The sequence below is a fragment of the Pipistrellus kuhlii genome, unplaced genomic scaffold, assembly GCF_014108245.1.
Source record: "Pipistrellus kuhlii isolate mPipKuh1 unplaced genomic scaffold, mPipKuh1.p scaffold_m20_p_8, whole genome shotgun sequence".
Lineage (NCBI taxonomy): Eukaryota > Metazoa > Chordata > Mammalia > Chiroptera > Vespertilionidae > Pipistrellus > Pipistrellus kuhlii.
This window is the reverse complement of record NW_023425584.1, coordinates 44,201,673-44,441,184: the sequence shown is the minus strand read 5'-3', so window position 1 is coordinate 44,441,184 and position 239,512 is coordinate 44,201,673. Positions and strand designations below refer to the sequence as shown.

Genomic DNA, 239,512 nt, shown 5'->3' with positions numbered 1-239,512 from the left:
AAGCTTTTGGGCTGCTTCCAACTTCGATAATGCTCATGCCCTCCAGGTCAAGGAAAGAAGTGATGTAATGCACTTAGCTGGGCCCCTATACAATGGAACGGAGAGGAGGAGGGCTTACAGGCGGTGACAAGTTTAGCACATGACTTGCCCCAGGGATGGCAGGAAACAAAAACATCCACAGCCATTGGCCGCGTCCCCTTCCCGACCGGGTATCCAGCTCCCATTCTGGAACCTTGAAGCCCTGATTTCCTGGGAAGAGGGGTGGCGCTAGCTGACGGAGCGTCAACCGTAAACACACACCCCCCTACGGAGACTGGCTGCGTCCTCTCCGCCGGGATGGGCGTGGGGCCGGCGGCGTGCCACCCTGTCGCCAGAAGGTCCCTCCAAAGCCAGCCAGCCGCGGCGCCCGGAGCCCACGGAGCACCCGCGCGCGAGGAGCCTGGGGTCCCCGGGGCTCGCTCCGAGTGACCGCGCCGCCCTCATTCATTCGGGGCGTCCTGCCCGCGGGGAGCGGGGCTTCGCCGCAGCTGCGAGGGGTCCCGACGCGGAGTGTTAGGGCTCTGAGCTGCCCGAGACCGAGGCGGCCCGGAGGTTTGCTCGGCGCCGCGGGAGCAGCCGCACCCCAATCCAGCTCAGCCCGCAGGGGTCAGAGCAGCTCGCGGAGCCCGCAGCCTTGCCCACCGCGGAGCCGAGCCGGATCCCGAGACTGAGCGCCACCACTTCCTCCTCCTCCCGCTCCTCCCGCCGCCCTGGGCCGCGGCCGAGCTGCGGGCGGCAGGCCTGGGCGTCTGCGGCCGCGGGCTCGCGGGAGGCGGCGGCGGCGGCGCGCGGGGAGGATGCTGCTCGCGGTGCCCGCGTCCTCGCCGTGCCCGGCCGCCCGCGGGGGCTTCGCTGTGGCCCGGGCGCCGCGGGCCGCCCGCTGCTGAGGCCGCTCTCCGCCCGGGCGCGGGCCGGCGGGTCCGGGAGTGCGCGCCCGCGCGCGCCGGTGTGAGCAGCAGCCGCCCCGCCGCCGCCCCATTGTGCGTGCGCCCGCGGCGCCCGGGAATATGTGGGTGAACCCCGAGGAGGTGCTGCTGGCCAACGCGCTGTGGATCACCGAGAGGGCCAACCCCTACTTCATCCTGCAGCGGAGGAAGGGGCATGCGGGCGATGGAGGCGGCGGCGGCGGGCTGGCTGGTAAGGATTCGCGGCCGGTCCCTGCGGGAGGGAGGGGGGTGGGGGCCCCCCTCCCGGGCGCTGCGGTGCGGGCCGCGGCCCTGGGTTTGCGGGCACCCGGAACGCAGCCTTCCCGTCCCACTCTAATGGTGGGAACGCCTCGGGAGTCGTGATTTTCAAACTGTTGAAAGAGATGCTTCTTTTCTGAGCCTGCCAGGCTCTGGGCGCTCCGTGTACTGGGCGCCCCATAAGTGGGTGATGGTGTTGGGAATGGAGACGAGCTAGTCTGGAGTGGGGGTTGTACTATCAGCTTTTAGGAACTGATTGCGGTACTGCTTTCCTCCCCCCATCCTTTTTTAAAAAAAGCAATCGCTTTACGTGGGGCACGAGTGGTGGAGGACGATTCATCTCTACTTCATTCCCTTTCGTGGTAATGGCAGGATCAGGTATAAAATGCTCTTTTGTTTGCAGGGAAGCAATCAGTAAGGAGCTGGTGCGGTCATTTCCTATAGTAGTTTGGACCAGAGGGAATGAATAAGGAAAAGGGAATTTTTTATTGTTTCACCGAATTAGACATAGCAAAACAAGTTATGTGGTGGTAAAAGGAATTAGCAGTCTTAACTGCATTGTAACTATTTTAACTCAGTCACTTCTCCCCGCACCCTCTCGCAAGGTATTCATATTGTAACTATTACAAAAACCATGCTGTATCACTCAGGGTTATAAAATCAGACCCATATCCCAAGTCGTGCCATATCAGAAAGGTTTTCCTTTATCAGCTAACAAGCTTGCTTGGTGACAGGTTTTAAGTAATCTTGAATTGCATAGTACTATTAAATAGAAAAAGTGAACCTTTGGTCTCCATGTTGGTTAGAATGAACAGAATTGAATTACTTTTTACAATGAAAACGTCACCAGAAAAAAACAGGCAAGGTTCAACCAGGAGAGAGACTGCAGCAAAGAGAGGACCCTTGACCAACCACTTGAAAATCTTACCCTCCAGGACCTTGCTGCTATAGCCCTTAGAAAAAAACACTCTTGATATAATTTGTATTCAGTTGTGATTGTAATTTATGAACTAGTTTTCTCAAGATTAAAATTCTAGTATCATATAGTATGGCATTTACTGGTTTGAAAGATCTTGGCTAGTGCCTCAGATAGCCCCTAAGTGATCTGATTTTTCTGCCCTTTTCTACCGCGGAAGAGAAGGGAATCTGCAGAACAGCAGGCCCCCACTCTGTAAACTCTGACCAGTGTACTAGCATAAGAATTTTCCAGTTCATTTTGTAGAAGTTGTTTAACTACATACATGAATATGTAACTTGCATGTCTAATATTGGGATCACCCCAGATTGTCCTTGAAGTCTAAGACAGCAATGTGGAGTTGATAGTTTATTGTATTAACAAAGAACCTTTCCTGCCTGTCGTTAACCCTCCTACTCCATGTTAACTACTAAGTATTTATTTTCGAGAGTCATTTGCAATAGGTTATGAAATCTTCAGAGACACAGAGCCTTCTTTTTCTAGCTAACATTGTTATTGTATGCCTACTGACTCTTAGAGCTATAACTGACTGCAGCCCTCTTGGAATCTCATCATTGGTGGCATTTCAGATAAAGTTGAACCTTTTTAATTGAGAAATCATAGCTTTTACACATATTGCTGGAATAAGTCATTCCTGCCAACAAAGACTATTTTCAGCCCACAGGAAAAACTGTTTGCTCTGCTGGGTTGGTGCCACATCAAACATGGCAAGAGCATTTAAAAAGTCCTCATTATGTACAGTATATTCTGATTCTAATGTGAATTCTTTCATACATTCATAAACTCACTAAATCACTTAACAAATATTTGTTGGCAACTTCTGAAGGGCCAGTGTCACAGCCTAGTAGGAATAAAAAATGTTGATAAAATAGTCATATAGATAAATTGATATGAAATTGCTACTCCACAGGGTCACAGCCTTGTTCAGAAACCAGAATCCAGCCTAGTGGAAGCGAAGGGAATTCTGAGGAAGAAGCTCAGATAGGGTTACCAGAGCCAGTGAACAGCACAGCAGTGGGGCACGGTCACCACCCTAGATGGCAGGAATGATGGTGCTGGAGGAGAGTGGGCTGGAGCCAAGCAGGAGGGGCTTGGACCTCTGAAAAGCAGCCACCCCTAGAAACTCAGACCTCAGCAAAAAGGGGATGGGGAAAACATGGCACTGCCTCTCAGCAACAGGCCAGCTGAGCAGGGTGTCCTGGCGATCTAGTCCCTAGGGATCAGCCTCCAAGGAGAGATGTTGGGGGTGGAACCTAATTAAGAATGATCAGTACTAAATCAGAAGACCATGACACTGCTCGCCCCAGTCAGGAGTCAGGGTAGGAGTGGGGGCAAGGAAAGATTCCCTGAAGAAGTGGCAGGTGAGTTGACAGTTGAAGAAAGAAGAAATTAACCTGTGAGGAGAAAAAGTATCAGTTGTTGGAGTTTTTCTGGACGAGCTCAGGAGCTCTCTGTAATGTGCATGCATCTGGACCAGTACACATGGTCTACTCATCAAATGATGACAGATGGGTAGGAAACCTGCTCGAAGTGAATTGGTCAGGAGTGCTCAATGGCCCATGATACTTGGTAACATGTGAGTGCAAAAGGTGTAAAAAAAAAGTGGGCTACGGTTTTAATTCAGTTATTCTCTTCCTAACTCCAGGCAATATATGAATATATGTAGGTATTGACACAAGATGTGTTTAAAGAAAAACAAAAAACTGCTCATCTTAACCAACAGACCTGAACCTTACCCACTGAGCCAATACAGCTAGGCTCTTTATGAGTTTCCTGACATTCTTTTTTTCTTTTTCTTTTAAATATATTTTATTGATTTTTTACAGAGAGGAAGAGAGAGGGATAGAGAGTTAGAAACATCAATGAGAGAGAGAGACATTGATTAGCTGCTTCTTGCACACCCCCTACTGGGGATGTGCCCGCAACCAAGGTACATGCCCTTGACCGGAATCGAACCTGGGACCTTCAGTTCACAAGCCGACGCTCTATCCACTGAGCCAAACCGATTTCAGCATCCTGGCATTCTTTGTCTTTTACATTTACACAACATTTTCAAGTTCATTTATTAAATTCCACCAAAAACAAAACAACAGCAGCAATAAAGACTTCTGTACTGTTGGGTTTTGATTGAGAGTAAAGTCTAGTATAAATAAATTTGGGCAAAATTGGTATCTTTTTAATATTGAGACTGACGGTCCATGAACATGGTATGTTCCTCGATTTATATAGATCTTTTAAATTTTCTCTCAGTGATGTTCCGTAGTTTGCTGTTCTAAGGACACGGCGTATACTTTCCGCTTTGCTGTCCTCGTGCACAGAGAGGACCCACTTTATAAAGAGATCAGGTTCAAATGGAGGGGTGGTTCCCAGACCTGCACACAAAAGCCTGTTGTGTCATTGTGTACAAATCAGGAATTTGTCATTGAGACTAGACAGTTTGCAATACGAACAGCTGTGGCAGATATCACCTGGAGGTCTGGGCCCCAGGTGTGCATCATGGCCAGTGGATACAGGCAGTGCTCAGGGGAATTAGAAAGCCACCAGGGCTGCTCTTCACACAGCTCTGTGTTCCCTAGTCCTCTAGGGCTCTGGTCTTTTCCAGTCCTTCCCTCAGTAAACAGACAGCTGGAGTCAAGCCCCAGCCTGCCTGTCACCAAGAGATGTGATTTGGGAAGTTTCTTCCTCGCTGAGCTTGATTTTTTTTAATATATGTATAAGATGATTTAATAACCTCTCAGCCAATCGATGTGAGCATTATGGGAGACACATGATGTCAAATACAGGAACTATAAAGAGCCATTCATAGTTGACATCCCATCATTTTTCTCCCCTTGCTGATGATCTCATGTAGGTGTTAGGAGGCGACTGCTCTAAGCAATTAACACCCAAGTGTGAGCCATTCAAGAGTTCTGCAGTTTATAGAGACATGGCATTTTTTAAGGGTGCTGTTAAAACAAATAGTATCTATCTGATAGTTAGGTAACTTAAAATGTTAAGTCAAATATTGAGGTTTTTTGTGAAAGGTAATTTTTGATGAGCAACTTTAAATTGTGTCTACATACCTTCTTTCCTCCTGGCCCCCTCCTTCCCTACCTGGACATGCGCATTTTGAAAGCTTGGCCAGTAAACACAGTATAGATGTTCCTCGACTTACCATGGGTCACATCCTGATAAAACCATCATAGTTGAAAATATCCTACCTTGAAAATGCACTTAAGACACTTAACCTACTCAACATTGTAGTGTAGCCAACATTAAATGTGCACAAGCACTTCCCATTAACCTGCAGTTGAGTAAAATCATCTAGCACAGAGCCTTTTTATATTAAACTGTCATGCAATATTTTATGCATATCACTATCAGCATTGTATAGTCAGAAAATCATAAGTTGAATCGTCAAGTCAGGGACACTCTGTACTCTCTCTCCTTCCCTCCCTTCCTCTATTCTTTCTCCTCTCTCTTCTCCCTCTCCTTGCACAAATGACTCTCTGCTATGGCAGATGGGACTACCAGAGAGAGGACCCGGGTAGAAGACAGAGAGGGGCCACCTTCTCTCTGTATATGTAGATACAGAAGTAGATTTTGATAGAGACATGCAGCTATAGAAAGATAGTTAATTAGTTAATTGGGAATTTGTAACTTAGGAATATTGGTTCTAGTACAGTAGTCACCCCTTATGTGCAGTTTTGCTTTCCACGGTTTTAGTTACCCCCTGGCGATCGCAGTAAAACGTATTAAATGGACAATTCCAGAAATAAACAGTTCATAAGTTTTAAATTGTGCACCATTCTGAATAAGGTGATGAAATCTTGAGTTATCTCCTGCTTGGGGTGTGAATCATCCCTTTGTCCAGCAAATCCACGCTGTATGTGCTGCCCATTAGAAAGTCACTTAGTAGCTGTCTGTCTGGTATTACAGTGTTTGTGTTCAAGTAGCCCTTATTTTACTTACTAATGGCCCTAAAGACATTCATGTAGCTTTTATCACAGTATATTGTTGTAATTGTTCTATTTTTTTAATTGCTCTATTTTTTTTTTATTGTTAGCTATGGTTGTTAATCTGCTGTGCCTAATATATAAATTTAACTTTATCAGAGGTATGTATAGGAAAAAAAAACAGAGGGTTTGATACTACCCATAATTTTAGGTATTCCCTGTATGGGAAGTGGGGGTGTCTTAAAGTATTCCCCATGGATAAGGAGGGACCGCTGTAGTTAAACCAGAGAGCCATGAAGAAGTCATTAACCCATTTCCCCCATTTCTTTGTGTGTTGTTGTTGTTGTTGCTTTCCTATTAGATGTGTGTTCTAGAAAGCTCAAAGGATGGGCCAGTTATTTTTTAAGGTGTTCTGAAATTGGCAAATGGCTTCTGGTGTGCTTCAGAGGGCATCTCACAATTTTGATTTCCACATCCCTGGGGAGCTAGGTTTCCTATGGGTGGGATCCGTTAAGGTTCTAACTCTCCATGGGAGATCTGGATTAGAAATTTTCATTGGAATGAATCAACTCTTCTACCTTCTGTTTGGTCCAAGTTGTACAAAGCTTGGTGAATAACTCTCCAGTTCATGAGATGAGGTCTGTGATATGCACCCCTAACCTTTCAGCTCAGGTATTGTAAGACTTGCTGGGCACGTATTTGCTGGAGGAAAGGTCAAGTAGAACATTGAGAACTTGGGTTCTGTTTACACTCTAAACAAAAAAAAGTGAACCCTGTTTATCCATTTAGTTTTTGTTTTTTTTAGATTGTGTTTAATACTTCTTAATAAGGAAAATTATTTATGTTTCAGTAGTACAAATGAATTTTTAGAAACTTCTTAGCCTAGGAACCAAGGTAGTCTAATAAAAATAAGCAGGACTTAAATTTACATTTGGACTCTTAAATTCATTTACTCTTTCTCACTCCATTGGCATTTTATATTATTTACATATCTATTACTATAATGAATAATGTAAAATAAATTATTTTTATTTTTATTTTTTAATATATTTTATTGATTTTTTACAGAGAGGAAGGGAGAGAGATAGAGAGATAGAAATATCAATGAGAGAGAAACATCGATCAGCTGCCTCTTGCACACCCCCTACTGGGGATGTGCCTGCAACCAATGTACATGCCCCTGACAGGAATCGAACCTGGGACCTTTCAGTCCACAGACCGATGCTCTACCACTGAGCCAAACCAGTTTTGGCTAAAATAAATTATTTCTAAAAGCATCTTCATAATAAATTTTCAAATCTATGGGGTCTAAAGCTAAATTTCAAAAAGTCATTGTTAGTATGACCATATTTTATAAATGCTTGATCAGTTGTTTGCGCTATAGTATTTAAGCAATAGGAATATATCACTGTCTTTTAATAAAATTATAAAGTGTTAGTGCTTCTTTTCTACTTTTATCTTGATACCCAGATGTGGGCCCTTTAACTACAGTTCCTGTAAGATCCTAGAGGTGTGAGTGCATGCGCACAGTGCATGTGTGCTGTGAGGTACATGCATTGAGTGCATATGTGTGTATTGGGAAATGCAGCGAGTGAGGGAACAGAGGGCATGGAGTGAACTGGTCGGGGGTCCACCCTCAATCTCAGGTCGGATGTTGTCCTGGCTACTTTCTTCTGGGCAGATGCCCCTCAGGGAGCCATGGGGACTCCCACGCTCTGTAGAGTAGAGTACCCAGCTCTGACAGGCAACAGAGAGAAAATTGGGGTCTGAATACAGAACAGTGAGTTGGCATTTCCCTGCACTCTAACACCCAGCTCAGCCTGGCCACTGGGCAGTTCTGATTGGATGGCTTTCACTAAGCAATACGGACCATGTGGACCATGCGCTGTGCTTCACCCAACCTCCTCCCAGGATGCTAATCCTGAGGATAAGAACCGCAAACTTCCCCTTTCTTCCTGTTCTCTGTTTCACAATTGGATCACTTCTAATCTCTCAAATATGGCCCTGCCTGAGTGTAACCTGTGATCTTTAGGAAGAGGGTGCCATGTGCCCTCTGACTATTTATCTGCTGTCACCTGTTTACCTGAGCCCACTGTCCCTGTCCCCTCCACCCCACTCCACCCCACTCCCAACCGCAACCCCGTCTTTCCTCATAAAAAGTCGTTTTCCCCTCTTCTGAAAACCCTCATCCTCATGGCAAATCCCATGGAGTCTTCATAAAGGCATCATGTAGTTTTGATTTTTAGAAAGATTTATAAATTCATGGGCTTTTTTTCCAGGTCTCCGTTTACCATGGCTACATACTAGTAATGAGGGTGTGTTTGACCAAGCAAGCTCTCCATGACCTTTTCACAACTTAAATAACTCAAGTTGTACCCTTCGTAGAAATATCTATGAGGATATAATAACTTCAGCTACCAGAGGACACATCCTCCTCTTTTTTCGTGTGTGTGTGTGTGTGTGTGTGTGTGTGTGTGTGGCCATTTCAGTTTGTCTCAGGGACTGTCTATAATGGAGTGGTATAGTTGTACCAAACTCTAGCATATGTACTTTTATTTTTATCTATTTATTTTAAGTATATTTTATTGATTTTTTTTTTTTTACAGAGAGGAAGAGAGAGATAGAGAGTTAGAAACATCAATGAGAGAGAATCATCGATCAACTGCCTCTTGCACACTCCCCACTGGGGATGTGCCCACAATCAAGGTATATGCCCTTGACCAGAATCTAACCCAGGACCCTTCAGTCCACAGGCTGACACTCTATCCACTGAGCCAAACCTGTTTCAGCTAGCATGTGTACTTTTAAAGGCCACTTAACAGATTTTTGCTGTGCCTATAACCCACTTTTTTAGATGAGCACAAAGATTTTATAAAGTCCGCCGAAACCGGTTTGGCTCAGTGGTAGAGCGTCGGTCTGCAGACTGAAAGGTCCCAGGTTCGATTCCGGTCAAGGGCATGTACATTGGTTGTGGGCACATCCCCGGTAGGGGGTGTGCAAGAGGCAGCTGGTCGATGTTTCTCTCTCATCGACGTTTCTAGCTCTCTATCCCTCTCTCCTCCTCTCTGTAAAAAATCAATAAAATACATATTTTAAAAAAAAGATTTTATAAAGTCCTAAATACCTTTTACCCCCTTGTTGTAACTCATCAGCTAGATCTCTGTCTTAAAGGATCCATATTGCTTACCAGTACACGGAATAGGAGAGAGCATTTTTAAAAAGCTTAATAAATAGGGATAATCATTTTTGAAAGGGCCTTGGAAATGTCCTTCCAATAAAGTGTAAATGTCAGAGAGAACATCTGTGTGTTTTAAGATTGTTTATGGTAAGTGTATTTATCTTCCGTTGTAAATTGTATTTGCTGTGAAGGAGTTTAAACCTCTTTGGCGGTGGCTAAGCTAAAGGACTTTCTGGAATGGAAGGAGACGCAACAATATCCTCTCCTAAATGTGTGACCGTGGTGCTTAACTGCTTTGAGAGTGCTATTCATCTGAAACTGGGGATGGTTCTCCCCCCCATCTCACATGTTTTCTGTGGGGATCTAACGAGATACTGAAAGTCTGTTACAGCCAGAAGCATGTCAGGTATACTACAATGTGAGGATGCATGTTTCCAAATGAAGTCCTCTCTTAACAAAGTTTCATCCATCTATTCAGCAAAATCTGGTTGACTGCAAGCAGCTGTATCAGAAATCTACTGAGCAGCCCTCAGTCCGGTGATCTTCGAGGACTAAGTCAAAAGAATCTATAATAATAAAAGTGTAATATGCTAATTAGATTGGACGTTCTTCCCCATGTCCTTCTGAACAACCTTACTGACAAAACTGTGGCTGTGGGGTCCTAAGCCCCTTGCACTTTCTTTATTTCTTTTAAAAAATATATATTTTATTGATTTTTTTTTTTACAGAGAGGAAGAGAGAGAGAGATAGAGAGCTAGAAACATTGATCAGCTGCCTCTTGCACACCCCTCTACTGGGGGTGGGCCCTCAACCAAGGTACATGCCTTTAACTGGAATCAAACCCAGGACCTTTCAGTCCGCAGGCTGTTGCTCTATCCACTGAGCCAAATCAGTTTTGGCCCTTGCACTTTCATGCATCAGGCCTCTAGTGTGTACATAAAACAGCCTCGCCCACAAGGAGCTGATAATCATTAAAAAGAAGGAAGGACATAGGGGTAGGGGAAGGAAGAAGGAATAAGTGGGAAAAGAAGAGAAGAGAAAGGAAAAGAAAGGGAAGATGTTGGATATAATAACGGGGATAGTAAATTGTCAGGCTACTTGTTTCTGAAATCCAGGTGAAGTTATTGCTTATTTCTTTGTAAGTACAATAATGCATTATTTTAATATCACACACACAGTTAACCAGTCTCATGTACCGTGAAAGTTTATGCACCTTTAGATTCGGTGTACTTTGTTTCTGGCTCAAAGGAGGAAGCAGAGAGAAAGCCTCTTAACTGTTATGGAATGGGGGGTGGAGGTGAGCGTAGGGCGGCAGCTTTTGTCTAGGTTGCCTAGGTATAATCCGGGAGAATGTAAAATGCACGTAGTAAGCGTTTAAATGTTGTTTAGTGTAAAGGTACAGGATGGTTTGCTGGGATTAACAGGGAGAATGAAGATTCAGGCATTAAGAAGTATCAAACTTAGTCCCTCCAAAAAAACCTGAAGGATCTAGAAAAACATCTCTCAGAAAGAGAAATTTCTCTGGAAGGACTCTTGTGTTCCTGGGCAAGTCTGGTCCTGATACCAACTAAATAAAGGAGGGATTAGTACTTGGATATTAAATTTAATAACTCCTGGCATTTTAAACCCAAATAATTATTTTTTAAAATTTATCTTTATTGTGGAAAGGATTAGAGATGTCCCCCTTTTTCCCCATAAACTCCCTCCACCATGGACCTGTTCTCCCTTCACCCCCCAGGCCTTCACCACACCATTGTCTGTGTCCATGGGTTATGCATATATGCATAAAGTTCTTTGGCTAACTCTCCCACCCACCCACCTCCACCTTCCCTCAGATTTATCAGTCTGTTCATGCTTCTAGGTCTCTTGATCTATTTAAAATATATATATATATATATATATATATATATATATATATATATATTAATTTATTTTATTTTATTTTATTTTATTTTTTCAGAGAGAAAGGGAGAGAGAGGGAGAGATGGAAACATCAATGATGGGAGAGAATCATTGATTAGCCAACTTCCTGCTTGTCCCCTACTGGGTATTGAGTCCGCAACCGGGGTTGTGCCCCAACCAGGAATTGAACTGTGACCTCCTGGTTCATAGGTCTATGCTCAACCACTAAGCTACACTGGCCAGATTGGATCTATTTTGTTCATGAGTTTATTTTGTTTGTTAGAATACACATATGCGTGCAATCATGTGATACTTGTTTTTCTCTGACTGGCTTATTTCGCTTAGCATAATACTCTCCAAATCCCTCCATGCTGTGTCAAAGGGTAAGAGATCCTTCTTCTTTTACTGCGGCATAGTATTCGCATAGTATTCCATGGTGTAAATGTACCCTAGCTTTTTTACCCACTCATCTACTGATGGGCACTTGAGCTGTTTCCAGATCTTTGCTATTGTAAATGATGCTGCTATGAACATAGGGTGCATACATTCTTTCTGATTGGTGGTCCATTTTTCTGCCTGTTCTATGAAAGTGGAGTCTTCACCTCCCTATGGGCCTCCATTGGGTTCTTTGCTGTTGTGATGGACAAGTTGAACTTCGGGAATGTGGTTGAATGCAATTCTATTTTCACATCACAGAATCTCCTAGCATTAGTAGAGTTCATTAAAGCTATGGGGATTTGTTCAAATTATGCATATCTCGAACATCTTAAAAGAAACAAAATAACTGATGTACACCTTGACCATCGTGACTTTTATGAGAGCTTCAAACCCGATGAGGTGTTTTCAGTGTGTTGGCCTGTGATACCTGAAATGGGGGGGGGGGGGGGGGGGGAGACAAGGGGAGAGAGAGAAACCAAACACCAGTTAATGGCAATTCTATATATAACTCTGGTGAATGAGGACTATGTGATATAGGAAAAATCTAAAAAGGAGAAAGGGTAAGAATTAAGGATACTAAAAGGAACAAACAATGCCAGCAGGACCTCAGAATGGCACTAAATGCTTCCATTTATTTGCATTGCATATGCCTTCATTTCATCAAAGGAAATAGATTTTCACCTTCTCTAAAATGGCTAACAAATTGAAAGCTCTGACAGAACTGTGACTTTCCCACCATTTAAAGTTTATGTGTATATATGTACCCTCATGTAACTCTGAAACTGCTTGAACTTGAGAAAATTGTCTCCTTTCCCCTTATATTGGAGAGAGGCCAACATTCCTGAGTGTTATTCCACGTGGTATCAAAAGAATGTGCCTGAAGCCAGTGACCTTTATAATCACTGTACACTTTTGATGGGGAAGTATTTACCACAATACTTTCTTTAATTTAAGGGCAGTAGAATCTACTTGTTTTTAGCTTTAGCCTTGGCGACAGGCCAAATAACACAATGATGTTCTATACTGCCCCTACAAATATTTTAAAAACAAATACACATGAGAATCCCCGTGTGTGTGTGTGTGTGTGTGTGTGTGTGTGTGTGTGTGTGTGTGTGTGTTTGTGTGTGCACGTGCACTAGAGGCCCGATGCATGAATTCGTGAACTGGGGGGGTAGGGGTGAGGGTCCTTCAGTCCAGCCTATGCCCTCTCATAGTCTGGGAGCCCTTGGGGTTTGTCTGACTGACGGCTTAGGCCCACTCCCCTCAGTGGCAGTCGGACATCCTTAGCGTTGTCATGGAGGCAGGAGAGGCACCCACCATCGCTGCACTTGCCAGCCTTGAGCCCCACTTCCCCTGTGGGAGTGCACTGACCACCAGGGTGCAGCTCCTGCATTGAGTGTCTGCCCCTGGTGATCAGTGTGCGTCATAGCGACTGGTCGTTCCTCCATTCAATCGATTTGCATATTACCCTTTTGTTAAATAGGATTTGGTAGACTCTGGTATTTTTAAAGAACATTGTATGTGGAGAAAGGGTTTCATTAGAAAAGGGTAATACTGCTTCTGCAGAGCCATTGGGTAATGGAAGAGAGGTGTTGGAGGTATAAAGAGAAGCCAGCTGATGTCTCAGGTGGAGTCTACAGCATGCAGTGGTTGTAGATGAACTTTTTTATTTTATTTTGCCTTATCTCTATTTTTACTCTCTGGCTAATTCATCACTCACTAATTCATTTATTTATTCATCCATTCATTCATCCATCCATGAAACATAGGTGTTTGCTACATTTTTTTTTAAACCAAAAATGCAGAAATATATGACATCATCCCTGTGTTTGAGAAACTGGATTCAGCAAGAATCTGCACAGATGTTTAAGACTGAAATTAGTTTCTTGGGTTTTGTTGGGACTTAATGAGAGGCTGTGAAGTGCAGATTGGATTGTGTGCCCTCTATGGAGAGTTGTTACTAGTGTGGTATGGTGATATAGCATCGTGGATCGTCCACCGTCTCATCCTAGGTGATAGGTGGTTTGAGACTCTGCCCCAGGCTGGGGTTTGAGAGCCTGGCAGTGAGCACAGGAATGGGGTCAGGCTGCTCCCCAGCTGTGGGCAGTGACACAAAGTGGGAGACCAAGGTGAAGCAAGACTCAGGTGTCGGAGAGTCAGACCCCCTCAGAGACCGGAAAATCAGGGTCTAGGCTAGGGGTGTCGAACTCAATCAGAGAAGGGGCCAAAATCTAAAATCCAGCCTAAATCTCGGGCCGAATGGTTTACTGAACAGTCGTAAACTGTCATTGTGATGGAAACGCAACGGAGTGCAGTGATGACAGCGCGGTGCGGGCCACATTGCAAGGCCTGGCGGGACGGATTTGGCCAGTCTTCATCTGGGGCAGTGAATAGAGGCAGCTCCTCCCAAAGATATTAACTGGTTCCAGCTGCGTTCTGTGTACAAGGGTGTCTACCTGCTGGGGGTCTGTGTACATCCTTAGGCTGAGTTCTCCATAACTTATAAATTTGATATTTCATTTTTATGTTAATAATAATATGAAAATAAAATACTCTTTTAAAAATATGTTTTTTATTGATTTCAGAGAGGGAAAGAGAGGGAGAAGATAGCCGAAACCGGTTTGGCTCAGGGGATAGAGCGTCGGCCTGTGGACTGGAAAGGTCCTGGGTTCGATTCCAGGCAAGGGCATGTACCTTGGTTGCGGACACATCCCCAGTTGGGAGTGTGCAAGAGGCAGCTGATCAATGTTTCTCTTTCATTGATGTTTCTGAATGTCTTTCCCTCTCTCTCCCTCTCTGTAAAAAAAATCAATAAAAAATTTTTTATTTAAAAAAATATTTTTTTAAAAAAGAGGAAGAAGATAGAAACATTAATGATGAGAGAGAATCATTGATCAGCTGACTCCTACACACCCCCAACTAGGGACTGAACCTGAAATCCGGACATATGACCTGACTGGGAATTGAACCATGACCTCCTGGTTCACAGGTCAATACTCAACCACTGAGCCACAACGGCCGGACATAAAGTAATCTTAATACAAGTTATTTTGGGTTATTGGAATGACTACTGTAGGGCTAACACCTGGTGCTAGTGCTCAGATAAGCATTTGCATTTATGACTGAGAACAGTTTGAATACAAAAAGGATGCATTTGGCCAAAGGAAGGTCCATTAATTGCACAAGACACTACACAAGGTTTTCTGAGTTTAAATAGAGGAAACGGAATTGCATAGCGAAAGGTGCATTCCAGGAACCTGTGAGTGTTCCCTATGCAAGTGACAGTTTACTGTCAACAAAACAACCTCATTGTTCACTATAATTAATGAGGTCCTTTCAGACTTTTGTTAGTTTTATAGTTTTGCTGCATTTAATTTGAAAATATATTTTGGTTTCCTAATTATAAATGAGCTCTGTGCATAAGAAGTTTTTACTTGGATTTATGTTTGTATGTATTTAAATAACACCATTTGAAGGGGGGAAAAGGTAGTTTGAGGTGGGGCTGTGAGACTGTTTCTATCTTTAAGGTTTGTAGTTCACATTTGGGAAACTGAAAGCTAGAAGAGACTAGGAAAGATGATTCTTAGCTCCCCCTGAAGCTTCCCTAAATTCTTGAAGTTAATGGTTAATGTTCTCAGCAAACAATGCCTTTGACACAGTCACGAAGACACTTTGGAAAAGGTAAATGTTTTTAGTAACAATATGTTTATTTATATGGTTCAAAGGTCCAATGATATTAAAAGGTAGACAGTGGAAAACTACTCAGCCCTGTTACCCACTCACAGGGACCACGGTATTCACGCTTTGTGTATCTTCCCCAGGTCCTTTTTGCATGTACCAGTGAATACCAGGCATGGCTTTATCTCATCTTCCCCCAGCCCCTTGTACAGAAAGGTTTTTCTGCAATTTCCCATGAGCAGTATGTCTTATATCAGGACATAGATGTCGTCATTCTTTTTTTTTTTTTTTTATAGCTGCTATTATCCCGTTACATGGCAATGTCATATATTTAACCACTTCCCTATTAATAGATACTTAGGTTATGTTCGTACATTTACTATAAAATTGATGCTGCAGCCCTAACCAGTTTGGCTCAGTGGATAGAGCATCCGCTCGCAGACTGAAGGGTCCCAGGCTCGATTCCGGTCCAGGGCATGTACCTTGGTTGCGGCACATCCCCAGTAGGGGGTGTGCAGGAGGCAGTTGATCGATGTTTCTAACTCTCTATCCCTCTCCCTTCCTCTCTGTAAAAAATCAATAAAATATATTGATGCTGCAATAAGTAACCTTGTGCATGTCCTTTAGCCAAGTGAAACGTGGCTTAAAGGAAAACACCAAGAAGTGGAATTGCAGGGCCATTGGGTACATGCATTTGGAATTTTGATTGATATTGTTGCCAAATCACCATCCCTCAGAGTTTTAGCAAGTTACAGCCTCACAGCGGTGTGTGCAGAGGGCCAGTATCCCCAGTGCTGTTAAAGAGCATGCGTTATCAAACTTGGGGTTCTTGTCATTCTGATACGAGAAAAGGGCATCTTTTATTTTATTTTTTAAAATATATTTTATTGATTTTACATTGAGAGGGATAGAGAGTTAGAAACATCGATGAGAGAGAAGCATCGACCAGTTGCCTCTTGCACACCCCCTACTGGGGATGTGCCTGCAACCAAGGTACATGCCCTTGACCGGAATCGAACCTGGGACCTTTCAGTCCACAGGCCAATGCTCTATCCACTGAGCCAAACTGGTTTCGAACTGCATCTTTTTTTCCTAGTTTGTCTTGTTGTTGTTATTAATCCTCAACCAAGAATATTTCTCCATTGATTTTAAGAGAGAATAGAATGGAAGGGGAGAGACACACAGAGAGAGAAACATTGATGTGAGAGAGATACATTGACTAGCTGCCTCCCATATGCACCGCAACCAGGACCAGGGATCAAGCCTGCAACCCAGGTACATGCCCTTGCCCCGAATCAGACTTGGGATCCTTCAGTCCACAGGCTGATGCTCTATTCCACATGTGTCAAACACAAGGCCCGCGGGCCAAATCCGTCCCGCCAGGCCTTGCAATGTGGCCCGCACCGCGCTGTCATCACTGCACTCCGCTGCGTTTCCATCACAATGACAGTTTATGACTGTTCAGTAAACCATTCGGCCTGCGATTTAGGCTGGATTTTAGATTTTGGCCCCTTCTCTGATTGAGTTCGACATCCCTATTCTGAGCCAAACCAGCGAGGGCCTAGTTTGTCTATCGTGTTTTTGTCCTGTAGAAATATGGGGGTTTTGTGTAGAAGAATATACCCTTTTCTACAAGTGGTTTCTTGGTTGTGAACTATAGTTACAAAGCCTTTCCACTCTCAGATTCAAAGGGAATTTTGAAAAAGCCTTGCAAAAACAAGGCTGAATAGGTTGCTGTCCGGGGCTGTATCACAGCCACGTGGCATTGAACTCATTATGGCTCATCCTACATCATTCTTGTCCAGCATAGCTTCAGGGAGCTGAGGCTGGACGAGGATGTTTTCAGTTGCCTATTGAACCAGTAACAGAACCGCTCTGTTCTTGGTCTGCATCTTCTTGCCTTTTCTTGGCATATTCTGAGAGGGTGGAAAGAGAAAGGTAGAGCAGAAGTGACCAGCTGACCTTGGGAACTGTGCAGTGACTTTGCATTAACCAAGCCATTCATTACACAGTATCTTACCACTTGTGATTTTTATCACTTTTATTGTCTTAAATTTATTCAGAAAGCAGTGCTACCTGTATAGTTGGAAGGTACCACTTTGATTATCGAACTTAATGCTGTTATGGAGCCTATATATTTGTTTTATTTTATTGTTTAAAGTATTACAAATAGTAGTACATATGTCTCCTTTTTTTCCCCATTGACCTTCTCCCGCCTCCCCTAGCCCCCTGCACATGCCCTCACACCTCCCCCCATAGCCCCCAGTGTCTTTCATCCATTGGTTATGCTTATATGCATGCATACAAGTCCTTTGGTTGATCTCTTACCTCCTCCTCCCAACCCTCCCCAGCCTTCCCACTGTAATTTGACAGTCTGTTCCATGCTTCTTTGCCTCTGTATCTTTTTGTTCATCAGGTTATAATATTCTTTATTATCCATAAATGAGTGAGATCATGTGGTATTTTTCTTTCACTGCCTGGCTTATTTCACTTAGCATAATGCTCTCCAGTTCCATCCATGATGCTGCAAATGTAAGAATTTCTTCTTTTTATTGCAGTGTAGTATTCCACTGTACACTGTAGATGCACCACAGTTTTCTGATCCACTCATCTGTTGATGGGCTCCTAGGCTGTTTCCAAATCTTAGCTATTGTAAATTGTGCTGCTATGAACATAGGGGTGCTTATATCCTTTCTGATTAGTGTTTCTGTTTTCTTGAGATATATTCCTATTATAGAAGTGGTATTACTGGGTCAAATAAAATGGCAGCTATATTTTTAAATTTTTGAGGAAATGCCATACTGTTCTCCACAGTGGTTGCACCAGTCTGCATTCCCACCAGCACTGAAGAAGGGTTCCTTTTTCTCCGCACCGTCTCCAGCACTTGTCCATTGTTGATTTGTTGGTGATAGCTATTCTGACAGGTGTGAGGTGTACCTCATGGTTGTTTTGATTTGCATCTCTTGGATGATTAGTGACTTTGAGCATGTTTTCATATGTCTCTTGGCTTTCTGAATGTCCTCTTTTGAAAAATGTCTATTTATTTAGGTCCTTTGCTCATTTCTTGATTGGATTGTTTATCTTCCTTTTGTTAAGCTGTAAAGTTGGAGATTAAACCCTTATTGGAGATAACATGGGTAAATATGTTCTCCCATGCACTGGACTTTCTTGTTTTGTTGATGGTTTCTTTTGCTGTGCAGAAGCTTTTTATTTTGATGTAAACCCATTTGTTTATTTTCTCCTTAGTCTCTCTTGCCTTAGAATCTGTGTAAAGATATTGCTATGACATATGTCTGCAATTTTGCTGCCTATGGAGTCTTGTAGGATTTTTATGGCTCCCCATCTTACATTCAAGTCCTTTAGCCATTTTGAGTTTGTTTTTGTGTATGGTGTAAGTTGGTGATCTAGTCTGTCTTTCTTTCTTTCTTTCTTTCTTTCTTTCTTTCTTTCTTTCTTTCTTTCTTTCTTTCTTTCTTCCTTTCTTTCTTTTTTTTTTTTGCATGTATCTGACCAAATTTCCCAGCACCATTTATTAATGAGGCTGTTTTGACTCCATTGTATGCTCTTGCCTCCTTTGTCAAATATTAATTGAGTATAATGGCTTGGGTCAATTTCTGGGTTCTCTATTCTGTTCCATTGGTCTATATGTCTGTTCTTGTGCCAGTCCAGGCAATTTTGAGAACCCTGGCTTGGTAGAATATAGCTTGATATCTGGTACTGTGACCCCTCCAACTTTGTTCTTCTTTCTCAGGATAGCTGTGGCTATGTGGGGTCTTTTTTTATTCCAGATGAATTTTTTGGAGAATTTGTTCTAGATCTTTGAAATATGCCATTGGTATTTTAATAGGTAGTGCATTGAATCTGTAGATTGCTTTGTGTAGTACGGATGTTTTAATGATGTTGATTCTATCAATCCGTGAACATAGTATGTTCTTCCATTTGTTTATGTCTTCCTCTATCTCTTTTTTCAATGTCCTATAGTTTTCCGAATACAAATATTTTACATCCTTAGTTAAGTTTATTCTTAGGTATCTTAACTTTTTTGGTGCAATGGTAAATGGGATTTCCCCCCCCATTTCTCTTATTATTGGTGTATAAAAAAAGGCCATAGATTTTTGAGAATCAATTTTGTATCCTGCTACTTTGCAAAATTCATTTATTAGGTCTAGTAGTTTTTTGATGGGGTTTTTGAGGTCTTTATGTATAGTATCATGTCACCTGTGAATAAGGACAGTTTTACTTCTTTTCCAATTTGGATGCCTTTTATTTCTTCTTGTCTGATCGCTATGGCTAGTACTTCTAGTACTATGTCAAAAAGGAGTAGTGCAAGTGGACATCCTTGTCTTGTTCCTGTTCTTAGGGGAAATGGGTTTAGTTTTTGCCCATTGAGTATGATGTTGGCTGTAGGTTTGTCATATAGGGCTTTTATTATGTTGAAGTATGATCCCTTTATTCTCACTTTGCTGAGAATTTTAACAAGAAAGGATATTGGATTTTTTCAAATGCTTTTTCTGCATCAATTGATATTTGTGTGTGTGTTTTTTGTCTCAGTTTGTTTATGTGTGCATCACTTTATTGGTTTGTGGATATTGTACCATCCTTGCATCCCTGGAATAATTCCCACTTGGTCATGACGTATGATCTTTCTAATGTATTGTTGAATACGATTTGCTAGAATTTTGTTGAGGATTTTAGTATATATGTTCATCAAGAATATTGGCCTTGCCGAAACTGGTTTGGCTCAGTGGTAGAGCATCGGTCTGCAGACTGAAAGGTCCCAGGTTCGATTCCGGTCAAGGGCATGTACGTTGGTTGCGGGCACATCCCCGGTAGGGGGTGTGCAGGAGGCAGCTGGTCGGTGTTCCTCTCTCATCGACGTTTCTAGCTCTCTATCTGTCTCCCTTCCTCTCTGTAAAAAATCAATAAAAATATATTTTAAAAAAAAGAGAATATTGGCCTATAGTTCTCTTTTTTTGTGTTGTCTTTATCTGGTTTGGGGATTAGGGTTTCATAGAAAGAGCTTGAGAGTGTTCCCTCCTCTTGAATTTTTTGGAATAGTTTGAGGAGGATAGGTTTTAGTACTTTGTTGAATACTTGGTAGAACTCCCAAGTAAAGCTGTCCAGACCAGGGCTTTTGTTTGCAGGAGGGTTTTATTTTTATTTTTATTGCTGTTTAAATTTCTTCCATAGTTATTGGCCTACTTAGGCTTTTTGATTCTTCTTGGTTGAGTTTTGGGCATTTCATCTAGGTTGTCCATTTTGTTGGATTAGAGTTATTCATAGTATTTTTTCATAATTGTTTGTATTTCTGTGGGATCAGTTGTTACTTCACCTCTTTCATTTCTGATTTTGTTTATTTGTGTCCTCTCTCTTTGCTTCTTGGTGAGCCTGGCTAGAGGTTCATCAATCTTGTTTATTCTTTCAAAGAACCAGCTCTTGGTTTTGTTGATCTTTTTATTTTTTCTTTGGTCTCTTATGTCTTTTATCTCCACTCTGATCTTTATTATTTCCTTCCTTCTACTTACGCTGGGCTTTCTTGTTGCTCTCTTTCTAAGTCTTTGAGTTGTAGGGTTAGATAATTTATTACTATTGTTTCTTGTTTTTTGAGGTAGCCTGCAGAGCTATGAACTTCCCTCTCAAGACTTCCCTTTCACTGTGTTTTATAGATTTTGGATTGTTGTATTTTCATTGTTGTTTGTTGCCATGATGCTTTTTATTTCTTCTTTGATTTCTCTGGCAACCCAGTCATTGTTTAACAGCATGCTATTTACCCTCCTTGTGTTTTTTTTAATTTTTATTGTAGTTGATTTCTAGTTTTATGCCATTGTGATGAGAGAAGATGCTTGATATGATTTCTATCTTCTTGAATTTGAAGAGACTTTGCCTGCATCCTGATATATGATCTATCTTTGAAAATGATCCATGTGCACTTGAGAAGAATGTATATTCTGTGGCTTTGGGGTGAAATGTTCTGAAGATATCAATTAATTCCGTCTGATATAGTGAGTCGTTTAGGATTGATGTTTCTTTGCTGATTTTTTTTTTTGTTTAGAGGATTTGTCCAGTTGTGTTAGTGGGGTGTTAAAATCCTCTACTATGACTGTATTGCTGTCAATCTCTTCCTTGATAGCCTCCAGAAGTTTTTTTTATGTATTTGGGTGCTCCTGTATTGGGTGTGTATATGTTTACCAGAATTATATCTTGTTGGATTGCTTATGGAGCCTGTGTTAATATTTTCTCACTTTGGTAATTCTAAGAGCTTGTCCAGATTGGAAGGAAGCTGTCCTAGACTGGGAAGTAATTATGTAAATTAGTTAGTTTGAAGCCAGGTCTGTTAGTGATGCCTCTCACATTAAACCCTTCAAGGAAGGCCTTAATGATGAAGTTGTGGTCTATGGACATCCTTCTTACTGAGTCACTCAGGGTCTTGAGAAGAGAAGCTGCAAGTGTATAGCATATGAGGGGTAATTACTACGAGTTATTAGAGTTTATAACTCAAGATACCATAATCACTCAGACACAGTTCGGTCTTTCTCATTTAAAAGGACTCTAATGAGTAGGTACTGTGATTTCCATCATATAGTGTAATTTGATAGTCTAAGAAAAAAAATGAAAGCTCACCTACCTGAAAGGAGTTTGAAAGAAATTAAGAAGAGGGAGGAAAGGGGGCAAGAGGCAAGAGAGGGAATGAGAGATGCTGAGAGAGAGCTTCCAAGAATAATTAGCCATAATTCAGTGACCAGGGAGGAGAGTTTCAGGCAGAATCCAATGTTCTGAGAAAGAAAGAAGAGAGGAGGATGGGAGGCACACCCAGGAAGGGGCGAATGACATTTCAGACAAGTGGTTCTGAGAGTCTTTTCAAAATAAATTTAAGTGAATAGCAGCAGGGAGCAGAAAATAATGGTTTGTTTTAATAATAGTTGAAGAATGAAAGGTTTAAAATGATATCATATTTTAAGAATTGTTATTAGGCCTGAATCATACTGTTATCTCTCATATGTTATTTTTCCAGGCAAGTGATTCCCCACTAAAACAAAGGTTTCTTAAGATCAACATAACATTTCACTGCTGGACACCAGATATATGGGCAGTCACTGTGCAAATGTTTGCTGGATGGATGAATGAATGAAAGACCTGTTTGGGGCATAGTTAGACCTCTGGCATAAGTTCAGACTGAATAAAAGATACTTAGGGTCTTGGCTTTCTTATAATAGTGACTCCCTTATCTGTTTGTAGAACCAGATGGAAAGGATAACAAAAAGGATTTCAACAACCACACTTGGGCTCAGTATACACTGTTCCTTCCATATTTCTGAGCCTTTTTCCCCCCCTGTTGATGGGAAATGAATGAATTAATTGAAAAATTATTAGTGGTCCATGGAACTTCTCAAATGACCAAACACCTTTTTTAGTCATGGCATCTATGGTGGTCGCTCTAATAGAACAGTTTCTATCTCTCCCTCTTCCTTCCTTTCTGAAATCAATAAAAAATACATATTTTTTTTAAAGGTATGGTTCTAGAAGCCAGTGTAATCAAAGTACCACAACGTCGGTGTCCTGCTGCCCTAGGTCCAATGCTGACATGTAGCCATGTGCCCACTGGGCCAGTTATGTCTCTTCTCTGAACCCCAGTGTCCTCGTCCATCCAACAAGGGGACTAGTATATATGTCATAGGATGGTATGAGGATTAAGTTGGAATAGCATATGTATGGCTGGCATGGATGGTGCATTGCTTTTCATTTCTCTAATCCAGTATGAACAAGGCTTCCAGTGGAACAAATGGAAATGTGAGCTCTGTACCTGAGTTGGGTGTCTAAAGTCACACAGCTTCTCAGTGAGGAAGGGGGACTTGAACCAACCGCCTTTTGACGACTTTGCACAGCCCTCAGTGGGCCCTGCCATGTTAGAAATGTTCCTATTTTCCACCAGACCAATGGCAACATCTACTGTATTTTTCGGACCATAAGACGCACCGGATCATAAGACGCACCAGTTTTTAGAGAAGGGAAATGAAGAAAAAAAGATTCTGAAACAAATATTGTCCTAAAATATTTTATGTGCATTAAAACCCAACATCACAGTCATAAACACATGTAATCAACCCTGTAAAGTAAACAGCAGCATTTAGAACCATTTTAGAGCCGGGCAAGCACACAGAGACCACACAGAGCCGGGCAAGTAAAAAAACTTTTTTTTTAAAGTATATGTGTAGGCTATATTTGGACCATAAGACGCAGGGACTTTTTCCCCCCACTTCTGGGGGAAAAAAAGTGCATCTTATGGTCCGAAAATTACGGTAAATGGTTGCCTTGTCTTGCTGGGTACTCGCCTGGATTTAAGTTAAAGGTTAGTTTTTCTAGGGGTTTCCCTGATGATTTGTTTTGGAAATATTTGAAATATGCATGTTGTTAATCCCCTAATTACTGGGCTCATTGTGAAAGTGTTTGGCCTTTGTGGTTGTTTATTCATTGGACTATCTGGGCAGGGTCAGTGGGCCTGAGGCCCTGGGCATAGTTTATATGGGGCAGCCCCGACCCACTTTTCCTTGGGGTCCTTTCAGGGGAGTGAGGAATAAGCATCAGAAACTCTCAATCTTTTACAAAGAGGGGTTTTGCAATCTTAATGAAAATTTTCTGAGAACCAGCTCAGACAAGTAAAGGTTTGGCACATGTCACACGCGTCACCTCCTGATGCACATATTCAGTTGTATTATTTTTTTTAAATATATTTTATTGATTTTTCACAGAGAGAAAGAGAGAGGAATAGAGAGTTAGAAACATCGATGAGAGAGAATCCTCGATCAGCTGCCTTCTGCACACCCCCTACTCGGGATGCGCCTGCAACCAAGGTACATGCCCTTGACCGGAATTGAACCCGGGACCTTTCAGTCCGCAGGCCGACGCTCTATCCACTGAGCCAAACCGGTACCGGTCAGTTGTATTATTTTCTTGTAAGAAAAAAATATCGATATTTCACGTACATAAAGTAAAGTATATATCTCACTTGGGAAAACAGCATACTGTCAACTCAATAATGTGAGTCTGCATTGACGTGAAATGTATAGAAACTTTGTAATGTGCTATTATTTGAAAAGCATTTTGTGCTTAGTTTAGTCCAGTGGTCGGCAAACTCATTAGTCAACAGAGCCAAATATCAACAGTACCACGATTGAAATTTCTTTTGAGAGCCAAATTTTTTAAACTTAAACTCATTCTAACGCCACTTCTTCAAAATAGGCTCACCCAGGCCGTATTTTGTGGAAGAGCCACACTCAACGGGCCAAAGAGCTGCATGTTGCTCGCTAGCCACAGTTTGCCGACCATGGGTTTAGTCTGATGCAGAGCTTTCCACCCATTTTCATGTCAGCACACTTTGAAAATGGTAGCATTTGCAAGGCCCACGGGGTAAGGCCCCGCTCAGCCAGCTGCCCCCAGGGCTGAGGTGTCTGTGTGCAGCCACACATGAGGGCCTCTCCTGGGAAGTGGTGGCCTAATAGATGCAGAGAAGAAGGTTGGGCCCCTGGGAACCTCCGGAGCCCTGCTTTCTGGTCTCTCCTGGACTTCACGGTGTGGACCCAGTGGAAACCCTGAGTGTCTGCAGCACACACTTCTCAATTGCCTCCCCGTCACGCCCTGCTGAGCTGCGGGAAGGATCTGTTTTCCTGATCCACGTCCTATAAGATTCCCAGTTCCCTGGCTCTGGAGCGGCAGGTGCCAGATGAGGTGCCCGGCGCTGCTGAAGCCTGTAGCTGCCTCCACCTCTGTGCCCAGCATCTTCTGTGACAGCTGACATGCTGTGGGGAAATTGATTTGATAGCTGTTAATGAGACATTATCACGACGGGAAAAGGGGAATCCTGTGTAAGCCGATAAGGAGGGTGAAATAGCCATGAAGGAAGAACCATTGTCTCTCTCAGGTCCTTCATGTAGTAGCTGCGGAACAGGATGGCCTGAGAGGTTTGAAGAGGCATCTTAAATATTGTTCATTTGTTACTGGAAAATTAACACCTCTTTTTTCTTCACCTCTCCCCCATCCTTAATACGACTTACAGAAAGGAAAGTTGGGGCAACTGTCTGTTTTCTGGAGCCAGAGAACATGCATTGTTTGGGTGACCTGGCAGAATCTGAGGGAGAGAGCGAAACTTCGATGTTTATTCAAAGGGAATATTGGTCAAGAAACATTGGCATAAAGGGAATTCTTGCCTGTGATTATCTTTTTAAAAAGTTTAAAGATTTATTTTGGTGTAATCTATTTGTTGTTGCTTCAGCATTGTGTTCATTAAATTCAAAGAAAGAAATTATAATGTGAGGTTTGTGGGTTTTTTTAGAGCTTCCACTCCCGTTCTCTCAGTGTAAATGAGCATGGTGTGTTTTATACGGATCTATGCCCTTGTGTGTGTATACATGTACTTGTACATGTTATTCTCCTTAGAGGTTAAGGCGTGAGGTATAAAAGATGTAATTCAAGGTGCAAGAATTACAGTAAGACCTTCATTATTTTAATGGCTTCCATTTGTTAAAACAATAGCACAATAATAATTTGCCCCATATTTTATCTTTGTTCATGAGTCTCTAATTGAGGGTCTGAATCAGTAACGTTGCTGCTGTCAGAGTTGTTTTGTGTCTGTTGTGCACAGCATCGTTCTTAGCATGAAAAAAAGAACATTTCTTGGAGATGATTTTAAGTCTCTTTGCCAAGAAATGGCCTCTAGCCCAGTGAACTGCTATTTTTATTGCCAGTGACCCTTTCCCCCCACCCATCATTGATATTTTCCAGGATAGTTTACAAGCTATTTCTAGGCCATCCCTGAACTATTTCTTTTTTTTTAAAAACAAACATATTTTATTGATTTCAGAGAGGAAAGGAGAGCTAGAAACATCAGTGATGAGAGAGAATCATTGATTGGCTGTCTCCTGCACGCCTCCGCAACTTGGGCATGTGCCCTGACCTAGAATCGAATTCTGATCCCCTGGTTCATAGATTAATGCTCAACCACTGAGCCACACCAGCCAAGCTGAACTATTTCTTAGGAAATCTCAGTTGGATCTAATGTATTCCATAAGGGACTCGCCTACATGTGCAGGTTATTTACATATATTAGAACCATAATGGTATCACAGACGACTTGACAAAATAAGGGCATAAGGGCCTTACCTGCCACTGTGCACCTCATTTTGCAATCAGACCATCTTTGGCTTCTTGTTTGGTTTCCCCGATTGGTTGGTGCCTTGAGTTCTCTTTATTTTCAGGACCTCCCAGCTCAGTTTTCTCCTCAAAGTCTTCATCTGGACCTTTGGTGACCTATTACAAACTGAAATGTCTCTGTGAAATACCCCTTCCTCTGATCCCGGTGACTTAGGGCTGACCCAGAACTGTAATTCTTCTGAAGAGAGAACGCAAGGGGAGCTTCAAGCTCTCAAAGTGGTATAAGGTCAGATAGGACTCCTAGTCAGCCAGCCTGGCTGCCACTGCATCTCTCCCCTGTAAATAGCATGATGATTTTAATTACAGTACTGTAGTCACCATATCTATTCTGGAATATTCAGATGCAATAGAAAGCATACTATTAAATTGTTGTTAATGCCTTGATGCTTTGTTATATAACACTTCTCCATGTCCTACAGAAGAAGGTGTTGGCTCAGAGTCCCTCTTAGATGCAGTGAAAGGGGGTTAGTTAGGATGCTAACTGGGTGCTTTTGGTTGCAAGGAATGGAGACTTGAGTTACCTCAAGCACCTGGTACTGTGCCCAAGATCCATAGGAATCAGCACTAGGCTGCAAAGCAAGACAGCCCAGGGAAGTGGCTCCTCTCCTCCCCTCTCAGGTCCCGAGGATCATGTGGTGGCTTGTCCACCCTCCCTCCAGATTTCTGCCCTCATCTCTTCTTGCTCATGACTGGCTTTCTCACCCTCTGCTTTATTCTTTGCCTTGGTGTTGCTGCTTCCACATAATCTGGCTCGCTTGCTACATCCTTTTTCGTGGAATCCTTTCAGCACCTGCTTCTCTAGCTTCTTGGCTTTTCTCATAGCATTTCTCAGCTCCGATTCCCTTGAGAGGGTGTGGGACCTGCCTCAGTCTTCACACTGGCCACAGGTGAGCCCTGTGTGTTTGCTCTGATGATAGGCCCTGGTGAAAGGCAGCCTTATTTTGTACAGTATGACGTTCCTCCTCGCCACCCCCAAACACAGCATGCTAAGGGTGACCAGTTCTTAAGGTATAGGGTATAGTACCCATTACAGAATAATGAGAACTAATTTGCTCTGTAGTTTCATCTTCTATAAAATCTTTTTAAAAAATATATTTTATTGATTTTTTACAGAGAAGAAGGGCAAGGAATAGAGAGTTAGAAACATTGATAAGAGAGAAACATCAATTAGCTGCCTCCTGCATTCCTCCTTCTAGGGATGTGCCCGCAACCAAGGTACATGCCCTTGACCAGAATCGAACCTGGGATCCTTCAGTCTGAAGGCCGACGCTCTATCCACTGAGCCAAACCAGTTAGGGCTTTTCTATAAAATCTTATATCAGGATTTTTATTGTGATCTGTTATGCCTTTATTTTTTATTATTACTTTATAATACATACCTGTTATAAATAATTATAAGAGCATAAAGTTTTATAAAATACAGTTCCAACAGCATAACAATAACTTTTAAAAATACAGTTCTACCGTAAAAGTTTATTAATTAAAAACAAAAAACAAAAAACAACAACAACAAAAAGAGATTGAAAAACCTGATGAACAATAATAGCAGTTCATTGTAGTAGAGTCGGTGATATGGGAGGGGAGTGGACTGACTGTTCTCGGGGAAAGGGAGAGAGGAAGAGACTGAACATAAACTGTGCACCTATGGATAAGGACAATGGGGGGTGGAGAGGGGGCGGAGGGTGAGGTGGGAACCTGGTGGAAGAGGGAAGAAATGAGGAATCTTTGTAATAATATGAATAATAAAGATTGATTAAAAATAAAAATAAATAAATAAATAAAATACAGTTCTAATAGTCAAAAGAGTCTCTGATCTCTTCCCTATGGGTATCTCCCATATAGAGGTCCTTCCCCAGAGCTAACCCTTAAGAACAACAACATGTATGTCCCTGCAGACATTTCTTACATAGATGTAAGCACAGAGAGCCTTGCGTACACTAGTATATCCAACAGCAGCACCTGGGGTGAAAGTAATGGATATTCACGATGAAAGGAGCAAACCTCGGTGATGGATGTAGTGAAACTAACTTCATTCATTTCAGATTTGTCCTGTTTATTTGGGGACTATCAACTTCCTGACTCAAGTTGATCTGGTTGTTTAGCACCCTGTTCCCATACCTGGGTTAGCACTATAGGACTGAGAATATGAATAGGTATCGTATTCATACATTTTTATGTATGAATTTGTAGCATTGATGCACTTCATATACCAGAGGGAAAAAATGAACTTAAAAAAAAAATGTCTAAAAGGCAAAGGCCGGTCCCTCTCCATTGAGGTGTGTTTTTGAGGATAACAGTTCTTTAGATACTGCCTCCTCGCTGGCATGTTGTGTCCAGCAGATTACTAACCTGTGGTCATCTGAAGTGAAGTAGCAGCTTTATTGTACACACACAGTAGCCGTCTGTTTACTGGATGGCATGATCTCTCTCTGAGTAAAGAAAGCCCAAAATAGAGGAGTGGAAGTAATTGAGAAAACAAGGAAAAAACATTTGTTTACATCATAAAGGTATTGAATGTTCATTTGAAAAAATTTTGAAACCACGGAAGAAAGTAAAATTAATATTTTGGATTTTGGGATACACCAGTTGTGGTTATGTTAATTTTCTTAATCTTTAAAAATAATACATAGGTTATAATATATATATTATACTTATATTTTGACAGATTGGGATCATATAAAACAAAAACTATAGTTTTTTGTTTCCCCCCCCCACACACACACATAACCTACATGGTATATTTTGCCATGTCATTAAACAGTTATTTGGGGACATGATTTTAAATGTCTTAAGTATCATTATAGAGATGTCCTATAATTTACTTAAACTTTCCAGATCCTTCCTAAATGTCATTTGGAGTTCTTAATTATTCTATTTCACAATATTATTTCATTGTGGAGAAGGTTCCGTGAATTAGAAGGGCTGGCAGCCAGCTGTGGGCAATGAGTGGCCCCTGTAAATTCTGACAGAAGGGGCCCGAGGACATCCAGGTTTCCCTGCGGCAATGTGGTGGGCTTCACTGCCCCACCAGCGCGGAAGGGCTCCTCCATCCTTGCTGTCCAGGCAGACCGTGGCCCGCCCTGGCTGCCAGTTTCCGGCTGTACAGACAAGATCTGATCCATACACCTTCTTATTGCATCAACAGCAGCAGTGGATGTAACAAAAATACATTCCTCTTCCTGAGGAGGACTTGTTGGAGGAGTTGGATCACACAGGTGCTTGGAGTGTTTGTTTGTTTTTTGTTGTTTTTTTTAAATAAACGCATTCCATTGTCCTCATCGGCCAGTTTCAGAGCAGACTTGAATCCCCTGACAAAGGTTTGAGAAAAATTAGCTGGTTTGTGGGGATGAAGTCCCCTTGGCACCACTGGGGTCAAGGTCAGCCTGCTGGGTGTGCGGCCTGTCCTGTTACACAGGGACCTGCACCTGGAAGGCCTTGGGCTTGGTTTAATGTTCTGTGGCTCTCTGAAATGCTGAAGAATTTTTGAGCAGGAGGACCTGCATTTTCATTTTGCACAGGGCCCTGCAAATGGTGAAGCTGGTCCAAACGGGGCTCTAAAGTAAGGTGGGAAGAAAATAGTTTAATGACTCCTTCTCAGACACCACAAGGAAGGAAGGAAGGAAGGAAGGAAGGAAGGAAGGAAGGAAGGAAGGAAGGAAGGGAGGAAGGAAGGAAGGAAGGAAGGAAGGATGGATCAACTCCAGCTGCCCTCCCTTTTTGCAGAAGGGAGGGAGGGAGGGAGGGAGGGAGGGAGGGAGGATAAATTCCAGCTGCCCTCCCTTATAGCAGAAGGAGGTGCCTGTGACTTTAAGAGGCTGGCCGAGAGGTGAAATGGAGCAGATCCTGGCCCGGCCCTTCTCGGGTGCCTGGGAGATTTGAGCAGAACATACTAATGATTCGGCTGCATGGCAAAGGCCTGGCAGACAACCTTCCCCTCAGATTTCAGACTTCTGTTTGCTTAGTGATAACCCAGCCTGAGCTTTATCTTTTGGGATAGAAAACAGGAATGCCCTGGCTTCTTTCTCTCCTTTTGAGCCCTGACTTTCTGGAATTTATAGAAGAAACATGAATGTCAAAGACCCTGTGATCAAGTGGTTTGTAATGCTACAGAAGGAGAGCTCCGCCTCCCTGAGCTGTCATTCTGCCTCCACCTCCTCCAGCGCCCTTGAACCTGCCCCCTCTTGCTAACCCACTGCCCTTGTCCACATTCTCTACAATTTACACCAGTGCCCCTTGGGATAGACAATGAAAACCTCATGCCGCCCCTGTTTTTGTCTTCTTGCTTTCAAGTGAGAACTGATTTTGTTGCATATTATTTTAATTTGTACTGGGAAAATAATTTTTTTCACTTCCCAAATTAGAAGTCTTATTATGGAATTGAGTGTTCTCTTTAAAACTATACATGTGACCCTAATATATATTTATTTCATACTGTCCGTATGAAATAAATATATACTTTTAAATCTGCACCCGAGCATATGTTTTATTGATTTTTAGAGAGGGAGAGAGGAAGAGAATAGTCAGTTGCCTTGTCTATGCACTCTGATTGGGGATCCAACCCACTGCCTTTTGCTATGTGGGACAACGCTCCAACCAGCTGAGCCACCTGGTTATGGCCTGTAAATGTGTTTCATATGTACCTGATTTTACAAAAGTATGTCTGCCACAGATTGGAAACTAAAAAACAAGCAAACATAAATGGATTCTAGCCAGCAATTATTATTATTTTTTTCCATTAGACTTCTCATTCATTCACCTTTCCACAGAGAGAGAGAAGTGTGTGTGTGTGTGTGTGTGTGTGTGTGTGTATGTGTGTGTGTGTGTGTGTGTGTGTGTGTGAGAGAGAGAGAGAGAGAGAGAGAGAGAGAGAGAGAGAGAGAGAGAGAGAAACTTCTCCTTTTTCAAGGCAGCCATGATCTACTTCTTCCTGGAGGGGTGTCATGAAAGCATTCGAGTGGAGAGGAAGTATTCTGGATGATCTGTTCAGACCAACAATGGTGGTTTGAATAACAGTTGAGATTTTTACAGAAATATGTTAGAGGGGATAGAGACTAGGCAATCCTTAAGAAAAACAAAAAAAAAAACTCCAGTCTGTTCTGCACTGAAGGTGGAGTCCCCTTGTGGGATTGGTCTCAGAGTAACCAGTAGTGCCCATACTGGAAAATGCCTGATACACTCTGACTGAGAAACTGAGGAAAACGCATAGCCCCCATCTCCAGTCCCAGAACCTCTCCCAACAAGCCTCCATGTCCTCACTTTTTACTCCTTACACATAGAGCAGCCAGCACCTGCCGCAGCTTGTGTGTACCCTCACATGGTTCATCACCATTTTCTTTTTCTTTTTCTTTTTTTTTCTTTTTTTTTTTAATTTTTTTTTATTAATTAATTAATTTTTTTTTTTTTTCATATTTTAATGATTTTTTTTGCCCCCCTCCCTCCCTCCCCCATATCCCCTCCCTCCCCATAGTTTTATGTCCATTGGTTGTACTTATATGCATGTGTACAAGTCCTTCGGTTGATCTATTATCTCCCTCAGATCCTCCTCCCCTCCCCATCACCATTTTCATCACTAGGACTCAGGTGCCTTCATAAGGATGGAGCTGACCCTCGCCTGACATTGCCCGCGTTCCCCTTCACGGTGGTGCACACAGGACAGCTTCCCTGGTCTCTCACCTGGGCCTGGGCCTATATAATGTGCAAACTGGTGTTTACCGATCTGTGTGTGGGGTGAAAGAATTTAAATGGGTTCATTGCATCTTTTGGATTTTCTTGTTTATGGACAACTGTTAATTGCTGGACTGCTTCCAAAAAGTAGAATAGAAAGACTTGGGTTTTCCCTAAACATCTCTGCGTTTGATCCAACTTAATGTAAATCTCAGAATTCATTAAAAAGTGACAAGTTACTTCAGAAATGAGAGAAGTTGATTTCCCACAGTGCGGAGTGTGAGATGTGAGTTTGGTCAGAGTTTCTAAGATGGAGTTTTCCAGCCTTTTTCTCATATCTTGGTCACTTCATTGTAAGTTCGTAGACAATTTTAATTATTTAAGGCCAGTTACCTAGAACTTAATATATTGTGTAATGTGGTATAAAGATGAATACGTGAGCTCTGAATACGTAATAATTCTTGGTTTCTCCCAATGTCGATCACGTTGGAAGCTTTGTGGCTCATGTTGTGAATATTCAACATAATGTGCTGGATCTGAGAATAGGCTTCAGGAATTTCAAGAAGAAGAAAAAAAAGCCCTGTCTGCCCTCAGGGAGCTCATATGTGATCTTGACCTGGATATTGAGGGAAACAGACATTTGCCAGAGAGAAAAAAGAAAGGACATTTCCACAAGACAATAGGAAAGACAACTCACAGCTTAGGACACTGGATGGGTTAGTGAACAGGAAATAGAAACTCAAATGCATGGATAATCAGAGAAATGCAAATCTAAACAACAAGTAGATAAAAATTCCCACCCTTAAGATTGGCAGAAATAAAGAAATGGGGTGCTACTAAGTGTTGGAGACTCTGAAGAACAGCTGTGCCCTCACTTACCTGGCATCAATGTAAACTGGTAGTCACTTTGAAGAGTAATTATGTCATATCTACTGAGGTTTAAAAATGCACCTACCCTCCGACCCACCCATTCCACTCTAAAGTGTTCACTCACTTAAGGACCAGGTTCAAAGAAAAAAATTGGAGATAAACGCAGAAGTCCTTTATTAGAAAAATGGATGTTATGGTACAGTGAGCTATTACACAACATTTAAAATGAATAGATCAGATTTACAAGCACAGCCTGGGTAAATTTTGCAAACTTGTTACTGGGTAATAAAAATAGGTTGCAGAACCATATCTACTCTTTATCATTAATGTAAATTTTAAAATGCGTAGTATCTAGATAACCTATATTTATGAACACACACACACACACAAGCCAATAGAAGGAGAAGGTCCCAGATGGGAAGGATACAGAGCAACTTGAGAAAGGTGAATAGAGAGAGGGAAATGGGACGGAGGAGGCACAAGGGGACCTTTGCTATGTGTTGTTGTTTTTTCTCTTAAAAAAAAAACCAACAATCCCGAAAACAGATCTGAAGGACATAAGGCCAAGTGTTAAAGTCACAGTGGTGGTAAATGTATTTTGTAATTTCCTATTCTTTTCTCTTGTTTATTTCATTAAACAATCGTGCTTGACATACACCTGGCCGTCTCAGAGTGGGTACTATTATTGTTTCCAGGCCAAGCCCACTCCCCGGACCACCCTGGCTTGGTCTTTGTAGATCTGGACTCCTCATCTCCCACTGGATACAAGGCTGAGGGAACAGGGAGGTCAAGAGGTCTTTAGGGTTCTGTCCTCTTCACATTAAATTATTCCAGGATCATCATTCGATGAATTGGTCTTTGTCCTGGCACATTCCTATGTGTCAAGCACTCTCTCTCCTGACATAGCCCTGCCTCCCCGGGGAAGTGGTGCCCAGGAGTGGAGACAGGACCACAGCCAGACTGGGCCGCTTTTGCTGAGTGTTTTCTGAATCTTGAAAACAGCACTTCTATGTTGCAAAATGCCCTCGAACTAATGTAATAGGCAGATGCAAAGAAAAGTCCTTTTGGGGGCCATAAATTGAATTAGTCTATCTCCGAGGATCAAAGGCTGTTTAACACCCGAAACAATTGACTAGAACAGCTGCTGAAACAACACTTTGTGTGGGAAATGACGAATGGTTCAGTATTTTGACAGCCGTTTCAGAGGTCTGAGTAATACACTGCTAAGAAAATCCTGTTTGCTGCTTTTTTTAGGATTCTCTCAACCAGATTACTCATAGTCTGGTGTGTACATACAGAGGACTTGGGGGAGTATTTTCTCTTTCCCAAAGTCTTGACTTCTTATGTGCCTAAAGGGTAGCTAGCATGGCGATAACTTACTATTTTGGTTTTCAAAAAAATACCTAACTTTGCCCGAGATGGTTTGGCTCAGTGGATAGAGCATTGGCCTGGGACTGTAGGGTCCCAGGTTCGATTCCAGTCAGGGGCACATGTTAGAGTTGTGGGCTTGATCCCCAGTAGGGGGCAAGAGGCAGCCAGTCAATGGTTCGCTCTCATCATTGATGTTTCTATCTCTCTCCTCTCTGTAATATATTTAAAACAAAACAAAACCCTAACTTCTACAAATTGGTAGTTACAGATATTCCCGGGGATTTAAAGTACAGCATAGGGAAAAATGTCAATAATATTGTAATAACAATATACAGTCCCAGGTGGGTACTGGACGTACCGTGGGGACTTCGCAAATTATATGTCTAACCATCTAAATTAATAAATATTGACTTTCAACTATAATTGAAAAAAATAGCTAACTTCTCCATTCATCAAACATATGTTCAGAACTTACTGTGCTCCAAGCAAAGTGCAGGGCTTGGGATTCTGAACGAATTAATTCAACTCTGCCATCAAGGAGCTCGTAGTCTGGAAAAAGGAGAAGAAATGGAAAAAGGCAAAATGTGCAAATGATTTTAAAGAAATGCAATGGCTGCTACAGAAGCAGGACTTGGAGGGAATTTGTCATCTGAGGCCGTGGGAAGTGAGAGCTGATGGGCATGCACAACATTCCAAATGGAGGGGAAGACTGGTCAGCGGCAAAGTGAAAGGGAACATCTGGGTTAATGGGGAAGAGTGTGTTTATTGATTTGATTGGCCAGCTGCTACCTCAGTTCGCAGTATTACTTTTGTTCGGCTATCCAGTTTTCAAATAATTTTCACAAAAATGTGCTACTTGTATGTGCGTCTAATGCAATTAGCTGTCTAACTTCTTTTTTTTAAATGTTAAATTAAAAAATATATATTTGTATTGATTTCAGAGAAGAAAAGAGAGAGAGAGAAAGAGAGAGAGAGAGAAACATCAATGATGAGAGAGAATCATTGATCAGCTACCTCCTGCACGCCCCCTACTGGGGATCAAGCCCACAACCTGGGCATGTGCTCTGACCAGGAATTGAACAGTGACCTCCTGGTTCATAGGTTGACATTCAACCACTGAGCTGCGTTGGCCAGGTCCCTGTAATGTATTCTTCACTTCAGTTATTATAGTATTTTTTTTCTTTTACATTTTTTAATTAAATTATTATCTGTGTAAATATTTTAACATTGCCCCCACCCCTCCCATACATACCCTACCTCCCTAGAGTTTTGTGTCCATTGGTTGTACTTATTTGCATGTATACAAGTCCTTCGGTTGATCTGTTATCTCCCCCAGATCTCTCTCCCCTCCCCACTGTAATTTGACAGTCTGCTTGTTGTTTTACTGTCTCTATATCTATCTTTTGGTTCATCAGTTTATAATGTTCTTTATTATTCATAAATGAGTGAGGTCATGTGGTGTTTCTCTTTCATTGAGTGGCTTATTTCACTCAGCATGATGTTCTCCAATTCCATCCAGGTTGCTGCAAATGATGAGAATCCCTTTTTTTTTTTTTATGGCAACATAGTATTCCATTGTGTAGATGTACCATAGTTTTTTGATCCATTCATCTGCTGACAGGCACATGGCTGTTTCCAAATTCTAGCTATTGTAGATTGTGCTGCTATGAACATAGGGGTGTGTATATCTTTTCTGATTGGTGTTTCTAGTTTCTTGGGATATATTCCTAGGAGTGGGATTACTGGGTCAAATGGGATTTCCATTTTCAGTTTTTTGAGGAAACTCCACACTGTTCTCCACAGTGGTTGCACCAGTCTGCATTCCCACCAGCAGTGCACGAGGGTTCCTTTTTCTCTGCAACCTCGCCAACACTTGTCTGTTGATTTGTTGATGTTGGCCATTCTGACATGTGTGAGATGGTACCGCATTGTCGTTTTGATTTGCATCTCTCGGATAATTAGTGACTTTGAGCATGTTTTCATGTGCCTTTTGGCCTTCCTTCTGTCTTCTTTTGAGAATATTCTATTTAGGCCCATTGCCCATTTTTTAATTGGATCATTCATCTTCCTTTTATTTAGTTGTATAAGCTGTCTATAGATGTTGGAGATTAAACCTTTATCAGTGGTAACATTTGCAAATATGTTCTCCAACACAGTGGGCTTTCTTGTTGTTTTGTTGATGGTTTCTTTTGCTGTAAAAAAGCTTTTTATTTTGATGTAGTCCCATTTGTTTATTTTCTCTTTAGCTTCTATTGCCCTAGGGGCAGTATCAGTGAAGAAGTTCTTTAGGCATATGTCTGAGATTTTGCTGCCTGTGGATGCTTCTAGTATTTTTATGGTTTCCCGTCTTATGTTTAAGTCCTATATCCATTTTGAGTTTATTTTTGTGTATGGTGTAAGTTGGTGATCTAGTTTCATTCTTTTGCATGTATCTGTCCAATTTTCCCAACACCATTTATTGAAGAGACTGTCTTGACTCCATTGTATATTCGTGCTTCCTTGTCAAATATTAATTGAACATAGTGATTTGGGTTGATATCTGGGTTCTCAATTCGATTCCATTTATCTATATGTCTATTCTTGTGCCAGTACCAGGCTGTTTTGAGAACAGTGGCTTTGTAATATAGTTTGAAGTCTGGTATTGAGATCCCTCCTACTTTACTCTTCTTTCTCAGGATTGCTGTGGCTATTCGGGGTCTTTTATTGTTCCAAATGAACTTTTAGAGAGTTCTTTCTAGGTCAGTTATAGTATTTATTTCTGACTGGTTCTTTTTTATGTTTTCTATTTCTATTTTTGTTTCCTATCTCTTTGTTGACGTTCTCACTAAGTTCATCTACTCTTCCCCTGAGTTCATTGAGCATCCTTGTAATCAGTGTTTTGGACTCTGCCTCAGGTAGATTGCTTGTTTCCCTTTTGTTTAGTTCTTTTTCTGGAGTTTTGTTCCATTCTTTCATTTGGGACATGTTTCTTTGTTCCTCATTTTGGCTGCCTCCCTGTGTTTGTTTCTATGTATTAGTTAGAATTTCTACATCTTCCAGGCTTGGTAGAGTGGCCTTATGTAGTAGGTGTCCTATAGAGCCCAAAGGTACAGCCTTCCTGGTCACACGAGCTGCTCCCTCTACCCCTTGGGTAGTGTATACCCTCCTGATGTAGTTGAGCCTCGGTGGCTGTTGGCAGTCAATGGGAGGTGTAATAGGCCAATGTGAGGACTGACCATGTAGGATCTGCTGTGCAGGGATTGACTGCACAGAGCAGGACTTGCTTCAGCAGGGCTCTGGTGCCTGTGAGTCCACCCCTTGAGTGGGTCACTTGTGGAGGAGGTTGTGTGGTGCTTTGATATGGCCTGAAGCTGTCCACTGGGAGCTCTGGCTTTGGGGCCTCCTGGGCAGTGCATGGTAAGGTCAGTTATGTGTGTTCTGCCTGGGACTATCTAGCATGAGTTATAAAGTGATCTGTAGATGGCTGCTATTTGTGCTGGGCTTAGAGGTGCCCAGGAGAAGCCAATCTGTGAACCAAGGCCAGCTGCCTATAGTGCCAGGCTTGAGGTCTCTTAGTGAAAGATAAGGGGTGGATACACCTAGACTAGATGCTGCTTGTTTGAGAGATTTTAGAAAAGTCTGAAGGGTGAACCAAGACAGGCTGTGTGTGAGAAAAGCCACTGGAAACAGCTTGGGTGGGCTGGCAAGTTGGGTGTGGCAGGGTCTCAGGCAATCACCATGGCAGTTAGCCAGGTTAATGGAGACTCAGAATTGACGGCCACCTGCCAGCTGTGTGAGGGGAGGGCTCAGCAAAGGAACAGTGGCCTCTTCCAACACTTCTTTCTGGGGAAAAAGCTGCCCTTTCAGGCCTCACCTTAATGCCAGACCACTCAGTACTTCCTCTTATGTCCCTGCTGCCCCACTGCTGGAGCTCAGAGTGAGTGGGTCTGAGTAAGTCCATGCACTGGCCCTGTAAGAGGAATGCTTGGGGCTCTAGCAGCTCTCCATCTCAGCCACAATCCTTGCTGGGGTTTTTTTTTTTTTTTTCCTTCTCTCTTTATGAGTTTTATTTTTATTTTATTTATTTTTTTTTTTTTGGAGTAGTCTCATAAAAGCCACTTTTATTTCTTATGTGTGCTTAGTTTAGACAATGTCTATATGTGTGTGTTTCAGTTATTGTGGATGCATAAAATTTACTCTAAAAAAAAAGTGAATTAAAACGATGATAACACTTACTTTGTTTAGAGATCTGCAATTTGGGCAGAACCTAATGGGATAGCTTGTTTCTCATTCATGCAACATCACCTGGGATGGCTTGAAGGCAGGAGACTTACGGGAAAGCTCATTCCCAGACATTTCTTTCTTTTCTTTTCTTTTCTTTTCTTTTCTTTTCTTTTCTTTTCTTTTCTTTTCTTTTCTTTTCTTTTCTTTTTCTTCCTTTTCCAAGTCCTAGCTTCTTTTTTTTCTTTTTTCTTTTTTTTTTTTATTAAGGTATATCTGTACATATCTTTCCATTGCCCCCTTCCCCCATACCCATACATGCCTTCCTTCTCTCTTCCCCCCCTCCCCCCCGCTGGTTTTTACAGCTAGAAGTTGTGGGGATTTCTCTCCTGGCATGGAAATCTGGGCTGGTGGGCCTGATGTGGGGCTACAACCCATTGTTTCCCAGGGGGAATCTTCCACAGCTGATAAATCCTTCCAGATTTTTATCCACCACATGTGGGTGTGGGGCCAGTCTGTTCTGCATCTCTGCTCCTCCTACCAGTCTTGATGTGTCGTCTTCGTTATATCGTAGTTCGTTATATCTTTAGTTTTAGGACTTCTGTTAAGCTACATTTTAGGCGGTTCTCAATGATGGTTGTTCTGCAGTTTGTTGTGGTTGTGGGAGGATGTGAGTACCTGTTTACACCACCATCTTGGCCGGAAGCCTCTGGAAATGGATTTTAATTGGGGACATTCATTGTGATCAAAGATGTGTGGGTTGTTGGGACTTTTTCAGAGGTCTTCCTTCCTTGGCAGTACAGAGGCCTGGTGAGACATGAAGGCTGGAGAAACCAAGGCTTGGGGAAGCTGGGGTTGAAAGCTGGAAGTGGCAGAGTCAGGAGTGGAGAATTACAGAATCCAGTCTGCTTCTGTCAGTGCTCTGCCCGGAGAGCTACACTTGCCCTTAGTTTTTCTTTATCTCCCAGGACACTCTGTCAGAGGCTCATTGACGCATGTAAGCTGATCCTCGACTGCAACTCTCTGATGCCAGACTGAAGTCTGTGCTTCTTAGAACTGATATACGTGACATTTCCAGTATTAGAGACATTTTATTTCTTCTTTTGACTGAGGAAGAGGGAAAGATTACAAACATTCAGTTATCATGGGTGATGCACTTCTATTTCTTAAAAATATACTTTATTGATTTTTTGCAGAGAGGAAGGGATAGGGATAGAGAGCTAGAAACATCGATGAGAGAGAAACATCGACCAGCTGCCTCCAAACCGACTAGGCCTATTTCTACCGGGGATTTGCCCTCAACCAATGTTCATGCCCTTGACCGGAATCGAACCTGGGACCTTTCATTCTGCAGACTGACGCTCTATCCACTGAGCCAAACTGATTTCGGCTATTTCTTTTTCTTAATATATTTTTATTGATTTTAGAGAGGAAGGGAGAGGGAGAAAGAGATAGAAACATCAATGATGAGAGAGAATCATTGATTGGATGCCTCATGCATGCCTCACACTGGGGGTCAAGCCCACAACCTGGGCATGTGCCCTTGGCCAGAATCGAACCCAGGACCTTTCAGTCTGCAGGCTGATGCACTACTCACTGCGCCAAACCGGCTAGGGCTATTTCTAATTGACATAGTAGGGAGTTCAGCTTAGCTGGCACTCATCTGCTTTTCCTATTCATATACTTTTCCACCTGTAGATAATTGAAAAGCAATTAGAGGTCTTTGCAGCAAATATGAATCAGTAGAGAAACAGACATGCACATACGTGTGGCATTATGTGGAAATCTTGGAAACTTCTGCAGGCTCTAAGGATTGTATTTTTAAAGTACTTTATACAGTCCAGAGCAAATCAATGAATTAGCTTCCACTTCCAGCAAAGTTTGCTTTCCCTGGTATGTTCAGGCCAGCTACTGGTCACTGTGGTTTGGAGTAAACCTAAATGGATTCCTGTCCTTGGACAAAGACCAAGGACAAGTGTAGGACTTCCCCATGCTAACCTTGGTTAGGCTTCTTGATTAATAACCCTGGCTCAGGAAGGCAAGTGCTACTGCGGTCACTTTAGAACTGAGGCAGTCAAAGCAGCGAGAAGCTAAACAGCCCATCCACACCACAGAACTGGTTGTAATGGAGTCAGAGCCGGAACTGAGCTCTACTGAACACTGACTCATCCAAGGCTCTTTCCATGGCCCCAGACTGTCAGGCAGAAGGAAGTGATTTGCAGTGGTATTATTGTCAGGGTGTTAATTCTATGGTCAGAACCACTCCTCAAGGCGACACTGGTGGTGACAATTTCAGAAAAACGTGTGGTTCAGATTCAGCAGCACTTTGTGAAAAGCCTTCCAGGGGGCGGGTCCTGAGCTTGGCGCTCTCCACTGTGCTTTTTATTTCCCACGGTGGTCAACCAAAGGAGGCGGGGACTTCATCCTCACTCTGCCAACCTCAAGCACCAACAGTTCCAGCCCAATGGCATCATTAGTAATCATGCAACCTATGTTAACAGTCAAATTAAAATTCCCACAATGCCCCTGGAGTTGGAATGCAACAAAGACACCCTTACACATGTCTTCCTCTTTCCTGCCTTTAGGCCTCCTGGTGGGCACCCTTGATGTTGTGTTGGACTCCAGTGCCCGGGTGGCTCCCTACCGAATCCTGTACCAGACTCCAGACTCCTTGGTCTATTGGACCATCGCCTGTGGTAAGTAGCAGTATTTGGAAATACGGAGAAACATTATCATTAGCAGTGTTCTGTCAGGAGGGAAGGAACTTTAATCTGTGGAATGCAATCACTTGGTGTTTTAGGGTAGGTAACCATAACCATTTCAGCAGATGAGCCCCCAAATCTCAATGGCTTAACACCAGAAAGGTTTCCTTCTGACTCTGGTGAAGTCTTGTTTGTAGCCTGTGTCTTCCACCAACTGTAGTGACACCCTCTGGGGCACAAAGCCTCCAAGGTCAACCTACAAGGGGCAGGTAGGAGGTGGAGACACACCTGTGTTTAATTTCCTTGGTCCAGAAGTGTCATTGTTTTGTCACTCCGTTAGCTACAGCCAGTCACATGGCCTCAGTCTAACTTCAGGAGAAGCCGAGAAATGAAAGAACGTGTGTGTGTGTGTGGGGGGGGGGGGGGGGGCACGTGTAGTAATCCTATATAACAAAAGCCTAATATGCAAACCAACTGAACAGTGGAACAACTGGTCGCAATGATGCGCACTGACCACCAGGGGACAGACACTCAACATAGGAGCTGCCCCTGGTGGTCAGTGCACTCCCACAGGGGGAGTGCCACTCAGCCAGAAGCTGGTCTCACCAGCAGTCGCGGGAGCCTCTCCTGCCTCTGTGGCAGTGCTAAGGAGCAGCAAACCGAGTAGTAAGGAGAGAGGGCTCCCGGACTGTAAGACGATGCAGGCCTGGAGGGGGAACCCCTCCCTCCCCCTCCAGTGCACAAATGCTGCACACCAGGACTCTAGTGCTTATATATCCTAGTAGGGATTCTTCATTTCTCCTGATAATAATTTGCAATAATGTGCTGTGCCTAAAATGTCGATAAACAATTATGCTAATATTGGATTTCTCACAAGAACATCCAATTCAAAGTGGCCAAGCTTGTTTTAGTTATTGGTTTGCATGTGACTTTTCACATAGCCATAGGAAAAGAAAGACACTGAACACTCCCTTTCTTTTTTCTTTTCTTTTTTTGTCTTCACTTCATTTAAAAAAATTATTGATTTTATTTTTTATTTTTTGGATTTTATTTTTTTAGAACAGTTTTAGATTTTAAGAAAGCCCAACAAATAGTTTGGAGAACCCCCATATCCCTCCCACATACATAGTTTCCCCTGTTATTAACATCTGACATTGGAACATTTGTTCCAATTAATGAACTGATAGCAATACACTATGACAAATAAAGCCCATATTTCATTTAGATTTCCTTAGTTTTTATATAATATCTTTTTTTGTTTAGGAGCCCATCAAGTATACTACTTTATATTTAGTTGTCATATCTCTTTAAGCTCCCCTTGGCTGTGGATATTTTTTAGATTTTCCTTGTTTTTCATAATCCTGCCAGTTTTGAAGGATACTGTATATTGTAGAGTTATTTCAATGGAATTTGATGTTTTTCTATGCTTATGCTGGGGCACGGATTTTGGTGAAGACAATCACAGAGAAACAGCGATATTTTCATCACATCATGCCACATTTATGACTGAAGCAGTGTTTTTTTTTAGGTTTCCCCTTTTCAGGTTAGTTTTTTCTTCCATTCTGCCCTTTTTGGAAGGAAGTCACTGTGCACAGCCCACACTTAAAGAGTGAAGAGTATTAATTTATTCAACTATCGTTATCAATAGGGAATCATGGATATTCTATTCTTCGGGAGATTCTAATACTACTTTATTTTGTTGCTCCAAACATTTCTGTTGGGACATTGGGAGCTCTTTTAATTGACTTTATTCAGTTTTTAAATTGATCTCTGCTTATAGGCACAGACAGTAGGGTGGTGAAGGCCTCGGGTGGGGGTGGGAGTGGGCTAGAAGGGGTCAGTGGGGGGAAAGCAGGGACATATGTAATACTTTCAACAATAAAGATTTAATTATAAATAAATAAAAATAAAAATGAATAAATTGATCTCTGCTTGATAGCGATAGCTATAATAATAAAAATGTAATATGCTAATTGGACTGGATGTCCTTCCTGACAACCTTCCAGATGAAGCTGGGGCTTCCAGGGAAGGGGGGGAGAAGGGAGGGGAAGAAAGACCTACTCTTGCACAAATTTCATGCATCGGGCCTTTAGTAAAGATATAAAGATAATTAGATCCAATCTCTGCTCTTGAGAACAAGAGCAAGTACTCAGTTACAGCCCAGTGGGAACAAGTACCATTCGGTGCCATTTGATTGTGGGGCTCCCAGCTAAGTCCAGGAACCTTGGCTGGCCTTCTCCATAGATAGGGGGAGTTATCTGGGTGTGGTGTCAGGTTGCTGGAGGGCTCCCTGGAGGATTTCACAGTACCTGAAATTACATTTATATCCCTTCAAAGTCACTCTGGTTAAGCTGCAAACAGCCCCCTGAGAACAATGGAATGTCAGTCATTTTGCATTCTTGTGTATGAAGGGATGGCATCAGGGTTCAGGGCATAGAGAAAACCATCTAGGAGTGAGGGATGGGGATTGGAGCGAGAGGGAGACAATAAAGGATACAGGCAGAGGGAAGCTGGGACCCTAAAGCAGACAGACCCTATAGCCCAGGCAGAGGTGGTTCATTCAGTACCAAGTGAAACCCTCAGTAGCTACTGTAGAAGGGGAAGTGCCCTGTGCTAGTTGGTTGGGAAAGTATCACATTTACTTGGCAAACCATCTAGAACAGTGTTAACATATACAGTGTGGCCAGCGAATGAAGAAGTAAAAATAAAGGAAATTAAAAACCAGGCAGAGCCACGAAACCAGTCAACTCATGGAGGGTATGGAAAGGACACTTTGACACAGTCTCACTCGCCTTCCACTTGTGCCCGGAGGCTTTGAGTTCCTCTGGAGCCTGGTCTCCTCTGATCTCTTCTGGGCACTCTCAGCTCCTGGCCTTCCTAGATCCATAGACGTGGACTGTGACTCCTCTTCTATCCCCTCAGCCCTAACCATTTTCCCTCCGACATCTGACATGGCTACTCCTCGCTCTGTTTCTTTGACTTTGCTGTTCTACGAAGCCCACCCTCTGAATGCCCATGTGGGGGAAAAGCCAGAGTTCCACAGCCGAGTTACTCCTGAATGATTTGCCAAGCCGAGGCTAAGGAGCACTACCGGGCAGTAAATGCTGATGGCATAATGTATGCCACAGAGAGTTGTACTTTGGTTTTTGCCAGTAAGTACTGTCTGTCACAACGGCATGAGCTCAGAATAGAACAGGGTTAGCTTCTGTGTCTATTGATTGCCCATAGACACAGCTCCACAATTTCCCGGGGCAGACCCCACGGAAGTGACAACCATTGAGAAAGACCCATTCACCCATTAGTTGTTCTTTCTTATCGATTTCTGTTTCCGTCCAAATTGCTGGCTCCCTTTCATGAGAAGATTTTTAAGAGCAGAAGCTGTACCTTAAAGATTTCTTTGATATGCTGACCTCTCAGTTTGTAATTTTAATGGTGGTGCGACAGTCTCAGGGGAGCTTTGTTTTCTTGAATTTCATGAATCATTGTTGTAACAGAAGCTTCAGCAAAGAAGTGGGTGGGTCTAATTCACTGCCCTGCAGATGAAAAATACGGAGGATTCCAAAACCTTGTTCTATGCCACTTCCTGTGAACCTTCCAGAGGTGTCAGTTGAGTTAAAGGAGCATCTAGGATCCTTGTCTTCACCTAGAGCACTTTCTATGGGAGAGCGGTAGTCTAGTGTTAAATCCTAGGCATGTGATTCTGCTTAGACCTGAGCCCATGGGTCCAGGCAGGAGGAGGACCTCGTCTAACTTACTGCCAAAGGAATAAGGACTTGGCCCTTGGCAATGTGAACCACAGAGAAAGGGGGTGGCAGTGAGGGGCACATGCGCAAGTTATTTGGTAAGACATTATTTTCCTGTGCTGCTGCTGCTGCTTCTTTTTTTTTTAATTTATTTTTTTATATATATTTTATTGATTTACTTCAGAGAGGAAAGGAGAAGGATAGAAAGCCAGAAACATCGATGAGAGAGAAACATCGACCAGCTGCTTCCTGCACACCCCCTACCGGGGATGTGCCCGCAACCAATGTACATGCCCTTGACCGGAATCGAACCTGGGACCTTTCAACCTTTCAGTCCACAGACCAGCACTCTATCCACTGAGCCAAAGCGGCTTCGGCATTCCTGTGCTTCTTTTTAGTGTCATCTAACAGTCTATATCTAGATCTGTTTGAAGAAATTGACTTTTTTTTTTTTTTTTTTTAACATTTCCTTGGCATTGGAGACCTTTAATTGGGAAGAGGAGCCCAAATCCTTCCTGTGTAATGACACTTTGTTTTCATTACTACCCCAAATGGAGCCACATTGACTTTGGTTGATAGGACAATGAGTGTCAACTCTCACCTACTGAATTGCTCAGTGGTTTGTGCAGTAAATGGTACTTTTCACCATAAATAATGTAAAAGAAGCTGTACCATAGGGATCTTTTTCACGTACTTTGTTGAGCTGTTATACACTCTGCCTCTCACTCAAGAGTCAGTGGACTACTGATTTTGCACCTGGGTAGTAGGTTCACCAGGGAGCCACGCAACTGTAGGTCTTGTCCCAGTAGCTGGTGTTTTGGAATTGATGCCTCAGAGGCAGGAGAGAGCCCAGTCCTTTGCCTTCCTTGGCCGTCAGTGGACCTAAGTAAAAGGCAATCCATTTGGCTGTCCCCATTAGAAAGACTAGAAGGTTATGTGTTATACAGCCTCAGTGAAAATGTGGACATGTAGAAATGCAGATCATTCCAAGGACATTGTTTAAAGAGGTGCTCTAGGAAAGGTGGGGGAGAAAGTTCCAAACCGAAAGACAGAAGGAGCTATTGACAATTCCCTCTGGATACATCTGATCTTCGACGGGCCTGATAAGGAAATGGGATGAAGGTGTTTGATGAACACCTCACTGATAACACAGCCCTGAACAGTGCCTTGACTTGGCTGCCCATTAATTTAGTTTCCCTCTTCTTTACCATCCCAGGATCCCTCTGGGCCTAGATGGTCATTCGTTTCAGAACTGTAAGACATTAGCCACCACCTTGTTCAACACTCATAATTTAATAGGATACAGAGCAAAGTGAATCACCCAACTTCATATTGCTACTCATAGCCAGGTCGTGCAGAGCTTAGATTGAGTCCTCAGATTACCCCACTTCCAGCCAGTGCTTTTTAAGCAGCACCATGCTGGTTTTTAGGATTAAACATTCTTTTTTACTCAGCAGCTGGTCAGGCCCAGAGTTTAATTAAAGATTGCTAATTGGTTCTGCTTCTTCTATTCCTTTACAGTAGCTGGAGAAAATGTCAGGCAATTTAGTTGTCTTCCACATGAGACACATTCCATGTCGGTCAGCATTGGATAATCCTTTCTTGGTTAGTGGAACTCAAGAACTAGTCTTGGATCCTTTAAAGAGCAGATTAAGAAAAAGTTTTAGAAAATATAGATAAGCAAAAAAGAATAAAAAATTCAGAAACAATAATACCACATCACAAATCACATTTCTGACTTTATCCTATATAATAAAAGCCTAATATGCTAAGTTATCTATTCAACCAATCAAAGCAAGATATGCTAATGATATGCTAAGGCCATTCAACTGCTTGCTATGATGTGCACTGACCACCAGGGGGCAGACGCTCCAACCAGTAGGTTAGGTTGCTGCTGGGGTCCGACAGATTGGGACTGAGCAAGATGGGCTGGAGATGCCCTGGAGCCCTCCCGTGGTCTCTCCCCAGCTGGCCAACTTCCCATGTCCCTCTCTGGCCTGTGTCCTCTTGCAATCCAGTACCCCTCAGGGGATGATGGAGAGCCGATTTCAGCCTGATCCCACAGGCCAGGCTGAGGGACCCCACTGGTGCATGAATTTGTGCACCAGGCCTCTAGTATTATATAAAATGTGTCTATACATACAGGGTAGGACTAAAGTAGTTTTACAGATGTGAGTACATGAAACAATTTATTATTGTATTATTATCAATTATTTTATTATTTTCCTTATAAACTACTGTAAGTCTACTTTTGCCCCACCCTGAACATATATATGGATATACTTGGATCTATATATGTGTATAGACTCTCCATGCCAATAATGTATTTCTATAATGTCAATAGGTATATAACATTTTATTGTGTATTAACATGATTTAACTAAATGATATGCTATTGTTGGAAATGTAGGAGTTTTCCCACTAATGTTAACTGCATTTTGAACAACTTTAATGAACATTCTCTGAATAAAATCTTTCCCATTTTCTTAATTATCACCTTAGGATTCATTTATAGAAGAAGGTATGCTAAGTCAAAGCATATGCAAACATATAAGGCTTTTAGTGTTTCTGGTCCCGATTGCCGAGCAGAAAGAGAGCCATTTATATTCTCTACTTAGGGGTAGGGTAGGATGTTGGCACTCAAGTAAAATAAGCCCACTGATTCTTACTGTCACGGTTGAATGAGTTACCTGGGCCTTTCCTTTCTCAACGTGGCTGTAAAGCCACTTTGGTCTGGTCCTGCCAAGGCTGTAGGGCTGAGTCAATAATGGTATTATAAGCATATTGTTATGACCTATCAGAGATTATAAGCAGAGTTATGTAAGAAGCTTGTAATAGTTACACTAGGAGTTGTTCTAGGCACGCCTTCTGCAGTTACATGCACACTTGCAATCCAGACACAATGGTGCCGGGACCAGGGAGAGTCCTGCTGAATATGTGTTAGTCGGGCAATAGTTAAACAGCTAGGACTTCTTTGTGTCCTGACACTTCAAGATGAGATCTTTGTGCCCCGTTACTTATGATGACGCCAACAGCTGTGAGCGGAGAGCAGTGCTGGTGGCAAATGCTACAAGGCTAGGGTTGTTTCAGTCTGGGGGTTGCCAGGCGAGTTGACTTATGTTTCTTATTGCTGGCCCAAGTGCAGTGATTTGGTCGGCAGCTGAGAGGATGACCTCATCCCATTACATTACAAGGCAGCGGTGCCCGTGAGCTCATGAGAGCCAGGCTGCTATTCCCTAGTGATAGTCTCATTCAATATTGAAGAGACTGAGGGTCATTTTTTGCCCACTGTAGGAGGTGGTTATATCAGATTGCCCCTGGCATACCGAAGTCCTCATCCTGCTACGACTTAACTATTGTAACCTAGTCCCCTAACAAGATCAACGTTTCCCTGTGAGATGCAGGTTCTAGGAGGAAGAACAGCAGAGCGAAGGGCTGAACTCCCCATCCGTAAAAGTGAATGTGGGGCGTGTTGCTGCCTTCCGATCTAAAGGGGACCTCAAAGTTTCTGGGCTCACCCCGTCAGACTTGACCAGAACACAATACAGCCACTCCTTGAGTAATGTCGTTATAACACTGATGGAAATTTGTAGGAACTCAGTTGTCTGTATCAATTAGCCTGTGATAAAACTGGCTTCATTGTAGGTCATTTCACTTAAAGTCGCAGAACCTATGGCCAGCATTAAGTGAAGACTTGCAGTCCTTACTCGTGGGTTTTCACCTGCGTCTGTGTTTCTTTGGAGGAGAGAGATCATTTCAAGACAGAGTTGTTGGCACAATAGTCTCCTTCAGTGGCATCAAATATTGAAGACACGAGCTTGACTTTTTGGGTATCTTTGTAATGCTGACATTTATTATTGTTACCATTTTTACATTCGTGCAGGTGGTTCTAGGAAGGAAATCACTGAACACTGGGAATGGCTAGAGCAGAATCTGCTGCAGACACTGTCCATCTTTGAAAATGAGAATGACATCACCACTTTTGTGAGAGGAAAAATACAGGTAGGGGATGTTTTGTTTTGTTGTTAAACTTTTAAATTGGAAATTACGTAAGACAGAAAAGGTGTAAAAATGGGCAGGAATATGTATTTTTCCTCTTTCTCTTTAATTCTCACACATGAGTCTCTAAGGACAGCTTCCTTTGCATTTCCCTTTTCCACTTAACTCCTGCGTAACATACAATAGCAGTTGTCACATGTTGTTGTTTTTAATTTTAATAGTTCTCTTTTGTATTTTAAATAATTATTTTTTTAATGTTTTTATTGATTTTAGAGAGAGAGGAAAAGAGAGGGAGCAGGAGATAGATGAGAGAGAATCATTGATCAGCTGGCGCCTGCACACCCTGTACTAGGGATTGTGCCCGAAACCCAGGCATGTGTCCTTGCCGGGAATCAAACTATGTCCAGGTTCATGGGTTGACACTCAACCACTAAGCCACATTGGCCAGGCTGAAATTATTTTTAAGCTTACAGAAGAGCTGTAAAGATAGAGCAGAGAATTCCCATAGACCCCTAGGCTCAGCTTCCCCAAGCGTTAACATCCTCCATAACCACGTACATTTACCAATACTGAAATTGACATCAACGTGATGTTAACTAAACAACAGATTTTATTTGGATTTTACAGTTTTTCCATTCATGTCCTTTTTTATTTTGCAGCCCAATCCAGGATCCCATGCTTCATTTAGTTCTGTTTTTTTGAAGATGCGTATTTTGTGTGTATGCACCGTGGACACTCCTGCCAGTCTCCTATGCTTGGGCATTTAAGCATTTTCTAATATTTTGCAATTATAAACAATGTTACACACCTATGTACATAGATGTATTTTCATATTGTTGTGGCTGTAACTTAGATAAACTGGTAGAAGTGGGATTGCCGGGTCACATGGTGAAGGTATGTGTCTTTTGCCAAATGTTGCTAAATCCCTCTTCATCTTTCATTCCCACTGGTAACAGTGGGAGCATCTGTTTTCCCTGCATCTTCACCAATAGGGTGGACTCTCAGGCTGTTCTGTGTTTGCCAATCTGATGGGAGAGAAATATTTTAGTGTTGTTTTAATTTGTACTTATCTCATTTATGAGTGAAATTGAATATCTTCATATGTTTAAGAGCCATTTTTATATCACTGTTTGTAGACTGTCTGCTTCTTCTGTCTTTTGACCTATTTCTCTATGGGACTTTCGGTCTTATTTTTCTTTAATTTTTAAAAGTCCTTTTTACATAAAGGATACTAGCCTTTAAGTACAGGTTGTTTTCTGTTGCAACATCTGGAGTTTTAATCACAATGAAAACCACTTTCTTTGCACCCAGGTTAGGGAGGAATTTTAGGAAGTGATCTGACAGTGTGTGTATCATTAAATTTCCACAGAATGGTCTATTTTTATTTTATGTCTTCTTTACATGAACACATAGTGATTTTATACTTAGAAAAAGAAGGGTAACCATACAAATGGAATCTCTTTGTTCTTTAGAATCTAATGTTTTTGAAGAGAGAAGTAAATTTGAACTGCACCACAAAAAGATTAGTGAGGACTGAGAACAAAAGCATCGTATCTAATAAAGAGGGGATATGCTAATTGACCTTCATACATCACAAAGATGGTGACGCCCACAGCCAATAAGAAAGGAATATGCTAGTTGACTGTCATGCCCTCAAAGATGGCGGCACTCACTGCCACAAGATGGCAGCACCCAACCCAGTCCCCTCAGCCCTTGTCCTCTCAACCCCACAGCCACCTAGGGCCGGCCTAAGGTGCAGGCAAGCCTCGGATGGTGGCTGCTCAGCTGCCCAGGGCCTCCTGAGGCTCAGGTAACCAAGGCTGGCTGAGGCTTGTACCTCTGACAGTGGCAGTAGTAGAGGTGGGATGGGTCATTGCCTTCACCTGATGCCTGGTCGCCTCCCGCCCCTGAGGGCTCCTGGACTGTGAGAGGGGGCAGGACAGGCTAAAGAACCCCCCACTCCAATGCATGAATTTTCATGCACTGGTCCTCTCGTATATAATAATATCAACCTCTTCCTTGCTCCCACCCCTACCCCTCAAATTGAGGATTTAATCACTGTTTATTTAGTTCATTTTCTTTTTTGTGTGAATTACCCATCAGTGTCCCTTGTTCATTTGGATTGTGGTAATTTTCCAAAGTTATAGGGAGTTGTTGCCTAGAACCAGGTGACCTATTTCATATTATGTAGAAATTGTAGAACATACAGGAAGGAAATATTCTATCCTTTTGTTCCATCCATCGTCTGGTCAACCTGGCTGAAAAACTACAGCAAACCAAGAAGAGGTTCTGCATTCTAGATCCTCTCTGTTTCTAAAGGTGGGAAATTTGGGAATGTAGCTTCATGGGGACTATTGTCCTCACTAGTTGAAACTAGTTGGCAAGGCATCATCTGTTTGTATTAGTGTATTAGACCCCAGAACGTTTCAGAGTGATGTTTCTCAGTGCTATAGCTGCATAAGTCTTCTCATTTGAAAACATTTTCTTTTTTAAACTTTAAATGTGTATTCTAAATGTGGTATTTAGTAGGTCTTTGGATAGCAGGGTCTGAACTTAATGTTTTCCACTCAAAACATATGGGTATCATTTGGTTTTTTTTACCTCACTTGCTTCCTTATTCTCCTATTCTCACTTTAGGTAAGAGCTCAATAGTGGATCAAAAATGTGAATGGTCTAGAATTTTGGATTTCAGACTGGTAGCAGTTGGTAACCACTCAGGATTTTTATACTGAGAATTCTGTGGTCAAAATAAGTATTGGGAAGATAAATCTGTAGGGAGCATCAGGCTGTACTGGAAGCGTAAGAGCCCAAAGGCCAGAATTCCATATATGAGTCAGTTGCAATTTTCTGTTCTTGGAATATGGAGGGTTCATTCGCATCAAGGAGAATCCAAGAGGTTGCCCAACTTTACACAGCTTGGTGGTGATATTGTTGGGATCTGAATCTAGAACTTTCATGCTTAAAAGCTCATGCTATCCAGTGGTACCCTGAGATCAGAGAAGATGAAGATGAGGTTAGAGGGATTTGATGTTACAAAGTGAAATTCAAGGGAGCATTATTTTTTTTTTTTTTTTTTTTTTTTTTACCAACAGATATGTGTAGAAGCCAGTTTATAGGGAATTATGGAGGAATTGGATAACAATAAAATGGCCTCTCAAGCTACTCAAATGATTAGACAGTAGAGTTAGCTAGTCACTTTCTTAGCAAATATTTCATTTTCTGTCCAGCTGACCTAAGTTTTGCTCTTATATTCACCTCTTTTCTTCTTAAATGGATGCTTGTTCCTTTTCTCTAAGTTCCCTAATACTATTCATGGCCCCGAGACAGTGGGTTTGTGACCAAATGTCAGTTAGTGACATGCCTTCTGGTCTATCTTTCCTTCCTTGTCCAGTCATGATGAATTTTTGTTAATTTTTGAGAAAGGCAGAAATTGACCTTTGGCATAACTATCACAATAAGCTAGGAAAATCAGTAGAACTATGAAAGTCTTTACATTTCCTCTTTTATAAGGTAAAATTATGGGTTTTATTCTAAGTAAACTTATTAACAAAACGATTAGCACCAAAAATAAATACACCTAAAAGAAATTAAGAAAAAGGTGATTAGCAAAAATAAACAGATAATACAATCTATATTGTTATTTTGAAAATATTTTTGTACACAAATACTACTTGTTAATTGGCTTAGAATTCTGGGGTTGCCTTTGAAGAAAATGTATCAGTTTAAAAAAATGTAGTCTTGGAAATTGTTGTTTTTTTCCTTCCCAGTATGTACCGCGTACAGAAAACAGTAGCTTTATTCATGGTAATACCGCTGTATGCTTTTGTTTCATCCCTACGTAGGGCATCATTGCAGAGTATAACAAAATCAATGATGTGAAGGAAGATGATGACACCGAGAAGTTTAAAGAGGCCATTGTGAAATTCCACAGGCTGTTTGGGATGCCCGAGGAAGAGAAACTCGTCAACTATTACTCCTGCAGCTACTGGAAGGGGAAAGTCCCCCGTCAGGGTTGGATGTACCTCAGTATTAACCACCTTTGCTTTTATTCTTTTCTTATGGGAAGAGAAGGTAAGTTGTCTAGGATTTCAGAGGGAAGCTTAGGAAATTCTACTGAGGTTTGCCCTGAACTCATAAACCACATACCAAAATAAATACCAAAAATAAATCTATAGTTATGACTGGGTCAGCATTGCCTTGTAACTATTTAACAAGTGAATCATTTTCAGTTCAATATTTGTTTTTTAAAAAAAAATGTGTCTATTAAGTAATAAAGATTCACCAAAGGCATAATTAATTTAGTAAACATGGACTTAAATTGGCAATAAGTATGAACTCGGAATATATGTGGTTTGCCTTGGTCTCTTATAACTAACAAACCAAACAATAATAGATGTGGACACGCAGATGCTAAGGAGTTCAGGGCACCTGGGAGTCGGGGTGTGCAGTTGCAGTATCTCAGGGGGGTTTTAAGGAGCCGGGAGCTGACGGAGCCTTGCCCCCTGTGCTCAGCCAAGCTGGTGATCCGGTGGGTGGACATCACTCAGCTGGAGAAGCGCGCCACACTGTTCCTGCCCGACGTGATCAAAGTGAGCACACGGTCCAGCGAGCACTTCTTCTCCGTGTTTCTCAACATCAACGAGACCTTCAAGCTAATGGTGCAGCTCGCCAACATCGCCATGAGGCAGCTATTGGATAACGAGGGATTCGAACAGGATCAATCCCTGCCCAAGTTGAAAAAGAAATCTCCTAAAAAAGTGTCTGCTCTAAAACGGTAGGTGCCAGAGACAGAGTCTTACAGACTTTGGAAACAAGAAAACCATCACAAAATGTAACATTTTCTGAACAACTCAAGGGTTGTTGGATGCTTTCTTGTTAGAGATACCAAAGTGGAAAAGGCTGCCTGCAGCACTCTCAGCTCAGGAAGTGAGGCGGAGGTGACCGGCTCCAGCACAACCTGGCGGGAGCTTTTCTGGACCCGAGGGCACACACGTGGGAAGATGGGCAGAGGGTAGGAAAGGCCTCTCAGTGGAGACTGCGAGGAGCTGGGGGGGGGGGGGGGGGGGGGGGGTGAGCTTAGTGGTAGTGGAAGCTGCCCCTGCAGATTCCCAGCAGAGGGAAAAGCACAGAGAGAAGGAAGTCCATCCCATGTCTGGAAGGCGGCAGGGCATGGGGGAGGAGAGGCTGCTGAGAACCTGGAGGCCTGGATGTGGGTGCAGAGCTAGAGAGACAGTGAGGGAAACGTTGATGCTCTGTAGTGTGACTGTACACATGGAACTGCCCTACACTGAGGTGGGGAATGAGAGAGGGATGAGCATGTCCAGGGATGTGAGAGCTCAGTTCTGATCCTGTCCAGCAAATTGCCTGCAGGACATCCAGGGGATTGGACTAGTAACACATGGAATTTGAAGTCACTGGCTTACAGCTGGTAGTTGGAACCTGACAGATGTCACCACCATGAGTGTCTTGGGTGATTTGAGTCATGTTTCAACAGAGTGGTGGAGGATGAATGGGGTTATTGCAGTGGTTTAAATAGCAAGTGAAAGGAAGGAAAGAGAATTAGGCAAGGATAGATGGCTTTAAAAAAAATTATTTGGTAAAGGAGGGGCATTGCCCTCTTTAGAATCTAGATGATTTGAATACAGGTTAAGAAGGGAAGAGTGGATGAAGGTAAGTGCAGATAGGGGTATAGGAGGGTAGGTGCAGGGACAGAAGGAAAAGAGATAAAAGTAAAAGAAAACAGTAACTTTAATATGTGTGCCGAGACCACTCCTTTTGAGACAGGGAAAGGAAGGAAGACTAGTAGGGATGGAGGTAATTTTGGAGATGGAGGGAGGGAACTCCTACCTAGCTTCAAGAGGCTAAGGTCAGGTAGAGTTTGAGGGGAGAGGTTTTAACAACCTATATCACATGGGTTAAACACAAGGCCCGCGGGCCAAATCCGTCCCACCAGGCCTTGCAATGTGGCCCGCACCGTGCTGTCATCACTACACTCCGCTGCGTTTCCATCACAATGACAGTTTATGACTGTTCAGTAAACCATTCGGCCCGCGATTTAGGCTGGATTTTAGATTTTGGCCCCTTCTCTGATTGAGTTCGACACCCCTAACCTATATGGAAGAAAGTCGGGGTGGGGGAAGGTGTGTGTGGAGAAAGATTGTAGTCAGAGGACCCAGCTGAGGCTGTGGAAACGAGTTGTCCATGAGGTGGGTTATTCCTATATTTCAGGCCGTTTTGTTGTCTACAGAGGGTGGCAGTGAGATCAGCAGACTCAAGAGGCTGGTTGGCATCCTTACTAGGTCTTTCTTAAAAGATACCCTCCCCCCAAGTGGCGCTGGATACGTGTCAATGTAACAATCTCTTTAGAAATTATTGTTTTCGTTTAGAAAAAGAATGCATTTTCTGTGCAGGCCTAGTTTCCTAATACTCTTGAACATTTTCAGATATTGGGATTATAAAATGACTACAGAAAGGATCTAACTGTATTAAGATAATTTTATTATGCTTTTGGGTCATAGGCTGGCATGAGCGCCAATAGTAGGCCAAAAAGGTAGGGATAAATCCAGCAAGACTGGGGAGGAGAAAGGTGGGCTGGGGACCCTCCGTGGCTGCATCATTTAATAGGGGTGTCGAACTCAATCAGAGAAGGGGCCAAAATCTAAAATCCAGCCTAAATCGCGGGCCGAATGGTTTACTGAACAGTCATAAACTATCATTGTGATGGAAACGCAGCGGAGTGTAGTGATGACAGCACGGTGCGGGCCACATTGCAAGGCCTGGTGGGACGGATTTGGCCCGCGGGCCTTGTGTTTGACACATGTGATTTAGAAGGTATTGAGACGTTCCTGTTGCGTGATGTGAGTTATTATTATTATTGCTTTCCAGCGATCTTGACGCCAGGGCCAAGAGTGAGAGGTACCGTGCGCTTTTCCGGCTGCCCAAAGATGAGAAGTTAGATGGCCACACAGACTGCACCCTCTGGACCCCATTTAACAAAATGCACATTTTGGGGCAAATGTTTGTGTCCACAAATTACATCTGCTTTACCAGCAAGGAGGAAAACTTGTGTAGCCTCATTATCCCGCTGCGGGAGGTAAGCCTCAGGTGAAACGGATTTTTAATTTTCATTTGTGATACTTTTCTGTGTGAACCAGGAAATATTTGCCAGAAGTTGGCTGGCTTTTCACCGTAAGTGAATGTTCGTCATTCTGTAGTGGAACCTGCCACCCTTTCATGTGTTGCCATTGATGTGAGTGGTGGTGGGACCTCACTCCATCCGCTGAGCCTAACTGGAAATCTCATTCTTACCCAGGTTTGGTGAGGCCCATGGACCAGGAGATGTGACTGCCATTGAACGATAGATTGTACAATATATTTGGAGTGGTGAACACACACTACAATACGCAGATGATGTATTATAGAAATGTGTACCTGAAACCTATATGATTTTATTAACCAGGGTTAGCCCAATATAGTCAATAAAAATGAATAAATAAATAAACAAAAGTGCAATAAAAAAAAAGAAAGACAGGTAGATAGTTAGACTCACAGATCCCACTGAGAGGGACCACAAGGGCCACTTGGCTAAGTACCAGGCAGGCAAAGGGAACATGGGAAACAGCGTGGAAGAGTCTTTGTTGTGGTCTCCAAGGGAAGGGACGGAAGAGGCAGGGGTAAGCAGGCTGGTGTGAATAATGTCAGTGGATTCTGGGGTGTAGGCGCTGTTCCTAGTTATCTGATATCTGGCTCTGAGGCAATGAGGGCAGGTGAACTGTGAGCCTGAGTGCGAGCTGGGTAGAGGAGGGGGTCTGGCTATGGGCTCTGGTGGGGTGGCTTGCAGAGGAAAGGCCTGTTCCAGGAGAGTCTCTGGGAGTCGTCTAACTCTGGAAAGGTGGTCCTACCAAGGTCTGCAAGGCTCCAAGACGTTAAAGCATCAAATACAGAAACTGGAACATGTCGTCGTTCCACCTGGCTCATAGCCTGAGGGCAGCTTCGTCTGAAGGACAGGCCTCGCTTGTGAATCCAAAAGCCAGGTGTTCAGTTCTGGCCCTCCGATTCCCTGCTCTGAAAGCACCAGTGCTGAGGCCAGCCCAGATCTGCCAGTCTAAATCTCTGCAAATTCTAGAATCTGCATTATGATCAAGTCCCAGGCTGGCTCTCATGTACAGTCAAGACAAAGCAGCAGTCGTATTGCATGTGGGTGGAGGCAGGTTCTGTCGTGTCTGCACAGGGTGCTCCTGTGGCAGCCTGGCGTGAGGTCTGGGCTTGAGAAGGAGCTCCTGGTTAGGGCATCACGGGCTGGCAGACCTGCAGTTTCTAACCTGGAAACTTGCAACCTCCCCTAGCCCTTTCCTAGAAGTGAAGGTGGTTCACTCAGAGAGATATTAACAGTGGAGCCCTAGCCCTCACTAATGGAAGAAGCAAAGGACTTAATGCAGTTTTTATTACCTTTTGGTAACTATGATGACAAAGCTGATGGGTGGGGCCTCCACTTCCCCATCCTCTTTCCGGAATCTGTCTGAGTAGATAGTGGTCTCTGTGGATTGAGTACTTTTAGGAACTGAGTTAAACTGACGGATTAGCTAGGGCCTCCATGGGAATGTTCAATCCTGTTTGGAATGGACATTATTAGCATTAGCTAGACTAGCAATTGGCTGGAGATTATTAACATATATTAACATATCTAGACGTAAGGTACACCTGGTCAACAGATGGTCAATGATTACACAGAATCAGGTTGCTGTAAATTTTTTGTTGTTAATCCTCACCCAAGGATATTTCTTCCATTGAATTTCAGAATGGAAGGGAGGGAGAGACAGAGAGAGAGAAACATTAGTGTGAGAGAGACACATTGATTGGTTGCCTCCTGCATGCATGGAGCCAGGGATGGAGCCTGTAGCAAAGGTACGTGCCCTTGACCAGAATTGAACCCATGACACTTCAATCCATAGGCTGATGCTGTAACCACTGAGCAAAACTGGTCAGGGCACGTTGCTGTAGATTTTGAAGAAACTTCTAAGGCAGCAAAGCCAGAGGATAAAGGGAGCTGATCAGATTCCTCATTTAGATAGAGATTCCAGATGAAACCCACCCTCCCCTTTTTAGTCATACATTTCCTTTTGAATGTTCCATATTAAACACTGAGTTTAATGAAGCTCCAGTCTACTTTATAACCCACGGTAATGCAAATGTGTTTCATTAAATTGTAGAATACTCGAAGGTAGCCAGTACCTTTTCCTGGAGGCACCAAGCTCATGGGATACAAACCTACTAGAATTCATTTGATGACAATATTTTGTAACCCACGTTGAGCGAGCATTCATAGGTGTTTAGGTGGGGGTTGCTGGTGGTTTCTGTACTCAGGATCCTTCCAGATAAAGGACTTTCCACTGATCAAGTTCCGCATGTCTCTCTGGGTTTTAGGTACAGAGCTTAAACCTTTCATTCCCTTGGCGTCTGTCACTTAATTCTGACACCTGGTGCCCAGAAATAAACTTGTTGTGAGAAAAACTTGTTGTAAGCTTTTACAGGTCTTTTAAAAATAGGCATTGTTTGACTTTTTTCCTAAGTGCCATGGGAGACTCCTGTTCATGATAAGGAGGGTTTTTCCTGTTTCTCTAGCCTCTTTTTTTTTTTTTTTTTTTTGCTTTCAGGAAAAAAGAACGTTTTTATGTGTAGCTCTGGGAATCACAGGATTCCATTAAAAAATATATCTCTTAAAAAAAAAATATATATATATATATGTGTGTTTATAAAATCTGAGCGCAGAAGTCAGATCCTGGTCTGGTTATGACCACTTTGCACTTGGGCTGTGAACTTCTTAGGCCAGTGGTCGGCAAACTGCGGCTCGAGAGCCACATGCGGCTCTTTGTCCCCTTGAGTGTGGCTCTTCCACAAAATACCACGGCCTGGGCGAGTCTATTTTGAAGAAGTGGCATTAGAAGTTTAAATTTTAAAAATTTGGCTCTCAAAAGAAATTTCAATCATTGTACTGTTGATATTTGGCTCTGTTGACTAAAGAGTTTGCCGACCACTGTGACTTAGGCAACGCCAGTAGGTTTTTAGCCTTGAAAGGAAGAGGAAAGTTTTTCAAGTTCTGCTTTGAAGGAAATTGTATTTCACATGAAAATGCTGATGAAGAGGTTAAAGTTGGACCTGTCTAAACTGCTTGCAAGTACAGTAGAATGAAGAGGAGGAGGGGAGCTTTAATTATTCAGTCAGAATCACTGCAATTAAGCCGTTTATCTAGGGCTTGCCTTGAGGTTTTGTGTGTTTTTTTCCTAACGTGCTAAAGAAAATAATTTCTAATGCGCTTATTCTTGTTTCCAATTGATGAAAATCCTATTATAAACCACCAAATGTATGTCTTCAGCTCAGAGCTAAAACAGATGTCTCCCTGCTGTACTCCTCTCCACACACCCCCACACCACACCATCTCCTAGTGCAGATGGGGTTGCAGTTAAGCCGCTTACATCATGTCTGCTCAGAACTGAGTGAAGCCTGCAAAGCCCTGGAGTCTGAGGGAGACGGTTGAAGGATTGCCTGTGTTCTGAAAACCACCCTAACACTGAGCTGGGAGAAAGGACCCAGCGTCAGGGCTGCTTTCTGTCTCATATGCATAATGCAGCAGCTAGGAGTTCTCTCCTTGATGGCACCATGAAATTTTAATGAAAATCAGAGAATTCCTTCACAGGGTTTCTCAACCTTGGCACTGTGATCGCCCTGGGCTGGACCGTGTTGGGGGGCAGGCTGTCTGTAGCATGCCTGGCAACATATATGCTTTGCATGTATGCTAATCCGAGAGAAAGATGGCCTCCACCTACCAGATGCCAGCCCGATCCTCCACTGTGACAACCAAAAATGCCCCCAGAGCCTAAACCAGTTTGGCTCAGTGGATAGAGCGTCAGCCTGTGGACTGAAAGGTCCCAGGTTAGATTCCGGTCAAGGGCATGTACCTTGGTTGCAGGCACATCCCCCGTAGGGGTTGTGCAGAAGGCAGCTGATCGATGTTTCTCTCTCATCGATGTTTCTCTCTATCTCTCTCCCTTCCTCTCTGTAGAAAATCAATAAAATATATTAATATATATTTTTAAAAATGCCCCCAGAGGTAGCCCATTGTCTCCTGGAGCATAAAATCACTCTCAGCTTAGAAGAAACGGTTTAGAAAAAACAGCAAGATGGTTCTAACTTCTGGTGTGAGCTCCAGTTTGAATTGGTTGGAACAGAGTCGGCGAATCTGAATTTGGCTCAATAAAACAAGCATGGTTCCCATAGGACGTCAGAATGCTGTGACCTTTCTTTAGTGCTGACCAGGAGCTGCTATTGGAGATTCCTGGAGAAGTAATGATCTCTGGCTCCTGTTTCTTTTCAGGTGACAATTGTAGAAAAGGCGGACAGCTCCAGCGTCCTCCCCAGTCCTCTGTCCATCAGCACCAGGAACAGGATGACCTTCCTGTTTGCCAACCTGAAAGACAGAGACTTTCTGGTGCAGAGGATCTCTGACTTCCTGCAGCAGACGACCTCCAGAATATACTCGGACAAGGAGTTTGCAGGGAGCTACAACAGTTCGGACGATGAGGTTCGTGGAGGACACCTTGGGTGTTTTGGTTTGTCCTATGTATTTGGGGTGTTCACCTTCTTGCCTGTTTTGATTGACCTTTGAGCTTGGCAGCTGTGCTAAGACACACCACCTATCCTGATGCCCAGAGCAATATCTCATTTAATCTCATGGCGTTTGTATTTGGGACCATAATGCTGGGCAGAACCTTATAGATAACCTTATAGATATCCTCTCATTTTACGGTTGAAGAATGATGAAGTCATTCATCCTGGTCCAAGTGACTCTGGTCCATAGAGTGACATTGTTGGGGATGGTACAGAGGCCACTAAATGAAGTCTCAAGCCTGAAATACAGCATCATTATGATGATTTTACTTTATTATGATTAGATGCATATTGTGTCCCTTTTGAATTACACCTGGACCAATATCCAGGGAACCTGCAGCCCCTAAAACCGTGTCATTTGCTCAAGTAACAATGTGAGTTACTGGCAGCTAAAACATATTGTAATGGTGATGAGCTCACAGGTATCATCTTTGGCCCTGTCACCTGCCCCAAGCTTTGGTGGGAATTTTGGAGGCACCAGAAACCAGAAGAAGGGAAGGAGGCCATTCCATAAGCAGATGATTCAATCACAGCATGCTTTGCACATATGCTAATTCCAGAGGTAAATGGCCAGTTTGTTGCAAAAATACAGCTGAGATACAGGGAACACCTATTTTGAGGACTGCAGTTCTAAAGCCTATAGCCCATGCACCTGTCTAATTCCCACCGAAATGCTGACTTGCTGCCTTTCTTCTGTTTCTTCACAAAGCAAGAAACTTCTTGAACCATGGCATGGCTTTTGTTCTCTGTAGAGGACGCTGAAGGGTTGCTGCCCAAACCTTAAGTGTCTCGTTCCTCTCTGCGACTGCAGGTGTACTCTCGGCCCAGCAGCCTCGTTTCCTCCAGCCCCCAGAAAAACTCGAGCTCGGACTCTGAGGGAGAGCGCCAGTTCAACCTAAATGGCAACAGCGTCCCCACGGCCACACAGACCCTGATGACCATGTATCGGCGGCGGTCTCCTGAGGAATTCAATCCGAAATTGGTGGGTCCCTCCTGCTCTCCCCCAAAACTTTCTATAATAGATAATTACCATTTAAAAATATCTATAATAATAAAAGCGTAATATGCTCATTAGAAAGGATGACCTTCCGTATGAAGCCAGGGCGGTGAGGGCTGAGGAAGAGGCAGCCACTGCGGCGGTGGTGGCCTAGCCCCTTGCACAAATTTTGTGCATCAGGCCTCTAGTCTATCTACATATATAAAAGTCTAATATGCAAAGTGTTCCCTCCAGAGTTGGACTAGCTAGGAGTTGGATCACTCACTATGATGTGCACTGACCACCAGGGGGTGGCAGGGAACGAAGGGAGGCCCCAGCCAGCAGCTGCTATGGACCCTACCCATGCATGAACTTTGTGCACTGGCCTCTAGTTTTTCAAGTAAAAGCGAACTCATATCTATGTAAATAGATATTTTCTTGTATGTTAAGCAGAGCTTGTCTAAAAGTATCATTATGTTTCAGAGTGGTTTTTCATGGATGGTGATGAGTTCTAGAGGGTATAGGTGGCATTTCACTGCTGTTTAAGTCAATGATCATATAAGTTCTTAGTGCACATTTAAAAAACTTACTTGCAGTTGGAGGCATGGTCATAAAGCCATTACTATCATCTGCATTCTGCTGACCATCTCCAAGAAGAGGAATTCTGACTCGGGGCCAGAAGGCATCGTGACGGGACCACAGGACATGATAGATGGGCCCAATTAGGGAAGGAGGCCAGAATGTCTGAGTCCTCCCTTCTCAGGAGTTCTGTCCAGAACTTGGCTCTGTTTGCAAAAGGGACCTCTCACCATCCCCAGAGTCCTTTGGGATGTCGTCATGCGTCATTATCCCTTTCAGGCCAAGGAGTTTTTGAAAGAGCAAGCCTGGAAGATTCACTTTGCCGAGTATGGGCAAGGCATCTGCATGTACCGCACAGAGAAAACCCGGGAGCTGGTGCTGAAGGGCATCCCAGAGAGCATGCGGGGCGAGCTCTGGCTGCTGCTCTCAGGTAAGAGGGCTGGGCGGGCCCGGGCCTCCCCGTCACCCTCTGTCATGCACCAGAGTTCTTTCAAAGATGCAAACCCCAGTGCAGAGCTAACTCTTTCCTGGCCAGAGCATTGAAGTCCCTTAATAAAAACACAGGACACGTATTCAGCGACTCAACTGTCAGAGCCACCCCTTTTGACGAGATCGGGTGCGTTCAGGGTGGTATGGCCGTAGACAGAGCCACCCCTTTTGAGTCCTGGTAACCTCATCTATTATTTACTGACATTGTTTTAGGGGGGCTGGGGGGGAGAAGAACTAGAGTATCATTCTCTGTGGCTTTGGGAGTCCTTTTCCTTCCCCTGCTGTGTCATTGATTATGTTGAAATGCAGAGCAGTGTGGAGAGGGAGGGGATGGGAGGAGTAAGGAAGCCTTGTCCTTGATTTTGCCACCGACTGAATTCACTGGTTTTCCCTGGAGTCGGAGGAGAGACCAGAGTCTGCACAGATCACACTTCTCCTCCAAGCTGGAGGTGTCAGGAAGGTCAGGGGACAGGTCATGCACCATAGGACCGATGTGTCCACTTTTTCTGATCCAAGCCATGCTCATGCCCAAACATAACCTGGCCAGGTCAAACCTGGGAGCCCTGAGCCCAGAGGTCCTCCCAGCCCCACCCTCCCAGCCTGGTCCCTCACAAACATCAGGGCCTTCCCTCGGGGGTCACCAGCCTTGACCATATAGGTCAGGTGCTCTGCTCGGATGGAGGCCTGAAAGGTGCTCATTCTAAACAGGTGGGTGTGAATATTTTTATTGGAACCCAGGGCGGTCCTGTTCTAGTGCTATTATAAAGACCTTTCATTTAAAACATGAAAAAATTAAAAGAGTTTCCAGACTTACAGGAAAGTCTTTATAAAACAACAACCGCATAGCCTTTACATAGCTTTTAAAAGCAGATGTAAATGGTGATTACCCATAATGAGATGTAGTATCAGCATCTCAGAAGTAGGACAGGTAGGATCTAGGAAAATACCTGTTTTATGTGAAAGTTGCTTGGCCTATCCTCATTTACAGGTCTTTTTTTTTTTTCTTTTTTTCTTTTCCCCTCGGCCTTATGTAGACCTGCCATTGCTCCTCATTTAGAAACTCAAATTTGAGTCAACTTCTCTTTAATCGCAAACCCAGCCCACGCCGACCCTGACTGTCCAGCCTTCCGCCCTTCTGGGGTTTGGCGGACCTGTCTCCCTGACAACCTGATTCAGATTGCTGGCAGAGTGATCAAAAAATTCCATTTCCGTCTTCCTTATTCAGATTGGGAGTTATTTATAGCACGGCTCAGATGAAAATGAAACTTGAGAGGAGCGTCAGGAAGCAGCACACGCAGCACTCTGTTGCGGAGACATGTAGGCACAGTGTTTTCTCTAATGGGATGAGCTCCAGGAGGCAGAGGGTATAAAACAGCCCCCATTTTCAGCCTGCCCGCTGGGGGTGGGGTTCATGTGGAAGCCAGCTTGCCCATTGGGAGAGAGCCCAGCTCCTAGCAGGGGAGCCCCACCTGCTTCCCATGACCCTTAGGGACCCTGACAAGGACCCGGCTCAGTGTCCCTGCTGTGAAGGGAAGTGCAGGCCAAATGGCAAGTCAGCCTTGCAGATCACCCTTGAGAACAGAGCGAAAGCCAGTGTTAAGAAGCTGTCTGACAGGCTTTTCCAGGGCAAGTGTGAGGGTAAGGCTGGGCTCTGGGTGACCTTCAGGGACAAGGACTGGGTCAGCACAGTGCTCTAATTTCTAAATAGTAAAATACAAATGAATATATGTATATTCATTTGTATTTTACTATTATATATATTTATATATATATATAAAATGTCTGTATTCACATACACATTATATAATGTATATGTGTGTAGATAGTTTGCATACATTTATATCATATATATTTTATACTTATGTATAAATTATATTTATGTAACATATAGGAAAGTATAGTTTATACTTACATAAATACACAATTATGTTTAGGTTTAGATATTTGTATACAGGGTTTTTCTGTCTTCAAAAATTTTTATGTTTATTTTTTTAAATAAATCTTTATTGTTCATATTATTACAAATATTTCTCATTTTTTCCCCCCTCCATTGCTCCCCTCCACCAGGTTCCCACCCCACCCTCTGCCCTTTCCCCACTCCCCATTGTCCTCATCCATAGGTGCACAGGTTATATTCACTCCCCTTTTCCCAGAGAATCATCAGTTCACTCCAGTCTTCAAGAAATTTTAAACGGAAGTCTCTCAGCCCACCTCTGCATGCCCTGCCCAGCCTCTGAGGACTCCCATCCATAGCCGCCATTCCCTACTGCTGGGAATGCCCTCACCACCCCAGCAATTTAAAAAAATCCCTCCACATAGTTTACGACCTCCTCTCCACAGGGCTTCATACTCGTCAGTATGGCTATTTAGGCCCCTCAGAGCTGCCATTTCAGTAAAGTTTTCAACTTGTTTTGAGAGGCAAAGACCTGTTTTTGTCAAGTGCAATCTTCAGGAAAACCCCCGTCAAGTAAAAGCAGAGCTGCTGTGTTCGAAGGAAGGGCCAAACCCCCAGCCTGGCTTACTCTGATTTCCTCCCTCCTCTGCTCGTTAGCGACCCCGCAGGGTGGTCTGTGGAAGGTGCTCAGAACACAGTTTTTAGGCCTCCCTCCACGAGATGGGGCTTGTACATAGCCAGCTTCCTGTGGAGCTTAGACAGGAGACCCCTCTCCGTGTCCTGGGCTAGCCATGATGGCAGCACACCACACCACCTCGGGGACTTACTGCTGTTTCCCTGGTGCCCTTGGAATGGCTGGGGGAGTGAAGAGGTTCGGGGGGTGAGGTGAGGCAGGGCTTCCATTTTTGACGTGGTGTATTTCCCAGGTGCCATCAACGAGAAGGCCACTCACCCTGGGTACTACGAAGACCTCGTGGAGAAGTCCATGGGGAAGTACAATCTCGCCACGGAGGAGATCGAGAGAGACTTGCACCGCTCCCTCCCAGAGCACCCAGCCTTCCAGAATGAGATGGGCATTGCGGCTCTGAGGAGAGTCTTAACGGCTTATGCTTTCCGAAACCCTAACATAGGGTACTGCCAGGTAAACGTCACAGATGGTTTGTACTAATGGTGTTACCAGCTAGGAAGTAAGAAGAAAAAAGACTTTATGGTCATCAGCGCTATCACTTCACTGCACTAGGGTTTCTTGACCTTGGCACTGTTGGCATGGTGGGCTGGATACTTCTTTTTGTGAGGCTGTCCTGTGCTTTGTAGGATGTTTCATAACACTTCTGTTTATTTTATTTTATTTTATTTTATTTTACTTTATATTTATTTAAAAAATATATTTTATTGATTTTTTTACAGAGAGGAAGGGAGAGAGATAGAGAGTTAGAAACATCGATGAGAGAGAAACATCGATCAGTTGCCTCCTGCACATTCCCCACTGGGGACGTGCCCGCAACCAAGGTATATGCCCTTGACCGGAATCGAACCCAGGACCCTTCAGTCCACAGGCCAATGCTTTATCCACCCAGCCAAACTGGTTTCGGCAACACTTCTGTTTAATGACATGTTTGACAGTATCTAGCTACTAAATGCCAGTAGAATCTTTCAGTCGCGGCAATCGGAACATCTCTAGACTTTGCCAAATTTCCCCTACAGAGCAAAATCTCCCTGGTTGAGGACCACTGCCCTGAGCAGAGGAGCCAGGAGACAAGAATGCCCTGACTAGTCACCACCATCTAGCGGGTGACCTCAGAAAGTCCCTGGGGCCACTCTGATCCACTCTCATCCTGGGGTAGCAGAGAGCATGCCTGAGCACCAGGCCTCTACTCCTGCATTCTGGGTCCCACAGTGCTCCTACTTTTGCATCCTCCTAAGCAATTGTGACCTTGAGAAGATAACTTTTATATGCTATGGTTATAATTAATACAGTACATATTATAATAAGTGCTAAATTTGACTAAAAAAGTGTTACTCCACATACCAACTACAATGATCTCTTGTACTAGTATACAAACCACAATCAAGAAAGGTCCAAGAGAATGTGACCTTTAAGTTTTAAAGGCCACATAGAGAAGCCTTCTCTGGCCAATCATTTAAAAGCTAAAGGCTTAATTCCTACACACACACACACACACACACACACACACACACACACACTACAGGTATCCTTGTACTGCATTTTATTTATTTGAAAGCACAATTTAAATATACTCCCAAAATTGATTAATTAACCTTCACACCTTTATTCTGTCTCTCTGACACCAACGTAAGTCCTGTGTAACGTGTTACCACTGTGTCCTCCCCATCACCTCTCAACCTTCGCCCCCAATACCTAAACTTCACCCCCCAATACCTAGTCCACAGCCAACTACAAAGTAGACCCTTAAAAAACAAAAAACAAAAAACTTACCTTGACTGATAACTGGCTAGGCCAGTCATGTCATGACCTAGAATCGTCTGGCTAATTCTCAAGTGGAATTTTAGTGATGATTTCACTTGGGAAAATATTGAGTAAGACTTACTACAACAAAGAGCCTATTAGACCAGAATTCCTTTTTTGGCATTTATATTATAGAAATCTGATGAACAATTACTGGTTTCTAGAAGATCAAAGAAGTACAGGAATTAGTTGGCTCCTGATAGAATGGAGTTAATATCTATCTTTTGATCATTCTCTTTTTAATTAAGAAGACTATTAAAGTAGTTGAGATTGTCTCCTTAAGAGCTATCTGATAATATCTTTTAATAAAGCAGGTTACTCTAGAATGTAAGTCACTGGTATTCAGGACCTTCCTTATCCAGATGGGAATAATAGGCCAGGACTCTTAAGTTTAAATGGTTTCATTGTTCTCAGAGGAGAACCTTAAGCCACGTGTACCTGGTTATGGAAACCATTAGGATAGATTCAGAAGCTTTGTCAAATAGTCTCCAGGCAAATTTTTGAAGGAGGGTTTGCCTGTCTCTCTGTGAATATTGGTGTTCCTGAAGACCCTTTATACTATAGGCCAAGGACTTAAATGGTTTTACATATTTTTAAAAGTGTAAATTTTTATTAATTTCAGAAAGGAAGAGAGAGAGTGTGTGTGAGAGAGAGGGGAAGGGGGAAAGAGAGAAACATCAATGATAAGAGAGAATCATTGATTGGCTGCACGGCCTATACTGGAAATCGAGCATGCAATCAGGGCATGTGTCCTGACTGGGAATCCAACTGTGACCTCCTGGTTCATAGATCGACACTCAATGACTGAGCTACTCTGGCTGGGTGGTTTTACATTTTCAAAGGATTGTAGACAACATAAAACTCCAAAGAACATGTGTGTGTAGCTTGCAAAGCCTTTAAATATTTCATCTGGCTTTTTACAGAAGAAGTTTGCTGGCCCCCGTGAGACTAATTCAGTCGTTGTTTGGGTTAACAAATGACTTACTTGCTAAAATGTGTTGGATGACATCTCTCCGTGCTTGTAGGCCATGAATATTGTCACCTCGGTGCTGCTGCTTTATGCCAAAGAGGAGGAGGCTTTCTGGCTCCTGGTGGCCCTGTGTGAGCGCATGCTTCCCGACTACTACAACACCAGAGTTGTTGGTAGGTGGGGACGGACTTACGTTTTCCTCCGCATCTCATCAGGAACATCTCATGTGTGTGTTCTTACAGCCCTGATACCGGCCAGAACACAATTCCCAGCCACCCATTAAGCAAGAAAGTTTCAGGCTACCCCAGTTTTCCACAATGGGAACCAGAGAGGGCTTACTCCGATATAGATTGTAGACGGTTAGACAGGGTCTGCGTCAGCACCAGTGCGAGCCGTTTGCTTGGGTGCGTCAGTGAGAAGGGGCCTGCGTGTCCTCCGCTGCAGGTGCGCTGGTGGACCAGGGCGTCTTCGAGGAGCTGGCGCGAGACTACGTCCCCCAGCTCTACGACTGCATGCAGGACCTGGGCGTGATCTCCACCATCTCCCTGTCCTGGTTCCTCACCCTGTTCCTCAGTGTGATGCCCTTTGAGAGCGCGGTGGTGGTGGTGGACTGTTTCTTCTACGAAGGAATCAAGGTGATATTCCAGCTGGCCCTGGCTGTGCTGGATGCCAATGTGGACAAACTGTTGAACTGTAAGGACGACGGGGAGGCCATGACCGTTCTGGGAAGGTAGTGTACGAAGGCTCCTGCAGCACCATGTCTGGATCTTCCCTGTGCTTTTGTTTCCTCCTGGGTTTCCTGAGTCTTAACTGGCTGGGTGGGAATCATCATGCCCGCTTCCCTCGGTCAGCTGATTATTCATTTTCATATGCTTGGTTTTTAGAAGTTAGGGGAATTTTGCTTAATTAAGGGAATGACAGTCTTTTGTTTCCAAGTGCAGAGTTTGCAGAAAATGTGTGAACTGAAATGGGAGAATCCCAGCGTAGCCTCCTGGTGACTTAGCCTCCTGACTCGTTTCTTCTTCCAGGTACTTGGACAGTGTGACCAATAAAGACAGCACCCTGCCTCCCATTCCTCACCTCCACTCCCTGCTTAGTGATGATGTGGAGCCTTACCCCGAGGTGGACATCTTCAGACTCATCCGAACCTCCTACGAGGTAAGACTCGCTACCTGGCTCAGGGTCACTTCCATTGCTGACCCCTGGGTGTACCTGCTCCCTTTGACCTGCTGAGAACTAGTTGCTGGAGCAAGTACCTACCTTCCAGCTAACAGCTTTGAGCCGCAGAGATGGACACTGAATGGGGTCCATGACTTCTCCTGGCTGTAATACCAGGGAGCAGATGGCATGACGGGTTCTCACCCTCCAATTCTTATTCCCACCCTAAAACCTGGTTGAGTGGCAGCTCAGATCAACTCTGGGTGGACCGAGATGGGGCGGTTGAGAGCAGGCCTGGGGAGGTTGACCTGCACACACCAGTTCACCACCTATTCTCATGCCAAGTACTAGGTCTTCTCTGAAGTAGCTAAGCCAATCCTCTTCAGTCCAGGCCACATAGAATACCCTGCACCATCTAGAGAAGAACCAACCCTGTGAAGCCTCTAGGATTGCTGGGCCTAATTGGGAAGCTGCCTTCTGGCCCACGGTGACTCCTCAACCTGGTCTTGAATCACAAAGGAGCTGCTCAGGGTGAAGGAACCAGTGTCATGTGTCTCATAGCATCTGGTGGTTTATGAAGCTCCTAGGACTCAGTACCCGTAACTCCTCATGGTTTATCTTTTTTTTTCCCCCCCCTACTTAACCTTTGATTTGGTGGCTTTCAATACTTTCAAATCACTTAAAAAAAATTTTAAGCTAATTTTTAAAAATACATAAATTCATAGGCTCCATTGCAGACCAATTCCATCTGAATCTCTGGCATAAGGCCAACAATAAGCATTTTTTTTAAATAAGTTTCCCCAGCTGATTCCAGTGCCCAGGGAGGGCTGAGAGTCACTGCCCTAGTTGCAGAATGGGGCCGCTCATCACAGAGCCGATGATAACCTGGTTTGGATGGACGCATGACACCAGAGTCTCACCACACATTTATTTCTGTGCTTCGGGATAATCAGCCTGGAGAATAGAAAAGTAGGGGAGATACTGGAGCACATTCAGCTCTGAGACCTAGTCAAGCACTGCCCTTCTCTCCCCCTCCTTCCTCCCAGCTTGTCAGGAGGTTGCTCTGATATGTTGATATAATTTCTCATCAATTTCTGGTGAGGAGAGATGATAGCTTTATTCATAAATGCCTCGAGGGGGAGAATCTCTCTCATTGTGTACCCTCCCCAGCCCCCACTGGGAGGGATTGTAGTGACAGTTGGACAAACAGTTTTCCTTTGGGTGGGCCTGTGGGTGGTATTCTGCAGCTCTAGAGAGTTACCCAGAAGGAAAAGACGAAGTCCCAGCCTCAGTGGACTCAGACACCGAGGTGACCTTTCTGGGCCCAGGACACAGTGAATTACTCCGCAGCAATGAACATGAACAATTTGGATAAATCTTGCAGTCATGATACTGAGTGAAATAAACCAGAACCAAAAGAGAACATTCTGTACAATTTCATTTATGTGACGTTGGAAAAAAAAAACACAAACAAACAAAAAAAACAGAGCTTCCTAATGTTCCAGATGGCTCATGTGTGTCAGGATTGTGTCCCATCAATCCTGCAGACACCACACTGGGTGCTTCAGCAGGTTTCTCAGAGGTGCCAATCTGGCTCTCTTCCAGAAATTTGGAACGATCCGGGCAGACTTGATTGAGCAGATGAGATTCAAACAGAGACTGAAAGTGATCCAGACACTGGAGGACACCACCAAACGGAATGTGGTGAGTCCTTTTGGAACCAGTCTGTGGCCTCTTCCTCGCACTCCTGCCGGCTCAGAAATCCCCGCTGACACACTGGCCATGGCTTAGAAGACAGAAGCTTGCCCAACTTGACATGTTGGAGTTTATGAAACTGGTTGTATTTGTTCTTTTTGTAGGTGCGAACCATTGTGACTGAAACGTCCTTTACCATCGACGAACTAGAAGAACTCTATGCTCTTTTCAAGGTGAGCTTCCAAGTAAATTTGTGTGCATTCAGGGGATAAAAAAATTCACTTTAATAATTAAATTCTACATTTTTCTGTTACATTTTTTAAGGGAAAGCCTGAGTTATAGTTAGAGCTTCCTATTTATGCACATAAAAATGGAATACTAATATAAAAAATAAACATATTCTTCTAATGCATTTAAGTAGATAGTTAACACATATAAAATATAACATTTTATCTCCATATAACGTTTTATCAATTTCCTTAGACTTAGTACTTTTAGGGGTGCACAAAAGTAGGTTTACAGCTGTACACAAAACAGTTTATTCTTATATTATTCTAATCATAACCTGCATGTCTTTTTCCATTTGAACCTACATTTTTGTGATTTCCATTTCATAATTCCAGACCAGAAAATATAATGTTATTGAAGTAAAGTAATGCAGATTTTTTTTCTTCAGAAAAAAAATAGTTTAGTCATAGCTATCATTATCAACATCTTAGGTAAAAATGTGCAATTGATAGGGGGAAAAAATTAAAAGATATCTTTTATGCAGGTACCAACTTTATCACGCTCTCTCACTGGGTAGCTTGTATACGGTGTCTTTTACTGCCAGAAATACACTTGGCTGTATTGAGGACGATAGAGTTAGTACAGGAACAGCCCTGGCCAGTGTGATTCAGTGGTTGGAATGTCGGCCCGCCCACCAAGGGTTTGCAGGTTCAATTCCCAGTCAACAGCATGTACCTTGGTGTTGCAGGTTTGATTCCCAGCTCAAAGGTACGTAGTATGAGAACAAACCATAAAGGCACAGACATAAAGGTCTGAGTTGAGTATGAATCATTTAGAATCAGAATGTGATAGCTGTATTGGGATGTTCTACTTATTTTAGTTTCACTGATGTCTGATCCCTGTAGGTGCTTCAAACATGTATATTGAGTACAGAAGTAAATGGTGATTAGTTATCAATCTGGTACACACTTTACATGCTTTGGATGTGGGCACAGAGAGATTGAGGCTTCATAGTTGGTTAGTGGTGTGCTCTGTCCATCCAGCCCTATGACCCATAGGGTGGACAATGGCGCCCCCATCAGCCTCCATTCAGCACTTGAGAGTGAAGTCTCCATAGTGTGCCATTGACCCATATTGCTAAACCCCTGCAGCTAATCACTTGGTGTAAGTGGTTATCCGTAAGAAAAGGGTCCCTCTTTGATCTTAAAGGAAAAAGATAATGATCTAAGTTGAAGCAAAACAAAAAAATATATAAGATCTTTGAATACTAACTGGCATTAATTTATTAAACACTTATGGAGACATGACTGTGTGTCAGACACCCATCCTACCAGACCCTTCAGCTCTTCTGGGAAGTAGGGGAAGGGAGGGTCCCTATAGCTTTAGGTAAAGGTAAGATGCCATCCTCTCCAAGGCATGTACTGTTGGGATTTGGGCTAAAACTTGTTGGAAAAGGTGAAAGGCTGCCACCCTGACACAGATTTGGTTGAAAATGTGGTCCAGACCCCTTTGCCCTAGTTTCATTTGAACGTTTTCCAAATTCATCCCTTTGGTTCTTTTCAATCTCTGCGCCCTGTCCCCAGATGATGGGCTGTGGGATCTCAGCCCAGAGCAGGGCGATGATGATCTTCACGGCTTGTCTTTCCTGAGGGTTATGAGCACTGTGAAAGTGTCTCTACCACATTCAGGCTGGTTCCAAAGTCCCTTGTGTGCCTTAGTTAGGAGGAAACCAGAGGCCCGGTGTGTGAATTCGTGCACGGGTAGGGTCCAGCCAGCCTGCCCTCACTGGGGCCTATCAGGGGCAGGGCCTGCCAGGAGAAGGAGATGTGGGAGGTTGATCACCTGACCCCACCCCCTGGTCGAACTCCTGGTGGAGGGGACAATTTTCAAACTAGCCTTTTATTATATAGGATGCCCTGGGTAACCTTTATCCACGGACATCATTCAGGTAAAGGGGACCCCTCCCAGGGATGTGTCATCAACATGTGCCACCCAGAGATGGGCATCACTGGTGATAGATCAGGGTACAGGGCAACCCCTGAGACTTCAGCCTCCACCTCCTTCCCTCTGATATCACCCCTGCCTCTGCCTGTAGCCAGGAGTGCGTCCTCAAGCCCCAGTGAAGTACCACAGCCTTTCAGTATTCTCCCAAGACTACATTGCAGGAAAGCTGGTTTTGCCTCTTTTCTCCACCTCTTCTTCCTCTTCTCATCCCTCCTCCTACTCCCCTCTTTTCTAGATTCCCAGTACACTACTGTGATAAAGACATTGCTCTTCTTTGCTCCTTTGTAAGTGAGAGCAAAATGGAATTGCTACACACTCACAATAGACTTCCTCCCCACCTTTTCAGAACCTCTGGGCGAGGGGGAAGGAACTGTTCTGAAAGTGCTTTGTTCTGTGGTAATATTTATACATGTTTATAGTGAAATAGTAAAACAGGGAATTAAAAATGCAGCCCCGTCTTCATGGCCATTCCTCCCCCACCTACCACCCAGCACTAACACGTGTGTGTGTGTGTGTGTGTGTGTGGTGTGTGTGGGGTGTGTGTGGTGTGTGGAAGTGAGGAAGGCGGATTCTTCGGTTCTTCTAGTCCTGTCTATATGTTTTATCTTTATGGTCTTCCTAGAATAAGCATCTATTTCTTCCACAATCAATATGACCTCAGGAGGAGAGAGGCTGCCTCTCTTCCAAGGACGGAAACAGGAAGCTCTCTCCTCTCCTCCCCACAGTGCCTCCTCCCCATCCCTGCTCTCAGCTATTTCAGATGAGTGAGAGGGGAGGGCCACCCTTTCGCAGCTTGAATGCTGTGTGGCTAGGACGATATTGTGTGATTTTGGTGGCCAGGAAGCAGAGGGTTTATGGGACAGTAAATTATGAACTGGGACACAGAATGTCATTATGGGCGGCTTTGGCTAACGGGTTGGATGACCTGTGTGGACCACTTGAGCCCAGAAAGCAAAGTGGTCACGTGGCCTAAATGACGGATGCTTTTCAGGTTAACATTCTCTTTGTTTCTTTTAAATAAAAATAGTGTTCATCTTCAAGGGAGTTATTTCTTAAAATGCTTGGAGGGTGTGTATAAGAGGAAGAAAATGGGGGTGGGGGTTCCCTTTCTTTCTTCACCTACTACAGTAACTGAACCAGATCTTTCATGTCGATGTTAACTGCAGAGATGGTTGCCATGGAGCTCAGGCAGTTGCGGGAGGTTCAGGTGGAGATAGAACAGAAGTAGAAGACAGAGGTGCCCTGAGACCAGAGCAATGCCCCGGGAGGTGCCCACGGATTGGCCAGAACCCTGTTTCCAAACGTGAGGGCCGGCCTTTTCTCCTGGAACCTGCTCTGAGACGCAGTCCTCTGAACTGTCCTGCCCTTTGTGTTTTCAGGCAGAACATCTCACCAGCTGCTACTGGGGCGGGAGCAGCAACGCGCTGGACCGGCACGACCCCAGCCTGCCTTACCTGGAACAGTACCGCATTGACTTCGAGCAGTTCAAGGGGATGTTTGCACTCCTCTTCCCCTGGGCCTGTGGAGCTCACTCCGACGTGCTGGCCTCCCGCCTGTTCCAGTTACTAGACGAGAACGGAGACTCTCTGATTAACTTCCGAGAGTTCGTCTCTGGGCTAAGTAAGGATGTGATGTGGCTGCATGACCTGGGAGGGCATGATGGGTGGTGACGCCTGTGGTGCGCAGTGCTGGCTGGCCCCAGGGCCACAGCCCTCACTGCCTCAGAAGATTGGGGTTAGAGAGCGGAGCGGCACATTTTAGGGCTTGCAAACTGATTGTAAAACTCATTTTGAGCTCATGAATATACTATTATTAAATCATTGTATTTGACATTAGATAGACCCCACTGCTAGTTAAAATATATATATATATATCAGAGAATTGGCAAGACAATAAAATGCCAACCTAAACACTGAAACCCCAGACCATGATAACTTTACAGGAGAAAAAGAAATGTTTGGGCAGACTGCTTTTCTTTGACCAAGAAAATTTATTTTTATTATGTATAAAACTAGAGGTCCAATGCATAAAGATTCGTGCAAGGATGGGCCTTCCTTCCCCTGGCTGCCGGCACCGCTTTCACCCTGGCCAGAGCCGCCTTTCCACCTTCCCATGCTGCCCGGAGACCCAGAGAGACTGGGCTGGGGTAGTGTGGAATGCCTGCGTCCTTCGCCATCCCAGGCCACCCCGGTGCCTGCATATGCAAAATAACCTGCCATCTTTGTTGGGTTAGTTTGCATAATCACTCCTGATTGGCTGGTGAGCATCATAAAAGTACAGTAAATTAGCATGTTACTCTTTCATTAGTGTAGATGTTTCATTAAATTTCATAGAAGCATTTAATGATTTTTTTTAATTTTTTTAATACATATTTATATATCTTTATTGACTTCAAAGAGGAAGGGAGAGGGAGAGAGAGATAGAAACATCAATGATGAGAGAGAATCACTGATTGCCTCCTGGAGGTTCCCTAATGGGGACTAAACCCGAAACCCAGGCATGTGCCCTTGACTGGAATCAAACCTGGGACCCTTCAGTCTGCAGGCTTACGCTCTATCCACTGAGCCAAACCAGTGGATAATGATGTTTTTAATAAAGGCCTGAGAAAACCACACAGCTTCGCAGTCTGCAGGGCAACCTTTTCTCTCGTTAGCAGGGAGGAAGGACCATGGCTCAAGAGAACGCACCCCCACCTCTCACCAGCAGTGTGTGGCTTCCGCCTGGCAGCCTTGCTGTCTGACCTGCTCACTGCCCTCTATCCTAGTGGACTCTCTTTCACTTGGCATTGAGGGGAAAGGCCACTTCGTAGTTGAGCTTGGCCGACAGATATGAGTTGTGGGTATAGCAGGCATTGTCAGGCTGCCAGAATGAGATAAGAAGGAGAAATGTTCACCCAAGAAGGATGAAGGTGGCAGGCACAGAGCCACTGTTGGTTCCAAAAGGGCCCTGAACCTTTCAGAATAGTGACTGGAAGGCTGAAAGGCCCGAGAAAGCTGATGGTCTCTAAACAGGCAAAGAGGTGTAGGTGAGGTCATCTTAGGTAAGAAAAAATTACTTGTGTAAAGTGCTCATCAGTATGGGGACATGAAGGAACTAGCCGTGGTGAAGGGCAGGCACTGTTCTGATGCTCTGGGCTTTGTCCTTAATCACTGCATCCAGACAGCAGCCCTTTGAGGAAACAGCAGTAACGATGTCTAACGTTTACACAGCTTTGACTCTGAGCCAGGCCTTGCCCTCATGCTTCCTGTGCATTTCAGGTGCCTAAAGGACACGGCTAAGCTGTAGTTCAAACCCAGGCCTCCTGGAGGCACAGTGTGTGCTGTTACTATTACTACCTGCGTGCTTATTATTAGATTTCTCATTTTCAGTTAAGGAAATGGAAGCTCAGAAAAGTTAAGTAACTTGCTGGGACATTTATCTGTTATTGAACTCAACTGGACGCACAGTTAGCACACGCTGGGCCCAGTGTTTGTATGACTGCTGTTGCAAAAGCTCATTTTTTCCTAATTACTCCATGCCAAAGACAGCAAACACAATGTTTTGTTTTGAGGGAAGAAGGAGGTATTAATTTTAAAGTACACATAGAATGCCTAAGTGCATTCAGCTTTTTTAAAAAAAGGGAGACAGCCCTAACTGGCTTGGCTCAGTGGATAGAGCGTCAGCCTGCGGATTGGAGGGTCCCAGGTTCAATTCCGGTCAAGGGCATGTACCTTGATTGTGGGCATATCCCCAGTAGGGGGTGTGCAGGAGGCAGCTGATGGATGTTTCTCTCTCATCCATGTTTCTGGCTCTCTATCCTCTCTCTTCCTCTTTGTAAAAAATCAATAAAATATATATATATATTTTTAAAAAATGAGACAATCCATAAAAGGCTAAGGATTCCTTTGATCCTACCCTAACTTAATTTTATATTGGTGTCTTTTTAAAATTATCTTTGAACAAGAACATGGAAGAGGAAAAAGAGGTTCTGCATCTAGAACATGATAGAAATAAATACAAATATTTAATTTACTTAGTGCAGTCAACTCCAATAAGAAAAATACTTACCCAAATCTTTAAGAAAGGAGAGTCCAAAAGTGAGAATACATGGAAAAAGAATACACACACTGCTTAAAATGCAGGGAGTTCTTGAGCAGAGCAAGCCGCCGCCCAGATGACAGGGAGAGCTCTGAGCTGCTGTTGGGTAAGGGTCAGGTACAGTGATGGAGACAGACAAGTGGGCCATAAAAGTGAAATTCTGTTCAAGTTTTTAAAAATAAAAACATGAATTTTGGTGAAATGGATCTGTAGCTTTAATATCAATCCCCAGAAAGATTCCTCTAGAAATCTGAACAAATAAATGGTCTATAATGGAATTAGAAATAAGGGATTGCTCTCAGCAGCCATGAATTAGCTGTATCTCCTTCTCCAGTTGTGTTGACGAAAGGTAAGAGTCTGTAAACACATCACAGATGCCATGTGAATGGAGAAGGTGGAAGCATCTGAAGTCGGTGATTGCGTGACTATCTGAACACTGGCTCCAAAGTGCAATGTGTAATGTGGCAGTTTCAGCTGAGAGTTCTCTAGTACCGTGGGCTTGGTATGAACCTCTGTGATTGTTTCCTAACTGACTCTCCCAAGGTCACAAACTGAGTACAGAGGGTTTGAAACCAGGGATCCTGGTTCCAGAGCTCTTAACCCAAACATGCCCTGGCCAGCCCTTCTGTCACCTAGAGTCTTGGTTTCAACTTGTAAAAGGTAGACTTCTCACCCTAACCAGTTTGGCTCAGTGGATAGAGTGTCTGCCTGCGGACTGAAAGGTCCCAGGTTCGATTCCGGTCAAGGGCATGTACCTTGGTTGCGGGCACATTCCTAGTAGGGGGTGTGCAGGAGGCAGCTGATTGATGTTTCTCTCTTTCTATCCCTCTCCCTTCCTCTCTGTAAAAAATCAATAAAATACTTTTTTTTTTTTTTTTTTTTTTTTAAGTAGTCTCTTTTGGGGAATGCTAAGCCTGGAGGAGTTTCTAACACATGGTGCATTTCATGTTTGTGTTTTTGGAATTCTAGGTGCTGCCTGCCATGGGGACCTCACAGAGAAACTCAAACTCCTGTACAAAATGCATGTCTTGCCTGGTAAGTGAGCCATACACAGCAGCACATACATGTAACCATGACCTGTTTGCCTCTTCGATATATTATACAAAATCACTCACTAGTCACTAAGAATGAACTGAATAATGACACTCTACCTAACTTTCTGAGTCAGCTCCTTGAGTCTGCAGTCATTTACCTGTCAGAGTAGGAGCTGTGTTGACAGCAAAGAGTACTCTCTGCAAGAGAAAGAATAATTAGCATTTAGCACCATGTGGAATTCCAGACACTCTGAGATGTTGAGTTCAAGGTAGTAGTTCTAGTCCTGACAGAAACAAGTAGGAAAGATGGATGAGAATGTAAGTTTTAAACAAGGTTGGCCTCCAGCTGGGATCTAGCTAACAAAATAATTAAAGAGTTGGCATTAGGATAGAGACAGGGTAAAACTTTAGATTGTGGCCCTCCCCCACCTGTGTTCCTTCAGCGCCTCCTCCTTCCTGGGTCACCTCTTTAGTGAGCACAGCACAGGGTCCGCGTGGCCCTGCCCTTGTGAGAATGACCTCTCCTGCCCTCTCCAGAGCCATCCTCTGATCAAGACGAGCCAGATTCTGCTTTTGAAGCAACTCAGTATTTCTTTGAAGATATCACCCCAGAATGCACACACGGTAAGTGGCTTTTTTCACCAGGGTACTATATTTCCCTTACACAGAGCCCTCTGCCACTGGGAAAAGTTGCCTCCAAAGCTAGTCAGTCAGAAGTATATGGATATGCTTGCTTGATACGTTACTTTATAATTACAGTTTATATTAAATACTACTTTGTATTAGTTCCTGGTGTACATAGTGGTTAGACAATCATATACTTTACAGAGTGTTCCCCCTAATATTTCCAGTACCATACAGAGCTATTACAATGTCATTGACCATCTTCCTCATGCTGTACTTCACACCACGTGACCATTCTGTAACTGCCAATCTACTTCTCAGTCCTTCACCTTCTCACCCAGTCCTCCCACCCTACCTCGCAGCTGGCAACCATCAGTCTGTTCTCTGTGTCTATGAGTCTGTTTCTGTTTGTTCTTTTTCTTACGATTCCACATAGGAGGGAAATCATGTGGTATTTGTCTTTCTATGATATGTTACTTTCTTTTAAAATTTTTGAATTTGGGCAACTATCGGGGGCAGGTACTTCAGCTCGCTGAAGGGACCATGGCCTCGTGTCCACTAGCTTAGAGAAGACACATCCCCCGAGCTGTGCATACTGCTCCCTTCTCTCTGCCGGTCAGGCTCAGCAGGAACACCATGCTGTTACTGTGCTGCTATCCCCAGTCCGGACAAGCATTTGTATCAGAAAACGTTCTCTCAGATCCGCCTTTGCTCTATGACAGGTGTCTGCAAACTCCAAGCCGTGGGTCCAAATCTCACTCAGAATGATTCTGACATTTTTAAATGTTTTTTTTTGTTTGTTTGTTTTTAAATCACAAGTAATCTTTCATGACACTGGCAAGTTATATCAAATTTAAACTTTAGTGCCCATTAGTAAAGTTTTATTGGAACACTGCTGTGGGAACTCTTAACACGACCCGCGTGATTAGGGCCCACTCAGGGTCCGGTTTTTGGAGGAGGCCACACACTAAAATGAAGAGAGAGACTAGAAAAGAGTTAATTTGGGACAAATGGGGGGCCAGGAGAGAGTCAACCTCTAGTGGGAAGTCTCCACTAGGCTCTGGCCTTCCTATCCCTTTTATTGAGGCTGCTATGGGATTCACCCATTACCCTAAAGCAGCTTTGGAAAACACCCATAGCCCTTAGGCAGGTAATAAGCAGATTATCATATCAGTAAGGATTTACATGATTACAAGATGGGGAAGCTACCTCAGTTACTATTGTCTCAATTACCGTATTTTTCGGACCATAAGACGCACTTTTTCCCCCCCAGAAGTGGGGGGGGGGGGGAAAGTCCCTGCGTCTTATGGTCCAAATATAGCCTACACATATACTTTAAAAAAAAAGTTTTTTTACTTGCCCAGCTCTGTGTGGTCTCTGTGTGCTTGCCCGGCTCTAAAATGGTTCTAAATGCTGCTGTTTACTTTACAGGGTTGATTACATGTGTTTATGACTGTGATGTTGGGTTTTAATGCACATAAAATATTTTAGGACACTATTTGTTTCAGAATCTTTTTTTCTTCATTTCCCTTCTCTAAAAACTGGTGCGTCTTATGGTCCGAAAAATACGGTAGATAGGGTGTGGTTGGCTCTGGCCTTTCAGAACTTCAAGGCTGACCAGCCTCTTTCTATTAGTGAGACAATGATTGGTTTCCGGCATACTGCCAAGCTGTTATTCATTTGTATGTTGCCCATGGCTGCTTTCATTCTACGGGGGTGGACTAGGGAGCTGGGGCAGAGACACCCCGCCTGCAGGGCCTCAGATAGAGAGGGTGGGCAAAAGTAGGATTATACTTCTGAGTACGAAAAACACGGAGTTTATCTTTGTGTTATTTTTGTTAATTATTGTACTATTTTTCACACGAACAACTACCTCATCCAGCATTTCCTGTCTGGCCCTTGAGTGCTGCCTGTGTATTTATTAGGTCTACAGAGACTTGACCCATCTCATTGTGTATATCACCAACTTATTAAATCCCATACTGCTTTGTCTTGCAGGATTAAGCAGCATCTCTCAGTTTGCCACCGCAGTTGGTTATCTGTCTTCTAATTCATCTTGATGGCAGCTTCATGGCTTGCCCAAGTCTGACAGTAAACGTGGGTTGCTCCTAAGTCCTGTTGCCTGTTAAATCTTGCCCTCCCAGAACAAGCACGGCTTAGACCCACCTTTAACTGAGCCCTAAGTCATTGAGCAGAGGAGTGAGCCAGACCCAGGCTCACTATTATTGGCACTAGGAACTGAGAGTCAGCGCTTTGGACAGAATCTGTATTCTATTACCTAGGTGACCGCAGGCATCCAACTCCAAAGATACTGTTGCTTTGTGTTGAAAATTTAAATTTATATAACATATAAAATAAGCTTAAGATATCTTTAAATCTTGTAATACAAAGGTAACAGATAATATCTTAAAACATTTCTTTTCCATCCTTATTCGTATATCGTCAATTAACTCTAATTTGGGGTCAAACTGCCTATGCAGTTTTATATCCTGTTTTGTTTTTTTCCCCCACTTCAAATCCAGTAAGCATGTTGCCACATTATTAAACATTCTCTAAAAATGTAGTTTTAAAAGGTTGTATACTATCCATTGCATGAGCTTACCATACAGTAGTTTTGAATATCTATACTTGTTTGGTAAATCATTTCAACTGGAAGGGAGAGGACTTCCTTTTTTAAAAAATTTCTTTTTGATTAAGGTATTACATATGTGTCCTTACCCCCCAGAGAGAACTTTCTCCGTGACGTATAGTACGTTGTCCTCACTCTGCCTTCAAATCAACTGGGATTGCTTGGACACTAAATGCAGTCAAGGTCATATGTCGGGCAGACAGGCACCTTGTGGATGGTTGAAGAAGCGCTACAGGCTCTCCCACCACTGACACTGAGGGGAAGCTGGTGCTGGCCACCTCTCTCTTTCAAAATGCTCGTGTGCTTTGTAACATCCTGCTCTGAGAAGGAAAAAAAACGTTAAATGTGGTTTCCCCGAAAGTCATTGTTTCAAAATGCCAGATTATAAATAGGAAGGAATTTTGGAACATATAACATTTGTTCTATCAACATGGGTTTTCGTTTCTTTTTAGAAAGTGAGTTTTTGGTCTTTTGAGGGGCCTGACAGAAAATCCGTCCTTTGTATGCAAAGTTGGGGATGGCAGTGTAATAGGAGGAGGGAAAGCAAGAATCGAGGGGCAAGCGCCACCCTTCTTTCTGTACTGAAGACGACATGATGTCATCCCTTTTTTTCCTGGTTGTACGTTAAACCCCAGTTGTGATAAACAATCCTGAGGGGGGTATTTCTTTGCCTAGAAATAGGATTGTCGGATAAATTATGGGACAGCCCGTAAAAATTTTATTTCAAATAAGCAGTCAGCAGTTTGTTTAGCACATGTGTCCCCGGCGCTATTTGGGACACACTTTACTGAAAAATGATTTGTTGTTGATCTTAAATTCAAATTTAACTCGGTGTGCTGGGCTTGTTTTGTTTTGTTTTGTTTTGTTTTGCTAAGCCAGGCAACCCTACCTAGTGGTTTCTCTGTTTTCTACTACCAATGCTTAATGTATGGGTTTATTACGTAACAGTCTACTCTTTCTTCTGATTATTCCTTGGCAGTGGTTGGCTTGGATAGCAGGAGCAAGCACAGCGCAGATGATGGCTTTGTTACCGTGAGTCTGAAGCCAGACAGAGGTACAGACTCTCTTCTATACGTTTACCTCGCTGCGGGTCGGGCACTGTTTCTTGGCGTTTGAACACTTATTTCTCGATATTTGGGTTTTAGGGAAGAGGGCAAATTCTCAAGAAAACCGTATTTATCTGAGGCTTTGGACTACAGAAAATAAGTCAAAATCAAAGAATGCAAAGGACTTACCCAAATTGAATCAGGTAAGCTCTCGACAGTTCAGTCCATTCCTATTAAACCTGACAACTCTGTTTCCTGGTCGTAGGTAAATATAGAATAAATACCCCTCAAAGGCAATGGCAGCTTGGGCACTTAGGTAGTATCTGTTTACACCTATTCTGTGCATCAAAAATATGCTCACTTGTGAGAAAATGACTTCTCAGAGAAAATGTGAATCACGAAATATCCAATTTTGAGAGTCCACACCTCATTCCAATCATTAGAAATACCCCAGATACTCAAAGGGCCAGGCTGAGCTGTTTTCAGTTCTCTGCTCAGCTATGAAGACTTCTGACATTTTTTTTCTTCAAAAGTTGATGTGTAATGAGGGAGATGAGACTACATAGGTCATTAGAACATAGCATGGATGGGCTGACTTTCCTAAGGGAAAACAGATAAGCCATCTGGGTGGGGCGGGAAGGCAATTCTCTGTGGAGGCCGGGGGGGCCAGCAGAGGTGTAGGGGGAGAGGGGACCTGAGCTAACCTTGGGAAAACCGACATGCCTACCCAAGGGTGTAGGTGTTAGATGAGATGAGAGCTGGGAATTTCCCTACCATACTTCAACAGAGAATGAAAACATTAAGGAAGCAACTATATAAAAGTCGGTCTGAATTCTAAGGGACGGGTATATGAAGGTTCATTTCATTCTTCCCCCTGTCACTGATGTTGCAAGTTTTCCAAATTGTAAAAAAGGGTACCCTCCTTATTCAATAAAGAAATTAAAAAAATTAAAAAAAATTGTACCCTCCTTAAGAGCTAGAGAGTGCACATCCACACACACACACACACACACACACACACACACACCGCACAGGACTTTTCGGGGATCTTTAAGGAATCCTAATGCCAGATGGCTTTGCAGGCCACTTCCGCCTGTCCTTGCTCCCCAGGAGACGCTGACATTCTCTGTGCTTCCCCACATCCCTCGCAGGGGCAGTTCATCGAGCTGTGCAAGACGATGTACAACATGTTCAGCGAGGACCCCAACGAGCAGGAGCTGTACCACGCCACGGCGGCCGTGACCAGCCTCCTGCTGGAGATCGGGGAGGTGGGCAAGCTCTTCATCGCCCAGCCGGCGGCCAAGGAGGCGGGCAGCGGGGCCAGCGCCCAGGGCATCCTGGGAGTGCCCTTCTCCAGGAAAGGGCCCCCCGGCCAGCCTTACGGGATGGAGCCCCCGGAGGCCCACCCGGCCAGCCTGGCGGGCGACAGCGATGAGCACTCCCTGGGAGGGCAGATGGAGGACATCAAGCTGGAGGACTCCTCGCCCCGGGACAACGGGGCCTCCTCCGCCATGCTCATCTCCGACGACGACACCAAGGACGACAGCTCCATGTCCTCGTACTCGGTGCTGAGCGCCGGCTCCCACGAGGAGGACAAGCTGCACTGCGAGGACATCGGGGAGGACACGGTGCTGGTGCGCAGCGGCCAGGGCACCGCGGCGCTGCCCGGCAGCACCTGCCTGGACCGCGACTGGGCCATCACCTTCGAGCAGTTCCTGGCCTCCCTCCTCACGGAGCCCGCCCTGGTGCGGTACTTTGACAAGCCCGTGTGCATGATGGCCAGGATCACCAGCGCGAAGAACATCAGGATGATGGGCAAGGCGCTCCCCTCGGCCAGTGACTACGAGATCTCCGCCTTGTCTGGCTGACCCGCCTTCCCTGGGAGGGGGAGGGGGCGGGGGACCAAGGGGCCGGGAAAGGGTCTTTTTTTTTTATGTTCTTCTCTCTTGAGGTTTCTTTCTTTCTTTTAAATTAAATATTTATTAGTACCCGGCTCGAAACCTCGTGTTTTCCTAATATAATACAATGCAAACTGTTGGAGAAATATTTAACATCTTGCTGTAGGGATAGGACTCTCTCTTTCTTGGTGGGGGAAGGGGGGTTTACCAGTATATTCAGTGAATTCCAAAAAAAAAGATGAATCTGTCCGTGATATGTGTGTATTATAACTTCTTAGTCTTGCTGTTGAGCTGTATACATGGTTTAAAAAAAAAAAAATAGTGCTGCTTAATGGTAAATCAGGCAGCAGCCATTTGTGTAGCTGGGCTTTATAAGTAAAATGAGAGCTGTGAGGGAAAGGAAATGTTCTTAAATGGAATGGGCGTTGTCAGCTAGGGTAAATCCTAGACTACTTTGGGGAGCATTAAAACTATTTTTTAAGATTTGAAATATATTTCATAAAAAGTCCTCTTTTCAAAAATTATATTCCGCAGATATTCCCCTCAAGGGGAAAACATTTGAGGTTCTAAACAGTGATGAAAGTGTGATTTTTTTTTTAATATGGTGCCAGATTAACGGTTCTATTTGATCAATTCGGACAAATTTTGCATTTAAGAAGCCAGCTATTTTTTGTGTCGGCTGCCAGAATTCAGAGAAAAGAAACAGCCTTTGGTTACAGAGTGGCAACGAAGATGACTGAGGGCTCAGGATTTTTTCTGCAACGGGAGGGGAAATAGAATAAAAGTACTGATGCTTCTAATCCTGGATTTTCAGCTTCTTGTTACTCATTACAAATAAAGCAAAAAATAAAGATAAATATATAAACTTCACCATTTCCATACATTTCGTAGATTCCAGAAATTTATACCATGTATCACATACAATCATCTTTCCAATTAAATCAATGTAGAGATCACGTAAACAGGGGGGGTGGGGGGGACCCTGCAAGATAAGGTAACTGAATGTCTTAAAGCAGAATTTGTCACTTTATATAAAGCATAGTATGCGCTGTCTATTTCCTGAATGGATGTGGAAATGAAACTAGCACACCTGCACTTTGGAGTCATGCTTCTGTTTTGTTACTGCTCTCACGTCAGATGTTGGAGGTTCTTCCCTTATTGTGGACTTCATCACCATGGTCACATTTCCTTTGCTTCTTCGGGATATTCCCTTCAACGCATTCCTTTACGTTACTGTACATTGTGTCCTTATTTTAGCTGTCGCTGTGTTTTTTTCTCTTCGATTTTGTTTACAGAATGATTTTTAAACTGTCAAATGAAGTAGTGTTAACCTCAAATAAGATCAATGTGAACAAATAAAATACGTCAGATACTCAGCTGTGGCTTTTATGGGTGTTTGAATTCCTGCTTAAGGCAATGACATTCATTCTTTTAACAACATTGCAGGGGAAATTATATTAGGCAACCATTTTGACTAAGTAAACATTTTTATAGGCAAGTGGGTAGTGATGTGCATATGAAGGCATGCATTTAAAATAGGAAATGAATTTTATTTATCTGGTTACTTAACTTAAACTGCAGAAGTGAGTAAAGGGTGAAAATTCATGTTCCATTCTTTTTTTGTGTGTGTGTGTGTGTGTGTTTTAAATCTTTATTGTTGAAAGTATTTCATATGTCTCCTTTTTCCAGCATGGCAGCGGCGTACACTCTCGCTCTTGGGGCTCGTGTTAGTCTGTTTGCTTCTAAAGGATATGAATGGAGGAGCCATGAGCCTCAGACATGACTGTCCAGCTTGGTCTCTGAGACAAGTAGGCTTGTCAGCTCATTCCTAAGGCAAGCAGAGCTTTTCAAAGAGCATTTTCTAAAATAAAATAAAAAGAAAGAAAAAAGAAAATTCTATCTAGCTTTTAACGGTTGGATTATATCTTTTTAGCATCTCCGTGGGTTATTCTCTTTGATTTCCATGTCATGTGATTTACCTTCAGTGAGTGGTCACTTTCCATCTAGCTCTTATGATTTGTTTCCCGTGCTCATGATCACTCCACTCCCACGGCTGGTGGGTTCAATGTCTCCGTCCTGAGAGACTGGACCTGGCGTTCCAGTCAGCTCCCACCTGGCTTCAGCGGAGCAGCTTTCAGAGAGGAAACCATGAAAGAGAACATGGGTTGGGGGGGTGGGGGGGGGGCGCGGGAAGGAAACCTGAGGCCAGAGAGCTGGGCAAGTGAGTGAGCAGGAACAGTGAGTGTTGTGCAGGAACAGTGAGTGTGCAGGAATAGTGAGTGCAGTAGGAACAGTGAGTGCAGTAGGAACAGTGAGTGTGCAGGAACAGTGAGTGTGCAGGAACAGTGAGTGTGCCGGAGAAACTTCAGATCCTGCATGACTGGTCTGGTCTGGGCAGGAGGACCTTGTGCCACAGGAAGTGCCACAGGGCAGCCACAGGCAGTGAGAAGGCTTGTGTCCCAATGATGCCTTTGCCCCACCTGGGTTCACAGGCAGGAAACCCTGGCAGCCGGCAGAGGGCAGCTCCCACAGTCCCATCTCATCACAGCAAGTAGAAAGCAGGCTAGGTTTCTCCTCCCTTTGCTGTCCCCGGAGACTTAGCGGCCTCCCTGTCTCAGGCTGGCCTGGGCCTAGTAGCTCACTACAGCTTTGCCTAAACTTAGAGCCACTTGGTCTTTTTATTTCTTAAAATATATTTTTATTGATTTCAGAGAGGGAGAGAGATAAAAACATCAATGATGATAGAGAATCATTGATGGGCTGCCTCCTGCACAGCCCCCACTGGGGATCCAGCTCGAAACCCAGCCATGTGCCCTTGACCTCCTGGTTCATAGGTTACACTCACCAATGAGCCACTCCTGTCGGGAAATCTGCCTTCTTCAGTCACATCTGGGCTGCTGGCTACACCCATCAACACAAGAGCTCTCTTCTCACACACCTTCCCTGACATGTAAAGTCAGCACTCTTAATCATTACTAATCTGATCGATGAAAGACATTATTTGTTTTCCTTGGAACTTCTCTCATAGCAGGGAGGGTAAATGATTTTTGAAGTGTTTCCTGGTCCATTAGATTTCTTTTGGATTTGTCTTCTAATTTTTGGTGTCTTGTGTTCCACAATAGTGTGCAATTTTCATGAGATCTTTTTAGGTAGATATGGCTTCTGTTTTTTGTTTGTTTTCCTACTTCTTCAATGCCATTCACTATGGCAACAATGAGAGAATAAAATGAAAGAAGATGAGATTATAAAGCATAATAAGTTGCTCAACCCTCACTGAAGATTAGTGACTTTTCAAATGGAAGGTAAACGGTTAAGTAGTTCTTAATAGTCATTTGTAGTTGCCACAGAGCAGAACTGCTGCAAAGCCTCCAGTTAGATTTGTAAGTTGCATCTGAATTAATAGCTAATCTATTGTGTCCCACTAGGGGGTGATGTTGAGCTAAAGACCCTTCCCTGTGACATTCAATAGATTCTGGGTAAAGTTTTGTTTCTTCGTTCAAAACTAAAAAGGTCAATTCCTCCATAATGTTCCACACAACCAGAGCATCAAGGGGGTCAGAGCTTTGAATTCAAAGGTAACTGAAATGTAGAGCTTACCAGAACCTCTGCTCAGGCAGCACCCAGCAGAAACTGCACTTGATTCTATTGCAAACACTGAAAGCCAAGGATCAAGGAAGAAAAGATTAAATGGAAGAGAGATGATGTCCTTCATGATGCAAACATTACCTAACATTAGATACACTGAGTGGCCAGATTATTATGATCTCTGAATGCATAATAACCTGGCCACTCAGTGTATATCCATAGTAAAAGGCTAATACGCAAATTGTCCCCTTGACCAGGAGTTCGACCAGCAGGCAAGTTGGCCAACTGCCCATGTCTCCTTCCCCTGCCCAGGCTGGCCGGACCCCACCCATGCATGAATTCATGTGCCAGGCCTCTAATACATGCACACACACACACACACACACACACACACACACAGAATAGCCAGATTATTATGTGTTCAGAAATCATAATAATCCGGCCACTCTGTATTTCCCCATGATTTCTTTATGCTTACAATGTAATTTCCCCAGGGTTCATGACCTTAAGGTGGCAACATTTTCCTCCCCAGCCCTGCCAATAACACATTTCCACCAGCCAGTCTCATGGGGCACAGAGCGCCATCTTCCATGGCTAACACACATCTGGCACCTCCCCTGGAGGCCAGTTTCCTCTGCTCCCTCTACAGGATGTCCAAAAGTATGGCCTAAATCAGGTCGCCCTTCAGCCTCAGAAAGATTGACCTCTCCAAGGTAATTTTATCCTATGGCACACTTTTTCTTTCCTCTGCGATGGAGGCACCTCAGTGGCTCTTTTAGAAGCTGCAGTCATGTTATTTTGCCTGCATGAGCCCCAGGCACTCGAGGAGTATGGCTGGACACCAGTGAACTTCCTAATTCCAAGCTGACTGACTTCAGCCCAGTTAGCTACAGTGAGAGTGCTAACCTTTGGTTGTAACAGCGGCCAAACGTTCTACCCACGCGGTATGGCAAAACCCATATTTACAGAATAAGACTTCACTGCAGAAAAGAATCGCAACGATCTCAGTCCAAAAGCCGCAGTCTTGCAGAGAAGGAAACTGTGCCTCAGAACGTTGCACTCAGTTTGACGGAATAAAAGTGAATCTGGCAACTCTTCAGTTTCAAATGTATCTCATTTCCAGACATCTAGAGAAACAGAGCTTTGGATGCTGGAATCCCTCGAAACCTTTGTTAGGCACAAATATTAGCATTCAAGTTTTGTCTTTGAGAATTGCTAGCACTTCACAGTGCTTTTCTCCATTGCCCTGGGGGAAGCTTGGCCTCAGGCAGTCTTCCTTCAGGGTGTCCCACTTGGTCTTAATATGAGCTGGATGATGGGGGCTGGTGTCCCTTATGCTCCCTCTCTGCCCGCAGGCCACCTCACCCCAGGAATCATTACTAAGGAAATTTAAACTTCTCTGCTGCTTCTCACTATTTGCAGTAAAAAGAATCCCCTTTAAAAATTGCTCAGTGGGTACCAATGAAGACTATAGTTTATAACACTATGTTGAATATAGGACATTTGCTAAGAGACTAGATTTCGGGTATTCTAAATACAAAAACAACAAAACACCAAAACTGTGAAAGGATGAACATGTCAATTGGCTTGATGATATTATAATCATTTCACTATGTATATGAATATCAAACCATCATGTTATACACCTCAAATATGTTTAATTTTTATTGGATGAAAAAAATGAGATCATTAGGGTGGGCCTTAATCCAATGACTGGTGTCCTTATAAAAAGGGACACATGGACGCATGCGCTCGCTCTCTCCCTCTCTCTCTCTCTCTCTCTCTCTCTCTCTCTCTCTCTTTCTCTCTCCCTCCCTGTGAAAAGAGGCAGAGATCATCAGAGTGATGCTCTAACTCCAATGATTACCCTAAACCGCCAGAAACCAGGGGATAGCCATTGACCAGATTCCCCCTCAGTGCCCTCAAGATTTCCTTCCCAGAGCTGCATAAATCTATTTAAAACACAATTATCTTTGTCACTTCCCTGCCCCAGTCCTTTGCCTGGGTAACTCCTACTCACTCTTCAAGACTTGGATCTGTGTGCACCGTTTCCAGGAAGCTCCCAAATGCCCACAGTCAGAGTGAGGTGGCCTTCTCCCTTGCTCCCCAATCACCTGGGTACATCGCTAACACTGCCTTTAGTATATTGTATCATAATCTCTTCATGTGTCCGTCTCCCCAGACCTTTGCACAGTGTATGCAGTGGGTGCTCAATAAAGGCATGTGGAATCAGGCATTCATTGAATCAACCATTACTCCAAGAATGTTAGAACAGCTCCACCCTAAATTCCCCTTCATATCCTACCATGAAATACTGAACAAGGAAGTTTAGTCAAGGCTCTATCTAAAGAGGGTACACCTCACAAGGTCAAGGAAAGGCCCAGGAACCTGGAGCAGAGCATAGTGCCACAGGGCAGCTTAAAGCAAACCAGACTCCCAAGAGCTGCTTCATTGTGAAATTCAGCTGGGCAAACCCTCCGGGAGAGTGAGCAACAGGTCATCTTGCAGGTCATAGGAAAATAATGGAGAGAAAGCTTAATCTCTTGTGTGAGACTCGGGCATTTTAAAGTCTGTCACGCATGTGCTTGAAACAATCATATTAACCACACAAGTAAAATGTAAAAGAGAGAGCTCCTATAGAACTTTAAGCGCGCACACACACACACACACACACACACACACACACACACATATATTTGCACATTATAAAGAGTACATAGCCCTAGCTGATTTGGCTCAGTGGATAGAGCATCAGCCTGCCCACTGAAGGGTCACTGGGTTGCAGGCTCAATTCCAATTGGGGATGTGTAAGAAGCAGCCCATCAATGATTCTCTTTCATCATTGATGTTTCTATCTTTCTCTCCCTCTTCTTTCCTCTTTGAAATCAATAATATTATATATATATATATATATATATATATATATTTTTTTTTTTTTAAGGCATTCATAAAGCCCAGATGTCTTTCTTTCCCTCTTTTTTATTTTTGTTTGTCTTGTTTGTTCATTTGTTGCTTCCAGTTTAATACCCCACATAGGAGTGAATCCATCTTATTGTTAATGGCGGGGCTTGATCTTTCCCAGACCCAGGACCAACAGTTCATTCCACAGGCTGCTGCAGGGCTGCTCGCAGCCAGCACACTTTGAGGCCTTCTGGTGCATCCGACTTCCACGTCCCATTGGACATAGGCCACAGTGTTTGAAGCAATGATCGCAGACAAGACCGCTCCAAGGTGACCTCAGTTAGTCTTTGCTCCTTCCCCCAGTGTCCGGGTCACGTTCACGCTGCAATCCTGGACCTTTAGCCAAAGCCTCTCGGCCAGGCACGACACACGACTGAGATTTCCACTTGTCTGGAGATTGGAAAGAGGAGGATGACGGAAGGAGAGGGTCCTGGACTTGGGCTGTGACCTCTGACCCACAACTATATCATCATCCTAACGGAGGCACAGCAGCGCCTGAGAACCAGGAGCCTCGACGCTTTTTCTCAGCTGGATTGTCTCCATGTCACCCTTGTGCCTTCCTGGCTGCTCCAAATAGAGACCTGGCATCCAATCCTGCTTCTCCAGGTGATAACTGTGTCCCAGGGTGGACCATTAAGTCAGGGGCTCAGGACCTGAGTGTAAGGGACCCCGCACATCTTTCAGTAAAACCTTTATAAAGGTTGATGCTTTGGTTCCTTACAACAACCTGCAGTGTGGTCATTCAACTTCATTAATAAAACATGCAATTGCAATAACTACTTCCTATGGCCTTTCTATGTGCCATGCTGTAGTTATTGTGCTAAGATATTTACTAATTGTATTTATTTAGATCCTGACAACAGCACTATAATTCTGATTTTACAGACAGGGAAAAAAATGTAAAGAGATTAAATACGTTGCTTTAGGTCACATAGGTGGCAAATGACACATTCAAACCCAGGTCCTTGTGACATTAAATCTGCTGCTCTGAATTAATATTACACCAGCCGAAACCGGTTTGGCTCAGTGGATAAAGCGTGGACTGAAGGGTCTCAGGTTGGATTCCGATCAAGGGCATGTACCTTGGTTGCGGAATGTGCAAGAGGCAGCTGGGGATGTGCAAGAGGCAGCTGATCGATGTTTCTCTCTCATGGATGTTCCTAGCTTTCTATCCCTCTCTCTTCCTCTCTGTAAAAACTCAATAAAATATATTAAAATAATAATACTATTATTATTATTATTATTATTACACAAAAATATCTAATATGTAATAGCTATAGATAGAGAACTCATTATCCAAACAGCATCACATTTCATCTCAGATCACAGTGACTAGAAGAACATGTCTTACCCTTATCTAACATCTGTCAGCTTACATATTGCACCCCTCAGCACTAGTTCTTTTCTTAATTAAACAGAATGAATCTAGCCTGTGCACTGGCTCTGACTTCAAGTGTCTGAGGACTGGGATGTCCTGCTAAGCCATCTCTTCCTCTTCATTCAGTGGCCCCCATTGGACCTTAATTCCTCTCCATCTCATCTCCCTAGATCTCCTGTATTACCTTCCTCACCTCGGCCACCAGGTTCTACTGAGGATGAAATGAAATAAAGTACTTTTTAAAGTGAACATGTAGTAATGTTTAATCTTCTCTTTGTAGGTCCTCCAAGTAATGTGTATAAACCAAGTAAAGGATATACATTTCATGTGATTTTTGGGGGGATAACTTTTGATGTGACTTATAGAAAAAAAATATTTGAGCATATCTAGCTGTTGTACACCTTCAGAGCATTGGGAAATATCATGTCATAAATCTCTGGGGAAGGAAGTTTGGGTGCCCTGTGGTGATTGAGAGAGGGGGGGGGGTGGTCAGACAGGTCCTAAGAGCACCAGTCAGTGGTTATGGGGCCCAGAAGGAGTTATTTAACTCCTCTGGGCCTCAGAAGTTTCCTCATTCGTGACGTGAGATAACAGGAGTACAAACCTCAGGGGGCTGCAATCAGGATGAAATGTGTTAAATTTTGTCAAGTGCTTAGAGCAGAGTCTAGCACTTATTAAACACGGTGTACATATTAAATGCATGCAGTGGATAAACCTTTCATAGGGTCATGAGGACTACATTCATCAGTGCTAAGCACAAGAGTGATCTATTATTAAGAACAACCTAAAGATATAGAATATTCATTGGGAAAGTGAAGAATTTGAGGTTCAGAAAAGTTAATTTGTTCATACTCACACAGCCAGTGATTGGCAAACTCAGTCAACAGAGCCAAATATCAACGGTACAACGATTGAAATTTCTTTTGAGAGCCAAATTTTTTAAACTTAAACTTCTTCTAACGCCCCTTCTTCAAAATAGACTCGCCCAGGCCGTGGCATTTTGTGGAAGAGCCACACTCAAGGGGCCAAAGAGCTGCATGTGGTTTGCGAGCCACAGTTTGCCAATCATGGCTACAATATATAGCCCCTTAATCAGAATGCAAACGAATGTTTTCTCCTTGACATAGAACTTGCTAGTCTCTTTCTTTGGGCATCAGTCCTGTCTTATTCTATTGGCTGGGCTGGGCTGAGAAAACCCCATCCTGTCCTCTCCCCGCTGTCTCCCTGTTCCCGAGGGCAGCCTCCCTGCCCACTTACATAACAATTCATATATGTAGGCACCTGCACACCACTCAGATGCATGGCTTTCAGACAAACACATCTAGTTCCCATTTAGATCCCAACTGAGGTTGCCATTCCCACTAATTGCTGTTTTAAATATTAAGCTGTAATAAGAATCATCCTATATATGACTTTTCCATATCCTGGCTAATTAATTAATTAATTAATTTTTTATTTTATTTTTTTAAATAAGTTTTTATTGTTCATATTAATACAAATGTTCCTTTTTTCCCCCCCACCATTGCTCTCCTCCACCAGGTTCCCACCCCACCCTCTGCCCTTTCTCCACTCCCCATTGTCCTCATCCATAGGTGCACAGTTTATGTTCAGTCTCTTCCCACGCCCTCCTCTCCCCTTTTCCCCAAGAATCATCAGTTCACTCCCCTTCCATACCTCTGATTCTATTATATTCAACAGTTACTATTGTTCATCAGATTTTTTTTAATTCCCTTGGTTTTTAGATTCACTTGTTGATAGTTACGTATTTGTTGTTCATAATTTTTATCTTTGTTTACTTTCTCTTCTGAAAGAACCCCCTTCAGCAATTCCTATAATTCTGGTTTGGTGTTGATGAACTCCTTTGCTTGTTTTTATTAGTGAAGCTCTTTATCTGACCTTCGATTCTGAGTGATAGCTTTGCTGGATAGATTATCTTTGGCTGTAGGTTCTTACTATTCATCACCTTGAATATTTCTTGCCATTCCCTTCTGGCCTGCATGGTTTCTGTTGAGAAGTCAGCTGACAATCGTATAGGTGCTCCTTTATAGGTAACTACCTTCTTTGCTCTTGCTTCTTTTAATATTCTCTCTTTGTCTTTTGCTCTTGGAATTTTAAGTATGATGTGTCTTGGTGTGGTCTTTTTTGGATTCCTTTTGTTTGGAGTTCTGTGCGCTTCCTGGACTTGTAAGTCTAATTCTTTCACCAGGTGGGGGAAGTTTTCTGTCACTATTTCTTTCAGTATGTTTTCCATATCTTGCTCTCTCTCATCTTCTGGGACACCCATAATTCTGATGTTGGTTCCCTTGAAGTTGTCCCAGAGGTTTCTTACATTATCTTCAGTTTTCTGGATTCTCTTGCCTTCTAGCTTCTGTGGAGGAGTGTCTTCTGGCTCTGTATGTTCCAAATCTTTGACTTGATTCTTGCGATCTTCCATTCTGTTTTTAGGACTCTGTATAATATTTTTTATTTCAGAGAATGTATTTTTTATTTCTTGTTGATCCCTTATCATTTCTTGTTGATCCTTTATCATTTCTTGATGACTCCTTATTAATTCTAGTTGATCTCTTTTCATATCCTCATAGGTCTTATCCATCTTTTCTAGGAAATTCTTGAAAAACCTTATAAGCGTAGATTTGAACTCTATATGCAGACACTTTTTGTCCTCCATTTCTTTCGTTTGTAATCTATTTCTTTGTCGCATTTCGCAGTTACAGATGGGATGGGGTTTCAGGGTGGAGCCTGCAGCTTTGGCTTCCGTCAGCCCCGCCCTATGCGGGTCCTTCAGTGCTCGCTGCTGGACCCTCTGAGAGAAAGGTGCCCTCGTTTTCGCCTGCTGCCAAACAGTCTATGCTCTCCCACAATGAGCCCGGTATTGGGGTTCAGTTCAGTTGGAAGTGGAGTCGGAGGTGGCGTTCAGAGCAGTCTGGAGCCCCAGTCTCCTTCCCATCAGGGAGATCCCGCAGCACAGCCGACCCTCCCTTCTCTGCACAGTGTGCGCACCGCCGCTGGGACCCCCTTTCGCCTCTCCCCGGGGTTCAGCCTTACAGCCCGGCTCCCTATGGCTGAGCCTGGGTCCCCGGGGTCTGGCCTAGAACTGGGGTTCAAAGCAGTCGGGGGCCCAGCACAGTCGGAGTTTTATCTCCTTTCCGCTAGGGAACGCCCGCCAGGCACTTGGCCTCCCTCCTCTCCAGCTCCGTCCTCTCCACGCGTTGTGTCTCCGTACCTTGGGCTTTTCCAGCTCCTCCGCGCCTCCTTCTGGTTTTCTCCTTGCTTCTAGCTGTAGAATTTCCAGTCAGGCAACCTTCCTGTAGTTCTGGGCAATGTTTTAGTTGTTTTTTATTGAAATTGTTGTGTGTGGCTGCGACTAGGTGTTCACCTGGGCGCAGCCATCTTGGATCTCCTGGCTAATTAATTTAGAGTGGAATTCAGATATGGAATTATTGGATCAAAGGTTATGGACAATTTTCTTGGCTCAATGTCAAATTATTTTCTAAAAGAATCGTGTGAATGTAAAATGCCATTCTTAATACAGCATTTGTATTACAATTCTGTTTTAGTATTTATAACCTATAATTCTAATAGTCATTATTTACTTATATTTATAGTATTTAATTTAAAATGTATATGCAAACATTTTAATAATTACAATTTTGGTAGGGGCAAGGGATTGATTTATAGGGTAAAAGAGGCACATTTCTTAATTATTGATATGAAATATATCCCCCTACTTGTAGAGTTTGTATTTCTTCTTTTATAAATTGTCTTTTCTGCCATTTGTACATTTATATATAATATTGCAACCTGATATTTTCTACTGCTGGCTGAGAGAATTATGGGAGCATATAGACCTTGATTCAAATGTACAGCATTGTTATCTTTTTTATTTCCTGTGAAGACATTTGTTCCTCATTCCTGATGGATCACTTGGAGCAAGGACAGTTGTAAATGTTCTCAATTTTAAAAGAGGAAAATAGGCCAAAACCGGTTTGGCTCAGTGGATAGAGCGCCAGCCTGTGGACTGAAAGGTCCCGGGTTCAATTCCAGTCAAGGGCATGTACCTTAGTTGCGGGCACATCCCCAGTGGGGGGTGTGCAAGAAGCAGCTAATCGATGATTCTCTCTCATTGATGTTTTTAACCCTCTGTCCCTCTCTCTTCCTCTCTGTAAAAAAAATCAATAAAATAAAATAAAAAATTAAAAGAGGTAAATGGGAATTTAGTGCATTAGGAACTTGCTGCCCTTCCTTAGCTACGTCATGAAAGGCCTGCTGCCCTTTCCCACGCTGACCTATCTACCTCCTTCATTCTTTGTGCCAGAAAAGCAGAAGTCTGACCCTTTGGGGATGCCACCCTCTCCCCTACTGTTCTCTCCAACCTGAGGCAAACTTTTGCCTACTTCCCAGCACCACTCCCAGAGCTGGCAGTCCCCTGAGAATCAGAACCATTTTCAGAGTCTTAAACCCTGAGAACTCTCATGAGGCTATGACTTCTGCTTCTTCTTAGACCCTGAGAATGGGCTGTGTGCCCAGCCTCTCAGGTGCTCAGTCACCACCGACCTACACTGTCTCCTGGAGAAGTCTCTAACCGGCCACACCTGGCAATAACCCAGCGGCTCTTGCTGGTTCTCTTCCTCACAGTCTCAAATATATCTGTCCCATCTCCTAATTTGTCCTTACCTCCTTTGGACTACAACATCTACTTTCTAACAGATATATTCCTCATATTCCCTCCCCTTCTAATAGCTTCTATTTCACCCTCTCCTCTAATTTGTATCTTTTTAAAAACATGCAAACATGTGCCCTATGGAAACAAAACTATATATATATATATATATATATATATATATATATATATATATATATATATATATATATACACACACACACACACACACACATACATATTTCAGAGAGGAAGGGAGAGGGAGAGAGAATCATTGATCGGCTGCCTCCTGCACACCCCACACTGGGACCGGGAATTGAGTGCCTCTTGGTCCATAGGTTGATGCTCCACCACTGAGCCATGCTGGCCCGGCACTAAAACAACTTTTAATTTACCCTGCTTCTCTTTTAGAATGTGCCGAGCCTTCTTTTTTTGTATTAATAGTCCAAACCCAAAAATTCCACTTACTTGCCTCCAGGGCTCTTTATTTCAACAGGTGTTTGCAGAGGAGAGACTCCAGTCTCCTCCTCCTCCTCAATCCCTTCAGCCTGACCTCCGTGGAAGCCCCTGAGGACTGGCTCCTCGCACAGGACACAACCTGCTCTTCGAGAGGACCGAGGGGGAGGGGGGGGGTTACTCTCTGGGGCAGCATCTTATGCTCCTCCTGCTCCTGCTCCGGACCAGAAGAACAAATGCACGCTCAAATAGACCTGCGCACAAGGACAGGAGTAGGCAGAGCTCCTCCCCCATGACAAGCACAGTTACAATGTTTAACCTGTCACTCCAGGTGAGTTAGCAACAGGACTTCTCACCTGGGGTGGCTATGGAACCACATCCTGGGAGTGCAGGTGACTGTCCAGGGGTCGCAGTGGAAAGGTCCACGCAGGCCACTTGGCTCCAAGTGGCCTGCGTGGACCTTTCCACTCACCCTCCTAAGAAATAAAAAGGATCCAAAGCCGGTTTGGCCTGTGGACTGAAGGGTCCCAGGTTCAATTCCGGTCGGAAGCATGTACCTTGGTTGCGGCACATCCACAGTGGCAGGTGTGCAGGAGGCAGCTGATAGATGTTTCTCTCTCATCGGAGTTTCTAACTCTCTATCCCTCTCCCTTCCTCTCTGTAAAAAGTAAATAAAATATATTTTTTTAAAAAAAGAGAAAGAAATGAAAGGAGCAAGTGACACCTCACTTCATGTAGCCCTTCAGCAGTGTACTAGATGCTTCTTTATGTCTATTATCTCATTGGACATCCTCCTCCAAAAAACCCCAAAAATTTATTTGAAAAGTTCCGTGTTCTTGGTTTCTGCCTGGGATTTTTCCAGGTCTGGATTTGGTGATTGGAGAGGAGAAAGGAGGATGCGTTAAAAGGGAAGCCTAGATGGTGCCTGCAAAGGTCCTGGGGACCCTCCTCTTGCTTGGGACAGCCCCAGGTCCTCCCAGAATCCCTGAGATTGCGTTTATTTTGGGGATGGGAGCTGGGGAAGGGGGAACAGCTGCCCCTGCCCAGTCCCAGGGCGCAGTCAAAGGGTGACAGAAGCCACGAAGGGTGCCCGCTAAGGGTGCGCCTTATTCCAGTGCCGCGCTCAGGGCGCAGACGACCAGGTGCGCTTTGGTGAAGGGAGGCTCCCCAGACACCGAGGGTGCATGCGGGTGGGAGGGACTCAGCGCCCCAGGGCCCGCCCCGCAGGTCCCAAGCCGGGTCTTTGGAGATGTGGCGTGGCTCAGCCCGGAGCCGCGGGCTACATAAGTCCCCTCCGAGGGCAGGGCGCGCGGCGCGGCCAGCGGGGCGCAGTGGGTGTTCCTGGGGAGAAGGCAGGGAGGGGGCACTGCCTGACTGGGCCGCACTCCTGGGCTCCTCCTCCCCCTGTGCGGCCGCAGGCTGCCAGCCGCCGGGCTCCCCAGGGTGAGAGAGCGGGTTGCTGCCCCAGCTGAAGGCAGGAAAGGGGCAGAGAGGACGGAACTCCCCAGCCCTTCTCCTCGGCGCCAGCCCATCGCCCCGCAGTCTGAGCGAGGATGGAGGGCGCAACCGCCGCGGAGGCGCATCCCACCATGGGCGTCAGGATCTTCTCAGCCGGGCTGGCGGCCTGTGTGGCGGATGTGGTCACCTTCCCGCTGGACACGGCCAAAGTGCGGCAACAGGTAGGGAGCAGGATGGGGAGGGGGTGCATCTCAGAGACGCAGAGAGATCTGATTCCTGAGCAAAGGCAGGTAGGACAGGTGGCCACCTTCAGCACCAGTTTGCCTGGGGACTGGGTGCATTAGGGTGGGAAACCGGAACTTTTCCAAGATGAACTGCAAAATCACAAGGGCCGCGGAGAATGATTATCATCTAACCCCAAATATTACGGGGGGCACTACGTGTTCTCAGAGCGAAGCATATCAGCCCTCTGGAGTAGACAAGCCAAGCTCTTTCCTCTTCCATCCTTTTATATATTTCAGAGAGGAAGGGAGAGTGAGAAAGAGAGAGACATCAGTGATGAGGGAGAATCATTGATAGGCTGCCTTCTGCATGCCCCACACTGGGGATCCAGCCTCCAACCCGGGCAGGTGCCCTGACTAGGAATCCAACCCTGTCTTCCTGGTTCATAGGTGGACGCTCAACACTGAGCCACAATGGCAGGGCTCTTCTTCCATTTTTGGTTCAGCGGGGCATCTTCCTTCTGGAAAGTTCATGGGGGGTAGGAGTGGGGGGGAGGGGTGAATGTTCAAAAGTACATTGTAGCTGGTCATGCTCCATAGGTATGTAGTGATGGCTGTTAGGTAAATAGAAAGACAGACAGATAAAGGGATAGATAGGGGAGATGTTGCTGGGAAGGGAAAAGGAGTTACAAATAGGACACCAGAGAAAATCTGGGCTTGAGGTCTCTCCACACAGGACAGCCTGATCCCAGCCTTTGCCATTTTCTCACCAGGAAGGATCTCCTATTCGATTTCCCTTCCCTTTGACCCGTGCTTTTCCCAATCCCAGATTCAAGGCGAAAACCCGAACTCTGGTGCCCCTAAGTATAAAGGCGTGCTGAGAACAATCATCACTCTGGCGAGAACGGAAGGGCCACTGAAGCTCTACAACGGACTGCCTGCTGGCCTCCAGAGACAAATAAGTTCTGCCTCTCTCAGGATCGGGCTCTATGAGACCGCCCAGGAGTACTTCACCGAGGGCAGAGAAAGTAAGCCACCAGAGACACGCGCCGTGCCCAGCTCCGTTCAAAACTGTTTTCCACAGGGTGGGGGGCTTCCGAACAAATTGGCAAGCAAACCTCAGAAACTGAACCAGTGCCTCCCCCCAATTAGGAAAGACTGAAAAAAAAACCCAAAAAACTAAATATGGGAAATAACTAAGCCACTGTTTAAATAGGCATTGTTTTCCTTGAAAACCCTCATTTAAAAAAAAATAAATTTCAATTTTCAAGTCTTCTGGCCCCACTACGATTTAGCATGTATTTAGTGCAAGATCCACACATGCATGGGTATTAGGGAAGTAGAAACGATATAAAGATTCAATAATACTAACCACTAAAATTAAAAAGCATGTAGTTGCATTCTGGGTCTTGATGGCTTTTTCATTTTGCTTGATTTTTTTTTTCTTTCCTTGTGGATTTCAACAGCTAGTTTAGGAGGCAGGATCTTAGCAGGGGTGACGACCGGAGGAATGTCCGTGTTCATTGGGCAACCCACAGAGGTCGCGAAGGTCAGACTTCAGGCGCAGAGCCATATCTATGGTCCGAAACCTCGCTACACTGGCACTTACAATGCTTACAGAATTATAGTAACAACTGAAGGCCTCTCTGGACTTTGGAAAGGTAACTAATTCCGAGGTAGATTTTAAAATAATTAAAACACGCATATCCAATTAGCACCTTATCATATAAGGGAGCTATTAAACATTTTCTTTTTAATCTCCTCAGGGACTACTCCTAATTTGGCAAGAAACGTCACCATCAATTGTACAGAGCTAGTAGCGTACGACCTGATGAAGGACACCCTTGTGAAAAGCGAAATCATGGCAGGTAACCTCCATGGGACGTAACAAACAGGACTGCACATTTACAATTTCATCTTGGAGCTTCTCTTGCCACATTCTACTGAATCCCTTAATTGTAATAGTTTGAAGTACTTTTGAATTATATAAATATAATTTTTGGAGAGAAAAAGACTAAAACCCTAAGTTTTAGAAGTTTCATTACAACAGATTTTGCAACGGAAACAAAATGCAACTACATTCTTATGTGTCAGCATTACTCTCATTTAATACAAATGGGATGTTTGTTAACATCTTATTCTTTATACCAGAGGCCCCGGTGCATAAAATTCATGCTTCTGTGGGAGGGTGTTCCCCCTCAGCCCACCCTATACTCTCTCCAATCCGGGACCCCCTAACTGCCACCCTCACCAGCCTGGTTGCCCTCAACAGCACCCCCTTCCCCTGCTGGCCTGACTGCCCCTCACGCTGACCTTCCCCTCCCTCCCCTACCCCTTCCCCCCCGCCTGGTCACCCCATGCAACCTGCTGTTCAGTCATTTAGTTGTCCCTCACCCCCCTGCCAGCCTGGTTGTAGGCAGCCATCTTGTGAGGGCGTGAGAGTTAATTTTCATATTACATCTTTATTATATAAGATAGCAGGACTTGGGCAATGAGTTCATTCTGCACTGTATCCAAAGGAGCTAGTTACACGAGTTCATCAGCAGTTTCATCCAAATGCAGAGCCATCAAATAGGTTCCTAATGTTAATATTCTAATAGGTTCTCAAGACATTGAGATTCTCCTTGGACAATGACTTTAATAAACAAGTATCTGATGCCTGTGTACCAGGCATTATGCCAGACCCCAAAGGCACAGAGAAACTGACAGGATATTTTCCTAAAACACAACCCACTATGCTACACATGTACTATTTGCCACTGTTTTCCATTGTAAGTATAATCTCCTTTATTATATTTATTTATAAGACATCCCATGTTGACTTCCAGGTGTGCAGTGATATAATAAATACTAGTAGCCCCTCCCTCAAGTCTGATGTTGACCTGTTCCATTGATCCATTTTAGATGAACTACCCTGCCACTTTGTGTCAGCTGTTTTCGCTGGGTTTTGTGCAACGCTTATGTCTTCACCGATGGATGTAGTGAAAACCAGATTTATAAATTCCATACCAGGACAGTACAAGAATGCACACAGCTGTGCAATGACAATGTTCGTTAAGGAAGGACCGTCAGCTTTTTTCAAAGGGTAGGCTATGATCTTCCGTATTTATAATGATGTGCTGAGGCTACCTACACACTTCGGGACACTGTCTCAGCTAAACAGTTGATGCAGCTGAGCAGTCATGGTCTACTATGCAGTATAATTAGTGTTTCCTTTTTCTTGCCATAGGTTTCTCTCACGTATCAATTTCACTGTGTGGGAAAATGAAAATTAATTTTCTCAACCTTGATCGGAGGCTTATTTGACATAAGTAATTGGTCCCAATCTATAAGAAATGTAGACAGTATTTTGCCTTCTCTGGAAAGAACTACAAAGCAAAGGAAAAGCATAATAGAGGACTTTGAGAAAACAGAATTTGCTTTTTTAAACTTAATGGACTGTAGTTTACACTGTATTAAAGCAAAACTAGAGGAAAATCACTGTCATTGATCCAGAAAAGTGATGCAGAAACACTCACATAGGAATGTATTGTACAGTGGATCACATTTCCATAAAGCAATATTATATTATATTATATTGGAAATGACCTTCCTAAGAAAATGTATTATCAACTAATTTATGGATATATTCAACAAGGATTGTACCAGTGGTAAAATAACAAAATTCTATAACCCTTAAATATTGTAAGGCAATGTCTCAAACCTATTAAGATAAACATAAATTCACTATACACACTATACAAAAGGTTTGACTTCACCATAATGTTTATGATACATTAATATAAATGAAATACATTATAAAATTAACTCTAAATGGATATGCCAGTTATTCACACTAGCCATTAAACAATAATTTTTTCAAATTTAAAACCTTTTGGGTGACTACATGTTACAACAAGAATGAATCCTGAAAATGTAATGCTAAATAAAATGAGACAGAAAGTGGACTATAGCTACCTGGAGCTGAGAGGAATATATGGTGGGGAGCTATGTTTTTTGTTGTTATTCTCTTCACCTTAGAACAGTTTCCTCTCATATGCTCCCTGTCTGGGTGTTGAACCCACAGCCTAGGTATGTACCCTGGCCTGGAGTGGAACTTGAGAACCTTTAGTGCACAGGATGATGCTCCAACTGAGCCACACTGGCCAGGGCAATGAGCTACTTTTCAATGGGCACAGAATTTGTTTGGGTTGATAAAAAGGTTGTGGAGATGGATAATGATGATGGTTGCATACAAATTGAATGTATTTAATGCTACTGAATTATACACTTAAAATGGTTAATATGGTAAATTAGGCATACTTTATACCTTCATTAAAGCACATACTATACACACACCCAAGAGTCAGGAGAAATATGTTAAGAGACCCCTCCAAAAATCTTTGTGGATGCTATCTGTAGGCCAGATCACCTTTTTTAAATTTAAAAGAATATTCTAGCTCTTTGTTAGGGTTAGTTTTGTTTGTTTTTATTGATTTCAGAGAGAAAAATCAATGAAGAGAGAAAATCATTGATTGGCTGCCTCCTGCACATCCCCTACTTGGGATGAAAAGCTGCAACCCTGGTATGTGCCCTGACCAGGAATCGAACCCATGACCTTTTGGTTCATAGGTCAATGCTCAACCACTAAGTCACACTGGCCAGGCGGCCAGATCACTTTTTAAAAAATTTATTCAAAACAGATTTAATTGATGACATCTTCTCTTGGAATATTTCGTTGCTGCAAACAGGCATTCAAAACCAATGATTTGTTCTGCACAGTCTGGCAGAATTCTTAAAAAATAGCAACAACCAAAAAACAAGCAAAACAAACAAAAAAACACACACCTAGACACAGGACAGTCTCCCTAAGGATCAAATTTGCCAAAATTTACACAGCACTATGGTTTGGTGGGAATGTATTTGAAAAGCCGTTTTGAAGCAGTATAGGTGAAAAAATAGATGAAACTTTATTTTAGGCAGGAGATAAAAACAGGTACTTTTGAAGCATCTTCATTTGAGAAGAGTGGCAACATGAAAAGTGAAAGCTGCCTGTGTTGTAATAGCTTTGAGAATGTCAAGCAAACTAATATGCCATGCCGTGCACTTTTCCAGGTTACTCCCCTCCTTCTTGAGACTGGCATCCTGGAACGTTGTTATGTTCGTGTGCTTTGAGAAGCTGAAACGAGAGTTGATGAAGTCAGGGCAGCCTGAAGACAGCGCCACATGAGCTTCTTCAGGAAAAGGCTGGGACATACCAGCGGGAGCCTTTGCCAACTGGATGATTAAAAAACAAACAAACAAAAAAACTATTCCCTCTATTTCAACCTAAAAAGATAAAGGAATCCTGGTAGAATAGAAAATTGTCAACTATTTCCCCCCTCCCCACTCCAAAGGAAAACTAATACCTTTTATTTCTTGTGACTTTTATTCTGCGTTTTAAGGAGGGGAAAACAAGACATTCAGTACTCACTTTGGCAAATGTAATGTCTGGATAAATTACTGCATTTGATTTACCATTGGGTGTGTGTGTGTGTGTGTGTGTGTGTGTGTGTGTGTGTAGAAGGGAGGTGGTTTATGATTGAATATGAGAAACTTGAACATCTTAATTACAACTCAAACTGATGAAAAAGGAACATTGAGTGAAGTGTCCTTTATATTTATACTTAAAAATGAGCAGTTATAAAAAAATATTACTGTTTTCTTTTTATATACTAACCCAGTTGTCAGTGAATATATTCAATAAAATATTGCTAATACCTTTTAAAGTTTGTCTTTTTGGGTCTATAGTGAATGTAAGAGTTGAAGTTCACCTACAATATTGGTGGAGCAACATTCTGTACAAAGGTCTTTAGAATCAAAAGGCACAAACTTACCCTGTAATTAGTAGAGTTTTAAAATTTTGTCTATGTTTTATGACATCTATAACAAGTTCTATGCTAAGACATATCCATTTGGGCATTACTGTTATTAGAATCATGGCAACTTTCCTAGAATCACAGAATTTTAGATCTACGAGGTGTCTGTGGTTAGACAGAGCAGCAGACTCAGGCAAAAATGAATCTTCAGGGCCTCTTTCCCGCAAAGCCAAGTTTGTCATTAAAACCTGTAGTAACCTTTTTCATGCCTACTCAACTGAGTGCAAAAGAAGTAGGGAAATAATAAATGATATTAAAAGAAGTATGAAAGCCAACTCCCTTAGCTTTTTCTTGTCTGGGAAGCTCTTTATCTGTCCTTGGATTCTAAATGATAGCTTTGCTAGACAGAGTAACCTTGCTTTTCAACATTTTGAGTATTTCTTGCCAATCCCTTCTGGCCTGCAAAATTTCTGTTGAAAAATCAGCTGACAGTCTTATTGGAGCTCCCATGGAGATAACTAACCACTTTTCTCTCGCTGGTTTTAAGATTCTCTCTTTGTCTTCAACCCTTGGCATTTTAATTATGATGTGTCTTGGCGTGGGTTCATCTTGTTTGGGAATCTGTGCGTTTCCTGGAATTGTATGTTTACTTTCTTCACCAAGTTAGGGAAGTTTTCTATCATTTTTTTTAAACAGGCTTTCACTTTCTTGCTCTCTCTTCTCCTTCCGGCACCCCTATGATGTGAATGTTGGTAAAACAAGGAATGGCAGAAGAGCCAGGAAGCCCAAATTGCTCTTACCCAATAACTTCTTAAACAGGTAATCAGCAGATCAGTTAAAGTCACAAAAAAGAATTCTGTGTATTCTGATTTATCTACAGAAACATGGTTAAAGGATTAAATAACCATGTTTCATTTATGTTGCAGCAACACAAATGACTTCAATAAGAGATTGGGAGGGTGGGAAGAGAGCAGAAGTATTAACAGCAAGGTTTACAATAGTTTCAACATGTTTTTTATTTGCTCACAACATTCCAAACACAATATCATATTTCAACTAATGCTTTTACATACAAATTAGTTGCTTTATCCAAAGTAAACAAATATCTATTTAAGTTGGCAACTAGCTTTTTCCTTCAGGGAAAGCTACTGCTTACATATTTGTTGGATACTCTAACAGAACTATGAAATCACCTTATCATAATATTATAGTACGTGGGTCTTACCTGTACTACATTTTAAATTTCTCTTGTCAAAAGCTGAAGCCAGAAAAAAACAAAAGTTCACTCATGATTTTTCTCCTCCCAGATTTTTAACGACTCTGTTAATTTTCATGAAGAAAAAAAATGCAGATGTGGAGAGGTTCATTAATATGAAAATGAAAATTAAGCCTCCTCAGCCTTGTTCATAGAGAAGGTGGGTGGGCCATTTATCTTGAGGAAATAGCTGTTTCACTAATTCAAAAAGGATAACAAGCGTTATTGCCAAACCTCTCTTCTGTACCATGAAAACATGTAATCTTTCCTGTTCTGGCCACGAGTGTTCATTTTTCACACTCATGTAATGGGAAAATCTTTGAGCAAGTTCTACCTCACTGAACACCAAGGAAAGAAATGTACATAAGTCACTGTGAACACTGGAATAAGAATGAAGAGTACATATGTTTTCACACAGAAAAATACATACAAATTCAAGTAGCTCTTAAAACAGAAAAATTCAGGATGGACATTCTCAATAAAAGGATGGTTTTTTAAACTGTGTAAACAGTGCCAGTAAGACACTAATTTTTCTATCTAACTGTATCACATTTAATACAAAAAAAGATTGGTCTTGGTTCACTGATATTCCCTGATTTCTCCCATTCTTTAAAGATTGTCTTTCAGAACATATCTGAACTACAACCACTTAATTATTTTTTTAGACTATCTTGTCACTGGCACACTCTCTTCAATCTAGCACATACAACAGTTCATTTCAACATTGATTCACTTTACTCATGCTAAAGCAATCATAATTTTCTTGCTACTTCAGTTCTATAATTTTACTCATGCTAAAATAATCATAATTTTCCTGCTACTTCAGTTTTGATTATAGAAACAGGAAAAGTTCTCAACATGGATGTTAAGACTACATAAAATTCTAACATGACGTATGTGGACAGCAAGGAAAAGGAGGAAGTCGCAGACACAATTATCCCATTTCTCTTTTCATCTATGTCGCTCTTACCTAAAAGCCAGAAAGCACATGTCACACTCTAATTTACAACCAGTGACAGTCAGCTTGGCTTCCAGACTGTCAAAGCTAAGAATCTGTGGGTGGCTTAGACCAGCTCAATATAGAGCTATCTGAAATGTTTATGGATTAGTTTAAGAAAGAAAAAAAAAAAGATCAATATCTATGCTATACAAATAGAGGTGGATTAAAAGAACATAATATTGAGGAAACTTGCTAATGACATTAAAAAAATATTATGAAAAATATTTCTTTCTCCCTAGAAATGAAAAACTTAAATTACTTAAAAAGTTTCTCAGTTCATACTTGAATCATTCTTTTATTAAGATACTGACAAAGATTTAAATCAGTTCAAGATCTCAGCTGTTGAAAGATTAAAATATAAAGGTACGTATTTTCAACATGAAAATTCAAAGACTAACAGAACTGCTTTTCATGTAAACCCTGTGATAAAAGGAACTTTAATGGTTAACACTTGATCCTCATCAGGATTTTGCTACAACTAGAATTCTAGTTGGATGATAAAGCATTAAAAACATTTAAAAAATCAAGTTATGATACTCACAAGAAACCAATTTTTAAACTCCTGTAATATTGAAAAGCTAAACTGCCATGACTGTATTAAAATTAATGCAATTTTAAAAACACTTTATCATAATTTTAATGCATGTAATTTTAATGTGCTATACCAGCAGTTGCCAACCTTTCGGACCTCATGGACCACCAGTGGTAGACCTCATGGACCACCTGTTGGTGACCACTGCTCCAAAGGTTTCCTTACAACAACTCATCTGTTATTTTCCAATAGAATATTTTACCACTCTTCTCTTTGGCAAGTTTAAAGAGAGGGCTGTTAATAAGCATAAACAACACTTAAAAGTCTCAGGTCTTGATAAACCACATAAGAGCCAGTCCTTCAACACTTAATACAGACCATATTAAAGGATGTACCAACTGTCATCGTGATTTAGATTAAATTAGGTCTTTAACAGGCAGGTTTCTGTAGGACTTAAGGAGAACTTAACATCATATGAACCCATCTTCAAACTCTTTTAGTTCTGCTATGAGAACTGAAGTCAAAAACATATGCAGAACAAACTATTCCCATTAGAATCTCATCACTATGTAATCCTTAACACGCTTGCTACTTTAGGAGGATAAAGCTATACAAAATGCACAATGATCATCCTCAGGCTACTTTAGAATCCCATGAATTGCTAACTCAGATATGATCTATATAGTTCATACATCATCATCTGAAAACACTGGAGTAAAGCAGAAAAGCAAGAATTAACAGTAAGCAAAATAAAGTTAAATGACGTTTAACTGAGATTTTTATAAAGCTTTAAGTTTTCTTTTTGTTTAAGTTCAAAGACAGCTTTATTGAAACAGCAACTGTCCTTTGAATACAATCAAGATATTCTGAGCAAATACATCTCTTTTCATAAACACAGACAAGTAGAGAAACCCCATAAAAGGTTCTTCTACGAGGCATTAACTAAGGTTCTTTTCTACAACTGACAAAAAGCGAAGACTGAATATGAGAAAATGTCTTTAAGCTTTAAAATAACATTGCAATATTTCAAAGTGTGGTATTTAAAAACAAAAAAAGCTAGTCACCAATACTGTTGTTCTCTTATCTATTATGCTAAATAGTCAGGCAAACCAAAAAGGTTCTTCCTCCTCTCTGACATGTTGCTACTAATGAAGCAACACTGACATGTGACTGAGAGTCAAATGAAAAAAAAAACCACAAAGAACCACTCTCCCCCCTAATTAACCTACAAATAAAATAAGAGGGAAAAAAAAAAAGAACAATTACTTCCAAATTCAAAAACAAAACATTTTAAGAGCTTTGCAAAGATACCAACTTGAGAACTACAACACATAAAAGAAAAAACTGACATTTATACATTTTAACCAATCAATTTAATACAAATACCTGATTTGTACTTTTATACTAAATGGGTTAAGTCCCAAGTTCCAAACTGTAGTTCCTATGACTCCACAAAGGGGATCTTTGGAAGGATAAGGTACCTTTGGAGGACAGTGTATAAACAACTGTAAACATACACTGATTGTCCACTAGCTTTCTTAAATAGAACTTCTGAAATATTTCTGTAGGAAATTATATATATGTAGTGTAATTGATCAGATAATTTCTATTACAACGTATAAATTCTGTTGTGTGTGCAAAATGTGGTAGAAATAGAAGATACTAGGAATGAGTCATATTTTTAAAGCAAGTGATACATTACAATCCAGTAAGAGTCCTTTAATCTTTTCGTGAAACTTCTCTCTGTATATGTTGAAATACATAATGCTTTCTGGCTTTTCTTCAAACCAAAACTTGTCAAATTCATATACAAGATAACCTGTAGTTAAAAAACAAAAACAAAACACATAGTGCTCAATAGTGCCATCCAAACTATCTCATTCTAAGAGTATATAAACATCCATTGAATTCCACATTCTATAATAATCATAAATCATCAGAAACTACTAGAAACTTGAGGCATTTTAAAAGAATGTTCAAAATAAATAGCAATTTCAACAAAATCCCTCAAACTTAAAAGATATAATACTGTCAAAAGATACCTTGAGAATAGGAAAACAATTTTTTCCCAGAGACCCCTGAAACACAAAAATGAAAGTAACAAGAAAATGTTGGACAAGGATAAATTACAAGAAAGCTGTTTTCTATTTGATTTCTAAAATTCAGAGATATTTCCACTTTTCCCAATGAATTATCAGTAACTCCTCTTTTTATAAAGAATATATAAACTATATGCCCACCCAGCATGGCTCAGTGATTGAGCTTCCATCTACGAGCCAGGAGGTCACAGTTTGAATTCTTGGTTAGGGTATATGCATGGGGTTGCAGGCTCGATCCCTGATGTGGGGCGTGCAGGAGGCAGCCAATCAATGATTCTTTCTCATCATTGATGTTTCTATCTCTCCCTCTCCCTTCCTCTTTGAAATTAATAAAAATATTAAAAACAAAAGAATATATAAGCTCTAAATAGGCTTAATATTTTTATTTTCTGTCCTCATTGTAGTAGCTAATTTAACCCTGAACATGTTAAAAGTATTTAATGCAAATAAATATTAAAATAGATATATTTATAACAAAAAGCATGAATTTAAAATCACTCATAAACCCTATTTAAATTGAACCTATAAGGACTTTTTTACTCTAGATCACATGTGTCAAACACAAGGCCCTCGGGCCAAATCCGTCCCGCCAGGCCTTGCAATGTGGCCCGCACCGCGCTGTCATCACTGCACTCCGCTGCGTTTCCATCACAATGACAGTTTATGACTGTTCAGTAAACCATTCGGCCCACGATTTAGGCTGGATTTTAGATTTTGGCCCCTTCTCTGATTGAGTTCAACACCCCTTTTTTACTCTAGATACTACTTTGATGCTCATCCTAGACCAGAGCCAAACAAGATGCTGGTGTTGAGGGCACTGGGGTCCAAAGTAGCCAGAGATGCTCCAGTTACCCGTGTTCATGGGAAGATGAATAATGGAGAAAGAAGTGATAACTGAAGGAACAGAGTCTCTGATAAGACTTTCCACAGAAGGGCACATCTAAACTGACATTGACCAGACGCCTATGAGAAACATGGAAGGAGCAGGAACTGTTCCAGGCTGGGTAAAAGGTCCTGAGTCATGAGAGAGCATGACATATTTGTGCAAATAACAGAGGACGTGTGCTTAAGCTTTAGTCTGCGGGGAGTTGGTGTGTGGCAGAAGAGAGAGGTGATCAGGCATGGATTATGTAGGGCCTTGTCATAGGTCCTTTTGGAAAATTTTGGACAGTGGAGTAGAATGACTAGATTTCCAGTTTAAATAACTGCACCCTCAATGTAGAGAAGAACCAGAGGTCATCACAGAAAGACTGGTGGAAAGGTGACTTCAGGGACTGAGTAACAAAGGCTTGAGGTCACACAGTTACAATCCTGGAATTAAGGATTAAATAAAGATGGAGAGATGTGGAAAAAGAGACCTGGATGAAACCTTCAAGCATAGAGTTGAAATTATAATTTGGCCATTTATACTGAAGTAGTTTTCTGCCAACGTGTAAGTGACATTCTAAAGAAGACATAAAAAGATAAAAAAAAATAATAAAAAAGAAAAAGTAGAGCAAAAAAACTAAGCTGGATCTGAATTCTTTCCTTCTCAGAAATATCTTCTGAAGATGGAGTTCATGCAATTAAATTGTCCATGTTCAAATGTCATCAGAATAAAAGCTAATGGAATAGTGGTAATATGACTGCTTGAGGAAAATCTATTAAGTAGCCCCAACAAAACAAGACAACCTAGACTTGAAATAAGTGTGTGTGTGTTGGGGGAAGATGTTTTTAAATTGAATTTTCTTACAAGAGTAACAAAATAATCTGCAAATAGTCAATCAATAGCATTCATTAAAAAGTATTCAAGAGGGAAAGTTCATTTTATAGTCGATTAAAATATGGATACCTACAGAAAACTACAAAAACACTACATTTGCATACATGTGAAAACATTGCCTCACTGAATATTTTTAATCAGCAAATAAAAAAACTGAAATACAAAATACTTCAGGGAACTTATCTTCCATTATTTTCCATTTTTCCAAAGATCCTAAATAACAAAATGATAGAGGAATTATTCATTATGTCTTCCTAATGACTTAAATATGTCCTTAGAACTAACTTTTTTAAATACTCACAATAAAACTGATGAAAGTGTTCCATTGTTGGTACACCAGGAACAAGGTTGTAGAGATGAAATTTCAAAGCTTCACTCTTCAGTAAGCTATAAGCCATCTCTGTCAGATTGATTCCAACTATTGCATAAGAATACCTATGTCAGAAACATTATTAGTTACACTAGCTAGCCAAACAGCTCATAAAGTAAATTTGAAATTATGCAAGGAATTAGTTGCTTTGATTTATTTCTAACAAAGTACTGAGTTTATAATAATCTCTACATATTAAGAAAAATAACCAGAACAGATTTAAAAAATTTGTTCTTTAGAGGCTGTTGATTTTCTGAATATACCTGAAGAAATAAAAATAAAGCTCTGGTCATATGAATATCTAAAACCAAAATCCTTTAAAAACTAAAAGAAGTACTATATATATGAGTGTGTGTGTGTATATATATATATACATATATATACACACACACTGAGTGGCCAGATTATTATAATCTCTGAATGCATAATAATCTGGCCACTCACTGTATATCCTATATAATAAAAGGCTAATATGCAAGTTGTCCCCTCAACCAGGAGTTCAACCAGCAGGCAGGCAGGCCAACCAACCATGTCCCCTCATACAAACACACACACTGAGTGGCTAGATTATTATGCATTCAGAGATCATAATAAACTGGCCACTCAGTGTATATTCTCATTGATTTCTAAAATACACTGGGGTAATCTGACTTTTCTCTTTTATTATCAGGAAATTTATTTTTATGATATAATACTGTTATAATGTTTATTCAAAAAGAGGTATCACTAGAATATAAAAATAAAATAACATTATATGATACAGCTAATACGACCTCAATTTGCATTTCATGGCACAAATTTCAAAGCTATTTCTCATATTCCTATTTCAAATCTATTTCCTATTTCTATTTTCAAGTCTATTTCTCAAAAAATCTTTATAAAGGTCCTTTATCCTCATTAATAAATTAAATCTTGTGATGAAAAATATTTAAACACATACAAAATTGGTATATGATCACATACAGCTTTAAAAATAATGTATCATGAAATATCCTTTAAAGTTCTTATCAATAAAAAAATCTCTTTTTAAAAATAACTCGAAAGCTGAAACCGGTTTGGCTCAGTGGATAGAGCATTGGCCTGTGGACTGAAAGGTCCCAGGTTCAATTCCAGTCAAGGGCGTATATCTTGGTTGCAGGCACATCCCCACTGGGGGGTGTGCAAGAGGCAGCTGATCGATGATTCTCTCTCATCAATGTTTCTAACTCTCTATCCCTCTCTCTTCCTGTCTGTAAAAAATCAATAAAAATATATTTTAAAAAATAAATAACTTGAAATACTTTCAAATCTGATGATCTAACCAACTTAAATTCAAGAACTTACAGTTTCTTTAATACATTTGGCTTACCCTAGTTTTGGATGATTTGAACGGGAAAGAATATGATGAGCCTGCCTGGTATAATTTTCACTGAAATACCTAAAAAAGTTTAAGAAAAATAAGGAAATTAACAAAAGTAATTCAAAGAGGAGCTGTCCAGAAGCAATTTTAAAAAGTTACTATCGAAATGATAGTCCTAGTACTGCCACAATCATCCCAATCATTCTCCACCCAAAATCATTGCAGTGACTCAGAATGCTTTTGAATCAATCAAAATTTAATTCTGAACTATCAGGCCTCTCTAGCACAGGCCACAGAACTTTGACAAAGCTTTAAGATTATTTTAACAAATAAGTGAACTAACAAAAGACTTTATACACACACACACACACACACACACACACACACACATATATATATATATATATATATATATATATATTTTTTTTTTTTTTTAAAGTAATAAAAGAGTGTAAATAATTCCGTAGGAGGTAGCAAAAGGAAGGCCAGGAAGAGAAAAGAAGAAAGAAAGGTATTGGTAAATAAAGAAATCACACACACATACACGGGTACATTTCCAATGTCTTCCTATTGTTGTCAACACATTAGTAAATACTTTTAGCACTGCAGCTATTAAAGTTTAGAGATAGTAGAAAACTAAATTGGAGATTACATGTAATTTTATTTAGAGAAGAAAAGAAAGTTTATTTTCACTTACACAAGGTTGATTAATCCAAGTATGCCCATGCCTCTGAAGTCCGTTTTGGGATCATCACCCTGGAAACCAATGTCAGCCCATTGCTTGGAGATTCTAGCCTTCAATTTTTTCGTGGGCATTAAAAGATCCCAAAGCTGTACAAACATGCTTCCATATTATAAATAATAGTGATATTCTTAAGTTACCAAGATTTTTTCCTTCTCATAGCTGATATAACTAGTATATTAAATGCTTTCAATTAAACAACTTTTGTAGACAAATTATAGGTTTCACAAAGATTGTGTTTAGAGAACTTTTCAATTATCATTAAAAATGTAGTATATTCATTCCAACTTAAAAGATATAAAAATTTTGGAACACATAAACAGAAATCTAAAACAATGAGATGTCTTTATTTACTAAGTAATTTATATATATAAAAGCCTAAGTGACTGGATGACCAGACAACTGGCCGATAGCTATGACGTACACTGACCACCAGGCACCAGACACCTGGCTCGTGGCTGGAGAGCATAGCTGTGGTGCCAAGACCCTCTCCCAGGGACACTCCCTCAGAGCGCCCAAGTGGGTGCCAGGCCTAACGGGGCCAAGATGAATGGGAGCAGTGCCCAACCCGGGCTCAAGCTCCTCCCTGTCCACCTGTTGCTTTGATACTACTTCATGCTGTGAGGGATCGAAGTGGACAGCAGACTGGAGCCTGATGAGCTAGTGGGTAAGGCGGGGCAATTGGTAAACTACTTCCATGAGAATAGTGTTATGTACTTGGCCCTTTTCTCTGATACTACATATTTAAGTAGGCTCTATTCTAACAGTGGGATTATGAAGAAATAATACAGAGAATATTCCAACCCACATGATTACTATTTTAAAATTGTTCATAGCTTTAATTTTTTTTTTTTAATATATTTTATTGACTTTGTACAGAGAGGAAGGGAGAGAGATAGAGAATTAGAAACATCGATGAGAGAGAATCATCGATCAGCTGCCTCTTGCACACCCCCTACTGGGGATATGCCCGCAACCAAGGTACATGCCCTTGACCGGAATCGAACCCAGGACCTTTCAGTCCCCAAGCCGACGCTCTATCCATTGAGCCAAACCGGTTTCGGCCATAGCTTTAATTTTTTGTGGGACCTCTTCCTTAAGTCTAATATATCACTTCTAAAGATTGGTAATAATTTTTCTTTAGCATTTTTAGTGCCAGATCTGTACTCTCATGTTTTTTACTTTAAGATCTTTATCTAGTCAATCATAATTGTTAACTGTTTCATTTTTTCTATCTTCTCTTTGGCCTTTCTTGGTTCAGTTAAATCGAATTGTCTATGGTCTTTCCTCTAATCCTATTTCTTAATGGCCAGTATCTTACTTTTATTCTCTCAATAATCTCACTGAAGGTTTTCCTAGTTAAGGAATAGAAACTTGAATACTCTAGGACTTTTCCAGTAGAACTACTTGACTTGAATATCTGAACCATTTAAACAAAAAGCAAAGATGCAATATTTAATATCAATATACTTTTTAATTTATATGATTTGTTTAATTAATGAGATTAGGAACTCCTTAATCAACTACCCTGCTCCCAAAATGGGGAGCAGTTTACTAGTTAGTTGCATGTGAACTACTATGTTTTCCCACCTTGGTTTTTCTTTTTTCTTTTTCTTTTTTCAATTGAATTTATTGGGGTGATATTGGTTAATAAAATAATATAGAGTTCAGGTGTACAATTCCATAATACAGCATCTGTCTGTTGTGCTGTGTGTTCACTATCCCAACTCAAGTGTCCTTCCACCTCCACTGATCTCCCCTAAACCCTCTTCTATCCCCTTATGCCCCTTACCCTCCGGTAATCATCACATTATTATCTGTGTTTAGGAGGGTTTTTTGCTTTAAGAAAAGAAAATAATATGACTTGGTTTTAATTGAATATATTCCATAAGACTGAGATAAAATATCAGGCAGCTATTATAACATAAGACAGCTTTCAAGTATTAGATAGCAACATAAAGCTTAAAATACTTAAATCATTTTCTAAATTTGATACTACACATCATCAAACAAAACAGACTAAAGAAATTGACACATTTATGAAAATGGGAAGAACAGAAATACATGTTGTTATTGTTTTTGTTTCACTACCTCTTCAGGCATTGTTGAGTAAGGGGCTCCTAATGAAAGTATCCTGCTACAAAATAAAATGCAAAGACCTGTGACCCTGCTTTAAAACAGGGCAAGACTTTGCTGGCTCTGAAGCTAAATCAGTAATTAGATTGGGTTTTATCTGGTCCTCTTTAAATTACTAACAGATTTCACTTTATATATTTATAATCTATTTAAGAATTAAAAGCATTTAAAATAAACATTTATTTGAATATATTTTAATGATGCTTATCAGAAAATTACAAAAAGAGTTAACTAAAAATCTTTCACTGACAGGACAAAATTCTCTAAGAGGCAGTAACACTGGATGGCTGTACAAGCCTCGAGAACTTGCAAACAGACCATACTAGCTCAAGCCTAATTTATTTTTGCAGTGTTCACTAACTCCAAATGCAGAAAACAAAACTTACCTTGAGAAGCAGCTTTTCATGTTGCAGGTTATCAGAATCATATGGTTTTTTTCTCACACTTTCTACATCCAAATAGAGCTGTCTGTAACCGGATATCTGCAATAAGCATGCCTTCATGCAGATTTTAAAACTGAAAGTAACAAAATTATTATTAAAAAAATAATTCCTTCACAATAAAGCATTCCATAGCCTGTGGATCATAAGTCTATTTAGAAACCATTTCCTAGCTTTCAGTTTAATACAATAGGCATCAATAGTCTCCTTAAACACACAACTTTATATAAAGTATCAGGAAGCATATAATAAATCAGGATCTAGAAAGAGGATAAGACATGGTAGGAAGGGCAAGCTAGGCAACTGTGTCTTCTTTTCATGGTTTTCCTGGGCAATCGTATACATTACTAATCTTTAAAGCCAATTATCACCAATAGACCAAATTTTCCAAGAATCTTATTTAATAAAGATGGAATATGCAAATTGACCATCACTTCACGACAATGATGGCACTCACAGCCAATAAGGAGAGAATATGCAAATTAACACAGAAAAGATGGTGGTGGTCAACCCGTAAGGAAGGCAGGAGGCAGTGGCCAGAGCGAAGGCCCAGGTCCTGGGTGCTAGAGGGAAACTGGTGCCAGCAGCCAGGGTAAAGAAGGCCTATTTTTGCACGAATCTTCGGGCCTCTAGTATGTATTTAACAAACAAGTTCAGGACAAATTATCTCAGTTCTCTCAAATACAACAGCTTGTCCTCCTAGAGGAAACATGCTTTTTCTTAACGAGTCACTAACCTTATTAATGACCTCACTAAACATTAGTTCCCAAGCTAGAACCTTTCAAGTTCCGACTTTCCTCTCTGCATCAATACATCTAACGTTCCCAACCCTCATTCTTTCTGTCTCTGAAATGTCTCTCACAGCAATCATCATCTATTCATTTATGCTGATGTATTAATAGCTTTGTCATCTCTTACCTGAAGGACTCAACTTTCCTAACTGTTCTCTCTTATCCCTTCTGCCAGCCTCCCTCATCCCCAAATTTTCTATCATCTATTTTCTTCAAAATACATATCTGATAATATGATTTGTTAGCTTAAAAAAAAAAAAGAAACCAAGAGGACAATAACTGTCCCTCAGTGTGAAATGTAATCCAGCACTCCATTCCTCCAAACACTATTATGCACAAGTTCAATGCCCCAGCTACAAAGACTCCTGATCATTCCCAGATACTGCAGCACTTGTGCCCAGTTGGCATTCTTCCTCTGCATGGCATGTCCTCCCTACCCATTCAACAAGGTTCAGCTCAAATGTCACCTCTTCTGAGACACTATCCTTACAGTTCTTTCCTGTACCCTTCCCTGTTCCAGCTAAAATAAATTGCTCCTTCCTCTTTATTTACCCAGAAAATGCTGACTAAAGGTCAAATTGCTGAATATTTACAAGTCAAGTACTGGTCCTGTGAACTCAAAAATGTAGTAAGTCAAGTTTGTCTCTTATGGAACTTAAAATTTATTTGGGAAGAACAAGGGTAAATCAGTGATTACAGTACAATGGGTTATGCTATGATGGAAAGCTCTGTGACAGGACAGAGCACGGGCCCTAACACAGACTGGAGGGGCATGGGAGGACCTTCCTGGAGAAGGACAGGACAACTGAATTTTGAAGGACATATAGTAGCTGCAGTTATTTAACTTTGGGAAAGTAATGGCGAGTTACCTCAAAGAAGGCAGGTGGTAAATAGGCAACAGTACTGGGCAGGGAACCAAAAGATACCGGCTTTAGATCTGTTTCTGTCACTCTCTTCTCTGGACCCCTGAAAGCATGGAATCAGATGCTCTCCACAGAACCTTCAGCCCTAACGCTTTCCAACTGAGTGTGATCACCACAACTCACAGGATGTAGGCACAAAATAAAAAAGAGCCTGTCAAACAGCATACCTGACATCCTTCTCAGGGTTGATATTCTTTTCTCTCATTATATCTTCTATGCACTTGTCCACTTCACTCTGAACAACAAGTGTTGCTTTCTGTAAAACCTATAGATGTGATAAACAGCTGATTAGGAAAAATCCCCAACTGAAAAACAATAAATTTTGAGGTATTAAGTCAACTCTACATTGCATATTTTAAATGCAAACCCAAACCAAATCTGTTTCAAATTTTCAGTAGGGCTTAAATCACTCAAGCAATTAATTAACTGAAAGAGAAGTAACATGTTTCAGAGGAAGACTTCCTTAACTGAAAAGGAACAGGTTCTCTTATCAAATGAGCAACCACCATAGTGTGCTTATGAAGTAGACACTTTTTATAAAATTCAAAATTTCATAAAAATATATGCACAAAATTTTAAAGGCAGAAGTCAGAAAATTTTTAAATGCAGAAGAACACAAAGTAGAAAATGCAAATAATCCTGTAATCTTATCACCAGTGATAGTCACCAGTAACAGATTAGCATATATGCCTCTGGTCTTTGTTCTATGTATACAAAACAGATTTCTTAAATAAAACAACCTATAAATGTCCACTGGATCCTTCCTCCCATCAAACAAGCGAGTAAGAATGTTTTCCCCCAAGACCTGCTTCCCCCAAAACTATCGAGTTTGAGACAAAATAAACAAGCAAAACTTAAGAACAGGACAAATTATTCAAATACCTTCTTTGTGCATGAATAGCGCGCACACACACACACACACACACGCACGTGTGTGTGCACGCGAGTGCACAAACACAGAGGATATATTTTAAAAATTAAAAATTACTTCTAAAGTGGGAAAATTTTACTCAATACTTTATACAGCAAAGACTCTTCTGATAAGACATTAAGAATTAATTCTAAAATTGAAGCATCCTTTTAAAGAAAAAGTTATCTTGCAGTTAAATTTTCTGGAATTATCACCTTGATATGATCCTACCTTATTCTTGGAGTACATCAAGGAATTTTCTGAAATGGAAAAAAAAGGACATTATCACTCAAATACTGTTTGTAAATTACACCATAGTCTAAGAGTATAAATATCAAGCCAATACATTACTTTCATAATTCTAGAAGATATTATTTTTACTTGAATAACATATCAAACATTTAAAAATTTCATCCTTACAGTATCCTTATAGACAACTAAATGATTCCAAAATCCTCAACCCAACACAATATACCACAGCCAAAGAGGTCAAGTCAACCTAAGAGCAAAACAGCTTCTTTATTCTTGTTTTCTATTTCAATAAGAATGAGTAACATTTTTAACAATTTTTTTTCTGGCACATATATTTTAAGGTGTTTTTTTTTGTTTGTTTGTTTTTGTTTTTTAGCAATTTGAAAAATTCCAGAAAAATACTTTTGCCACAAAGCATTAATGTATGTCCCTCCTCCCCATACACACACAAACACACACACACACACACACACGCACACACACACAATAAAACACCAATGCTGCCAAGATTTCTTATCAAGAGGTACTTTGTTCTTCTCAGAAGTTAAAAGGGCAAATCAAAAGAGCAGGCAATAATTTAAGTCAGCCACAAAGTTGTGGGGAAAGTCAGGAAGTAAACAAACTTGAATCACCCAGCTGCCCTGAGGCTTACTCTCTCTTTATGTCTGTCATCCTTTACTGTTGCCTTGGATACCAACACCCACTCCCCAGATCTTATAGGGGTGGATTTCTTAGCTCAGTGGTCAGCAAACTGCGCTCGAGAGCCATATGCGGCTCGTTGGCCCCTTGAGTGTGGCTCTTCCACAAAATACCATGTGCAGTGTGCACATACAGTGCGATTGAAACTTAGTGGCCGGTGTGCAGAAGTCGGTTTTCGGCTCTCAAATTTCAATCGTTGTACTGTTGATATTTGGCTCTGTTGACTAATAAGTTTACTGACCACTGTCTTAGTTGAAGCACCCTTGTTCAATTCAAAGAAAGCCTGGTTAAGTCACGGTTTTCCATTCAGCACAGTGAGCACCAACTGCGGTTGATCCCTGGCCTTCTTTACCCTGGCCAAAGAGAAATGATCTCCAGCACATTTGTCACTCATCTGTCTTCTAATTTAAAGTAGTATTTTCAACTATGCATTGAAAGCTGATGAACTTCAAAAGGTACTAGAGCAATAATGTTCAATAGAAATATAATGCAAGCCAAAATGTGAGCCACATGTGTACTTTAAAATCTTCTCAAGTAGCCACATTAGATAAAAGAAAGAGATAAGCCAAAACCGGTTTGGCTCAGTGGTAGAGCGTCGGTCTGCGGACTGAAAGGTCCTGGGTCCGATTCCGGTCAAGGGCATGTACCTTGGTTGAGGGCACATCCCAGGTAGGGGGTGTGCAAGAGGCAGCTGGTCGATGTTTCTCTCTCATCGACGTTTCTAGCTCTCTATCTCTCTCCCTTCCTCTCTGAAAAATATCAATAAAATATTTTAAAAAAAAGAAACAGATAAAATAAATTTTACTAGTTTAAACCAACATATCTAAAATATATTAAACCAATATACCCAAAGTATTTCCACATATAATGAATATGAACAATTACCTAGGAGATATTTTTACAACCTTTGTATATGAATTCTTTCAAACACAGTGCCTAGTCTATACTTCCGCTCAAATCACATTTCAGGTGCCCAATCGACGTCTGTGGCTACTGGCTAGCTAGGGTACTAAGCAGTGCATATTTAGAGTCTATAATGATTCCTAGGGATGACTGTATATCTAGTACTGTCCTTCCATGAATTACATGAGAGACTAAACGATTGATGAAGGATGCTGAGTATAAAAATGGATCTAGATAGAGATACTCTATCTCATCACTTGGATGAAAATTTCAAAGGGCTTATAAAGTCTAGAGATTTTTCTCTAGACTATAGGTTATAACTATTAAACCTAAGGCACAACTAATGAACTTCAGAAGCCAGAGAAAATAATTATTCACATAGATGGGAAATTGAATAATAATCTTTTCTTTTTCTACAAGGCCATAGTTTTAGAGCTGAAAGGATTCAATGCCAGATTCCAACGATTATAAAACTGAGTTTAGATGACTTGATCAAGACACACTATGAGTGCATCTGTCACTGAATATTGAGAAAAAAAATATTCATTCAGAGTAAATTTCATTAGTTTTAATTATTCTTTTTCAAATAACATTACCTATCCTGTGTGTCCTTTGTGCTCCTACATAGGTATCAAAAATTCGCTGCAATTCACACTTTCCAGTCATCTGTCGTAAGAGCCATTTCATCCAAAATCGAAAAAAGTGCCCATAGAAGAAGTCCCACAAAGAAATAAACATTTTTTTCCTGGAGAAAGAAATATGACACATTTAATTACCTTAAACTGGATTTTAAAATGAAAAAAAATAGTTTATCCAACTTACCAAATCTCAAATTATAACATCTATTATGCTATTCCACAGAAGTGTTTTAGAAATCCAAGGAAACAATGACAGGTGTAATATATACTATTTAAATTAAATGATGGCTGGTCAAATGGCCAATTTATCACTTTTTAAAAAAAAATTAACTGTCAAATTGAAACTACTTAAAGCTCTCAGTTCCTTATTTTAATTTTTCATTCTTTGAGAATTGGAGCTCAACAGTTCACGAACAAAAAAAACCTCCCAACTAAACAACAACTAAATAAAATACCCCATGTATCAGAACTGTTACTATAAGGAATAAGCTTTTCTTAATCCCTTGTGGATGATTCCAGTTGCATCTATTCCTGCCAGGTGATGCCAGCAAATAAAAACACTACACATGGCTTACAACTTCAAGTACACAGCTCGAACACTAAGTAGATCAAATCCTAGCTAAGTCTTGATTTTCCTTCCAACAGGTTAAGGCCTGAATACTAGAGGGAAATGAACTACACCCTCAATAAAACGGAATCTTTATGGCATAAGAAAAACCTCCCACTCCTCCATGAAGCGCGATGGGGGCAATGCAAGTGGGTCATTACTTAAAAATAAACAAACAAACAAACAAAAAAAACCCGCTCCTCTCCTCCCTGTCTTAGACATTCCCGCTTAGACATCCTCTCTAGAGCAGGGCCTGTGAGACTGTCAATTTCGAAATCCCCGCAGGTCAGAGCAGACACGGAGCTCCACAGAGATGGGCTGAACTGTAACGTGAACGTGAACCCGTCCAGCCCGCGCTCATCGAGACAAAAGAACTGCCAGGCGGAGGGAGAGCAAGCCTCGCGGCGCCGGAGCCCCCAGACCTGGGGAGCTGCTGAGCCGAGCGCCGGCTCCGGAGCCCGCGGGAGCCCGGCTCCATCTCCGCCCGCGAGCGGGAGGGAACGGCTCGCACAAAGCCCCGCGGGCCCCGGCGCCCGGCGGGTCTGCTGGGGGACATCGAGGGGCTCGCGCCCCCGCACGGAAGCAGCACGGGGCGAGAGAAAAGAAAGAGCAGCCACCTCACGGGAGCGGAAGAACTAGGGGAAGCTGCAGTCTGCCTCGGTTTCCCCAACTGCAAACAGCCGGCAACGGAAACGACGCTACTCGCACTGCGCTCCCCACTAGCACTGTGACCCGGAAGTCGGGGAGCGAGGCAAGGCGAACGCCGTTTCCCTGAGACACTGCCCGCCCCGCCCCTCCCCGCCCCGGCCTCTTCTGATTGGTCCTTGCTCCACCAATTGCCAACGCAGCAAGAAGGTCTGGCAGAGTGGCTTTGGCGCGCGCGTGCCAGGATTGAAGGGACGCTAGACGGTTTCCCTAGCAACGGCTACCTGGAGGCACGCCCCGCCCCGCCCCGCCCCAAAGCTTGGTCTCACCTGGGGCTGCCCTGGAGCCCGTTCTCGCGGTCTTTGGAGCAAGTTGACATCGGGTGCGGCTTCTACACATCGGGTGCGGCTTCTACACTCCGGGCGCGGAGGAAGCAGTGTGCCTTGGATAGCTGTCCTTGCGCTTTCGCCTACATTTAATCTTAATTCCGTGTATTTTCCACCCGCCGTTCACATATACGGAGGGCAGACTTAAATTCTACGTGGATTTTCTACTGTATGTTGGACCCCAACCCCACGTTCAAAGATCAGCGGTAATTACTAATGGTCCCACTTTACGGATGAGGAAACAAAATGTTTAATAACTTGGTCGTGGCAGATAAGGAAAGAAGTTTGGACTTAGTACTATAATAATAAATACCTAACAGATAACTCATCAAACATTTATTCCTTAACTGGTTGTTTTTCTTGACAAAGAAATGTATGTACTGCTTTTAAAAAAGTCTCATCTCTTAATTTAAGCATTTGTTGTTTGCCTGTTATGTACCAGTCAGGGTTCCAAAAGATAGTTTTACAGTAAATAAACACAAATATGTATTGCCAGGTGGTCCTGAAATAAGACGTAATGGGGAAGGGAGTTTTTACATACAGGTGGTCAGGAGAGTCTCTGTGCTAAGGTAATATTTGAGCAGTGTCCAGATGAAGTAAGGCAGTGAACTTTATGAGTGCATACTCTAGGCCCTAGAACGCTAAGTTCAAGGGCCTTGAACCAGGAACATACTTCGTAAATTGGAGGAATAGCAAGAAGGCCAGTGTGGCTGGAGGAGAAAGAACAAGGGAAACACAGAATGTAAGTACAAAGGACAATTTATATTGAAAAGTAACTCCCCACCTACACACACACACACACACCCAAGACTCCTATTCCATGATTCCCCTTGCTCGAAAACAACCAGTATTAGCTTCTGGTTTGAACCTACAGGAATATTCTATCTAAGTGTGTATTTATATCCCCCTCATCCCCTTTTTAACACGAATTGAAGCAGCAAAGCACACTTTCCCACACCTCAACCAACATTTTTAAAAAGATACTAATTGTAAAACACAGACATTTGGAGCCTGCCTAAGCTATTATCCCCACCCCACAGAAGCAACTGATGGTCAACTTAGTAATGAAATCTGGGCATATAATAATAAAATCATAGAATCTTAGGTCTTGAAAGGAGCTTGAATGAAGATCACCTCACTGAATATTTTTATTGCACATAAGAAGGTTCAGAAAGGCAAAGTGTCACCCAATTTTGCAAACTAAGTAGAAACAAACTTCTGTTTCAGGGGTCTCTGTATTTGTTCACAAGACCTTTGTGAAATAGAAAGTGAAATAATCCTTTTGCCTTTTCAGTGTGCTGTACTGAAGGCAGGGAGTGCAGAGAGCTCTTCTTGTGTTCATGCTGCCTGATGGCCCACTTCAGTCATGCTTTTCTCCAAGAGAAGAGAATGCTAGCCTATTTGGTCCGAACCCGAGAAATGGATTGAACTGCACTTATTGGAAGCAGGGCCCCTGTACATTAAATTGTCACGTGCATGTGACTGCCTAATTTGCATGTTAACTGGCAAATAAATTAGATCTGTCCCTCTGGAAAGAATGACTTTCTCTCTTTCTCTCTTATTCTCAGATTTCCTTCTTCTGTGTAGGTTGGCTTAATGGTGGTTAAGTCCTAAGCATAGAATTCTGGCGTCAAGAAAAAGGTGGGACCTACTTAGGTCTCTAAGCTGTGTGCTGTTAACTGGTCTTATCATGGAAAACAAAGGCTACAGCATACTGGAGTTTGGTAATATTTTTGAGTAGTACTGAAGAGTCTCTGCTTTCTTGGATTATCAGCATAAACAAACTAAGACACTGTTGGTTTTAGAAGCTGCTTAATAGAAAAGATTATTAGTATGGCTGTTAATCAACAACTCCTTGCAGTGTTCAGCACTTGATCCACAGAGAACCAAAGTTAAATATTAATGTCTCCTTTTGGAGTTTGTGAAGTCTGGAGTGCAGTGAATTTATACTGAGAAATGAATTTCCTCTGTGTAAGCATTAAAAATATTAAGGACAGTGGCAGCCCTGATTAATTTATGCTGATTTGTGTTGCACTTGGCTGAAACTATGTTAGGCACTGATTAGGGGGAACTCCTCATGTTTAGGTGTGATTCTTTCAATGGGAGAACGGTGAAATATCCAGAATGCCAAGGCAGACTTGTTTTCACAGCCACTGGTAATGGGCTTTACAAAGTAAAGTTTAAGCTATTTAGAATTAAGTTATGGGTTGGGATGGAAATGGTAACCAGAACAAAGAAAATAAACATTGAATCAGGTAGAACTATTTATATGATTGGTGGTGTTGTTTCTTTTAAGTCAGAGGATAAAGGGGAATAGAGGATAAAGGGGAATAGAGAACCAGGAAAATTAACAGGACCCCTACAAAGGGTTTGATGGCACATTAATTATGCTGAGATGAAGGAAGCCCACTCTAGCTTCTGCATCCACCTCACCTAAGTTTACCTCTCAGATATGCTCCATTTATCCCAGCCTGCATGAGTTTAAAGCCAGTGATGTTGAAGGGAAGTAGGTATATTTAACTCAGGACAGTGATTTTAATTCAACTATTAATGTTGTGGGAGAAAAATGGCAATCAACTTGAGGGTCAAGAAATCTTTATTTGACCCCAGGTGAAAGGTCTAAGATTGTATGATATAGTCACTGTTGAGTGTCAGAGGTTCCATATTTTGAAGGACTATTTGGAAAGCTATAAAATATATATAATGAGCAGTGGCTCCTGTATGCTTCTGAGACCCTACCATTCGAACACATTCACACATAATTTTAGAAGTTTCTGGCACCGGAATACACACAAATGGGAGGCTTTGAACGAACCATAATACTGCCACCTTGTGGCTACCATTGGGAGGTGTAGACTCAAAATGTTCCTGATGATGGTGCTAGAGAGCTAGTTTGCCAGCATGAAAACGTTTCCTATAACTTAAGAATGGCAAAGTGTATTAAGATCTGGACTACCTATGATACGATATGGAAAATATCAGAAGGAAATAGTTATAAAGAGGAAGCTGCACAACAAAACTCTCACATAAAATGGAATTTGTTTCTTGAGCAGTATCTCCGAAGTGTTATAACATACACACACACACACACACACACACACACACACGAGCAGGTAGCATCTCTGCTTTAGAGCTAATTTGCAGTTGACTTCTGTTGCTGAACAGTCTAAACCTCAGGACTCTCCACTAAAATAAAACACATTTCTTGGTTTATCCATGAGAGCTGCTGTACAAGGGAATCTCCATTAAAAAGTCACCTACTCTTTGTTCCATGGGCAGTAAATAAGTCAATGCAATGGGCCAACTTGAGAGCAGTATACATGGCAGTGAAGAAATAACTTGGTTCTGTGCCTTGGGGCAAGGTTTCAACATTTAAAGAGTCACAGGCAGTCATCAATATGGGAATATTGATGAGTAAGCATTAAGAATGGCCCTAGTGTGAGGGATGCAATTGTGGGAAGCCCCTAAGGAACTTCCAAAGGAGGGTTATAGTGGGTCACAGAGATGCCCACATCAAGGATTGAGTTAGTTCAAGAAGGGCAGTGAAATGTTAGGCTGATGCCCTGCCATTCCCTAGAAGTAGCCACTTGGGTAATTTTAGTGAAGACAGTGGTGCCAAAATCATGTGGTAGTGGTGGAATAATGATATATTCCACCAATGTGGTAAGAGACTGTTGAATGCTAATAACACCACCAAAAAAAGTAGCCATTTAAAGATGACATTTGGAATAGTCTCCTGGGCACAGGGATCCAAGCCGTAAACCAGTGAACTATATAGGATTACTATTTTCAGTCCCTAGAGGAGTCAGATGGGTTTGACATTTATTCTATCTTGGGGTAAAGTCCAAACCCTGCCAAGGCTCTCTGGTTCCTTGTCATACGTCTCTTTAGACCAAAGAATGCATTCCACACTCCAGTGTGCAGAAATAGGCTCCCCAGATCCCAACATGACATGAACATAGTGTATTCCATACCATCAATAAAGTAGTTATTAAATTGATACTAAAACTGATAACTGAAACATTATTGAAAATACAGTGTGAAGGTATGGAGGGCTGACTGGATCACTAAGGTCAGCGGTCGGCAAACTGCGGCTCACGAGCCACATGTGGCTCTTTGGCCCCTTGAGTGTGCCTCTTCCACAAAATACCACAGTCTGGGTGAGTCTATTTTGAAGAAGTGGCATTAGAAGAAGTTTATGTTTAAAAATTGTGGCTCTCAAAAGAAATTTCAATTGTTGTACTGTAGATATTTGGCTCTGTTGACTAATGAGTTTGCCGACCACTGAAGGCGAATGTGTTTTGTTCAAATATGAGAGGAACTAAAGAAGGAATGGTTTTAAAAAAGGACATGAACCAACCATTCCCAATTGTGTGCCTTAAAACAGTAACTTATTTCTTGTGATTCTGTGGGTTGTCTGGCGTCAGCTAGGGAGTTCTGCTAGTTTTATGTGGGGTCCCCACGTAGCTGTGTTCATTTAGAGCTCTGCTGGTGCTGGACGTCCAAGATGGCCTCTCATCCTTGTGTCCCTCTCCAGGTAGTCTCTAAGCACTCGGTAATTTCGGTTGGACTTCCTGACTGCATGGCAGTTGGGCTTCAAAAAGGAGAAGGTAAAAGAGACCAGTCCTCTGAAAGCCTGGCTATAGAGTCCCAGAACATTCCTCCGCTACTTTCCATTATCATGAGTGATAAGGTGGTTGGTGACAGGGTCCACTCTACTCATGAGAAGCAGCATGCACAGATGAAAGAATTGTTGAAGCAGCACAGTTTCCCTAAGGAAAATTTAAGAACTATAGGACTCTCTTTCACGGCCCGCGTAGAAAGAGTTCCAATTCAGGGTTCAGGTTCTGGAGAAGGGCCGCACACAAATGAAAAGAGACTTGAAGAAATTCAATTTGGCGATTTGGGGGGCCACGCGGTAGTCCAACTCTAGTGGGAGAACTACTACTGCTCTGGCCCTGCCATCCCCTTTTATTGAGGCTTTGGGGAAGACATCTTAAGCAACATAAACAGAAATTTACATGTAGCCCTTAGGCAGGAAATAACAGAAACTTTCATGGACAAGGTAGAATCTGCTTCAGCTAACAAAATCTCAACTAAAGGTTAGAGCAATTAAGGTTGTTGACCAGCCTTCCTGGCTTCCAATCAACATCTCTTTTTCAGTGAAACTGATTTGGTTTCCAGCAAAGAACAATTAAAAAAAAAAAAAAAAAGACATTCAGCCCTTGTTGCTCCATGTTTGAGTACTTGTCTGTACCACATTCCTGTGTCTTTTTATCTAGTTGTTAGATTGCAAGCTCTGCTTGCTGGAAGGGACGTCCTCCGTCTATCTCCTCTAGGCCTTTTCATTCAGGGGAAAAATCCTAGAACCCTTTTCCCCACTAATCAGGCTAGTCTTGGTACATTCACAAATATAAGAGACAAATTTTTTTCATTGAATTTTTAATTTTATTTTGAGAGTATAGGGGGGATAAATGGTGATGGAAAAAAAATCAGAGACAAATTTTGTACCTATTGTTAACTTCTGGAATATAAAGGCCCAGGGGACATAACAGATTCCCCTACACAGATGGTGGAAGATGTGGAGTCTTTATTAAATAAGTATCTTGGATGGTTTTGGGCATTTTTCTAAGTATAACCTAGTATGCTTCCATGGAGTGCTGTCATGCAGTGATTCTCAAACATAGTTCCCAGGGTGGGAACAAGGTGGAAGGAATCAATGAGAGAAAAAAGGAGACATCTGTAATACTTTAAGCAATAAAGACAAACTAAAAACAAACAAAAACAAAGGGTAGTTCCTTGGGCCAACAACATCAGTATCATTTGGGGCTTGTCAGAAATGCAAAATTTGGGGTCCCAGCCTTAACCTATTGAATCAGAAACTCTGAGGATGGGCCCAGTCATCTGTGTTTAACAAGGTTTCCAGATGATTCTTATGCATACTAAAGTTTAACTACAGCAGTCATAGGTGGTCCATAAAAATCCCTTTTGATACTGTCATTTTCCTGAATTGTGCTTAACAAATAGCACCCACATGGTACAAATGGCTTATTTCTAAGTAATTTGAAACAAAAATAGGGGCCAAGACAACTGACATTTTATCGATAGTCATTATCTTTCAGATTGTTTTCTCCTTCAGGATCCTGCCTACATAGGAGACTAGAAAAATCTGTCCTCATTGCTTACTTTTCTGTGCTAACAGTTATGAGACCAATGTTAACTCAAGAAGCCTTAAGGGCTGTGATGCTGGTAGTATCCCCAGAGGCCATTCTTCCTGTTTCTACTTTTTTAACGAATATTTATTTTTAGCCTGGTAATTCTCTACCTCCCCTGGTCTGAATATGACACTAAAGTGCAAATCACAAAAGAGAAGTCTGAAGGTCTTTGAGAATGCTACTGTTGTCTAGCTTCTAGATTGCCTGGAGTGATATTTATTATTGGCTTCAGTGGTAGTAGTACAGGGATTGGTTGTGACTATAGCTCAGTTGTACCACAGGCTTGTGTTTCAGTCAGTACCTTTGATCTGTAACATGCCCTGAAATGGGCAGTGGGGAATCCTATATGATAAAAGTCTAATATGCAAATAGTCCCCTAGACTGGGAGTTTGACCAGGGGACAGGGCTGTCCAGCCAACTACAGGAAAAGCAATGCTGGCCGGCGGCCCACAGCCACTAGGGTCCCTACCCATGCATGAATTTTGTGCACTGGCGATATAAAAAACCGCTAGTGTGATATAAAAAACGTAGGGGTTTATCACATGGCAAAGGAAATAAAGTATATGCATAACAATTAAATATGATGCAGATTGAGTGCCCTGAGAGAGGATTTGGGTGTTATAAGAGTTCAAAGGAGATAGTGATCTCTTGGTGGATGGAGACCAATGAAGGCTTCGTGGAGGATGTGGCATTTCAGCCGAATCTTTGATATGTAGGAATAACCAGCAGGTGACTATATGTATCTCTAGCACCTATTCAGTGACTGACACTCAGTAGGTGCTCAATAAATACCATGTGTTTTGGCTGACTAGAAGATTTTGGTTTTTCCTTTTTTTGGAAAAAGATGAAGATATAATTTTACAAAATGTAAAAATCAATTAGAAGATATACTGATTTCAGATATATTAAGGTGTAAGAGCAAAGTGCTTTTTTGAATCTTAAAGGCAGCTGAAAATGTGAACCTGGAGTTCAAGTTAGAGAACAATACATTATTGATTTTGGAGATTTCTTTGTGCTGAATAGCTTTCTTCTCCCATCTCACTTTAACCTACAACTTTCTCTGTTCTGTTCCATAGCCCAGGAAGCAATCTCGTATGCTCTAGGTGAGTAGTCTGCAAACTCATTAGTCAACAGAGCCAAATATCAACAGTACAAAGATTGAAATTTCTTTTGAGAGACAAATTTTTTAAACTTAAACTTCTTCTAATGCTACTTCTTCAAAATAGGCTCGCCTAGGCCGTGTTATTTTGTGGAAGAGCCACACTCAAGGGGCCAAAGAGCCACATGTGGCGCACAGTTTGGACATCAAACTGGACTTCCTTGCTTTCTGGCTTCCCAGAGAGCTTAGCCAAAGTGAAGAGTGGCAAGAGTCTGACGGGATGCAGGAGGATAAAGTGGATGCATTTATGTCTCCCAGTTCCCTATTTGGGGAGCTGGCTGGGTCATTGCTTAACTGAAGGCCACAACTCCTGGCCACTAGCTCTCAAGAAAATGACTTACAATGGCAGGCTGGCCTGTGTTAGAAGAATCTTTGTTCCTCAAAGGGCCAGAAACCAGCCCAGTGGTGCAAGGCTGGTTTGAAGTTGAATCCATTTTTTACCAGTGAGTCCCACACAGGAGTAGAATAATCAGAGTGGAGAACCCAAATAAAAAATCACGTTTAAGGAGACTAGAGAGAGCCTCGCCCTTCTGAAGCTCACCTCGTGTTTCCCAGCCTTGGTTGAAGGTCTGAGGAACTCCTACCTTGAACTTGGGAAAGCTCAGCAAATCTCCCTAGGACAGCTGCTCATTGTATACATAACTTTTTCTTTCATAAAAGTTGACTCCCTGCCCCTTTCCTGGGGAGCGGGTACCAACAGATAAAAAATAAAGGTCAGGGGAGTAAACTAAAGGTCTGGGGTTGATCACATCCCACATGAACATTTGAGCCATTGAAGTCATTTGAACATGTGATGGTTACCATTTAAGGCTAAATCATCTGACAGTAAAGATACATATCTTCTGTAGGAATTTTTGAAATCCATGTATAAGATTTCAGGAACCATTTGCAGCTGTGTAACCTGAGATCCTCCCAGAGTCTGGCACAAAAGTCACTCACTACTGCAGGAAGATAAAGCACGTTCCTGAGCCCTCACCATGTGTCAGTCCCATAGTTTGAGTCATTTAACTAACCGCAGCCCTACAAGCTTCGGATTCTAAGCGCTGAGCCATCCTCGGGAGGCGAAGGGTGCATGCAGAGTTCTCTTAGGGAAGAGCGCTCCCACTGGGGCGGGTGTGTCGGGGTCCCACAGACACGGTGGGGAGGGTGCGCGGGGGCGCGCGTCCAAGGGCCCCGGCGCTCACGTGCTTCTTTGCCCTCATCCCGGGTGGTGGGGGCCCTGCTCCCGCCTCCTTCGCTGCGCTGCCCGCTGTCCGCTGCGCTGCCCGCTGCCCCACCTGGCCAGCTCCATGAGGGCCAAGCAAGTGAACTTGCTGACGGCGCTCATCGCTGTCATCCTCTTCAGCTTCTCCTGTTTCTGCATCTCCAGGATGACTCAGACCAGTAAGTGGAGGGTGGTGTCTCCCGCCACCTGCCTTGCCTTGGGGCTCCTGGATTGCTGGGTCGGAGAGAAGGGGGTGAGGTGACATAGGGACCTGGCGGGGTCACCTGCTCTTCTAATAGGGGCGTCACAGATGCAGCCCCCACGCCCTGGTCCTGCCAGCGGCTGAGCTGTAACGGACACACAGGTCCATCCGCGTGGCTTTGACCGCCGGGCACGCGTTCTAACGCATCGGCCCGCAGGGCCTCGGGCTCTGGCCTCTGCGTGGACCCCGTCTGTGCCCAGCTGGCCCTACCCCTACCCCGTTATTTCCAGGAACCTGAATGTCTGACTCCAAGAACTCCACTCACACATCGTTCTTCTTTCGTGTTCGACGTTTTTGAGCCACACGTCAGGGCTCCCTCAGTATATTCTGGGAAGCTGAAACGGGGTGGGATGGTAGGGAGAGACATAACCAACAATTCGGAGTACTGGCTTGGAATCTGACTAATCTGGCTCACATTACCACGTTGAAATAAGCCAAGGTTTTAATTTATTGTTGTCTATGGAGTTCCCAATATAGCAAATAAAAATGGAGGTTGCCCAGTTAAATTTGAATTTCAGATAAACAATGAGTAACTTGTGAGTATAAAAATTGCATGGGATACATTGATACTAAATTATTATTTATCTGCAATTCAAATTTAGCTTTGATTTCCTTTATTTTATCTTTCAACTCTAGGCTATAGTGTAACATTTTAATATTTATACAGTTACATTTTGAACTGAAGACTTAGGGATTCTGCAAACATATTAACCCAGCCTTCCAAGACTGTCCTTGGGTTGTTTTAGGTTAAATTTTCATTCTTTTTATATTCATTTATGATTCAGGGTGCACACTAAGTAGTCTTGGTAGTAAAGTCAAGGATAAAGTTTGGAAGTGGCTTTAGACCTCTAATTAATGTTTATGTCCTCTGATTAATGTTAAAATTATGTTTTAGTCCCTTAATACTAAATTTTGTCATGTTCCCACAATACCGACATTGTATGCCATTTGTTTAAAGATTAAAAATGTATATTAATTTATATGATTTATTCTACTAATCTTTAATCATTTTATACTCTTTCCCTCTTTATTTTCTATAAAGACCATTATCCAAATGTGTCTTTTATTTATTTTGGAACAATAAACAATGAGCTATTTTATTAACAAAAAACCAAGTCATTACTCATAATTAGAAAGCAAAATGTAAACTTCTTTTGATAGTAATTTTGGAAGACAATTTAGATTGGCAACCCCATAGGATACTTTAATACAATGAACATTCTTTTATTGAAAATGTAGACTTTTTGAGATATGTAGTGTTTTTGAAAACACAACCATTTTGGTGTGTTTTCTAGTTATGACCAAGAAAAACAAATTTGGTTCCTCAAAGTGTTTATATTACCATCATTCATATGTCCAACTTCAGAAAATGAGATTTTGAGAATACACTCTTTTTTTTAACCTCACCTGAGGATTTGTTTATTAATTTAGAGAGAGGAAGGGAAAGAGAGAGTGAGGTGAGAGAGAGAGAATCATCAATGTACAAGAGAAACAATGATCACTTGCCTCCTCCCCATCCAAGTGGGGGACCATATAGAATCACCAAGGTAGCTGACCTTGTGGAAATGTACCTATGTGCCTACAACACACCTGGCAGCAGGACTGGCGAGGTGAGAGCTCCCTGGTTGGTCAGCAGAGTCCAGCATCCAAGGGCTAGTGGACTCTTCACTATTCCTTCCTCCCTTGGCCTGTGTACCTCAAGGATAATTCCGCTTTGACAATTCCATTACTCTTAGTTGCTCAAATATATGCTCCTTTCCCGCATCCCTTGCAAGCCCGATTGTTAGTTAATTTAGAGCAGGAACCTGACTTTATCCATATTTTGTTTACCTATCACAGCACAGTGAGTGGCACATGGTACCTATTCAGTGGGAGAAAGAATGAATAGCTCAGCATGCTTCTCCTTACTGGAGGTATTTAGTGAATGAAATAAGGTGGAAAAGATCATAGCCACATTGTACAGGACCATGTATACTAAGGCAAATTCATTTGGATTTTATTTGGCTAGCATTTAGGGAACCTTTTAAAGTCTTTGGGCAGGGTTTCCAGAAGATTAACTGTGGATTGGAGGTGAGAGACCAATTAAAAGGCAATTATAATAATTGTGCAGCGAGAGGCAATAAAGACCTGAACTCTATAGTAAAGTCAATGATGAGAAAGATGAAACTGTTAAAGGTCTATTAACAGTACTTCTTAAATTTTAACACAATCTCAGTCTCCTGTGAATCATTAAAATGAAGCTTCTGACTCAGGAGGTCCTGGGTGAGGCCTGAGATACCTGTCTAACAGGCTCAGAGCTGGTATCACCAACCTGTGCTGTGCAGTCTGGTAGCTCCTCTTTATTTCTTCTGGCCCCTTGCTGTGAGACGGAAGGTCAGTGGTTCTCAGGACCTCACCTGGTTTATGGGTGGAAGTCACATCGGCCCATTGCACATGTGGAGTATTTTGCAAGAAAGATAGTTTTATAACAGTCCACCCTAACAAAGTACCTCAGCAAGTACTATAAATATGTTAAATAGAATACTGATGAGTTGAATTACCCAGTCAGAATGAACGAGAAGCAGATCTAAGCCAAGAGATTGTGTCCTTTTACATCTCTGTATGGTTGTTTCTGTAAATACTACTTCCTCCAGAGAATATGCTTTCTTTTCATGTTTACCAAATTGATCCCTCAGGGACTGACTCATCTTGGCCCAGATATGTTGCATCACCTGTGTTATATCAACTCCAAACACATGCTCCCTTTTACAAAGAGAATATTACCTGGGAGCCCCAGTAACAAGGCTATACTGGTTACACCACGTCCCTGTTTAAACTTGTGAGCATCCCCAAGTAGTATCCTCTATATGGATATTCAAGGTTTGTTGGGGTAGTTGCAGTTCTTTTGATGAAGCATGATTCTGTTTTAGAACCTGTTAGGTCAATTTCAGTGCTGGCAAGTCCATTCTTTAGATAATGCTCCCTGCTGGATTCCAAAGACTGAATTCTCTGCCCAAGGATAAGGCTAGTGTGAGCCAAGACAGGGGTGAACTAAGACTGGGGCCATATTCTTTCACTACATCATCTTGCTCAGTGTTATAAGTGCCTCGAGATTTTTGCTCTCAAACCTATAATACCAGACCTAATCTTTCCCTTGAACATCAAAATCATACAGCCAAATGTTTGCCTTGTGTTTGGGAGCCTCATAAGCATCACAATGGCTTTAAGGACATTAAATATTCTTTTTCATAGCTGCATGGCATTCAATTGATAAATGAATAAACAATAGTCCACCAAAAATGATTATTAGACATTTGTCAAAGCATTTTTTAAATGTGCTTTGCCACGTGGTCTGCATGCATTATTGAATTGCATCTTCACAACAATTCTGAGGCAGGGATTCTTATATATCCATTTACACATGAAGAACAGAGGCTAGCAAAAACTAAACAGCTTGCTCAAGCTGCACAAATATTAAGTGGCAAAACTGAGATTCAATCATATGTGATTTAAGAGCCATTAGACTATTAAAAGGATATTTTATAATTTATTTAGCATATTTCCATTGTTAGGTTCTTAGGTTGTTTCTGATTTTCTTACAGTGATAAATAATGCTGCCCATGTTGAACATCTTTAGAGCTGTACATTATTCCTGGTCATTTTCTTTAGATAAATTCATAGAAGTGAATTTTCTGGCTCAATTGTTTTTTCCCCCTCTTAATTACAATCTGATATATGTACCTTTCAGATAGTGCTGTGTTTAACATTTCATTATCTTTTTCAGTCTTTTATGTATGATATATACCATATGTATATAGCATTTTATTTACACATATACACACATTTAGTGCTAGATATATAGCTATAAAGAAGCATATATTTTATATTTTTGTTATATATTATGAAAATTATACCTTTGCTACATATATAAACATAAACATATTTGTTTTCTATGCAGGAAATCAATTAATTAATTGCAGAAACCATATTTTGGAGTTTAAGGAAAGTTTTCTCCGTTTACAAAACAAAACTGAAAGCAATCGCCATCAGCTGATGGAAGCCTTCAGTAAAATAAAGTATGACAACAGACAGAGTGGAGATGCATCCGTAAACTTAGGTTTGTGTTGCTTTTGCTTTTGTGCATGGTAGTTTGCTTGTTTTATGTTTGGAAATTTACATTTTATGCTACCTGATTTTAGGACATTTCTCCCCAATAAATATAATTAAATCAGTTCTTGCTCGTTTATTGTCAGACATGGAAAAATCAGGTAAGAAACATCAGTGCCCCTCATCTCTTTCTGGAAGGTGGTCTTTCTGTGTTTTTTTATCTCTGGGAATTGCACCAGCATCCATGATGCATCCAGTAGATGCAGCCAGAAACCTGAGCATCATCTCTGACTCCTGCCTCTCTCTCTTGCATACTTACTTCCATGTCAGTCAGTAAGCAACCCCATTGATTCATAATCCCATATACCTCACAAATCTGTCCATATCTTTCCATCACTGTCTCTACTATCCTAGTCAGGCCACCTTCGTGCTTCATCTAAATGTCTGCTAACATTCTCTTACTTCTCTCTCTCTCTCTCTCTCTCTCTCTCTCTCTCTCTCTCTCTCTCTCTCTCTCTCTCTCTCTCTCTCTCTCTCGTCTAGTCCCCACCTACCTATCCTCACTGGAGCCAAAGTGAAGACTGCACTGTCTTGTATATCACCCTTCAGTGGTTCCCCTTTTCTTCAGGATATAAAGTCCTGCCACATGCCTCCCTCTTTGTAGTCAGATACTCCCCTCTTCCCCCCACACCCTCCACTATGCCCCACTCTTAACACCTGGAAACCACTGATCAGTTCTCTGTTCCTGTAGTTTTCCATTTTCCCCGAATGCCCTCACTTAACATCATCTATAGGTTCTGCAGCTGTAAGGTAAATGGTATCTAAGGAAACCATGAACTCAGATGCCCTATTTTTTTTTCTCTCAGGCGAGAAGGAAGTGAATACATTGGATAAGAATAAAACAGTGTCCAATACATTTGAAATCTTAAAGTTCTTTCTCTCTCATCTGAAGAAAGTAGACAGAATTTATCCTAATGTAATCATCAGCAAAAAGAAAAAAGGCGGTAAGAAAATTAGAATGGGAAAATCAAATACAGATATTTTGATATTTGGGAACATGCCTTTAAGTTTTAAAATGTAATCCATTGAAATGATGCTCAGTTTGATACTTAGATCAACCGGCCTATCTGGCATTTATTTGGGTAACCAGAAATCAGTATGTTGTCTGGCAGGAAAAAAAAATAGTTTGATAAATATTTTGAGACTTGAATCTAAATTCAGGTTTGATACAGATATGTTAATTATCTTCTCAGTACTTGATAATCATTTCCTCCCTTGGTTTGATAAATCTATTCTCATCTGCTTATCTCCACATTTCCCCATCTTTATGGGGATCGGGGTCTAAAAGGCTTTACTAAATCTTGAGCTAAATCTTGAAGACTGAGTTCAAGCTCACCAGATATAGTAGTGGAGAAAAGGGACGTCAGACCAACACTCAGAAACTTGCCTGTCTCACAAACCTCATTCATTCCAATGAGTGTGTCCCTCTGTGCCGGGGGTCAGCAAACCACAGCCCCAAGGCTGACCCTACCTATTTTAAGAATGGTTTTGCTGGACCATAGGAATGTTTATCACTTACTTGCTGTCTGTAGCTGCTTTGAGCATAGAATCTTGGTATCTATTTAGGATGGCATGGGTCTATTCTGCCAGTGCTTTGACCATTATTGGGCAATAAAAGTAATGTAGAGACATGGATTTATACCATCAAATTAGTTGGAAATTACCTCATTTACTGTTTTCACAGATGACATTATTTCAGAGTATTTTTGCTATTTGGGGTTGAAGTGTCTCCTTAGGAAGAAGAGTAGAGAACCAGCCAATGCTTTTAATACCCAGTTAGAGGACACTATAATAAACAGAGAGTGAATAGTTTTCTTTTCCACTGTACTGAAATTGTCTTGATGTACATTTAATGCATTTTCTAACTATCCACTGCAAATTGGAATTTCCTTAAGCAGAAAATGAAAGCCTAATATGCTGAGTGTCCAGTTGTCTGTTCAACCAAGGCTAATGATATGCTAAAGCTGCTCAACTGCTCGCTATGATATGCACTGACTACCAGGGGGCAGGCATTCCAACTGGTCGGTTAGCTTGCTGCTGGGGTCCAGCCAATTGGGACTGAGCAAGACAGGCCAGACACGCCCTGGAGCCCTCCCACAGCCCCTTCCCGGCTGGCCAAACCTCCTGTATCCCTCATTGGCCCTGATCCTGTATTGGTGGGGTCCCTTGGCCTGGCCTGCACCCTCTTGCAATCTGGAACCCCTCAGGGGATGTCGGTTTTGGCTGATCCTGCAGGCCAGGCAGAGGGACCTCACTGGTGCGCAAATTCGTGCACCGGGCCTCTAATATATTATAAAAACTAACAGCTTTGGTTGGGATTACTTCTGTAATAAAATTTCAAGCACTATTTATATGACCACATAATTAACCCAAACATAGAAGAAAGCATAGACATTAATGCTAAATTATATTTTTCTCCGTGGTTTGAAATGGTGATGCCATGCTCCGGTGTCTGCAGTGTCTTTTGCACTTGGCATTTCCACTGTTAAGAGACGAAATCATAGTTACCTGAAGCAAACGCTGACCTCACTTATTTCCAGGATGACACTTTCGGAGCAGAAGGACTCTGTAGTGATCGTATCTATTGCAGATGTACGTATGAAAGCTGACGAGCTCCTTGCTCTCAGCTTGCACTCTCCATGCTAATCACTGTATCATTTCAAATTTTCACCTCAAGTTTCAAAAAGCAATTCACAGATGCCTTTTTTAGATAGCAGACGATGTATTTAATACTTTTAAATATATATATATATATATATTTTATTGATTTTTTACAGAGAGAAAGGGAGAGGGAGAGAGAGTTAGAAATGTCGATGAGAAAGAATCATCAACCAGCTACCTTCTGCACACCCCCCACCGGGAATGTGCTCGCAACCAATGTACATGCCCTTGACCGGAATTGAACCTGGGACCTTTCAGTCCCCAAACCGACGCTCTATCCACTGAGCCAAACCGGTTTCGGCAATATTTTTTTTTTTTACACCACCAAGAAAGAATTAAATATGTCAATCTTTAAAGTTCATTTAAATACCACATTTCCATGTGGAGAAATAAGATTATTAAATATGTAACTAGGCCCTGCCAGCATGGCTTAGTGGTTGAGCATCGACCTATGAACCAGGAGGTCATGGTTTGATTCCTAGTATGGGCACATGCCTAGGATGTGGGCATATGCCAGTGTGGGGTGTGCAGGAGGCAGCAGATTGATGACTCTCTTTCATTGTTGATATTTCATCTCTCTTTCCTTCCCTCGTCTCCCTTCCTCTCTGAAATCAATAAAAATACATTAAAAAAATGTAACAAGAGGCCTTACATACTATATGGTATTTACTAACAGAATGTTAAAAGTGATGTTATAGTAATAAAACCTGCCCAGTAAAAGGTTAGAATAGGAATCAAGAGATAATTTATATTAAATAATAACTACCACTAATTGGGGGACTTCTCTCTATATTTGAAGAATTGTAGACAATTTTTATATACATTATTTAGAACCTGCATTACATCTGTAATTACCCGTAAAGGAGGTAGTACTATCCTGATTGTGCAGATGAAGAAATGAGTTTGTGAAAGTAATTTGCCTAGTTATTAATATATCTAATGTTCATCTCTCTAATGGCCCCAAAGTTTTCTATCTCATAGTGCTATATAAGTACTGTATAAATATTAACATGATAAGGCCTTTGGGAGGGGAATCTGGCAACATGTATCAGATTTAAAATGTGTATATCTTTTGTCTCAGAAATCTCAACTCTGGGAAGTTATCCTAAGGAGATAGCCAGGCAAGAATTTCAAAATGATAAAAAAATGGTTTACATTTAAAAATTAGTAGTTGTATAAAAAACTATATATAAATATTAGTTTATATTTACATATAAGTATAAAATATAATAATGGTTATCTCTGGATGTTGGGAGTTGTTGTCCTTTATTCTTTTCTCTATTATTTGCATTTCCTATAATAAATATGTCTTTGAAGGCAGAAAAACTCTAAACAAAACAAATAACAGAAGAACTATTGGGAAAATATAAATAAAAGATTAAATAATCTTTTTTTCCAAATTTAACTTCCTAATATTATAAAGCATATACTTAATCTCTGAAGTGTTTTGTCACCTTTTTGGTATTACATATTACAAGCTTTGTTCATTTACTGCTGACACAATGTACATCTGCCTAAAACATATCGACCAATAAAATACAGGGGACAAATTTTAAATGGAATATATAATGCTTAAGAATTACAACTTTAGCACTGTATTTAAAGTAGAATATGTTTCAGTGTGTAACAATAACTAGAGGTGCAATTTATGGCTGTCTTAAGAACCTTAAGTACTATAATAGAGTTATTTGCATCATGACATGTATTTTTAACAAACAACCTAACTACATACATTCAGAATTGCCTTTTAGAGAACTCAGATTTGACAATGGAATGGTTATTATTTAGAATATTTTCAGAATTTTATATAGAGACTGCTTGTAGACCCTGTGGCTACATCTTGTAAATGTCATTTATTATGTAAAAAAAATAATTTGAGGGAATAAACCACTAAAAACTATTTACAAATGAGTCTGTCATCTAATCTAAGCACAATACTCAATAAAGAGTAGGTGTACAAATTTTGTCAATAGAATAAAATTTGAGAGTTTAGCTGAGTAATACTGTCTGGAAAAAAGTGAAATAATTTCAAAGTAAGCTTATTGTCATATAATACTTATAAAATGAAGATATTTTCAAAAAAGATAAATTCTTTGGGATAAGCCATCTGACATTTAGGGCAAAACTGGCTTAGATGCATACCTTTTGTATACCACAAATTTTTAAGTGTAAATAACATGTAGTGATATTTCATATTGTGACAAAAAGAGAATGACATTTTCATATTCAAGTCAGATCTTTTAGTCTCATGGATACTTTAAACTCCTTTAGAGAAAGTGAAAACACTAGAAATGATTAGGAAACAATGGCATTCCACACATAAACTAGGTTTATATGTAGCAAACATCTATTAATAGAAGTATGGGGCATGCTTAGTTTCATTAAAATATTTTTCTCACTTTTAGAGTAATAAAGAGTATTCAAAATCTGTTGTTGACATGATTAGAAAAACGTAAGTATTGTTGGATACATTTTTAACTGGCTGTTCTTTCATTTTGCTATCCTGTTTATTCTGTACTAGTGACTAGAGACCCGGTACATGAAATTCATGCATGGGGTGGGAGGAGTCCCCCTCAGCCCAGCCTGCACCCTCTTCAATCTGGGACCCCTCGGGGAATGTCCAACTGCAGGTTAAGGCCTGATCCTGGGGACATCCTTCTCACAATCGGGGACTGCAAATATATAATATAATCTTTTATTTATATCCTTCTCACCTGTCTGCCAGCCTGGTTGCCCCCAACTGCCCCCCCATTGGCCTGGTCACCCCAACTGCCCCCCTGCCACCTGGTCACCCCCAACTGCTCCCCCCCCATTGGCTTGGTCACTTCTAACTGCTCCATGGAGCCTGCTGTTCATTCATTTGGTCGTCCCTCACTAAACCCCCTGCCATCCTGGTCACCACACACTAACCACCCTGCCAGCCTTATTGCCCCATGCAGCCTGCTGTTTGGTCGTCTGTCTGGTTGTTTTGGTCGTGACAGCCCTTGGCTTTTTATATATTAGGATCGTATTCGTTTTAATGTGTATCTCTGTGCTCTACAGTTCTATCTCAGCTGTGATGAAGTATAGCTTATAATTTTTCTCCATTATGTAGGTTATCTACCTATTAAATTCCATATTTTTCATGTTGTTATTGTTATAATATCTATTCTCCATGAAATCTATTCTCTCTGTGAGAAGCCTACTGGCTTATCTTTAAAAAACATTCTTGTGTTTTTTACTGTATGAAGCTACTTTCACTGCTCCTGCTTACAGTCTCCTGCTGTATGCAGCCCAGGAGATGAAAACACTGATGAACCAATATGAAACTATCAAGCATGATGTTGTAGAATGGACCCAGCCTTCCAAATCTCTATGTTCCAGTGGGTGATGAAATTGGAAAAAACCAAATCACAAGAGGCTACTATTATTGTGGTGTCTAGGGAGGGCAATATGAAAACATATAGAGTAGATAGCATTTCACATTATCTGAAAATATCAAGAACCACTTTCTTGAGAAGGTAACAATTGGGCTAAGTCTAAGCGTGTAAGTAGCTACTCTTCAAGCAGACAAAAGGAGGAAGGGAATGCCTGGCAAATAGAATTGCCTGGAAGGCAGAAAGGCCAAAGGGGAGCATGTAGATTTTTGGAAAGATAAATACATCCTAGAACATGCATTTTAATTTTTTGATGTCTCTCTCTGATTTATAAAATAAATACTTTGGCTAAGGAGTATTAGTTTTATGATATTAGTATCATGCATCAACATGTGAAATAATTCTAATAAAAATATCATGTGGACATGTATAAGAAAATTCCTCTTAAGTATTTGTTATTTTGATATATCAAATATTCAATTACAAACCTCCATTTACTTCTATTGATAGATTCAAAAGGCAAGTGAAGTCTGGATCCTTAGAGGTAATTTCAATACCTGCCTTTTTTTATCCAGACATGTTACATGCCATGCAGTCAACTGAGGATTTACAAAAACGAAAGAGGTATGACATTTTGAAAACTGTAGCCTTAAGTAATCAACTTCATTTGATGAAATGTTGGAGTCAGCATCTAATAGAACCTATTTCAAACGCAGCCAGCTCCTATTGACTTGCTGGATCAATTCTCAACCCTGTATTCATGTATTCAGTGACAAAAGTTGGTAACATGAAATCAGGAGCATTTACACCACAGAAATGGGCAAAAGCTACAAAGCAGGGCTGACCCCCTGTCTCACACAGAGAGACAGTTGTTTTATGTTTTTAATTTCCAAAGTATGCCTATAAGCAAAATTAAATAATGACAAATATTAACAGATTTTATTACTTATCTTTAGTTGGCAAATGAAACAAGTTTTGGATTTTTGTTTTTTGATGCTGTATGCCCAACCGAAGGCCATGTATTATCTACAGGTATGATCTTGATATAAATATAAAGTAGAAGTTCTCTCTCTCTTGATTCCTTTCTACTTCATTGTATTCCTCCACCCTCCTTTATAATAATAAAATAGAAAATACTCACTATATTAAAACACCGCAAGGAAACTTAAAATTGATTATATATTAGTCTTCTTTCTGGGGTCACTATTAACAGAAGAAAATATGGTTACCAGAAGCAAAATGAAAATAATTTATCTAGAAAAAAAAAGAAAGAAATTGTACTGCCTACATTTGTCTGCCTACAAGTTTATTGTTTTAAATAAACATAATTTGAGTACTTGTTATAAGTTGGACTGTGTATATGCTTATCCTTGATATTCTACATAGCTTCAGATTTTATGGGTAATACTAGTGGCCCAGTGCATAAAATTCATGCACTGGGATTAATTAAAAGGGGATTAATTAGGGGAAATATTTTAATATTGCTATTTGCCCTTTCTCTATAATAGAAGTGACAGTGATGAAAGAAAATTAGTAAAATGTATATAAAAACCTTCCTCCTGTCAGAGTCTGGGGCACACCATGGGAGCCAGAGTCAAGTCATTGCCCACACATGTGCACCTCAAAATCGCATAAGACCCAGACCCAGCCAGGCCCCACCATTGGGCTATATCCAGACTTAGCTGGTCCCACCCTTGTCAAGCCCTGTCAGTTGGGGGGGGAGGGATGCAACCTCAAGTCCCCTGGTGGGCGGACCGGGGGGGGGGGTGCACAGCCTGAGGTCCACTGGCCTGGGTTGGGGTGAGGGCATGCCTTAAGGACCCCCATCAAACTCCATTGGGCGGGGGATGCAGCCTCAGGTTCCCCAGCCTGGTGCCGGGAGGGGCGTGCAGCTTCAGGTCCCCTGTCAAGCCCTGCTGGGCCAGGGGTGCGGCCTATGGTCCCCCATCAAGCCCTGCCAGGTGGGTGGGACAGCCTGAGGTTCCCAGTCAAGCCCTATGGGAGCAGGGGTGGGGAGCAGCCTCAGGACCCTGCTGATTGCTTGTCAAGGCTCTTTACAGGAACTCAGCCTCCACCGTGGGTGCAGCCATCTTGTATTCCAGAAACCCCTACCTTCGCTGTGGGCACCGCCATCTTTGTGGCAGAGTGACAGTCAATTTGCATATTCCCTCTTTCTTATATAGGACTAGAGGCCCAGTGTATGAATTCATGCACAGGTGGGGTTCCTCGGCCTGGCCTGAGGGGATCAGGCTCAAACTGCTCTCTGACATCCCCCGAGGGGTCCTGGATTGTGAGAAGATGCAGACCAGGCCAAGAGACCCCACTGGTGCACGGTCCAGGCTGGGGAGGGACCATGGAGGGCTCCAGGGCATGTCCTGCCTGTCTAGCCCAGTCCCTATTGGCCAGACCTCACCAGCAAGCTAACCTACTGGTTGGAGTGTCTGCCCTCTGGTGGTCAGTGCACTGGTCAGTGATAGAATGGTCAAATGGTCAGACACTTAGCATATTAGGCTTTTATTATATAGGATAGTTATATAATGCCTATGCTGTATTTATGAAGTAAATCAATTACCTATAGTTTTACCCCCTGAGTTCCTGCATATTGTTAAATAGTAATGTTATGTTTCCCACCAGTAAGTGTATCCTCACTACATGAGACACTGTGCAGTTGTGACAAGAGTTTGAAGAATGTCATTCAGGAACAGAGTTAGAAAAAGGCCTGAAGAAAGGTCTTCTCTTTTATTGGAAGAAAATAAAAAACCCTTCTTGATTCCTAGTTAGCAACAATGGAATTGAAACATGACATCCAGCCAGTGTACCTTTAGAAACAACACAGCTCTGTTTTGTGCTCTGGTAATGTGCCTGAGGACTTCCACGTTCTTCTGCTAAGTCATTTAGGAGGCCCCCTGAGTCTGGAGATTATGCATAATATTTATTAAATTAAAAAAAAAAAAAGCCTGTTTGGTATGACTTGGTGGTTGAGTGTCGACTTATGAACTAGGAAGCTATGGTTTGATTTCGGTCAGGACACATGCCCATATTTTGGCTAAATCTCCAGTAGGAGGTGTGCAGGAGGCAGTGATCAAGGATTCTCATCATTGATATTTCTATCTATCTCTTCCTCTCTGAAATCAATAAAAATATATTAAATTTAAAAAGGAAAATCTAGTTTCTATCCTCCCATTGAGAACTATTTTGAGGTTTACTGTCAATCCTCCAAAGAAAATTTAGAGTGAATGAATGTTACATGTCAGCATTCAGGAAAGAAAGAGATAATCTCTGGTTTTAGAATCAGAAAATGAAAATTGACTAACAATAAATATCCTCTGTGAACTAAACTATAAATAAAATTATTACCTTATAAAAACATTTTTCAATGTAGTCTATAGAAAGCATTTTCAATTTTCAAGCTAATATAAATTATTCAATGGAAGCACCAAAGATACTAATGCCTTTTTGTTTTTCCCCCCTCCCAGCTAGAAGATGACATCATAGCTAAAAAGATGTACTTTACAAAAATCACAGATTTTGTACATAGTATCACTTCAAATAATTGGTTTTATATTGAGTTTTCAGTTCTTGGATTCATAGGTAAGCAATGAGTCAATTTTGTGGGGTCCAGCTTTTTAGCATGATAACCTTAAGAGTTCTTAAGAACTTATCAAAAAGTTTGTTACAAAATGAAAAGGAATAGCATGATTTCTACAAAAATACAATTACTTTACTAGTAAAATCACATTCAAGGATCTAAACTTCAGAAAATGTATTTTTAAACCAATTTTTTTTTCTGGATGGGAAATATAAATAAGCTGATTGACATATATGCCTATGTCAAAAATGTTAAGATATTACCTCTTGTTAAATGCTTGCTGTGAGTCTGGCACTCAGGTTAGCTCAGTGACTAAGAAGACTTTACATAGAAAAAGACATGCAAAAAACAGTTGCAGAGAAAAAATTTTTAACTTAGGACTATTGTACTGTGAAGTTCCTATAATTCCTTTATTCCAAAAGTGACATATATAAAAAAAGAAGTATATGAGTTATATTCACCAAGAAAAGTTCCCAAAATTGTGCACATGATGAGATTTTTTAATTTTACAATTGTCTGTGGACTTTTCCTTTTTCTTTCTTTTTTCCCCTTCAATTTTTTTTTTTTTTTTTTTTTTTTAATCTGGCTCTGACAGCAGCAGGCTGAAGTACCACGCTCTCTTTGTGGTGTGTGTTTTCATTGCTCAGGCAGGGGCACTCTCTTATTTTATTCTTTTGTTTTATGCCCAATTCATATTCCCACTTCCTATCACCCCTCCAATAGGTTTTCACTCTAATATGTGCAAAATATAATATAGGCATACATATACCCATCTAAAATATTTGATGTGATCATGTTTGTACCTGTTTAAAATTGACATAAGTGGTGAAGTGATGAACCTCTCCCTGTTACTTATATTTTTGTCCTCAAAACTAGATGTTAAAACTCAGCATGTTGCTTTATGTTTGTTTAGTTCATTGCTTCTTACTGCTGGGTAAGTGCTACCTAACACTCCATTTGGCTCATCCATTCCCAGAGTGGTGGACCTTGATGATCTGCAACTCTGCACCACAAAGAAATGAAGTGACATATATGCCTCCTGGAGTGGGATCACTGAGAGCAAATTAGCTGGGTCTCTAAGTACCGCCAGGTTGCCTCACATATTGGCTGAACAGTGCATATGCCCATAAGCAGTGAGGTGAGCACCTGCTTCCCCATATGCTTGATAACATTTGATTTTTCCCAGCAAAAAAATTTTTTTTTTTTGCAGAGAAATTTTTTTGCAGAGAAAATATTTGCAGAGAAAACAATTTTGTTGACATGTTATTCTGAGAATTTTAAATTCTTTTTATCTTTCTCAGCAAAGTCAGTTATGAGAAAGACAGAAAATATTCACTTTCTGATCACCACAAGGGAACATTGAACAAGGATGATATTTCTTTTTCTTTTATGAATATTTCTTTCATAAAAGAAAAAGAAATATCATCATAGCATGTATGTGATGCTGAAGTCTTTAAGACTAACTTTACAAAGTCTTTTTAAAGTCATAACAGTTCTTTAGCTGATATTTTCTAAAAATATGAGCTTGCTAAATAGGATTTTATAATATACTAACAAAGACAAGGAAAACATAAATATTAAATCAACTATTTCCATCAGTAAATCACTTGCTTTGGTTATTTTTTCTCCATAGGAAAGCTATTTAAATCTGAGGACTTAACTGACTTCATACAATTTTTTTTAATGTTCCACAAAGATAGACCCATAGACTGGCTGTTGGAGGACATTTTTAAGGTGAAGATGTGTAACCCAAGAGAAACTTTTGTGAGTATGTTTTTACTTTGTAAATACCAAATATTTTAGAAGAATACTATCTGTCTAATACATTTACCTAAAATTTGTTTGCCAAACCAAAGGAACACAAAAAGTGAAGAAACAGAAAAAAGGCAATAAAATGGTAAGTCTAAATCCAAACATGTCAGTATTTACTCCAAATATAAACAGCCAAAGTGTACCAACTAAGAGACAGTTTATCAGAATTGAATCCTATCCAATTAATTGCTGTCTGTACTCAATTTAGATATGCTATAGATAGGTTAAAAGTAAAAGATGAAAAAAGAGCCCTAGCCAGTTTGGCTCAGTGGATAGAGCATCAGCCTGCGAACTTAAGGGTCCTGAGTTCAATTCCCTTCAAGCAGGCTTGATTCCCAGTAGAGGGCGTGCAGCTCAGCTGATCAATGATTTTTTCTCATCATTGATGTTTCTCTCTCTCTCTCTCTCTCCCCCTTCTCCTTTGCTCTCTGAAATCAATAAATATATATTTTTGAAAAAGATGAAAAAGATGTTCTATGCAGACACTAGTAAAAGGAAATCTGTAGTAGCTATATTAATATCAAAGTAGATTTCAAAGCAAAAGAAAAATTGCCCAGGGATCAAGAAAGATATTATATATATTGATAAAAGAGTTAAGATGATACAGCAATCCTAAAAGTGTATGCATCTTATGAAAGAGCCTCAAAATACATGAAGCAAAAGATAACAGAACTGGAAGGAGAAATCAAACTGCATGTTAGTACTGAGTAGAAAAGCATTTCAGTAAGCCTGCAATAGTAAAAATTACTATGTATCTAGATTGGAGATGTATTTTAATGAATTTTCTGTAAATACAGTATACAAAATAATTTTCAGGAAGCAGAATAATTTCAAATGTTTGTTTTTAATAGGAGTGATGGCACGGTCACCTTATTTTTATTTTTAAGGAGATTATCCAAATCTCTTTTCATTAACTATAATATTGGCTTCGTTTTAATCCTACACTTTCTACTTTTAAAAAACAAAACCAAACCGAGATAGTACAATTTAGTGTAGGTATTAATGAATATGGGAAGAGAAAGAATAATGTAGTCTGAGGGAAATAGGAAGGTAGGAAAACACCAAAAACTTCATTTATGTTTTGAATAAAGAGAAAGGGAGAGGAAAATTATACAGTATCTCCCCTTTATTTGTGGTTTTAATTCTCACGGTTTTAGTTATCCAAGGTCAACCACAGTCTAAAAATATTAAACGGAAAATTCCAAAAATAACCAATTCATTCGTTTTAAATTGCACACCGTTCTGAGTAGTGTGATGAAACCTTGCGCTGTCCAGATTCGTTCCCCCCAGGACGGCACCAGCCCTTCGCCCAGCATCTCCACCTTGTATATGCTTCTTCCCATTAGTCACTTAGGAGTCAGCTCAGCTATCAGATCCACTTTCATAGTATCGTGTTCAGTTAATCCTTATTTTACTTAATAATGCTACATTCACATAACTTTTATTCCAGTAAGTTTTTATAATTGTTCTATTTTATTAGTTATTATTGTTAATCTCTTACTGTGTCTAATTTAGAAATTAAACTTTATCAGAGGTATGCACGTATAAGAATAAACATAGTATATATAGGGTTTAGTACTATTTGTGGTTTTAGGTATCCACTGGAAGTCTTGCAGATAGGGCGAGGGTGGGTAGGGAGGGAGATTGTACTTGGTACAATAGCCTGGCTTTCTAAGATAGAGTTCATGAAAATACTTGCTTTAATTAAAGCCCTTTTGTATTTCAACTCTTTTGTTCTGTCATTTCTGTGAAGAAAAAGCTAAGAATTAAATGTTTTGTTAAAATTTTTAAAAATTTAATATAGGCTGATGGCTAAAGCATAATAAAGGTATTTCTGTCAGTAAATGCAATAAAAAGAAGTATTTGAGGCCTGGATGGTGTGGGTCATTGGTTGAGTATTAACCTATGAACCAGGAGGTCATGGTTCCGTTTAGGGCGCAGGCTCAGGTTGTAGGCTGGATCCCCAGTAGGGGGTGTGTAGGAGGCAGCTGATCAAGGATTCTCTCTCATCATTGATGTCTCTCTCTCTCCCTCTCCCTTCCTCTCTCTGAATCAATAAAAACATATTTTAAAAAAGAGTTTGTGAGTTTTAAGCAAAGATTATTGTTTCTCTTTTTCCCCAGGAGAAATGTGCAGAACGAAATAAGCAAATTCGTATTCAATATAGACCTTCCCTTTTCCAGCATGTGGGCATACAGTCATCACTTCGTGAAACTAAACAATATTTAAAAGTAAGATTTTGAAATGGTAGTTGAAAAAGAAATAATGTTTTATGAACTTATAAGCTATTATTTAGAAAAGAAGTGATCAGACATGAGCGAGACTGTGAAATATGGTTATTTAGCTACAACTCATCTTATGCCAGACTGTATATTGTGAAGACCAATCATCTTTTCAAGACCCAAGTTATCTATCATGGTTGGAAAATTCAGCCTATGTACACTTTGCCTCACTGTTTCCAGCTGTGCAATTTAAAGAGTAAGACTAAAACAGTGTTTTGAAAATCATAAAGTTAATTATTTTGTTATTTTAAATGAAATAATATTAAAAATTATTTAGGAATATTTCAAAATAAAATGCTCCTGCTATTAAATTCAAATGTATTTTCATTCTTATTTCAGGCCACTATTTACCAGATAAACAAAAATTCAGCAGTTTGTTTTATAGTCATTTGTAAATTTTCCTTCTTTTTGGAAACAATTTGTAATTGACTTCAGCATCTTGGTGGGGTGGAAGAAGCAAAGACTTCAGAGTCAAAACACTGCATTTTTAGTTATGATGCCTATATATATGGTTTTGGGCAAGGCCTACCGCTCCTGTGTGCTCTCTTCACCTATAAACAAGGAGTTTAAATGAGATAATCCTTCAGATTTCTTTTGTATTTGAAATACTATTGACAGGTCTGCACACAGCAAAGCAAATGGTTGCTTTAATCCTTAGTTGAATTGAGAGAAAGGCACATCTGTATCCTCCCATCATTTCATCAATTATTTATGACCTTCTTTCCACCTTCTCTTTCATTGTGTGTTTATTATATGGTTAAATATCTTTATTATGCTTTAGCCTTCACAGTGTAAACTCAGTAAATGTTAGCTATTAGCTTTCAGGGAAGGTAGAATTCAAGATACAAAGTGTTGGTTAAACAAGACAAGTATCAGGGATAATGAAAATTTAACTGTTAGGAATCTTTATGTAAAAAGTAATACCATCAAAATACATGAAACATAGCCATAGATGATACAGAAAGAAGTTAGCCTATGCCATTCTATTTGTTGGTGCTGTTACAATGGGATATTTTTCTCCCATTATATATATACTAGAGGCCCAATGTAAGGGGCTCAGCAGCCCTGGCTTCATCCGGAAGGTCATCAAAATGGCTGTTCTGCTGTCCAGTCTAATTAGCATATTAGCTCTTTACTATATAGGATTTTTTTTGCCGAGTAAGATATTTTAATCTTAACCTTTGTAAATTCACAACAGATTCAGTAGAATGTAAATCTAATCACTAACCTTTTGATGTTATAATCTTAGTTTTTTTTTCTTTTTTTGTATTCCATACCACATAAAATAAATAAGAACATGTAATATCTTAATCCTATGTCAAAGTGATTATATTTAAATTATTTTTTAATTTCTAACAGGATATCTACTATTAGGAATTACATAATTCTAACACCTTTTATAATGATCAGAATTCTTTGGAAAAAAATGGCATAACAAGGATTAGACTATTTTCCAACCTTCTTCATAGTAGATAAGCAACTATGTCATATTTTTAAAAAGTTAAATCTTCAATTATAAACTGGTAAGTATAGAAAAGATATACTGTATAACTATATAGAATATTATCAGATGTTAATCATATTGTATATTCTGTGTATTAGAGTTTTGTACATATAACTTTTTAAATAATATTTTAAAATTTATTTCAGAGAGGAAGGGAGAGGGGGGGAGAGAGAGAGAGAGAGAAATCAGTGATGAGAGAGAATCATCCATCAACTGCCTCCTGCATGCTCCCCTCCCTCCACCGGAGATAGAGCCTGCAACTGGGACATGGGCCCTGACCAGGAATCCAAACCACATGTGGCCAGGCTGTGCATATAATTTTCTGATACACTCCATAATATTCTATTTTAGAAGAATCAATCAGTATTTCCTTTCCCTTTTTTATCATATACCGTAGATATACAGTGAATTTGGAGACAATAGATCTGAGTTTAAGGCCTTATTTGTACCAATAGATACAACAATATGAATGAATCTCTGACACATTATGCTATGGCTTGCCCTTACATTTTCTTAAGAGTGTTTGCTTGTTTATTTTTATCTTTCTCTGTCACATGCTTTCTCAAATATTTAGTGATTCATGATTGTCTGTTGAATTTTAATGAGATCATAAAAAACTAGAGGCCCAGTGCACAAAATTCATGCATGGGGGGAGCGGGGGGTGTCCCTCAGCCAAGATTGCTCCTTCTCACAATCCAGGACTGCTGGTTCCTAATTGCTCACCTGCCTGCCTGATTACCCCTAACCCCTCTGCCTGCTTGCCTGATCGCCCCTAACCACTCCACCTGCCTGTCTGATCATCCCTAACTACTCCTGGATGCCTGCCTGATCATCCCTAACCACTTCTGCCTCAGCCCCCACCACCATGGCTTCGTCAGAAAGGACGACTGGAATGATGTCCAGAAGGTCTTTCGGCTGTCCTATCTAATTAGCATATTACGCTTTTATTATTGTTAATATTGGTCAATTTTGAGTGGTGGCAATATGGGTAAATTTTCTTTTCTTGCCTGTTCCCCACACTACACATATCCTCATATTTATTTATAAAAATGTAAGAATGAAGGAGGCTTCCTAGGAAGTTTTGGCATATAGGTATATAGAATTTGTTAGTTTGCAAACTGTACTAGTGTACTTAAGTGGCTAGGTTGCTATTTGTGTGTGTGGGTGTGTGAGAGAGAGAGTGTGTGTGTGTGTGTGTGTGTGTGTGTGTGTGTGTGTGTTTGCCTAGTGGTTTGAGAGAAGGAGCACCAGCGTGCCAGGATGCAGGGTGCTTTGTTCTGGGCACAGGTGCTTGCTTTGGTTTTATCAGATGGCTGATTCCACTTTGGTTAGAGAAGCCTGGGTATGTGTGCGTTGCCTGAGCCAGAAAGTCCTGGCTGCTTAGGTTTGGGTAGTCAATGCTTCTGACACAGACTCTCATTTTATTCTCACGGTTTACCCAGTTTAGCTCCCATCTTTTGCCAAATCTGCCATCTCCACTGTAGCTCCCAACCATGTGTCTAGGCACAGATTCCTCATCCCCCTCTTTGTCAGTCCGTTCTCTCCCATTACGTTTATCTCTCTCATCAGTTTGATGAAAGGTCTCCTAGGGTAAGAGTCCCCCTGCATCCTTAACCCTTTGGAGTTTCACCTTTTTAATGCATTTACTGTCATTGCATTGAGGTCTAGCCATCCACCATCTTGAACCAAGAGTTTGGATATTTCATTTCAGTTTTAAACTTTTCTTTTTCTAATCCTCACCTGAAGATATGCTCATTGATTTTAGAGAGAGAGAGAGAGGAAGAGGTAGAGAGAGATAAACATTGGTGTGAGAGAGAAACATTAATCAGTTGGCTCCCATACATGCTCCAACCAGGGTGGGGAGATCCAAACTCACAACCTAGGTATGTGCCCTGACCAGAAATCATACCTGAAACCCTTTGGTACATGGGACAGTGCTTCAACTAACTGAGCCACCTGGCCAGGACAGCTTTTAAAAAAATTCAATTTTATTAAGTAAAATAAGATTTACTTGTGGGCCCATAGAGATTATCTTCCTCTTTTCTTTATTTAGGACCAACATTTTTCTTATGTTTTCCTTAATATTCATTCCATAATTCAGTCTTCTTTTTTTAAACACAACTTTATGTAAGTTTTTCCCTAGCAAGTTAAATTATATATTACATGTCTCAAAAAAAACCCTTTTAAATGTAAGCTATAGTTTAATAAGCAGAAAAAAAATAGTTTATCTACTTTGTAGTTCAAAAATAATTTAATGAAACAACTTTATCTTAGTGATACTTTTTTTTAGTTTTTGAAATGTAAAAATCTTGCCCATTTTCAATTTAAAGGTTCGTTATCATTTTCTTTTCTACATCTATAATAAACTTCCAAAAATTTCTTTTAGAAACAACTAAAATATTTTAGTACCAATACTTTCTGAAAGCAGTGGAACTTATATAATTTGATAAGCTTCCTCCTACGTGAGAAGTCATTTTCCTTTTACTGCAGTGGAAGCAGTTGAATTAGTATAATTTGCTTTTGCTTCCTCCCATATGACAAGTAATTTGCCTTTTACTGCATTGCTCTGGGCATAAGGCAAAGTATTTCCATCTGTTGGAGATATACTGTAAAGAACTTACAGTTACTTTGAATTTCAGTTAAGTATTGACTTTGTGTGTGTGTGTGTGTGTGTGTGTGTGTGTGTGTGTGCGCGCGCGCACGCGATACATTTGTTTTGTAATTGTTGCTAAATCTAAGCATAGTTGGAGGTGATGGAGGGAGCCATAAGTTTATGCCCTTGACATGTATTAACCAATGACATATGGAATGTTTGCATTTTCTTTAAAACTGTTAAAGTTTTATATCTCTCTTATATAAAGTCACATGTGACAAGTTTCTCTCAGAATTTGGAATTAGAAAACAGAAATTCTTTGCCAGAGAATTGTCAGGGTTCTTTTGGTTCATTGTGAGTTTTTCCCCCCCTCTTTGGTGAACAAAAAAATCCAAAACTAGTTTTATGGAAATATATAATACTTATCTTATATTCACAGCATTATTCTCCATTCCTCATTTTACATTTATTCTCTAGTTTTCTTTCCTATATTTCTGTTAAAAGATTATTGTATTTTCTTGTTTCCCTAAATATTTTCTTTATTGATACTTTAAATTGTAAAAATAAAATAAAATGGAGGTTTAAAATATTTGTACCTTATCTAGAGCAGTTTGTTGGCTGTAATAACAATCCAACAATACAGATTTCCCAGTGGTGGAAATCTACTTTGAATTATTTTAACACCACGGCAATATTAAAACTGACATTGTCTCATATATCTCAAGAGTTATATCTTCTGCCAATGTAATCTTCTCTATTTAATAGGTGTCAAAAGGACAGAAAAATGAAAGAATATAATCAAGTATTTGTCATGAAAATAATTTCATCCTCTTGAATTAATATTTCTAGATGTTACAGTTTTATAATTTTTTAAATCATAGTTTACATTCAATATTATTATGTTTTAGTTTCAGGTGTTCTGCATAGTGGTTATATGATCATATAATTTACAAAGTGTTCCTCCCGATATTTCCAGTACCCACCTGGCACTGTACATACTTAATATGATATTACTGACTTTATTCCCTATACTGGACTTTACATCCCTGTGACTATTCTGTGACTACAATCTGTAATTCTCAATCCTTTCACCTTTTCACCCATCACCCCAATATCCCTCCCGCCTGGCTACCATCAGTCTGTTCTCTGTATCTATGAGTCTTTTCTGTTTTGTTCATTTATATTGTTCTTTAGATTTCACAAGTACTGTGAGTGAAATCATATGGTATTTGTCTTTCTGACTGACCTCTATTTAAAAATTTTTTTGCTATTTTTTTATTATGGTATTATATGTGTACATATCTTTCCATTGCCCCCCCTACTCCCATACATGCCCTCTCCCCCTTGCCAGAGTTTTTCGTCCTTTGGTTTTGCTTATATGCATGCATACAAGTCCTTCAGTTGATCTCTTACCTCCCCCTTTTACTCCAACCCTTCCCAGCCTTCCTGCTGTAATTTGACAGTCTGTTTGTTGCTTTACTGTCTCTGTATCTTATCTTTTGTTCATCAGTTTATAATGTTCTTTATTATCCATAAATGAGTGAGGTCATGTGGTGTTTCTCATTCATTGACTGGCTTATTTCACTCAGCATAATGTTCTCCAATTCCATCCAGGTTCCTGCAAATGATAAGAATTCCTTCTTTTTTATGGCAGCATAGTATTCCATTGTGTAGATGTACCATAGTTTTTTGATCCATTCATCTGCTGACGGGCACCTGGGCTGTTTCCAAATCCTAGTTATTGTAAATTGTGCTGCTATGAACATAGGGGTGCATATATCCTTTCTGTTTGGTGTTTTTAGCTTCTTGGGATATATTCCTAGGAGTGGGATTACTGGGTCAAATGGGAGTTCCATTTTCAGTTTTTTGAAGAAACTCCATACTGTTCTCCACAGTGGTTGCACCAGTCTGCATTCCCACCAGCAGTGCACAAGGGTTCCTTTTTCTCTGAAACCTCGACAACACTTGTCTGACTGACCTCTTTCACTTTCTAGGTACACCCATGTTGTTACAAATGGTAAAATTTCTTTTTTATGGCTAAGTAAACTCCATTGTATTTAGGACCACAGCTTTTTTTATCCACTTGTCTATTTATGGGCGCTTAGGTTGCTTCCATTTGAAAGAATATATCCACCCCTATGTTCATTACAACATTATTTACAGATTTGTTATTTGTATTTCAGGAAATATGAAACTAATAATCATAACAAGAAGAAACTCTGTAGTACCTTGGGACCTCAGAAACTGTGCTTTCTAAATGGCATATGTCAGACATTGTACTAATGAAAGTATATAATTATATAGAAAAGGAAAAAAAACAGTGAACAAACTAGTGGAATTGAAAGTATTAAACATCCCTTATGTCTAGAAAAATTAGAACATTTTTATGATGTTTGTACTCTTAAAATTTAATATTAAAATAGTAAAGGCACAGAAGCTTTTAAAAATTGAGAAATGTATTTTGTTGACATAGATAGTGATGCTATTACATAATCTCAATAAATAGCTAAAAGTTCAGAAACTTGACATTCAGTATGAATTGGTGTATGTCCTAATACATTTTATTAAGACATCTAAAGAAACAGAAAGCAAAAGTTGAAGCAAGCCAAGGTCTGATAAACTTATGCCTAAATGCCATTGATCTGATTATAAAACATATTGATATGTATATATTCTGATAGTCATTCAGTTCTAAAAAAAGAAAGACTTCATACTGTCTCTTATTACCTTTTTAACTCATTAGTTATTTGGGAATGTGTATGAGTTTTTAAAAGTATATATTGATTTGCCACATTTTATTGTTGATTGCTTATTTAATTACATTGTTAGAGAACTTTCTGTAATAAAATTTGAGAACTGTTTTGAATTCTTACGTTTCATAAAAATTTGAGATGTATAGTCTATATATGTATTTTAAAATATGTTGCATTAATTTGTTTTTATAAATGTATTATGCTTTTAAAATGTATTCTTAAAATATTCCTATTTATTGTGTACAGGACTCCCTTATGTCAGCCTTTTAAATGTACTTGTTCAAGTCTTTTGAGTCCTTACTAATTTTTGTCTACCTGGTCCATCAGTTTCTTATAGGAGTCCATAAAGATCTCCTATTCTTTTTGTTATTCTATTGAGTTTTAGTCAGGTATGAAAATCTTAATTCATACTGCTGTTTTATCCTTGAATGCCAAAAATGCACATTTATCTCAGTATGAAGTGTATTACATATCAATGTATAAAGAGAATATGCAAGATGAACTGTTCGTGTGTCCATTTCATTCTCGCCTTTTAGAGAAAAAGAAGTTATATCTCAAAGCTGGTGAGGGGGAGTGAAAAAGACACTATATGTATGTTAAAATAGATTTTAATTTGACTTAAATTGTGAATTTTTAAAATTAAATTTGCCAGAGCATATTTCAAGCTAGTATGAAAAAATTAAAGCTAAGTCCAGGTACAGCATTTTTTGAAAAGATGTCAACATTCCTTGAAAAGGTGCCTACTTGGACTTCATAGTCTACCACCCAAGACTCAAACAAAACTCCTGAAGGGGTAGGACCAGAAAGTGGGACAGTGTTAAAGGATGCTGTCTGACATATCACTGACTGTGACTGAAAAGCTGAGGTGATTCCCAAAGGAATGCTGCTTTGGCGCTCAGAAAGAGGCATTTGAATGCTGACCAAAATACCCGAGTGGCAGATGCTAGAAGGAAAAAAAAAAAAGAAGTTAAATGACAGCCTTGAAGATTAACCCCATAGCTGCTGTCTTAATGGACTGATTGCAGAATAAGAGTTGTGGTGGTCAGCACAAAGCATTTCTAGAAACTCTTCCTAATGTGACCAGGGGAGATGTCCCCGCTTCCATTCCCATCCCCAATGCTGGGTGTTTGAGGGTCTCACTCACCCACATGGCCTCTGGTCTGAGGTCAGAGGGAGGAGAGGTTTGGAGAGCTTTGGACACTCATCTAGGATATAGCAGAGTAAACAGTGCTGATTGGTTGGTTTGGGCATTTGGTTTATAGCTTTCATATTGACTTTGCTTCTTAGAAATACTTTTTTTTTTTTTCAAACCTACACACGAAGGCAAATTATGTTTAAGCTTCTGACTCACTATAGCAAGTAATTTTGTAAAAACCACATTCAAACCAGATTTAGTGAAATCTTTTTTTCTTAAACACTCTTTTTTTTTTCCAAGTAAAAAGAAGTTCTGCAAACATTGAGACATAATTGAAATTCTGTTGCCCAAATGTCTCTCAGGTATTGAGATAAATCTACAACACTTGCACTATTTACTATTGAAATAAGTAGTCATGTGGTAATAATACTAATAGTAGTCGCAATTGTAAATGTGGTCACACCCATGGTAGAAGGAAAAGAGAAACCCTCTACTCACTTGGGTGTAAAACTGTCTTGGAGTTTGTTATGTACTCTTAACTGGACCCTCCACCCTCTGGCAGAATTGCAACAACTATGAACAAGCCAGAGGCCCAGTGTACGAATTTATGCATGGGTGAGGTCTGGCCAGCCCACCCTGATGGGAACCCATCCAGCCAGGTCCTTGGAGGGGGGTGTCAAGGATGATTGGTGTCTGGCACTGCCCCTGATTGGGGTGTTGGGGGCTAATTGGGGGTCAGGTCAGCTGGGGAGGGGGGTTTGCATTTGGTGCCCAGATCAGGCTGGTAGGCTGCCACAGTGCATGTCATAGCCACTGGTCATTCTGGTTGTTCTACCTTTCCAGTCATTGGGCTTTTATATAAATATATAATGGGGACTAAATCTGGGCAGGCTTTTCCCATTAAAACTATCCTATGCTTTCCCCCCCTTAATTACCTTAAAATCTATTTTTATTTTTTATTTTTTAAAAAATATATATTTTATTGATTTTGTACAGAGAAGAAGGGAGAGAGAGATAGTTAGAAACATCAATGAGAGAGAGTCACCGATCAGCTGCCTCTTGCACACCCCCTACTGGGGATATGCCCGCAACCAAGGTACATGCTCTTGACCTGAATCAAACCCGGGACCTTTCAGTCCCCAAGCCAACGCTCTATCCATTGAGCCAAACCGGTTTCAGCTTAAAATCTATTTTTAGATAGTGTCTTGATATTAACAGCCAACCAAAGGCAATTAATTATATGAGAAAGTTTGTATGAGCCAATAGGTTTTTGTTTTGCTGGTATTTGTGTTTTTTTTTCCTTTTTTTTAAAAAAATGATAAAATTAGTAATTTTTTTTTTTTGTTGCCCAAATTGATGCAAGTGGAGAGAGAAGCTTAAACCAATCAATATTCACAGAAGAAGAAAAGCTTTTGAGAAATAACAAGAAAAGCACAAAGGGGTACCAGACCTAGATAGTTGCACAGGGAGATTCAAGTACACTTTTAAAAATCAGGTAGTCCCAATATTTTAAATTTGTTTCAGAATATAGCAAATAATGAAAAATTTACAAATTATAATGAGTAGGTATTTCATGAACACCTAATCCTGATGGAAGCACAAAAAGAAAGCCAAAGACCTATATCATTTATGGCAACTGATATAAAAATTTTAAATGTAATATTAGAAGTAGATTCCCAAACCAGTAGGAAAATAATACATCATAACCTGGTGTGTGTGTGTGTGTGTGTGTGTGTGTGTGTGTGTGTTTAAACCAGTAGTGCAAGAATCAGATTAGGATTCTGTTAGGAAACTTGTTAATAGAGAATACCATACTAATGTGTCTGAGGAGAAAAATATGATTACCTACACAGATGCTAAAAAGCCTTTTAAAAATTCAACAGCTACTTCCTATAAAAAATTAAATAAAATTGCAATAAATAGATACTTCCTTAACATGATAAAATTAAAATTGCCAGATAAATTACACATATGGAACTGTATGTACTAAAATTATTTGTCAATATAAAATTAGAACCTTGAGTATCCTGTATTTTAATTTGCTAAACTGGCAATCATAGATAAAATGTACATGCCTCATCCTAAAGATGGTTCTTACTTAATGGAAAAATAGTAGAATCATTTGCACTGAGGTCAGAAATATGGCAAGAATTTTTAGTTTTCAGCTTCTTCATTGCAAACTTTGAATATATCCTTTAGAAATTATTTCCAGCAAGTAGAATTGTCTTGGTTATGGGCCACAGAATTATGCTGAATAATAAAAGTTGGAAAGACTGAAGAAAGAAATATCACTATAAAGTACCTCAAGTTAAAAAATAATCAATAAACACTATCCAAACACACTCCAAAAGGTAACAGCATCAAGAGTGTAGAGTTGGTAGCCTTATTACTGATGCAACGTGAAAAATGTCCCCTGACACTGACACCTAGCCAATCATTACAGATTGTGCATGGATCACCATCAAGCTCAGTCTGAGACTCTTTAATAGGGGCATCACTAGTCAACAAATACTTTATTCTTCCAATAAAATTGAATCATGATTATAGCAAATTCAAAGTCCAGATTTTTCTAGGAAACATAAGTAGTAAAAGCTACATGATCCAACACCTAGGGGCCAAAAAAAAAGGGGGGGGGGGAGGAGAATCAGTAGTACATTTATGCTATATTTTTATGTTTAGTGTGCTGGTTGAAACTACAGGTTCTGAAAGAGACGGGCCTAAATTTCAACCCTGATATTTCCATATTTACTCTGGCAAGCAAATGATCTTCAGTTTCTTTAAGATGAATGGCTGTGAAGGTTACTAGCAAAGATCTTGTAAAACCCTTAAGTGTACAGCAAGTACAATACATGTTAGCAATTCATAAGAGTGTTTCAGAAAAAAACCAAAACACACGACAATGCATTTATTACGTTAACATCTAACATATGTATATTCACCATGCACTCGGAATAGGACGCCTTCCTGGGGACCACCGGTCACCTCCCCTGCCCTAAAGACCTGCAGGAACAGCCTGGGTGCTGTTCGCAAACCTGATGCACCTGGAACTCAGGACCCTAAGATGCGCACCGAGAGGCAGAACCCCGCAGTTTGCAGAAAGGGCGGGCGCAGGGCGGGAGGGAAAGGTGGCGTCAAGAAGCCCTCCCCTGCGGACCCGGGACCGGGGACCCAGGGCCGAGCCCGCTCAGCCCGCCCGCCCGCTCGGGCCGGGCGGTTGAGCCCGCGGAGCAGGTGCGCGCGGCCCGCCCGCCGCCGCCGCCTCCCGCCCGGCGCACGCGCACGCGCAGTTAGCCGTCGCTGCTGGGCGGCCGCGGGCGGGACGCGGCGGGGAGAAGCGGGGACCAAGTGGCAGCGACTCGGACTTATGAGCTGCCACCGCCGATCACGGGCCCGCAGGACAGGTGCGTGGGCTCAGGCCACCTCCCCGCTGCCCCTTGCGCTCCGAGGGGAGGATGAGGAATCGAAATCATTGCTTTTTGCCCCCAGGATGAGGGAAGGGGGGAAGGGGTGGGGATGCACCCCTCTCTTTGGGGACCCGCCGGGCTGAGCAGGCGGGGCGGGTGCGGGAGCGGCGCGGCGCTGGGGCGGGGGCCCGCGGGGCGCTCCTGGCGGCTCTCCCGGCCTCGGGAGGAGGAAGAGGAGCCCGGCGGCGGCGGGGTTTGGTGCCGGCAGGGTCCGTTGGGTCCCGCGGAACCGCCGTGTCCACCTGCTGCGCCGGGCTCGGGAGGACGCGGGGTGCCGGGTGCCCCCGAGGTGGGGTCCCGGAGCCGAGGCCGTTACCCCAGCGGTTACCATTCCACCCGTTCCACGCTCGAGCCCGGCCGCCGAGGGATGTAGAGGGGAAGCGGGAGGTCCCCGGGGGCGCTGCTGTCCCACCCGCTGCTTCTCCCCCGGGGAAGGCGACCGGACCAGCCCCCGGGCCGCTCCCTGGATGCGCTGCCGGGAGCCGGCGGCGCCGCTGGGGATCCGCCTGGAGTTGGGCGACATCCAAAGAAGCCCCAAGGACCAGAGGCTCATTATCTCCTAAAGCCTGTTTATGATCCATCAGACGCTTTGGCCGGTCTCATAACATTTTTCCAAGTAACAAGGAGGGGGCGTTTGCTTGGGATTTAAGAAGCAAAGGACAGCTGAGCTGTGGACCGGAGAGAAAGGAACTCCGGTGGCCACAGGAGGCGGGGTGGGGAGGGGAGTGGCGGGAGAAGCCTCAACTTAGGAAAGAGTTCATTTATATGGAAACGTTTTGATGCATAAGAGCCATTAAAACCCCCGTCTAGCCTTAAGATTTTGCCGGCTTTAACATTTTACCTCACGCTAGGTCACTCCATCACTCTGGGTAAACCCTCCTTTTGGTGAGTGTAAGTTTGATTTCTTTTCTGTTTACACAGTTTTGCCTTCAGATCTAATTGGTTTGATCTTCCAGTCACATTTACACCTTATCCCTAAATCCTTAGAACAAAGTATTCTATATTCTTGATAAAGTTAATTATGATGTGTGTAAATGGTGTATATTGATGGCTCTGAACAAATTGAATAGTGCAGTAAATTAGACTTATTTCTTGTTTTCAAAATTAGACTTTTTTCTTGTTTAGTGCTCTTAAATAGAAAGCTAGAAGTGTAAACCTTAATGGACCATTAGGTCATCTAATTTAATTAACCCTTTTACATGACCAATGATAGAATAGGCCCAGAGCAGTTTTAACCCATCGCCTTTTTATTTAACCCATTGCCTTTTTATTTTTTTAAAAATATATTTTTATTGATTTCAGAGAAGAGGGGAGAGGAAGAGAGACAAAAACATCAATGATGAGAATCATTGAACGGTTGCCTCCTGCACACCCCCAACCAGGGATCAAGTCAGCTACCCAGGCATGTGCCCTTGACCAGAATTGAACCTGGGACATTTCAGTCTGCAGGTGGACACTCTATCCACTGAGCCACCAAACTGGGTAGGGCTAACCCATTGCCATTTTAAAACTAGGACTAGAAACCTTGCCATGGTGCCAGTTCAGTGTGTTTTCTATCATCTCATTCTGTAGATGAGTTCCCAAAGCTGAATGACAACTAAAACTTTAAATAATAGTGATTTTCAAATACTGCTTTTGAGGCACACTAGCGTTGGGTAAGTCTTCAGCCAGCCATTAAACCTGAATAGCAACAAGGCACATAAGAATAGCGCAGAGAGAAACTAAATACATTTAAGAAATACCCAAATGTATTTAGTTACCAATGACTAGTTTTAAGATAATGGTTGTCTGGAGGTGTAGTTACTGGGAGAAGGGAATTAAGGAGCTAGAGGAGCAGGCTTGGGAGGAAAAACCAAGTACAAATTAATGGAAGCTTTGGGACATCCATTGAAGATGGATAATGATTTGAAACTAAAGAGGAAGTGATCTCTGAACTGTGAATAAGATTTGAGAGTTTTAGCTGGCTTTTATAGCTAGAAGCCAAGTATGTTCTGCTAATTACTGTAAGTTTAGTGTTTGATACATGCCTGGCACATAACTGATGATGACAAATATGTGTGAATGATGAATTTTATTACCTACTGGCTGGACTCCCCTGAATTTCTGGAAACACTGGCTATCACCAAACGAATACATTCTGTAGCGTGCTACTTCCTTCTGTGAGAAAACGGCTGCATTTTAAGGCGAGTCTTGCAACTTCTTTGGAACCAGGCTACCTGCCAGCAGTGTCACTGTTACCTGCCCCTCCACCTCATTTGTGATCCTTCAAAGTGAATTTTTTAGAATACCCTTTAATTTTGATAAAAATTTGTCCACTTTTATTTTTGTGATGTAGTAACACAAAACTTTTTAATATTTCTGTTTATTATCTTTTCTAGAAAAGCAAATTATGAATTGAGTTGTTCAAATGCAGCATGTCCATAGAAAAATTGTGAAATAACTCATAATCAGAGATGTTTTTCATAAATGTAGAGTAGAATTTTAAAATATGATTAATTCTCCATATTAAACCAGACCATAAAATAGCAAACTTCCTAGACTATTATATTCCTATTCTATAGAAATGCCTTCATTGTGCTAAGTTTCAACAATGTTCTAATAAACTTAAGAGCACCAATATCAGAAGCATTGCCATAACTACTTCATCTGTCATAAAACCATAAAGACATCTATTATGCAAGGATTCAGTTCATAAATTTTCTATGAGTTAAATTCCAGAAAGATTTTTTACCTCCAAGGAGCTTGTAGACTTTTATAGTGAATGCTCCTTCATTTTATTTCTGTTTTCCCCCAATTGCTTAAAGACCCTTACACTAAATGTATTGCTGCTATACTGCTAGGAGAAAATCCTTCTAGTTGGTTGCTTAGAAACATCTGTTTACCTTCTTCTTCCCCTCCCCCTATCATTTATGCATTCATTAATTTATTTCATAAACATGTACATGTACCTATTTATCATGTTCCAGCAATATTTGGGACACTATGAATACAGAAATGATAGAGAATTGCAGAGCTGGGTGAGCTTATATTTATGTCTGTTTTGGGTTTTTTTTTTTGCAAGCTGCTCCACACTGTTGTTTTGGAACTATGTAGTATAATCCTAAATAGTATAATCTTAAATAAATAAGAAAATGTATCATTATAATGTTTATGTAAAAATTAGCAAATGATGTTATTTAGTCAATTTTAACTTTAGTGTGTAGCTATGTTTTTAAAGCCCAATGCAGATTTATTCACGTAGTCAGGATTTCAGTTCTCATCATTTCACTAATCCCAGACCTTCAGTAGTTTCTCACTTTTATAACATTAGATCCAGACTCCTTGGGTATTTTGTAGCACTTTGTTGCCTAAACCTCCAGAAAGTTGTATTTCCAATGATTATTTTTGCTATTATGGTTCTTTCCCACTTTTTGCTGTATTCCTTAAGGAATTTTTATTATTTCTAGGTTCTTCTGATTTAGGAAAATATACCCAGTTTTTGTTAACAAATGTATTCATAAATGTAATTCTAAAAAAAAAAAAAAAAAGCAAGCCACCTCAGGCCTCACATGGTTTCTGGAGTTACTGAGGTGTGGATGGCTATGATGGTTAATTATATGTGTCAACTGAACCACAATGTGCCCAGATATTTGATCAAACACTGTTCTGGGTGTGTCTGTGAGGGAGATTTTGAATGAGATTCTAACATTTGAATGTTAAAATGAGTAAAGCAGGTTGCCCTCCCCAGTGTTGGTGGGCCTCATCTAATCAGTTGAAGGCCTGAATAGAAGAAGAAGAAGAACAACAACAACAACAACAACAAAAACAGAACCCCTCCTGCCTGTAGTTAGCTGGTCCTTCAGTCTTTTCCTGTCTTTGGACTCAAACTGAAATGTTGGCTCATCTTGGGTCTTGAGCCTGCTGGCTTTCAGACAGGAATTTATACCATTGGTTCTTCTGGCTCTCAGGCTTTCAGACTCAAGAGTAGAAATGCAAAACAAGCTTTCCTGGGTCTCCCTCTTAACTCCACTCCACACCTAACTCCAAAGAAAATATTATCTAGTATTGTCCCCTGGAAAAAGAAAAACAACTTGGTGATCAGCTAGCAATCTCTCCCACCCTCTGCAACAAATATTGGGGATCCTGTGATTGTCTTATTATTAGTGGTCTAGCTATCTCTGCTGTGGAACTGAGCTTTACTTCAATACCAATAAATGAACTCCACTTTATAGTTTGTGATTTGGAGTTCTCAATGGAAATTTATTAGGGCTTTTAGGTGATGTTGGTGAAGTTCTTTGAGGTATATAAGTCTGCTTGTCTTGGTTTTAAAAAATTAGGAAGAATGGTATTTCAATGGACAAAGTTACTTATACTTTAATTTGTTATTGATTAGCCCAGAATCAATGCAGAGAACTTATATGAGATCAATGATACATGAAAATGAAGGCACAAATGTCATTTGGTGATTTCAGCAACTTGTATGGAGTGAGAAATACACAAGAGGCATAGAACCCTGGGCTTGCTATCTTTTATATGTTTATAAGGAGGGAAGATGGTAGCATCACTAAATGTTTTACCTTATATCATATAAATAAATGCTTGCTGCACTTAAACTGCATAGCTCAGAACAACCGTATAGATCAATACAGAATAGAGGACCTGAACAATATTAGGTGTACTGCTTAATAATGCGGATTTTTTTCAGTAGATGGAGTTCCACATATGTTGATATATATGCGATTTGATATGTATGCTATTTTGTTGTACTGATAGCAAGCTTCAAAACTTCATATGTCAAATTTGCTGGTGTTAACATCATAGATATTTTTATATTTAAAAATGTCAAAATTTGTGCCAAAAATAAGAGCATTTGGGGGAAGTTTTAATTCATTACCATATTTTGAAGACAAGTGCTGCTGAATACTTTGGGAAGCTTATAGTGAACATGCTCCATCTCAAGATACTTGTGAATGCTGGTTTCAATGTGATGATTTTGATGTGAAAGACAAAGAACATCCAGGTCAACCGAAAAAGTTTGAAGACCAACAATTACAAGCATTATTGGATGAAGATGCATGTCAAACTCAAAAACAACTTGCAGAAAGATTAAACCTTGCTCAGCAAACAATTTCGGATCATTTACAAGCAATGGGAAAGATTTGAAAGGATGGAAAATGGGTGCCACATCAACTGAACAAAAGACAAATGGAAAACTGAAAAGTCATCAGTAAAATGTTGCATCAATGGCACGAAAGAAAGTCTTTTTTTGCATCAAATTGTGACTGGTGATGAAAAGTGGGTTTATTTTGAGAATCTCAAATGCACAAAATCTTAGGGTGATCCAGGTCAACCATCAACTTTGCAAGGTAAAATTGATTTGCAAGGTCAAATGCTCTGCTTTTGGTGGGATCAGGAAGGTGTGGTGTATTATGAGCTTCTAAAACCAGGTGAAACCATTAATACTAATTGCTGCCGACAACAAATAATCAATTTGAACCATGCTTTGTGAAATGACCAGAATGTGCCAGAAGACACAGCAAGGTAATTTTGCTTCATGATGATGCACCAGCACACTTCAAAACCAGTTAAAGATACGTTAAAAGATCTTGCCTGGGAAGTATTAACCCACCCGCTATATTCACTAGTTCTTGCTCCTTCAGATTACCACTGTTCCAATCGATGGCATACACCCTTTCTGAGCAGCACTTAAAAAAAAATACGAAGAAGTGAAAAATTGGGTCTCTCAATGGTTTGCCTCCAAACAGGAAAAGTACTATTGAAATGGTAACCACAAATTACCTGAAAGATGGGGGAAATGTGTAGCTAGTGCTGGACATTACTTTGAATAAAGCACTTTTGATGTTTCTCTTAAAATTATTGTGTTTTCTTTGATTACAAAATTCACATTATTATCCAATACATCTAGTACTATAAACTATTTGGACATATTAGGACTCATAAAGAACACTCCACCTAATAACAGCAGAAAGAAAAATGGATCCCAATTTATTGAAAGAAAGGATAATATCTTTTTCTAACTCTTTTAAAATATTTAAGAGGAGGGAATAATTCTAGACTCATTTGATGAGGCAGCATTACCCTGATATCAAAACCAGACAGAGACTCTGTAAGAAAACCTCAGACCAATACCTTCTATGAATATTGATGCAAATACATTCCTGTCGCTCGCCTGCTGTTGATATTATAAGAGGGAAAACTGCCTGGAAGTTATGCTTGATGAAGAGGGAAACCCATCTCAGCGTCGCATTCCCAAACAGCCATCTATCATCATCTTGATCTTGTCTAACACAAGTCACTATTTTAGTCCAGCAGCATAAACCAGGCATATTTTACTGGTGCAGTGCAAGTTTTTTCAGGATCTGTCTCATGACTCTTCTTAGACCTGTGGTATTTATTCAAAGAGCATTACACTTGCTCTGTGGAGTCACTTTTAAGATTCAAAGCTGCCAAAATGGACCCCATGTTTTACACAGATGGTTGGAAACTCCCCTGAGTCTCCCTGTGTTTAGAGTGGGAATGGGGCGGGGAAGGGGACAGAGCGTAACTGCTTCCAGGTTCCCCAGACTTTTCTTAGATCCTCCCAGAGTTTCATTTAGACATGCATCCCAGGGGCCAGAAATCTAGCCCCTTCCTTGTCAGGGCAGGGATGATTGCCTCATCTCTCTGTAGTCCTAGCCTGATAGTCCCAGGCTGAGATAGTCCAGCCTGTGATGGTCCCAGTCTGTGATGGTCCTGGTGATGCTGTCTGGTCTGCACTCAGTTGTTTGCTGTGTGCTTTTGGTCTCTTTCTGATTAATGACAACTGTCTTAAGTCAACACCACTTCCTCCTGTTTCTTTTGCCACAGACCCCTCCTAATCCACTCAGCTTTTCTAAAGGGCCTCCTATAGCTAGAGGTAAGCAGCTGCCCTGCTTGTCCCATTGTGATTAGTAGTGTACAGGTTAATAAATGGCAAATTTTGAAATGAAAGAAAACATGATAATTTCAAGAGAAACATATTCCATGTGCACAATTAAAGTGACCAGTGTCTTCCTGGGATTTATTCTTTGAATGTAAGGATGGTACGACATATGAAAATCAATCAACATAAGATACTACATTACCAGAATGAAGACAAAAAACCCACATGATTATCAATTCATGCAGAAAAAGGATTTGACAAGATTCAGCACCCTTTTATAAAAAACTAGGAGCCCAATGTACGAATTTGTGCACCTTGAAAGGAACTGGGGGCAGCCCATCCTCCGTGCCCCCACCCAAACCCTCTCACCATGGCCCCCAGTCCCCTGTCTGCCAGCAGCCCTGCTCCCACTGCCACCAATCCCACACATTGAGGCGCTAGCCCCATTCACACCCTCTGACAGTGCCCGGAGTGAGTGCACGACGGACCATGGCGTGTGGGAGCAAAGAATTTTCATTAACCACCAGGGGCTTGCCCCCATCATAACGACTGTTGCACCACCTTGGTCTGGTGCCCCTGCTCACCTGCTCCACCATCCTGCCACAGCCAGTGCCCACAATGTTCTGCATGCATCCCCTGGTGGTTAGTGCATGTCATAGTGACTGGTTGTTTGGTTGTTCTGCTATTCAGTCTATTTGCATATTAGGGATATATATATATATATATGTATATGTATTTTTTTAAAACAAATATGAACAAAAAAACCCCACACACTATCTCACAATAATAAAGGCCATGTATGAAAAGCTAACATCATATTTAATGGTAAAGCCTGAGAACTTTTCCTCTAAGATATAGAACAAAATAAGGATGCTGGCTTTTGTCACCTCTATTCAACACAGTATATGTTTCCCCCACTATCTGAAAGTAGACTTTTTCCTATGAAAACTTTCACAAGTCAAACTGATATAAAGCAAAGGGTACCCCCCACTCTTTGAAAATGGGATACCTATATTGGAAGTCCTAGCCAGATCAAGTAGACAAAAAATAATAAGACCTCCAAATTGAAAAGGAAGAAGTAAAATTATCTCTATTAACAGGTAACATGATCTTATAAGTAGAAAAACCTAAAGATTACACACACATACACACACACACACACAATACTTGTTAGAACTAATAAAGGAATTGTAGTTGCCAGGGACTTAGGAGATGGAGGAATGTAGGAGTTCTTTGATGCATATGGTTTTAGTTTTGCAAGATGGAAAGAGTTCAGCAGATTAGTTATATAACAGTGTGAATATACTTAACACTTCTCGACTGAACAGTTAAAATTGGTTTAAATTATAACTTGTATGTTATGTGTATTCTACCACAATTAAAAAAAATTTAAACTGCACAGATTAGTTACTTCAAGGCTCCAGGCCCGGCAATATCTTACTTATTCATTTAAAAACTAATGCGTGACAAACCTCACAGTTTTGTTTGGTGCTTGATGGCTTGTTCACCACATAGTGTAATAGATTTTAAAGTAATAGACTGAACTTCATGATGTAATTCTCAGTTGTCAGCTGGTGTATCACTGAATAATGATAGAACACTGAAGAATTAAGCAGAAACAATTAGGTCTATATTTTTACTACTTTAAAAAAAATAAATAGCAACAACAACCTTGGAATATATCATTTTCTTAATGGCAACTGTTACAGAACTGCATTATCTATAGAACAGTTTGTGACCACTTGCACTTTATTCTTAAGTATTTCACTTGTCTAGTAAGGTAGATATGGCTATTTCTGGGTAAATATCTTCATAGTTTAATACTATTGGTAATCTAAATTTGGAAATTTCTAGGAGGTTTGAAAATGCATGCTGTTAACATTTTTGTGATTTCTTTCCATTGCTTTATCAGTAAACATAATAATGCAGAGGGTAAAATTAAAATAAGAGATAGCATGCACGTTGATGTAATGTTTCTGGATGGTTTCTAATCATGTGACTTTGACCAGTTTTTTAAATCTTTCTGATTCCAGTTTGTAGATTAGAAGTGATAAGGTCTGTCCTGTTTATTTCCTGGGCTTCATATTAATTCTTCCATGGCGGGCCAGTACACCAGAGCTCATACAAAGCACTTAGGACATTTTTATCCCCAACAAATTAATAATTAAGAACCTAAAGTATGTGTTCATTTTGAAGAAAATATGGGTCTAAAGTGATTTTAATGTTCATTATTACTGCTATTATTAATTTATGCATTTCTGTTTTACTCAAATGTTATTGAGAGTCAAGCAAAACACCTTTACATTGTATAAATCATGAGAGGTTCTTAAATTTTTAGAACAATGAAGCTTTTAAGGTTATTAACAATTAATAAGCAATTTGCAAATAGACTCATTTCTGTGCCAGTAAGTGAAAATTTAAAAAAATAAAATTTCTTGTTATTGAGTCAAACTGCCCTCCTTCGTTTACTTCCTATCCCAGTTACACTTCCTTCTTCTCCTTTTTTTTTCTTTCTTTTTTTTTTTTAATATATTTTATTGATTTTTCACAGAGAGGAAGAGAGAGGGATAGAGAGTTAGAAATGTCGATGAGAAAGAATCATCGACCAGCTGCTTCCTGCACACCCCCCACTGGGAATGTGCTCGCAACCAATGTACATGCCCTTGGCCGGAATGGAACCTGGGACCTTTCAGTCTGCAGGCCGACGCTCTATCCACTGAGCCAAACCAGTCCCAGCTATACTTCCTTCTGGTGTCATTAACATACCTTTTAATAGATTATGTTCATAATATGGTAGATCCGAGTTGATTTAAAAAGCGTGTTTTTATGATTTTCAACTTTAAAGTTAGAGCCAATGATCTTCAGAAGAAACTGAGGCAAGCTAGCCCACACATCCATGTAACCTTTTGATCTCAATAGCAATGGTCCTAATCAGTTGAGTTAACTATATGGAGAAAAAGCTTTGTATAGCCTAATGATTCTTTTTTAGAAACAGCTTTATTGATGCATTATTTGCATCTTCAGTTTAATGTGTGAAAGTCAGTGGATTTTAAAATAGTTATGCAATCATTATCATATTCCAGTTTTAGAACATTTTCAGCACCCTTCCTTCTCCAAATATTTCTATCCATTAACCCTTTCTTTCCTCTCTTTTCAGTAGGTAATCACTAATTTATTTTCCATTTCTCTGGATTTGCCTGTCTTTTTAATGGGAACATAGACCCTGTGGTCTTTTATTACTGGCTTCTTTTACTCAGCTGACTGCTTCTGCAATAGAAGTGTACATATTTGTTTGGTTTTTAAGCTGTGATTTGATTTCAGCCAAAGACTATCACATTAAATTGTGATAAAAGTCTTTTTCTTTAATTTTTGGTGTTTATCAATGTATTTTGGCTTTATAATGATAAGATTTTCAATTGTATGTTTTTATACACATACCATGTTCTAATAAATAAAGCAACTTGAACATTTAGGAAAGAAAACGGGGTGCACTTATTATTTAGTTTGGTGATCACTGTTATCTGTATCTTGAGATTTGTGGTACTGGCTCTTTGTTTTTAGAGGCAGGCCTGTAGCTCTAGAATCTGTGCGATTGAAAGTTGGTATTTCCACATGGTCAAAACATAATTTAAGTAATTTTCTTAATGATTTGTTTTAAAAGCCATACTGAAATAAAGAAGGTATTAAGGAGAAATGATTTCTTTGTAAGTATACTTACACATATTTTTTAAAAATATATATATTTTTTTATTGATTTTGTACAGAGAGGAAGGGAGAGAGATAGAGAGTTAGAAACATCGATGAGAGAGAGTCATCAATCAGTTGCCTCTTGCACACCCCCTACTGGGGATATGCCCGCAACCAAGGTACATGCCCTTGACCGGAATCGAACCCGGGTCCCTTCAGTCCCCAAGCCGACGCTCTATCCATTGAGCTAAACCGGTCCCGGCAATATTTTTTTAGAACTTAGTTTTATTTTCACAAATAACTTTTAATTTCACAGATAACCAGTATGCATTTCCAAGGCTTTTGGCTATGTTTGGGTATTTTATGCATCTCAGTTAATGCAGAATTCATGGAAGATGATGTTGAGATGACAGACTTTGAAGAAAATCCAGAAGAGACTGATGTTAATGAAAATGAACTCTCCTCAGAGGTAAGGTTATTGAGAAATCAGTTGTAAATTATTTCTTTACATGATATATAGGAGAGACTAATCTCTTAAGATTTATTTCAGTCAAAGTAGTCTTCATTTTCTAAATAAGTAGGAAAACATGCTTTCCCCCACCTATTTGTTGCTCGGTGTTTTAGAGTGCCCATGAACTACAGAAATTTGTGCATGGCACTTAGCATGTTTTATTACTAAATAAATATGGGAAAGTTTTTACTAAGAAAACAGTGAGAGTTCATTACTGGCTAAAGAGGAATAAGTGCTTCTAGCTAAGAGAAAGGTTTTTAGTCTTATTTCTGACACAGCCAGCTTTCCTTGGGTAAAATAAAAGGTAGTACTCTTTGCAGTTCTCCTAGAAGTAAAGTAGCTTTTTTTTTTTTTTTTCACGTGCCTTGAAGGAAAAGAAGTATTAAATAGGAGGATGAGTTAGAAAGGGAAGTGATGATGAGGTCAGCAGTTAGCAAGTTCAACTGTGTTTCTGTCTTAGCATCGAAAAGATGTGCTGTGAGGTGATGACTCACAGGAGACTGAAAAACTTGGCAGAGATTTTTATGTCTTGAGAATTCATAAGAGCTTTCACATTGAGGACTATTCATCTGTACTAATAAAAGCGTAATATGCTAATTAGACCAGACAGCTGAAAGGCCTGGGCTGCGAGGGCCGAGGCAAGCCACCGTGGCTGCCCGGGCCCAGTCCCTTGCACGAATTTTGTGCATCGGGACTCTAGTGTATAATATTAGGACAATCAGACATTTTTAAGAAATATTTTTGATGGTGAGAGAGCATCAGTTGTATTGTGCCAGCCGTGCTTAAAGGGTGAGAGTAAAACGCAGTTGTTATAGACTCATTGTAGAGGTTTCTACTTGCAAATGCCAAGTGTTGTTCAGCTGTTTAATGTGAATATTCTCTCTCCTGTTAAATCTTAAGCCCTACAAGCACTTTCTTTTAAAACATAGTTTTATGAACCACAGAAAGTAAGTACTACTGTGTTTCCCCGAAAATAAGACATCCTCCGAAAATAAGACCTAGTGCATGGAAAGATAAGACATCCCCTGAAAATAAGACCTAGCGCAACTTTGGGAGAAAAAATTAATATAAGACACTGTCTTATTTTCGGGGAAACAGGGTAGTAATCAAAGTGCTAATGACTACCACAGGGTCTTTAGAGGCGAACATTCCAAACCAATTGGCAGATACCTACCCCTCTTAACTATAGTTAATGATAATTTGAAAAGGTGATGAAAAGCAGGAAAGAACAGTTGATTTTTGACTCTTCTAATTGTATGGCATGAGTAATCAGGATACAATAAAGTATAAATAAAGGGCAAAATGCACTGCTGGCGATGTAAAGGGTGGTCTAACGGAAGAACGAGGCCTCTGTGACACCACTGCGCAATGTTCTGTTGTGCCAAAAACAGAGAGAGCAGGTAACTTCATAGTCAATTGACTATTTTGATAGCAGAATCTTGACCCTGTTGATAATTATGTGGAATCTTGTTTAATCATTTCTATGCCATAAGCATCTACAGATGCATGTGATGTACCTTTTAAATTAAATTCAAAATATTGTGGCAGTTAACTGGTTAATTACTGATTTTTCTTCCTTTAACAGACAAGAAATGTTATACTATTAGGACAGGACAGGGACAATGAAAATAGAAAAAGTACTTCTACATCCTTTTCTCTAAAGGCTAAGACAAGACATCTCATAACTAATCATATAAATAAAATCGTGAAGGCTGATTCAGAAAGGACCCAAATCTATTCGGCAAAATTTAATAATTTATCATTAATTCAAATTATCTCGTGATAATTTGTCAGTTGATTTTCTTTAATCTTGTAAGTTCTTTTGTTGGTATGTTCTATATAATGTAGCGGTTAAGTGTACAAGCTTTGGAATAGGGCAGCTTGGACTCATATCTAACTGGAAGACAGTGGGCAAGTTACTTTGTCTCTCTCCTATAGTTTTACCATACATGGAATGGGCACAACAACAGTACTTTTCTCGTAGAAATATGGTAAGGATTAAAAGGCCACTGTATCTCTATCACCACCACCTCATCCATCATGATCATCATCAGAGCAGCTCTGCAGATAACTTGCTTTGCAGTGCTTTCTCTAGTGAATATTTTTGTTTTATAGGTTCCTAATTTTTCAACAGTGTCAACATTCTGTAGTCACATAGTGAAATTTAAGAGTCAGTTTTAAACCAGCCTACATGCTTACTAAGTTCCTTATCTTGTATATTTATTGTGCTATTTATTTTACTTCTAATGATTTATATGCCCAAATATTATAACCTGTTAGAATTCTTTTAAGGCCATCTCAACTGTGTCATGAGGCCTTCTCTATTACTTCCTGTTCCTTCTGTGTTAGAGGAATCAGTGTATCCTCTGTATATCCTTGCACATATAGTATTTTTTCCTGTCATCATATCGCTCATATTTTCTTGTATCTTTTCATCACCAGGATACAAAGTTTTACCTATATGTCCATTATATAATAAGTTCTTAACTAGTGAGATTATGTAACTAAAATATTTGTGAAGATGAATAACTTTAGATTTTTAAAAATTATTTTCTAGATTAAATATAAGACACCTCAACCTACAGGAGGAGTATATTTTACAGAAACTTTTGATAGTGGAAGGTTGGCTGGGTGAGTAATCATTTAAAAGAATGATTTTCTTTACTTGATTGTTTTTTTGAAAATATTGGTTATTGGCTTATGAATATTGCCCCTACTATGGAATTATAAAAAAATTTAAAGTGCTTTATTTGACAGTGTACACCAGTATTTTGATTTTTGTTATGGATAGAAATGTTTAACTTGAATAGTTATTTATTTATGTAAAGAAAATTAAAACAAATGAATTATGAATATAAAGTAAAAATTTATAACTTTCTTCCCCCTTTAGCACAGATATTAATAATATAATTTTACATGACAAGTTTAATTTATTCTTCTAAATAATGGTGAAACAATAAGATTTATTACTTATTGATTACTATATGCCAGACACTGTCCTGAATAGATAGGTAAATACTACCTTTATCTCATTTTGTAGGTGAGAAAAGGGAGGCCTAATATATCTTACCCATGATCATACAGCTGATTGCAAATATAACTAGCCTTGCAGGATGATGTATACATATCAGATTTAGCCTTTAAATATTTACTTTTGAGTGAGAAGTAACTGTTGGATATTCTTTTATTGTTTTTCTAATATGCATTATATCTATAAATTGCGGTTTTATTTTTAATGCTATACATTTGCTTTTACCTTTATTTATAGGTGGGTTTTATCAAAAGCAAAGAAAGATGATACAGACATGGAGACTTCCATATATAATGGTAAAATGTTTATTTAAATTTTACTAATATGACCCATAGTTCGCTAACTTTTGAGATTATATTTATATGAAATATGTATATGGGGCCTCAGTCTTCACAATAGAACACTCAGTCTTTTGTCTCTTTTCCAGTATTTCCTGGAGTCCCTGGGTAATCCATATTTAAGCCATCAATATCAGATTTCCTTTGCAGGACTATTTATTTATTTATTTAAATTTTTTATTTATCTATATTGCTGAATCCACCTTGATCTCATCCCCTCCCCAGGCCTTCCCCGCACTACTGTCTGTCCAGGGCTATGCATATCTAGATATATAAAAGCCTAATATGCTAAGTGTTGAACCGCTCGACTGTTGGACCAGTAGCTATGATGTGCACTGACCACCAGGGGGCAGATGCTCAACACACAAGCATAGAAACATGGAACAGACTGATGAATCTCAGAGGGAAGGGGGAAGAGCGGGAAGAGATTAACCAAAGATCTCACATGCACACCAGAGGCCTGGACTGCACAGATGGGGCCAAGACCAGGAGTCTGACATCTCCTAAGGGGTCTTGGATTGTGAGAGGGTGTAGGCCTGGCCGAGGGACCCACTGGTGCACAAATCTGTGCACCAGGCCTCTAGTATGTATACAGGTAAATTGGTTAATCTCTCTTCTCCTCTCTGAAATTCATCAGCCTGCTGCATACCTCAATGCCTCTGGATCTTTTTTGATCATCAGTTTATTTTGTTCATTAGATTCCACATATGAATGAATGAGATCATGGGATACTTGTCTTTCTCTGGCTGGCTAATTTCATTGTACATATGATTTTCAAAATAAAATTTAAATCCCCACAATAACTTCTGCAAAGTAAGAAAAATAGCTGTTGAATACCATGTGTTTCAAAATGAGGTGAACTTTACATTTTTTATTAGAGATGTTCTCTGTCTTGTCTATAATTTTAAAATATCTCAGTTTAAACATATAATATTGAGACAAAGTATAGTTTACAATTTCATTGATAAAAAAATTTCAGAGAAATAAAAAAAATGAAGCCAGCTTTAAAAGGGCTTTAATTAGATACTTCAGTGTCTGATATTTATTAGTTTCCACAATTTTAGCTATGAAAATGAAACCATTCTATGGTAAGAGAAAAAGAAGTAGGCATACATACAGTTGTAGATATTATTTTCTAAAATTAAAATTTGCTTCATTTTTCCCAAATTAGCCTTCATGGAATAATCCTAATGGTCATCACTGCTAATAAATACTTTAAAAAATATAGTTTATTGATGTTTTACAGAGAGGAAGGGAGAGGGATAGACAATTAGAAACAGATGTGAGAGAAAGATCGATCAGCTGCCTCCTGCACACTCCCCACTGGGGATGTGCCCGCAACCCAGGTACATGTCTTTGACCAGAATCGAACCTGGGACCTCTATCCACTGAGCCAAACCAGTCCTGGCTGCTGATAACTAATTTTTAAGTCAGTGTTTTGGTTGTAGTTTAATTTGCTCTGCTTTATATTTTAGGAAGATGGGAAATAGAAGAACTGAAAGAAAACCGAGTGCCTGGTGACAGAGGACTGGTGTTGAAATCCAGAGCAAAGCATCATGCAATATCTGCTACATTAGCAAAACCCTTCATTTTTGCAGATAACCCTTTGATAGTTCAGTAAGTTTTATGTTTTTAAAGATTTTCTTAAATTTATATTAGTTTTATATAATTTGATTTGTGAGTATATAATGGTTATAAAATGGGATAAAAAACACACAATGCATGTGTACACACAAATACCCTGGGGTTTTGAGTGAAAAGCAAGTTAATTTAAAAATAATTGACAGTGATTGAAACTAGACATATAATAGGATAATTAAGCTATATTTACATTTATAGATATAATCTCCTTTATTTAAAAAACGAAAAAGGACAAACAAAACTTTTCTTCTGATCATAAGCTAATATTTTTTTGCATTTTTGACGTAATAACTGATACCTACTTTAATAATATAGAAAAAATATAGTTAAATGAAAATTACATTGCCCACATGTTCAAATGTTATATATCAATTAAAAATTTTAATATCAATTTAAGATCTTAAAGTTAATCATGGTACGAAAACTATAGGATTGAGTTCACATATAACATTAAAAAATGTCACCAGCATAACACTTTTAAAAATCATCTATTATTACAACTTCATTTAAATTTTTAAATAAAATTAATTATAATTTTATAAATTTTCATAATTTATGAAAGCAATTATAGTTTTGACTCATAAAACCAATATAGGAAATTTAAAAAATTCTGGTCATGAGAAAATAAACTCTCCATCGCACAATTGTTCTTATATTGTTTCTTTTTTTTTTTTTTAAGAAGTCAAGTAAATTTAGTTTTTATTTCTCCTTGATTTTTATTTATCTTTATTGTTGAAAGTATTACAGATGTCTCCCCATTTTCCCCCTTTGACACCTTCCTTCCACTCCCACCCCCTCCGCAGACCTCTCCTTCACTATTGTCTATGTCCATGGGTTAATCATATAAGTTCTTTCGTTTATCTCTTCCCAACTACCCCCTTCTCCTCTCCCCTCACTTCCCCTCTGAAAATCCTCCATCTGCTGCATGCTTCTATGTCTCTGGATCTATTTTGTTTGTCAGGGTTTTTTTTGTTTGTTTGTTTTGTTTTGTTTTGTTCATTAGATTCCACATATAAGTGAGATCATGTGATATTTTGTCTTTCTTTTTGGCTTATTTCACTTAACATAACACTCTCTAGGTTCTTCCATGCTGTCTCAAAGGGTAAGAGGTCCTTTTTATAGCTGCATAGTATTCCATTGAATAAATTTATCAGGTTTTTTTTTTTATCCACTCACTTACTGATGGGCACTTGGGCTGTTTCCAGCATCAAAGTGAAAAGGGAACCCACGATATGGAAGAATATATTTGCCAGTGATTAATTCCCAAATTTTGAAAGTATTCATATAACTCAATAAAAGGAAAACAAACAATCCAGTTTAAAAAATGGGCAGAGGACCTAAATAGACACTTCTCTAAAGAGGACACACAAATGGCCAAGAGACATATGAAAAAATGCTCAATGTCATGAATAATCAGAGAGATGAAATTAAAATGATAATGAGGTACTCCCTCATACCTGTCAGAATGGCGACCATCAATAAATCAACAAACTTCGGGAAAGGATGTGAGAAAAGGGAACTCTAGTACACTGCTGGTGGAAATGCAAAATGGTGCAGCCAGTATAGAAAACAGTGTGGCATTTCCTCAAAAAAGTAAAAATGGAACTCCCATTTGATCCAGTGATCCCACTTCCAGGAATATATCCTAAGAAACCTGAAACACCAATCAGAAAGAATATATGTGCCCCTATGTGTATAGCAGTGTTGTTTACAGTAGCTAAGAAAAGCTAATGTTTCGAACATTTATTTACCCATTGCTGTGTCAGGGTAATCATCACAACAGTCCTTTGAGGTGTAGGTATAGGCAGTGTGTCCATGTGACAGATGAGCAACTGGAGACTTAGAGCTTAAATAATTTACTTTTACCCTAAGAGTCACTAGAGTAAGTGGCAAAATCAAGAATAAATCTCAGTCTTTTTTACTCGTATACACTTGTCACCATATTGTGGAGATCTTGAGAAATAAAGCAGAGTAAAATTGGAGGGGAAATAATCATGATTTGGCATCTCAGATAATCAACCAAAATGTTACTGTATTTCTTATTCTTTTCAATACAAAATGTATATACTAACTATCTTCACACTATTAAAGTTTTGTATTCTATTTTTTTACTCTATTATAACTGAAGTTTCTTTGAAAAAGATTTTTTGAACAATAGTCCATTAAAATTACCACGAGTTTCTGTTGTTTCTCTAGTTTTGATTTTTTTATATCTCTATCTCTATCTATAGATATATACATTTTAAAAATTTATTTCAGAGAGGAAGGGCGAGGGAGAGAGAGATAGAAACATCAATGATCAGAGAGAATCATTAAATGGCTGCCTCCTGCACACCCCTTACTGGAGATAGAGCCCACAATCTGGGCATATGCCCTTGACGGAATCAAACCTGGGACCCTTCAGTCCACAGACCGATGCTCTGTCCACTGAGCCAAACCAACTACAGCTAGTTTTTATCTTGCTTTTTTTTAAAAAAAAAAATCATTAAACCAAATCATAACTTTTTGATTTTCACTGATAGTCATTTCCTCATTGATTTATATTACTTGTAATTAATTACTTTACCGAAATTCTCTTCTAAATGCTGTTTAATAAGTCTGTGTCTCATTGGCTAACTAGTTCGTTAAGATATGTGTGTGTGTGTGTGTGTGTGTGTGTGTGTGTGTGTGTGTGTGGTGGCGGGGGGGTTGCTGAGAAGTACTCAGTGTTGTAAATCCATGAAAAGACACTCATGTCAGTTCTCTCCTTCAGCTGCAGTATTATATTTACCATCTCTCCTGGCTGTTAAAATCTAAAATACTCCAAGTTATTGATTGAGATTTTGAAATCTCTTTGCTGGAAGCATTTAATTAGATATACGATTCTTTGGCATAGTTAGGTATAACTGAACTAAAACACAAATTAGTAGTGCACTGGATATCTATGATCATTAGTAATTTCTTAGAGTTCTGTTGCTGTGGCTGTGGTCCTCATAGCCTTTGTGTTTTAGTCTATTAAGAAATATGTGTGGTGTATACCTTATCTGAATTTGAAATTTCCTATTGTCTTAGTCAAAGTATTTTATTCTTAATTCTGCAGTTCTGATGGACAAATTATTTCTAAAGTTAGTTGGCTTTTTAATACTTGATAATCATTCTACTTTTGACATTTTAAGGATGTGCATAGAAAATGCATTTCTGCTCATTTTCTCTAGGCTGTGGATGTGCTTATTATGGGCTTTCTGGCAATATAAAATATTTATATTTAAATGAATGGAGAGTGATGTAGTAGATTTTTTAAAGAGAAATTAGTAATTTTTACTTATCAGCAGTGTGATTTTTCCCCTTTATTTAGATATGAAGTAAATTTTCAAGATGGTATTGATTGTGGAGGTGCATACATTAAACTCCTAGCAGACACTGATGATTTGAATCTGGTATGATATTTTAATGTTAATAAGTTTTAAAGTTAATAAGTACTTTAAGGAGTAATTGATAAAATTAAAAAATTTTCAATTTTCAACTGAAATTGAAAACAACTTTGAAAATCTTCATCTAACATGAGTTTTCATGGCTTTTACAGTGTGCCTTCAAGTTTGATGTACAGCCATATTACTTGATGGCATCGATTTTTGTAATTTTTAGCAACATAAAAATTTTTTCCATGGCTATAAATAAGAAACAACATGATGCTTATAAATGTCAGTGAAAGATCAACTTAGATTTATTTTCTTTACCAAGTAAGAATCATAAATTTGTTCAGAGAAATAAGATAACAGAGCAAAGTAGTGAAACAGAATGATCAAAGAACTAAATGAAAAAGGTGGGCCAGTTCAGAAATTGGCAGTCCACAAAAAATAACTAAAAAATATTTCATAAAGAAGCAGCTTGTATTAAGCCCATTTGAAGGCTGGGGATGTTGAATTCTTACAGCGTTCTCCTACAGGAGGCTGTGTCAGGCTTCCTGCATACAGCAGGAATAAGATGTAGGAGGTGGTGAGGTACTTGTCAGAACACATGGCTCTGTATGGGCTGTGGACCATGGAGTAAAGGAGTCAGGCGCCACTATTTGGACGTGGTAAAGGGGAGGTTATATAGTAAATGTGCAAGCTCTTGTTTTAGGTATTACAGGTGACAATCACCTGAGGGAATAATGATAATAATAAAACGTAGTGCCAAGTATTTCTTTAAGCACTTTACCCGATTAACGCAGTTGATTCTCAGAGAAACCTTTTTAACATAAGTACTATTATTATTTCCATACTTGAGATGATGAAAAAAACTACAAAGATGTTAAGGAATTTGCCAGGGCCACATGCAGCTAACATAAGTGACAGCAGTAGGACTTGAACCCCAGCATCTTACTCTAGATCCTGTGCTCTTAAACAGTAGGCCATGTCAAATGAGAAGTTATTATTGATAGCAGTAAAACAGTAGAAAAAATAGTCTTTGTGTCTGTTTTTGTTTCTGAATTTCTCTTTTCTCTGCTCAGAAGGGTCATTTTCTAGTGTGTTCCTGAATAATAGTGATGGATAATTGTTGTCTTAAGGTCATAAGTATGCTTTTCTCTATATTTAATTTTCTTAATAAAATATTAGTAATGCAGATTTGCATAAAGTAAGCTAATTATGATGTTGTTAGGATGGTTTCAGCTTCCCTCCTACATCTTTATGAAGGAAGAAGTGTGTGCTTTAGAAAAACCTATTTTGAATAATGTTTGTTATTTTCACACACCCTTTTTTTTTTTATCATGTGTTAAATAATTCTTTGGTAAATTAGCATTTAATACATTTTTGTAAAGTCAGCCCAATTGGATAGAATTCATTAAATACTCTAGAGAAATTTATTAAATACTCTAATTCTGGATTAAACCCATCACTCATCTCTCTTTGAAGGAAAACTTTCATGATAAAACATCCTATACCATTATGTTTGGACCAGATAAATGCGGAGAAGATTATAAGCTTCATTTTATCTTCAGACATAAACACCCCAAAACTGGAGTTTTTGAAGAGAAACATGCCAAACCTCCAGAAGTAGACCTGAAAAAGTTCTTTACAGACAGGAAGACTCATCTATATACCCTTGGTATATCCTTTTCATTCATTCATTCACTCAGAAATATTTGATGACTGCTGATATTTTCATGGCACGTACTTTGGAAGAAACAAACATGGATCCTATCTTTTTAGGAAAATATTTTCTAGGCATAATTCTAATATAGGTGGAAAGTAAAATACCATTTGAAGGTACAGATGAGGTAGTCAAGAGTTCAAAATCAATATCACTTCTAGATTGGTGACTCTGAGAAAACCTAGTAAAGGAGATTGTATCCAAACTAGTATTGAAATGTAGATGGAATACGGAAGGTAAGAGATAAGAAGGATATTTTAGGCACTATGACATAAGTAGTGCTGTAAGAGTAGAAAACTGGAAGTAAGATCAAAGAGGAGGAAGTCTATAAGGCCACACTGAAAAGCTTAGACTTCATTCTACAGGCAGTTGTGGTGACTGATAGGTCCTACCTTAGGGTGGTTGTATCCATATCTAAACTTGGGAAGGGAAAGCATTGAGCAACCATGTATTAACATACTTAGCTTTCCTTTATGAAAATAGGAGTTTGCATAGATGTTCAGGGGGCAGAACTTTATAGGGATCATTTCTCCTCTTCCCAAGTACATATGGATGTAGAGCTATGGTCTGCCCTGGATTCTGTAAAATCACAGCATGAGAATCCAACAGGACAACTCCATCCAAGACTGAGGCATTTCAGCTTTCTTCCCAAAAACTGCAGTTGTAGAAACAGTCACTTGGTCTGCACAGGCAATGACCAGTTTCATTTTTAGTGGAAACATTGACATCAAAGACTGTATATGACATTGAAAAATAGTATGGACATTTTGGGAACATATATTGTAGAAATCATGTGAAATTATAACTAATAACAAATTAATTTAATCAGACTTTACTGTACAACCTGGTCAGAAACAATTTGGTAGTATACAGTATATTAAAGACTGTAAGAGGTTTATGTCTTGAAACCACAGTTCCACTTAAATTAGAAGCAACCCAAGTGTTACAGTACGGGTTTCCTATACAATGCAAAATGATAACTATGAAATGTTTAGCAACAAAAAAGCAATGCTTATAATATTAAAACAGGGAAAGAAAAGATTCAAATTGGAGGCACATCATAGGGGCAGCTAGGCCAAATATGCAAGCACATAGAAAAAGACTAGAAAAAAAAAACAAAACTAAAATTGTCATTAATCATCTCATATGTACCATGCTCTATGTTAGGCAGTTTGCTTAGAATCATCATGTAAGGGGAGCAGTTTCTCTCTATTTTTCCTTAATTTAGCTTAAGTAACTTGCTCTAAGAAGCAATAGTAACTGATAGGACTGGAATTGAAATTCAGGTCTGACTCTTAGGCATTTGCTTTTCTATGTATAAGATTTTACTGTATATAAAATCTTTGTTGTGTTAGGATTCAGTGAATTTTTCTTAAAAAAAAAAAAAAAAAAAAAAAGCCCCCTCCGTAATACTGTGGTATTTTATAACATTGTTCTGTAATTGTTCTAAGAACCTTACAGTATACCTTATGTTAACTATGTAAGGGGATCACTAGGTAAAATTTATCTTTGGAAAGAATGATAGGTGAAAATAACTGCCTAACATTTGTTTTCAATAAACTAAGGAAGTACAAGCTGCCAACAAACGTCAGGCTCATGAAGACTCACCTAGTTAAATGGGCTATGGCTTCCTGAAGAAAGGGCTCTGAAATACAACCAGTCTCCAGAGGCTCAGTCACAACAATGCCAAATTATATCAAACTCAAGTACTGCAATCCAGACATAAACTCCAATAATGCAAACACACACTCAGTATTTTATTTTATTTTCTCCACTATTTCCTCTTCTATTAACAGCTGAGATTACTACAACAAAGGGAGACCTTAAATGCAAAACAGTACTAGCTAGATCCTAATTCAAGAAAAGGGCGTTTCTCAAGAAAAATCTTATAAAGAATGTTTTCTAAGTAAATTTTACAATTGAAATGGATTTTTTAAAATTAGAGTTTAAAAAGTACACAGGAAATAAGTGTTATGTAAAAAACATATTTGGACAAAAAAAATCCATTGAGAAGTAATGGTGCATTTTATTAAATTACTTAAAATTTTATCTTTGATTTTAGAAATCCCTAAATCCAGTGATTTTAGCATATTTTAACTTAATGTATTGGGAACTCCTCTATTTCTGGTTGAGAGAAAAAGTTTACCCATGAAGTTTAGGGTAGTTTTATTATTTAAAAGATTATTTTTAAAAAGTCTATCATTATGATAACTATATTTAAATTGGTCTTTAGTGATGAATCCAGATAACACATTTGAAGTGCTAATTGATCAAATAGTTGTAAACAAAGGCAACCTATTGGAGGATGTGGTTCCTTCTATTAATCCTCCCAAAGAAATTGAAGATGCCAGTGATAAAAAACCTGACGACTGGGATGAAAGAGCAAAAATTCCCGATCCTTCTGCCATCAAACCAGATGACTGGTAAGCCAAGTTTTTGGTAGTAAAGCATTATTTAATGTCACAAAACCTCTAAGTGAAGTTTACTACTAATGAAATGTATTCTTTTAAACATCAGAACTACTTACTTTGATTATTTGGGATGAAGTACTTTTCTAAAATGGATTTAGCACATCCCTGCTTTTTAATTATCTTAATTTTCATTTTAATTGACTTAACATTTTAATTTGGTTGCTTTTTTTCAATTTATTTTTGTTTTTATGCTCCCAGTGCTATGGAAAGTTCCATGACTCTAACACATTAACACTTTATTTTAATTTCTAGTGTAGTCTTTATCATGTGTATGCATATTTTAAAGAGTTGTAGTCTTTTCCATTAATTAGACTTAAAATAGGCGTGTCTTCAACGTCTTAGAAAACTATATAGAAGTCAGTAATGCCAGTTTGCTTAACCATAATTTTTTGCTAGCTGAGTATTTGTGTCATTTTCATTCTACAGGATTACGAATATTTTCCCTAAAAGAAATCTATTCCATTCCTGAGTTCCATAGCTTGAGTCCAGATGATGAGAGATATGTCTCTCTATTTCCTCTCTTCCCAAAAACCTTATTATGTTTTTCTGCTGATGGGTAACAATCCTGGTTTTGCTAAGTAGGTGATCTGTCTGTCTGCATTTAACCCACTATATTAGTTATCTATTGCTATGTAACAAATTATCTAAAACCTTAGCAGCTGAAGACAAGAGACATAACACACCCAGTTCCTGAGTTGGGAATCTGGAATTGGCTTACCTGTGTGGTGTGAATGCTAAATATGAGTTTATAAAGTTCTGTTCTTATTTTACAAAGAGTTTTTCCCCCCCTCATAATTAAGTGTTGGGTTTTATACAATGCTTTTGTGCATCTACTGAAATTATCATATAGATTTCCTATTTTCTTAGTATGGTAAATTATACTGATTGATTTTCTAATTTTGGACTAATCTTACAATATACTTGGTCAGCAAGTATTGTTCTTTGTACATTTGCTAGATTCTAATTGCATTTTCTCTCTCAGGTATATTATAGTATAATTTCACACAGTTATATATATGAATTTATATATATGAATTAATGTTTATATATATGAATTATATATATATGAATTTATATATAATTAGTTGTGATGAACATATACAATGATGTAACTACCACCACAATCATGACCGAATATATTTACATCATCCAAAAAGGTCCATATCCTTTTATAATCAATTTCCTCCTCCCACCCTTAACCTCAGGGGACAACCACTGATTGATTTCTGTCCCTTATAGTTTTGCCTTCTCTAGACTAGCATATAAAATGAAATCATAGAGTGTGTAGCTTTTGTTTCTGGCTTCTTTCACTTAGAGTAAGCTTTTTGAGATTATTGTAATTATTGATGTGGTTGGATGTAGATCTATTAACTCACTATTGTTTTCTATTTGTCCCATATATTCTATGGTTCTTTATAAAAAGATTTTGTAATAAGCTATTTTATTTAATTAATTTTAAAAATATATATTTTATTGATTTTTTTACAGAGAGGAAGGGAGATAGAGAGTTAGAAACATCAATCAGCTGCCTCCTCTACACCTCCTATTGGGGATGTGCCCGCAACCAAGGTACATGCCCTTGACCAGAATCGCACCTGGGACCTTTCAGTCCTCAGGCCAACACTGTATCCACTGAGTCAAACCAGTTAGGGCTGTATTAAGCTATTTTATTTCATTATTCTACTTTTTTCTTTTCTGTTAGCTTATTAGCTTCATTCTGGTTTATTTTGCTGGTTGTTCTAGGGTTTACAATATGTACCTTTAACTTATTTCAGTCTACTTTCAAGTAGTATTAAACCACTTTATGTCTAAGTGAACATTTTCCCTCTTCCATCCTTTGTGCTTTCATCATACATTTACTTGTATGCATGTGTGAAAGCCACATATTTATTCTTTAGTCAGTGTCTTTTAATCAGACAAAAGGAAAGTCCTTTTAATTACCCACATTTCTAGTAATTCACTCTATTTTTTTTTTTTAAATCCTCACCCAAGGATATTCTTATTGGTTTTAGAGAGAGGAAAAAGGGAGAAAGAGAGAAACATTAATGTGAGAATGATTGATTGCCTCCCTTACATGCCCTGACCAGGGATTGAACCAGCAACCTATGTATGTAACCTGATTGGGAATCGAACCCACAACCTTTGATGTTTGGGACAGCGCTTCAACCAACTGAGACATACCAGCAAGGACTCTTGTGCTCTTATTCTTTAGTGTAGATACAAGTTTCCATCTGTTCTGTTTTCCTTTTGCCTGATAAACTTCTCTTAACACATTGTAGTGTGTGTCTGCTGTCACTGAATTCTCTCAACTTTGATTTGTCTGAAAACTTCTTTATTTTACCTTTCCTTTTGAAGAATATTTTCACTATTGGATTAAGGTTGATAGTTATTTTGCAACAGTCATGTCTTTTCTTGGAGCTTGCATTGCTTCTGATGAGAAGTCAATTGTTCCCATCTTAGTTCTTCTTTACCTAATATGCCATCTCCCCCCCCCCCCTTTTTGGGTTTTAAAAGGGGGAAAAAAGACATATTAGGTAAAGAAGAACTTTACCTAAACTGTTCAGGTTTAAACAGTTTGATTTTCTTGTCCCTTGATGTAGATTTTTTTACAATGTACAATGTAAACCTTTGTGTGTGTTTTTCTTTGTGTGTGTTTTTTTTTTTTGTTTTTTTTTTTTTTTTTGGAATGTGGGTTTATAGTTTGAATCAAATCCAGGTAATATTTGGCCCTTATTTCTTTAAATATTTATATGCACCTCTTCATCTCTTTTTGGAGGGCACCACTTAATGTATATTAGATAGGTTGCTTTATATTATCCCACAGGTCACTGAGGATCTGTTTTGATTTTTAAATTTGTAACCAATTTGTAAATTTTTAACCAATTTTTCTTTTTATGCTTCATTTTGGAAAGTGTCTATTTCAATTTCTTTAAGTTCTTGATTGTCTGTGAACAATGAGGGGATTACCCTTTCAGAACATAGAATGTTGCTCTTGGAACTAAAAGTGTTTACTGGTTAGCTCTCTTGTAGGTAAAGAGGGATACTGATTAGTAATGTAAATGTCTTTGCTTTCTGGCAAATAGTAGTATAATAGGGAAGTAACTTGTTCAAGGAGGGAGGAATACTTCAGTTTCTTAAACAATAAAAACATCACTTAGTAGTGTATCACTTTAAGAATTTATACTATCAGAAAAGGTAGAACTTCATCCTCCATGTTGGTTTTCTAACATTGCTTCATATTTGTTTTCCCATAAAGTGTAATGCTGACACTGGGAAATAAGTTTGCCCTTAAATGAGAGAAACTACATATTGAAATCTCATTCTGATTGGTGATATGAATTGGAAGTTGTCATATATGTAAGTGTACAAGAAATGCTCCTTTAAATGTTAAACTCTGGTTATTCTGAGCCCTCAGAGACTCAGGATAACAATGGTATCAGGCAAGTATTAGTCTTTACACAGATAGTTGATTGTTTCAGTTTATTTGCTTATTTTGTCTTGTTTGGAAAGTCATAACATAATCTCATTTGAAATTTCTACTTTTCTATAAAAATTATATTAGTAGTTCATTTCAGACCATATTAAAATTGTGGTTATATATTTTAGAATTTATGAAGTTCTATTTTTAAATTAAAATCACTAACATTAAATATTTTAAAATATTTATTTTAAATAACCTTTAAATAACCTTTAAATAAAATATTTTAAAAAACCTTTCTAGGTATGATATAAAATTGAAAAATTATAAAAGAAAATATTAACAAATTTTAACCCATTAAATAAATAATTTGTACATGGCAAAAAAAAAAATCACCATGAACTATAATAAAAAAACACATGAGAAACTGGAATAACTATTTTAAATTCATATAGCTGACTATACTAGTAGAGGGCTAGGTTTTTTTGTTTTTTGTTTTTTTGTTTTTAACTAATGTCTAATTCCAGGATATTCATTACAGCATTATTTATAATAATAAATTTTAGGGAATACTAAATGCCCCTCAGTTGTAGATAGGTTAAATAAATAATGCTTTATCCTCCAAAAAGAAGACTGTGGAACTGTTAGGAAGAATGAAGCAGATGTATGTGTATATAAAATAGGACTCCTCGGGAAGTCTTCACATGTCAACATCCAATATGTATTTGTTGATGAATGACTGAGTTTTAAGTGACAAAAGCAACACTTAACAGACTTTATATAGAATTCTTTTTGTATAAAAAAGAATATATTCATATGTGTATGTCTGCATAGAGTGCAACAGGAGCAATGTACAAAAAATTGGCAAGAAGATTTAGGTGGATGAGAAATTGGACAAAGTAGGCACAAAGACAAGAAGGTCAGGAAATACTTTAATACCTTCTGAATTTTGTGCCATGCATTTGTAAACCTTTGCATAATTAATAAGTAACATAAAATACTGGATTTACAGGGATGAAAGTGAACCTGCCCAGATAGAAGATTTAAGAGCTGTTAAACCTGATGGCTGGCTTGACGATGAACCCAAATTTATTCCAGATCCCAATGCTGAGAAGCCTGATGACTGGTGAGCATCCTTCATCCCTAGAGGTCCATCTATTGCATGTCTCTCAGTTGCTCTTTTGTTGCTAGTGTATATGACTGATAGTAGAGAATTGAGGTTATTATATTTGCTTTGTTCTAATGTCCTAAGGAATGAAGACATGGATGGAGAATGGGAGGCACCTCATATTTCTAATCCAGCCTGTCAGATTGGGTGTGGTGAGTGGAAGCCTCCCATGATAGATAACCCAAAATACAAGGGAGTATGGAGACCTCCAATGATAGATAATCCTAATTACCAGGTAAGGACCATTTGTTTCAATCCCATTCTGGAGTCAAAATGTTATGCTAGTTCTATTATACTAGTGCCCCGGTGTACAGATTCATGCACATTGAAAGCAAATTATTTAGAAGGTGGCCAGCGGGGCAGGACCGGGCGAGACAGTGGCGCTGCGGCTCTAAGGGCGTCTGTGGAGTGAGCGGGGTCCCTCCAGCAGGTGGGTTCTCTCAGTCTGGCCTGCAGGGATTGGGCCAAAACTGGCTCTCCAACATCCCCAGAGGGGTCCCGGATTGTTAGAGGGTGGTTTTCCAGTTACACACCCTGGAATTGGGCCCCTCCTCTCTGGTTTTGGGGTGCGTCACCCGAGAACCACTGCTGTCAAGTTACTGCAGCTTGGCAGCTCCTGTGTTGAGCATCTGCCCCCTGGTGGTCAGTGAGTGTCATAGCTACTGGTCGATGGTCAGATGGTCACTTAGCCTTTTATATATATATTAAAATATAAATATATAAATATATATATATATAATTATTGATAATGTTAGATTAATGATAGAAAGTTGATTTGTAATAGTGTGCCTTTGGCTATTTTAAGAAGTCAAAGAAGATAGTCTCCAACTAATCTATAATAATAAAAGTATAATATGCAAATTAGACCAGATGTCCTTTCAGATGAAGCTGGGGCTGCAAGTGACAGGTCCTGGGTGCCTGCAGGTGGCCCGAGGGAAACCTGGGTCCTGGGTGCCAGAGGGAAGCCAGTGCGGCAGCTAGGGGAAGGAAGGCCTACTCTTACATGAATTTCGTGCATTGGGCCTCAGTTTATATTTTAAAAGTAAAGCATTCTTTAATTTTCTGGAGAAATAAAGAACTGGAGATCAGTCACTTCATATTGTATTTTTCCTAATAATCATTGTAGAATAAAGTTCTATTTTAGAATGAAATATAAGAAATGACTTCTGATCAAAAGTACTGCTATGCTTAACTATTGTAATATGCTGCTTACTTTCTGATGTTATAAAAATTTGTGTTTTTTTTCTAAAATTAGTCAGATACCCTTTGAGTGTACCTATCTTTTTTTTTGTAGTAGAAGTCCATTATGTTATCCGTTTAATCTTGTATTTTTATCTAATTATTCATTGACATTTTCTAACATATATTTTACGAATGCAGTTAAATATTCTAATTGCTCATTTTAGTTTTTATTTATAGCATTTATCACCAAATATTTATTTTAGAAACTTTTTTCTTAAATATCTGTCTCCCTCATCAGACTTGACCCTCAATAATACAAGAACTATGTCACTTGTACCCCTAGCTCTGGCATAGTGCCTGGCACGGAGTAAATATACATGATGTCAGAGTGAGTCAGTGAGTGATCATACTGTCAAATTGATTTAATTGGATTGTGTCTAATCGTTTCAGACCTAATAGAACTTTTTTGTTGGATAATTGTTCTGAGGTTCAACTATGATTAATGCCTGTCATGGGCATATATATTAAAAGGAGTGGCTCTATTTTTACCAAACAGTGATCTCTCTGATTTGGGCAATTTTAATAACATCTTGCCTTAAATACTTTACTAAATATAAAAAAAACTTGTCTACCTGGCCAGGTAGCTCAGTAGGTTGGAGTGTCATCCCATAAACTGAAAGGTTGTGGATTCAATTCCAGGTCAGGGCACATGCCTGGGGCGCGTATGGGAGGAAACCAATTGATCTCTCTCTCTCTCTCTCTCTCTCTCTCTCTCTCTCTCTCTCTCTCTCTCTCACAAAATCATTGAAAAACATATCCTCGGGTAAGGATTGAAAAAAAAAACCAAAGTTGTCTAAAATAGTACCATTTAATTGCTCAAGTTTATTTGTGTTAGATTTTCTTTTTTTAAAAAAATATTTTGATTGATTTTTTACAGAGAGAAAGGGAGAGAGATAGAGAGCTAGAAACATCATTGAGAGATATACATCAATCAGCTGCCTCCTGCACATCCCTCACTGGGGATGTGCCCGCAACCAAGGTACATGCCCTTGACCAGAATCGAACCTGGAACCCTTCAGTCTGCAGGCCAATGCTCTATCCACTGAGTCAAACCAGTTTCAGCAGTGTGTGTTAGATTTTCACTCTGCCTTTTTTTTTCTGTAGAGTTTAATGTCAGTATTATTTACAAGAACATTATGTACAGAATAAGCACAAGATTTCATTTCCATTGAATTATTAATGAATTAATATTAAAGTTTTCTTTTTCTCTAGTTAGTATAGATGATTTCACTCAACAACTACTTAAGTAGCATTTATAATGAAATTATTTTATTTGAAAATGTCTTCCAATTATTTTTCTTCCAGGGAATCTGGAGTCCTCGAAAGATTCCTAATCCGGATTATTTTGAAGATGATCATCCATTTCTTATGACTTCTTTCTCTGCTCTTGGTTTAGAACTTTGGTCTATGACCTCTGATATCTATTTTGATAATTTTATTATCTGTTCAGAAAAGGAAGTAGCAGATCGCTGGGCTGCAGATGGCTGGGGAGTGAAAAGAATGATAGCAAATGCTAACGAGGTACGGTACTGACCATATAGTAATAATGGGACTTGGTCCTGGTTATGGTCATGCAAATTATCCTTTAAAAGGTAAACTTTTAATAATTATTGAGTACCAAATAAATGCACTTAAATTTATATAGATAGAATATTTAGCTTTACAATATTATGATACAACTTCACTATAAACTATATAATGAACTATATGTGTCTTAATTTCATTCATTAAATTATGATAGCTATAATGAAGTTATTTGCTGTTTATAGAAATGATACTACTTATTTCTATTTGTAGTCTTTGTCTATAAGTCTTTGTCACCTTGACAGTTCTAGGTCTAAGTGGTAGCAATAATTCGCAGGTTGATTTTATTAATAAATCCTTTAAAAGTATAGAATGAGTTATCAGAGCTGTATACTTCTAAATGAACCAGGTAACACAGGTTGGGGCAAAAGTAGATTTATATTATGCAAATGGAAAATAAAACAATCAATAAATAAGAAATTAAAAATAAACTGTTTTGTATACTCACAACTGTAAATCTACGTTTGCCCCATTCTGTGTATATCTATTAAAAACGAATTATACCCTGTAATTTAAAGTTACCAAAGAAAGAAAATTGTCATTATTTTTGTTGGTAGATTATCAGTTTTCACCTAACTAGTAACATATCTTCTACTACAAAGTCTTCAACAGCAATGGATGCTAATAATTAATAGGTTTAAACTTACAAAATATAAGATAAGAATATGAAGTATTTTTTAGTTTAACAAGTTCACACTCCTTAATATAAAAAACGCCTAGGTAAAATAATTTTTGGGGATAGGCTGTATTTCCTGATGAAGATTTGTAATTTGAGTTATATTTTCATGCTTATTTCCTCTGCAGCCTGGTGTATTTACACAGCTAATGGCAGCTGCTCAAGAGCATCCTTGGCTTTGGTTCATTTATCTTGTGACAGCAGGGCTTCCAATAATATTAATTATTTCATTTTGTTGGCCAAGGAAAGTAAAGGTAAATAAAATGAATTTTCTTCAACTTAAAAAAATATACCTCTTAGTGTTTAAGAGTTCTATGAATTGAGGAAGTGGTTCTTCAACTAAATTTTGTATAGATTTTTTTTATTGTGTATGATGGCAGTTATTGCAAAAAAAATTGTTTTTTAATTAATATAGTGCCTTGTGATCCTGTTTGGGTGTTTGGGTAGCTCAGCTGGTTAGAGTCTTGTTCTTTTTTTTTGTTTTTTTGTTTGTTTGTTTGTTTTTTAATATATTTTATTGATTTTTTACAGAGAGGAAGGGAGAGAGATAGAGAGCTAGAAACGTCAATGAAAGAGAAACATCGACCAGCTGCCTCTTGCACACCCCCTACCAGGGATGTGCCTGCAACCAATGTACATGCCCTTGACCTGAATCGAACCTGGGACCTTTCAGTCTGCAGACCGACGCTCTACCACTGAGCCAAACTGGTTTCGGCTAGAGTCTTGTTCTGATACACCAAAGTTGTGGGTTTGATCCCCGGTTAGGGCCCATATAAGAATCAATGCATAAATAAGTATTGTAGATCAACAAATCTCTCCCTCTCTCTCCCTCTCTTCCTCCCTCCCCACTCCTTCTCTCCCTCCCTCCTTCTCAATAAATAAAAACAGTGCTTTGCTTTTAGTAAAAATAGCTTATGTTAAACTACCACAGAAAAAATATGAAGATGCAGAGTATAAAAAATCTGACATATGTAAACCACAAACAAAGGGAGCGCTAGAGCAAAAAGTGAAGGAAGATAAAGCAGCCCTGGAGAAACCGGTCGACTGGGAAGAGGAAAAAAAGCAAAGTGATGGTGAAATTCTTGAAAAGGGTAAGACAGTGATAGTGATTTATAATGAGGACCCTGGGCAAAGCTCATAAAAACTGTATTATCTGGGAAACACTAGCTCTTGTACTACTCATGTATTGTCAGAATTATACATCTGAATCCTCAAGAATGCGTGACTATGGCAAAGAGGAGTAATCATGCCTGTCTGGATGTTGTACCCTGAGCAGCCATCACCTTATTTAGTTGTTTGTCTTCTAGGAAGAAAGATATTTAAATATTGTTCAGTTGCTTACGAGCCTAGCAACTATGAATTCCACATGCCCCCGCTTTTTGCAAGGACTTTTCTTGACTCCAGCAATGCAGATGAGATGGGCTGTGTAGCCCATGGCCTCTGGACAAGAGAATAGGTGGAAGGAAGGTGACTGCAGCAACAAAATCAATACTTCCAGTGGCTGTTGATGATCAGATAGCTTATCAGATCAAATAAATAATGTAATCTCCTGAAAGGGTTGCTGAATCATATGTCCCCTTCCTACCCTAGACTAAACTCCTAAGGATTAACATCAGTTAAAGAACTGAGGCTTTTTGGTGGCTCTCCCTTGAGGCCTCCTCATGAACATCTAGGTAGGTGTAAAACTATTGATATTTGCCTGTTGTCTCAAGCCAAGATCCAGGTTGAGCCCTTTATGATTTAAATTATGTCTTAAGCACTATTTTTAACTTCTATAAGTTTATGAAATAGTTGATTTAAAAACACACACATCCATATGTTTACAAATGTATATATACATATATAAACACAGAGTTTCTTTGGTTTTCATATTACACACAGACTGACTACTTAAGAATTCTTTAAACCTGTCCCTTTAAATGTAATTATTTATAAAATGTAGTATAATAATTAGTATTTTTAGTTATTTAAAAAGTTTTTAGTAAAAGATTGTTTTTAAACATTGGGATTTAAATAAACCCCTTTATTGTATTAATTGCTTTTCAGTAGCAAAATTCTAATTCATCAAGCCTTTGCCTTTAATAAAATCTGTATTCCAGAAGAAGAAGGTGAACCTGAGGAAAAGAGTGAAGGAGAAATTGAAATAATAGAAGGACGGGAAGAAGGTAGTAAGCCAAATAAGTCTGGATCGGAGGATGAGGTGAGCAGCTCTAACAGAAAATAAACCAGTTTCTATGTATGATCATTAGCCAAATGTTTATTTCAATAAAAGGAGAAATCTGTTCTGTAAAGGATTTTTTTTTTGCCATTTTTCTGTCAGCTTTCATAAGAGCCTCCATAATGTTTTTTAAATATGTCCATTAAACAGGAAAATACTATAATGATATCATCTTAATGCCTAATGAAATAGTATAAAGCCAGCCCATGGTTTATAAAGTATGGACTCCATCTATAAAATATTACAACTTTGTCATTAAAGTATTCTGTTGAAAGGTGTAATAAAAAGGCCATTTGAATACTTAAAAGGTAATTGTGTTTATTACAATTTTCTTAACAGTCATTGTATACACATGCTAATTGATTCAATAATTTACATCCCACATTCTGAAATATTTCGCTCATTGATTGGACAGTTGAGCACTATCTGCCTGACATGGTGCCTTTCTCAAACCTTTAGTAAACTAGTTTCCCCATTATCTTGATGGGTTGTAGCCCTTTTTATATCCTGATATGAAATAGAACTTTCTACAGTACCCTTTTTAAGTCAGTTATTATGGAATCAGAACCATCCAGGTATAATCAGAACCAGAGCTTTTTTTTTTTCTATCTAGCCTATACCAAAGGCCGTTTTCTGTACTTCTCCAGCCCTTGAAGAGCTGCACAATCTTGCCCCAGAGTCACAACTCTTACTACTTAGCGTTAGATAGGGTGACAGTATATTATGAAATAAACTTCCAATTTTGTCCATTTGAAGAAATATCCCAAATAAACTTGCTTTATTGTTACTGTTTTCTAAAGCTTATTCAGTACACATACCTTGGTACTGGTCTTAACTGCTTTGTGAGGTTTTAAAGGGGTTTGGAGATCATTATCGAGGATGAATATCCTAGTTGGGTGGAGATAATTTCTTCCAAAATAGAGTTTTAAAGTCATTGTTCCACCTGTCATTCACTAAATAATACTTACAATCATTCACGTGCATATATATTCTAGTTACGTTTTTTATTGTTGACACTATTACCGATGTCCCCCATTTTCTCCCCTTCTCCTCCCTCCACTCCACCCCAGGCCTTTATCACACCACTGTCTGTGTCAATGAGCCATATATATATATATATATATATATATATATATATATATATATATATATATCTGTTCTTTGGTTAAACTTTTTCTGTCCCCCCTCTAGTTACATTTTGCTTCACAAAATATTTTATGTACCTTTACAATATCTACAGTCCATCTTCCAGTCATTTAGTCTTCTCATATACATTTGTCAGTGAGCAAAAATGAGCCACTTTTTGTATATTATAACCTTCAAAAGTAATTTAGCCGAAACCGGTTTGGCTCAATGGATAGAGCGTCAGCTTGGGGACTGAAGGGTCCCGGGTTCGATTCCCGTCAGGGGCATGTACCTTGGTTGCAGGTATATCCCCAGTAGGGGGTGTGCAAGAGGCAGCTGATCGATGGCTCTCTCTCATCGATGTTTCTAACTCTGTATCTCTCTCCCTTCCTCTCTGTACAAAATCAATAAAATATATTAAAAAAAATAATTTAAACTCTTTTGTATAATATCTAAAACTCCATTATTTTATATTGTTACACAAGTTTAATTTATGTGTAAATGCTTATTCTAGAAGGATAAGAATTAAAAAAAAGAAAAAAAACCAAACCATAAATTTGGTATTTATCTTTCCCATCTCCTTGATCCCAAAGTACTATATGCCAGAAATTCTGTAAAACCACTCAGCAATTCATTACTTACAGAAATACTGTGAAGTTAGTGCTTAATATCTGCCAACGAAAATGTCATAACCTTTAATTAATTATGACATTAAGTTCTAAATTATAATATAAAATTGTGAATTGAGCTGTTAGCAGTATTCCTTGTCAGATGCATATTTAATAAGCAGAATTATTCTAAAAATGTAATCGTGCCAAAAGGTGAACAAATTAAAACATCAATTTATATACACATTTTTGGTCAACTGCATGAAGTAAAGGAACATATACTAGTGTAAGATAGTATTTTATTTTTAGAACATATTTTAGAGAATAAGAAATATATTATTTACTACCACCTACTAGTTAACATATAGTATAAAAATAAACATTTTATAATTAATTTTTTCTAGATGAAGGAAGCAGATGAGAGCACAGGATCTGGAGATGGGCCAGTGAAGTCAGTACGCAAAAGAAGAGTACGGAAGGAGTAAATGCTATTCAAGTATTTTTAATTCCTGAGAGAAATGTGGCATTCTAAAATCAGTGTGCCAGAACTGAACTTGAATCAGTCTGCACATCCTGTTTTTAATATCTAGTAATGCTACATATAATTTCAGACATCCATTATAGTCTTTTCAGGAAAAAAAACAGAAACTTTGAAGTTACCTGGTCTTTGAATTCAGAATAAGAGAAAAGTGGCAAGTTATATATCTGATTTAAGAGATTAATATCATAAGAAGTTACACAGTTTTAATAGTTTGGAGAAAGTTTTGGTTTGTACAGAGCAAAATAATATGCAGCAGCTTTCATGCTTTTGGAAAAATCAGTTATTGGAATTTCCTCTTGAATGGCTATACTACAATATATCTGGTAGTTCTACAATATAAACGAGTGTTCTGTTGTACAGAGCTAAATGCAATAAAGTTTCTCTATGGTTGTTTAAGTCTATTAACATTTGATAGTGTTGTGTGTGATCCACATTTACCTTGTTTGTGTCAAATTATAGTTGTGGTTCATTCACTTATTAGTAAATTACAGATTTCTTTAAAGTGGTGCTTTGATGGCCAACAGGTTAACAAAACAGAAATGTAAGTGTCATTCACAGACTTACTGGTCAGTAGTGCAGCACAATTTAGATTTGAATACAAAGATAATTGATTCATCGAAACAATAGATTTTCCCCCCACACTTTTATAATGTTTTATGCCAGAATGTTGTACCCTATTTATAATATTGCTTATGTGTACACTACTCTCAAAATAGAATTTAAATATTTTTCTTCTTTAATTTATATCCCTTTTTTATATCCTTTTTAATAGGTGAGCTATTATTGGGAGGCTTTAAATTAATTTTCTGTGCATTAAGAAATTCTAATGGCTAATAGATGTGCTTTATATTTCTGTCTTGCTTTTTTTCCTGACAAATTTAAATCTGTTCATCTAGCTTCAAAGCTACCTCTAAGGTGGATAGAAGCAACTATTACTATTTCTCTTTTTAAACTACAGTAATTACCAAAAGTCATAGAATCCTATCTAATAAAGAGGGAATATGTTAATTGACCCTTACACCATCGCAAATATAGTGGTGTCCACAGCCAATAAGGAGGGAATATGCAATTGATTGCCCCACCCTCAAAGATGGTGGTGCCCATGGCCAATAAGAAGGGGATATGGTAATTGACTGCCTCACCCTTAAAGATGGCATTGCCCACAGCCAATAAGGAGGGAATATGCTAATTGAATGCCATGCCCTCAAAGATGGTGGTGCCCAGACCCCTCAGTCCCACCTGGGCAGGGCAGGCCCAGCCACTCTGCGCACCTGCCTCTGGAGTCCCCTAGTCCCCTTAGCCCCTGAGGGCGTCTCAAGGCATAGGCAAGCCTCGGATAGTGGCTCCCCAGCCGCCCAGGGCCGGCCTGAGGCACAGGCAAGCCTCAGATGGCTGCTGCCCAGCTACCCAGGGCTGCCCAAGCTCAGATAACCAGGGATGGCTGAGGCTTGCGCTGCTGGCAGTGGCAGCAGCAGAGGTGTGATTGGGCATTGCCTTTGCCTGATTGCCAATTCACCTCCTGCCCTTGAGGGCTCCTGGACTGTGAGAGGGGGCAGGCCGGGCTGAGGTACCCCCCACCCAGAGCATGAATTTTCATGCACCGGGCTTCTAGTGATATTATAATGGAGCTGAGTTGTTCCACTTAAAATATTTTAAGAACTTTTTATGTTTGGGCAACAGGTTCTACCCTTTGGAAGGTGATCTAAATCTTTGAGACCACTATTTTAATACTATCTAAAAAACTTTATACTAATTGGGTACTATTTTAGATTCCTTCATGGATATACACACCCCATCTTTGGACAAGCACCAACTAAGTTCCCATGTACCCTCCTCACCAGTAGTGCATGTAGAGAGCATGCCTAGGAAAATGAGTCATTAGCTTCTTTTACTAAAGGAAGCTGAACATAGTCTTCTTATTTTAGGGAGTGAACTGAAAATGAAAATACCTTCTTTATTCCATTGATGTGTTCTGAACTTGCATAAATTGGTGCTGGCAATCTTAATACATAGTTAACCGTACTTTGTATAGATTTAATAATAAATGAACACATCTTGCAAGGACCTCTTTTCTTGCTTTGTATTTGGAATGACCAAAAGAACTGGACATATTGAATGATTCCAGATGAGAATGTTTCTGAAACTACTTCAGGAGACAAATCCTTTATTATGAAACCTTCTTATCTGATAGGTATCTTATATGCAAAAATTTTTTTCTAAAGATTAAAGGTATTTTTTGTTTGTTTGTTTGTTTTTTACTTCCTTGGTTGCAGATTTGCTTTAACATTTTGTTAAACTCCAAGAGCTCCCAGTGGTAAAATATGAGCAACCAGTTTTGCCAACTCATTGCTACTTTTGTGGATGTGCCCTCTGGGAATGTACCATAGCTGACAGGTTTAACCAATACTCTCATCAATGTATACTAGATCCATGCAGTAGACAGAAATGGTCTTCCTTAATCCCAAAATGGCTTTTTTCCTTTTACCACCCCAATCTGACTTGAAGATGACTTACATTTTGTCCTTTCTCTAACAAAGAGATTTTTGCTTTTATTTTAGTCTTTTAAGAGACTTTTTAACTTGACCAGGCTAATGTAGCTTCCTTTTTTTTGTATTTTTTAAAGATAGCCTTGGCACCACTGATTATGTCTCTAGGAAGACATGTTAGCAGAATAGTAGCCTTTCTCAAAACTTTGCAACTTGCCCCATGCACTTTTTCTGCAAATTAGAATGGTGATAATTAGTGTGACTTGGAAGTCATGGTTAAAAATGCCAGAGCCATCTTCAGTTTCTGCCAACTTGCAGCACTCACCTCAGACCATTAGTTGGGAGGGAAATTTCTTTATTATTTTATATTATTTATCACTCAATCACATCTTTTTGTGGAAGATTAGCCTAACTTAAAAAAATACTATGCTGAAAATGTTGGATCCTTCTTCAAATTCCTTTTATTTTAAAAATTAATGTATAATATCCTATAACATTTATTTAATGAAATTATTCCCCTACACATCCAGGAACTACTACTTAAGGAAGATACGCTACTTACCCTGTGGCTTTGAACAACCCTGGATAAACCACTACACCACCCAGTTAGTTAGGCAACCAAATCAAAACACACACAATCTCTCCACAAACAAACAAAAAACTAACATACGCAATTTCTGAAACAGTCTTTTATTAAACAGTAAAGCAAAACTGCAACACAATTTTAAACACTTGTAAGTTAGGTAACAAAAGGGTTGCAAAATTTTTTGCAGAATGATTATATACCAGTATAATCATATAGCTAAAGTCATTCATTGAATCGTACACAAATACAAGCATAAGATTATTCCATGATTAAAAGTAACCCAAATCTAGTAATTATAATTTATATTAATGAATCTCTTTTCCTATATTTTAATATTTTATATTAATTTCCTTAGCAAATGGAATCTACAAACTAAATTTTAAAAAACTGTTAAGGAATGATTAAAACTCTGCATACTAAGTAGCTGGGCTTACAGAAAACTCTGGGAGAAATAGTGAGATAAAATACTGAGAATATTATCAATTAGTTTACATGAAAATTCCCATTTTATTCATGATTCTGATACTAATACACTCAAAAGATTTTGCAAAAATTGATCTGCTAGATACTATAAATATACTTTGAGACCAAACTCTTTGTAACTATTGTAGATGCGGTTTACATAGGTGAGTCAAACTTAATCCACTTTCATATATATTCCCCAAAAGATCTAATCTGTGCCAGAGATAACACAAATCTGGAGTAAAAACATGTGGAGTTGATTACTACTATTTACTAAGTACTTTTTTCCATCCTATTTCTATTTTTCCTCAAAATTTTTGTATTTCAAACATCCGTACAACCAAAGCTCATCTTTTTAGATTCCAAATTATTTTGTGTAAAAGGAAGTTTTCAATAACAAAATTTTCCAACTTGCCAATTCAGCTTCAAGGAAAAAACCCCACTTCATTTTTATAGCTTGTTTTCAAATGATTAATGAAAACCAACAATCCTACCTAAATCCCAGTATTAAATACAGTCATGCACAGAGATACGTTCTGAGAAAAGCATCACTGGGGAATTTTGTTGTGCAAGCGCTACAGGGTGCACTTACACAAACCTAGATGATCCAGCCCACTATACACACGTAGGCTACACAGTATTCTAACTGTTGTATCTTTAGTCTGCCATGGACTGAAACATCCATTATGTGGGCGGGTGGCTGTATAATAACTAACAACCCCTAACTTTTGGTTAAGTTTCAACAATACTGTTCAGGTTACTCTCATCAATGACTAACTACTAAGATTGCTCTTACAAATGTGAAACCAGTTTTTCCTTCAGGATAAGGGAAATGGGAAGGAAGAAGCAAATGAAGAAGAGGCACAAGATGGTAGACAGGGTACATAAAGCTGTGCATTCAGAACATGATTTTGGTCACTTTTCACAACATGGTTATTTTCTTGTATCTCCTACTATATAATAAAAGACAGTGCTGAACCTAAATTTGATAAGACATCAAGTTTCATAAATATATGCATTTCTAATTATAAAGTCTCTACATTTTCATAGACTAACATAATACACAAATTCACGGAAGTCGGTTATGCTCTTACTTTTGCCTAGATCTGACATTATCTTCATAAATATTCAATGGAGCCACAAACAAAAGCACTATAACTTCTGGAATCTATCCAAGTTTTTTTTTAAAAAAGATCAGCAGCAATCCGTAACAGAGAAAGCATATAGATCTCTTACTTTCTTTTGCTTTTCGTATCAGTTGTTTGAAAAACACTAGAAGCTGACATGAGGTTTTCTATATATTGTCCAAGAACTTGGTTTTCTGATTTTAGCTTCAGATTTTCTTCCTTCACTGCATCTACCCTTGCAGAGAGGTCTATATGAAAAATAAAAAAGCCCATTATCGATAACATGATGGCAATGTTTCCATTGTATAAGATGCTCGAGTCATTCTTGAAAGAACACAGTCCTTAAATTTTCTATTTTAAAATTGAGATTACTTGAGATGTTAAAGTAAACAGAGTGCAAGTAGCCAAAATCCCTAAAATGAGATTTCACAGTAGACTAAATGTTATTTGTAAACAGCAATTATGTTGACTAATACCTAAAATAGTTTTTAAAATGTGGTAGGTGAACATAACTGAATTTATATATTGGATACAGAAAGCTGGTTTCCAAGCAATTGAACATTTTGTATTTTTACATTAGCAAAAAATTCAAAAGATGTAGTTCTTAACGATCAAATAAAACATCACTAACATTCATTCCTTTAACAACTAAGTACTGGGTGCCCGCTAAAGCCTGGCACTCACTGTTCCAGAGGCAACAGTAAGAAAAAAGAAAGGTCTTTGCCCTCACAGAGCTTACGTTTTAACGTGCATTCGCAGGCGTCTTCAAACTACGGCCCTCGGGCCACATGCGGCCCGCAGAGGAGTCTGATCCGGCCCACCAGGTTTTTTGGGCAGTGAGCGCAGCCGAGGTGTTACAGTAGGAATTAGTAGTTCATATAGTCCGGCCCTCCAGCTCTCTGAGGGACCGTGATCTGGCCCCCACTTTAAAAAGTTTGAGGACCCCTGGTAGGGGGCCCTCGTGGGGGTCAGGAGAAAAAGCAAGAAGAGCAAAGGTCACCGAAAGCAAAAGGGAAGTAGCCCTTTTACACAGTATAGTCAGGGACAGCTATTTTGATCAAGGCAATTTGACCACAAACCTAAAGTGAGAGAATGAGCCTAAATAACTATGGGAAAAAGCAGAGGGGAACAGCAACTGCTAGGACCCCGAGTGGAAGCATACAGAAAGAACAGTGGGGGTTATGAGGGGCAAAGAGGCCTTGTGTGTGACATGGCTCTGAAAGGTAGGAAGTAATAGACTTCCAGAGAATAACTTGGCTTTTATTAATCGTGACACGGGAAGCCACTAGAGTGACATGATCTGCTCACTCAGGTGGCAAAACACACACACACACACACACACACACACACACACACACAACCACAAAGAACCCCAAAACTCAACCTCTTAATTTAATTGAAAACTAAAAGATGTTTCAGTGTTAGTATTAATTTTATGTAAGACATTTAGAAAATGAAAAACTCAGATCAATTCCCTTTTAATCTCTGAAGTTAAAACTGCTTTTATTACAAAAGTAAGACTTAGTACCACAATGTTAACCTTATTAAAAGGAGCTCTCGTGTACTAAGTAGCATTATGTTAGACTTTAAGAGGGAAGCTTAAGGACACTATTTGTCTTCTTTATTGAAGCATATCTGTTCTTTAAAATCACCAGTCAGTGCTACAGGCCCCAGGGAGAAGCTGATGGGGGAGACCATTGAAATGGGCTTAAAATTTCTACTTTTTAAAACTGTACAATAACAAAATTTAACAACACAAAGGCTTACAATTTCAATTAATTTATATTACTCAAGAAAACTACAAAATGCAAGCTAACCTTCAAGTGTGTGTTGGAGTTCCAACACTTGATTAATAAGTCGTGTTTTTTCCTCCAGTTCCACCTGATTTTCAGCATCAACTGCTGTAATAAAAAGGTTCAAATTTACCATTAACATTAGGTACCATTATGTGGGTAGCACTTAAAGATCTGCAAAATGTTTTATATTTATTATCTAACTTGATTTATGCAAGAGGCATATGAAGCAAAAAGTTCTATTCCCACACTACAGATGAAGACACCATGGTAAAGATAAAGTGTTTTGCCAATATCTCACAGTTAAGGAACAGAAGCTGCCTTGAATCCTTCCCAGAACTAGAAGGGATATAAATAAGTAAATTAGCCAAATCCAAAACTGTAAATATTCTTCTCTGTTCTTTCCATTACTTAATAAAGCAAAAGCACCCACAAAACCAGGATTATACAAAAGGAAAATAAAGAACATACCATCCATGTCAGCATTCATCATCTTGGGTAACAAACTTTTGGACCTTGGATACAAAATCCTTGGCGACTGGTCTGCAATCAGAAAAAGAAACATAAACACAGAGAAATGAAATTTAAGCTTGTTTTTCAAAAGAAAATTATAGGACCCAATGGGATCCTTTCACTTGCTTTACTGTTTCGAAGAATAAACACCCAATGGCTAAGTAAGCAAAGGATTATGTACAAATAGTTTACAAAGAGAAGAGAAAGAGCTGAGTTTCTGGGTTATCAGAGCAATACATAATGAAATACAACTGTACATCTATTATTTAAAAAAAAAAAAAAAAAAAAAAAAAAAGATCAGCCCTGGCCAGTGTTGCTTCATGGTTAGAGTGTTGTTCCATGTACTGAAGGGTCACAGGTTCAGTTACCAACCAGGACACATCCCCAGGTTTCTGTTCCATCCCTGATCTGGATGCTTATAGGAGGAAAACAATTGATGTTTCTCACATCAATGTTTCTCTCTCTCTCTCTCTCTCTCCCTCTCTCTCTCTCTCTCAATGAGGGAAGAGGAGAGATAATGATCAATGCTAGCAGTTATAGAAAAACTATTAAAATAATGTCATTGTGCATTAATATAGTAAATGCTTCACATATTTTAATGCATCAAATCAATATAACATTGGAATTTACAGATGTGGACACTACATCTCAGAAAGTCTATGCATCTTGCCTTAGATTTCTGAGCCAACGCCTGTACCAATTATTTGAACCCAGGTCTAACTATAAAGCCCCCTTTCCCATTATGCAATGGAAGACACGTTAATATGACTTTAATTCAAGTTTGCCAAACATTTTGCAACTCTTGATGTCAAATTCCTTTGATATTTCTACTAAGTAAGCAACTGAAGATAAATTACATTCCCTTCAAGCTGCACCAACTGTGAACATGGTTTGTTTGCTCGGGTCCGTTCAGGTTCTGACTTGTTCTGGTTACATAAATCCACAAATTAAGGGACTGTTTGGCCAAACAAGGATCTGAACGGGAAGCAGATCCCGCGGAGAAGGCTATGTATACTGTATATACAATCGTACATATTGTGTGTACAGCACAGACTAGAGAGAGCGAGCTGTGGAGCTCAGGTGCAGAAACGGGGTTGGAACCATGGCCTAGCACGTTCTTAACACCGTTACGTCACAGTGCTGGGATCCATGCACTGCACAACAAAAGCCCTGCTCTTCGGGAATGTATCCCCTTTCTCGGTTTTAGCAGAACCCCCCAAAACAGGTCACCCAAGAAGACGCTAACCCAGGAGCTACTTTTCAACGCCTGCACAGATGCCGCCAGCCCTCACCGTGCCGCTCATTTGCCCTCCTCTCCCCGCCTCGGCCTCTTCTCCCCCCACCTCCCCTCCGGGGCTGGGCAGAGCAGCCGCGGCCAAGTGCAGGCGCGCCAGGTCCCCCCGCGCCCACACGCCCCCCCGCGGCCCCATTTGAGGGCGGGGATGCTGGACAGCGGCCTGGGCTCCAGGGCGGCGGCAGGATGTTTCTTCGGGGGCAGTGGGCGCCCCCACGCCCGGAGGAACCTCTGGGCCCCGCGATGAGAAGATGAGAAAAAAGAGGCTGCGCGGCGGTTCTGCAAAGGAGCCAGGTCCCAGCCGCCCACCAGACGCCCAGGCCCCAGGCCGCTCCTCCCGGGCCCCGTGCATCGGGCGCAGTCCAGCCCGCCCCGGCCGCCGGGTCCTCGGCGGGACCGAGGCCACAGCTCCAGTCGCCCGGGCCAGGCCCTCTGCTGCCCACGAGCCCTCACCTGCCGATCCAGGCGCCGGGAGGGGTAGGTACCTGGAGGATGCTACAGGCCCCGACGCTGGGAGCGATTGCACCGGCAGCTCCGCCCCGCTCCGCCCACAGAGCCTGCGCCGAGCCGGGAGTCCCGCCCCGCCCCGCCAATCCCCGCTCCAGAAGGCACGCATGCGCAAGAGCCGCCCAGCGCCCCAATCGTCTGCACTCCTAGGTCCAGGCTCCACCTTTTGCCTTAACAACAAAAAAAAAGGACATTGGCATCCAATCAGCATTTAGGTCATCGGGGGCGGGTCCTGGACCAGCAACAGCCAATGACAGCACAGAAGGGAAGTTAGGCGTGGGAAAGCGACGCCAGCGGGGGGCGTTCCCAGGTCTCCGCGGGAGCCTGAAAAATGAGGTCACAAATCCGGTAGGGAAACTCTGACAGCTGTCAGGAAGGAGGTTGGTAAAAGGAAAGGCCGGGCAAGAGAGAAATCCAAATGTAAGGAAGGAGCATTCGTGGACATAACAGACAAAGAAGGCCAATGCAATGCCGCGGTTCCTCAATTCTGAAAGCAGACTCTTCCATATTTTTTTTTTCACTTCCCAAGTCGCAAATCTCCTAAATGCATCTCTAGTAGATTGTCCCTCTCCGCAACCCTTCCAAATACCATTTAATAATGTTTTAGAGTTGACAAAATACCTTCATTGCATATTGGTATATAGCGCTTTCTCTCACCTTGTTCCATATTCATCCTCGCAACAACCCACAGAGAGAAACCGAAGCTTAATAGTAAACAAATGTCTTGCTCAAGATAACACACGGACTGTCAGGCTTTGGAGTGTAATGTAATCTGGCTTGACACCATTCATAGATAGATGGCCCTTGACATAAAGCAGATCCTGTTGGTTTTCAATATATGTTGAGTACATGGTAGTAACATGTTCCTGAATATTAGGGGTGACATTTTGACTGTTTCTTAGCTTTTTACTTTGGGTGCAGTTTGCTGATATAGAAGATCTGAATTACTTTATGCTGAGTGAAAATAGACAGAAAATGTTCAGTCTGTATGATTTTATTAATACAAAGTTCTAGAGCAAAAAAAGCGTATCTAGTGTGATAGAAGCTAGAACAGGGGTTGCCTGGGGTGGGATGAATGGAGGGTTGACCTCAAAGGAGTATGAGGGAACTTTCTGGTGCAATGGAAATGTTCTATAATATCTTGATTGACGTGGTAGTTACATGGTGTATCCTGTAACTTAAAACATGTGTATCTGATGATGTATTATATTTCTGTAATAAAACCAACGAAGATTTCTTTAGGGTTTGAAATATTCTAGGCATGTTTCTTGTGTTATTCAGTCCTCAAACAATCCAATGATCTAGGTGTTATCAATCCCATTTTACAGATGAGAAAAATCAAGGTTCAATACCATATAGCTGAATCAAAACCTACCTACGAGTATCATAATACCGACTTTGTTGAATTTTTATTAAAATTGTCAAAATTAAGAAAAAATAAAGTACTGCAAACACTTTACAAAGTGAAATGCTTTGAAAACACAGCCCAAAGAAGGTGGGTTGGAACTTGCAGCCCAACCTAACCAACTCAAATTTGTACTAAGGCAAAAATACCAACATCCTTCATAGGACTGGAACAAAGGACTGGGGCTCAAAGGGTAACAGTCAAAATATCCAGGATGCAACATACAGTTATTAAATGTATGAAGAAGCATAAAAATCTCAACGCACATGAAAGTTATCAATAGATGATACACATGTTGAAATTATCTGCAAAAGATTTTTAAGCAGCTATTTAAAAATACTTGAACAAGTGATCTCTAAAAATCTTGAAAAAGAAATTATAATAGAAAGTATAAGCAACATAATAGAGCTATAAGTAAGAACCAAATGGAAACTTTATATCTGGAAAATAAAATAAGTGAAATAGAAAACTGTCTGCAAAGACTCAATGACAGGATGGAGATGAAAGTGGTAAGAGCTGGGACCGGTTTGGCTCAGTGGATAGAGCGTCGGCCTGCGGACTGAAAGGTCAGGGCAAGGGCATGTGCCTTGGTTGCGGGCACATCCCCAGTGGGGGGTGTGCAAGAGGCAGCTGAACGATGATTCTCTCTCATCGATGTTTCTAACTTTCTATCCCTCTCTCTTCCTCTCTGTGAAAAATCAATAAAACATATTAAAAAAAAGAAAGAAAGAAAGTGGAAAGAGCGACTGGAGGCTGCCTCAGTAGAACTCATCCAATCTGAGCAACAAAGAGAAAAATCAACAGAGAGAAAACACCCCATAACCTCAGGAATAAAAGACCACAAAAAAGATCTAGCACTTATATAATCAGAGTTCCAGGAAAAAAAAAAAAGGAGAGTATGGTACTGAAATGCAAGTGTGGAAAAAGAAGTGAGTGCATGAAACATTTTATTCTTTTGAGTTAATAAAGCTATTATAATAATCATATCCTGCATGCATTTTTCCACATGAACAACTATAAATGTACTATTGCCCACCCCTGTATATTTAAAGAAATTATGGCTCTTCAAGTTTGGGAAAAGACAATTTCATAAGGGGAAGGGGAAGATTAGAAAAATAATGTCTAAAAGGATCTGGGGATGGGGTGAAATGAAGACGACTTTGAGAAACGCTGTTCCTCACTGAGTACCAATATCACTAACATCACAAAAAGGACCCACCAGATAGCGATTACTTTCTGATGGAAGAAGGATGCACCACTCTCTGTGAATAGTCTTGTCAGAAAAAAAAGAAAAGAAATTGCAACCTGACCTGATCAAGCCCCCAAAATATCAATATATCAATTTTACACAAAATACAGAATATATATATATATTCTGTATTTTGTGTAAAATACAGAATATTTTATACCTCCTGGATAGCATTGGCAAAATATGGCTATGGAACAAAACAACAAGATAGTATAAGCAACATAATAGAATAACAATAAAGCATTCACAAAATATTGCAAATTGAATAAAACAGTGTTGTTGATACTTAGGTTCTGCCCTTGAAATAACAAAAACGTGAAGAAGAAAAAAGGCACACCCAAGTGAATATAAAAAGGGAGTTGAAATTTTGGCAAAGTAATAATGAAACAATAAAAAAAAAAACCACAATGCTCCTTTCTTTAAAAAAGAAAGTAATTTGCACCGGAGGAAAAAATGGAAAGAAAACCTGTAGGTAAAAAGATATTTAAAATACATATTTTTTAAAAAACAAAACAAAAATCCTATGGTTTATGTTGGATGTATCCTTGGATGATAAAAACCATTTAAAGGATGCAAGAAAATGATTGCTAGTCAGTAGAATATGGTTATTTTAGAGCATTCACCTGTTTTAAAATTCCAGAACCCAACATATATCTTGTTAAGATAATTTAAACTTTAAAGGAAGTCTAAAACAAACTAAAAAAATAACATACAAAAAGATAATCATAAGGTTAGAGAGCAATAGAGCATTCACAAAATATTGCAAATTGGATAAAACAGTGTTGCTGATACTTAAGTCCTGCCCTTGAAATAACAAAAATGTGAAGAAGAAAAAAAGGCACACCCAAGTGAATATAAAAAGAGAGTTGAAATTTTGACAAAGTAATCACAAAGTGAACATTCATTAAATTATATATTTATTTTATACAATGTTCCATTCTTGCATTATATTTTTTCCAATAAAATGGTTTAAAAGTAGGCACTGAAGTTTGCTTCTTTTGAATAGGGAAAACACACAAGTACAAATCGAAACCACTGAAATTGCATAGAAATATTTGATTATGATGAATATTCATATGATCTGGAATATGCATATATTAATGTCAAACTATCTAAATAAAAGCAGAAAATTAAAATATTTTCATAGAGAATGAAGAACTCCAAACCGAAAACTGTTGTTACAAGGCAATTAGTTTTATGAAGAAGAAATTATAATAAAATAGGGAACTTACAGATGATTTTGATCTTCCAGTCTGACACGCTCTCATCATGCACATAAAAACTTCTAACTTGTCTTTAGTAATTAGAGGGTTCTAAACATACTGTGGATATTTTAAAGTGAAATATGCTAAATGGAAGCATTTTGATAACTTTCAAGTGTAACCAGGTGTGTTCCCTGATATTTTAAGCTCATTGATTTGCAAAATGTGTTTCATTTCATTTCTAAATAAGTACTCATATAGAATATTTTCCTTTTTTTCCCCTTGAAAGGCTATTGAATTCGTTGGAGAATGAGTGCTGTCCCAAACTTGGTGAGTAAGGAATATATTCTACTAGCTGAAACTTGATTAACTAATACCACAGTTAATAGTATATCATATTGCTATTTGACAAATTAGGTTGTTTGTGTGTACTTTTCTCAGGATTATAATTTTCTGGTAATAACCAATAGTTAGCTAATTTGATCGGAATAATTTTCATTCATTTGTTAAATAGATAAAAAGAAATTACCAGTGTATTTTTAGAGTTTCTCAGATGAGAATCAGAAGGACATTCGGGTCTCCATGGAATCAAGTTTTGAACTTGGCAACATAATTTAAAATAATTAGGAATGATTATCCAGTCTTGATGCTTATTTTTCTCTTGACATAGTCTTGTCTAATCAGTGCTTCCCAAACTGCATACCTCTGGTTGTACAAAATGAGCTTTTAAAAATAGTTACAATAGCTGCATATTTTTAAAAATATGTTTTTACTGATTTCACACAGGAAGGGAGAAAGAGAGAGATGTAAAAACATCAATGATGAGAGAAATCATTGATCATCTGCCTCCTGCATACTCCCTACTGATGATGGAGCCTGCAGCCCAGTTATGTGCACTGACTGGTAATTGAACTGTGACCTCCTGGTTCATAGGTTGATGCTCAACTACTGAGACATGCTGGCCTGGCTACTACATGTTTTATTGTATTAAAAATATGAATACAACCACTCTCAATTTGCAGATGCTTTGCCTAGAACAAAGCCAAGTTAAAAAATAATACTTAAATGGTTAGTTTAATGTGGCAAAAACTATGACTTTGGTATGCAAATAACTGGTTTGAAAAGTCCTGATCTATCAAAAAAGCAATAAGCATTGGTTTGAAAATGAGGAAATCTGGGGTTCCAATTCTGGGTTTTAATCTGTATTTGTTCATTCAATTCTTCGTGTATATTTGCTGGTTAGAAAATTTATTTTAGTGTTTATTATGATCTACATAGTGTAGTGTATTTGAAATTGATGACACAGCTGGGGGGGATGAGTCACTTTACTATAGACCCCCGTTTCCTCAGATGAGGCTTTGGAATAGAGTTCATTCTGCTTCTCTAATATTGTATAAAATAACACCGAGGAATTTATCAGATAACAATACCAATGAGTTGTAGTAGATGGTTCCCCATATTTAAGAGTGAACCCTTGATGGTTTGGTTGTGTTTGTTTGTTTGTTTTTGTTTGCTTGTTTTTTACCATTGTGCTCTTGGCACCATGCCCGCCACAGGTTCTGAAGGTTCTCCTGAGTGAGTTTTCTTTGCTCCATTCCAGCTTCTATAGTTTGGGCTTTCTCTGAATCTCTATATATCGATCTGCCATTATCAATTATGTCAGCTAGGTACATCTTCCACTAAATTATTCTAAAGTAATCTGCTTTAAAATCAAAACTAATCATTGGGCTCTTGGAGCATAAAAGGAGTTCTGTTTTAAAAAGACAAAGTGATTACTTAAAGGGCATTAGGAATCAGTTATAGTGATAACTGATAATGAAAGAGTGCACATGATTTGCTAGCAAGGCTCTAAAATGCTACATTGCTCATGGGTTATCTTACTTTCAATACACAAGCATAATCTTCATCGTTTTCTGTTTCCCTGGTAACCACTTATACTTAAAATAATCAACTTGGGAGAGTTCTGTCAGGATGTGTCAGCATCTGAGATTTTACACTACTTACTAGCTAACAAGTTAGTCCGCTAGGATTTCATGAATGCCTGATTCCTTAAGTTCCTTGGGGGCACCAACTGATCTTCATTAGCGTAGCCTCATTGCCAACTACATGTGTGCACTGAAATATTGGTTGAATGAATGTTCTGCTCTGGGTCCTTACTTTTTCTGTCTTTATAAAAGGCAGTGTCTGAGCTATGTTAGAGGGTGACACTGGATTTCCACAGTGTCTTTCCTTCTCAGAGCTCACACTACTTTCTATCAAATTATCGTATGGCCCCCCATCATATTTGAGTGAGAAGCAGTTTTCTTCTTGTTTACAGTTATGGCTCTTCACCCTTCCACAACATGAGGCGCACGTGGAACATCACCTAGAATGACGACTGATGTCACCTCATAGCATATGTCTGACAACTGTCAGGAGGTATTAAGACAAAGACACCATGAATGTCATTTAAGGGCACAGATAGGGAACTGCTAATGACTTCCTTACATTTATATATTCTCTTTGAGGTGGAACACTGCTGACCTCTAGTGGCAAAATTGATTCAAAATAAGTTCTAATAGTGTGGAAGATGTGCTGATTTTGAGAGACATGTGAAAATACCAGTGCTAAGATTAGGGCCATGTATCAAAACGTCACTACTGCCTTTTGCAGCCTTAGTGATCCATGCACAAAGTGGTCTTAAAAAAATAAGGTGCAGAAGGTGGCAAATTTAGTTATAGGACACACAAAGCACAGAGGGAGGGTAGCAGGGGAGACAAGACATGCACTGTAAGCGCCAGCTTTCAGCACAGGCACAGCTTATCTTAATTTAATTTTTATTTGGAAACAATCTCAACTACTGAAAATTTGCAAATACTGTACACCAAGAAGGGTTCTTTTTTATATTCCTGAGTAATTAAGAGTTAGTTGCCAAACCAAATACTTGCTAATTATTAAAAGAAATAGGAGTAAGACACCACCATAATCGAGGCATCAAAGTTAACCTCACTAGTGAAGAGATACACAAAGATTATATACCACTAATGTGATGTAATGAGAACATAGTATCACTTCTGTGATAGTCTTGCCAAAGTATTGAGAAATATTTTATAAAATAACTACCCTATGATGTTTAAAAGCATCAAAGTCATGGAAGGCAAGTTAGGATTGAGGAACTGACACAGCTGAAGGAGGCTAAGGCCACATGACAAGTTCATGCAATGTATGTTCTGAACCAGGTGCTTTTGCTCTAGTGGACATTGTCTAGTCAAGCAGTGAAACTTCAGTGTGCTTTGAAGATTAGATGATAGTGATGTATGAATGTCATTTTCCTGATTTTGTCGGATTTATTGTGATTGTGAAGGAGAAAAACCCTTGTTTGTAGGAAATGTGCACTAAAGCATCCAGGGGTGACAGGGACATTGGTTTGGCAACTAACTTTTTTAAAAAATATATATTTTATTGATTTTACACAGAGAGGAATTGAGAGGGACAGAGAGTTAGAAACGTCAATGAGAGAGAAACATCGACCAGCTGCCTCTTGCACACCCCTAACTGGGGATGTGCCCGCAACCAAGGTACATGCCCTTGACCAGAATCGAACCCGGGACCTTTCAGTCCGCAGACCGACACTCTATCCACTGAGCCAAACTGGTCCTGGCGGCAACTAACTCTTAATTACTCAGGAATATAAAAAAGAACCCTTCTTGGTGTACAGTATTTGCAAATTTTCAGTAGTTTGTTTCCAAATAAAAATTAAATTAAGATAAGCTGTGCCTGTGCTGAAAGCTGGCGCTTACAGTGCATGCCCTGTCTCCCCTGCTGTCCTCCTCTGTGCCTTGTGTATCTTATAACTATTGTAAATTTGCCACCTTCTGCACCTTACTTTTCTAAGACCACTTTGTGCATGCATCACTAAAGTTGCAAAAGGCAGTGGTGAAGTTTTGATACATGGCCCTAATCTTAGCACTGGTATTTTCACATGCCTCTCAAAATCAGCACTCATGTTAGGATTCATCTTTTACTTCCACATACTAGAAAAACTAATGTCACTCTTATTTTTAAGAAAAAAAAATTATCATATAAATACCGTTTCCCGAAAATAAGACAGTGTCTTATATTAATTTTTGCTCCCAAAGATGCGCTAGGTCTTATTTTCAGAGGATGTCTTATTTTTCCATGAAGAAGAATACGGTACACATTTATTGTTAAATAAAAATAAAGGATATTTATTTCCTATATATGGTACGGTAGTATGGTAGTTGTCAGCACAAACCAGACAAACTGTGAATCCTACAGTATCAAGAATTTACTCATTTATTCAGTGACAATTATGTCATCATGTTCTGGAACATCATCATAACAATCCAATTCCTGAATTTCCTGGTGAATTTCTTGTGATTCCATTTCTTTCAGAATCAGTGGACCAAATCTCTCATGTTTAGCAATAGCACTGTCTTTAAATAAGTACTTCTTCTCAAGGTAGGCAGCCTGCTCGCAGTGCATTTGCAATGCAACTGTCAGTGATTTTCTCCCATGAATTCTTCACGCAAGTCACAACTTCTTGCAGTTTAGGTTTCACAAAGTTTCCATGCTAATTTCTCTCCATTCTATTTTCAATGTAGTTATTAATTTCCATGCGCAAATTGTCTTTCAATGGCTTGTTTATTGCAATATCAAGAGTCTGGAGATAGGCTGTCATTCCTGCGGGAATCATTATCTGATCTATTTTTCTTTTGTGAAGAAATGTCTTCATGTCTTTAGCTCAGTGAGTACTGGCTGCAACCCAGACTAGCAGACCTCTTTGGCTCCCTCGCATAACAAGCGGCAGCATTAAATCGACCCACTTCCTTATAACTGCTTGTGTGGCCCAGGCTTTTTCAGTTTCAAGAATAAAAATGCCCAAAACACGTTCAATCTTTTCCTTCTTGCCCTTAGAAATGATTAAAGGAGGGATTTTTAGTGCCATCCAGATGAATTGCCAAAATACAGGAAACACGTGCACTTTTGTAAGCAGTGGAGGGAATGTACACTAAGGAGGCACCCCACTGTTCAATTGTTGTTTGAGATGATTGGCCCATAAACACTGCAGTTTCATCCATAGCAATCATGTTGGATTGTATTTAGAGAAGTCAGCATCATCAATAAAGGACTTGAATGCAAGTGCTGGCTTAATAACTTGAGTATCTTCCAACCTAAACAATGTTGTAGATCTTCTTAAAGACAGTTCACTTCGCTGAAGGAAATTATCCAGCCAGTATTGTGATGCTTCGAAGTCTTCAGGGGATATGTCAAACTGTGGTGCCATTGCCATGGCAAATTCTTGAATCTGAGCCCTATTCACTACCAAAGCCTTTGCTCTCTTGTCAACAACCCATTCACAGATGAGGTCTTCCACCTCGGAAAATAGTGGTTGCCGACCTGATCCACACTTGTGCTTTTTAGCATTTCCCTTGTCCACTTGTTCAATGAGGTTACCATACTCTGCTCGCCATTTTTGGACCAATCGGATACTCAACATCTTCTCTTTGCAGAAAGCAGTAAGATTTTGGCCCCAAGAGTCTTCCACTATTCCTTTCTTGTACTCCACGGAGTAGCTTTTTCTTTTTGTGCTCATTTCTAGGGGTAAAAAAAAGGAATTGGGGTATCAAGATGGGGGGAGGGGGATCACTTAAAATGACACGGGAGATCAGAGGGGGGAATCAAAATGGCACAGGAGAATTAGAGGGGGGATTACCATTTTAGTAATCCCTTTTGATCCTCCTGTGTCATTTTAATTGCCCCTCTGATCCTCCTGTGTCATTTTAAGTGATCCCCCTCCCCCCATCCCTGTGCCACTGAACACCTTAACCAGACATCCCCCCTACCCCTTTATCAGACATTTCCCCCTGGGGCCTGCCTGGGGACTGTCACTGGGCTTGCTGGGGCCTGGATCTGGGCTAGAGCAGGATCTGCCACTGATTGAGACCCTTCAGTCATCATGAGGACTGCCACGAGCATCAGGTAGTGTCACCAGAGACAGACCAGCACTCACCACCTTCGCCGCATCCCCTCAGCTCTAATTCTCCTGTTCTTCTGCAAGCATCTGTGAAAGTCTCCTCCTCTCTCCTGCCCGGTGCTCACCACTCACTCTGACCTCCGCTCCACCTCCACACAGCAGTGACGTCAGGACTCCGCGTAAGGTCACTGGTTGCTAGACACCAGTGGGGGTGGCCCTAGCAACTAGTTTACGGTAAATTAATTTTCATTCTGAGACAGAGCCTAGGGGGGCCTAATTTTTGGGGGATGCCTTATATTTCACTCAGAAGGAAACTTGTAAGTAGGTCTTATTTTCAGAGGATGTTTTATTTTCGGGAAAACACGGTATAAAATGAAAATGTGATAACTTATTATTTCTTCACACAGATAAATACAGTTTTCTAAGTTCTCTTGCCATCCTAGTTATGGACTGTATATACATAAATTATTTTCACATGGTTGTAATCACATCATAGGTGCAATTTTACATTCTACTTTCCTTTTTGAACATATTGCAGTATTGTCAGAGAGCCTCTGGGGTTCTTCTTGACTTCTAATTCTATGATTACATTTTTGAAACACTGACCCCATAATATAACTAGAAGACTGTATTTCATTATTCAATACCTGCAATGCAGGCACCTTATTGCTTCTACCCAGTCAGTATAATACAGTTATGCTATATATCTAGAAGTTTCTATCCTGATGCATTGTCATTTGACAACAGCTTTGAAATCACTCAGACCAGGGCTGGAATTCCAGCTTAGATTTGAATAAGTCACTAAATCTTTCTGAGTTCTAGGTTTCAATCTGAAAAATAGGGATAATATTTATTACATAATATTTGTGAAGATTAAATAAGAAAATGGATGTACAGTTCCTAGCACTGTGCTGGGTATGTAATACGTTCTGAATAAATGTTTGTTGTTATTATTATTCATCATCTCAGAGATGCATGACTAATTAGTAAAATTGGACTTACTCCAAAGATTTAATTTTGTGATTCAGTTTTATTTGTGATGAGAAATGGGTTACTTTTTAGGTAGTTTCAAGTTTCCAAAGAGTTAAGTAGGAATTCTAAAGAAATGAACTTATTTTCTAATCATCATCAGGATTGAGAACATAAAAGAAAACTAGAGTGACAGCCGATTAGTCATCTTTCTCCAATATCTTCTTTAGGTTTTCTGCCTTAAAAAAAAAAAAAAAAGTTTAAAAAGCAACAACCCAAGCTCTTAAAGATGTACTCACTGGAACATAAAATAAATATTACACATGCAGTTTGCTTTTTAAAAACAGTCCGTTTGCTATGAATTTGCTTTCAAAAAGTGGTCAGTTGGCTCTGAGTTTGCCAAATTTCTTGCACAGTCCAGTGTAGGGGCCAACAGTCACTGCAAGTGTGACAGAGTCTCTCAAATTACACATCAATTACATCTTATTGACAGAAATTCTGTTCTTACACTAAAGCGGGAGGGACAGGAATTCACTATGTAAGTTGAAAAACATTTAATATCATGAAGCTCAAACCATTTCAAATTCTAAAATAAAAAAGAATAAGAAACATAATTTAAAAATATCTTCAAATATATTTATAAAAGAAGCTTTTCAATAGTTATTGTGACCTTAGAAAAACCCACCAACCTTGCTACCACGAATGAAAACGAAAGCAAAATATCATGGGTGAACAGATGCTAATAGTCTTTTGTCTACTGGAGAAAGGTACTGAAGATTCAGAGGCATAGCAAAGGAAGAATGTGTTTTAAAATGCACACTTTTTCAAACAGCTTTGACTAATGTCATGCTACCGGCAATGAGAGAACCATGTGTGCGCACAGCCAAATACTCTGAGCCAAAGACATTAAGCTGACTTAAGTCAAAAGGAAAAGAAACCCGTGAAGAGAAACAAAGGAACAATGACTGAATGAGGAAGAAGGCCATAAGGACCAGAAAGAAGCGCTGTTGGCTGCTTGCATCCCAGGAAGGCTAGGGGAGGGAAGACCTAGGTGGCTCGCTCTAACAGAAAGGAAACAAGGGGACACTAGGCTGCGGAACCATTTGTGTGGGCTCTGCCTCTGAGTCCCTTCCATGTCCATCGTTGAGGATTGAAAGTGAACGCTCAAGTATCTGTGAAAGCAAGACTTGTCTTCCTGGAATGGCTGTGACAGTAACTCTGGTTCTGTGACCGGGTCACATGTTCTTTCTAGTAGGGTCATTCATAGCTTTGGGGCCATTTGAAATTCGTATTCGTAGAGCTGAGGCACAGCTGAAGCTGGTTCATGCATTTTGTCCTGCTCTTTTATTTATTTACTTATAATATTTTTATTGATTTCAGAGAGGAAGGGGGAGGGAGAGACAGAAACATCAATGATTAGAGAGAATCATCAGTCAGCTGCCTCCTGCACACCCCACACTGGGGATTGAGCCCACAACCCAGACACATGCCCTGAATGGGAATCGGACTCTGACCTCCTGGTTCATAGGTCCACACTCAACCACTGAGCCACACCAGCTTACCCTCAGAAATCTTTTAGATTTCTCCTTCTTCTCTGCCACTCCAGTTTCTCTTTGAAGGCTCAGAGAACATTTAAGGGAGTCCCAGGGTGTTTAAGGAAACAAGGCTCTCACCCTCAAATTTTGAACAAGTCCGGTGGACAGAAGGCCTGTGAAGGTGGGGTATCCGAAGCTGATCGAATCCAACTGGGGAAAAGAGCTGCTGGCCCATTCTAAGCAGGGAGCCAACCTGGGAAAGGTCAGCCTTTTCAGGGGTCCTCAAACTTTTTAAAGTGGGGGCCAGATCACGGTCCCTCAGAGAGCTGGAGGGCCGGACTATATGAACTACTAATTCCTACTGTAACACCTCGGCTGCGCTCACTGCCCAAAAAACCTGGCGGGCTGGATCAGACTCCTCTGCGGGCCGCATGTGGCCCGCGGGCCGTAGTTTGAAGACGCCTGCTAGCTCATGAGCTTGGGTCAATAAAATTCACACCTGATTTTGGGGGGTCTCCTCTGAATTTTTCTCTAGAAAAATAAATTAGCACATTTATGAAGATTTCATATACATTTAGCATAAAACATTCTGACCCCCTCGCGCCCCCCCCCCAATAAAACAACTTTCTTTATTGATTAAGGTATTACAGATGTGTCTGACTCCCTTTTTTTCTTTGGAAAAATGAAGAAAAAAACACATTGCTGGTACAAGGCATCTATTTGGTGGATGGTTTGTCTTTTAAAGGGAAAGTCACAATATTAATGCTTACCCTTCAATGAGAAAATTAGAGAACACTCTTAATTACTGAAAACATTTAGAGACTGCCCTAATACTCCATTTGTTAAGCTTGTATATTAAAACCAGGTTTTGCATCATGCTAGATCATTTATTTCACTGGATCATTTATTTCACTGAAGTGGATTTCCTCTGATTGAAGATATTTGCATAGAAGGAGCATTTACAATTTCTAGCGAATCATTTGTGACCCCAGAGCCATCCCACTCGCAGAAGCTACTGAGAAGCAGAGTTAATCTCCCCTTTTTTTTTTTCTTATTGAATCTCTTATGCTAAATCTGCAAGGCATTTTGCTGGGCCAGGGGAGGTATTCCTGATGCCACTGTCCATATCAGCTTCAGCTTACAGAAACAGGTATTCCACCAGGCCATTATCTTGACTTATGTGGATCCCAAATGCCAACTAAGAAATGCTGAACTTCCTGTCTTTGCTGGTGCAATGAATGTACTTTGTTCATGTGCACTAAAAAATAAAAAATAAATAAAAAAGTCTACCCTACTTGAGATGATCTTTTTTTTGACACCCCTGAGGATGTTTGAATAACCCTTTAAATTAATATTCATGGCCAAATTCTTTGGAGGTTGTAAAGTGAGGTCTTGGGAATGCTTCACTGCTCCTGACCAGCACAGGGTGACACTAGCCTCATCCTTGTGTACTTGGTCTCATCTGCATAGGATCCTCCCAAGGGGTCCAGTGTAACCTGGCAAAACCACAGCGCAGCAGACACCAGGGAGCTGGGAGCTGGTTGCAAACACTGGCTCCATTTACTGCCAGAAGAGAAAGGCCTGCTCCCTTTTCATGGATAAGACTCCTTCTAGGGCTCAGTGTGTCTCCCAACTGGCTAGCCACAAGCCCGTTTCCTTCTTTAGCCCGTAGATAATAGACGGTGAGATGAAAAGGAATACAGACCCTCGATACCTTTTACGGGGAGTACTAACTAATGCAGGGCCTCGTGTCTGATCTTCTGCTCTGCAGAGGGGATGGCAGATGGCCCTCTGAAAGCTTTTCAAACCCCGGAGCAGCAGGGCTTGAGGGGGTATTGTTACATTTCCCGTTTAGTGGCAGGAAGCAGCACCAAATAAAAGCACACAATTGTGCCTCTTCTCTGGGAAGCTTATTACAACCTTACAATGAGGGCTAATTGGCTGAGGCCAGAAGCAGATGCAAAAGCAGCTTTGAATATCACTCAGGAGAGGTTTTAAGAGAGCAGGGGCCGGGAAGAGGCTGAGGCACAGAGGAGAACAGCCACGGGAGGAACATCGACAAGGAAGAGGTGAGGCCGGGATGAAGAGGGAAAAGAGAAGCTGTGTTATTTTAATCAGAAAAGATCCTTGCTCTTCTTTAAAGAATTTCTTCATACCCACCTCCCACTTCTTCCCCAAGCCTCCTCCTCAGGAAGACGTCAACAGGCAGGCCTGGCTTACAGAGCAGCGACCACAGGACACTGCTGTTACCATGACAACTGTAGTGAGCAAGTCTTGGAGCCTTTAAAGGAACTTTTGTGCGAGCTCCTTGAAGTGAACAGAGAAGGAATGAAAACGTACTATATGAACACTTGCTGTACACCAGACTAGTTAAGAAGCTTCCTTTATTTCATTTAACCTCCCAAACATTCTTACTAGTAGATCATTTTGCCACTGAGGAAACTTAGGCTTAGGGATGTTAAGTAAATTGCTCAAAGTCTGACAGAGTCAAATTCAGGCATTTCTGACTCCAAAGTTCAAATCCTTCCTGCAACACTATCCTGAGTCAATTCTCCCAATAGCCAGGTCCTGGCATGTGATAGTATGTGCTCAATAAATGTTTTCTGAAAGCACTACTAAACTGAACCTGAAGTGGAGATGGGGAAGAAACTCTAAAAAGTAAAAATAATATGGGAGAGCTGATACTAATAGTAAATTCTCAGCTAGGGAATGGCCAGCAGAACTGGCCCTCAAACCAATATACACACAAATTCAAGCACAATTGTTGGGGGGTGGGGGGTGGGAGTATTGTCTATTATGTGCCGAAAGTGTAGATATTTTAAAACCGAGGCTCTGTCCTACAGTAGCTCACATTCTGTTGGGTAGGAAACATATATCAAGGACAAAATGTTGTGAAAAAAATATAGGTAATCAGATTGGAATTTTCAGGAAGGAGAAAGGAAACTGGAAGGTCAGGGGAAGCTTTCTGGAGGAGGTAGTGCCTGAGTGAGTTCTTACAGGATGAGTAGGAATTAGCCAGGCCAAGAGAAGGGTGAGCGGTGATATTCCAGGCAAAGAGAGCACCGCAAACAGTCAGAGGCATGAAATAGCCAGCATGTGGATAGAACATTAAGTGTTTCCTACTGAGCCCAAGCTGTGTGGCAGAAGAGATAGATCGAGCCAGGAAGAAGGAGACTTTAAATAAATGCCATGCTAAGTATTTTGGACTTCGTCCATCAGAGGATGAGAGGCATTGATTGTTCTCTGAAAGGAGAGGGGGTGATATGGTCAGTGTGGAGGAGAGATTTGAAAGGATAATAATTGAAATAGGAAGAACAGTTGGGAGGTTGATGTTGTGGTTTATGTGGGAGATAATGAAGGCCTTAATCAGGGAAGGGGTGGTTGGGTTAGAGAAGGCCAGGTGTATTGGGGAAATGTTTTCAAGGTTAAGTCAACAGATGATTGGATGGTAAGAGATGTGACTGGGACAATGATATATGAATTTCTAGCTTAGGGAACTGGCTGGATGGTAGACCATTCATTAAAGTTATGAGTCAGGAGTAGGAGCAGATTTGGGGTAAGGGTGGGGAAGATGAGTTCATTTGACACACGGGATATATCTAGGTGTCTAGTAGTTAAAGAATCAGAAACTCAGAAGACAGATAAAGACAAGTGATAAAGGTTCAAAAGCAGAAGTCTGAAGATAGTTTCTTCTGCAATCATATCTATACTGAAGGTGTGTTTTGTTTAGAACTTTGTGATAATATTGATATTTTAAAATTAGAACATGGAAAAATCAGGAAAGTGCACCAAAATTTTTCTGCATTTCTAGGATCTTGAAAAAATTCTGCTTATTTGCATTTCCATTCTTCCCTGGCAACAGTCAGCTGGAAATAGGAAGCAGCTGTGCTCTCTGAGCAGGGCTCATGCTCTCCTGGGAGCCATAGTCCTCACCTGGCTGGACCCCTGGCCCTCAGTGAGGCTCAGCATTGGTTGCCATTTTATCACAATTGCTCTTTTGCCTTTCTTATAGTAGAGTTAAGAGGAAAATAATATTTTCTTGTTTTCTTATTTCAATCAAAAGTAGAAAATGAAATCTAGTCTAAGATAACAGTGTGTTTCAAGGAAAATGGTTATAAGAAATGAAAAAAGTTGCCATATATTTGATATGCAAATAAAGGATATCCTGTTGAAAGAATTAAATTTGAGACACCATTGTGAAATAAATTACATTAAGAGCAGTTGCTGCTATATTTAAAAGATGCATGATAACTTTCCACTTGTTTGTGTCATCTTTAATTTCTTTCATCAGTATTTTCTACTTTTCATTTTATAAGTCTTTAATATTATTAAAATGTCCACACTATCCAAAGCAAATTACAGACTTAATGAAGTCCCTATCAAAATCCCGATGGCATATTTTACATAAAAAGAAAAAAACTTATATAAAAATTTATATAAAACCACAAAAGAATCCAAATAGTCGAAACAATTTTTTAGGGGTGGGAGGTGAGGAAGAACAAAGCTAGAAACATACTTCCTAATTTCAGTGTAATAAAAATATATTACAAAGCAATGGTAATTAAAAAGGGTAGTACTGGCATAAAGACAGTTATATATACACAATGAAACAAAATAGAGAGCCCAGAAATAAATCCATGCATATATATAGCCAAATGATCTCCATCCAGGGTGCCAAGAATACACAGTGGGGAAAGGATAGTCTCTTCAATAAATGGTATTGGGAAAACTGAATATCCACATGCAAATGGAATTGGACTGTTATTTTATACATATACAAAAAACAACTCAAAATGGATTCAAGACTTAAAATGAAAGAACAGAAGCTATAAAACTCCTAGGAGAAAATATAGAGGAAACACTTCATGACATTGGAGTTGGCAATAATTTCATGGATACGACACCAAAAGTTCAAACAATAAAAGCCAAAATGGACAATTGATACTACATCAAACTAAAAAGCTTCTGTGCAATAAAGGAATCAACAAATAGACTATAGAGGCAACTCACAGAATGGGATAAAGTATTTGTAAATCATATATCTGATAAAGGGTGGTTTCTAAAATATATAAGGAACTCCTACAACTCAATAACAAAAGCATTAAAAGCCCAATTGAAAATGTGGAACTTGAATAGACATTTCATCAAGGAAGACATACAAATAGCCAACATATATATGAAAAGATGCTCATTGTCACTAGTCATTAGGGACGTGCAAATCAAAACCATGATGAGATATTACCTAACAACTGTTAGGCTGGCTATATATATATATATATATATATATATATATATATATATATAAAGGCCACAAGTACTGGTGAGGATGTGGAGGAATTGGAGCCCCTTTACACTACTGGTGGCAATGTAAAATGACACATCCACTGTGGAAAACAGTATGGAGGTTCCTAAAAAATGTAAAAATAGAACTACTGTATCATCCATCAATCCTACTGCTGGATATTTATCCAAAAGAATTGAAATCAAGGATCACCACTCATCATAGCTAAGATGTGGAGCAACCTAACTGTCCGTCAATATATGAATGAATAAGCAAAAATGTGGTATATACACACAATGGAGTATTAAGACTTAAAAAAGGAAGACAACATGCCACAGCATGAGCCTTATTTTACTAAGTGAAATGAGCCAGTCACGGAAGAACAAATGATTCCACTTAAATGAGGTCTGAGGTATCTAAGATAGACTCATGGAAGCAAAGACTAGAACGATGGTTGCAGATGCTGAGGGGCGGAAAAGGGACAGTGGTATAACATTTCAGGTGTGTAAATGAATAAGTTCTTGAGATCTAATATATAACATTGTGATGATAGCTAACAATACTGTATTGTACACTTTAAAAATCTGTTAAGAGGGTAGATGTCATGTTGTGTTCTTACACCATTAAAATTAAATTAAAATTTTAACTAAAAAAAAAAAAGATCATGTTGAAAAACCCAATGAACTGAAAAAGAGGATTGAAATTTCAATAGTTTCTTTTGGAAATTGAATGAAATAAATTATGATATACTATTGCCTCTGTCCCACAAACACATTGCCCGACCCTATGTGTTTAAATTTGCAACCTTTATCTTAGAGTCATTAGTATATAGCATCATGGACAGTGAGAATGGAATTTGGAGGAGTGGATGAGATCGTCTAGAGCACATGTGTCAAACACAAGGCCCGCGGGCCAAATCCGTCCCGCCAGGCCTTGCAATGTGGCCCGCACAGCGCTGTCATCACTGCACTCCGCTGCGTTTCCATCACAATGACAGTTTATGACTGTTCAGTAAACCATTCGGCCCGCGATTTAGGCTGGATTTTAGATTTTGGCCCCTTCTCTGATTGAGTTCGACACCCCTAGTCTAGAGAGTGTGTCTAGAGAGAGAAGAAAAGTAGATCAAGGGCAGAATTTTAGGGAAATACTTGAAGGTAAGGGTCCCCCAAAGAGTCTGAGAATGATGAGAGAGAGGTTAAAGGAGAACCGGAGCAATGTGGTAGCATTAAAGCCAAGGGAGCAGAAGCACAGAGGAAGGAGAGATCAAATACTATCAAATGTTTGCTCTATACTATACCATATGACTCCCAGAAAGGAGGCCAGTCCAGCTACTGCATAGCTTAGACCAGAGATCCCCACACCACCTTGGCTCACAGTGCCTTTAAGTCTAAGTCATTTTTAACAATGCTCCAAAGTTCAGAGGAATACCCAACAGTTCCATGAAATAAGTATTTAGTCCAAACATCGTAATACAAATATTTATATCCTTCAAACTTAGTAACTATTTGAAAAAATACTGCATCTAAACTGAAAGAAATTTCAGTTTTTTTAATTTCATTCTTTAAAAGTTACCGTTACTTATTTATGGGACATAGGAGCCTCTTGAGCATTTCACAAATTCTCCCATTTTCTCCAACTGACATCCTTATTACCTGCTCTACATTGATTTTTATACAGAGCTTGCTTTTATCACAGCAACCACAGAAAACCCAGCATTGAAAGAGATGTCACTGAAAGAAAGATAGCTCATCTAATGTGAAATTGTGAACCACTTCTAGCCACTGATTCCCACAGTGTCTGATAGAGGTGGAGACCCCCCCCGCCCCAATCCCTGTGGGTTTGCTGTACTTCCCTGGGGCACCTTGGCACACCCTTTGGGAACTGTGGGGTTAAAGCTGATTTAGAATCCTATCATTTATATGCTTGTTTCTATGGAGATGCCTGATCTACAATCCATACAACTAACCTATAAGTGAATTTATGAAGCACAACTGGTTTGTGATTGGACTAACTGCTGCCACTGCCAGTTTTCCTGCCCCCAGACTAACAGGAAGTAGGATCACCTAAATATAAAGATAAAGTTTAATGCCTTCAGTCCTCTTTCTAAACAAACCTTTTCTCCGAGTTAGCAAATATTTTCCTTTCCTTTCTCTTGCTCTCCTCTGAATAAGAAAAAAATCAGTGTTATGATGGGGTGTTGGGGGGGGGGAGATGGAGACAGTTAAGGGGTCTGAAGCAGTCACACTGGCAAACAGCATCTGAGTACTGTACATGAAGTCTCCGTATACTCAGAAGTAAAACTGAACTTCCTTGTAGGATGGCCTCAATATCTATATAGCAGTTTCAAATGCAACACATAGCTCTATATCTAGCAGTTTGAGGTACAACACATAGCTTACCAGTGTGTACCTTGGGCAAGTCACTTAACCTCTCTGGGCCTCCGTTTCATATATAATATGTGTGTATATGTATGTGTGTATATATATATATATATATATATATATATATATATATATGATATATATGACATATAATATACATTATATAGTAATATACACTGAGTGGCCAGATTATTATGATTTCTGAACGCATAATAATCTGGCCACTCAGTGCATATCCTATATAATAAAAGGCTAATATGCAAATTGTCTCCTCAACCAGGAGTTCAACCAGCAGGCTGGCTGGCCAACCACCCATGTCCCCTTCCCCTGGCCAGGCTGGTTGGACCCCACCCATGCACGAATTCATGCACCAGGCCTCTAATGTATATGTGTATATTGTGATATTGTGTGTGTGTGTGTGTGTGTATACACATATATATTTATATATAAATATATATATTCTGAATGGCCAGATTATTATGCGTTCAGAGATCATAATAATCTGGCCACTCAGTGTACAATAGAGAACAAAAAGAAAAGTAAGAAATTGGACTAAACTTTTTAATATTGTAAGCCATACCTTTTTCATGCTTTACTCTTGCAAAGACGCCATGATGTCTATTAATCAAACTGCAGTTATTTCCCCATAATTTGTTTTCCTATTTTTATTTATCAAACACCAAGAACCTCTTATTAACAACAGTGAACGAGTGCTACCACATCAAATTGATACAATTATCTTCCAAAGCCAAAACACATGATGTCTCTGTTCATTGTCATGACAAGTAAGTGAATTATTTCTGTTTAACATCTTAGAATACTGAAACAGCACGTACACTTCATACTAGTTCCCCGCTGGTTACTCTGCTGGGCCATCTCTTCAAGCTTTTGCCCTCAGAGTCTGTGACTTCTCTAATCGAGTATGGGAGGTGGTGAGTGGGAGCAGGGGACCCCAGGGTCATTGCCACCATTCTCTCTGCCAACCCAGGAGGACTGCTTACCCCATCCTAGCTTATTCAGCCTTTCTGTCCACGGACTCAGTTAGCAAGCAACTCCAACAGATGCCAACAGTGGACTGGACACCTGTCTTCAGGTCACTGTCCTGCCCTGCTCTTGTCTGCGCTGGAAGTGTGAGGGAGGCAGAGGCTATGCCCAAGGCTGAAGGAGTGTTCAGAATGGTTTGTTGCCCAGCCACATGTCCCTGTTCAGGCCCAGCCCACGTTACTGTCATGAAAAAATCTGGGGCTGGGACGAATTGGAGCTAGCAGGCACTCCATAGGAGCTACACCTGGCCACAGCATACAGGGCTCCCCACACGCACCCTCATCGTTCACCTCTCATGTGCCTTCCAGAAGCTAAGACACAGGTTTCCCTTGATCTTCCTTCCTCTCCTTCCCTCGCTCCATTCTGCAACTCTGTCATTTTCTAAAACGCCCTGGTGCAAGCACCTTAAGGCTGAGGGTCTCCAATTGCTCCAACAGCCCCGAACCTGTGTCTTTTCCTCTCTGCATAAAAGCTGAGAATGCTCCTGTCTGATTTCCAAAGCCCCCAGCATGCTCATACGGTGCCAGGAGGGGCAGCTTAGCTTGGCTGGCTGGCGGTTGTGCTAAGTCTGTCCACAATTTAGAAAGAAGCTTTTTGAATCGAGCATCTAGGTAGAAAGTGGGAAAGTGTGGCTGTATGAAAGAGCAATTGATGTTAAATATTCATGCTCTGTTCCCTGTTAATCAGAATCAGCAACCCCCATTGTTTAGCTGCAGCTCTGGCTTCTTACTAGGGTTGTGCTGAAGGAACTGGATACAAAACAATGCCAACTACACACACACACACACACACACACACACACACACACCCCTCACTCCCACCCCCACACCCCCTGACGTGAGTACTTATATGTTTGAAGTGTTTCCAGCTACCATTGTGCAATTCAGCATTATTAATTTCTCTGGGATAGTTATCCTTCCATCAGCGTTTTACAACTATTACTATCTCTCCCACAACCCCCCACCTTTTCCTTCTCTCATGTTGAATTCAGCAACTTTGTCCTTACTTAAAACCCATATAAAATAGTATTTTATATGATCAGCATGTCTTAAACAATTCTGAAAGTGAATTGCAACCTATTTCTATTCTTCAGAAATAAAATTATTTTATAAAATAGAGAAGAAATAGACTATAATTGAATAAAATATGATAATATCATAGGTTGCTTTAGCATCAAATTTGAAGTCATGTTTCCTGAGCTTTTAGGAAATAAACATTTTATATTTTTATGTGTTGATTTTCTTTTTTCAAAATACGTATAATTCAACCACAGGAACTTAAAAAATAGTCACTTAATTTAAGAGGAAAAATAAAAATGGTACTTAAAAGCTTTTTCCCCCTCTTATTTTTGTAGCTATATATTTTTCAAGTTCGCTACAAAGAGAATGTTTTACCATTGTAATAAAAATAATAAAATTGATATTTTAAAAAAATGGCTGAGCAGTTGCTGAATTCTATGTTTCAGAATCCACCAGGTTCTCCCTTACCTATGTCGTCTGCAAGAGGAATGTTGGTGAAGGTGCTGTCCTCCTCTTCCTCTTTGCTGGGCCCGTCCATCTTGTTCTCTTTTCAGGTCTGTCAGTGAGGAAAGCGAGGGCAGGGGAAAACAGCAGTCTCCCCATGTGATCGCCCTTGTTAAATCATTAATAAGTGAGCGTCCAAGAAGGTGCTATCTGATCCTTGCACTAGCCACCCTCTTCCTGCTTGCCACCTGAGAAGGTCCTACCTGAGCGCTATGTTCTTAACTGGAAATGGTTAGAGACTCAGGTGAAAAAGCCACAATCTTTACCTGCAGCTGCTGAGCTGATACTGGTGCTGTTCTCTGGCTAGATGCCAAACCTGGCTTTCAGTCCCATGGCAATTTCCTTGGGCTGAATGGCCCAAGAACATTGCCACAAAAACAAACAAACAAACAAACAAACAAAAAAAAACCCACAACCCCCCCCCCCCCCCCCTCCCCCCCCCGCCCAAGAAGCACCAGGCTGGGGCTGGGGGAAGAAATGAAACTATATGTGATTAGCATATATTTTAAGCACCTACAAGAAACAAGGATTTTGGTCAGTGACCTAGCAGCATGACTTGCTCACAGAGCCTCAATTTCCTGTCCTATTCCAGGAGAGGTCTGTGGTCAAGATTAAAAGTGAGTTAATAGGCACCTGATAAATGTCAACCACAATACGAACCACAGATGATCAGACATATGTGAGGAAAAAAGATTCTCTATGGATTGAGCTCATCGATGCCCTCTCCTATTACTGTGTATATACCTTACCCCGTGAAAGGTCATTAAAATGACAGGGCCTCCCTTTCCTATTTCTGGAGGAGCCCAAGGGGCGGAATGTTGGCCTTGCCAGCCTTTAGGGCGAAATGTGCCTTTATTAGAGGAGGTAGCATTCTTTTAAACTGTTTCTTGGTCCCGTGGTCCACATTCATATACAAACTCAAAACTATTTGAGGATTTTATATAATTCCTTTTTGGAGGGAAAAAACAACCAAGTTTGATAATAAAATTTAAGCAAATATTAAAATTGAGTTACTACATTCTGCCCTAAGTGCTTTGATACATAGGATATTTTTATTCACTCAAGTTCACTGTTGTTTTATTCACTCAAGCCAAATGGATGTGAGCTATTGGAAATTCTGAATGTTATAAATTAAATTCACTAGAATAGAATTCCTCCTAATTTTCCAATTACATTATATTGTACAAATAGAGTGTTTTTTCCTATATAAGCTGGGGACTTTGGAGGGTTCAAAGTTAAGGATAGCTATTGCTGTTAATAAGCTTATACCAAAGCTCAAAGGTAAGAGTCCTAGAGGTTTACAGGAGGGAAAGAGTATCCCTGGCAGGCAGGTCTTGAAAGACTGAGAGGTGACACATGAGATGCATAATCAATGACAAATGGGATCCAACAGGCATACGTGGTCATGTGGTGAGTGCTGTCTCAGTGAAGGGGCATGGGCAAAGGCTCAGAGTTGGAAAAGCATTAGCATGGTTTGGAGCCAAGGTGGAATATAGGTTAAGGCCATATATATGTAAGAGAGCTAAAGCAGTATCTAAGAGAGCTTTGAATGCCAGACTATGTTAGTCCAAGTCCTCTAAGAATCAGACACTAAGAGAAGAAATAGGGAGGAAGTCAGGAAAGGCTAGGAAAGCCTCAGGCCATGATGCAAAACTGACCCAGAGCAAAGACACAACAGGGTGGAAGGTCTAGCTTGTCCTTCAGACTAAGCAAGTTCTGACTCGAGCCAGAGTGGAACACAGAGGAGTCCTGTGCCTCCCAGAAATGGCCTTCCTTAGCATTCTTGCAACACTTAGTCACTAGCTATAAGCAGCTTGTGGGAAGGGAGGCCTCTGTGCAAACATGGATTTCAGATCATAGCAGCTGGGTCCCCTCATCAATTACACTCCCTGTAGTTGGAGGTTAACAAGGCATGAGATCATGGCCATCATATGAGCTTTTTTTTTTTTTTAAAGTAACTGTATACACTGAATGGCCAGATTATTATATGATCTCTGAAAACATAGTTAAGTGAAAGAAGTTAGAGACAAAAAATCATATTTTATATTATCCTTTTTAATATGATAAATTCAGAATAGGCATGTCTACAGAGGCAGAAAGCGAGCTGGGGGGAGAGGAAATGTAGGATGATTACTAAATGTGTATGGGGTGTTTTTATGGGATGATGAAGTGTTTTAAACAGGAGAGGTGGCTGTTTAACCATACTGGGAGTAGGTTAAATGTCACTAAGTCATATACTTTATAATGATTAACTGCAAGTTTATAAATTTCACTTTACTTTTTAAAAAGGTTAAGAAAATCAAGACAGGCCCTGGCTGAGTAGCTCAACTGGTTCTAGCATTGTCCTGATATGCCAAGGTTGTGAGTTCAATCCCTTGTTAGGACACATTCAAGAATCAATCAATGAAGGCATAAATAATAAGCAGAACAACATCAATGGCTCTTTCTCTTCTTTCTCTCTCAAATCAATAAATTAAAAAAAGAAAAATGCAACCAAGAAAAAAAAAAAGATCAGTGGTTTCCTGTTTCCCCATAATATGAATAAATTGAATTAAGAACCCTAAATCACAAAATGCTCTACAATTACAAGCTAACATCAGACTAGTCTACCATGTGTCAAAAAATTAATAAGGCTAGAATGGACCTTGTATAATATCTACTGTGTCTTCTAGAATTAATAAGGCTAGAAAGAAGGTTACGGTAAGGATACAAATCTTCATTGTGATACAAATCTTCCCTAAAACAGATGCAAATGAATAAACACGAAGGTTAATATGGTTATGTAAGAAATCATCTGTCATTTTTAAATGGGTATGTGAGTTATAAATGTGTGTGTGCATGTGTGCGTATGAATGGGTGTTGGGGGTAACAGAGTCAAAGAAAGTACAAAATGAGGAGAATTAGTAAACTAACCAGGATTCTCATAATCCCTTTGGCATGATCTCAAAATACCAACACAATAATGAAGCACGTTGGAAGCCAGTGTTTGCTGTGGGCTTTCAGAGTGTTTTCTGAGCAATAGCCCCGGAAACATCTCTAGGGCTCTGAGTACCAATTATGACATCTGAAATGTGTGTAATCAGTAGATTCCTGGAGAGAAACTGGCATCTCTAAAGTAAGGGCTAAGCATTCCTCTGCTGGATAAAAGGTTCTCTTTCTTTAGGGGCAATTTCACGTGGAACTATTTGGATATTTTTGACAAATTTGTGCAAATTGGATTACTTCAGCCAATTAGCTATGAAGGGGGATGTGATGGCAGAATTTTACTTGTATTATATGTAGCTAATAATAATAGCTAGCATTTATTGAATGATTATTCTATGCTCAGCACTATTCTAAGTATTTTATCTATAATGATCTCATTGTTCCCCTTAATAATCCTATAAGGAAACAGAAACACATGGAAAAGATAATTTGCCCAACACCCACAGTCAGGAAGAGCCAGAGCTGGACTTATACCCAAGCAATCCAGGTCTAAAGTCCACATTCCAACCACCCTGGAAGGTGATGATGGGGCCTCAAATCCATCCCATACAGTGCAGGCCAACCCACAACCCAGACCTACCTTTTTCTAATTTGCATATATGCTCGTGGTGCCTTACATCAATGCAATGGGAACTATATATTTGTTGTTGTTGTTGTTAATCTTCAGTGGGCACAAAATGTGTTTAGAAATTTAATCCTTACATTAAGGAGAAAAATTGCCAGCACTTACTTCTATATTTGATGATTCTTCTTTATCTGTAACATATTTTTCAAAGGAGAGCTTATCCTTATTTTTGTGCCCATAACCTTACTAGGTATTTATTATTGTTAACACCTCCAAAGTCAATTTCCTCTTATTATTAAAAAATGTCTACTGTTGAGGAGAAAAATAAAGCCATGAATAAAATCTGACTTCAGTAAATTTTCACATGTCCTTCTAGGAACCAAGACATTGATACCTGCTTGTGCGGAAACTCTGCAGTCCCTGTCTGAAAAGCTTCACCCCTTTCTTACTAAGGTCAGTCTGTTCCTGTTATTCTGTCTATGTTGGCGCCCTCTGGTGGTTGAACTATGTGAACTTCAATTTTAAATGCTTTTAACAAAGTGTTTTGAAGCCTTGACTTTGCCTAATCAAAGTGAATGACAGATTTCCCCTGGTTATATGCCATGATGCCAAGGAAAGGACTTACTGTCCAGGTAGAAGTGGTGATTTTGTAAACAGACATCAGCTTGAATGCTATTGATGAGTAAAGGGTTTTGCAAAATTTTGGTTTGAGGTATAACACTATATAGTAAAGTGTGCAAATTATAAGATTATAGGTATACTAAAAGCCCGGTGCACGGTTTCATGCACATTGAAAGGAAATTAATTAGAAGGTGGCCAGTGGGACAGAACTGGGCAAGACGCCAGACAGACCCTGGAGCCAACCTCCTGCAGTCCCACCCCGACTAGATGCACCTGGGGCAGTACTGGGGCTCGAAGGGCATCTGCAGACTGAGTGGGCTCCCTCCGGCAGGTGGGGTCCTTCAGCCTGTCCTGCGGGGATCGGGCTCCCTCCTCTCTGGTTCCAGTGTGCGTCATCCGTGAACCGCTGCTGCAAAGTCACTGTTGAGCATCTTCTCCTGGAGATCAATGCACGTATACCTAGTGGCCTGTTGAACAGTCATTTTGCCTTTTATATATATAGATGGCCAGTTGGACGATCGCTTTGCCATATATATATATATATGTCACACACACACACACACACACACACACAAATATATATATATCATGTTTATCCAACACCAAGATCAAAACATTTCCACACATAGATAAGGCTTTTTAAATATTGGTTTGCTTATTAGCATTCAGATCTATTTTGCAGCAGAGAATCACAGAATCACCACCATTGTCCACCCCAAAGTACCTGTGGGGAATGGTTCGTTAAGTGGCAACTGAGATGAAAATATGTTGTGTTAGAGGCTGACTCTAAGGGGCACAAAGATATGAACTGTCCTCCACTCTAAAGTGGAAAGGACTCATCTTTGTGCCTTTGCTTGGCTGCAATCTCTTTGCTCTCTCTTGAACAGTTTTCCAATTCTATTCCTTCTCTTCTCTTCAAAACACCTTGAGTGCTGTGTGCCCAGGACTCTGAGTAGAGAGGGGAGGAAGTGACGTTCCCTGCCCTCCAAGAACTCAGGGACCAGTTGAGTTTAAAGCGGAAAGAGGAGGCGGATGATTCCAAACCAGTGTGTTAAGTGTGACAGTAATAACAGCTGACATTTATAGAGAGTGTTGCCCTAGTATTTCTGTCAGAACATTCCCTTCATCTTCTCATTTGACTCTCGTCGCTATTGCCTTACTTTACTGGTGCGAAAATGAAGGCACAGAGGGACTGATGATTTGCTCTGCGGACAAAATAGCTGGTCAGCGTGGTGGCCAGGATTTGGCTGCACCGCCCACATATGTATCAGTTTCTCAAGCATGGTGTTGGAGGCACATGCGGGGCCTGGTGGAGAGCAGGGAGATCTTTGACTATCTTGCCCAACGAGGAGCCATTATCAGCACTCCAGAAAAATATGACAGAAGGCCTTTTTTTTTTTTTTTTTTTTTTTTTTTTTCTGATGCAGGTCTAGGTCAGCCCCCAACTTGCTATCTTACAGACTCGAGCAAAAACTGGTCACACCATTGAAATACGGCAAACATTACTTCAGAATTAACACTTGACTACTCATTGCTATGGCACAAATTTCTCCAAATCACAGGTAATCAACAGAATCAGGTCTCAAACGATGCTTTAAAAATTTCTATTTAAACTGATGATGTGAGTGCTGCTCACCTATCAGTGATTTTTTTTTTTTTCCAGTGTTGAAAGCACAGTGGAAGGCATCTCTGTAACCTTAGGGAGCCCCAAATAGTTCAAAACAGATCAGTGTAGTGGAGCGAGATTTTGAAATCCCACCTGAGGTGGTGTTTGCACCTTCCTCTTGTCAGAGCCTCTAAAGCAGGCAAAGACTAGGGACTAGGACAGCAGAGCCTTCTCTCAAAATCGCCAGTAGAATCTCTTCCCCTCAAACATAGACGAACTGTGTCATCGTCACTGTGATGTCCTCACACTTAGGCTCCTCAGAGGACAAGGACCAAGTCTGACTTCAGTTTTATTTAATGCAGGCCAGTGCAGATGGGAATAGGAAAATTATAACGGGGTACAGTAGTAGTCAGGATGGTGTTAATGTGGGATGTGATTCCCGACCCCTTCGAGCCAACTTATATGATGCCAAGGTGTCCTGTAAAAATGAGGTTTGTGCAGTTGTTTGAAGAGAAAATAGGGCAGGAGCATTGAGTGGTCCCAACAGCAGTCAGACCTGCCCTCCTCAAAAGACCCAGCCACATTGTGAGCAGTGATTTGTTTTCATCCGTTTAATGTTTAAGCTTTGTTTGGATTGCAGTTTTATTTCAAAGTTTTAATTTTTTTTATGGTTTCATAGCTGTAAAGAATTATCAGCATAAACACACACACACACACACACACACACACACACACACACACACACATATATGTCTTAAAGACAAATTGATTAAAGACATCAACATAATGGGCCCAGAAAAGGTTTTCCTCCTTGAGTTAAAAGGGGCCAGTCTATTACTCACTAGTTTGAAAAGCACTGTGCTATGTACCCTTTGGGCCTACAGAGGGAGACAAACACAGGCCTGGCTCTTCAGAAGCTTGAATCAACAGCATTCAGCCATTCCAGTGGACAGAACTGAAGAAGTTATACACCAACATTTTTGAAGTGATGACACTACATTTATTGCTGATTTTTTTTTCTCTACTCTTGGTACTCCTTAAAAGTTGCTACTTAGCAAATAGTTATACTCTGCATTTCCTGTTGGAATCTCCCTGGCATTTTCGTAAATATTTTTTAAATTTTGCGTACAGTTAAGTTCATTCTTTGTAGTGTATAGTTATATGGAGCTTGACAAATGCATAGAGTCATGTATCCACCACCCTAGTAATTCATCTTGAGTAAATTTTAGTGGTTTTGACTTTTTGGGGAAATGGTTCAGTCTATTTAAGTTGGTGAATTTATGAACATAGAGGTGTTTGTAGTATTTCCTTATTGTGCTTTAATGCGTGCAATCAGTTATGAGGCCCCATCTTTCATTCCAGATATTGATAAATTGTGTCTTTCTCTTCTTCTTGGTCACCCTGACCAGAGGCTTATCAATGTTATGACTTAGTAAAAAAAAAAAAAATAATAATAATAATAATCTTGGGTTAATTTTATGTACTTTTTTGTTTTTCATTTCATTGATTTTGTTCTATATTATTTTCCTTCATTTGCTCACTTTATACTTAATTCACTGCCCTTTAATTTCTTAAAGTGAAGGAATAGGTCACTGAATATAGGTCTTTTGATAGCTCTTTTCTCATATAAGCATTTAATGCTATAAATTTCCATCCAAAGATGCCTTGGCTACATTCTACAAATTTTTTATATGTTATATTTTTGTTTTCATTTAGTTCCAAATATTTTTGCATTTCCCTGACAGCTTAATCTTTGACCCATGGATTATTTGGATATGTATTGCTTAATTCTCAAATATTTGGGATTTACCAGATAAATAGATATCTTTCTGTTATTAATTTCTAGTTTAATTCCATGTGATTTGAGAATATACTCTGTATATTTTCTATTCTTTTAACTTGTTAAGGGTTTTTAATGTCTGAGAAGAATGTGTGTTTTGCTGCAGTTGGATTCAGTACACTATATACTATGTCACATGGACAAGTTGGTTTATGGTGTTGCTCTGGTCATCTATATCCTTACTGATTTTTCTGCCTACTCATTCTATCATTTTTCTGAGAGAGGACTGTTGAAATCTTCTTCTAAAGTTGTAGATTTGTCTATTTTTCCTGCAAGATCTACCAGTATTTGTCTCGTGTAGTTTAAAGTTATTGTTGGGAGCATACACATTTAAGATGGTTATATTTTCTTGGAGAATATAATATAATATTCTCTTTATATCAGATAATATTTGCTATTATGCAGTATACTTGGTCTAAAATTAATGTAAAGTTTTTTAGTGTTTTCATGGTAAATCTTCCTCTATCCTTTGATTTTTAACCTAAATAGGCCTTTGTATTTAAAATGGGTTCCTCATAGATTGCATATTCTTGGATCTTGGTTGCTTGTTGTGTTTTTTGTTTGGTTGGTTTTAGTTAATTCTGATCATATCTGTCTTTTAACTGGTGTGTTTATACCATTCACATTAAAGATGAATATGATGTTATTAAAATCTACTATCATACTGTTTTTTATTTGTTTCACTTGTTTTTATTTCTTTTTACCTCTTTTCTTGCTTTGTCTGGGTTTAATTCAACATTTAAAAACTTTTTAAATGATTGCCCTAGGGTTTATCATATACATTAAAAAAAATAAAATCTGAGTCTATTTTCAAATATAATATTATACATGTAGTTTAAGAACCCTATAACAGTATATTTCCAATTCATCTCTCTCTTTAATGTGCAATTGTTCTCATGCATTTCATTTTTATATATGCTATAAACACACAATATATTGTTAATATTGCTGCTTTAAACAGTCGGTTATTTTTAGAGCAATTAAAACAAGACAAAAATAATTTTATAAAACCTTCATTTATTTTATTTCTGACACTCTTCATTTCTTGGTGCAGATCTGGCATATATTATATTCTACTTTTATGAACTTCCTTTAATATTTCTTATAATGTAGGTTATCTGTTTGTAGGTAAGTCCCTACATTTTTGTTTGTCTGAAAAAGTCTTATTGTTTTTATATGTTAGAAGGACATTTTTGGGGGTGTAGAATTCAGGACTGATGTTTTTCCCTCTTTGTCCCATTGAAAATATCATTCTATTTTACAGTTTCTCACAAGTAATCTGTTGTAATTGTCCCTTTGTAGGTAATGTGTTTTCACTGCTGGCTTCCTTTAAGATGTTGCCTTGGTAATTGTTATGACTTGGTGTTTTACTTTTAGTTTTGTCTTGTTATTTGCTTTGTTTTGTTTTGTTTCTAATTCTTCTTGGTGTCCTTTGAGCTTCTTGGATCTGTGATTGGGTGTTAGCTACTAATTTAGAAAATTTTCAGCCATTGTTTCTTGAATATATTTTTGTTTATTCTTTATTTTTTCTACTTCTGAGATTCTAAATTACATATAAGTTAGACTGTTTGATATTGTGCCACACTTTGTTATATTTTTTTCTCACTCTTTTTTCTCCTTGTTTTTTAGTTTGGGTAAATATTATTCACTTATATTCAACTGTATTGGTTGCTTCTCTGACTACATCAAGTTTCCTGATAAGCCTGTCAAAGATGTTCTTCATGGTTGTTACTAAGTTTTTTATTTCTAGCATTATCATTTGATTCTCTTACTGTTTCTATTTCTGTACCAAAATTATCTGAGTTTGCATATTGTTTACTTTTTCCATTTGGTCCTTTAACATATTAATCATAGTAATTTTAAATTCCCTGGCTGAGAAACCCAACATATGTCCAAGTCTACTTTTGAGGATTGCTTTGTCTTTCCAGACTATTTTTCTTCTTGCCTTTTGTATGCCATGTGTTTTTTTTTCTGTTGAAAGGCGAGCATATTGTATAGGAAAATAGATACTAAGTAAATATTTTTTATGCCAAGATATGAGCATGCCTTTCCTTCTGCCAAGGCTTTAACGTGACAGTTTATGTTAATCTAGTCAGAAATTGGACTGGAAGTTTATTGTTGCTATGGTTACCTTTAGTGCTTCAGAGGCTTCATACTCCTCTAGTGACACTTGGATTTCATTTCCCTTCTTGGTTTTTGGGTCTTCAGTTGGGCTAACCTCATGCCAGAGTCTGAATCGAGTTCTCTCAGCAATATTCCACTGCAACTCTTGTTAGCATGGTGGTAGGAGATGGCTGAGGGTTGCCTCTTACAGTCTCATGAAGCCTCAGTCTTGGACACTGGAAACCTGAGTCTGAAGCGTTCCTGGCCCTTCTCCAGCATAGGGCTGGACCTGGCAAGTATTCTCGTTCCTCCGGAAGTGGGAGAACTTCCCTTTTCCCCATTCTTCTCTCCTAGCTGCAGTCTGTTTCCCCTGTGCCCCGAGGGTACAGTTTTGGTTTCCTTCCCTCTGCAGATTAAGGTTTTGTTGGGTGGGGGACATAAAGGAGATGTTTCAGGGTGACTTGGGCAGTGGCTGCTGTTCTTCCCCAGTTAGCACCTTACAGGTCATTTTCTTGGGATTCTTCTGGTC

At 40.1% G+C, this 239,512-nt stretch overlaps 6 protein-coding genes and 1 long non-coding RNA gene across 19 annotated transcripts; 5 read left to right on the top strand and 2 right to left on the bottom strand.

The window, feature by feature from the left end:
• The first annotated feature begins 232 nt into the window (after positions 1 to 232).
• TBC1D9 (TBC1 domain family member 9) lies at positions 233 to 93,948 on the top strand. Of its 4 annotated transcripts, XR_006740738.1 has the most exons (22): positions 241 to 1,176; positions 41,226 to 41,336; positions 48,969 to 49,087; positions 52,927 to 53,155; positions 53,597 to 53,858; positions 55,970 to 56,177; positions 60,456 to 60,662; positions 61,560 to 61,730; positions 62,583 to 62,733; positions 65,613 to 65,827; positions 68,200 to 68,317; positions 68,589 to 68,874; positions 69,173 to 69,302; positions 70,908 to 71,006; positions 71,162 to 71,230; positions 74,609 to 74,849; positions 78,276 to 78,341; positions 78,878 to 78,964; positions 82,573 to 82,647; positions 82,739 to 82,842; positions 83,791 to 84,574; positions 93,936 to 93,948. XR_006740738.1 is itself a non-coding variant. In XM_036423668.2 (21 exons), exons 1-21 carry the CDS (start codon positions 1,047 to 1,049, stop codon positions 84,505 to 84,507), a joined length of 3,795 nt encoding a protein of 1,264 aa, XP_036279561.1. In that variant the 5' UTR covers positions 241 to 1,046; the 3' UTR covers positions 84,508 to 85,913. The 4 variants fall into 4 exon arrangements, 2 of the variants coding, with proteins under 2 accessions (XP_036279562.1, XP_036279561.1); XM_036423668.2 differs by lacking the exon at positions 93,936 to 93,948 and having other exon boundaries at positions 83,791 to 85,913; XM_036423669.2 differs by lacking the exons at positions 61,560 to 61,730; positions 93,936 to 93,948 and having other exon boundaries at positions 240 to 1,176; positions 83,791 to 85,913.
• A 5,050-nt stretch (positions 93,949 to 98,998) lies between these two features.
• Positions 98,999 to 104,558, top strand: UCP1 (uncoupling protein 1). Its single transcript, XM_036424002.2, has 6 exons — positions 98,999 to 99,256; positions 100,086 to 100,284; positions 100,723 to 100,917; positions 101,023 to 101,124; positions 102,161 to 102,341; positions 104,351 to 104,558. Exons 1-6 carry the CDS (start codon positions 99,131 to 99,133, stop codon positions 104,463 to 104,465), a joined length of 918 nt encoding a protein of 305 aa, XP_036279895.1. The 5' UTR covers positions 98,999 to 99,130; the 3' UTR covers positions 104,466 to 104,558.
• Positions 104,559 to 106,208: 1,650 nt separating this feature from the next.
• On the bottom strand, positions 106,209 to 123,554 carry ELMOD2 (ELMO domain containing 2). 4 transcript variants are annotated; one of them, XM_036423998.2, is made up of 9 exons: positions 123,466 to 123,553; positions 121,843 to 121,991; positions 119,624 to 119,652; positions 118,650 to 118,747; positions 116,715 to 116,844; positions 114,148 to 114,281; positions 113,460 to 113,528; positions 112,043 to 112,176; positions 106,209 to 109,699 (listed from the first exon to the last, which is right to left on the bottom strand). In XM_036423998.2, exons 1-9 carry the CDS (start codon positions 123,513 to 123,515, stop codon positions 109,554 to 109,556), a joined length of 939 nt encoding a protein of 312 aa, XP_036279891.1. In that variant the 5' UTR covers positions 123,516 to 123,553; the 3' UTR covers positions 106,209 to 109,553. The 4 variants fall into 4 exon arrangements, with proteins under 4 accessions (XP_036279891.1, XP_036279892.1, XP_036279893.1 ...); XM_036423999.2 differs by lacking the exon at positions 123,466 to 123,553 and adding an exon at positions 123,109 to 123,230; XM_036424000.2 differs by lacking the exon at positions 123,466 to 123,553 and adding an exon at positions 122,069 to 122,198.
• Positions 123,555 to 124,156: 602 nt separating this feature from the next.
• MGAT4D (MGAT4 family member D) lies at positions 124,157 to 156,917 on the top strand. 4 transcript variants are annotated; one of them, XM_045576385.1, is made up of 12 exons: positions 124,157 to 124,264; positions 136,300 to 136,458; positions 137,315 to 137,452; positions 138,967 to 139,100; positions 141,575 to 141,621; positions 143,036 to 143,149; positions 143,482 to 143,557; positions 146,002 to 146,116; positions 147,748 to 147,878; positions 150,050 to 150,157; positions 151,568 to 151,731; positions 156,489 to 156,917. In XM_045576385.1, the coding sequence occupies exons 2-11, from the start codon at positions 136,395 to 136,397 to the stop codon at positions 151,580 to 151,582; spliced, it is 942 nt and encodes a 313-aa protein (XP_045432341.1). In that variant the 5' UTR covers positions 124,157 to 124,264; positions 136,300 to 136,394; the 3' UTR covers positions 151,583 to 151,731; positions 156,489 to 156,917. The 4 variants fall into 4 exon arrangements, with proteins under 4 accessions (XP_045432341.1, XP_036279890.1, XP_036279889.1 ...); XM_045576386.1 differs by lacking the exon at positions 124,157 to 124,264 and adding an exon at positions 132,171 to 132,279; XM_036423997.2 differs by lacking the exon at positions 151,568 to 151,731.
• A 4,555-nt stretch (positions 156,918 to 161,472) lies between these two features.
• CLGN (calmegin) lies at positions 161,473 to 198,330 on the top strand. Of its 2 annotated transcripts, XM_036424562.1 has the most exons (15): positions 161,473 to 161,594; positions 172,562 to 172,714; positions 175,314 to 175,387; positions 176,025 to 176,083; positions 177,601 to 177,742; positions 181,101 to 181,182; positions 182,641 to 182,833; positions 185,112 to 185,301; positions 189,780 to 189,893; positions 190,020 to 190,170; positions 192,483 to 192,698; positions 193,566 to 193,691; positions 194,369 to 194,528; positions 195,537 to 195,637; positions 197,793 to 198,330. In XM_036424562.1, the coding sequence occupies exons 2-15, from the start codon at positions 172,571 to 172,573 to the stop codon at positions 197,871 to 197,873; spliced, it is 1,833 nt and encodes a 610-aa protein (XP_036280455.1). In that variant the 5' UTR covers positions 161,473 to 161,594; positions 172,562 to 172,570; the 3' UTR covers positions 197,874 to 198,330. The 2 variants fall into 2 exon arrangements, with proteins under 2 accessions (XP_036280455.1, XP_036280456.1); XM_036424563.2 differs by lacking the exons at positions 195,537 to 195,637; positions 197,793 to 198,330 and having other exon boundaries at positions 161,484 to 161,594; positions 194,326 to 194,389.
• Positions 198,331 to 201,326: 2,996 nt separating this feature from the next.
• On the bottom strand, positions 201,327 to 229,369 carry SCOC (short coiled-coil protein). 3 transcript variants are annotated; one of them, XM_036424262.2, is made up of 4 exons: positions 229,228 to 229,369; positions 204,855 to 204,926; positions 204,408 to 204,491; positions 201,327 to 202,838 (listed from the first exon to the last, which is right to left on the bottom strand). In XM_036424262.2, the coding sequence occupies exons 1-4, from the start codon at positions 229,295 to 229,297 to the stop codon at positions 202,696 to 202,698; spliced, it is 369 nt and encodes a 122-aa protein (XP_036280155.1). In that variant the 5' UTR covers positions 229,298 to 229,369; the 3' UTR covers positions 201,327 to 202,695. The 3 variants fall into 3 exon arrangements, with proteins under 3 accessions (XP_036280155.1, XP_036280154.2, XP_045432465.1); XM_036424261.2 differs by lacking the exon at positions 229,228 to 229,369 and adding an exon at positions 206,644 to 206,796; XM_045576509.1 differs by lacking the exon at positions 229,228 to 229,369 and adding an exon at positions 206,143 to 206,166.
• Positions 206,886 to 233,270, top strand: LOC123651758. The gene is made up of 3 exons (XR_006740664.1): positions 206,886 to 207,077; positions 210,843 to 210,883; positions 233,190 to 233,270. It is a non-coding gene; the product is annotated as an uncharacterized LOC123651758 (long non-coding RNA).
• The last annotated feature ends 6,242 nt before the right edge of the window (positions 233,271 to 239,512 follow it).

Coding starts and splice junctions, on each gene's coding strand:
- MGAT4D (XM_045576386.1), top strand. CDS start 132,186: ATGAGGGCCAAGCAAGTGAACTTGCTGACGGCGCTCATCGCTGTCATC. Junction 137,453..138,966: donor CAGCAAAAAGAAAAAAGGCG/GTAAGAAAATTA, acceptor CGGTGTCTGCAG/TGTCTTTTGCACTTGGCATT. Junction 139,101..141,574: donor TGATCGTATCTATTGCAGAT/GTACGTATGAAA, acceptor TCTCACTTTTAG/AGTAATAAAGAGTATTCAAA.
- ELMOD2 (XM_036423998.2), bottom strand. CDS start 123,515: ATGTCAACTTGCTCCAAAGACCGCGAGAACGGGCTCCAGGGCAGCCCC. Junction 119,653..121,842: donor ACAAAGGACACACAGGATAG/GTAATGTTATTT, acceptor TTTCCATTTCAG/AAAATTCCTTGATGTACTCC. Junction 114,282..116,714: donor ATGAAAAGCTGCTTCTCAAG/GTAAGTTTTGTT, acceptor ATGTTTGTACAG/CTTTGGGATCTTTTAATGCC.
- TBC1D9 (XM_036423668.2), top strand. CDS start 1,047: ATGTGGGTGAACCCCGAGGAGGTGCTGCTGGCCAACGCGCTGTGGATC. Junction 60,663..61,559: donor ACAACAGTTCGGACGATGAG/GTTCGTGGAGGA, acceptor CTGCGACTGCAG/GTGTACTCTCGGCCCAGCAG. Junction 68,318..68,588: donor CTACAACACCAGAGTTGTTG/GTAGGTGGGGAC, acceptor CCTCCGCTGCAG/GTGCGCTGGTGGACCAGGGC.
- SCOC (XM_036424262.2), bottom strand. CDS start 229,297: ATGGACGGGCCCAGCAAAGAGGAAGAGGAGGACAGCACCTTCACCAAC. Junction 204,927..229,227: donor TCCTCTTGCAGACGACATAG/GTAAGGGAGAAC, acceptor TTCTGATTGCAG/ACCAGTCGCCAAGGATTTTG. Junction 204,492..204,854: donor GATGAATGCTGACATGGATG/GTATGTTCTTTA, acceptor TTTTTATTACAG/CAGTTGATGCTGAAAATCAG.
- CLGN (XM_036424562.1), top strand. CDS start 172,571: ATGCATTTCCAAGGCTTTTGGCTATGTTTGGGTATTTTATGCATCTCA. Junction 176,084..177,600: donor GGAGACTTCCATATATAATG/GTAAAATGTTTA, acceptor TTTATATTTTAG/GAAGATGGGAAATAGAAGAA. Junction 195,638..197,792: donor AGTCTGGATCGGAGGATGAG/GTGAGCAGCTCT, acceptor AATTTTTTCTAG/ATGAAGGAAGCAGATGAGAG.
- UCP1 (XM_036424002.2), top strand. CDS start 99,131: ATGGAGGGCGCAACCGCCGCGGAGGCGCATCCCACCATGGGCGTCAGG. Junction 99,257..100,085: donor CGGCCAAAGTGCGGCAACAG/GTAGGGAGCAGG, acceptor TCCCAATCCCAG/ATTCAAGGCGAAAACCCGAA. Junction 100,285..100,722: donor CTTCACCGAGGGCAGAGAAA/GTAAGCCACCAG, acceptor GGATTTCAACAG/CTAGTTTAGGAGGCAGGATC.